Source organism: Labeo rohita, chromosome 23 (assembly GCF_022985175.1).
Source record: "Labeo rohita strain BAU-BD-2019 chromosome 23, IGBB_LRoh.1.0, whole genome shotgun sequence".
In the NCBI taxonomy this organism is placed as follows: domain Eukaryota; kingdom Metazoa; phylum Chordata; class Actinopteri; order Cypriniformes; family Cyprinidae; genus Labeo; species Labeo rohita.
In genome coordinates this window covers 16,524,844-16,727,617 of record NC_066891.1, presented here as the reverse complement: position 1 = coordinate 16,727,617, position 202,774 = coordinate 16,524,844, and the positions used below count along the sequence as shown (strand labels likewise).

Sequence of the window (202,774 nt, the reverse complement as noted above, 5' to 3'; positions counted from 1 at the left end):
AGCAATTTAATTTATAAAAAGTGTAACAAAAATTGCATTTTTAAAGTCTTTTTTTTTTTTTGAAGTTCTGTGTTTTGCATATATATATGATATGATATGATATATATATGATATGATAGTAGAAACAGTAAAATGCTCATGAAGTGACTCCCAGAGCAGTTCTAGAGATCATGTTTATTTGTTCATGTTGTCCTATTGAGGCAGCAGAGGCTGAAAGCGCTGTGAGCGTCACAAGCGCTTCAGTATGTGTGAAGTAAACAAAACCATGCATCTGCACTCTTCATTCACACAGAGACACACAGAACATTAAGGATTCACATTTAAATAGTATTTTTCCAGCTTAATATTCACAGACACATTTAGATTTAAGTGTACTGACCTACTTTTGATTTATTCATCCAAACTTTGGCAAATTCTGTAACATTCCACATCACAGTAAATTACATTTTTATTACTGGATTACATAATTCCGCGTTGTCTGCATCACAGAAATCATACGGATTTGCGTATATATTGCACATCTCTCAGTGTTCGCGCAAATTCTCTATCACATTGGTCTAACCCAAGTTCAGATCAGCAACATTTCCTCATTTTGTGTCATTCACTCTCTGCATGTATTAAAACAGCCAAAAAAGCAGACTGCCACTAATGAGTAAAGTCCGGCGGGCAGTCAGTTTGTCGGTGGGAGAACAGTATCCAGCTCACTCAAGGCTGGATTGGTGATTCTTCAGGAAGTGCAGCTTCTCCACAATGCTGGTCCGATAAAAGCAGAAGAGCGCTATCGATCGGGTTCTGGGGGGAGGATGGCCTGTGGTGGAAGTGAGGCAGAGCTGCTGAAGAGGGAGAGGAAAACTGGAGGGGTTCTTAGGAACTCTAAGGGCAGATGAGGAGGGATCTGGGGGACGTCAACCCCCACTTCTCTCTCTCTCTCTCTACCGCTCTAGTCTACTTCCACAGGGCTTCAGAGTGTGCAGTGTAGTGTTGCTGATGAGAACTGTCGGAGCAGAGCATAGCGGCTGAAGGTCAGAAAAACGGCTGACTTTAGGGATGTTTTGCCCACACACTCAAAACACACACTAGCTAGAACCCAACTTGGGTAATAGTCTTGAATTATGATTGATTTTATTTCACAAGTTCACAAGCAGGAGTAGTTAAATGGGCCAAAATATGTGATGGACCATTGAGCAGAAGCTGAAGCTACTATACATTGTTTGTTTTGTGGAATTTCACTTCTCTCCACAAGTCAATGACACTGTCCTAGTAGTGGATTGTAGCATAGTGACTTAAATTCACCAATCAAAACCATTATTACATACTTTAAAATTTAAAACAAGATTGAAAAAGTTGTAGTATAGATGTTAGGTAGTGTTTAATGCTATAAAGATGAGAATATTCCACTGACTATGTACTCATATGAATGCATTCACTGTGTGGTTTGTGATACTTCAGCACCAGCAAAAAGTTTTCGGTGTTATTCTCTAGTTGTACAACCTTGAGTTGGACAAATCTGCTGAACTCCTTGCAGGCCCATTTAGTTCTCTTTTGTTTTCACATTCATTGTTTGTTGTTTTTATTGACATTTTCCATTTTCTTCCTAACCTTTTTTTTAAAAGTGACACCCCAGCTTTTGTTATGGTTATGCCTGTCATTTACACAGAAATGCTGCAGATCCCGTTTTAGTTTGAAAACTCTGGGGTTGCGTTTCAGTGAAAACGGACCAAAACTGAGACTTCTGGAAACGATGGCATGGCTCATGCGCTCTGCGTATCCTTGATGACCGTGTAAACAATAACATCATGTTTATTACAAATGCGTTTTCGGTTGTGTAGTGACTTGTTTTTATGAGTGAGTCAGCAGTAAAGACTTTTATATTGTAAGAGACTGGAAAACTGTTGTAAAGTTATTTTACTGTCAACAACACCTTGTAAGACAGCCAACAAATTCACTGAGCAGCGTTGTCATCTGAAATCACCATCAACAGATGAAAGGGTAGTTCGACAAAGATATCGCTTTCCTCAGCGGACATTCAAACTAATGTTTTATTGTGCATATGAGATTGAGCTAAAGAATGAATGCTGTAATCAGATTCAGGTAATCACACTCACAGTGAAACAGTGAAAACGCCAGTGTAGACGAGGATCGTTTTTATTTTAAAACACTATTTTGAAACAAAAACACACTAGTGTAAACAGAGCTTGATAGTCTTTTCAATAGGTGCGAGAATGTTCTGGGTAAAAATTTCTATAGATATGATGCTCTGTTATTTATTGTGCGTAAATAATTGTTCTAATTATTCTGTAATTTCGTTGTATGCGATTGATATGGAGTAGCAATTTGATGATGTCATGTTGAATTAGTTGTCATGTTGATTGCTCTGATCTGACATATAATCTATTAGGGTTTAAACGGATCGCAGTTAATCCGTGATAGTGCTAACCGGGTCCAGACCCCAACGTTCGACATGTGATTTGGAGATTAATTTGCCAATTTACACGTGCAAGCTATTTAAAACCACAAGAAGAAGAAACGAAACAGAACTCAATTCGTTACTTACGCTTGCACACACCCAAAGTGCGCACAAGCGTAGAGACGTGTTTCAGACAGTGTGGCATACCAAGTTGATTCCTCTTTCATGTCTTCCTGCATTTAAGATACATACGCATGGGGGTTTGCAGTTACGTTGCTATATTGGAAATATTTCTGTTTTAAACCACAAAGGTGAGTCAATGGAAATGTGAAAACTTTGCGCATTAGTTATGCCAATGAACGTCTTAACTTCAGTCAATTTACTATACAGAAAGCGAGCAAAAGTAAAAAAAAAACTGACGTTTTCTAATGCTGCATTAACGGCGCATATTCTCTCAGAGACGACAAAAGACGAATCTACTTTACAGTATATAACTGTCTAAAATTAGACAAGCACCCACCCCACCCGGTCTGCGAGAATATTTTCACACCATAACCGGTCCACTACTTGCTATTTGATGGCGACAAGAGGCTTGTTTTCATGAGTGAGTCAGCAGTAAAGACTTTTATATTGAAAGAGACTGGAACACTGCTGTAAAGTTATTACACCTTGTAAGACAGCCAACAAATTTACTGAGCAGCGCTGTCATCAGAAATCACCATTAACAGATGAAAGGGTAGTACGACAAAGATACCGCTTTCCTCAAATAAATTTTTTATTGTGAATATGAGATTGAGCTAAAGAATGAATGCTCTAATCAGATTCAGGTAATCACACTCGCTCAGTCAATCTCTCTCTCATAATACCCTACATAATACAGTGAGCTTTTAATACAGTAATACAATAAGTTCAATGAAGCAACTCAACATTCCTTCTTTACTAGTTTTAAAGTGATGTTTTCAAATTAGTAACGGAGGCTTGGGCTCAGCTGTTAAATATATATATACATATATATATATATATATATATATGTGTGTGTGTATATGTATATATGTATAAAAAATAAAAAATTTATATCCATCTAAATATTACATTAATTTAACACTATTATTATATAACTAGTATTTTTTAAGTTTATATTGTGCATCTCTTAGTAGTTTGTGCAGATGCTTTGACACATTGAGCATTGCATTAACTTGACTGATATGCAGTCATTAATATGTGATAGACCTTATGTCGAGACTCTGCAGACCTTACGAGTCTTTATTGTGGCGTCTGCTATGCTTCCATTACCCTCTTCAGCAATTTAATTAAAAAGGGAGAAATGATTGAGTTGACTAGAAACTGAATTACCTCACTGTCATGTGTGTGGCGTGTTTTTACACACGTTGTGAGTTTATGCACAGATTTACCTGCATTGCCCTTTCTAAGATTTCCCTAAATCACGTACTTCTATGGAACATCTCTCCTGGCGTGACCAGCCTACGGAGCCAATGTGCCCCGTGGGACAAATCGGCCCGGGCGGCGCGCTAATTGAAACGTGTCGGCGACTCATTGACGTCTTGGCTCTTGTTTCAGGGCTATTTCAAACCACAATGCTGATTGCTGGTTTCAGATCACGGAGGGAAAAATCAATATAGCTTGAGAGATCAGGAACTACTCTTTGCCGGTTTAACTCTTGCTGTAGCATACAGATAGAGCAACCTGCTATGTGCTAGTGAAGTAATACGTCCACGCAATAATAGTCTTGTTTAAACACTGTAGAGACTTTTTAGTTCTTCCTTCAACAAACTGTAAAATGTTTTTATTTTTCAAGAAATGTTCTGAGTATATACACTAGCAGTCAAAAGTTTTTGAACAGTAAGATTTTTAATGTTTTTTTTTTAAAGAAGTCTCTTCTGCTCACCAAGCCTGCATTTATTTGTTCCACAGTACAGCAAAATATTTTTATTATTTAAAATAGCTGTTTTTTTTTATTTTGGGAATGAAATTATAGAAATTAATACTTTTATTTAGCAGGGATGCGTTAAATTGATCAAAAGTGATTATAAAGACATTTATAATGTTACAGAAGATTTCTATTATTCATGTTCTTCTGAATTTTCTATTCATCAAGGAAACCTGGAAATTCTACTTAGCTGTTTGCAACATAATAATAATATTAAATCGCAAAATTAAATTACATCTTTAAATATATTCAAATAGAAAAAATATTTCAGAATTTTACTGTTTTTGCTGTACTTTGGATCAAATAAATGCAGGCTTGGTGAGCAAAAGACACTTCTTTAAAAAACATTAAAAATCTTACTGTTCAAAAACTTTTGACAGGTACTGTAAATATTAAATATTATTATAAATTATAAATACTAAATAATATGCATAGTTTGAAATTCAAATCTTTTCATGTGTTTTTTAACCCCCAAATATATTTACTTTATATTTTCTCAGAGCATGATTATTTTTCTTGCCTGATCTTAGATAATGTGGAAACCACAGCAGAAATCCTAATAAGTGTTATTCCATTGTTTATCTCAGAATAATCCTGCACGTTTCAGCCATTGCTGTGGCCTACATAAATAGCTTATAAATGCAATTTTTTGGAGGGCTAACATATTGTTGGACCTTTTATAAAATGGATTGCAGATACAAAATAATTTATGTTACTTTCCCAGCTTGGCGCAAATGTAGTACGACATTGTTGTCAATAATGCAATTATTATTATTATTTTTTTTTTTACTTTGCGTGGTTCTCATGATCAGGGATGTACTTGGATATTTCTGACCTGCTAGCTTTGGCATCAATGTCTTGACATTGTCTGTGAGTATTTACAGTTTATATAAGTCAGACGTACAGACCATGATGTCAATGTCTTGGCCTAGCAGTAGTGGTAGAAACAGACAATAATAGTCCCAGTGTCCGTGTAAACAAAGCTGGTGTTTTGTGTTTATGTACAATATAGTTCAAATGTTTTGGGTCAGTAAAATTTTAAAACGAAATTCAAATTTTCTTTCCAGCAAGGTGGCATTAAATATATTAAAAATGACAGTAAAGACTTCTACAATGTTACAAAAGGTTTCTGTTTCATTGCTGTTTTAAAGATTTCGCCTCATCACAGAATCCTGAAAAAATGTATCACAGTTTCCATAAAAATGTAAGGTTTCCACAGTTTCCAACACAACTGTTTTTAACATTGATGATAATGATAAATGTTTCTGGAACACCAACTCAGCATATTAGAATGATTCGATCATATGACACTGACAACTGGAGTAGTGATGCTGAAAATTCAGCTTTGCCATCACAGGTATAAATGACATTTTAAAATATATTAAAACAGAAAACAGCTGTAATAGTATTTCACATTCAAAATGTTTTCACAGCATTTTTAATCAAATAAATGCAACCTTGGCAAGCATAAGAAACATCTTTCAAAAACAGTTTTAAAAATCTTGCCGATCCCAAACTTTTGAACAGTAATGTTTGAGTGCATATTCACTTTGTCCATTACGAGCAGTGAAGTAAAGCATTTAGGGAAGGCAAGGGAAGTAGGTTCGGTTGCTTTTAATGGCGTTGACAGCTATAGACACTGGGCTAAAATCAGTATCCTCCCGGGCCGCCCACCCGTCCAGCTAGGAAATAAATCCCATGTGGTAGTTCGGGCTGCCGGTTGGGATCACAGACTGCCTCCATGGCCTCTAGATCTCCAGAGAGCAGCGGAGGGCGCCGACACGACAGCACAAACCTGAGGAGACGCTCAGGGTTTTACATTACACAGCATCACTTTACCGGCGCTGCATGAGCTGGCAACTGTGATCTCCAAAGTCCCTCTGGAGAGTCCATTTAAAATCCAATAGAAGCCTCCTTTTTTGAGAACATGTAGAAAATGCAGATGAAGGAAAAACATCAGGCTACATACTCGATTTTATCTTGACAGACATGTAACTTTATATTTAATATTATTTGTGTAATTCCGGTGTTACTATAGTATCACTGAGGTACTAATATAGTTTTTATTAATATTTTGAATCTGTTTTTATTTTTAGATTTTCCATTTTCGTTTGAATTCTAATTAAAATTTTAGTAATTTTTTATATGTCTGTGTAGTTTTAGTTATTTTAGTACATCAATATATTAAGGTAAGACTTTACAATAAGGTTCATTAGTTAACATTAGTCAGCTACATCGGCTAATATGAACTAAAAATGAACTTCTACTACATTTTTTAACCTTAGTTAATGTTAATTTCAGAATTTATTAATGCATTATTAAAATCACAAGTTGTGTTTATTAACGTTAGTTAATGCACTATGAATTAACACGAAGTAACAATAAACGACTATTTTTATTAACCAACATTAACAAAGATGAATAAATATAGTCGTAAATGTATTGTTAATTGTTCGTTCATGTTAGTTAATACATTAACTAATGTTAAAAAATGACACCTTATTGTAATGTTTTTATTTCAAGTAACAATTATGTTTTTAATTTTATTTTTAGTTAACTAAAATGATAATTATAATAATATATTTGATCATTATAATAATATTTTTTATGAAACAGAATTTTTCAAAAATCATAATTTGAATAAAAGAAAGTTGTAGCATTTAAGGTAGTAAGTTGTGTTGTCTTATTTGTCTTAATAGTTGTTTGGACTTTATACTGACACCTGTTGACCTGGATGTATGAAATGTATTTTGTACCTGCTGTAGCTTTTCCTTTTTGTGTCCACATGTTCTCATGCATGCATATTTATTTATTTATTTATTTATTTTACTGTAGCTGTTCCAATTGTATGACACAGCTGGTCATGTGATGTAAACATGGCGACATACATGAGTGGGCGACCTTCTCCATGTGGAATACAGTAAAATTGCTTTTTCCAGGAGACTGATATTGTATGTCCTCAGTCTTGATGTCATGTGAACTTGCGTAATTTTAACAGTATTTCCCAAAAGTGCCGTTCATTTCTTTATTTGTAAAACATATTACACTTTTAATTACTCTCACTGCATTTTTCACTGTTTTAATGTTGACAGGGGAGAGAGAGAGACGCCGTTTTTTCCAATATGGGCAGGCCTATATATTTTTCTGCTCATGTCTGAAAGGCTGGCTCCAAGCATTAGGGGTGGGCTCTCGCTCTCTGATGGTTTTCCAGTGAGTATTTGTCAGGTCAGACTGTGCACCGCCCGGCGGTCTCCGCTCCTCTCCCCGGGTTATTTATTACCTCTCTCCCCCGCCGGCAGCGCTGTGGCTCCGGGGCCGCTGCCAACAACGGCGCGGAGGCGGGGACGACTGCAAGGGGGTTCTCCACATCCGACAGGGCTGTGGGCAGCGACCTACGCTGAGAGAATATGGAGAAAACAAAGTTATTGACATGAATTAGACTGAAGAACTTGTGTAATAACAGGAAGACCGACAGGAATCTAAATCTGATTTTTACTGAAAGTAAAAACTGTACCAAACCGATAACACATTTACTTTATTCAGTATTGCCCTGCTCTATGTATGTTGTCATTCATGTGAAATTATAAGACAAAGTATCAAAATATATTTTGATAGCAACAATAAGGCTTCATATATTGTTTAATTGAATTTTATTAAGATATAGAAATTCAAAAAATGTAATAACTTTGTTACCAAAAGTAGTATGTGTGTACTTTTTTCATCTTGTAAATTTTATATATATATAGAGAGAGAGAGAGAGAGAGAGAATGTATATTTTTTATTTATTCATTCATTTATTCAACTTTGAGTTTGGCTGTGTAGATCTGAGCAGGTGAAAGGGAGGTGACCCAAACCTTATCTAATAAAAAGCAGAGAAGTTAAGAACATGCATGTTGTGAAATGTGAAGCCGTTTCGTGCGCTGTGTGAGTGGGTGGCACTTTCATTTTGATGAGCAAGAGGAGGATGCCACAGGACTTGTTCTGCTGAACTGTCGATAATGTGGGGGCTGAAAGTTCAGGGGAAGCCGTCCTGAACCAAACTGTGGGTTGAATGCTGCGTTTGTCATCTGTAAATTTAGGGGAACCCCTCCTTCATAAATAGAGTCCCTCATGACTCACCAGTGGTTATAAGATAGAAGAGAGTAGGGGTGCGGGGGCAGGGTATCCCCGCGGGGGATCCTCACACTTAGGGTTTCAGGGATCTCCTGAGGTCTCTGAGAACCTTTGACCTTTAGGTTGTTTCCAGTTTTCTTGTGATACGTCTTTGTGGGGGCGATTTTTAAATATCTAGATTGAAATGATGCGTAGACAGTTTGAAGTCTTACAGGCTTGCAAAGTCAACAGTGTGTATGTGTCTGTGTCAGTGCATATTTTTTTTTCATGTTTTTATCATTCTTGATTATTTCTAACACTCATGATGAAACCATTAGCTGTTTGTGTACCTCTGATACATTATTCAGCAACACCTAGAGAGTCATCTGATCATCTTTGATTATATGTAAACTACATCTTATAACAGTTAGGTCAAAATCAAATTAAAGTGTGGATAAAAACCATTAAAGACAGAAATTAAACATAAACCTTGTTGTAAAAGAATGGTGATGTTGTATGTAAATAGCACAGTCAGTTTTATCAGATTTATTTACAATAAATAGAAGGTTTATAATTGCTTTTGCAATGTTGTTTACCAATAACGGTATATAACATCAATATTTTTCATTATGTTTGAGAGATTAGAGAATTCTGATAATAGTTATAAAGTTATTATTCACAGGTTATTACTGTCGAAACATTCAGTAATGAAAATACAGTGAATGTTACATTAGTACATTTTACAGCCACCCTGTTACTTATGTAACTTTGTGAATGCATTTTAATGTAAAGTTCTGACAACCACAGTCTGCATTTTTTTGCAACAAGGCCGCATGATGACTTAAAGTTCAACATTTATCAGATTACAGAATCAAAATTGCCCTTTCTGGCAAGTTTCTCTGATAAAAAACATAAAATGTCATCCAGACAAACACAAAATGAGCTTACGAATAAGAGTAAATGCAGTAAAGAGAAAATAACATGTAGTGCAATATACTGAAAACCAAATGCAAAACCAAAAATATGAAAAAGCATTAAAATGATGTGTGTTTCTTATAAAAAATTGAATATTTTAAATTATTTTTTTATTTAACTAATATTTTTGTAATATTCTGTCTCTGCGCAGTATGCTAGCTTGTATATAATAGTCAACAAATATTTTGATTAAACAAAAAATGAACTTTAAATGAATAAAGGTAACCACATAGCTGAATGAGAATGGAAAATAAAGCCTAAATCAAATGATTTCTGTGAACTTGATGCAGTGACGGGAAATGGTGACGCAACCTCGTCCGTCGCGGACCCCCTCGAGTGCGCTCGCACTCGCGCTGCCTCCGCTGTTTAAATGGGCCAAGTTTGAGAAGCGGCGGAGAGTGCAAATCTTGTTTGGTCTGGGTCTGTGAACTAAAGCGTGACTTCAGCGACGTATTAGGGGTTAAAAGAAAGAACGAGCGCGAGAGAAAAAAAGAAAGAAACCAAAGTCCCATTAGCGCCAGGCATCATTTACAATCGAAAAGGCGCACATAGATAGCAGAATTATTTCTATCCTCGTCAGATATGAAAATGCTCCGAGCCAGTCTGGCTCACTACCCACTGTGCATGTACTACTGAACTTTTACACGATCTACACTACATATATATATATACACGGTTTATCATTATGTGTTAAAATATCCTAGTCGTATGGTGTCCTCATTAGTTTCTGGACAGAAATAAACTTGGAAGTTGACGGAGGAAATAAACATAGCGAAGTTGCCATAGTGATTATTTTAAAGGAAACGCGGGATAAACAATCATTAAAGCACGCTCAGCGCTAATATCTGGCGGAGATGTCAGGCATTAGTCCGATTAGATGTGGTGGGCAGGAGCGCGGGGAGACCCGTCATGCGAGCAGTGCACTGAGGAGAAGAGTGAAGTGGTGAATGGCTGAACTTAAGCGCTCTGCTGTCAGCCAGCGACGCGGGAGTCGTGCGTAAACACACCGGCGCGCCTGGAACTCCGCGAAGAGGGACACAAGTTGGGACGCATGAACTGCTAATCACTCGTTACCGGCGCTCCGCTTCGGGTAACATGCCTGCCATCAAAAAGGAGAGACTGGATGGAGAAGACATGGCATTAGCCGCCTTCAACCAGCCCGAATACCTGGCCCCTTTAAATGCCACCGCTATCCCCGTGGTGACCCCTCATCCGCCGCCGTACGATCACATTTTCGCCCATCATCAGCGCGCGTACTTGGGCTTTCGCGACACCGCGCTGCATCAGCAGCACCTTCACCACCACTCGGACGACTTCATGCTGGAGAGCTTCTCGTCTATTCCGGACTTTCAGCCGTTTTTCGACAACGGGGAGCCTTGTATCGAAGTGGAATGCGGGGAAAACAAAGCACTACTGTACATTAACAAACTGTGCCAGGGTAGCAAAGGGCCCTCCATCAAATACCGGGCTGAGTGGCTCACCCCAAACGAGTTCCAGTTCGTCAGTGGAAGAGAGACAGCCAAAGACTGGAAACGGAGTATTAGGCACAAAGGTAAGTCAGTGCCGCTTGCAGCCGAATGGATATTACTTTTGAATTAAGGACTCGTTTAGACTCCGTCGTGTTCGTCAATTAACACGACAGCTCTTTTAGGGATAAAAATACGGGTTGCTGAACAGCAACTACTTTAGTGCACGGAGAAGAGCTCGCTGTGAGTCAACGGGTGTTGGGAAAAAGGTGAAAAGTCGTTTTTACGCACATGGATTGTACAGCTAGGAACAGTAAAGGAACAGCTTTTGACTTGATTTTCAAACTTTTCTGACTGAAGTGCACTTCTATGTAAAGTTGTTTTTGTAATCAAGTGGAGTAGAGCAGGATTATGACACCGTGGCACATTATCGAGCAGTTATGGATTAAGCAACTTGTGTTTACAAAGATTTCAACCGGAATGCTTTTCTAAGGTCTAAAACGGCAAACTTGACGTTATTTTATGCGTAGTAACGCTGTGCTGAGATATCTTGGGTTTTTTGTATCATTGTGTCGCAATAGCATTTTTGTTTCCATCCATTCAGTTCTATTCTATCAGAGTGTCAACTCGATTTTCTTTATCGGTTAGCGGTCGATAAATACAACAAACCTATCTCTGCAGGTTGTCGCTGGTTTTTACTTTAATTTTAAGACTGCATGTCTTAAATGAACGTAAGTTTTTGTCTTTAGTAGGTTGCTGTTTTTAATAAATCGATTTACAGTAAATATATTGTCCAGGTAGTGAATGTCTACGCTGAGGTTGTTTTTGAAGTGCAGTACGTAAGGATTAATATACCGTGGGACGTTATCATATGAAGCAGTTTGTGTTTACAAACATTTAAAGTGGGAAAATGTCATATTTTGATAAGTTACAGTATGTGGAATAACTTTGTGCTGATGTGCCAGCACATCTGAAGAATTTTATACAGTTTACCTGAGTTTATTTCCAGAGGTTTCAAGTCTTCTTTCGGACAACAGTTCATTTTGGTTAAGACTAATTTTGTACATGTGCACTCTGGGTATTACTCTTGGTCACTTGCTATAAATAAATTGAATGTCCTTCTAAGACACTTTTGTTGCACGGCGACACTGTCCCACGGATGAGTTTGACAGATGGGTGGATGACTGCAGGAGTTGTTAAAGTAGTCACTGGAGGGGTGCATTTGGTACAGTTTTACTGGAGTCATAAGATGCAGGTCCATCTCTTGTAAAAGCTGATTTTGTTGCATGATGCTAACACAAAATGAAGTCTGTATTTGAACACTAGATTGTTTTGGACTCCATGTGTACATATGCATTCACTGGAATCTAAACGGTTAATGATTGTGTTTTTATTTTTTTAGGGAAAAGTCTGAAGACACTTATGTCCAAAGGAATCTTACAGGTACATCCTCCAATCTGTGACTGTCCTGGCTGTAGAATTTCATCTCCTGTGGTAAGTGTGCAATTCAGTTTGCTCCATGTTACTTCTTTTGGATTAAATCTGTATGTTAGAAATATTGACAATGTGTAATGTTTAATTTATTACTTTAAATTGATAGAAAATTCTGTGATCTGATTTTAGCAACTCAGTCACCATTCACTTTCATTGCATCATTCTTCCATTCAGTTAAAGTGAGCAGTGACTGAGACTGCCTAATATTTAACAAAAAGGACTAAATGATAACAATGATAACTTTAAAGGTTTCATTAGCTTTACGGGGTGACAAAGTTTGTACGTTGTCATTGAATGTCGAAATTGTCCTGCATGTAAAGCATAAAGAGAGTTTTTTTGAGCAGAGGACGACACGCCACTGCTGATGAATTACACGGTTTGATGCATTTTTCTCTGAACTGCATTAGAGACGTTAAGAAGGACAGTGACTTGCTGTTAGCGCTGTCACGGTTGTTTCTCAGAAAGTAAATAAAGACCAAGTACAAGGAAATGTGAAATGGTTGGAATTGATTGTTTTGGTTTGTTGGACTCCGAGCTGCAATGTAAGGTCACAGCTTGTCTGTAGCAGATGTTCCAGCAAAATACGCCACACGCTCCTTATTTTCACTTTTCCAGGACGCTTCATCGATCATGTAGACGACGAAACTAGTTCAGTGTCCGTGAAGGTCAGAAAGAAATTGGGAGTAGTTGAAAGATTCATCTCTCTGGAGGGCATTTTTGCAGGATTTTTTGCTCCGTTTCTGTGACATGGCAATGTCACGGACAGGGATCATATCCTGAAGTTAATCAGTAATATTAATAGCTGATGTATGGACTTTCATATCTCTTTATTCTCACTCTGTGATATCTCCCAGCTCTGTTATAACAATCAGCTTTGTGCATTGTGTGTGAGCGCATGCAGCAAGCTGGCTAGCGGTTGGCCGCTTGCAGTATTTGTCCACACAGGTGCTGTGTTTTTATCTGAACTGAGCGCGTCTGTTGCCGCCTCTAACGGTTAATCTGGAGGGGAAGGGCGTAAGAGGCTTACTGAGCTACTGAACGTAGCTACCGGTGATTACTGAGGCAGCGGCACGCAAAGCGGAGGCGCTTCAGATAAGCTGGAGGTGTTTGAGTGATGCAGGTAAACTACTGAGGAGGGCCTGAGCCAGAGCCAGAGGAGATAAAAACTTAATGGCTTAGTTGTTTGGGGCCCTTACATTACCTCTCACTGAGGGCGTTAGAATCTCATGGAGGCTGATTTTATAGATGAAGTCGAGGAGGCTCGTCACTAGTTCTGTCTGATTGTTGTCTTATCATTCCCGAAGTGGAAGGGTTCTGTGGTGCCGTAGCATCTGATAGTGTTTCGTCTGAAATTGTCTTGCTTTAATTGGTTTAACCAGCCTCCATCTGATTATTTCAAATCACACGTAAACTTCTTTTGAAGTTCGAACATTTACTTTAACAGTTAGCAGTTTCTGTTAAGTACTGTGACATCATCTGCAGCATTTCTGATCTGACTACTTCGTGTGACGATTGTTGTGTTTGATCTTTAATGTGCACTTTTTTTTGATATATCATATATGTGATTATGAACTGTCACAGTTATCTTGTAATCTGGTGGCTCACTTTTGTTTCTGAGTAATATCCAGGTTTGCAATTGATTGTTTGAGCTGTTAATACATTTCATGTCCACTCATTCCTCTATTTTGCTGTATGCTACTGCCTTTTGAGCATGTGGATGTTCTGTTTCTTTGGCCTTCCTTTGCTTTCTCCCTTAAATTTAGCACCACTAGTGGTACCAGACAGAATTGCAGAATTTTACTTTACTGATACAATGACTGTTTCTAAACACATTGGCTAGAGCTAATGTTACTCAAATAAATATTGTGTACACATAGTTGATATAGTAGAAAGTAGTCTTGACGACTCCTATCACTCTACAATCAGATAAACGCTTACAGTGCATAAACACTTTGTCACAAAAACACTCACTTTCACACTATATAAATCTTCACACGTTAATGCTTATGTGTGAGTGAAATTAAATGTTGAGAATATAATTAACACATTTCCCTTTCAATGTACACAAAGTTTGTCAAAAACTCTTTCATGTTTTCTCTGAAAATGGGGAGTCAGTTTTGTTACAGAATGTGCTTATCAATCACTTCAGTGAATGAGCTGTGTGTCTAAAGTATTTATTGCGAACGTTACTCTCGTATTCTGTTTGAGTGTAGCTTTTACATATTAGCATCCACAGATCTTGCAAGATTAAATGTAAAAACAAGAAAATGTACAAAACAACAGGTCCTATCATGCTGTATGCAAATGAATATGGCAACATGCTCTGTGCTGGTGTGTGTTGTCTCTGACCGAGTCATTCTAGAGTCACTCAGTGCCATTCATGACTTTACTCACTCAGTAACCGCATTTTTAACAGTTTTTCGACCCTCAGCAAAACCTGCACAAAGGTGAAAAGTTTTTTATTTCAAGGTTATGAGTTTGTCATAACACTTAGCTTAGGTGCAATATGTGACTGTGGACCTTTGAGCTGTTGTGGTTTTTGTCTTCCTGCTAATAAATTATATGTAGATTCATCTTAATGAAGCGTGCTTGATGACATGGAAGCATTGTTTGCATGGACAGATGAATGATCATGTGTTGTTGTTCCTTTAAGAGTCAGAGTCATTCAGTCGGCCTGGCTGTTGTCTCCCAGGAGAAATGTGCTTCCTTTCCCCTGTTTTTTCAGCGGAACTAGTGGAGGCTGGCAGGAAATTACACTCCGCTTCGTCTCGTAAATATCTCTTCGAATCTGGGCTTCCCCCCGCTGTGTCCTGGGTCAAGAAAAAGTTGTCACTGGGGGGTTGGGAACAAGGCTGGTTAAAAAACATGGAAGATGATGATGTCGCAGACTAAACATTTGTGCGTTGGTCCTTCAAAGAGAACAATCTCAGGAGTTGTTGATGTATTCAGTGCACGGCTGGCACACAGCAAGAAGAAACTGGACGCGGATGGAATAGTTCTCCCAAAAATTAAAAGTCTGTCATTGTTTTCCCCCCCCTCATGTTGTTCCAAACATGCATGCTGTTATTTTTCCTGTGAGATGCAAAGAAGACATTTTACGGCACTTTCATTGCAGTGGTAGTCCATAGTGACTAAATAAAAAAATAAAAAATAAAAGTGTTATAGATAACACTTTCTGTCATTAATTCTACGTCAGAACGGCACACGTGTTGCGGTATTCTTGTAAACGTGCAGCGAAGACTGACATGGAAGAGAAGAAATTGTTGAATAAAGTTGTTATTTTTGTTTTCTTTGCACACAAAAAGTATTCTCGTAGCTTCATGAAATTAAGGTTTAACCACTGATGTCACATGATCTATTTTAACAATGTTCTCACTACCTTTCTGGGCCTTGAATGTGTCAGTTCGCATCGCTGTCTATGCACGGTCTGACTTTAAAGGGACATTATTTACTCACCCTCATTCGTCGTTCCAAATTTGCATGCTGTTGTTTCTCATGTGAAATGCAAAGAAGACATTTTTGAAGATCAGCTCTATCATTGCAATAGTAGTTCATAGTGACCAAAAAAAAATAGTGAATAAGTGTTATAAATGTCATTAATTCTACGCCACACATGCATCATGGAGCTCTCGTGAATGCGCAGCAAAGGCCGACATAGAAAAGAAGAAATTGTTGAATAAAATTGTTATTTTTGTTTTCTTTGTGCACAAAGTATTCTTGTAGCTTCATAACATTACAGTTGAACCACTGATTACTACCTTTCTGGGCCTTGAACATGTCAGTTGCATTGCTTTCTATGCAGGGTCAGAAAACGGTCAGATTTTATCAAAAATATCATCATTTGTGTTCTGAAGATAAACAAAGGGGTTTGGAACAACATGAGTGTGAATATTTAACGAGAGAATTTTCATTTTTGAGTGAACTATCCATTTAAGTTATTATTCATGGATAATCTTTCTTTCTGCGAAGCTTGTGTATTTTGGAGTTTTGTGCGGAAAGAAGTCACAAGGAAGTGCAAATAGCGACAGATCTTTTCTTCCGTATTGTGACATACATCCAAGTGTAACGGATTATAAGTTTATTCATCAGTTGTTAAGTGGATTTTACGTTGCCCTCAAAAAAACGACTTTGCAGTCAGTTGTACAGAAGGGGTGGAGTTTAAGCGGGACAAATGATTGGAGAAGTCCTGCATGTGTGACCCGAGAGAAGTCCAGTGTTTCATTGCAAAATGCCTTTTTGCCTTTATTACGATAGGACAGATCATGGCTGACAGGAAGCGAAGTGGGAGAGAGAGAAGGCGGTGGGATCGGGAAAGATCCTTGAGCCGGGATTCAAACTCGGGACGCCCATAGCGCAATGCCGCTGTATTTTGGCGCGCTGCCCACATGGCTATCAGTACCGACCAATTATGACGTTTTGATAAGGTCAAAAAAAATCTTAAATAAAAAGCATGCATGGACAAATTGGTAAAAATAAGATCTGTAACATACATATACAAAAGTGAATTTTAATATGATGCTGATAGTACAGGGACAGTTTATTAAAACGTGAAATTTCTGAAAAGTCGCAATGAAGTGCAAATAGTGACAGATTTTTTCTTCTCTATTGTGACATACAGTCAAGTTCTTTTGTAGTCCGTAGTGACCAAATTCAAAAAACATTATGGATGAACCACTGATGTCACATGGACCATTTTATCGATGCCCTTACTACCTTTCCGGGCCTTGAACATGGTAGTTGCGTTGTGCTCTATGCAGGGTCAGAAAGCTCTCGGATTTCATCAAAAATATCTTAATTTGTGTCCTGAAGATACTGCAGGCTTGGAATGGCATGAGAGTGAGTAATTACTGATAGAATATTAATGACAGATTTTTTTATTTTGGGGTGCTTTAAAGGGACAGTTTACTCAAAAGTGAAAATTCTGTCATTATGTACTCACCCTCATGTCGTTCCAAACCAGTATGACTGACTTTCTTCTGTGAACCATAAAAGATGACGTTTTGAAGAATGTTGATAATCAAACACTTGCGTACTGTTGTCCTACCCCGTGGACAAAAAACACTGAGACGTTTCTCAGAATATCTTCTGTTGTCTTCCACAGAAAAACTGAGGTCATACAGGTTTGGAACGACATTAGAGTATTTTATTTTAGGTAAATCATCCCTTTAATAAGATGTCATTCTTTTATTTCAGATCTTCCACTCTTCTGTGAGATGACGTGGTTTAAGCGGCTTGTTTACGCAAGTAATTGAGGTGTCGACTGTGCGATTCAAATTCACTAGAACTGCGTTAACGGCAGCGTAATTAGACAGTGATATTTTCGCTGTGGAGCGTGTGGTATTAGGTGAGGTTTGTTAGCGCAGACCAACGCTCATTTGGCAGAGCGTTGCTGGAGGGCTGGGTACGGGCAGGAATGGGGGCTGACGCCACACAGTCTCACAACAGCTCCCTCGCTGTGGGGGGTTAGACTCGATGTGTGCGCGTGTCTGTGCGCCGTACGAGGGTTTGTGTAGCGGTGTGTTTGTATCCCTCACATGGAGCCGAGGCTATGCTGCTATGGCAACGGCAGGATCCCTCCTCAGGACAGCAGCGAGCAGCCAGGCAGTCTCTGCAGTGTGTTGCATTCATGAATTAAAGCAAATTAGAGCCCACTAGAAAACCGCACCAAACTCACAACAGGCTTTTTCCGTTGATTTTATTAGCTGTTTTTGCTTCAAATGGTGATTGCACTGCCGCAGAGATGAGCATTTCGAAGCGCAGTATCTTCCCCCAGTGACAAACAGGTGAGATGTTAGTTGCAACTAATTTAGTTTGTGCACATCCTAAACTGCCACATGTTTTTCCGATCATATGGAGATATAATCAGGAAATGTTGTCACTAAAGTTGAAGGAGTCGGTTACAGGAAAACAGTGCAGGAAAGGTTTACAGGCAGGTGGGGGACGACTGTGTTTGAGTGTGAGTGTGTGTGTGTGTGTGTGCAAGTATCAGAGCTGGGCGTGTCTGTGTGGGTGTTGGTGGGAAAGGTACAGGGCTTATCTATCAGCTCACACAGCTGATCATTACAAAGCCACTGCGGCTATATATGGACGCACTCCTCCCAAATGTCAGTTTTTACATACGGCTGACCCAGTTCTTCTCTCAACTGTTCAGATTCAGTTTGATACCAACCAACATAATTTTCACACACAAAAAATTATAGTGTTATGGTATACTTTACATAAAACTTTTTAAAAAACTCTTGTATTTGAATTTTAAATGTAATTGTTTTAATTATTTTAAGAAAAATGAAAAAAAATCTAACGAAATGTTTAATTTCAAATCTAATTGGCGAAACTGCATTTCAAGAGCGCAGATATTTTGTCCCAATCTTGGAGGTTAACACTGTTTGCATCACACTCACTTTTTTGTGTTTGCTGCATTCTGGACCAACTTTCCATCTCTGTGCTGCTCAGCAAAACTTATCAGTTGATCTTCCTTTGGCTTTGTTTTGCAAATTCAGTGCCACTTCAACGTCTATTGTCAACTTGATGTCCAATACTGACGTCAGATTTTGTTTTTTTTAGGTTGTATAACCAAAATCCAATGTTAAGTCAACGTCAAATTGATGTCAAATACTGATTTTCAAAAACCTGATTGTCATTCTTAACCAAAATACAACGTCTCTCCGACGTTGGGGTCCAATGTCAACCTGACATTATATTGACGTCCAGTGCCTGCTGGGAAATAAATGATGTTTGATAACAAAGTTCGGGAGGAGCACGATAATTAACTAATTTGGCACAGGTGCAGCTCATCTAGCTAATCATCCAAACTAGCACAAGTCATATATATGCACACAGCCGACTTACCTCCCTCATTCAACTGTTTTTCGGCATCCCCTTTCCACCCCAACTCCTCACTCTCAATCTATCCTCATCCTATACTTGGGATGGGGGGAGTTCTCTGGGTTCAGGCCATATTCCGGGCTCGGAGCCCTCCCCCAGGACAGCACGCCAAAATATGCTTACTGCTTACTCAACCAGATTAGACGTAAGGGTGAACTCGTGAAATACTCTACTTCTGAATGTTTTATTCATCTAAGAATCTTGAGAAAAGACGTATCACAGTTTCCACAAAAAAATTAAGCCTTACAACTGTTTTAGAATGATTTCTGAAGGACAGCTGCTGCCATTACTCCAGTCTTCAGCAGGGTTGCCAGGTTTTCACAAAAAAAAACCACCCAATTGCTACACAAAACTAGCCCAATTGTGTTTTGGTGGGGTCCCCTGGTAAAAATTGTGTTCTAAGGGGTAAAATACTAGTTTTTTGCAGGATTCCCCTGGTAAAATTAGAATTTTAGGGGATAAATATCACATTATTGGAGTCACTTAAACCCGTGGACATGCAAAACAACCCGCAGCAACATTGTTAAAGTAGCCCAATTCCACGGGAAAACCGTGGACTTGGCAACACTGGTCTTTAGCTTTGTTATCACAGGAATTAATTATTTTAAAATATATAAAAACAGAACAGTTATTAGGGCCCAAGTACCGTGGTGCGAGGACCCTGTTTGAATTACTCAGTTTCTTCTTCTTCTTCTCGAAAATGAATAGGATTTTTAAGGGCCTGAAAAAAAAAACCCTCAAAAACTTGAAAACTCATGAAACTGCATACATGCCAGAAGTGGTGAAAATTTTGTATGATTTAGGTTTTAGAATTAGGTGTGGGAAAATGGCACAGTAGTTCCACTGCCACTGATACACTTTCAAGGAACTGCCCCTCGAGCTTCGTTTCACATACATGTACAAAATTAGGTTGACACATGTAACTCACCAATACCTTAAAAAAAGTCTTCTGGAACAAAATCCAAATCTCAACAAGAAGTCAACAGTGCAGTGAGTTTTCTCTGCAAATGTTGAAGTTTTTGCTATTTTCAGGTGTTGTACTTTAACAAACTCCTCCTAGAGAGTAAATGTTAAATTGTGTTAATATTTCACAATTTTTTTCAAAAACTTTTAAATCATGTCATCTTACCGACCCCAAATTTTTGAAAATTAGTGGATAAATGTTTAATATTTAAATATATATGTATATATATATATATATATATATATATATATATATAAAATAACCCTTATGAATTTGTTTGTAAGCTTTAATTCTAGGCCTTGTCTTTATCTTAAATGTGGCCTGTACATTTCACTTTTCCACTTTTCATTCACACATTTTCAGTTCTAGCTTCTATATTTTGGACTCTTGGGAGTCAGTACCTATCCAAAAAGGTCTCCTGTGGCTGTCTTTTTTGATGGGAGGGGGGATCCAAACGCAGGCAGAGAAATCTTGGCACGCATGGCTGGACTGCCACTGACCTCCCCGCGCCGGGAAACGCTTCACTGGACTGACACAGCCCGCTCACCCTATGGGTCGGGGGGAGGTTGGAGGGGGGGATTGTTCTGGGTGCGGATGGGAAGCACACTGCCCTTCAGCTTTTTCTTACTTACCATATAAACTTACTTCCATAACTATTGCATCGGTGGCAACAAAGTTAAACTGTGTAGTTAATGTGGTTTGGTGGAAGGAAGTTGTGTGCCAGTTTTTGCCAACTGTAAAAAAAAGTTGATTAGATCCCATCACGTGGATGTAACTGAACTCCAAGGCAAATTTATGGCAAGAAGAAGTGTGCACGTGAAGTATTTATCATTTCCTTCCCTAAATTATTGAATGTGCCAATAGATTTAAGTAGGCACATTAAACCGCGCCACACCAACCCACATGCCCCCTTCCCAGCTTGTGCCAAGTCTGCCCAGCGTCCCGCCTCCACACTTACGCTCAGCGTGGTTGCGGCGCACACACACAAACACACAGAGGTTAGAGCAGACAGACGCGTGACTCATTAGGCATTCGTCCCCCGGGGACAGTGCTGGGGGAGCACGCCACAGCTGCAGGAATGTCATGAGCTGCTACTGCTGTGCGCAAATGTGTGTGTGTTTGTGTGTGTGTGTACCTTAGCAGAAGGCCAGCGCACCTTTCAGAAAACACAGCGCCAAGAAAACGTCTCTCAGCTTTTCCATATCATCCTTACTGTCTGAGCCAACAATAAAAAATGTGGGGACGCCTTCAGAACTCAGAAGTAGACTGAAACGCATTATACGGCAGATTATACACCGGATGGATCCGGCCCCGCTTGCTGATTAGTCACTACAGCGCTCTAGTTTAAAATGCACGATATGGTAACAGCTATGACGTGAAACACCTGTTCACCATATCAATGCTCATCACCTTAGAGACCAACAATTCAACTTGACGTTCTGGAAGGAGACTGTGTTCTGTAGAAGTTGCATAAGAAAATGATGTTTAATGACAAATTGTGTCTTTTAATATTTTTATTATTTGTGACCCTGGACCACAAAACCAATCTCAAGTAGCACGGGTATATTTGTAGAAATAGCCAAAAATACTTCATTTTTCTTCTATGCCAAAAATCATTAGGATATTAAGTAAAGATCCTGTTCCATGAAGATATTTTGTAAATATTTTAAAACTTAATTTTTGATTGGTAATATGCATTGCTAACAACTTAATTTGGACAACTTTGAAGGCGATTTTATCAGTGTTTTGATTTTTTTTTGCCCCCTCAGATTCTAGATTTTCGAATAGTTGCATCTCGGCCAAATATTGTCCTATCCTGACCAACCATACATCAATGGAAAGCTTATTTATTCAGAAAAAAAAATTAACCCTTATGACTGACTTTGTGGTCCAGTGTCACATTTAGTAACTCTGCAACTATCTCTCAAAGCTTATTTTAGTCACATTAGACTTTGAGCCTGTGAATTTCAATGCAACACGACATGTGATGTCATGCTCTTCGCTTCTGTTGTGTAAATGTGTAAATATACCATTTATTAAAGTTCCCAACAGCACTTGAATTCAGCCCGGAGTCTGTGGCATTTACAGTAGATCCTCTTTTGGTCACACATCTTCTTGTCATATAAATTTGCAGGCCAGATTTAACTTTTGTATGCAGCGGAACACAACATTTCTTTGCATGAATTTGTGTTTCCTGTCTCCCATATTTAACTGCATATGAATGAAAGTCAGTGGTGCTCAAAGTCTAGTTTGACTGTGGCTGCACTCTAGTAAGTTCTTTAGGAAGTTTATGGACTGTAAAATATTTTTTAAGTCACTTTTTATTTGATCAAAAAGTGTAATATCATTATAATTTAAAAAAATCGAAATGTAATTCTTCCTGTGATGGCGAAGCTTGATTTATCAGCCATTGCTTCAGTCTTCAGTGTCACACAAGTTTTTAGAAATCATTCTAATATGCTGATTTGCTGCTCAAGAAACATTTCTTATTATTATCAATGTTGAAAACAGTTGTGCTGCTTAATATTTTCAGGATTCTTGAAGAATTTATTTAAAATACAAAACTTTTGCGACATGGTTCAACAGATCACAAAACTCACGGTTTGGATCATATATTATGGGTTTTGAGTCACAGATAGGATTGTTTTTTGGATCAACAAGAAAAAAATATTTCATTGTAACTTTGCTTTCCATTTATTACTTAAAGCTAAGTACTTCTTCAGTACCACAGCAAAAACTACTAGCTTAACCAAGAATTATCAAACAAGTGAAAAATTGAAGACAAGTGAACGGCCAGTAAAAATAAAATACACAAATTACAAGCGATGATAAATACATATTCAGGTACAGAAATGTAATAATTAAGTGTAATTTAAAAAGTTTTCTCCAGTTTCAACTTAAAAACTTAAAAGAATTTTTTTTAAGTTAAATCAACTTAAAAGTACAAATCATTTTAACTCACTTTATTATAGTGAGTTGAAATTACTTGTAGTTTTAAGTTGAATTAACTTACAATTTTAAGGCAGCTGCTGAACTTAAGTTTTTAAGTTGAAACTGGTAAAAACTTTTTACAGTGTATAAATTAAATCTAGATCTTGATCAAAGCTGTTTTATAGTTTGATTAGCATTAAAGACCTGATGCACGGAATCCAATATAACAGTACACATCAGCTTTTGATCTCATCTTTTTTTTACTCACTTAAGACATGCATTTACCAGAATGATTGTTGAGATGGGTATTTTGTCATAATTTTGTGTGTGGATGCTAAAGAGGATTCAGTTCAATATTCGCAAGTTGTCTGTTGCGCTTCATGTGTGAGCGGTAGCGTGCATAGAAAAGCGCGCGAGTACAGAGTGTGTAAACGCTCAACTTTTGATCAATGTAATATGTCCTTGAGAAATAAAAGTTTTAAAAATGAGGGTAATGTGACCCCAAACTGTTGAACTGTAACATACATAGCCTTCATTTTCAACCAGAGGTCACAGTGTGTGTCTTTTTTAAGCAATCCTTGCTTGTTACAGCCCTATATAACTTTGAGCAAAGTTTTTTTCCCTGGCTTGTTATGGCTTATCTAAGGGCAGCTTTACTGTGCCGTAATTCTGCTGTTTTCTTGCTCCCTCTTGTGAGGTCTTTTCTACGAGGAGACGGTGAGAACATCTCTCATAAGTTCGAGGCGTCTCAGCTCATGAGTTTTATGGGACTTAAGACAGAAACCCCAACCAAGCTGATTACTCACTTTGAGTTTACATGTGCGGTTTTATATTTACGTGTGTGTGTGTTTTGTACAAATGTATATATAGCACGTCTCATTGAAGGGCAGACATTAAGTGTGGGCAGGCTTATTCATAGAAATGCTGCTTAGAGGAAATTCATATTCAATATTTTTCCATGCCTGAGTGACAGAGTGTGTGTGAGGGTGTGAATGTGTGTGTGTATGTACATGTAGGCGGGAATCGAAGCCCAGGTTTTTTATGTTTTTGTTTTGAAGCACCCTCCCTGACTCCCTCTGTGCGGAAGTGTTACCGGAAATAGTGCGCAGCCGCCCCCGGTTCTGCGTCAGTTACGCCGAATAAAGCGAGGGGGCTGGACGGGGGCTTTCCGGGAGGACGTTGAGAAGGGTGGGGGTTGGAGAGGAGGAATGGGGGCAGGGAAGTGTGTGTGTGGATGCCTGTCTCCGCTGAGGCCATGTGGGTAACAGCCGTCTCTCAACACTAACTTTATCAGATAAAGCATCACTAGTGCCGCCGCACTTCATACGCGGCTTCCAGTGGCTGTTAACAGCTCCAAAACGCACTTGCCGCACGAACATAATGTCACGAGAAAAGATGTGTTTGTGTGTTCAGTTTTGTGTTGATATCATTTAATATGAGTTTATACGAGATTAGCCTGTTTAAATAACTAAATCTGATACTTGATGATGTGCAAAACTAAAAACAAACTTATTATGAATCAAACTAAACTCATTTTATATGTTAAAAACACGATGCACAGACAAAATCTGCCTCCTCTGCAAAAAAAAAGACAGTCGCTCTGGAAAAAAGTGTGTTCAGCCTGCCCATCCTCAGGGATGTTTTCATCTTTTTCTGCTTTTTCCCCTCCTCCTTTTAATGTATGCCACTTGAGAGAATCCAGAGGGGCTGCACCTGTTTGCCTCTTGGCTAGTCTCTCCACCTCCTGCCCCGGCCTGCCACTCACGCCTCGGCTCCTGTGGGATGCTCTGCATATGTGTATGCGCGCGTGCGATCTTTGGGTGTGGAGGAAGGATAGCTGCAGGGCTCGGCAAAGTTTGACAGAGAACGAGATGCAAGCATGCTCTCACACAGACGCACACACACATACACCACCCATTCACACAAACAGACTTTTCAGTTGAAGTTTTTCAAAGCTATATCCATTCCTCTGGATCTCTGAACACTCCTGTAGGGAAGATTGGGGTAAGCTGTGGCGCTTTGTAATTTTCTGCTATGAACTGAAAGAAAGTATCTGTAAGGTATAACCATCTCAAAGAGTAAATTTAATTAATTGGGGAGTTTAATTATGACTGTATAAATAAATAAATAAATAAATAAATAAAAATGCACAAAATTTCATAAACCAGACAGGAAAAGGTCTGAATCTGAATGTTGAATTTGCAACATTTTGTAGTCATGCTCATAACAGGATTTCATAATAGTATTTTGTATTTGGAAGCACAACATACACCCACTATTAACTGAGGCACTGACACTGTTTTACATTTTGGGAAAAGTGCTTTATTTGGGTTAATATTTAAAAACAAATACATGTTCAATATGTTCAAATATTTTTTTACTATTTAAAAGAATTTATTTGAATATGTATTTTATTCCTGTGATTTCAAAGCTGAATTTTTAGCATCATTACTCCAGTCACATCATCCTTCAGAAATCATTCTAATATTCTGATTCGCTGCTCAAAAAAACATTTATTATTTTTATTATTATGTTAAAAACAGCTGAGTAGAATTTTTTTCAGGTTTCTTTGATGAATAGAGAGTTCAGAAGAACAGCATTTATCTGAAATGGAAATCTTTTGTAACATTATAAACATCGTTATCATCACTTTTGATCAATTTAAAGCATCCTTGCTAAATTAAAGTATTAATTTCTATCATTTTTTTTCATTTCAGATAAATGCTGATCTTTGGATTTTTCTATTCATCAAAGAATCCTGAAAAAAATGTACTGAACTGTTTTAAATATTGATAATAATAAAAAAAATGTTTTTCTTGAACAGAAATCATCATATTAGAATGATTTCTAAAAGATCATGTGACATTCTGGACTGGAGTAATGATGCTGAAAATTTAACTTTGATCACAGGAATATTACATTTTAAAATATATTCAAATAGGAAGCAGTTATTTTAAATAATAAAAATATTTAAACATTTTACTGTTTTGCTGTACTTCGGATCAATTAAATGCAGACTCGGTGAGCAGAAGAGACTTGTTTAAAAAACATAAAAAAATCTTACTGTTCAAAAACTTTTGACTGGTAGTGTACAAGTGTATTTAGACTTCTATAAATGTGCTGTTATGTACTTCCCATGTGCATCTCTGAATCACAAGCAGCATGGATAAATATATGGTCACAATAAACAAAAATTGTGTAGATTTTCTTATTTTATGGTTTTGAGGCAACACAGTGTACCCCTCTATTCCATACTGTTTTTGCAATCTGTTTTGAGTCTACTTTTCCCCTTCACTTTCTTAATCTTCTTCTCTTTTTCCCTTCAAATCCTCTCTCTCGCTCTCTGTTCACTCATGGGTAGAGATAGAGGCATAGAAATCTGCACTGACCCCTTCAGGTCACATTAAAGGTCGCCCAGCTTCACACACTAAACCCTGAGGGCCTCTCATCCCCTTCATCCTTCGCTGTCTTTAGATGTCTGATGCGGACAGAGGGAAAGAGGAAGAGAAGGAATCACTATCACGTCTCGTTCGCTCACCCATCCTCCATCACCGGTCTCGTGGATCAATGGTCTTTCCCTCTGCACGGGTCTCTCTGACTGAGTTTTGCTGTTATTCAGAGAGTTCAGCTTGTTGTGCATTCCCTTCGTTCTGTCATTACTTCCTCATGATTTGTGACCTGTGATTCACAATTAATCATTTATGAGTTTCGTGATTCAGCTGCATTAAATGTATGTGAACTGTGAGGCTGGTCTATGTAGGTCATATGACAGCAGGAGAAACTATCACCATTGTGTCATTTATCCCAGATTGCTTCAGAATAATGTGTCAGCTAAATTAGAGGTTTTTAAACTTTTTGATGCAACGCATCCCAGATTCTTGAACTTTTGCAACACTGGGTTCCCTAGACACCCCAGTGGCTTTACGTTTAGGTATGTGTAGAAAACTCTAGCCTTTCATGAATCAAAATACATGAATGCAAATGCGAAAAACATAATGAAGATGCCTGTAATCCATTCAGAATGTGTTTTATCAGTCTAAAAAGACTTGAAACCTCAACCAGCGTGTGACGGATCGGGAACATTAGCCATTTCTCTGTACCGCAGCTCAAGCCAGTAAAATCAGAGAAGGCTGTTCCCAGAGTCTCAGTCTGTCTGTCCCCTCTGTGCTCTTGCAGAACCGTGGGCGATTGGCAGAGAAACGCACCATCCCCTTGCCGCCAACACGGGTGCCCAAAAAGGAGCTGGCCTCCGTTTTCAGCAGTGACGACAGTGAGGGCAGCGAGCGGGCCAGCGGAGATCATGCAGACATCAAACAGGAAGAGCTGCATTACACTATCATGAGAAAGAGGTGAGCATTTGTTGTGTGTGTATGTGTGTGTATGTGTGAGTGTGTGGTCAAAAAGTTGAGTGCCAATGCCAGTGCCAGGCATTGATACATCAACCATGATCTGCCGGCAAGCATTTAGCCATATCAGACATCAGTATAGCACTTAAAGTTTTAAACAACACTTAGGTCTTTACCCTCACACCCCTTATTTTGACACACACATCCCCTCTAACACGCAAATGCGCTCATTTACTTTTCTGGCAGATGCTACAGACACACACAGGATGTGCCAGCAAAATACCCATGGTTGAGAGCCCACAGGATACATACACAGAAATAAACACGAGGCCTTCTCATAAAGCGTATGAAAAGTGATATTGTTGATGAGGTATTTGAAGTCATGGCAACTTCCTTGATGCTGTAGATCTCAGAACAGTCTGATTCGTTTCCTCTGTGTTAAAATTAAATTAATATTTCAGCATGTCCCTTAACCGCATACACACTTCTATTTTGGTTTTAGCTCTTGTTAAAGGCTGTGGAAAGCAAGAGAGTGAGTGGTCACCCTAGTTTAAAGGGCCATTCACATCAAAGATGATGACTATAACTATGAAGTTTTAATAATCATTTCAGTTCTACAATTCACATTACAGCTATAATGATAACGACAGAAAAACAATGGCGTCAGAATCAAATTCTGAATTTTTTTTCAGCTGATGAATGATAAATACATTAATAGCCAATTAGAATCCACCTCAAAGTTCAAAGAGTTTGAGCATTTAAAGCAGCAGACGACATAACTGCAGCAACTATGGACGCTAACATAGTTATCTATATACCTTGCTTTAGCTATCGTTCTTGGTGTGAACAGGCCTTAAGGGGTCATGAATTGAGAAATCAAAATTCTCTTGATCTTTTGAAATATAAAAGGGTCGTTGTACTGTAAAAACCTCCTTTAAGTTGCAGAACTCAAAACTTTCTTGTTAGCCCAAAAACAGCCTATACTGAAGCAAAGGAAAATCTGTTCATTTGGTGGCCATATTTACAACGCCTTCAGGCAGCTCATACAAGACCAAGTCCTCTCTAAATGAATGGATTAATCCTGAAATCTCAAAAACTGCTTGCTGAACTCACAATTAATTTACATATTTCAAATCAGCAACAAAATCTGAAATGAACGGCCCCATCACTGTTGCTTCTTATATTCAAATAGCATAATAGCGTTAAAAAGCTTATTTTTTAGGCTAGTCCAGCCAATGCACATGCACAGTCACTAGCACTTATGTCTGCGAATGCACTTTGGCTGGTCTAGACTTAAGTTTCTATGGGAACCAGAGCTTTTAAGAGCCGCTGCAGTGATGCAGTAACTTTACCGATCAGCGATTGGCTCTTTCATTTAGAAGGTGGGACTATTACGCCATATTCCGCGTTGCAGTTTCTTCCATTCATAAGTATAGTCTTGAAGCCAATCTGCCAAAATGTTAGGTTGTGCTACTTTATGATGTCATAGTGTGGCTAAACCCCGCCTCCACAGAAGATTATCAACGGCTGCCTTTATATCACTGCCTGTTTAGACCCACCCACCAATTCGCACATGTATTGTAAATAACAAAAGAGACAAACGCAGGTTAACACAAAAACCAAATGATAAAGATGGCTCTGAAGGCAACATGATGCAAAAACAGCATCCTGATCCCAACATTAGGAAAAAGTGGATGAACTTTGTTTTTAATGAAAATCCAGACCACGTCAGTAAGAACTCTGTTGTTCACTTCATTTTACCATGGATTCGTTTACAAACAAGATACAACAACATACAAGTGTGAGTAAATGTTTTTATTACGTAGTCACTATTGCTTTGTCTGTTATTACAGATCGTTAGATATGTACTGAGCATTTATGCGTCCATCTATGAAGGATGTAGGCTGTCAAACATGCTCAGCTGTTAGCCAATCATAGCAGTGGGCGTTTATTTCTGAGTCTGCCGATTGGTTCTAAATTATGATTTTTTTTTTTTATGTAACAGTCTTGATAACATTATAAGTGGACCCCAGAGAACAGTACAAAATAAAAAAGGCAGTTCATGACCCCTTTAACACGTTTAACACAGTTGTGTCCTTGTATCACTTTTTATGTCACTCACTTGGTTAAAATGTTCAATTATGTTTAAATGATTTACCATATAGATATATATGTCAGTGTTTTTGGACAGTCACTATGGTGGGAAAATGTATGTAGTATTTTTTTGGTCATTTGCCATGTTGCCAAGTCCACGGTTTTCCCGCGGAATTGGGCTACTTTAGCACTGTTGCTGCGGATTGTTTATCATGTCTGAAGCTACCTCAGTAACGTAAAATTTAGTCCCTTGAATGCTAATTTTACCAGGGGAACCTCACCAAAAACGTTTATTTTAATATTCGTAAGTTGCATGCATTTTAAAAAAGCAGTTACTTAGGCCGTAACTCACTTTAAACACAAATATTGGGTTGAGTATCTCTTTTTAATTCCGCAAAGCATTTTTGTTGATACTTTTTAGTACTTTTTATTAAAGTCAACGCAATGTGTTCTGGGATTGCGGTCTCTGTGAAGCATATATGCAGTGCCGCCTTAGAATTCAGCCTAAATGAGGCAGCATAATTAAGTTTCCCATTATTTGGAAGAGTCTTAATATTTGCTTTCCACGAAAAATAAAAGCCATCCAGCGATGTGCTACAAGTTCCACATCTCCGTCTCCAATCAGTGCGAGGGAAATGAAGGAATTCAGTGTTCATTAAATCTTCATGAGCTGTGTTTGGCCTCCCTCCTCTCTGGCACACAAGCCTGAAGAAGCTTATGAGCCTGCGGTCGGTGCAGCAGTGAGCTAAGAGCAGTGGCTGAAGCGAACGTTTTTTTCCGCCAGCGTTTTCGCTCTGCCTAAATGCATTACAGGTGATAACTAGCCAGCAGATGTCAGCCCTGGCAGGTGAGTCTGGGGAACCACATTTTTGTCAGACCATCTCCGCTTCTACTAAAGAACTTGTTGAAAAGCCCGGCCTTGAGGTTCTGATCTATTATTAAGTATTCTTTAATCACTAGAGCATGCCTTTCAAAGCTAGCTGTTGCTTTGAGACTGCAGGCTTTCTGTCTTCCGAGGGTCTTTAGGTGATTTTTCACTCACGTTTTTTTGAATTGAAGTGTCAGCAGTAGTTTCGGCGGTGCTTGCAGTGAGAGTTTGTGTTGGCGGTGTCTGCACGCGCTGTTGTGGAGGATAGTTAAATCTCCAGGAAGCTTCAGTGCTTCTAATGAGAAGAGTAAGAGAAGACAATATTCTCTTTTCTCATTAGCCGCACGGCTCTTGCTAAAAATGTCTCGGTTAGCCCTAGCTCCTGTCAGGGTTTCTCAGAGCAACCGCCAATGCGTATAGCGATGATTTGACTTATTTAGTTGCCTTTCTGTTTAACACCTCTTTTCCCGTGAAGATGTGCCATAATAGCTGTAGCTCTGGCTTTTTTCCCTGCAGTTAATGGCGAATGAATTCCAATGGTTGAGTCATTTGAGTATAAGAGGCTTGGGTTTATGCCCATTGGTGTTAAGCGGTAAATTTGGGTCATTACACAGCACTGTTGGGATATCATTCTCAAGGCAGCCTATACGTACCTACGAGGTCGTGCCCTCATCCAGCATAGGCAGGTCATAGCTGGATCAGTTCATTTTGTTCAGCCCCACAAGCTAACACAGGATGCTAGCTAGCTGTCACACTTCTAAAAGACGTGAGGGTGGTTTTGTGCATTGGAAACACCAGATGTGTGCACAAGCACAACTTGAATATGATTATGTTGCAGAATAAAGAAGGGCTCCGAGTTCTTACCTCGGAGCGGATCAGCGCTGAATGCCCAGGTACAAACCTAAGCCCTCATCTGCAAGGCTTCCTTGGTCACTTCCTTCACTCAACCCCCGAGCCGCTGGCAGCCACTTACCCTGTGACACCAAGGACGGCACCAGGAACCAGAACCGGCAAGCTAAACTTATTACAGCGATCTCCCCCCACCCAACACTTCAGACGCCCGCGTGCAAAGATGCTAATGAATTTAAAGAACACTTATGACTAATATCTAGGGCTTTTACCCTGTTAAAGGCGGCGGACTGCGAGGAGCCACGTCTCTCCTCTGTTCCGGGGCCGCTCACCTCACCCATACTTTACTCAGATGAGGATCTGACCGAAAGAGATAATGGGATGTTCAATCTATGAAATTCAATTTCCATTGAGCTGGACTGGGTAAGTGAGTTGTGGAGGGGTCTTAACAAATTGGATTTAGTCAATGGATGGTGAAGTATGGGGAATTCTTTTTTGCGTTTGATCGTATTTACGCCTCATCATTGCAGTTTATATTAGTGTTGTGGTAGAGTGTGCATAGCGTTTCCTCAGTCCAAATGTATCTGCTAATATGTACTGTATACAGAGGGCTCCCAAAAGCATGACAGCGCTTCTGCTTAGCATTTTTTTAATGCGTTATCAGCGTAACATACTGAGTTGCATTCAAATGCATTTCAGGACTTGTTTTTCTCTTTTGTTTTAATGACGGTAGAACTTCAGCTGCATGATCGATGTTTGTATAAAACCTGATGATCATGTTTTCCAGCATGTTTTGAGATAATCCAAAGAGCTTCTTGTGCTTCGATAGAAGCAAGAATATCTACTCATTTGTACAAAGAAGTTCAGTGTCAGTGTCTTTCTTTCCCTAGTTTAAAAATAAATAGACTAAATAGTATTTAAAAAACATTTATTTTATGCTAAGTATACTACAAATACATGTTCATATTTATGTATTTAATAAAAATACCCTGCATTTGTACTTTTAGTGTATTAAACTGGTGTACTTAAAAGTCTGCTAAACTGGAACAACTGATTTTATAATTAATGCACTTTAAATGTGCTGAAGTCCAACTAAAGATATGCTTAAGTATACTTGATTGTGCTACCAAGTGGAACCACTGCAAGGACACTTTAGGTACACTTGAAATATCTTGCATTTAAAGATTGATATTATTCAAAGGCCATACAGTACTCATCAATAGTGACATTAAAACACATTTTTGGCTTAATATTAAGAAATAAGCATTGTGTACAAGTAGTACTTCAAATAAAGTCTCAAACGATATGTCACTAAATATGTTAATACATTTGAACTATACTAAATGTATTTTCAATATATTACTTTTTACTAGGGTACATTCTAAAATTTGGTTTATTTCCTAGTTTAAATATGATTTTAAATCCCTTTTTGAATTTTGAATGACTTTTGGACACAAGTGTACTTCAATGTTATGCCCAAAGATATTTAAAAACAAAATTAGTGCAATTTTAGATGTGGCTCGACGAATATGCGTTTGCGCAATAGTGCGCATTTAGTTTTCAGAGGATTTCCAGCCACTGCCGTGAGAAAAGCCGGTACACTTTGACACCTTAAAGAAGACTCCCTATATCTTTTAACCAGATTAATGTTAATGGCCAGCAGGTTTATAGGTGATTAGTCTTCAGTCCTCCTGTATCCTGCAGGCATACAGACCTTTCTTTTTTAGAAAACAAGCTGCGCTTAAGCTGAAGCGTAGCGCTTGGCTCGGTCTTTTATATTCTTAGTGATTTCACATGTGGGGGTTGAGGGTCTTCGGGTAATGACGTTCTAGAATTTGTTTAAAAACCATTTTGAGCTTGGTTTTATAATCTTTGAAATGTAAGTAAAATCGGCTGATAAAGACAAAGGCATGTGTCGACTGGCCTCCTGAAAGCGTTCGCTTACGCGTTCTGCTTTAGCAATAAAATTTGCAAGTATGAGATATTTGTCATAGTATTAGTCTTCAAGGTCATGCCAATCATTTCCTGAAGCCTACCTGCGCACAGTCAGGTGTGTCAACACCAGGCTTTGAGAAGTGCTGACTGCTTGTCTGGGTCATTACTGAGTAACCATCATGGATTATATAAGATAGTATACTTACTCAGAGGACAACCTGCTAAGAAAAGCCTCCAAAAAAGATTGCCCATCCTATATGATTTAATATATGAATGCTAATGTAGCGGTAAAGCCAAATTCGTCTGATGTTTTAAAAATGCTTGCCATTTAACGGTTGATTTGCTTAGGAAACTCTCATGGTTTGTGTTCATTTTTCTTATTTACAACCTATGGAAAAAAACTAAGTGCAGAAACATAAGTGGATTAGATGAAGCAGGGGAGGAGGAGGCAGGTTGATTCCAGAATGGTGGACCCTCCCCTTGAGCACGAGGGACAGGGAAAGGAAATAAATCAGACAACTGTTGCACCTGTCTGGATAGAAATACTGTCTGTCTTCCCCCTGGGTTTCTGCGGCCTCTTCAGAGAAGGGCCTGACCTGTCTGTGTTTAGCATTAGACGCGTTTGTCCAGCAAGGCGTGCCGTCCTCTTCCCTGGTGGCTGTCTGGACCTGAATGTAAGCACTCGGCTAGCCAGAAGTGGAAATCAGCTGGTCCAAACCTCAGGACTGAAGCCAACCCAAACCAGCGTCTTTAGCGCACTGTGACTGGCCAGGCTCTTAAAATGCTGGTATGTACAGTCAAGGGCATTTTCATCTGACACTTGTTTTTATTTATCATAATATTGTTGAGTGCCTCAACACTGGGTGTTTTTGGAAACTTTATTCTGATAAACAACAGACCCATATGTTATACATTTACAGGAATGGCTAGTAGCCTGGTTGGGAATAATTTTCCTGACGATGAAAAGCCTTGTGCATGAAATGGTTTAGGTTAAGGATACCTTAGCTGTTTTTGTTTGGCTGGTTTTGCTACGCTCGCACAGGTTTAATAGAATCGTTCGTATTCAATCATTTGTGTGGTCCACCGGACGAAATAATGTGTACTTTAAAAAGTTTACTTTAAATCATGTGACCGTGTATGCCGTTCATTCATTTCTGTTTTGTTAAAACATTTCCCCGTGCAGTTCTGGAGTGTTGCGCGACACACTGCTGGGAAGGGGACGTGATGCTGTAGGATTCCTGGAAAGAACCTTCTCTTAAGGCAATAATTAGTGGTTGGGTTCCAGTTCTGGAACTTTTAGAATATCCAGGGCTCTTCCCAAGGAACGGCTGTAGGCTGAGTGTTCTAAAGTTTACTATTTTCAGGAAAACTTGTCGTTCAAAGCCCTGTTTTTAAAAGCGGACAAATGCGTCCCGCTATGTACGCTATAACAGTTTGTTAATTTACACCCACACTTTCTAAATTCATAGGGCTGGAATTAAGTCCAAATCCAAAAAAAACCATTCAACTAAATGCGTCGATTATATTTTTTTGAATGCGTCTTTTTACAAATGAAGGGTTTATTTGCGAAAACAGATAACCCCTATAACTCCAGATCATTTATTTCGTAGATTAAATATGATTTAAATCCCTTTTTTGAGTTTTAAATGACTTTTGAGTTTATTTGCAAAAGCAGATAACTCAGTTTTTTACAGTTTTCATAAATCATGTTTTTCATTATGTTATCATGTTTTTGTTTTGTTTTATTGTGTTAGTTACCTTATTTTTAATTTTATTTTTTTACCTAATTAAAATAACTCAACCTCTAGTTTGATTGAGATTTATCTCTTCAAATATTTCAGAACTTTTTACCATTTTTTATTTACTTTTTTTTAAATTAATTAATCCTAAAATCATTTCCCTCAGACATCGAATAGTTTTGGTGCAAAGGATATTTTGTACTTTAATTTTGTGTATTTACGTCAGACTTGGTGTGAACTGGTCTATACCTTTTGTTTGCAGTTTTGTTATTTCTGCGAAGATTTTCAGTCATCCAGGTGATTGGATGGGATGTTAAAACAATACAACTGCATTGAATGTAACTGTAGACCACCTATTTATGTAAAAGCAGTCTGGATTGTTCTGTAAATAACTTTTTTGCTAAGAAAGTAAATGTATCGCATTGAACGCGCATCTCAACTCACTGCCTGTCAAGCCAGCGTAAAGAGTTAAAACAGTGAAGATGTTTTAATCAGGTGTTGTTTTCCTGTTAGCATCTCCTTTGATTGGTTTTGCTTCAACCACATGAGTTAATCAATGTCATTAATGTCACATCTACAGAGGGCAGCTGTCTTTAAACAGACGTTACGCCGCATATCACACCTCTTAGGCTTTTACAGCTGTTGGCTTTTTCTAATTATCCAACAGCGCAACATTCAGTGTGGTGAAATAATATTTTGTTTCACTTCTACTTTTCTGGGTTCCCGCATGCTTATCGACCTCCCATCAGCTTTTATAAGGCAGGAACAACAGGAAAGCTCAGGAGAACGCACTGCGCTCTCATTTATTTATGTATCTATTTCGATATTTATTTATTGCTCTCCTCGCTAGCTGAGGCCTGGCTGCTCGGTCTGAATGTGAGCAGAATAACAACAGAGAAAAAAAAACCACAGAGAAATATTGATTTTTTTTTTTCCCTCAAAGTTTAGATTTTTTTTGTGCTGCTGTAGCGTTGCATTTTTTTACTGGTTTTACTGGACAGTATGTAAGTGGATTCTTCGGAATGATTGTTTATTAAAAGTAATGGTGAAAGTCTCAATTTTGTGCCACATTTGGCCTTTTTTACAGTGCCAGTTCATAGTGCAAAACGTCTGTCACTTTCTGTAAAAAGGAGGCATCCTCTCCGCATGCCTTCCCACTTTCTGCTTGGCACCGCTTTGTGTGTGTGTGTCAGGGTGAGACTATCAGCGCTGTGTTCAGTAATGGTGTAAGCCCTGGCGTCAGGATGCCCAGTCTGCCAGCTCTCAGTGTGACCTCTATATCTGGCGCCAGCTCTCGTCTCCCGTGTCACTGCAGGGGCACTTGTGCTGCCACTATTTCCCTCCCCAACGTTCCTGCTGCCATGAGGAACACCATGTCTGTCCAATGGCCTTCTGAGCTGCCTTAAACTCAAGTCGGTTCATAAATACCTGCCATTTAGCGAATGCTTTTCATTCAGGTGTCATATTTAAATACCCAGCCATTTGAGCAAATAAGCACAAAACGAGAAGGATTTTCTTAAAGGAACAGTTAGCTTAAAAATAAAAAAAGTGTAAATATTTACTTGCAGTAAGAAAAAATGGGGATTAGAGTATTCAAACATGAGAATGTGATTTCGATATAAAATGATCATTAAAGAAGTCCGTATGACTTGCTTTATACCCGATTAGTGAACAAATCATTCTTTGCAGTTGCATCTGTTTAGCTAATCTGTTCGGTTCACAAAACCTATTTGAATGATTCATTCGCTGATCCGGTTCAACTTATTGAATCAGTGATTCAGTCATGGCAGTTCTTGAGCAGAGCTCACTGGAGGGGAAGATTATCGGTGAATAATTTTCATTTTTGGGGTGAAGTATTCCTTTAAATCCCTCACAGAGCTTCCTATAGCAGGGCTTTATCCCTTTAGCAGCATTTGAATCTCAGTTCAGAGTCAAGCCGAGCTCTGTGCAGGTGTGCAGCTGGTTTTCTCCACATTCAACCACAAACCCTACTCCTAGGCCCTAGTGCTCCTATATCAGACGCACGTCAAGAACAGATGGAAGTGCTTTCAGCTCTGCATGTGAGTGCTGTGGTGAGGAAATGTGTCTGCTACCAGCAACAACACACAGTTGATGCAAAAACCCATATCTTTCTGGCATCGGAAAGATGTTTTGCTGTTCGTTGTGGTGTCACAGATTTTCATTTCGTTCTAAAGCACTGACTCCGAAGCGGCATTGAATGCCTCTGATTCATTTTTTGGCACTTTCCAAATATGGTATTAAAAAATATACACAAAAATTCAAGTGTAACTCAATAGACAAGTATGTCCATCATTTATATATTCACTTTCCTCATACCGCAGCTGCAGGGGCTGAGCGATGGTTCCAAAATGTATATAATGGTAATGAGATATATTTTATAGTATAGAGAAACTTTTATGGTATAGAGAAACTTTCTCGCAGTGTATCACAAAACTGGCATCATGTGTGTTGTGTAACTGTATTTGCATGTTATTGATTATTTTTATTGTGTTAAACGTATTTAAATAAATTTTAAAAAAAGTTTTATGGTATATTAAAAATGTTTAATATAAAAAAATATTAATTGTTATTTTATATTAAAAATATTACATTTGCTAGATATTAATTAAAATGTTTTTATACATTAAATAAACAGAATAGTAATGCCTGTTTTTGACAATTTAGTGAATTAACAATTTTTTTCTACCTCAGATTTTATATATATATATATATATATATATATATATAATTTATGTGACCCTGGACCACAAAACCAGTCATAAGTAGCACAGGTATATTTGTAGCAATAGCCAACAATATATTGTATGGGTCAAAATTATCTATTTTTTTCTTTTATGCCAAAAATCATTAAGATATTAAGTAAAGACCGTGTTCCATAAGGGTATTTTGTAAATTTCGCACTGTAAATATATCAAAACTTAGTATTATATGCATTGCTAAGAACTTCATTTGGACAACTTTAAAGGCGATTTTTCTCAGTGTTAATTTTTTTGCACCCTCAGATTTCAGATTTTCACGCTCGGCCAAATATTGTCCTATCCTAACAAATCCATACATCAGTGGAAAGCTTATTTATTCAGTTTCAAATGATGTATAAATCTCAAGTTCAAAAAAGTTGACCCTTATGACTGGTTTTGTGGTCCAGGGTCACATATATATAGTATATAGTATATATTAGTCACTGTAGAGTCATCAAGTCCCAATTTGTTGGGACATGTTTTTTTTTTTTTTCTTTCCGTAATGCCCAGTGCATGTCCTCTTATAGTGGGTCATATCAGGGGCAAAGTGTCTATGCATTTGACGGGGAGGTGTAAGAGGTATTGACCAGTTTAGATGGAGATTATGCTGATCGTCTTCACTGTGCGATAAGCCGCGGCTCATGTCCTAAGCGGAGTTGTCAGGTCCGCCCTGTGCTCCCCTGTGTGGGATCGCTGACTCAGGCGGCCGGGTCTTAGCTCCAGCCCTGACGCAGATTATGACCTTGGCCGCCAGTCGTGGGAGGCCTCATTAGCGGTCCTCACCGGGACAGCCCAGAAAAAGTGTGCTAATTAACCTGCTAACAATGTCCTTGCTTAGTGAGCTCACTGCAGAGCCTCCGTCCGAGGATAATAGCCTTCCCTAGCTGCCAGAGCGGGAGCTGGAAGATGGAGCTGTTGTTTGGACTGATGCCCTGTTAAGGGGATGGATGAGGGAACTTGGATGACCTATAGAGAACGCCAGAGTTGTTTCCTAGATAAAGGTTAAATGGACCTTTGCGCTGCGCAGAGTAGCATAGTTTCATGCGAGTTTTTAATATTTTATAGTGCTGTTGCCAAATTAGAGTAGACGAATGTCAGCGTTCGGAATGATGTTTAAATCCAAATGCTGTTTGAAAATAGTTTTGTACTAGAGGTGGAGCTGTTTGTGTTTTTTGTACGGTGTAACTACGTAGCATATTCTGTCAAATTGCTTTGCATATTTTGCAGGGAATTAATGTTTCTTTTATTGATCTATTTTAGTCTCATTTATCTTTGTATTTATCTGGGAGTTTGCCAGTGTCAAATGAAATATGAGCTTTCTGATCATAGTGTTTTATTCTTGTAGATGTAGTGAACGATTGTGCTTTCGCTGTATTGTATGTATCCATTCTGTATATTAGTAAAATTGTCTTTTGTTTGTTTATACTGTATATATGTATTTATAATATTTATATATAAATGTATTATTTTTAATTCTTTTTAAATAAACATAGTATTTTTATAATTTATTTTACAAAATAATAATTTTCTGTATAATTTATGTATTATTTGTAAACATTAATTTGACTATATGTATTTTTTTTTAATTTTTAACAATTTGCATTTAACAATGCTCGTTCTCATTTAACTCAATTAGATTATTGTTAGAACTTAAGTTGCACTTAAGATAATATTATAATTTGCCTAACATTATTTTGCTCTTCTGTCAGTCTTTATAGAGACAACATGGCCAAAGCAAAACTTACAATACAGTAAATCTAAAAATATAACCTAATTAAAGAGTGAATGATCTATGTGTAAACTAGTGCTGTCAAACAATTAATAGCGATTAATCGCATCCAAAATAAGTTGTTTCCATAATATGTGTGTACTGTGTATATTTATTATTTATATTTAAATTAGTGCTGTTAAACAATTAATCGTGATTAATCGCATCCAAAATAAAATATTTGTTTACATAATATGTGTGTGCACTGTTTATATTTATTATGTATATATAAATGGACACACTTGCATGTATTTCATAAAAATATGTTTATATATTAAATATATTTATATATAATATAAATTATGTGAATATAAATATATACTGTATGTGTGTGTATTTATATATACATAATAGATATACACAGTACACAAACATATTATGTAAACAAAAGCTTCTGTTTTGGATGCGATTAATTGCGATTAATCATTGAAAGCACTCTTTGAAGTACATGCACATGCATGTATATTTTAAAGAAAAGTATGTTGTTTATATATTAAATTTATTTATATATATCTGTTATATACTTGTAAATACATGTAAATATTTTCAAATATATATACTGTATGTGTGTGTATTTATATATGCACACTAAATATACACAGTATACATATAATATGTCAACAAGAACTTTTATTTTGGATGCGATTAATCGAGATTAATTGTTTGACAGCACTAGTGTAAACTTAATTGTAAAATAAAATTGTGTGAGTTAAATATATAAAATATATATTTTTCATTCAAATTGTTTTAATAGGTGATATAATAGGATTAATAGCGAATGCTGCAATATATATAAGTATCGTGCGTCTGATCTTGTGTCAAGCACTCGACCAATGACATTTCTGTCATGGATTCTCGGAATGACAAGTGAATTTGCAGCCCAGTTCGGTCATGGAGAATAAATTCCTGTACGTGCTGTGTTGTTTGTAGCTGAACTATAAGCGTGGCAGGCTGACATTACTGAAGCCCAGCCTGTAATCTACGGACTGTAAAACTAGCATTTCGACTGCCACAAACAGCAGGGCCACGGGCCCACCACAGCAACACAGCGGATTGCGAGACTGTCCCGTGACAGCCCATAAAAACGTCCCTCAGAACTTGACATTAGTGCGCCCCACAGACCGCCAGGCGCTGCGAGATATGCATCTGATATTTGCTAAATGCTAATCGGGAATTTGAAATCATTATGCGTTATAATGCGATCAGAGCTGTAATCAGATTGCATTAAAATACCTCCATGACACACTTCTTCTATCAGTCTCTATAGAGACAACATGGCCCAAGCAGGACTTACAAGGGTTAATGAAGGATGAGTGAGGAAAGGATGAGAGGGCGAAGGAGGGAGGAAGGGAGGTTGAGGGAACGGCCTTGTCCACTTCTAATCTGTAAACCCTTCAGTTGGCCTTGAAAAGACGACCCGCGAGAGGAAGACAAGTGTGCGGCGTCGATGACGGTCCTGGCTTGGGATCAGTTTCTCAGTCTGCGAAAAGCTATAACCCTCTTTCGTCATGTTTCACGTGTATATGAATCATGTGTAAACGATATTTAAAAAAATACAATATTAAAAATAAATATAAACTATTTTGAAAGAGGGATTGTTTTATGTGTTCTACCTAATTATAAAATAATAAAAAATATATAAAATATATTTAACCTCATATTTTTCATTCAAATTATGTTATTAGTCATCCACAGGTTGAGTAATTTTGACCTGTGTGGTTTTACAGTTACATTAGTGTATATATATATATATATATATATAAAATTTATTTTATTTAAATTAGACTTTTTTTCAAGTCTATCACAAATTGCTTAAAGTTTGGCAGGTTTAGATTCTAATTTAAACTAAAAAGTATTTATTTATATATTATTTCTGAACCACATAGTTGAGTAAATTTGACCTTTTACACTTAGGCTTTAATGTTGTTTATAGATTTATGTTGCAGTTTAATATTTAAAAAGTATGCCTGTATTTGTTAATTTCTTTTTAACATTTTTATTTATTTTAATACTATTTTTGCCTTTTTTTTTTTTTATTAATTTTATTTAACAAGTCTGAACCACATAGTCACCCACAGGTTGACCGATTTTGCCCTGTGTGGTTTTACAGTTACATTTTATATGTTTCATGTGTATATGAATCATGTGTTAACATTATTTAAAAAAAATACAATATTAAAAATAAATATAAAACTATTTAAACAGTGAATGATTTATGTGTAAACCTAATAGGTTCCTTTGACCTAATTAAAACCCATTTAACAGATATACTTATTAAATATTACTGAAATATTAGAAAGATAATATTGATACAGTGTGGATACTTGGGTTTTTTTAATCAAATCATGTGACATTTTTAGACAGATAAGGTTTGAAACATTTGATCAAGTTGATTATCATAAGATAATTCGAAGTAGATATTGATAGGGCGTTGGGTTTCTCAAGCTAAATATTCAATGGTTTCTTCACTTGTCCAAAACGGCTGACAAGACTGGTTCTCCGGTTGCGTGTGAGGCCTTTTTGCCACTGTAGCATAAATACGTCCTTAAATATCAGCTGAATTACATACAAATTTTATTATCCATTCTAAATTTTAAATCCACATGCTCATGTTGAATGGTAAACCAGCCGCTTTTATTCTCCACTTATCGGGTTCTTTTATGAAACGGCAGATCTCTAGAGATTACTCTCATCCCCCGCGCGCCTCGCGCGCCTCCAGAGACCCGAACGATTTCAGCAGAGCGATCATAAAAACCATAATCACCTGGTTTTAAGCTCATAAACTGCTTATGAGTTGAATGTGTTGATTAGAACATCTTAAGGTTGAAGATGAGACTGGATGAAACTCGAAATTGCTTGACGCAGGAATCTGTCAGCGCTCATTATACGCTTAAAATCCAAAAGACAATGAATGCAGAAGCGAGGCAAAAGAGCCAACGGCAGAAAGCGTTTCAGCTACAAGAGACCAAACCGGAGTGCACCGGGTCGGCCGTGTTTGATTCGTTAGAGTTTGTTTGTGTTGGAAACACGTTGGGTTTACTTATTGTATACTTTGTGCTTGATTCTCCTTGTGTACAGCTGGTAAGTTTGATCATTTCAGTCTAACTGGGCAGTTTTGATATTGAGTGTTTCTTTGCGTTATGAATCTGTGATTAGGAATCACCAGAGATATTTACCCTCACTTCTTCTTGCTTTCCCTCTCTCCTTTTCTTTCTTCTTTCAGTCGTGACAGTGACCTCTCAACGATCATCTCCAACCTGCACCACACCCGACAGCACGGCATGCCCGAGGGCCAGCCCTGCTCCGACCTCAGCCTCGCCTCCGCACACTCAGGTAGGACACACCTAGAGACAGCACACCTGAGACGCATTCACACATAATCGGGGATGAATGTTCTGGTACATTATGAGCCATGCGTTTATGGATATGGAACTTATAGAGCGAAAGAAAACACATGGACATGCATGGGAAGTGGTCTGGGTGAAAGCAGCCAAAAATGCTTTTATGATTATGATACACACTTGTCAAATCTGTGAAATGTGCAGCATCTGAGCTATAGTCTCGTTATAATTGCTTCTGTGGCTTTCTCTGTCTATATTATTCTGTTTTATTGCCGTCATACTCTGTTTTTACAGGGTTTATCCTTTTGATTGATGTAGAACAATTACACTGACTGCGTGCTAGTATTTTAATTCGGTTTAATTTGCATGATTGAGGGCTGTAAGCTCATTACTCGCTCCATTGTGGCCATATTCATTCCATTACTTAATGCTCTTGTCTTCGCCTCTCTTAGCGCACAACTTAAACCACCGTTAAAACTACTCTGAGTAAATAGCTTTATTTGTCATTAATCTCGGACCAAACAGAAGGACTACCGGACATACTGTGTGTTAATCTCATTTGTTTTCTAAACCACATGGTTAAGTAAATTTGACCTGTCTGGTTTTACAACTCTTTAGTGTTGTTTGTAGATTTATGTTGCATGTTAAATATTTAAAAAAATATGTATTTTTCCCCCCCTATTATTTATTTTAATAATATTTTGTTGCCTTTTTTATTTTTAATATTTTATACTTTTTTTTAATTAATTTTATTTTATATTTTCATTAGGGCCCGAGCACTGCAGTGCGAGGACCCTACTGGAATTGCTCCATTTATTAAATATTATTTTACTTATTAAATATAATAATAATAATAATAATTGTTATTATATAAATTATTATTATTAAATAATAATAAATTATTATTATTAAAACCACATAGTTACGCACAGATATTTTGACCTGTTTGGTTTTACAGTATATATATCATTTATATTTTATATTTTTTTATTTATTTTAAATTTATTTTAAAATTCAAATTTATTATTTTAAATGTATTTATATATTTCTGAACCACATGGTTAAATTTGATCTGTCTGGTTTACACTTTGGCTTTAATGTTGTTTTTAGGTTTATGTTGCAGTTTGATATTTAAAGATATGTATGTATTTGTTTATTTTTTTTCATTCGTTTAGTTTTATTCATTTTAATAATATTTTTTGCCATGTATTTAGAATTTTATTTTCAATAGTTTACGCTTTTACTGAAATCATAGGGGATTATTTTACTGTATTTAAATAATTCTTGAGTAATTTTGACCTGTGTGGTTTTACAGTTACGTTGTATTTATTTATTTATTTATTTATTTAAGTGTTATTTAATTAAATTTATATTAGACTTTTTTTAAGTTTTTTACTAATTGCTTAAAGTTAGACAGGTTTCAATTTAGAAATGTTTTAATTTACAGTAAAAAGTAGTTATTTTTTATTATTTAAAAATGTAAACTTATTATTTTACATTTATTTATTTCTGAACCACATGGTTAAGTAAATTTGACCTGTCTGGTTGTACACTTACACTTTACAAATATTTATGTATTTTTTTTTCTTTTTTTTTTTTTTACAGTTTTACTTATTTAAAAATTTTTTTTGCTAGCTTTAGTTATAGACAGCTATATATATATATATATATATATATATATATAATTTAAAAGTATTCTAATTTACACTAAAAAAGTAGTTATTATTTTAATTGTATTAATTTAAATGTATTTATTATTTTATTCATTTATTTATTATATAATTATTATTTTATAATATTTAGTAAAAATTAATTTGCATTTTTAGATTGTAGTAAATACAGCATAGTCAAGTCAAGGATCCTATGGGTTTCTGGTAAAATGGCCATATGTGAATATATGTATCTAAATCCTATTACAGTAGCTTCGGCGCAGCATAATAAAGTCTTAAGCTACTGTCCCCCATCCTCTATATCGCTCTGATCGTATGGCTCTGAATATGGATCCAATTACTATTACTGGGCTCTAGGTTTATACTAGACTAGAGATCTAAGGGTTGGGTTGAAAACAAGATTTTCCCATAACTTAAATGGAAGATGCTCAATTAAACATAATCTTAATTGGACAAGACACAAAGGAATAAGAGCGGAAGCCACCTGCGGTGCAGCTGATGACCAAAATCTGTCAGTTTGAGCGTTTAAAAGAGGTTTAACGGGTGCTGTAAGCAGCTAGACTCGTGTCTGTAAACAAGTCCAATCCGATCACGCAGCGCGTCTAATTCTGTCTGCCAGTGAAATTAGAGAGCCTCCGTCCCTGGGCCAGGTTAGGGGTCGAATGGATAAAACAGGCCCGTTTGGAAGTGCGTTTTTCGCATGATCAGAATGATGCACGTTTATTAAATTTCGCATTTGACCACATGACGTTGCAAAAACATGTAGCAGTACGTTAAAGGCTGACCTTATATAAGCTTAAATCAAAGCAGACGCAAGTGTTCGTTTTTCCATGTTCAGCTGCGAGACTCCAACAGCTTTTTTTGTTCCGTCACACAGTCTCTTTTACTTCCTTTCAAGTCTGAGTTCTTCTGTGGGTATGCGGTTGAGCGAGAGAGGGAGAAGAAAAGGTTGGAAAAGTGCAGAACAAATGAATGAGCAGAGCGGCGTTTGGTATCGAGGGAGGGTGGACTGCAGCGTGGAGTCGCGAGACAGGCGGAGGAAGAGGAAGCCGACTGCCGCGCTGGGGTTGCTTTGCACCGGAGAGGCCCGTTAATTAAATCTGAGGGACAGACATGAGAGCTGACCCAGGCGTCAGCCGCAGCCAGTCAGCGACGGAGGAGAGGCGGCTCCCGCTCCCCCTCCCTCGCCACCCCCCCCCCCTCTCCGTCCGGCCGGCCGGCCTGCTGGCCCCAGCGAGGGATGGGGGGGAGGGCAGGGCGCCGGCAGCTCGTCTGGCTCTCTGTGTAGACTCCTAAACGTGGCTTTGCGGTCAGACCAGAGACTCTTAATAGGCGTATAAGGTGTTTTTGCTTTTTTTCCCTCCCTCCCTGCCGCTCTCATGGTTTCCTAAAGCAGACAGGAGCGTCTGCGCGAGGCTGCTGTGTATCTGGACCAGCAAATTGACGTAGAGTCCCTGAATTTGTATGTTATAATCTAAATCTTCTCTCTCAAGACGCAGCGTTTGCATGTTTATACAGCAATTGAAGTGTCCAGTCAATGATGTTTGTTTTTTACCCCCACAAGTCTGCTTGTCCTGTGCATCACCATTATTATATGTATGGGTGGGCCACAGCCCAGTGCACTGTACATCGCTTTAGAGTCAGAACACTCTACCACATACATAAAAATATATTATACAAAATATATATATACTCAGTCTGCAGTGTCACATGGTCCTTCATCAAAACTAGTCATAAGGGTAAATTTTTTAATAAGCTTTCCATTGATGTATGGTTTGTTAGGACAATATTTGGCCGAGATACAACTATTTGAAAATCTTGAATCTGAGGGTTCAAAAAAATCTAAATATTGAGAAAATCGCCTTTAAAGTTGTCCAAATGAAGTTCTTAGCAATGCATATCACTAATCAAAAATTAAGTTTTAACATATTTACGGTAAGAAATTTACAAAATATTTTCATGGAACATGATCTTTACTTAATATCCTAATGATTTTTGGCCAAAAAAAAAAAAATAATAATAATTTTGTCCCATACAATTTATTTTTGGCTATTTCTACAAATATACCCATGCTACTTGGTTTTGTGGTCCAGGGTCACATATGCTGATTGATGCTAAAGAAATATTTCTTATTATTGATGAAAATGATTAATGCTAAAAACAGCTGCTCAGTATTTTTGTGGAATCAATGTTGTTTCCAAAGTTTATTAAATTCAAATTAAGAGATTAATAAATTCAAAAGTTTGATGTAAAAAGATATGTTTGAAGATATTAAGTTTTTTACTATTTATATTAAGAAATTAATACTTTATTTAGCAGTGACCCATTAAATTGATCAAAATTCTTAGTAATGATACTTATAATAATAATAATAATAATAATAATAATAATGTTACAAAGATATTTTTAGTACATGCTGTTTAATTTTCTGTTCATCAAAGAATCCTAAAAAAATATTTTATTTTTCCACAAAAATATTAAGCATTGAAATTCTGAAAATTCAGCCATCGCAGAAATAAATTACATTTAAAAATATATTGAAATAAAAAAGGGTACTTATAATAATAGTATAATAGTTCATGAAGTTCATGAATATAATAATAGTATAATAGTTCATGAATGTGATAGATCCATGCTAAAAAAGATAAGATTATTCATAACAAAAAAAAATAAGTGACATCGGTGCAAAAACAGCTTCACGTTATGTAACGCTTGAGTTAAAAATAGTACATTCGAAACAGGAAAACTAATTTTATGAAACTGAACGTTTTTTTAATGCGCTGAATCAATTCAACATCAGCTGCAAAAAGTCACATGTTGCTCAATAAATGAAAACAAGTTTCTGGAGTCTTTTTTTGTATGTATATAAAGTAAAGCACTCAGGCATAGGCAAATCCACCTGAATATATATATATATATGTAATATATATATACCTTGATATAAACAGTATATCAAAATCTCCAGTAATAACACATTGATTGTCATATGGCGCAACCAAAATTATACGTGTTTTTTCCCCTTTTCTGTCCCTGTTGGTTCTTTCACGATTCACGGACGCCTGCCTTTCTTGCATCTTCCTGCATTTTCCTCAACCACCTTTTGTCTCCCCGTCTTTATTTTTCCCTCAATTGCAGCGTTTTTTGCCTTGTTCTGTTGTTTTCTCATTCTTTTTCCCATGATTTTGATCTCTCTCTTTTTCTCCGCTCGTTCCCTCCCTCATTTTCTGTCTTTCTCTCTTTCTGTCTGTCTCTCCCCTAAGGCTCTCAGTGGGGGGAGCGGCAGTAGAGGAGGGCGGTGCTGAATCCTCTGGGCTGGCGGAAGCGCCGTGCTGCTCGCCCCCACCCCCCCCCCATAGCCAATCAATGCCATCCTTTCAGTTCTGGCCGAGCCCCGCAAACAGGGGGATCAATAAGTTATTAGCACCATTCTGTCAGCTGTAATGTGGAGATTGATTGGAGGTTGGGGCTCCGCCGCGCCGCCCGCCACTTCCCCTGCCTGATAAAGATGACAGATTAAGGGAATAAGAAAAGGGAATTAAGGAGTGTGGCCTGTCCAACTTGTCAGGAGCCGGAGAGACGGAAGGAGCAAAGGGAGAAGGAGGAGAAAACCAAGAGCCTCCTTTTCTGCTCATTTAGTCATTCTGCTGTTTCTCCATCCATCTAGGCTCCTGCCTTTATTAAGGTTCTGCCCTTGTTTTGGCCCGGCTCTGCACCGCACAGCCTGGAGTTTAAAGGAATTAGAGGTAGCGCTGGCGACAGAAGTCGTTCCGTGAGTTGGGTAAAGGCTGAGGCACGAGGCAGCTCCGAGCCTCCCTGTTTGGTGTTAAATGTGAGCATCACAGCTTTAAGAAGCAACATTTAATTGGTATTAAAGGCTTTCCGCCTTAAAATCTCTGACCCTGAGGCAGACAGGCGCTGCTGAAACCCTGCCTCTCCCTTGAGCGCACTGAGAGACAGAGAGAGTGCAGTATTCTCGCTGCTGCTGTGGATTTTTGAAGCTCTTTGAAGCTGTTTTTTGCATTTATTTTTTGAATGAGCATTTTCAGGGTAGAGAAGTATATAAAGTGTATATAGCATATTTTTACTGAAATTACTCTTTAAAAGTTTGTATAATAGACTAATTTAGAAAGTAGCGTACCAGCGCATTACTTACTATTTATGCCTTTTGAGTAGTATTGCAATATGCTTTTCCAAATGCAGCCAAAGGCTATGTGCAAAAATCATACTAACATACGTTTGCCAAGATGTGGATTTTTTCAGGCTTTTTTGACTCATTAATTTGGACTGTCCAATGTTAAGACGTTTTACCCACAATTTTGGTAAAATATAAGCATTAAGTATATACTGCACTATGCATTAAGTATGCTAGTGTCAAGTATATATTATGCACTAAGTATGTTAATATAAACTATATGTGACCCTGGACCGCAAAACCAGTCATAAGGGTCAATTTTTTGAAATTGAGATTCATACGTCATATGAAAGCAAAATAAATAAGCTTTCTATTGATGGATGATTTGTTAGGATAAGACAACTATTTGGAAATCTGTAATCTGAGAGTGCAAAAAAATCAAAATATTGAGAAAATCAAGTTGAAGTTGTCCAAATGAAGTTTTTAGCAATGCATATTACTAATCAAAATTAAGTTTTGATATATTTATGGTAGGACATTTACTAAAAATATCTTCATGGAACATGATCTTTACTTAATATCCTAATCATTTTTGGTATAAAAGAAAAATCGATCATTTTGACCTATGCAATGTGTTGTTGGCTGTTCTGACTGATTTTGGGGTCTAGGGTCACATATACTCTGCAATAAGCAGCAAGTATGCTAGTATGAAGTATATATTTCTCAGTATAAGTGCTAGTATTCTATTACCAACATACTTGAAGATTTCTAGACTTGGATCTAAAAGATCTAAAAGGGATAGTTCACCCAAAAATTCTGTCATTAATTACTCATCCTCTTGTCGTTCCAAACACGTAAGACCTTCGTTCATCTTCCAAACGGCGAGTGATTAATGACCGAATTTTCATTTTTGGATGAACTATCCCTTTAAGATCTTAAATCTAAATTGCTCCTTCATAAACGTTTTAAAAATCATGCAAACAGAGAATAATAAATGAATAGGAGCAGGAGAAGAGTGTGTGAACAGTTAACACGAAGGTTTATAAGGAGAAAAGAAACTGCGAGTGAGTCAGTGTCGCTTCCCGCCTCCGGCTCCTCCATGCAGAATAACGGCTTCCTCTTCTCGGTCCCGAACTCTCTCTTCTTTTGTTGAGTGCATTACTTCAGCTAGAGACCAAAGTGCTAAGAGCAGACAGAGAGTGAGGTCCGGAGCCAGGTTTCCTCTCCGCCTGCGCCGACGCCACGGGCACGCTGCCCTGCTCCAAAACTTTTCCCCTCTCACTTACGAAAGCATTTCATACTGCAAATCACTCTGTCCCGTGCTGTCAAATCACATCATGAGGTTTTAAAGGTTGTGTTTAATCACTTGGGGGAGTTGATTCGGGGGACAGAATGCTGTGTGAGTTTGAGCTGTAGGTCTGAGTGACAGTTCAGGAACGTTGATTTTGAAGAGATGGAGATGGAGGTTGAGATGGAGAGGAGCTGGACTCAGCCCAGGGCTTTGGGAGTGTTGGCAGGCAGGAGGTTGCCTGATAAGACGCGATGGAGCTTGGAGAACAGGCTGGGCTGGAGATAGCAGCACTAGGGTGGCTGAGCCCTGTGGGAAAGACACTGCTAAGAGATTAGGGTCAAACAGAGACGTACCAAGAGGAAGAGAGAGCGGCTCAACATAGCTGCTACAGAAACCAGAGGGCGCTTTGGTATGTAGAAGTGTTTCCCAACCCTTTTCGACTTGGGTAACGCCATTCGCCTTTTAAAGGGATAGTTCACCCAAAAATGAAATTTAATTACCCATATTGTTCAAAAATACTTTTTTTATGTTCAACAGAAGAAAGGAAGTCATAGAGGATTGGAACATCTTGATGGTGAGTATGTGATGAATACATTTCAATTTCTGGGTGAACTATCCCTTTAACTCGTATTATATAATTGAACACCTTTTAAACTAGTTTTTGCACAACCTTGCAGGCTTTTTGGCTCAAGCGTAGACAGGAGCAGCCAATTGCTATAGTTTTACACTTATGCAGCGATCGTATCAGTTCCACGTGAAGATAGAGAGCGGAAAATAATTGAATACGCCAAGGGAGATTCTTCACCTCAAAGGCCGACGAAGGGAGAAAAAGTGGAGCGAGAGACAGACGGAGGGAGTGTTGTTGTTGTCTTTGGGCAGAGGTTAGGAAAGGAGATGGGGGCCCATTAGAGAGGCCCCTTTTTCTCTTTGGAGTGGGATAGACAGCCTTCCCCCCTGATGAGAATACATCAAACAGCGTCATTAGTAAAGCTCGCTCCCCACAAAGAATCCCAGACTGAGCTCTGCCACTCCAAAAGCCCTTTCAAGCGCAGGCTTGCTTTTCTTTCTCTCTCTGTGTCTCTTTCCAGCACTCTTATCAGAGAGAGGGACGAGCAGTACGCTTGGTCTCGAGAGGCAGGGGTGTGAGAGAGTAGTTTGTACTTTTGTGTCGGACATATACAGAGGTGCAGGCTCTCTCCGTTTTGTGCCATGCAAGAATCCCCCTTCACTCTTCTTTGATGTGTAGAGCTTTATTCATGGGTTACACATAAGGGTCATCCGGAGTAATGGCTTCCTTTTAAGAACTTGTGAAATCAAAATAAGAGTTTCGCGACTTTCTAGTTCATATGTGTTAGCTGTAAGGCTAATCTATATGCTAAGCAGTCATTCACTTTGTCAAATGATTCACAAATGTGAAATGTCCAGTCTTTCTTGTCCAGAAAAAAGGAGTGAAAGTCTTGATGACATCATCCTGCACTACAGTTTTGTTTTGTCAAATAATCGAATGATAATGTTCCACCCACCTTGGTTCTGGAAATGTTTCTTCTATTTTCCCTTAGGGATTTTTAAAAAAATCTTCTTTAACAAGCAGTGAACCAAACCAACCAGCTACGAAGTGAATCAAAATATTACAAACTTTGAAAATCAGACAAAAAGACAGTAAAAGGTACAGGACTTTGTACTTACTGGCAGCATTGGGATTGACAATCAAATTAAAAATGACTAGGTGAATATTAAAACAATCTAAAGACTGTAGTTGATTTTTTTATATATATCGTTTGACAGCCCTTATATATATATATATATATATATATATATATATATGAAGAGTTCATTTGAAAAAAACAGATAACTTTGCAAAAACAGATAATGTTTTTAACAATTTTTTAAAAAAAAATCATGGTTTTTCATTGTGCATTCCGATTAATCTCAATCAAATTGCAGTTGACTTATTTTGGTATAAAGTAAAAATAATAAAACACAGCTAACTAACACAATAAAAAACAATAGAAATATGATAAATAATAAACAACATGATTTTCGAAAATGTAAAAAAGTTGAGTAATCTTATAGGTATATTCATGTATACACAAATATTTAAAGGGATTGTTCACCCAAAAATTAAATTTCTGTCATCAGTTACTCCCCCTCAAGCTGTTCCAAACCTTTAAGACCTTCGTTTATCTTTGAAACAAATGTTAAGATATTTTTGATCAAATCTGAGAGCTTTCTGACCCTGCATAGACAGACGTGACACGTTCAAGGCCCAGAAAGGTGGTAAGGACATCATTAAAATAGTCTCTAGGCTCTTGGATTTCATCAAAAATATCTTAATAATAATTAATAATAATAATAATAATAATAATAATTTATATTCCAATGAACGAAGGATTTATGGGTTTGGAATGACATGAGGGTGAGTAATTAATGACAGATTTTCCATTTTTGGGTGAACTATACCTTTAAGTAGTTTGAAAGCGTAAAGAGATTGTCTCTTATGTCATTTATGTCTCTTAATGGGAGTGGGTGGAAAATTGGAAACTAAAGAGTTCTTTTGGCACAGTTATCTTGTCTTGATTCTGATTGGTGGAGATTTCTTGCAGAATCATGGGTAATGTAGTTTTCACCTGGAATTCTATTGTTAAACATGATTAGTTGAAATAATGCAAACTGAGAGCTTCAACAAAACATATACTATACATTATCAAACTCATAGCTCAGAGTAGATCTGTCTTTCAAAGTTTATAAGTTACCTGTGGTAACTCATAGTTTCCCCAATGGTGAAAATGAATGGGATTTTACTTCTGTAACCCAACTGTTGCACTACCTGGAACCAATTAAAAAGTAACAAATCACAGTATTGGCTATTTTGAAAGAAGTAGAGCAATGTCTCCCTACTTTGCAACCAAATATGCCAACATAAGAAAGATCTCTGTGCTTGTTCAACAGTGTTATGAGGTCTTTAAAATGATGCACCTGCAGGGCACCATAAATGTTTTAAAAATAACTTTTTATGATATCCATAGACAATAAAACACAATAAATACAATAAAGGTTCAAATGCAAGCAACATGTATAATCTGTTTCCTCTCAGTTTATTGCTCAGTCCATTTAGATAAAGAATCAGACAGCAACAAAAGACAAAAGGAAGAGCGTAACTCTGTGGCTTTGACTTTTTTGCTTCATGTGGCGCATGAGGGCAGAGAGAGAGTGAGAGAGGGAGAGGAGAGTGCAATGACAAACGGTCTCTTCCTTCCTGCATGCATGCACCACCATGCTCTCAGCAGCACCCCTCCCAGCGTGATTAGCAGGATATTGATTTGAGATGTGTTTGGGGGGGAGGAGGGTGCTGTAATCGTACACTAGACACCAGCGGCTCACTAGAGCGCTGCATTAGGCTAGTGCAGACAGCCTCCACTTTTCTAGAGAGAGAGAGAGAGAGAGATAAAGGGGGAGGGAGAGAAAGAGTGAAAGAAAGGAAGGAAGAGATTAGCAAAAGGTGTGAGCTCTATATTCAACGAAAACAGAGAGTGAGAGTGAGTGAAAAAAGCAAAAAGGCGTAATAGCGCGACAACAGGAGTTTGATAGAAGACATAGGCAAGACCGCTTACTTTTTTTCCATTTTTTTCACTCTCGTCTTGTCATTTCTGAAGATTTTCCTCCGTATTAGGCCAGTGTGAAGACCAGGAGTGTTTGTATGCACAGATAGATAGATAGTCAAGGCAAAGAACGACGTTAGAGTGAGGGTGAGTGCAAAAGAGAGGGAGCGTGTTTGTTCGAGATAGGAGAAAGAGAGTGAGAGAGCGGGCAAAAGAATCTCTCGTTTCTGCACATGGCTGAGTAAGAACCAGATCTGTCATTCACGCTGGCGCAGGGCCCTCACATCTCTTCGTATCTTTAGTCGCTCTCACAGCTCCATCATGTATGCAGGTATAGAGCCAGGCGGCGAGCTGCATGTCGAGGGGTTTAGAGGCCGTCTGACCGCATCTGAACCCACCTAACCTATTTCTCTCTCTCTTTTTTTTCCACAGATGACATTCTAGGGAAGAGGAGAGCCTACTCCCCCAACAGCAGCAGCGAGTGCCCATCTGACAGCAAGAAGTCCCGCAGCGTGTCACCTAAAGGTAGGGGCCCCTCTCGTGCATGTGTGTGCATGTGCGTATGTGTGCTCGAGACGATAATGCGCTTCAATCAGAGCTGTTTAACCTTAGCGCGTAAGATGGAGTAGGTGGGAATAGATGGAGCGAGATTGAGCGAGAGTGGAGGGAAGGGGTGGACAGATAGTAAGAGGAGGGAGGAGAGAACAACGCTCAGTGGAAGACAGACATCTCCTCCCCCCCCCTCCTGTTAACCTTTTCGCACACTCTCTACAGAGAGTTCACAAGTAGAGCATCGCTAATTCGTATATGCATACAGATGGTTCGAATCTGAAAAGTTGAGTGGAAACGTAATTGTAAGTAAATTTGAATACTACAAATATTCACGATTTGTCACAATTTAATTCAAAATAGTGACAAAATTGAAGTTGAACAGTGAGCATTCTAAAATATTCCATTTTAAGTTCCTGCATTTAAAATTTTTAAAAGTTCTAAAAGTTCTGTTTATTTCAAAAGATTCCCAAGATTCCAAGATTTTCATTCAGACTTTATCAGCGGAATGTAGGTGGATTCTTCCTTTTTTTATTTCCTGTCCTTCTCACTAACGCATCTCCACGCTTGGGTGCCGACATTCAGTTTTTGGTGTTTAGAGGTTGTTGTAGGAGTTGAAAATCAATAAAGTGAGAGTGGTGCTGGAGCAGGATTGGCTGTTATGCATGAGTGTGTGCTGGATCACTGAGGCTCTGGACACACAGTCATTAACCAAACACACTCACCTTCAACTAGAGCTGCTAAAAGAGCCATCCTGTGGTCGCAGGGTCAAAGCAATGGTGATCTAGATCTAGTAGAGCTGACAAGTTTACCATTTTGTCTGACAGCCCACATGGCTCAACTAGGTATAAAAAAGACTCGATTGCAGGAAGTTCAGTTCAGGATTAATCTAAAACATTTTGCAGTGGCCTGTTGGGGAGGAAACAAGCAAGGAATAAGGAGGAAAGGGTGCTTGATTGTGTTTTCTTTTTCCTTTCGGAAATATGTGTTTGAGTCTGCGCGACAAGCTCATGGTTTTAAGGGCTTTTGTATGTCTAGATATCATTTGTACATGTAGTGTCACTTTTTTGTATAATTACTGTGAAGTAATCAAGAAGAAAAGTCTAAAAGTTAGCACCAGATCACCGTCTTCATGCTCATATTTAAAACTAATATTTAGCTAATATGCAAATTGGTGAAGCTCCTGGGTATTGTCAACCAGCTGAGCTAATGAGGTGAAACAGCGCAACAGGCAAGCAGCAGAAACATCAGGCAGACTCAGTGACACCAAGTCAAATATAATCAAGCATCTAGCAGGAAGAGTTGAGCAGGCAGTGATCTGGATCTGTTCCTTAGACCAGTAAGATGACCAATCCTCACATAAGGTGCAAACTCCCATAGCAGCGTTGTTATTTTTTAAGGTTATTTTGTTAAAAATAATTGTTGTGATTGTTTTTAGCAAGACATTTACATGTCTGCCGTTCTGAGGTCATTAATACTGCTTATCAATACATTAATATGAAATTTGTCAACGTTTCCAAGGACATGAAATTGATCTGTCCACAATCAAATAGAGAATAATATTAGACCAAATCATAGAATTTTGGGTCAATGAGATTTTACTGTGGGTGGAATACAACACATATTTTGATGTGGCTAATTAGGACACAGTGTTTTTGGTTATTTTGCTTATATATATCAGGGGCATTTTCTCAAAGGAGGCAAGGGAGGCAGTGCCCTCTCAAAAAATTGGATTAAAAAAAGTGTATAAACCACTCGTTATTCTAAAGAAACATTGTCTACATTAGGAGTCACCGTATGTCTCGCCTCCCCTGAGCGCACTGAGTTTTAACAGACCTTCTAAAGTGTGTGGTGGGTTTGGTAAGAGGAGGCAATACCGCCATCGCGAAATGATTGGACATGACAGGTTATGATTGGATGTGATTGGTTCATGCGATAAATCCCGCCTCTTGTGTTTGTGTGTGTTCCTATATCAGTCTGAATGAATAATATAATGACTTTAATGGGAAGACTAATTAAAAAAACTAAGTAAACAACTCGCACACTTAGACATAACCACTGTTACATTAAAATAAGACTTGAAATGGCATGAAATCATGATCTGTGGGAGTTTTTTTAGTGAGTAATCAGATTAGTGAAATTTAAAGTAAATCTCTGTCTGTGACCAATTTTTACAAAGCTTTGATGAATGATGATCCAAAAATAGCTAAAAGTTAAATATATTAAAAAGAAAAGCTGAACATAAGTTCTCTAATAAAATACATTGTTTAAATTGTTACTGCCTTGAGTTGTAAAAATGTAAATGTGAAATGCTTAAAAACACGAACTTGATGAGACTCATATTTGGCTTTAATAAATACAATATTGATTACATTGTTAATGTAAAAATATAAAATATAATTTTTAAATTTCATTTTATGATAGTGTAATTAATGTTTATTTAACCAAGAAAATGTGACTGCGACATGAATTTGCATTTGATTAAAAAAACAAACAAACTGTGAGGACTTTGCCTCCTCATTTCAGAACACCACTGCACACTACTGAGATATATATTAAAATATATATTAAAAGTATGTATAAAACAACTCTCAAAAAGTGACAAATTCTGAAATACAAAAGAGTAATGTTGATTATTATCCAATTAAATATATCTATTTTGCATCAATTTAATATTCTTAAAATAGAATTTCACAACTGCATCTAGTATGTGACATCAGTACAAATGTGTCGCAACACATCCACACCCAATAATCAGTCGTCTGAGATCTGTGTTTGGACAACGTTTTATTTTGAGGCATTATCTGCTTACTCGTCACCGTGTAGCCAATCAGTACGGCTGCTGCAGTGAGAATGATAAATGGGTGTTATGTGTGTTTTAGTCCTGTGAATTACAGTTGGCTTGTGTCGGTCACCCGCTGTGGATTAGCATGGCTTTGGAATGCCGCTGATCTAATGTCTTGTGTCTGCGTGTCTGTGATCCATCACCACACCCAAACAACATAGCAATGCGTGTGCCTTTGTGTGCACATGAGTGTAGTTCGAGAGCATAGCAGCTGCTGTTGTCTAAGGTCCTACCTCCCAAACACACACACACACACACACAGCCACAGAAATACACACACACACAGCTGGAGGGTAGTACTGATCTTAGTGCAGCAGGTATTACCTTTAATGACCAAAGCAGCCTGAAAAGCTGCAAAGGCTGGACTTAACACAGACTGTTCACCAACACAAACCGTTATACAAGCAGCTTTACACCTCAGATACAAACTGTCATGTCATCTATCTCAAAATCTCACAATGCGATAATATCATGATATGAAGTCCACAATATGATATTTAAAGCGATATCTAAAAAAACACAAATAAATACTTTGAAAAAAATTACAATTTTGTACATTTTAGTTAAATTTTTCTAACTAATGCACTAAATGAAGAGCTCCAATAAGAAAACTTAAGTCAAAAAAAATCGAATTGAATTGTACCTGAACTTTAAAGGGGACTCAGCCCTCTTTTTAGTTGTAATATACTCCCTTGTCTAAATTACATTCACACTGGTGTTTTAGAAGCCAAACAAAGTAGAATATAATAATAATAATAATTTTATATTATTGTTATTCCTCTGACAGTAATATCCATATGAAGAGTTCAGATGCAGAAGCCTCTAAATCCATCTGACGTATTTCTTTAAAATTAGCTTTTTTTCTGGCTACTTTGTATAGGTTTCTATGTAAGTACTGGTACTTCTGATTGGGCTGAGGCTGGAATTTAGCGAGTTTGAAGTGAAAGTATTTGATGGATGTATAATATGTGTCAGGAGCATTGACTCAGTGTCATTATCTAATTTTTGACCGAGATGGCTTTTAGCTGGTTTTGCATATGAACTCTTCATATATTGTAAAACAATTGCACTGTCAAATAAATGAAAATGAATATATGTATAATACATCTTTTCTAATTTCTACACTTTAAAGAGATATTTTGAATTTGGACTGCCGTAACGTTACCCATTTCAAACCACTAGCTGTCAGCAATTTATACTTCACTTTTTCTTTTCTTTAGTTGTATTTTTGGGCTGTTTGTGCTTTTAATGGACAGGACAGTAGAGAGATGACAGGAAAGTACTGGGCGGAGAGAGGGGAGTGGGATCGGCAAAGGACCTCAAGACGGGATTCGAACTCGGGTTGCTGTGAGCATAGTTGTGCTTCAGTGAAAACAGGCTTACAAAAATGTGTCTCACTATAAAATCTAGTGAAATGCTATAATCATCTGCCACGAAAATAAAGCATAACTGATAGCCGTTGCATTCCCAAACATGCGCTAAACTCACAGTACATGCAATAAACGAGTTCACTGCATTTATTCACTTTGAACGGAGCCGTTCTGAGGGGCGGAAAACACCGGATCATGACCTGATTGCCTGAATGAAGTGTGTCTTGATGAAGGGATTAAGCAATATTGTGCTTTGACAGATGTGCGTGTTTGTGTGTTCGACAGATACTGTGCCAAAGCATAATGGCCCAAAAACTTCAAAGACCTTTTATGTTAGAATATCTTACGAATCTACACTGTTTTGCCCGGAAGGCCTATATCGCTTCATATCGCCATGTGACCACGATAATATCGAAACAGTTTTGCTGTCATGATATTGATAATATCGTTACATCCCTACTATTTATCTATCTATATATCTATCTATCTATAATGCTGACATTCTTAAAATCTCTCTCACACACACACACCCCTCTGTAACACAAGTGTTCATACTCACAATGCCTCAAAACATCATCCACATGAGCACACTCACATCCACACCTGAAGCCTCTCGGGTGGATTATCTGGCGCTTGGCAGAACAACTCCCCCATCCTCTGCACTGGGCCGCACTGCTTCTGTTCGCCTGCCCGGGGCCAAGCTCCGGTTTCAATGAGGAGGGTAAAATATCCCCCCTTCCACCTCTCTTCCTCCTCCCCATCTCTCCCCCAACAGTTTCTCCCCATGCGCTGGCTTGAGTTACTGCCGCCCAGCGTACCGAGGAGAACCACACATGGGTTTCTCCTTGACTCAAACACTCAAACATCTCACATAAGATCACACAGTTTGGGACCAGCTGATTGAATTTTGCTGCTTCTCGTCCCACAGAGAACTCTCACACGCCTGCGCTGGAGCCGGGCAGTCACATGACCCCCGAGGAGCACTACAGGCGCATGATGTCAGCTCTGAACGAGCATGGCTCTTTCGAGGAGCAGCAGCAGCGCCTGTACCAGCTGGCGAACAACATGGGCGTCCCGAGCCACGGTGAGTGTGCGTCACCTGTGTACGTGTGTACGTGTGTGTGTGTGAGCTTGTTTCTGTATCCGCTCTAATTACCCATGTAGTCTTATTCCTGGATACCACACAAACAGCTAGAGCTCGACTGCGGAGATTACTGACAATTCTATTTGCGGTCTCAGCCCACCCAACGGTAGGATGTCAGAGTGGGTGATCTGTGACTACTGCCACACACAGTAGTAAATAACACTGCCATTGGGCCCTGAGGTCGACTGGATCGATTTGGCCCTTTGATTGGCTGCAAGCCAACCCTCTAAATTACCAACACCATGAAAACGGCTCCTTTGCTCTTTTTTTTCTAGGGCCTTTTCAAATTTACGACCACTGACGAGGTACCAGGGTTAACGGATGCGGATTTGTAAGATTTGTAAACCGAAATTTAGTGAGCATCATTTTGTTTTATTTGTTTGGATACATCTTAACTGCGCTCTAGAGCCTTGTTGACGTTTTTCCCTCAGAAACCGTTAATTGCATCCAGCTTTTATGGGCTTTTTTTTGGTAGCATAAATTTAATCAATCTCACATTCTTGCTAAATCTGAGAGCGTACGACAAAATTTTATTTGATCAGTAATGATTCTTAATTACTGCTTGCAAATCCAAAGGGGGGAAACGCTATAAAGGGTTTAATTGCCCCTCTCGTACATCTGTAAGAAATTAGTGCCACTGTATGTGCCGTTCGCGTCTGGGATTTTATGACAGTGGTGCTTGCGCTCTCCTGTCACCTCCACCTAATAGTTTCTCTATTTTTCTACCGTTGCACCGAGGACGAATTCACAGACAATTCCCTGTTCTGTCATCATCCGCACTTTCCCAGCTCAACTTCCTTCTACTCTCCATCTCTGCTCCTCACATCCACCACAGCCACCTAAAAAAAGGTGTGGTTATTTGTGGAAAGGAATCTGAATCCGAGAAGAAAAGACAGGGCGTTTACCCGTCTGTGGGAAATCCAGCGAGTGAAAGCAGCCGCGTGATTTGCGGGGTCACTGTCGGTTCCTCCCCTAGATTTCTGGAAAAATGTCAGGTGTATGGTTTCATAATGGTTGCCATTGAAAACAGACTCACCAGGCCAAGGTGCCGTTCCTCCCTTGAGGAATGCGAGCGTGCTGGCTTGCCCCTGCACGCTGAGCTCTTAAGCCTACGATAAGGCCGTGCCAGTCAACCGCTGCCAACATGCCTGGCTGCCAGGACTTTGATGAGTGAGATACCTGTTCTCACCTTTTCACCCAATGCTCTACTGTATACAACTGTGATGTTTATTCTGCTTTTTTAAGGTATTAGTTTAGCCGAAAATGTCATCGTTTAGTCATCCTTGCGTCGTTCCGGATCTCTATGACACAAAATGAGACACTGTACTGGTTATTCTTTTTCATGCACTTTTCAAGCTTCAGCAAGCACCTTACAAGTATCATTCAACTACTGAAAGACAGAAATGTAAGTCGTTGATCACTTAAAATTTGCTGAAACGATAATCTTTTTGTGTTGGATCTATTTCAAACATTTAACGAGGATGCAAAAGCACCATGTCAGGATCATAACAGTAGTCATTTTTAATGAATCCGCTGATTCTGTTCACAGATCTGTCTGATTCGATTCTTGGGTTTGACTAATTAACTCTGAATCTAAAATCTGGTCCCAACTGTTCACATTTCTGTCTTTCTTTTAGTATTTATAATCTAAAATTTGTATATGCATACACTGCTATTCAAGAGTTCGGGGTAAACTTGGGGTAAGTTTGTTTATGGGAAAAAAGTACACTTTTATCCAGCCAGGACAGGATTAAAATGATCAAAAATGTAATATAGCACAAATATAATAAGCAGTACAACTGTTTTCAACATTAATAATAATAAGAAATGTTTCTTGAACACCAAATTTAGCATTGAATACTGGAGTAATGGCTGTTGAAAATTTAGCTCTGCATCACAGGCATAGATTTAGCATTTAAAATATTTTAAAATAAAACCAAAAAACATATTTTATTTTAATTATTTAAAAGTTATTAAATTGTAGTAGTAATAATAATAATAATAATAATAAAAATTATTATTATTATTATTATATCAAATAAATTCAGCTTGAGCATAAGAGACTTTGTTTATGTCAGTGCCTTTAATGTTTCAAAAACATTAAAAAAGTAACAGACCAAAAATATAATAATAATAATAATAATAATAATAGTAATAATAATAATAATAATAATAATAATAATAATAATAATAATAATAATAATAATAATAATAATTATTATTATTATTAATTTTATTTTATTTTTATTTTATCAAATAAATTCTGTCTTGGTGAGCATAGGAGACTTTGTTAATGTCTTTAATGTTTTAAAAACATTACAAAAATCAAAAAGACCAAAAATATAATAATAATAATAATAATAATAATAATAATAATAATAATAATAATAATAAATTCTTCTTCTTCTTCTTCTTCTAATAATAATAATAATAATAATAATAATAATAATAATAATAATAATAATTATTATTATTATTATTATTATTATTATTATTATATCAAATAAATTCAGTCTTTAATGTTTCAAAAACATTACAAAAATCTAACAGACCAAAATATAATAATAATAATCAGTAAATTTAAATTTCAGTGTATTTCTTATAAAGATATATTGTATGACTTTATAAAAAATATTTGAATATGTTGTATAAGTTGTATGAATTATATTATGGTACATTTACATCCTTTTTGAAACCAGAATAAGCATTTTTTGTGACTGCAATCACTCCCCATTTATTGCAGTGAATTTCTTTCAAATTCACCTTTTTTATTCCAAAGTAGTACAGGTTTGGAATGATGCAAGGGTGAATGCATGACTTTTTCTCATTTTTACATATTTTAAAACTTGTATGTGTTTTCACCTTCAACAGCTTTCTAATGGTTAGATTTGCACTTGTTGTGACAAATTTGCTGGTTCTGACTGGCTGTCTGTCCCAAACATTCCTTTCCCACTCCTTCATATTTCACTCACTTTTCACTCGCTTTTCACCCTTTCACCCCTTCACCCCATCCGTAAGTCGCTTTTAATTTATGTTCTTGTTTGTTTTGTTTTGTTTTTTTTCATTGTTGTTTCTTCAGCGCTATAGCTCACATAGAGCTGCTTTTGACTTTTCGGGAGTGTGTGTTCAGAGAAACCTCTCTGGCACAGAGAAGCGTCAGCCCCAGCTGTGTTTCTGTGTGTTTTCTCCTCTCTTCTTTACCTCCACGTGCCTCCATCTCCCTGCTCTCTCCTTTGAGATGCCTGCTTTCTATCTGGCTCCTTTCCTTTCTTCATATCTCTGCACCTTCCTTATGGCTCTGTCTTTATACCCCAGCACTCACCCCACCCCCTCGCGTGTGCCTCTGAAGTGTGTCGGGAAGTGTTGATGCAGTGTTGGGTTCTATACAGTAGAGGCTCCAAAGACCCCTTGACTTAGGCAGAGAGTGGGGCCAGGCCCTTCTGACCATTCCCCCCCAGACACACACATACACACACACACACTCCCCCAGAACTCTCCACGCACAGCCCTGCTTTTATATTCTCTCTTTCTTTCCTCCCTCGTTCTTTCTCGCCTGGATCCCCGCAGAGCATCCTTTCATGTGTTTGAAGTGGAGGCCCTGAAATGAAAGGCCGTGAAGGAGCGCGGATAGGTTTGTGTGAGTGTGTGTGCTTGGGGGTTGGGGGGGTATAAGGTGTTGTGCACCTTTAGCATTTGGTATAATGGGGTTGCTATAGGTACTCAAGTATTGTGGCCATTTACATTGGCCATGTCTCTTTGCATCTTGAATGCGAAATATCTCTTTGATAAGCTTGATAATGTCTGTCTTTCTTTTAATATTTAGAATGTACAATTTTTATACACGTACACTACCATTGCAGAGTTTGGGAGTAAACTTAGGGTAAGTTTGTTTTTGGAAAAAAAAAGTATACTTTTATACAGTCAGGACAGGTTTAAATTGATAAAAATTACACATTTGTAATGGTACAAAAGTTACAATGTTACAAAAAATGCTGTTCTTTTGAATTTTCTGTTTATCAAAGAATCCTGAAACAAATTTTATCACAGTTTCCACAAAAATATTAAGCAGCACAACTGTTTTCAACATTGATAATAATAAGAAATGCTTCTTGAACACCAAATTGAGCAATGAATACTGGAGTAATGGCTGCTGAAAATATAGCTCTGCATCACAGGAATAGATTTAGCATTTTAAAGTATATTAAAATAGTTATTTTAAATTGTAAATTTCCACACTACTACTTATAATGATCATATTAATAATATTAATAACAACAACAATAATAATTTATGTAAAAATTATTATTATTATTTATATATCAAATAAATTCAGCCTTGGTGAGCATAAGAGACTGTTAATACCCGTGTTTCAAAAACAAATAATAATTAATAATAATAATAATAATAATAATAATAATAATTATTATTATTATTATTTTATTTATTATATCAAATTCAGACATTGAATTACAATAATAATAATAATAATAATAATACATTTATTATTGTTGTTGCAACATTTGTTACAACATTTACAAAAATTTAACATACCAAAAATATAATAATAATAATAATAATAAATGTATTTAAAATATTATTATAATTATTATTATTATTATTATTATATCAAATTAATTCAGCCTTGGTGAGCATAAGATACTTTGTTAATGCCTTTAATGTTTCAAAAATAATAATAATATAATAAGTTATAGATTATTATTATTATTATTATTATTATTAAATTTAACATTGGTGAGCATAAGAGACTGTGGTAATGCCTTTAATGATTAAAAAACAAAAAAATCTAATAGACCAAATATAATAATAATAGATTTATTATTGCTGTTGTTTAAAAATTGTTACAATATTACAACATTTGTTAAAACATTAAAAAATCACAGACCAAACATATGATGATGATTATAATAGTAATAATAATAATAATAATAATAATAATTATTATTATTATTATATAAATTAAATTTTGCCTTGGTGAGCATTAGAGACTTTGTTAATGCCTTTAATGATCAAAGAAAAAAAAAAAAAAAAAAAATATATATATATATATATATATATATATTATAGACCAATAATAATAGTAATAATAATAATGCATTTATTATTGTTTGTTGTTGTTTTTAAAAATTGTTACAATATTATTTAAAAGAAAAGTTTTTATTAGAACCCAAGCCTAGTAGAAACATTCTAGTGAAATACGTAGGATTTGAACCCCTAAACAGAATGAATTTCACTAGACTGACACGTCCTACGCTCGTGTAAGTGAGTCAGAACTGTCACTGGTGCCCCCTCAAAAAACTAGGTGCATGACGCCCCTGAATGGGAGTGAATTTGAAAAAGAGAAAAAGGCACGGGCTGCTCTCAGTTGCTTTCGGATCTGTCGTCCCCCTGAAAGAATTCCCGATGAGTACTGTGTCTGTCAGCTGCTCCTGGCACACGTGGACCTGTTGTGCCATACAGAAGCTCTCAAAGGCCTGCCAGTGCTTTACCATGGGAGCTCTGCGTGGACATGTTGCAGAGGAAACCAGATCTCTACCTAGTTAAATATTCCACAGTAACACTGACTCAGATGATGCAAATTCGGGGTGTGACAGAGGACGCGGGGCGAATGTGGGTGGGAGATGGTAGCATGGATGTCAGAATGTCACTGTTTGGATGAGTGGTGTGCTTGTACTTGCAGCCCCAGGTGACCCTGTGCTAACTCTGTTGCAGGGTAAAGGGAATAATTCATCTCTGGGAAACCTAGGAAAGGGCTTCAGAGCCGCTTTGAGTTTTACTGGATTTTGGGGCTGTTTTACCTGCTGGATAGCCAATAGGTGTGTTTTGGAACATGGTGGCAGGTGGATATTAGAAGGTTGCTGGTCCGAGATGGTCTAGGGGTTTCAATGATTTACTAGAAACCAGCTACCATTTTCCAAAACACTTCGGCTGTGTCTGAAATTGGATAGGTACTTCTTTGAACAAGTAGCTACTTTTTGACCATTAAAAAAGTATGTTCTGTTTAGTATAAATGTGTGTAGTGTCACTGTCATTCACGAATCCTCTTTCGTGGCTTCATGGGATAGTAAAATGTCTGTTGGATGCACAATTCCGTGTATTGAATTTGGTTTTTCATCTGCTGTATAGTAAGGAAGTATGCAATTTTGGATGCCAGATTTTTTTCAGCAGGTTATAATGCGTGTGGACAGACTACTAATTTTTTTGGTCATCTGAAATGAGCGTGTGACCAAATGACAAGCGTTGCTGCTTTTCCACGGTGCTTTTCCTTCTTGCTTTTTTTTCATTCTCTTTTATTCCCTCTCACGGGCTGTTAGAGGTTTGTCCGCTGTCAGTCCGGGCCCCCGCGGGGCAGTGCAATAAACAGATCAATACAGCAGGCCTGTGCACATTAATATCTGTCGCGGTGCCTCCGACCCGATCACTCAGGCCCACACGCCAGCCTCGGAAATGGCCGCCAGCTCCCGAGGGAACCGTCTAATTAAAAAAGGGCCAGAGGAGAGAGGGAGCGAGAGATGAGAGTGAGGGAGAGGAAGAGAGGGAGGCATGCAGGATGGATTTTCTATTTAACACCCTTTCATTAGAGAGTGCGCTTCCTGTTGTGACCCTGTTAGTTTGGTAATGTTGGGAGATGGTCTGGGCTGGTCTAACATCACAGATTTGGGGGGGAGACCAGCGGTTCACTTACATTTCAGTCATGTTATCTCAAACAGCTTAAGTCGTAATTATTCATATATGTGACCCTGGACCACAAAATCAGTCGTAAGAATCTTGGGTTTATTTTTAGCAATAGCCAACAATACATTGTATGGGTCAAAATGATGATCTTTCATGCCAAAAATCATTAAGATATTAAGTAAAGATCATGTTTCATGAAGATATTTTGTACATTTCGTACTGTAAATATATCAAAACTATGCAAAAATATGCATTGCCAAGAACTTCATTTGGACAACTTTAAAGGCGATTTTCTCAATAAATCTCTGTTTCAAAAAATGACCCTTATAACTGGTTTTGTGGTCCAGGGTCACATATAGTTGTTTTCTAGCTTTGTTTTATTTTATTTGCCTTTTATTATACTCTGAACTATTACATTCCATGAATGATACCTCAACATGAGTGACTGTCAATGTGTGCAGTTGCTTTTTAAGGAACTAAACTTATGATTTTAGCTTGTTATTAGATAAATAAATACATAAAAATCCATGCATCCTATAGATGTAGTCACTTGATGAAATAGCAATGTACTAAAAAGTCAAAAGACATTAGCAACGTAAAATCATTTGCGTAATTTGTATGCAAATTACAAATTGTTTTTAGTCTATTATGTTTGGGTGTTGGGGCTTCACAGAAAAAAAAATGTAGAGAAAATTTGTGTAAAAATTAATCAATTAAAAAAACAAACCAACAAAAAAACACATTATTTGATTAAAAATACAGAAAAAAACATTAATATTACGAAATGTTATTACAATATAAAATAATGGTTTATATTTTAATATACTTTAAAATCTAATTTATTCCTAATTTATGCTTTAAAATCTAATTTATTATTCATTACTCCAGTCTTAATACTTCAGAAATCATTCTAATATGCTGATTTATTGTTGGAATTATTTATGCTGGCAACAGTTGTGCTCCCAAATATTTTTTTGGAACCTGTGATACTTTTTACAGGATTCTTTGAAGAATGAAAAGTTAAAAAGAACAGCCTTTATTCGAAATAGAAATATTTTCTAACAATCTTTGCTATCACTTGTTTTTCAAAACAGTCTTTGATATCACTTTGTATTTTTTAACACATCCTTGCTGAATAAAAGTACCTACCCCAAACTTTTGAACAAACTTTTTAAAAAATGTTGAATACATGTTGCTCTTTTTAACTGTTTATTCATCAAAGGATGCTTAAAAAATATTAAGCAGCAGGACATTGATAATAAATCAGCATATTAGAATAATTTCTGAAGGATTATGTGACACTGAAGACTAGAATACTGATGCTGAAAATTCATTAATAAATTAGATTTTAATGTACTTTAAATGTATTTTTTTTTCTATACATCGTAATAATATTTCACAGTATTAAATTTTTTCTGTATTTTTGATCAAATAAATGCAGCCTTGATGAAGATAGAAACTTCTGTAAAAAACATTAAAAATCATACTGATCCCAAACTTTTAAACAGCATTGTGTGTCCCATAGTGCTTTAATTTGGAGCTTCAAGTTGAACAGTTGAGAAGTGACTCTGAAATAGATAACCTTGGTTTTTCTTAAACAGATTCATATTTGAGGTGGAGTGTGAAGTCTTGCCTGTGTGGTGGTTAACATATCCTGCTCTGGGACTCTTGGACTGAATCTTCCAGTGTTGGTTCAGAGCTAGACTGACAGATTTGGCGCTGACAACACAGACCGGACGAGTTTCTCAATTTAACTGGTCTGTTCCTTCCATTCACAGAGCTGCTGCGTGTGCGTCAGGAAGCCATGGCTGCCGTCAGAAACCCTGGAGGAATGGAAGCCCACGTTCCCACTGCAGGCAGCTCCTCCAGCCAACGGCGCAAGCAGGGCCTTCCCCAACACAGAGACGCACACTTTCCTGAACGGTAATGCACACACACGTCGTATTCTCTGGAATCTCTTTTGGATGCTTTTGACCTAAAATGTCAAATTGGAAACGTATGTTAAGTCATGGATGCTCTGTGATGGGCAGAACATATTACAACAAAACATGGTGTCCTAAACAGGTATTCTAGTGACAAGTATCTATCACTATCACAGCTAAAAAGAAGATATTTGGTGTTTGCTGTAAAATTATGTGGCAGAAGATTTTGGGCCAGTGAGATTTCACAGTGGATGGCGCTACCGACTTACTTGTTACGCCGTCAGCTCGTTTAGGAAAACTTAGATTTGCACAGGCTGAAACCATACATATGCTTTCTTGACTTCTGTGGATGACACAAAAGTGTGCGTGTGCGTGTGCGTGCACGTGCACGTGCACGTGCGTTTGGTTGATAAATGCCCTTCTGCTGAATGGAAACCTCTGAGGCACACTTTAAGACCACGGATACAGGAAAAAATGCTAAGCTTTAAAATAACATGAATATTTTACATTAATAATGAAGCCAACATCCGACTCTAATGAATACTGCATGCACGTCGGAGTGGGTGACTGCCTGCCGAAGAGAAACGAGGGAAAAATTGAATTATGCACCAAAGTAACGGAAGAGGGAAAAGGGAGGGAAAAATGGAAGTTGGCGTTAAGGCCACGGAAAGAATAGAAAATCCACTTAATGGGATGTGCCAGTGGGTACGATCTCTGCGTATGACCTCTTCGCAACCCTGTTCGATTTGATCTTGTCAGGAGGCATTTATAGGGCTCGGGACCAAACGGGTCGCTAGGACAACACACGCCGTTCCCCTTCCCTGCAAGGTTTCTCCCCCCCCGAATATCTCTCCTCCTCCCTCTCTCCTCATCTCAGCAAGGCCACTGTGCTTGCGGCGCTCCCCTCCGCCTCCAAACAAAGCCCGGGCAGCGGGAGTAGGCAGGTAATTGCTTGTCGATTATTTATGTGGCGCGGGAAGCTGGAGGATCGATAATGGGCCGGCGAGGCGAGGCGGTAGGGAGGAAGTGAATTGGGAGGGGTCGCTCAGCGTGGGTGGGGGAACTCTGTTCGGTTCCTGGCCCAGCGCAGCATCATGTCAGGAGCTCAGCGTGCAGCTTTGACCAGCCAGCCGCCGCAGCTCCGCCAGCTCACGGTAATTAGCCACACAGGACCGCTGATGTTAACGAGGCCTGCACACTTCCTAGGTTGTGGGTGAAAAGAGGGAGGGAGGAGAGTGTTTTTTTTTCTTCTCTCGCTTCTACACGCTCTTTTTTTCGTCGGTTCTTTAACCCTTTGAGCTTGGAAAATTGTAAAACTGCTACAGTACACATTTATTTATTTATTTACCCTCAAACCTGTAACTTTCAACTTTATCGTCTTTGTAACACAACACGAGGAGCTTTTTTCTTTTTCATTCAGTTACAACGAGCAGTGACCAAAGATTTCAAGCTTCAAAAATGCTAAAAAAAAAAAAAAAAATGGGCCAAAAAAGTGTTCTATATGTGACCCTTTTGAGGGTGCAAAAAAATCTAAATACTGTGAAAATTGCCTTTAATGTTGTCTAAATTCAGTTCTTAGCAATGCATATTACTAATCAAAAATTAAGTTTTGATATATTTACGGTAGAAAATTTACAAAAAAATTTCATTGAACATGATCTTTACTCAATATCCTAATGATTTTTGGCTTGAAAGAATTTTGAATTTTTTAATTTTGACCCATACAGTGTATTTTTGGCTATTGTTTTTAAGAGTTAATGAGTAAAGTAGCAATTTGTGAACTAATCACTCTTTTGAGATGGGTCTTTAACACAAATCATCTCATTTGTTTTACAAAATCACTTCACAGAAACACTTTTTTATACTTATATGGTGCTCTTATATCCCTTATAATGCTTAAAAGCTTCATTCCCTATTAATTAAAATTGTATGTAAAAGAGCAACCAGTACAGTTTTCGAAATTTCATATGAGAATATGACAGTGGATTTAAACTGCCTTTCAAAAGTTTGGGATCAGTAAGATTTTTGAGGTCTCTTATGCTTACAAAGGCTGCATTTATTTGATCAAAAATACATAAAAAACTAATATTGTGAAATATTATTACAATTTAAAATAATGGTTTTCTATTTTAATATACTTTAAAATATAATTTATTTATGTGATGCAAAGCTGAATTTTCATCAGTCATTACTCCATTCTTCAGTGTCACATGATCCTTCAGAAATCATTCCTATATGTTGTGCTGCTTAATATTTTGTTTGAAACATGTGGTTGTATAATAAAATATTAAAAAGAATAACATTTATCCAAAATCTAAATCTTTTCTAACAGCTGAAGTTTTCTATTCTTTTAAACCTTCTCATTCTCAAAGCATGCTGAAAAAAGTATCACAGTTTCCAAACAAATGTTAATAATAATGTATGATTTCTGAAGAATCGTGTGACACAGAAGACTTGAGTAATGGCTAATAAAAATTCAGCTTTTCATCGCAGGAATAAATTATATTTTAATGTATATTAAAAAATAATACTTTTATTTTAAATCAGCATATATTATAGTTTTTTCTGTATTTTTTTGTTAAATAATATGCACCCTTGATGAGCATAACAAACTTATTTAAAAAGCATTAAAAATTGTACTGATCCCAAACTATACAGTATATATGACCTGGATGTTTGGGTGGGCCATAAGCTTTTAGCACAGACCGTGTGACATTGCAAACCCTCTAAAGCATCGACAGAGAGTCCGGCAGGCTAAAACGGTGAGCCGGAAGCCATTCCTCAAGCTCACCTTTCTATCGACTCTCCATAATTGATTATCTGACGCCCATTAGTGGCTATTGTTAAAAACAAATCATTACCAAGATCAATAGTCCTGCAGCCGCGGCCGGCCATTTGTCTGGGTTTAAATGGCAGATTGCATTTAGGGAATCTGCAAGGCAAATCCTAATGTGTTTGGCATGTGGGGCAGCACAAGCAACAGACAGTGGTCTGGGGTGGGGGGCGGTGGGTGAGCAAGAGCCTTATGCATTTTAATGTGCTTCCTGTGCAAATGTGTTCCCGCCTCGAGTCAAGGCGAGGCGGGCACGGTGTGGCGAGCGGCTAATCCCCCGCGCTCCTCTCATTAAGGGCCATCCTGTCAGCTCCGCTCTACTTTTCTCTCTCTCTCTCTTTTTCTCGTCTGGCCAGTTTGGTGCTCTGCCTCCGCCTTTACACACACACAAACACACACACATATGCACAACGCTCCACACTGCCGTTGCTTTCAGGCAGGGAGCGACGCCGCTGCCACTCTGACAGGTCGTCACACATGAGCGAACACAAGTGGCGTCTACTTGCCCTACCGCCAGCTAGGAGAGAGAGCTAGAGAGAGATCGACAGATAGAGAAAAGGAGAGACGGGGCAGGGTGGAGGAACGGAGGCAGTTCTCAAAAGATGTAGAGGTAATTAAGCCCGTAAACTGAGAAGCAGTCAGTGTGCTGGAAATAAATTTAACAAATATTTAAAGCTGCCTCGTGCAATTGCTTTTAATGTTGAAACACTTTCCTCTATCTTTACTTAAAGGGATAGTTCACTTAAAATGTAAAATACTGTCATCGTTTACTTTTGTATCATTTTGAAACACAAAAGACATTCTAAAGAATGAAGTTTATTGCACAGAGCAAAGTTAACTTCATTTTCAAAACTTCATCTGGTGCCACACCACAGTTTTCTTTTTACATTTTGAGTATATGTGAGAATACACGTTAAAGCAGAATCCCTGCTATCCGCCATATCGCTCTGTTTTTTCCTTGCTCTCTAGCCCATTTTTCTTTTTCTGTGGGCCAAAGACCCAGAGTGAAACGGTTAATGCTCGCCTCATTCCAAAATTGCTTCCTATAAAAGGAGAAGCACGTCTGCCGGGCACGTCTCCCCATGATTACAGCTAATTACTATCGAGCGGACGCCTCGCGGCCCCAGTCATGCAGCTTTAATTGACCGTTATTCATCTGTGGGCCGCGCAGGGCGGCGCAGAGTTTGGCAGGCCTGGCCAGCGCCGCCCGGGCTAATTGTGAGGCCTGAGGGATTAGGCCAGGTGATTACACACTTCACAGTGTAATTACATAAGCATGGCTGGGCTGCCGGCCCGACTCCCGGCCCCAAGGTCACGCGCTGCCTTCTTCCAGATTAATTGGAGCTGCCACAGAAGTGCGAGGCACCGGCGGAAAGCGGTTATACGATTAGCATTAACATTTCAACAGCCGCCCGATCGATCGATGATTTCCCCCCTTTGTGTCTCTCCACACCTTCCTCCACCCCTCCATCCGTCCACACACACACACAAACACACACACACACACACACTTGTTCCATGTCTTCCTCTGTTTTTTAGATTTCTTTGTTTTTGCTCAAGGAAGACATGCAAGGGCTATTTAGCTGTGAAATGACGTAAAACCTAAGTAGAGCACAGGAAAATGTGGCTTCTCTCCTCATTTCAACGTTTTTTTTTTGTTTTTCGTCTCTTCTGTTTGGATGTTTATGTGTTTGTGTTGTGCCGCGTTGCTCAGTCTCTCTCCCCCTGGAGCAAGCGCTGCTCAGTCACAAGTACAAAGCAACCGCGCTGTTCTTTCGCTTGCTTTAGGCGCGTTGGGTTTCATTTATATTTATGCATGTGTGAGCGTGTGTTTTGGGGGGCTCGCTGAAGAGTTGCTGTAAATGGAGGGGCTTGCATTGGCGGAGGAGCAGTAAAAAGCTTTAAAAAGACACTGCAGGATCTGCCTGGATTTCAACACCTCGCCACTAGCAGTCATAGTACACGTCTTCATATTTTTCCCCCCTTCCTTTTCTCTCCTTACCCCTCCTCTCATTTTCCTTCTCCCCCGCCGGGGCTCAATAAAGGCGGCCGCTGTATTGTATACGAACAGCCTGTGTTCTCTGCCTCTACAAAAGGGGAAAAATATAATTGAGGCTACGCGACACGCCACCTTTTTATTGGCTGAATACAGCGGAGAGAGACAGGAAGAGGAGGGGGATGTATGCGTGTGTGTGTTGGGGTGGAAGAGGAAGAACTGTGTTAATTAGTGGGTGCTTCAGCCTGTAGCCCGGGCGAGGCTGGGGGGCCGCCCCAGCTGTCGGAGTATGACATGCTCTTATTGTGCATTCAGGCCTCATTACCAGAGTGGCAGGGCCGCAGAGCGCGGCAGAGCGAGAGGGAGGGAGCGAGAGCGAGGAGATGATGGAGGTTGTGGTGGTGGTTGGGGGGGGCAAGGATACAAACAGCGCCGCTGTCCGCAGCGTGACAGGACTGATGAGGGGCTACGGTGGCTTGCATGCACCGGAGGGAGCGATAAAAATAACCGATGGAAGAAAACGCAACATTACCATAACACCGCACAGCCATATTGTATTCGACTTTGGAAACCTGTATTGTTAGTATATCGCCACATTGCAGTAACAGATTGTTAGCAACCTGTTCATTACCATAATGTTGTATAACTGTGTACCACACTCCTTAAAAAAACTGAATCATTACCCTAACATAGCCATATTAAACTGTCGGAAATCTGTATTGGTAGCATTGCACAACACGTCTAAAACAGCCTGTTAAAATCCTGTTTCATTACCATAACACCGTATAGATGTACCTGACTTAAAGAAAAATCATTACCATAACACCACACAGCCGTATTAGAAGAAAATCTGTATTGTTTGCGCAACACAACATGGCCATAACTGTTGTAAATCTGTACCACACAGTTGTACCAAAGTTTTTTTTTAAAAAAAAACTGTATCATTACCTTAACATCACACAATAAGAAAGTGAATGTAAGTAACAATGTCAACGTGCCATCAAAACAGATGCTGTTTACTTGCATGTCAAGTTCTCTCATGGAACTCTAGATGGTGCAGGCTGATAGGTCGTTAATGCAAACTGATGATATTCACAGTGTTAAACTACTTGGCACAAGCTGATTGGTTCATGTCGCAGCCAGTGAGCTTACATCTAAATGGCTGGTATTTCGCAGTACACTTTCAGAGCTCTTCTGAAACCCTCCACATCCCTAGCTCCACCTGTATAGATCTGCGATGGGTTATTATATATGATACTTGTGCAGCAGCAGTATGTCTTAAATACAACACTGTATATGCTTGTGTATTATCAGTACTTGCTTTGCTGCAGCAGCAGCAATAACCTATCCTAGATCTATTCCGCCAAGAGCAAAATATATTAACATTAAAGGGGTCATCGGATGCAAAACTCACTTTTACAGGTTGTTTGAACATAAATGTGTGTTGGCAGTGTGTGCACACAGCGACCCTATAATAATAAAAAATCCACCCAGTGGAATCTTTTTAATCTTTATAAGTAATATCCCCTTTTTCAAATCAAGTCATTCTCAGCATCTTGTCTGTGTGATGTCACAAAAACCCAAGCCGCTCCCTCGGTAGTTGATTGACACGGTCGTCTTACCTTAGTTCCGCCCTGAGTGAGCTGAGAAGAGTCCGACTGCCATTGTTTCGACTCCGGTGCATGGGAAGACAAGAATGTCTCTGATTGAGGTGTTTTGTTGTTGGATGTAGTAATGAACATAGCAGTCGTTATTTACTCACGACTGAGCCTCTGAAGATGCAGAGGATTAACGTACTTTAGTTTTTGAAGGAAATGCAGCCGCGATCTACATAAATGCGTCTTTGTCTGCTTCACCTACAGCAGAAGTGAATATAAGGGTTTTTCATTAGCATTTACAGGAAAATGCAACAAAATGGCTTGCTTTAAAAAAGGGCTGCTTTTGACATGGTAAAAAACAGTTTTTACACTATCACTGAGAAATTTTAACCAAAGTATGTTATAGACTTCTCACTAACGAATCATATCAACTTGTGGAAAATGCTCATCTGATGACCTCTTTAACATTGTCTTTGCAATCTAAATCTACATTTCATACATTGTTTTACACTGTAATAAAAAATAAAATGGGTTGTAAACACTTTTTCATGATGACTTCAAGCAAGTTGAAAGGTACACATCCATTGCCAGTACGAACAGCAACAGAAGTTGCCAAAATTGTACTAATACTGTTGCAGTGCTATTCATGTGCGATGGAGACTTGTAGAAAAACAGTAGCAGTTGGTTAATGATGGTGTGTTTTTTGTTTGTGTACACAGAGACATATCGCACCCTCCTCCATTGCTGTCCCCGCAGAATGCTCCTCATATTGCTCTGGGGCCTCACCTGCGTCCCCCCGTTCCTGGGCATGCCTTCTGCCCTCTGCCAAGCCCCAGGTGAGCTCGCTCTGCCAGATGTAACACACCCTCACATTAACGCCAAGCTCATTTAACCTGGGAGTTCCTTTAATGGGTTATGGGTTGTTTTCCACCCATATGCACATTCAAGAAAGGTCTTTGATAAATCTCTTTAGATTTCAATTTGTATATATATTAGGCTTGCCACGATAGACAGTGTTGACGGTGTTACCGGTTTTAAGACGCAACACCGGTGACATCACTTTACCACCGTGACACCGTCCCCACATTTTTTTTTTTTTTTTTAAGTATTTGTTTTTTTTATTAAATATTTATTTGATTAAATGGAAAATATAATTCTAAATAATTTACTTAAGACGAGAGCATGCACTATAATTAAAAACTGAACATAGCTACGATCCGTCATATTGCATTTATCACGTGAGGAGAACGAGAGGAGTCGAATTTACAGAAAGAGAATGGCGTTGTGTTTTTTTTTTTTTCGTTATGTTAATAAAAGTTCTGTGTTTAATATCAGTGATTTTATTTATTTATTTCTTTTTGTAGTTTCGTTGTCGTCCATTCAAACAATTGACGCCGAATTGCCAATTCCCGCAAAACTGAAAGTGAAAGTATAATACGCACGCATTTATAAGCTATTTAAAAGCAGAAAAAAAGAGGAAACCCCCACCCCCATGGTGATACCGGTATTACCGGTGTTGTCACATGTTGATTAACCGGTGGGGAAATTTCCTCATCGTCACAACCCTAATATATATCTCACATTTACAGTAGCCTCAAAAATAATGTGCACTCACTTTACAATTGTGTTTGCATTATTTAAAAAAAAAATACAATGGCATACAATAGCATTTAAATTAATATAGCATATAGTATATAGTGGACTTTTCAAACAACTAGACCACAAAACCAGTCATAAGGGTCAATTTTCTGAAATTGAGATTTATATATTATCTGAATAAATAAGCTTTCAGTTGATATATGGTTTGTTATGATAGGACAATATTTGGCTGAGATACCACTGTTTGAATATCTGGAATCTGAGGGTGCAAAAAAATCAAAATATTGACAAAATTGCCTTTAAAGTTGCCCTCAGTTCTCAGCAATGCATATTACTAATCAAAAATTAAGTTTTGATATATTTACAGTAGGAAATTTACAAAATATCTTCATGGAACATGATCTTTACTTAATATCCTAATGATTTTTGACATAAAAAAAAATCTATAATTTTGGCCCATACAATGTATTGTTAGCTATTGCTACAAATATACCTGTGCTACTGATGATTGGTTTTGTGGTCCAGGGTCACATATATTGATTAAGACAAAAGTGACATTTTCTGGTGGTCAAATATTAGTGTAACACGTCCATGCTTAATATCATAACCTATACCTGTGTTACTCTGCTGGGACACCTGTGTGAATTGTGTGTATTGATCACTACGTTAAATAATGTGTATCATCTGTGAACACTAGATGTATATACAGATAGATGTATATCTTATTTTGCCATTGTCCTATAGGTTATGGTTTCCTGCAGCCTGCTCAGGCAGAGATGTTCGCCCGTCAACAGGAGATTCTTCGTAAACAGAACCTTGCTAGGTAATGTTATAGAGCTGCACAGAGAAATGTGCCGGACTCTTAATTAAAATTTATGTTTGAGCAACTGCTTGTACTATAGAAAAAGTCAGAGTTAATTGATGCACACTAATACTGTGTGGAATTTCGTATTATTATGTAAAAGTTGTAAGCTTTTCTCAGGAAATTTTTATTACCGAGTTGCAGCGTGTCTCTCTGATTGTGGATTTTTCCTCCAGGTTGGAAATGTCTGCTGAACTGTTGAGACAGAAGGAGTTAGAGAACCTCCACAGGCAGCGACTGCTGGCGGACCCGCTGGGCCTGCATCCTGGGCTCCCTGCAGAACACCCTGCCTTGCGCAGCCTGCAAGAAATCCCAGAAGGCCACCCACTCCGAGAAGAGCTCAATCGCCGCAACGCCATGCTGGTTTTGAGGCACAACAACACCCCGTTACTCTCCCTCAACCACCAGGGGGCAGCAGCAGGCACTTCCTCTAAAGACCTTAGCAACAGGAAGAGCTTGAGGAAAGGAGGACCACTCAGAGGGGACCAGCAAGGGGGTTCTTCTGAGACTAAAGAGATGCTTGGGGAGGGCTGTGCACGGGACGGAGAAACAGAGGGACAGGATGAAGACATGAAAGACTTTGAGAATGATGCAGAGGTTGGGGAAGACAGGCCTGAGAGGCTTTCCAAAGTTGACGGACACGGTCTCGGTTCAGAGGTGTGCCAGGGCAAGGATGTCACCAAGTCTAGTGAAGCAGTGAAGGAGCTGGGGGAGGGGTCAGGAAGGCTCAGCGCTCCTTGTAGCTCCACTGGCCAAGAGTCACCAACCCATCACCTCTTCACATCAGCACTGAGCAAGAGTGAGGCCAAATACCTGCCACCAGGAATCCCACCCTTACCTACCTTGCCGGGACAAACTCTGCCCTTCACCTTTCCATACACCAGCCCTTACTTTCACACCGGTGAGTTTACAGCTGTTTAAAATTCAGATAACAAATTCCAATCACTTCCAATGATAGATGCTGTATTTCATAGACAGTTTCCATATCCCAAATCCTCCAATTCCAGTTAAGCAACTCAATGAACTCCTTATTTAAAAATAATGTAAACAACACTTGTGTTAGTGACACCATATGCCTGCTCCTCAACTTTAACAATCTGTAAAATCTGGAGTTCAAATAGTATTCCTTGTCCTCAGAGAGACAGAAAGAGCGAGCGAGAGAGTTAGAGAAACTGAGAAATTGAGCCCAGAGTGCAAGCAAGCCCAGAGCAAGTTTTAATGGAAAACGAGTCTCCTAATGAGGAAGTGACCAACTCAGAGAGAGGCTGAGCTAACCCTCCTCAGGCGTTCTAGCAAATACTGAACATGCAACATACAAAAAGATTTTGGCTCACACACAAAAATGCACCAGTATACCAACACACAGGTCTCATCGTATCATTGATAGGTTGAGACAAAGCAAACAAGACAGGTATGCACACAAACACGACTTCTTAAATAGTTCACCTAAAAACTAAAATTGGGTTTTGTGTAACACCACAGAATTATGTGGTGAAATATTCCTTCAAGAGAAATCTCAGCAAATCAAAGAAGCATATAAGTTCTAGTATATAAGCATATAAGCATCTAGTTAAAGGCAAGGAGCTGAAGTGTTTGTGTCCACCTAACTTGAGTGAGTGCAGAGCAACCTCTGCCATCTGAAATGCATTACCTGCTCCAGCTGAGAGACCTCCCCCAGGAAGGGGCCCTGTCGCTGACCTTTGCTAAACTCTGTAATAGGCAGGGTCAATAACAGAGCGGTGTGTAGGCGCAAGCGTGCGTGTAAGGGGACAGGGGGCCTTCTGTCTCTAATGATTTCTGCTTCCTCTCGGCCCGGCGGGCCCACAGGCGCCATGGGAGGTCTGTTCGTGGACGGAGAAGAGGCGGGAGCAGCCGAGGACATCAGCAAGTGGAGTGTGGAGGAGGTGTGCAGCTTCATCAGCAGCCTAGCAGGCTGTGGGGAGTATACACAGGTGAGGACAAGAGCAGGAGCAGAGCGTTGGACGCCTCCTCTCCTCCCCCTGCCTTTAACAGGGGCTACTGGAGACATACAGTACAGCACATAATGAAGATCACGTGCTGCAATTTGTAGACGAGAACATTAGACCAGAATAGTTTGATTTAGATGTTTCTAGTGTACTTTTTAAAAAAGTTAGAAGGCCGCTCTGCGCTGCTCTTATCTTTCTCACTCACAGCTCTGTCTCACACATCTAACCACACTGGATGCCAGTCTGTCGCATGCGCAACGCATCACCAAAACCCCACCGTCGCCCGCAGCGCACTTCATTTCACTGCAGATGCCGAGTGTGCATGAAACTCCCCGTGGAATGAGAGTCATGTGAATTGTGTGCATGTGGAGTGAACTGGTGAATGTTCATCAACATCAGCTGAAGTCAAGTCCTCTATTTCAGGTCTTCAGAGAGCAGGCCATTGACGGCGAGACTCTGCCGCTGCTGACGGAAGACCACTTGCTCAACAATATGGGATTGAAACTCGGGCCTGCCCTTAAGATCCGCTCTCAGGTAAAGATAAGACCTGCTGTACCAAAAGTATCAAATCCTGCTCCTGGATGGCCATTGTCCTTCAGAGTTCCATGCAGACCGTACTTCTGTAACTCTCAAGTAATCCTGAGAACTTGAATAGCTGATTCAGGTGTTTAAAAAGGATAGATAGGACTTTACATGACAGTAGCTCTCCAGGAGCAGGACTGTACAGAGGATAAGAAGTCCTGGAAAGCTGCAGAATTTAGCTCCAACCCTAAATAAACACACCTGAACCAGCTATTCACGGTCTTACTAGGCATGCTAGAAACGTTCAGGCAGGTGCATTGAGGCAAATTGGGGCTAAACTCTGTAGGACACTGGCCCTCCAGGACTGAGTTTGGAGACCTGTGCCATAGAGAAAGGGTGGGCAACTCTGTCTTCACTGTCCTGCAGAATTTAGCTCCAGCCCTAATCAAACGAACATAAACAAGCGAATCAAGGTCTTCAGGATTATAGGTGTGTTTGATCTAGGTTGGAGGGTTGGATCTAAACTCTGCAGAACAGGGGACTTGGCCAGAGTTGCCCATCCCTATCATAGAGCAAAAATGTCCTATCCCAGAGATGGGCAACTTCAGCCCTGGAGGGCCGTTGTCCTGCAGAGTTTAGCTCCAACCCTAATCAAACACACTTGAAGAAGCTAATCTAAGTTGTCAAGATCACTGGAAAGTTACAGGCAGGTGTGTTTGATTAGGGTTGGAGCTAAAATCTGCAGGACACCGGCCCTCCAGGACTGAAGTTGCCCATTCCTGTCCTATCCTGCTTTTTGAGGGCCACCTTCCTGAGTTTAGCTTAAATGTTAATTAAACACACCTGAACAAGCTAATCAAGGTCTTCAGGAGCACTTAAAACATCAGAGCAGGCGTGGTGGATAAGGTTGGATCTAAACTTGTCACTGAAGTGGCCCACCAGAAGCAGGAGTCTACACTCCTGATGTAGTGCAGGGGTGGTAAACGTCGGCCCTGGAGAGCCGCAGCCCTGCATAGCTTTGCTTCAACCCTAATCAAACACATCTGAACAAGTTAATCAAGGACTGAAGGAAAGATACAGGCAGGTACGTTTTTATTAGGGTTGGAGCCGAACTCTGCAGGACTACGGCTCTCCAGGACTGGAGTTTGCCACCCCTGATGTACAGTCTCCAAATTTGGTTCTCACAAACAGTACCTAGGGGGGCCCACAAGATAGTCTGTACTAAATGAACAGATAAGAACTTCTGGCTAGAAGATATTTATAATTTCTAGACCTGTGGGGCCACTTTCACGATCTTGCCCACGGCCCAAATAACCTACAGCAGAGGTAGGCAAGTTCGGTCCTAGAGAGCCACTGTCCTTCAGATTTTAGCTTCAGCCCTAATCAAACACACCTGAGGAAGCCAATCAATGTCTTTAGGAAAGGTGACAGCATCTCTCTAGGACTACACTTGCCTACCCCTGACCTATAGATAGGACCACTTGTTTTGTCGTTGTTTCTTCACGTGTAATCACAATTCTACATTCATTAATCAAAGCAGACATGAAAGCAATCATCTTGTATCACTGGTACTGTACATCCTTGTGCACTTCCTGTTGGGCTTACAGTGTGAGAAATAACGCTGGCATGTGGCTGCTTTCCTCAGGTGGCGCGACGTATTGGCAGAATATTCTACATGACCAGCTTCCCGCTGGCCCTCCCGCTGCCGCCATCTGCTCTGCGCCCCACAGACAGAGACCCCCTGCCCGCCGAGACCCGCCCTCCTTCTACCGGCAGCACTTCCTCCCCATTCAGCGTGCCCCCTCCCGCCTGCCGCGCCTCCCCCAAACAGGAGAACGGAAACCCCTCCTCAGCGGGAGCTTACGACTCCACTAAACCTCCCTCGTAGAATTGGCCATTAAAACTCTTGACTGCTTCTCCATATGGCAGAGGCAGTGCTTCAGGGAGGAGGTAAAAACGGAGAGAGAGGGCATGAAGGGGGCCCTCTTTGAACTATTCTTTCCTTCCTCTTACCCCCTCTATCCTCCCTCCCGAAATAAAAAGCAAACTTGAGGACCTTTATGCAGAGGCACTTAATCTTTTTAGGAAAAGTGTGGAGACGTGCAGAAAGAAGAGAGACCCTGATGAAACGACACGGGCTAAAACAGCTCCACCCTTCGCAGCGGCTGTGTGGGAGCCAAAATCCAAAGATGTGCAAATAGGGACTTGGGGACGAGACAGGAAGTGTCAGAGTGTGCGAGAGATGAACGTGAGCAGACAGCTGCTCTTGAACGGCATGCCAGAAGGAGGTACACATACGACATTGTTTTGTGTCAGACGTTGGAGGAAAGCAACATTCGCTGCGATGAACTCTTGTGGTACCTAACGTTCTCGGGGAGCGGTGAGCTTCGAAAGAGACGCTTTCTTTTTCTGCTTTCACGCCAACTCCTCCAACTTCCAGCCGTTTCAAATTCTCTGGAGTTGGTTTAGCTTTGAAAGACTAAATCCTCCAAAGAGGAATAAATATAAGAACAGGATGGAACTCATTTGCAGTCTTGACCAGTGCAACTATGCATTCCACAGTCCAAAACCAAAGATGGATGGATGTGGAATTTTCAAATGAGATCTAGCGTTGATCTCAGCAGTGACGAAACAAGGTACACGTACTAGAGGAAGCGGAATGGAAAAGGACCTCAAAAAAAAGCGATGTGTAAAGCACTTAGACTTCCTGTGACCAAAAGCCATCAGCCAAAGCAATGGCCCAAAACTCTCACCCGACAAACATCTGGGCCCGTTTTAGTTTCACGACCCCGCGAGAAAAAGAGCATTAGGGAAGGATGTGCGTCCCTCCCGATGCCGGTCCGTAGATGGATTAATGCCATTGTGAGGTCACACTTACTGCTGTGGGAAAGACATGTTATCCTGAATTGTACAGAAACATGCTCAAGATGAGAATATACTGAAGATGAAATAAGTGGTACGTTTTGTTAAATGTAGTTGCACGAGTTAAAAATCTTTATTACTGAACAAAATGTGACTGGCTGACTCGGTGGTACTTTTGTTCATCTTTTTCTGTTTGCTGTGTATTCCAGTTGTAATAATCATGAGCCCCAATCTTAAATGCCACTTCAGCATATAAATGAGAAAAAAAAAATATTTATAGGAATTTGTTTGCTGTAGTTAGAGCGACGAAATATTAAATTGTCCTTAAATTGATCCCAAAGAACAATACTTTTCTCTTTGTTGCAGGGAAATGGAAGGCACAAAGCTCTTTATGCAAATCTTTGAAATGGTTTTTCTTTTTAAATATGTAAGCAATTAATTAAAATCGTCTCTAGATTTCCCATCAATGTTTTGTCTTCATCCTATTTTTCTATTCTCTGCTGGGTGAAATAAATCCTATTGCAAACTTGCAGATGCGCGTTCCTCTCTTTTTTCTCCGAGTAATATGTTTATTTCCAAACTCCTCCGCAGTAGGGCAGGGAGTGGCGGCCCCAGCGGACGGTAAATCCCCTGGTTAGGGGAGGGAGCGTGTGAAGTGGGGGGCAGGGTTCAGGTCAACAACAGCTGTCAGAGCGTCAGGTTCAGTCGCAGGCCAGGGCCCCTGTGGCCCCCGCCTAACCCAAAGAACAACTGACTCTCAGGGACGTCCGCCATCCGCCCCTTAAAAAAAAAAGAAAAAATCTTTTTACTACACCCGTGACTGTCGGCGCCAGGTGCTGCATGTGATAGACTATGCTCCTAGTGATAGACGAGTAAACCTGTTACCCAAACACAGGCATGATGCATGCGGCAGCTCTAGCGCAAACTGAATTTACTCTAATGCGGCCCAGCTGACGTTCAGTCACGGTGGCCTGAATTTAACGTTGCTTGGCGTTCTGAACAGCACCTCAAGCTGAGACTGATGGAAAGAACAGAACGCAAAATATGTACCATTATGCAACAGGAAAGATGCTTCAGCCATAAACAACAGCTGTCCCTCCCAGTGAAGTTAAGAGAGGATGGTTTTAAGAAGTTAAAATGAGGTGTTCCAAACCTTTATGACGAGATGGTTTTCCATGCAACTACAGTGAATGTGCACATTAAAAATGATGCAGAAACACTATAAAAGTTGTTGATATGATGTGTGCTATATTCAAAGTCTTCTGACGTCTTATGTTAGGTTTGAGACAGATCTAAATTTCTCTCTCAAGAACGAGTTCAGTCTAATTCCTAAACAAATTATTCAGATTTGGGAACTGGATAAAACAACGCCATTAAATTAGTAAAAAAAAACAAAAAAAAAAACTTCACTTTCAGAATAAACATTTCCTGATAATTTGCTCACACACGTCATTCAAGATGTTCATGTCATTCTTTCTTCAGTCGAAAAGAAATTATGGTTTTTGAGGAAAAACATTCCAGGATTTTTCTCCATATAGTGGACTTCAATAGTGGTCAACAAGTTAAAGGTCCAAATTGCTGTTTCAGTGCTTCCAGATCTTAGCCAAGGAATAAGGTCTCATCTAGCGAAATGATAGGTCATTATTTATTAAAATATATATATATATATACTTTTTAACCACAAATACTCATCTCGCATTAGCTCTACGATGCATTTCTGTGTTCTTCCCCCTGTACTTCAATTCAAAAAGGTAGGGTAACTCATTTTGTCCTCCACCTGACATCGTTGTTTTATCTTTTTTTTTTTTTTTGTAATGGCCGTTTGACCTTCTTTGCACATTTGCTTTGCAAACACTTTGTACTTTACCTTACCTCATATGTGTGTGACTATGTAATGCGTGAAGTGAAACTAGTGCAAAAGGAGCATGTGGTTAAAAAGTTTTTTTTTTTTTTTTTTTTTATAAATAGAAAATGACTGATTGTTTTGCTACACTAAAAAATGCTGTTTTTTTTGTTTGTTTTTTTTTACCCAAATGCTGGGTTTAGTCCGTTGGGTCATTTTATTTGGTTATTTTTAATATTTTACCCAGGTGCTGGGTAGTTTTTCTGTAAGTTGCTGGGTCATTTTTTTAACGCTTGATTTTTTTTTTTCTACCCAACCGCTGGGTTGAGCCTGTCTCTCATGAAACAACCCAACTGCTGCGTTACAGTCAAAGCATGGGCTTTTGAGTCCTCTACAGGAGAGAGCATTTCTCAGCCCCGCCGATTTGCACTTCTTCAGCGAAATAAAGGTTTGTATACATTTTATTTCATTTATAAGGTCTTTACTGTCCTGTAAATTGTATTATTTTACACAACGCAACATAAGGACAAGATGTCAGTCAACTGCGTCAGCAGCGGTTGTTTCGCAGGATGGAAATGCCTTTTGCCTTGCATAAAATTAATGGATTTTATTCGTTATCATACTGTTTACTCTTAAAATAAGTTCTCTAATGTCAGTACTGTTTGTTTATGGGCAGTTTTTTTGAGTCAGTCATGGTGTCTTTCAGCTATGGGTGAAACGCGAGGCCACTGTCTTAAGTTTACGGTTAACCCGACAAACATCAGCCTTTCACCGGCTCAGATTTCGGCGACAAACCGGCATGAGAATTTGTGCTATTTTGTTAAAAAGCGATTACAACAGCGGTTGAATACACTTAAATTCATTTAACAAGCATTGTTACAAGCATTGTGCCAAATAACCCAGGATTTTTTAGAGTGCATATAAGACCCTTATTCCTTGGTTGGGGTCGTGTAGAGCCCTTTGAAGCTGCATTGAAACTCCCATTGAAGTCCACTATATGGAGAAAAATCCTGGAATGTTTTCCTCAAAAACCTTAATTTCTTTTTGACTGTAGAAAGAAATGGCATAAACATCATTGATGACATAGGGGTGAATAAATTATCAAGAAATTTTTATTCTGGAAGTGTACTAATCCTTTAAAGTGAATAAGGACGATTTAATTTTTTGACTATTCTAGTAGAGTAGTCTTTCTTAACCAATTTCCTACAGCAGCACTAGAGCTGTGTGGAGTTCTGGCAGCTAAAACGCTGCTTTAAAACATTTAGAAAAAGCCAAGCGGTTTCAGAAAGTGACGTGAAAGCACTGAAGGGGAGAGATGTTTTGGCGAGAGAACAGGCTGCTCTCTGTTTCTTCTCTTCCTCTCTCCCCACCTGGGCAGCACAGCCTGGCAGTGGATGATACGAGCGTTTGGCAGCCTGGTGCTCAGGGCCGACCCCGTGCCTCCACCTCCCGCCTCTGGCTTACCCATTCACCTCCTCTAAACACAAACAGTGCCCTCGGCACAACAATGCAACATCTCTGAACACTGAGGTGAAAAAGATAGCCTGTAGTAGTTTTAAAACAAAGTTCAGATCTCAGAAGTTTTCAATAATGTCTTTAATTTGATAACCTTATGAAGCGTTAGATTAATTTGTTGTTTCACACTTTATAAAATGCAATGGTGTAAAAAAGAAACATGTAATTACTACAACAGGGGCTGTACAAGGCTCTTAAAGAAGCATTTCACCAAAAAATGTTTAATTTGTTGATGAGCTACTCCTTTAATAACAGTATAAATCATGTTTGGATGTGAAATGGAAATGTCCCTCTGGTGTAACACTGTGACTTTAGTCCTGATCAGAGAGCTCCAGGTCCTCAACCATATCTTCATCTCCTTCAGCCACGTCCTTCAGCTCTGTGATCAACAACTTCTTCGGTGCTTTTCCTTTAGAAGACGAAGGTTTCTTCTGGTCACCGTCTGAAACAATGACAAAAATGGGGAACAGATAAATGACACGCTAACTACAGTTTAGACTGTATGAGGAAAAACAAAATTATGCTGGAAACAGAGAAGATTCCTCAGACATGAAGCACAGTGAATATCTAACCCTGCGCAGACAATTCTAGCTCATTACAGAAACATATAATCACCTGAATCATCCTCCTCCAAGTCATCTGCAACCTCTTCATCGTCATCATCATCATCATCGCTCATGTCTGAGAGGTCCTCGAGGCCTTCATCATCCTCATCAGAGTCACCCTTTTCCACTGCAAGATCATGAAAATATTCATTTGCATTCATTTATTTCGTTCAGTTGTAATCCAATGGCCTTACAAGTGATCTTACTGATACTAAGGAAAGGTAAACAGGTTGTTTCATTTGGCATTTTAAAGTCAACGTGAAATCAAAATTCATTGGTTCATGTCAGTCCAAAATAAGGCTGCAACGATTCCTCGATTGTATTGGAGTATTCAATTTTTAAAAAATCTTCTGTTCCATTTCCCCCGTGTCCAGTAACCGGCAAAAAAACCTGGCATTCCACATATTAAACCCATTTAAAAATTTAAAACAAACGCTACGGCTCAATTGAATATATATATGTAGCGGGGCAAAAATCAGCGGGGCAAAAATCTCATGTTTTAAAAGTGATGTTTAATTAGTGCTTCTCCAATAATGCATTTTGACTGTCAGTGTCTTTGATATACAAACAACGTGCTTAAACTACAGCAGGTAATTGTGTCAGATGTGTGGATTGACAATATTAATTTCTTAATTAAAAAAAAAAAAAAGGAATTTTTGGGAAAGGGAAAGGGATTGGAAAAGGTCTTTGAGCTGGGATTCGAACTCGGGACACCCATAGCACAACAGCGCTGTATGTTAGCATGCTGCCCACATGGTTAACGGCGTCGACAAAAGACAAAAGACAAAAAAAAAAAAAAAAAAAAAAAAAAAAATCTGTTGAATCATCAATTAAAAAACCCATCATAGAATCTTTTAGTCAAGTTTTGTTAACAAAAACTGAAAACAGCATAGACTAAGTATTACTTCTGCGGCTTTTCCATATAATAATCACAAAATTCAATTTTATTCTAAAAACTCAAACAATAATGTGGTGTTAAAGACTGCTTTAGCTGCCCCAGTTGTAGCACAAAATAGACATAAATGAAAAAAAAATCTGAGAAACCTAAAATGATTCAATCATGGAAAAAGACAGCTTGTAAAGAAACAGCTTCTAAATAAATGTTACCTTACCTCAGGAAAAAAAAATTTGTCATTAAAAACAGCCTTTTGCTATTTAAAGGGACAGTTCATCCAAATGAAAAAATAAAAATTCTGTCATTAATTACTCATCCTCATGTCATTCCAAACCTGTAAGACCTTCGTTCATCTTTGGAAAACAAATTAAGATATTCTTGCTAAAATCCGAGAGCTTTCTGACCCTGCATAGAGAGCAACACAACTGACACATTTAAGACCCAGAAAGGTAGTAAGAACATTGTTAAAATAGTCCATGTGACATCAGTGGTTCAACTGTAATATTATGAAGCTATGAGAATACTTTTTATGTGCAAAGAAAACAAAAATAACAACTTTATTCAACAATTTCTCATCTTCCGTCAGTCTCCACCACCATTCACAAGAGTACTCACCATGGGGCATGCTCTCGAATTTCATCAAAAACATCTTAACCTTTGTTCTGTAGATGAACGAAATGTCTTATGGGTTTGGAACGACATGAGGGTGAGAGACTGAATTTTCATTTTTGGATGAACTAACCCTTTAAATTTTTGTACACATCTCAGTTTTTATTTGAGTGCTCATTATTTAATTTATTGAGTATTAAACAAGCTATTTTCAGTTTTGGGTTTGCTAAATTAAAACTTCTAAAAAGTCTGTAAGTGAATACTCATGGTTACAATGTAACATTTAACGTTTTAAAGACAATCTACGCACATGAATTCCCATTTAACACACTCAACAGAAAGAGCTTGCTTGATTTTAGTGGAAGCATTCGTCTACAGACTAGACTACACCGCAGATGACCTACCCATGCTGCTCACGCATAGGTTACTATTTACATGACAAAAATAGAGGCTAGCTTCTGACGGCAATTTAGCCTGGCTAATCCAGAGGTGTGTGTGGGAGTGTCTCGTGCTCTCTGAAGAGGACGGGGTTGAAATCCCTGAGCTTTGAAGTGGGATTTGATTAGATGCTGCCTGGGAGGTGAATGGCAGCACAGACACCTCCCCAGCCAGGCACCCTCCACCCTAATTACCCAGCACACACTGGAGCCAGCCAGAGGGGGGAGCCGAGCTTAACACCAGGCACACACCTTGCTGCTGAGAGGAGCCTCATGCATCTTAATATAACTGGCGACCGGCTGACCGGAGAGTTCAGAGAGGGTACAGAAAGTCCACCAGGAGCACGAGGCAAAGACTTTAATGACTGCTTGCGGCCTGATCAATACAGTGAAAATGTAGGAGGGCGAAAAAAAAAAATGTATCAAAGACACAATCTACATGTTGCTCTCAGCACTGAAAACAGCCTTGACACAGCAACACTGAAAATGAGGGTGTTTACAAACTGTGCAAACACACTTTAAAATGGAGAAACCTCAAGCCAAGTCTTTGAGAACGCTGATAGCATTAAACAACCTGGCACACTGCAGCCACAACAAAATAACAAACACGACTCAAGAATATTAACAGGCCAAAAGCAGACCAAACCAGCAGGTTGTGAAGCACAGCAAAACTTTAGAAACAAACAAACTAGAAGTTAAAAAAAAGCCATCAGACTACCTCAAAATAGTGATAAAAGGATACAGCACATTAATTAGACAATATTGGGGCAACCTGAGTTTACTGGAGCTTGGAGATTAAGTCTGAGATTTAATTAATGAATAAAATTAAATGGAAGAACTATTCATTTTAAAGAAGTATTTAATACTTCTTAATTAAAGAAAAAATAAAAATAAAAATTGGGGTCAGTAAAAGCCCAATTCACAAAGGCTGAATGTATTTGATCAAAGATACTGTAAAAACAGTAATTTGTGAAATATTATTAAAATGACTGTTTTGCATTTTAATATATTTTAAAATATAATTTATTTCTGTTATGGCAAAACCAACGTCAGCGACACACAAACCTTCAAAAATCATTATAATATGCTGATTTGGTGAACAAGAAAGACTTCTTATCATTGTTAATGTTATGTGCTGACTAATATTTTTTGGAAACCATGATACATTTTTTTTTTTTTAATTTCACTTTTTTCCCCAGGCCTGTTAATAGTATTACTACTACTAAATAAAATTATTATATTTACCAGACTTTTTTTTTAATACCAGAATTTATTTACCAGAAAAATGTAAATGCATAACAGTATTTCTGGGAAAAAAAAAAAAAAAAAAAAAGTAAAATAATAATAAAATATATATTATTTTAAATAAAATCAACTAATCAGAGATACCTTTGATTTTATTCAATTTTACAATTTAATGAAACTACTAAAATGAAAACCAGAAAATTAATAGAAAAAACAGAATTTGGTAAAAAAACAACAACAAAAAAACAAAAAACAAAAACATATTTCACAGGCTCTTAAAAATTTAATTTTTGTTAAACTTAAATTGCTGTTAAATTGTGTAAGTTTCATGATTTCATTTAATTAGACATACTTTTTGATTTATATTTTTGTAACCATTAAAACAGGCTGGAAAAATTTAAACAGAAAAAATGGATTTTGAAAAAATATTAATTTCTTTTAAAAAAAGCCTGACCCCTTCTAAATGCTAGTGTCTATGAATTTCTTAGATTTCTTTAATTAGTGAAATGAATGAGCCTTCATAAACCATTCTAATAAACTGATTTGCTGTTCAAGAAACTATTATTATTATTATTATTGCCATTATATATATGCTGTTGTTCTGAACTTTGTACTTAAAGAAACCTGAAAAAAGTTTTCAACAACAACAATAATAATAACAAAAATAATAAAATGTGATTTGAGCAGCAAATCGATTTAAAAATAGATTTAAACAGTTATTTTAAATAGTAAAATATGTACAAAATTTGTACTGTTTTTGCTATACTTCGAAACAAAAAAAATGCAGGCTTGGTGAGCATAACAGACTTCTTAAAAAAAAAAAAAAAACTATTCAAAAACATCTGACTGGTAGTGTAATAATATTACTAAAAGGGGATATTACTACTATAAAAAAAAAATACACAAAATATAATGGACATTCTGTGTTTTAATGTTTTAAATGAAATATTATGCACACTGAGCTAGCTGTCATTAAATTGTATTTATATTTGCATTAAACATTGCCCATCAGCAACTGCTTGACCACTACGTTAACCTTCCTCAAACTCCAGCACAACCAGTCGCAGTAACAACCTAGCGTCCAGAGTATGGACATGTCAATACTGGTATGTCATGTGAATGTACATGAATGACATTATAAATAATAGTCTCTTCCTTCTACTTCCACCGTTGTCCCTCCCAAGCCTCTTTCCTCACTACGGTCACACCAGCCGCTAATACTAAATCTCTGCCATGTGACTGCCATAAAACCAACTGCAGAAGTGAAAATGTCTTCATCAAAAGTGTTGAAAAGCAAAATATATTTGTTGGTTTGGAAAAGAAATAAAACAAAACAACAAATCAAGAAGAAAAAAGGGCTTTCTGTTTGACAATATGCAACCGAGACCACAAATTAATATATTAAAGGTCACGTGACTGTGTTCCTCGGGTCTAAGCGCTGGAGGTATGGGGCCAGTTAAGCCGTGTGGTGAAGGAGCGGCCACTAACATCTTTCCAAGTGAATGTTTTGAATTACAAACCCCCACTGGGATCCAAGTATGCAAAAAAAAAGCTTCCTGTAAGAGAGAACAGCGTAAGAGAGAGCGAGAGACAGACAGAATGAGAGAGAGATTTGTAGGGACTCCACACAATGAGCACCAGATGTAAAAAAAAAAAAAAAAAAAAAAAAAAAAAAAAAAAAAAAAAAAAAAGCCCTTCCTCTCGCCTCCCACCTCCATGGGACTTTTTCCGCGGCTGTCGGCCTGTCGGCTCAGGGGCGGGAGGAGTGGGAGAGTGTGGCATGTGTCCGACACATGACCCAGCACACAACTCCAGATATAGAGTTAAAGAGGAGAGGCAAGTGCACGTCTGACAGCTGACCTGCCCTCTACTGAGATCCATTCACACAGAGAGACAGAGAAAGAGAGAGAGAGAAAGAGCACGAGGGAGCGATATTGGGCTCACACATCTGAAATGTATTTATTTGGTGCATTCCCTAGTAAAAATGAATATACTTTAAATACATTTATTTCATATTAGGTATTGTTCAAATCTGTTACTATATTTACTGACATATTGCTTGAAAACTTACTGATATCAAAATTAAACTTTACTTGAAGTACTACTTGTGCATTTCTTAATATTATTCTTAAATGTGTTTTCATGTCACTATAGATGAGGATTGTATGATCTTGGAATAATATCAGTCTTTAAAGTCCCCATTAAATCAAAATTGAAGGTTTTTTTGGCTTTTAGTATGAATATGTTAGTCTTAAAGGGGTCTTCGAATGCCCATTTTCAAGTTGATATGATTCTTTAGGGTCTTAATGAAAAGTCTATAATATACTTTGGTTAAAAATTCTCAATGGTTGTATAAAACAACACCCTTTTTACCTTGCCAATATCAGCTCTGCAAAAATCATCCCATTCTGGTCGAGGCTGCTTTAAATGTTAATAAGCTCTGCTCGCCCCGCCCCTCTCTTCTCTCTGTGGAGTGATGAGCCTGTTTACTTTAGCCGCATTTAGCCGCTAAACTTGCTAACTAGCATGTTATTAGGAAAGGTGATTGCAGAGATTCATAAAAAAAACCCTTATACTCACTTCTGCTGTAAGTGAAGCTGGATCACGAATGATTTGCGTGAACGTAGATGCATTTACGTAGATCGGGAGGCACATTCCCTTAACAAACAAACGTAATCCACTGCATCTTCAGCGGCTCAGATGTCGGGAGTAAATGACGACCACTAGGTTCATTATTACATCCAGCAACACAACACCCCAATCACTCAATCGGAGATATTCTTGTCTAACTTACATCCCTGCTCTGGCATCGAACAATGGAGGTCGGACTGTTACAGCTGATCTGAGGTAAGACGCTCATGTCAATCAACTATCGTGGGAGCGGCCTCTGTGGGTGTGACGCCACAACATCAGGCATCTGAGAATGGCTCGATTTGAAAAAGGGGATATTATTTTTACAGATTAATAAAAAAACCACTGCATGGATTTTTATCTTTATAGGGTAATTTGTACATACACTGCCAACACATAGTAATGTTCAAACAACATGAAAAACTGAACTTTGCATCCGATGACCACTTTAAGGTTATCTATAAACTACTGTGCTCCAAAACAATGACAAAATTTGCATTTACAAGGTATAAGCATTCAAAACTTAGTCTCTCATTTTTACCAATATGGATCAATGATTTTAAAGACATTTCACTTCAGCTTCTCAAACTTTCTTTCCAATCAAACGCTCTCTAGATTCTGAATCATCCCGCCCTCATACAATAAAAAGTCGTTGCAGCTGCGGCTGAAATCGGTCACTTGTTCACAGAATTAGTCATTTCTGTCACTTGTTTACAGAATTAGTAATTTCTGTAGGGTGAATGGCACGTAGTGCACTATATAGGGGATAGGGAATGCTTCAGACAGTGTAAATATGTTTTCTATTGGGGTAAATGAAGTCTGGATTTGCGCTCTGTCATGATCCACCGCTGCGCCCACACAGTCAGCTACGGTCCAAAGACACAGTAGCACGGAGCATATCATATTTGTGAATCAGCGCAGACCATAAAATGCATCAGATCCATTTGAATTCTACACAAAATGGTATGTTTTATTGAAATATGGATGAGATTGTGCTGACGCATGCTGCTTTAATGAGCTTAACAGCTCTGGCACAAGCTAATATAAACAAAACACTATTGGCTATTTAGAAAAGGGGGCGGGACTGTTTGATATGCTCCCACTCCCTCTCTTCTCGTTTCATTTGAAATTACGTCTACACATAGATTAATGCAGCATGTTTCAAAGCACTTAAGTGGACCTTTAAATGCAAGACATTTAAAGTGTACCTGTAGTATATTTGCAATAGTTCCACTTTAGCACAAATATATAAATAAATGTAATAGAGTTTCCTGCTTCTACTAAAAAGCTTCTAAATGTTTAATATTAACTGTAAAGAATTTTTTTTATTTAAAATTTTCAAACCTAACATGAAACCAAAATTATCTGCTCATGTTATTGGAATATATAAAGAATATTTAAAGGATTAGTCCTGGTGCCCCTGATTTTGAACGTCCAAAATATAGTTTAAATGCAGCTTCAAAAGGCTTGAAACGATCCCACCCGAGGAAGAAGGGTCTTATCTAGCGAAGCCCTTTAAAGCTGCATTTAAACTGCATTTTGGAAGTTCAAACTCAAGGGCACCATAGAAGTCCACTATATGGAGAACATTCCTGAAATGTTTTGGATGACAAGGGGGTGAGTAAATTATCTCTACATTTTTGTTCTGAAAGTCAACTTGAAAAAAGCTGACATCATTAAGTCCTCTTATTTTTCACCCCTTTCCCATTTAAGCCACTTGTAAGTCGCTTTGGATAAAAGCGTCTGCTAAATGAATAAATGTAAATGTAAATGTAATGTAAATGTAATCCTGTCATATAGAGACCACTTTTACAATCAGTTGAATTAAGTGCCTTAAATTTTTTCCCTTAAAATGTGCTTAAGATTTTCTCACCTTAGAATTACATCAGATTTCTAGAGGTTTAGAATTACATCACAGCAGTGAATGGGTGCCGTCAGAACGAGATCAAACAGCTGATAAAAAAATATCACAATAATACACAAGTAATGCAAGTAATTTACAAGCTGCATGTTTGTAATAATAAACAAATTAAGATGTTTTAAACTTTAAGTCACTGCTTTCAACTAAAATACAAGTCCTCTATTCAAAAATATTGCTTTCTCCAGTGAAAAAGTCCTCTTCTCGGAATCAAGTGAGAAAAATACACTGATCAAGCATGACTTACAAGCCAAAACAGTTTAAAAAAAAATTAACTTTTCACTGAAGCATTATTATGGATTTTATTATGGTTGTTTTGACCATAGATAACAGTTTAAAGTTTAATTGTCTTAATGAGGGATTTGTTTGTTATAAACACAACGCTTTTTACTTCGCAAGGAGTTAAATGATAAACTGGTGTGTGGATTGCTGTGATGTTTTTATTAGCTGTTTGAACTCTCATTCCGACGGCACCCATTCACTGCTGAGGATCCTTTAGTGAGCAAGTGATATAAAGCTAAATTTTGCCAAATCTGTTCCGACAAGGAAGCAAACTCATTTAGATCTCGGTTCCCCTGAGCAAAATTTTCCAACAAAATTTCATTTTTGAGTAAACTATTACTTCAAGCATTAAAAAAAAACAAAGTTAATAAATATAGCTGCACTTCAACAGATGTGTTAGGTTTATATTTTCTGTTTCAGAACTCATTCTGAGATGAGAATCTTCAGACAGCACAGTGCAATGGACTACAGCCTCCCAGTGACAAAGAAAGGCATTACAGGAAAGCAAAACTCTAAGACTCTTTCCCACTGCACATGTTAAACATGGTTTATACATTAATTGCAATATAGGAACAGAGTAATACATTAACATAAAGCCTTACCTTTGGATTTGAACAGGTCGTCATCATCGTCGTCACTATCAGACTCAAAAAGACCCTTGAACTCCTTCTTGTCAGCTTTCTTCTCTTCAGCCTTCTTGCGTTTGATCTCAGGCAGATTCAAATCCTCCATCTAAATTAAAAAGCGATGGGAAAGAAAAGAAAAAAAGATCTCTAAATACTGTCATTAATCAAAACCGGCAAAAACATGAACAAAACACTCCAGACATAACATTAATGAGAATATAATGCTGATGAAATGATTGTTTTTTCATTTCAAATCTAGTTTTAGACTAAATCTGGCTGAATAGAAGTGGAAGTGTTTTTCCCAGCTGATGTACAATGAGCTATTCTTTGAGTTTCCTTCCATCTCATTAACATCAGATGTCAGAAAATGAGTCACTGTTGAGACTGATTATATATTATATTATATTATATTATATTATATTATTATATTATATTATATGTTATGGAAGTTCACACATTTAGGAATCAACAAAAGATAATAAAGTTGTATTATTCTCTCCTAAAAACATAATGGGACATAAGTATGTGTGTGTGTGTGTTGATGGAGGAAGTGGCAGAGGCAGTAGAGGCAGGAGGGAGGCAGTGGTAATCAGATCTGAGCGTGGGGACTCGGTGGATCAAAGCCTGGGACGCAGCCCTGAGCGCTATAATACTCTTCCTGTAGCACTAGCCCTGCCGCCTCCTCCGCCAATCTGCCGCTTCCTAGACGCCAACACTCCGCCTGGTGTCATCTCCATTATCTCCCCGTGGACACGCTCCAGCTCCACACACATACACGAACACACACAGTAGGTGCTTTCACAGAACCAGCACTACGGTTTTCACAAAGACGATCACATCTGTGCATTTCATATAAGACTGCCATTAAAATAACACTGGGATAAACAATGTCGAAATATATAATCCAAATAATATGATTGTTTCTAAAGATCAAACTATAGTGCTGCAATGACGCTCTCACTGGTAAAACATGAAGGATCTGTCTAAATCCAGTTTCCGCTGAAAGGTGTGGTTTGGATTATTTGGGTCTAATGGTAATCATGGCTGTGGTTTTGGCTTTTTTACCCTTTCTTTTCCAGAGATCTCCAGCTGAATCTCCTTTTCACGAAGTTTCTTCCACTGGCTGTAATATTTAGTGAGTGGAGTGCCTTCCTCTGCTACCTGCTTTTCCCAGGCTGCCTGTAAACACACCAAAATAAACACACAGCGAATGTTACTGCATGTTCACCCATAGGAGAGTTAAACAAAAGGGATCTCAATACACATTCTCAACAAAATAAAGCCATAAAGTTACTCGAAAAGTACAATTGTTAGACATGATGAGTACACACAGGCCTGCTCTGTTTTGGTGGATCAATAACACCCCTCCAAAAAACAGAGCAGGTTTGGAACTTTTCAAAAACAGAAAGATTGTAGGGTGTAGAGTCACTATACTCTAAAGTGTATTGATGAAGTATCAATTGTAGAGGTCCAAGAAGCGAGCCTTGGTGCACACCATTTCTCCGAAACGGCAAAAATAAGTGGCTGACAGAAGGATATAGGGGCAGGGGAGGGTGAAAGAGAGTGAATCCTTGCCAGCCTTTCCTTAAAGGTCTTTGTGGATGATATTGATCAGGTAAAATGAGATTAGCTGACCTCTAAATTCAATAGACCGTAATAAATCTCGACTTCAGTCTACAGTTAGCGAAACTTATTTATAACAATTTGCAGCGGTTTGTAGGATAGTGAAAACGATCAAAGCTAGAAAAGGGCGCAATATGCTCCTTCCTTGATGCAACAGACCCAAACAAAGCTAACAGATGTGTACATGACCAGCGAGGATGAGCTCCCTGGCAAACTGAGGGGCTTCATCCTTTGAAGCATCTGTTCAGCTACTGCTGCGCACATTCTGGAAGGAAGTCCTGATGCGATCACTCAGCACTATGGTGCTGAGGCTGAAAAGAACCGCAAGAAATCACGACACAATGGTAAACATGCTCCCGATACATTGAGTACTGCTGTTCAAGCAGAATAACCAATACAATTATTATAAATAAATAATAAGCAAACAATAAGTAAAATAACTGGCCATTTAGTGTGTTGCTCATTATTAACTTGCATACTGGTAAAATAAATATATGTAAATATAAGTATACTACCAGTCAAAAGTTTTTGAACAGTAACATTTTTCATGTATTTTTTTTAAAAAAGTCTCTTTCGTTCACCAAGTCTGCATTTATCTGATCCAAAGTACAGCAAAAACTTTTTGAAATTTATTTACTATTAAAAATAACTGTTTTCTATTTGAATATATTTCAAAATGTAATTTATTCTTGTGATCAAATCTAAATGTTTAGTCTAATTATTCTAGTGTTCAGTGTCCATTATAGAAATGAATACTTTTATCATGTGACTGAAATTAAAAAAAAAAAAAAAAAAAAAAAAATCAAAGGAATAAATTACATTTTAAAATATATTCAGATAGAAAATGGTTGTGTTAAATAGCAAAAATTTTACTGTTTTTGCTGTACTTTGGATCAAATAATTGCAGGCTTGGTGAGCAGAAGAGACTTCTTTTAAAAAAAAAAAAAAAAAAAAAAAAAAAAAAAAAAAAACATTTAAAATCTTACTGTTCAAAAACTTTTGGCTGATTGAGTAAGAAGAGACCGAGTAAGACTATTTTTTCTTTTTTTATTGAAATAAAATTAAAACTGAAACTAAATGAAAATTAGAAAACTAACCTTCGCAACTAACTAAAGTTTAACCTGAAGTACTAAAATTGCTAGCTGAAATAAAACTTTAATTAAAACGGAAATAAATGACAACTATTTAAAAATATGTATATATAAAAAAAATAATAAGAAAATAAGAAAATTAAAATAAAAATGAAAAAAATCTATAAAAATAAAAGCCAATTCAAAATATTAATAATAATAACAAAACAATAACACTAGGTAGATAGATATGCATTTATTTAGCCTCTGTGTGTAGTGTTAGGATTAGGGTTAGTATTAGAGATGATGGAGGCACTGGTACCATCCACAGAGACAGATATTTGTTTGTTGGACTGATCCATGCGGCTTTATGCAGCTGTGCTGGCGGCAGTGCCGGGTGAGAAGTTTGCCATGCCACCCTTGTTACTAAAGGACATCTTTCCCGCTGGCCAGAGCCCAGCGACAGACGCACCCCGGCATGGTGCCATGCTGTCTGCATGCTCTGCCCTGCTGCATCTCTCCCTACGGCTCAACATTACACAGAGGAGAGACACAGACCCTTCCACCCCTCCTTCATTTCAGTCTTAAACGGCCTTAAATATTTATCAGAAGCACGAGTCGGTCCAGAGACAGCGAGGGGCGGGGAGGAGAGATGAACGGGCTGTGCGTCGGCAGGGGTGACAAATGAGAGCGGAGATGGAGATGAATGGAGCCGAGATCTCGCCCCAGAGAGGAAGCAACTTCTCACCTTCTCTCACAACCTTCACCCCTGCCGTCCCCTCATTTTTTTTTTCTCCCACCAACTCAATCATTATCAGCCCAGTCAGCACCAGGGTTATTACTGTTAACTGAAACGGCTATGAAGACAAAAATCAGCATTAAAAAAAACAGTTCACTTTCTGTATACAATGTTTAGAAATCTGAATTTTAGAATTTTGAAATAGGTGATAATAATAATATTAATATCATAGTTATTATTATTATTATTATTATTATTGGACAATTACTATTATTATTATTATTGTTGATGTTAAAAAATAATGAAAATAACTGATCAAATTAATGTATATTATTTCTTAAACATTAATAACATTTTAATAATTATTCATATAAAATTCAATATACATTATTAATTATAACTAAATATGGATAAAACAACACTTAAACAAAACTTTAAAATAAAAAAAAATCTTTATATACTAACACAAAGTAAATACTAAAAGTAAAGCAAAATTAAAACAAAAAAATAAAAACAGTGACATTTTCAAATTATAACTAAATATGGATAACACAATACTGAAACTAAAAAGAAAAAGAAAAAAAGAAACTAAAAAGAAAAAAAAAGACACCAACACTAATTAAAAGTAAACTAAAATTAAAACAAAAATAATAAAAACTGAAATTTTGTAATTATATCACTAAATAAGGATAAAACTAAAATTTACAAACTAAAATACTGAAACTAAAATTTTAAATAAAAAGAATTATACACCAATACTAATTAAAAGAAAACTAAAATTAAAACAAAAATAATAAAAACTGACATTTTCAAATTATATAACTAAATCAGATCTGATTTATAACTAAATTTGAATAAAACAACACTGAAACTAAATTTGAAAATAAAATATACATCAACACTAATTAAAAGTAAACTAAGATTAAAACAAAAATAATAAAAACTGAAATATGGATAAATATGGATAAAACAATACTGAAATTAAAATTTAAAATAAAGTATAGAGCAACGCTAATTAAAAGTAAACTAAAATGTAAACAAAAATAATAAAAACTCATTAACTAAATATGTGTAAAACAATACTGAAACTGAAAACATTTATACACCAACATTAATTAAAAGTAAATTAAAATTAAAACAAAAATAATAAAAACTAAATTGTTCTAATAACAACTAAATACGGATAAAACAATCCTAAAACTAAAATTTAAAATAAAATATATACTTGTATACCAACACTAAGTAAAAGTAAACTAAAATTAAAACAAAAATAATAAAAGCAGCGAAATTTTCAAATTATGATTTAAAAAATAATAATAAAAAATAATTTAATTAATATATCTTTTTAATTCTATTAAATAAAAATCAAACTGAAAGGAGGAGCTGTATACAATGTCTAGAAATCGGAATTCTACAATTTTTAAATGAGTGATGATAACAATAAAAACAACAACAACAACAACAATAATAATTATAATAATAATATTTATTATTAACATTATTATTAATAAACAATTAGCATTGTTTTTATAATTATTATTAAACTATTATTATTATTATTATTATTATTACTTAACAATTCTGAAAATTATTTACTATAAAATCAATGCATATAATTTATTAAATACAATACACATTATTGATTATATAACTAAAAGTAAACAAAATAAATAAAAATAAATAAAATTAAGATTTATTAAAAATAAAAACAGTGAAATTTTCAATAACTACAATAATTCTGTTTAGCGAGCACAAAATCTGCTTCAATCCAATCTACTACTGGACTGATGTTACCAGACGCTCGCAGACGAAGCACTTAACGTCTGCTCGTCCCCCTCTGAGTCTCTCACTGAGAGAAATGGCATTAGAAAGCTTTCCGCTCCATTACTTTCATCTGCTCTCACATCCGCCACCGACCCTGCGTTAGGCTACGGTCGTAATAGCATTCCGTGCCATGACGGCCATGTGTGTCTGTCTGAGGACCTGTGACTGCACTTCCTGACCTGCAGGTGGTGTGGTCAACTAGGCTCCAGGCCAACCGCCACACGCTGTTTTCAACTGACCACAGCAACACACACTCAGATGTGTTCACACGTAAACACGCAGTGCTCCCAACAGGCAAACACAGACCAAAACTGTGGGTGACCAGCAGTCACCTGCGAGGGGACGGAAGGCAGGGTGGTGTTTGAGGTGGGTGGAAAGAGGAGGAACTGCAGGGATAACAGTCTGCTTTTACAGCTAAAATAAACATCTGACTGCCATGTCTGGTCCCAAAGCTCACAAGTGTCTGACTAGAAGTGCTGTTATGGTCACTGTGTAATTGGAAAAAACTCAGAGTGGAGAAAAAAAAAAAAAAAAAACATCCTTGGTTTGACGGAATTAATCAAAACAAATGGATAAAAATGTTAAAACTCACTCAATGAGTGCCAAAGCAGTTAACACATCAGCTGTACTCAGAGCTACAGAGACCTCAGTGTATGTTTTTAATTCCTGATTTATCCACCTTATTCTTTAACGTGGAAGTAAGCCTTACGGATGAGACTTCTGGTTCATTAGCCACCATAGGGAAATAATGACAAGAATAACAACGTGCAGTAAACGGTAAAACTGTTTGCACTACAAACCAGTGTGTTTATAATTAGAACAACACATTAAAATAATATGGTGAGACAGACCAATTTGCAAAATCAAGCAGCAAAAACAAGCTTTGTACAGCGAAAAATAGCTGGACGCGGATGAGGCTAGAAGCTAGGCCCATAAAATTTACAAATGGCCACAAACGCTGTTACAGGAAGAAAAATTGTTTAAAAATGCACATTTTTATTTACAACATTTCTCAAGCTCATTTATTTAATCTTGAAGTACTAAAATAGCTAAAACCAAAATAAAAATGAATAAAAACTACACAGATTTAAAAACACAACAGCTGCTAAAATGACAACAACAACTTAAACCTTAAATTAAAACAGAAAAATATGGAAGAAAAAAAAAGGAAAGCATGAATTAATTTTATTGGTATTATTAAATATAAAATATTCTCTCTCTCTCTCTCTATATATATATAATTGTATATATATATATAATTTTTTTTTTATATTTGTAAAAAATATATAAATATAAAGACCTATACATTTATTATATAGATTTGTAAAAGATTTATTTAAAATAATTAATTTGATTTGATTAAATATTTATGTATATATGTATATATATATATATATATATACATAAACATATACATGTAAATACACACACACATACGTTTATTTATATTAAAATATATATATATCTAAATATAAAAAAGTATACATTTACAATATAAATTTGTACAAAATGTATTTATTAATATTATTTACTAATATATTTATATTAATATTTATATATTAATATCAGTATATTTATTCTTTTACATTGTTATTTTGACACAAAAAAAAAACCGCAAATAATAAAAATTGCAACTAACCGAATTTTACAGGTTTCTGTTGAAAATGTATATTATCTGTGTGGCTTTTTGATACAAGGCCTGCATGTTGCTGAAAGTTTACGAGATGGTTGTAATGCATCCATTTTGATTACATACTTACTTCAACAACAATTTGGTCCGTTCAAGGTACAAAATGATACACAATTTCATGTACTCACCACAGCTGTGACATCAGCCACACCAAAAGTAGCTTTCTGCCTTCGCCCTGTGATGTAGCTGCAGTTCTCCTGTATCTTCTCCAGCAGCTGGCGCATCTGCTTGCAGTAATTGGCCACTTTGCATTCCTTCAAGAACGCTTTCAGCTGAGGAGACCAACATGAGAGAGCATGCATGAGAGACAGCAGGGGAAAGAGCAAACAAATGAAACATCGCAAAAATTATGCGAATATAGAGCAACATGCAGGAAAAAATATTTAACCATCCTCAAAAAGAAACATTAATATATCTATAAAAACTCTTTTAATTCAGCCAATGAAAAGTTGGAATGAAATGGGAGTGGATATTATAAATAAACCTGACTAGGCCAAAAGAATAAATATTCAAAACCGGATTTTTAAACAGCAGCGAGGAGAGTTTGGTTTTGGCCAGAACAGAGGATGTGGCCTGAGTGTATCTGTGTGAGAGAGGGCTGAAAGAAGTGATGGTGAAAGAAGCTGGCTTTTTTCCTACAGCCAGTGTGTTTGTGTGTTGTTACTGTGAACACTGCAGTGTATGTGTGTGCTGTGTTTCTGGGTTAAGTGTCGGGATGTGTATGTTGAGGTGTGAGCACTAAAAGGAGCCATTAAATACAACTGTCGAGCACGCTCCATAACTTTCACTTATTATGACCTGTTGGCGATGTGGTAAATGCTGGTAAGTGAATAAGTGAAAGCTTATTCCAGTGAGACTGAGAACAGTACCTGAATGATGGTGGGCAAAGCAAGCTCAGGGAAGCCAATGGAGCAGGCCTGTGTGTGGAAATACTCCAGAATGAGGTCATACAACTGCTCCACTAGACCATCCTAAAACAATGAAAACACAAACATTCACAAGTCAACACATGGGATGCATTCTTGGCCCAGAAAAATATTACACTGACACAGAAGAGAAGAAATTGTTGAATAAAGGTGTTATTTTTTGTTTTCTTTGCACACAAAATGTATTCCCGTAGATTCATAAAATTACCGTTGAACCACTGATGTCACATGGACTATTTTTACGATGTCCTTACTACCTTTCTGGGCCTTGAACATGGTAGTACCTTTGCCTAGGGTCAGAAAGCTCTTGGATTTTATACCAAAAAAAAAAAAAATCTTAGTTGTGTTTTGAAGACGAACAAAGCTCTTACCTCTGTAGCGTCCCTTGCTTACAATGCAACGCTTACCCACATCACGAATTGACATTTCAACACTAAATATTGGACTTGGAAAGCTAGGATTGTCTGCATTCACATCCTTGCATTAAAATTAGTTTTAGGCCTTCAAATGCATCCATTTATGCTCATTTTTAATTGCTTGATTTGGATTTACACTACCAAAGTTTTTGATCGGTAAGATTTTTAATGGTTTTTTTTTTTTTTTAAAGAAGTCTCTTCTACTCGCTTTATTTCATTCAAAGTACAGCAAAAACAGTAAAACTTTGAAACATTTTTACTATTTAAAATAACTGCTTTCTATTTGGATATATTTTAAAATATAATTTATTCCTGTGATCAAAGTAAAATTTTCAGCACCATCACTCCAGTCTTCAGTGTCATGTGATCCATCAGAAATCATTCTAATATGCTGATTTGCTGTTCAAAAAATAATTGTTATTATTACCTATATTTAAAACAGTTGAGTACATTTTTTCAGGATTCTTTGATGTATAGAAAGATCCAAATATCAGCATTTATCTGAAATAAAAAGCTTTTCAGCAAATCAGAATATTAGAAAGATTTCTGAAGAATCATGTGACTGGAGTAATGATGCTAAAAATTCAGCTTTGAAATCACAGGAATAAATTACATTTTAACATATATTCAAAAAGAAAACTGTTATTTTAAATAGTAAAAATATTTAAACATTTTACTGTTTTGCAGGCTTGGTGAGCAGAAGAGACTTTAAAAAAAAAAACATTAAAAATCTTACTGTTCAAAAACTTTTGACTGGTAGTATATTTTTTTAAACCAACATCTTTGTTCAGAGTTCGATACTGTAAGCACTGAATTTTTAGGAACGTTGGGTTTTAGTTTAGTTAAAAACAAACTTTTGTTACACAGGGCAACAGCCAGTTGCATTTTCAATGTTATGTTTTTAAAAGAAGTCTCTTATGCCAAGGCTGCAGTTATGTGTTTAAAAATACAGTAAAAAATTGTAATATTGTGAAATATTATTACAATTTAAAATCACAGTTTTCTATTTCGATATATTTTAAAGTGTAATTTATTCCTGTGATGCAAAGCTAGATTTTCAGCATCATTACTCCAGTCTTCGGTGTCACATGATCCTTCATAAATCATTCTAATATGCTGATTTGCTGCTTAAGAAATATTTTATTACCAAAGTTTAAAAAGTTTGTTTTCAAAACTTTTATCTGAAATAGAAATATTTTGTTTATAAGATTGTTTATTGAACGTCTTCACAGTTTTTTGATTAATTTAATGATTTTTTTTTTTTTAAATAAAAGCATTAGTTTTTCTTAAGAAAAGAAAAGAAAATCCTAACAACCCCAAACCTTTAAACAGCAGTTTAAATGTAAATCGATTTTAATGGATAACTTAAAAACGTGTGGCAAGTTGGGGACATGCTGGTGGCGTTTACAAATGGGAGGCACGAATTTGGCAGAGTTTGTTTACCGCTCAAACTTTTGTGTCAATCTAACACAAAAAGAAAAAAAGAAGAAAAAAAAAAGCCCAGTCTCAGTAGCGCTAATGTCTATTACAAATGACACCTGTTCCTGAGGTAACAAACATGGAAAAAACAGCAGTTAATCAGTTTTCCCTACACAGAAATGGCTGCCCTGCCCCCCCCACAGAGTATTCACATCTCTACTCAACACCTGGCACACAAGCATTCACACTAATCCTAACCCGGTTTAGTGCAGGGATCGGACCTAAATCCTCTGCCCTACCTAAAATTCACAGCCGCAGCCTTCGCAAACACATTCCTCCACAATGGAAACGGGAAAACCCTGCTCGTAACTGCCCTTACTAGTCAGGAAATATTTAAGATTTAGTAAGTCAGACAGAGATCCCAGACAGCAAGGGTGGAGCGGCGTCTCGGGGGGCCTGTGGCTGCGGTGTCTTGGCCTGGGTGAACATACTGGAAAGCTTCCCCGTGCCAACCAGGAGAGCAGGATAATCCCTGCAGCTTGTGTGGCAATCCTCTTGGCAGCGACACGGCGCGCGGCGCTTTAGCCTGTGTAGCAGCGTGTTCGGGCTTTCATCTCCTAACCTCAATCCAGTTACAGCCAGTCAGCATGAAGACATGACAGGCTCCTGGCCCAGGAGGAGGGGCGATCTTTATCCAGTCCTTTATCTGACGCCTTTAAGTGATTGTTTTTTTTGTGTTTGTTTGATTTTAATACAACTCAGCTCATTATTTTTGGATTTGCACTACCGTTCAAAAACCTGGGGTCTTTTTAAAAGAAATTATACTTTTACTTTTACATTTCACCTTTTAAATAAAGTATAAAAGTAAAGATTTTGAGAGAAAATCTCTACATTTTTAGTCTGTTTCTCACATGAAGCTATCTTACAACTTCAGAAGACTGAAGGAACACAGTCCACATACTTTAGAAAAGGTATCCCTTTAAAGTATTAAACACATTAAAGAGATTTCAATTAACCACATGTGGTAAAACATTAATTCTGACAGGTTCAGTATACATACGTAGTCATAAACTGAAAGAACATGAAGAATTTATGAAGGTCTGAAACTCAAAGAAGTACTGGATGTGTCACCTTATAAGCCTTCTCTTGGAGATTGGTCTTGCTGAGTTTGAGGATCACTGCAAAATTGATGGGCTTTATACTCATGCGGCCTGGTTTCTTATTGAAGTCTTCCTGCTGGAGGATCTGAGGAGCAGAGTGAACAAACAGATACATCAGAGAACAGCATCACAGACATACGTGCACAGAAACACACAAATAAAACAAGACTACAGCAGTAGCCCACTGATTATTCACACAAACAAAAACCAGAGAATGACTCAAGGGCTTATAGTAACTTAAGGTAAACAATCTAACTCAGGTGTACAGACAAGTATTTGGAAAGCCTCTCTGAAACTGTAGCTTCCCATGCAACAAGTGAGTTACTGAAGTAGTTAAACCCTTTTGCAACTTTTGATAAGTATATGAGGCTAAATATAACCTGATATTATACAGATGACCTACTTCTTTATCAAAGGGATAGTTCATCCAAAAATGAAAATTACCCCATGATTTACTCACCCTCAAGCCATCCTACGTCTATATGACTTTCTTCTTTCAGACAAATACAATCGGAGTTATGTTAAAAAAAATATCTATATATCTTGGCTTTTCCAAGCTTAATAATGGTAGTGAATGACTGTTAATTTTTTTTTTCCCAATAAAGTGCACTCATCCATCATAAAAAGTACTCCAGGGGTCAAAAAAAAATGGATGATGTAGGTGAACGCTGTGATGAATGCGGAAGTGATGAACACGGAAACACCACGGTGATAGTAAAACAACACAACGGTCACGAATTAGACATAAAAAACAAGAATTTGTAAAGAAAAATGTTGGAGGACTTTGATATAAGCTTTAAACCAAACTTGGTTCTCGCAAGACTTCCATATTCTCACATACGTCTACATCCTACATCAACTGCTAGAATGCCACTCCACGAGATTATTGTATCTACAGTTTTAAATATGGATATTTTTCTTACATAAACACATCGATTCACTTCAGAAGGCCTTTATTAATACCCAGGGCCATGTGGAGCACTTTTTATGATGGATGGATGGACTTTATTGGACTTCAAAATCTCAACACCCATTCGCTGCCATTACAAAGCTTGGAAGAGCCAGGACATTTTTAAATATAACTCTGACTGTATTTGTCTAAAAGAAGAAAGTCATATATACCTAGTAAATCATGTGGTCATTTTCAATTTTGGGCGAACTATCTCTTTAACTGATCTACAGGAGGAAATTATATGAATGAATGCATAGAACAATAGGTAAAAGGACCTGAATTATCTTGAAAAGAAAATGTAGTATATATATGATTCTGTTAGGGCTGCCCCCTAATAGTCTACTAAACGTTAGTCAATGAAAAGAAGCTTGGTCGACCAAAATTTTAGTAGTCGTTTAGTCGCAGAAAAAAAAAAATCCACAGTAATTGGAAAGTCACACAGTCCGTGACGGACAGATCATTAACGGCTGGTCTATGTGGTAATAAAGTACATCGGGCAGGACATCCGAAAGCTCACTTATCATTCACCGACCTTACATATGTCTTATCATCTGAAATTCTGTATGCATGTAGCAACAACTTTACAAGGCCGCTCAATCTAATGTTAACCTAGAAAAATGTGGGCTATGCAAGTGTCTTTGTGGAGTGTGGAAGCTGAATAGTAGCATGCTCACTGCATGACAGATGGAGGTGCCGGTGCGGTAATTTGCTCTTAAAATACTCGTCATTTTTGGTCATACAGATAAAAGTACTTTTATTTGTGTGCACTCAGAATAACAAGAAAATGTTGTGCTTTTGTAAAATGATTAAAGCAAACAGGATGCGCTTTCTGCCGTCTCGGTCTCTGTCAACTTGACAGCGAAACCATAAAACTTTGTGTATACATGCTTTACAGACATGAAAAATATGTATAGAGAGTAAAATGTCTATGTTTAAATGAACCATTTTAAATAGAAAAATATTAATGCAACAAGTATATTAATATAATAAAAATATTCTCAGATTATGTAATCCGTATTAAACATGCATACAGGCCCATCACTACTGCAGAGATGACGAGTCAATGTCTGCGACTTAATTTCTTAAGCGAAAACAAAGAAAGCGCTAGTTTTTCAATAAATTATTAAAACATTAATGCAGTTTTTCCCTGACAGATTCATAATTATTATATCTGCGCTGCGGTTTTTCTTGGTGCGCTTGAGCATTTATTAGGCTATGTAGGCAATTAAAGGCTCATTATTATGATTTAAATGGTTTATCAATAAATATGCGACTAATAGTTGACTAATGTTTACAACTAACGCCTACAAGTTGACCAGAAAAATCTTCAGTAGAGGGCAGCCCTAGATTCTATCAATACAGCCATAACTGAATCTATTTCAGTCACAAACTGTTTTTTTTTTTTTTATTATTTTTAATAAAATCAGATGAGCAGCATTTATATGGCACGAAAACAAATTGGGTACAAGTTACCAAACAGGGGAACTATATTAGTTAAATCAATAAATACTGATTTTCCACTAAACACATCTAGGTATACCCAACCTAATTTACATAACCAAACCAAAAACAGTGACAAACAGCAGCATGGCATTTAATATTAACATTTGAATGTTTTGCTACAAAGAGACCTGAAAGGTCTCAAATGAATCATGTGTGGGGTTTTTTTTTTGTTGCTGATAATTTACACTACCATTTCACTTGTGGTCAGGAGGAGGGGTGATCTTTATCCAGTCCTTTATCAGATGCATTTAAGCAGTTGTCTTTTCTTTCATTTTAATTTGTCTCTTTCCTCATTAATTTGGATTTACAGTACCGTTCAAAAGAAATGAATAGTATGTTTTTAAGAACTTAACACTTTTATTCAGTGATTTAAAGGATGATTTAAACTGATGAAAAGTGACAGTAAAACTATTTATAATGTCACAAAAATGTCTATTTCAAACATATGCTGTTCTTTGTTGAACTGTTTTCAACATCGATAATTATAAGAATGTTTCTTGAACACCAAACTAGCATATTAGAATGATTTCTGAAGGATCATGTGACACTGAAGACTGGAATAATGATGCTGACAAATCAACTGTGCCATCACAGAGAATAAATTACACTTTTAAATATATAATAATTTTAAATATATTGAAAGAGAAAATTGTTATTTTAAATTGTAAGAGTGTGTCACAATATTGCTGCTTTTACTGATTTTTTAAATCAAATGAACGCAGCCTTGGTGAGCATAAGAGAATTCTTGTAAAAACAAAATCTTACAAATCTCATTAAAATGAATCAGATTTCTTGATTTTAGATTTCTCCATTTTCTCTATTTATCGGATTTCTCTGATCCTTTATATTACTTTATTAAAGCTGGAAGTGCCGAACTTGACATCTTTAATTAATAAAAAAACACTTTTCTCATAATCCACAACTAATAACCGAAATATTCTGTCACTCCAGCAAACAGTCAGACTTCTCCCATAACCCTCTTTGCGCTTCCGCATTTGAGAACAGTTGAAAGTGCTTGACGAGGTCATCTGGAAGCAGCGAGGGGTGTGTGTGTGTGTGTGTGTGTGTGTGTGCTCATGGACGGCCGGTCTGTGCAAACAACGGATGTGGTGTCGGCCTGCGGGACACAGGAGGAAGTGGTGGCGCATGGTCCCAACCTGATACGCTCAGGGTCTACTGCAACAGGAAGCTTGAAATCATAGAGCACAGATAAAGAGAGAGAGGAGGAGAAAGAGCGGGAAAAGAGAAAAATAAAGAGAGAGACATGCCCTACTCTACTTCGCCGCACGCCTACTTTTCAACATGAGCGCGAAAACAGGAAGTGGACTGCATCACAAATAAACACAGGGAGCAAGAAGGGGGTCGGTGGGAGTCGCCACACTGACAGAGGATGTGGTCTGCGCAACACGTTTGAGAGCTGAGTGAGAACCACAGACCTCCCTCGTACGCACACGCATACACACACATACGGACACACACGTACGCTCTTCCCCCCCAGGCTTTATCGCAGTATGGTCAGGACTGGTGGGAGATCGCAGCCAAGCAGTGACCACCCCCCCTCGTCCCCATCCCTCCCTTCCGTTGGTCTCGGCTGCTGTCGCCTCCACGCTTCTATTCTCACAACAGCTGTCACCGCAGGGGCCCACGCCAGCCACACACAAACACACACGTTTTGTCACCCGCCTCACACTGTGGAAAATGTTGACAGTTTGTGACCTCTACTTCTCCCAAAAACGAAGACGCGCAGCGTTCGCACACATTAGGATGCGCATTCATGCAGACCGCACACTCTGATCTCTGGGGTCTTTTATCTTTCAGGCTTTAATTCAAAGCTTGTCGACCGTTTAGGTAGCATGTCTTGTCTTACTTTTTTGGGGTTTCATTTTCCAGTAGTGAGTAGGTGGTGGGTTTTCTGAACGAATTATCTGTATAATTAGGCTCCACCAGACCCCAGTCAGATGTGATATTTGGGGGCGTCCAGGTTGTACAAGTTCTTGTGTTCAAAAATCATACGAATTATGATTGATGTTAACATTGTTGTATACGTTGGAGGTTTTATCCATCAGGAATTAGTGGATAAATGTGAGTTTCCATAAACAGCTAAATGTGTCACTGTTAACATTAGTTAATGTGTTAACTAACATTAACGAACAATGAACAATATATAGTATTTATTAATCTTTGCTAATGTCAGTAAACAAAATACAGTTGTTCATTCTTTGTTCATGTTAGTTCACAGTGCATTAACTAATGTTAACAAACACATAATGCATTAGTAAATGCTGAAATTAACATTAATTAAGATTAATAATAAATGTTATAGCAGTATTGTTCATTCTTAGTTCACGTTAACTAATGTAATTAACTGATGTTAACTAATGAACTTAATTGTAAAGTGTTACCATAAGTATTTTATGCTCACAAAAAATGTATTTATTTGGTTAAAAATACAGTAAAACCATATTATTATATTAAAACAATAATATAATATTAAAATATCACTTTTTAAAAGAACTGTTTTCCATTTTACAACATTTTAAAATGTAATTTATTCTTGTGTTGGCAAAGCTACATTTTCATCAGCCATTACTCCAGTCTTCAGTGTCACATGATCCTTCAAAAATCATTCTAATATGTTAATTTCCTGTTTAAGAAACAATTCTTATTACCAATGTAAAAAACAGTTGCACTGGTCAATATTTTTGAGGACATTTTTTTTAGGGATGGGAAATACATGTATTTGAAATACAAAATACTATTTTGTATTTAAATACTTTTGAAAAAAGCACATGTATTTTGCATTTAAATACATTTAATCTTATTATTTTTGTATTTTCAAAATACTTAAGGTACTTTGCCAATCAACCTTCTTATTAGACAGCTGATCTCCTGCAGGAATGGGCAGTATTTCAAATACATGTATTTAAAATACTTTTTTGTTTTTTATATTTAAATGTATTTTGTATTTTTTGTATCTTAGTATTTTTGAATAGTTGTTGATACAGGAAATCTGCAGTCTAATAAAGAGGTTGATTGGCAAAAAGTATTTTATGTATTTTGAAAATACTAAAATACTAAGATTAAATGTATTTGAAGTAAAAAAAAATTTCTTTTTTTTTCAATCAATATTTCATTTTTGGCTGAACTATCCCTTTAAAATGTATTCATTTATGAAAAATGGTGGATTTGCTACAAAGAACTACTTTGATGGTAATGGAGTTAAAGGATGAAGACGGGTAACTTATTTCCATTTACAGCCAGCAGCATAGGCACAGCACACTGTTAGCATGCTAAACCCATGCATTTCTTCATGAATCTACTTTAAAAGCAACAACATATTAAAGTTGACCTCACAAATTGACCATTTATCTGGTAGATTTCTCATATGAAGAATTCTTATTGTACTTCAGATGTGATGAAAGGTCAGTACATGGACAAGTCTTTTTATAGTTAACTGTAAAAAAAAAAGTGGGACAACCATGATGACAAACGCCGTGGGTACAGCACTCATGCCCAAACCACGTCCACCCACACAGGAGCCTGTTTATTCAAGGCAGCCTGCAAGACATCAGAACAGTTGATGACGGCATGATATGCCAGTCTCACCTCTAGCAGGAAGGGCAGGGCAGGCACGAACGTCTTGGTGTTGGCAGACAGCAGGATGATTGCTCTGACACAATGCATTCGCAGAGGATAATACCGGGAGGTGGGCACAAGCCTACAAATACACACATAAACACATAATGAAGCCGTTAATGACTTGATGGGGTTTAACTGAAAACATTAGTTTCAAATAATGTGGATTTTTAGCATTTTTTTAATAGTTGAATTTATCTTCAGTCTTTCGTTAGATCTTCATTTTTGCAGGCAGAAAAGTAATGTAGTATTCGGAGCTTAAGTCATGAGCTCAAATCGTTACTCTGAGAATTGTAAACTTAAATGTGGCTAAGGGCGCCACCTGCCGGTAAAAACACTATCAAGACTAACTCATAATGGTATTTACAGAGTAGTTCTCTGATAAAAAAAAATTGTGATCCATTTAAAACAATATATCTATAAATTTAAAAATAATAATACATAATTTAATTTTTCTAAAAAATATATTTTCTATTGTAATATTCACTGTAAATTAGACTACTTAAGAAAAATAATAATTGTACTTTAAGAACACAGTGTGGTGCTTCAAAAATGCAGTTCATGCTTTTGATAATCACACTAAGCTATATCGCAATTTCAAGTTGATTTTGATTGATCATGCAGCCCTACATGACAGTTTTGTCTCCAAAAATGACAAAAAAAGGCACCATACTGGCCAGTATGACTCATGTGATATACTCAGTGGGTAAATATCTCCATAATGATTCTGAGCAAAAAAGCATAAGGCAAAAAAAAAAAAAAAAAAAAAAAAAAAAAAAATAAAAAAACAAACAAACAAACAAACAATCAGTCATACTTGATGCAGCCAGTGATGACTTGACACAATGGGTAGATCAATGGCTCCAAAACTTCACTGGGGTAAATGGTGCTCAATACCCGACACCACAGATACAGACAGTGTATATATTGCCAGTTATACACAGATTGGTATGTGTCCTGAGGAAGCACAAAACGGAAAAATACACAAAAGCTCACATCTTTTCAAAAAAATATATTGAGCAATTTTAAAAGTGAAATTTTTTCTTTGGAGCAACAAGCACAGATAAATTATTCACAATAAATTCAGGATTAAAAAAAATATATATATATACAGTCAATTTTATTTTCGTGTTCTTCAAATAGTCAAAAATACAGGTCAAGACTTCTAACTACCTTCTTCTTCAAATTCATGGCGTTCCTGAGGTGGATGGCTAGCTGACGGATGTAAATAAAGGTATGCTGGTAAGACACCTGTGTGTCCAGTGAGTACATCTCAGCGAGAGTCCGCTGCATGAAATTAATCATGGGAAGAGTGTTGGGTGATGTGAACTTGCAGTTCTTTACATAGGCGATGTACATTTGCTGCAAACAGAAAACTCAATGTTAGTAATGAACTGTGTATAATGAATATCTTTATTGGTATTTCATCATTACAATTAAATTTTATTTTGTAAAAATGATTTTATTCAGCAAGGACACTTTAGTATGGAAGCACGTTTCCGGCGTGCTGAATAAAAAATAAAAAAGCTAATTGTGACATTTACCTCAAAATTCTGACATTTTTTCTTGCAGAAAAACGTCAGAATTGCGTGAAAACTAAAAGTGAGAATTGCAAGACAAACTCACAATTGCGAGAAAAAAGTAAGCATTGCAAAATAGAAACTTGTATTTGTGAGAAGTCATTTCTTGCAATTGTGAGTTTATATCACACAATTCTGACTTTTTTCTCACAATTGTGAGTTTATATCTTGCAGTTGCAAGTTATTAAGTCAGAATTGTGAGATATAAACTCACAATTCTGAGAACATAGTCTTTTTCCCCCTCAAAATTGGACTTTATAACTAACAATTGTGAGTTTATTGGGAGAAAAAAGTCAAATTTGTGATAAATAAAGTCAGAAATGTGAGTTTATTTGTCAGAACTGCGAGTTTATATCTCACAATTCTAAAAAAAAAAAAAAAAAAAGTAATATAAAATCAGAATTGCGTGAATAAACACAAAATTGCAAGACAAACTCACAACTGAGAGAAAAAGTAAGAATTACAAAATTCCAATTCATTTTCACAAGAAAAAAGTCCAAATTTTTTTTTTGCAATTCTGACTTTATAGCTCGCAACAGCGTTTATTCACGCAATTCTGAAAAAAAAGTCAGAACTGCGTGACAAAAGTCAGAATTTGTAAGAAACTCGCAATTGCAAGAAAAAAGTCAGAATTGTAAGATACAAATTCGTATTCACAAGAAAAAAGTCTGAATTTTTATTTTAATTCTGACTTTATTTCTTGCAATTGTGAGTTTGTATCACACAACTCTGACTTTATAACTCGTAACTGCATTTTTATTCAAGCAATTCTGACTTTATAACTCACAACTTTTTTCCTCCCCAAAATTGAACTTTACAACTCAAGTTTATATCTCACAATTCTGAGAAAAAAAGTCAGTTTCGCTAAAAAAAAAAAAAGTCTTGCAAACTTGCAATTGCGAGAAAAAAATCTGAATTGAAAGATACAAACTTACATTTGCAAGAAAAAATGCCAGAATTATGAAATTCTGACTATTTCTTGCAACTGTGAGTTTATATTACGCAATTCTGTGAAAAAAGTAAGAACTGTGAGATAGAAAGTCGCAATAATCCTTTTTTTTAATTCCGTGCTGGAATACAGGAAATAGTAACAGTAAAGACATTAATAATTACACAAAGGATTTCTATTTCAAATAAATTGTTTAAACTTTCTATTAATCAAAGAAGCCTGAAAAGGTATTACTGATTTCACTAAATATTAAAAAGCTATTTTCAACATTGACAATAAAGAAAAATGTTTCTTGAGCGCAAAATCAGCATATTAGAAAGATTTCATGTGACACTGAACACTGGAGTAATGTCTGCTGAAAATTCATACATTAAAACATAGTTATTTTAAAACAGTTATTTAAGTTGGAACAACACTTTAAAATTTTACTGTGTTTACTGTATCTTTGATCAAATAAATGCAGCCTTAGTGACCATAGAAGGCTTTAAAAACATTCATTTAACCCTTTACCCATTAACTGTCACTCCCCATCTTGAACATAGACATGAAAATGCACTATCCAAAGTTAAATTTTTATAATTCATGAACGAAAATATTTTGTAATATGATTTTGATGTACAATTTCCATGGTAATGCAATGTCTAATTTTAAAATGGTTTTCAAAGGATGAATTTTGAGATTTCAGGTGATACATAATTTCTTAAGATGTCTATTGCGTGAAAGTCTTTTTGTGACAAAGGTCAGAACTCCTATTATGACGTAGATTTTTGAGGTGCACTCATGTCATAAATTAACCTATTACTTTTCCTACATAATTTGTAACACAAAAGAGTGGTAAAATATCTATTTAGGAGTTTTAGACCTTCCCAATGTTATGTAGTTTGACACGATTAGATTAGGATTTATTGTAATATGGTGAAGTAAACTTAGGCATCCCACAGAGGGGACGGTGACAGTTAAATTAGGCCATCAGTCAATATTTAACTTAATTTAAACTATGTAAGCAATTATTTTTTGTCAACTCATATTCTCTAACTGCTTATGTTATTTTGAGAAAACAACAAATATATGACAATACCGCTGTAATGCACATTGCAGTCAGGAACATTAAGTACAAAAGAAAATCTCATCACATGGGAAATAAACTGATAATATGCTGTAAAACCTATCTTACCTTAAGAACAGAGTTTAGGTAGCTTTCCTGTTTGTGTCGGCAGATTTTGTTGAGAGCCAGGAATGCAAGCACCCTCACAGTCTCCTCTCCTGTGCTCCAGTGTTTGATCAGACTCTAGTGTCACAAACAAAAAACACCACAGATGCTGACTTTTTTGTTGTTTGATTAAAAACATCCATCTCAGTTCACTGAGCACCATTTCTGTCTAAGTCAGTGCCATCGATTTGCAGTGCTTACTTTGAGTAAGTGCCTGCACTGTTTTGGCTGACACAGGTAGTACGGCACCATCTGGTTGGCGTGACGGAGAACTGCAGCTATGACTGTGGCCTGGGTTAAACTAGAGAGGAGCTGAGGATAAAAAAGAAAAAAGCATCACATGTTAGCACTGGGATTATAGAACCAACTAAAAAGTAAATGACAAAGTTGTGGGGGGGAAAAAAATCTACCTGAACAACACCAGCAACATACATCCTAATATCAACCTGATTGTTCTGCCACCTGGGACTTGAGGATGGAAGTATTAATCTGAAAGTACAGATCAGCACAATGTTACAGGAAAAAAATCCGACTGATTCAAACATCTTTCTGTACAGCAGGAGGAACAGAGCTGTTACTTTTTCTGGCCTTTCTCTGGATCTTTCAGCTTCAGCATTCTGTTCAGAGCTGCATGCATGTCCTTTATACAGAACAGGATGAGGGAATTGAATACTGTAATGGGAAACAGATAGAGGCTGTCAGAGAGCACATTACACATATTCAGCTCTGTAAGCAAGTGCCCTAAATAAGCCGGTTAGTTACCCGCGCTGTCTGAGATAGTATATCGACACTTCTCCTCAGACTCGCCCTTTGTTGTAGCCACGGCGGCCTTGAAGGCTTGTGTGATGTCCCTAATCAATTTTGTCGTTGGCTCTTTCTGGAAAGAAAAACATTAAAAAAGATTCAATAAAGAGTACTAAAGCATAAATCAAACCAACCAGCTCCCAGATGAATCACAACATTACAAACTTTGATTTGAAGAAAAAAAAAAAATATACATACACACTTGCACGCAAACACCAAAATCTATTGTACTGAAATAGTACTGTAATAACGTAAAGAATAATAAACAAACAAAAAGTTTGGGATCAGTAAGATTCTTTATATATATATATATTTTTTAAAAACTTTTCTGCTAATCAAAGCTGGGTTTATACAGAAAAAACAGTAATATTGCAAAATATTATTGCAATTTAAAATAGTGGTTTTCTATTGTAATATACTTTAAAATAGAATTTATTCATTGATGCAAAGCTGAATTTTCAGCATCATTACTCCAGTCTTTAGTGTCAAATGATCCTTCAGAAATCATTCTAACATGTTGATTTATTATCAGTGTTGGAAACTACTTTTGTTGCTTAATATTTTTTTGGAACCTGTGATATTTTTTTCAGGATTCTTTGATGAATAAAACATTACAAAGAACAGCATGTATTTAAAATAGAAATTTTCTGTACAAATATACACTACAAAAATTTGGGGTCAGTAATTTTCTTTCTTTCTTTCTTTCTTTCTTCGAAAGAAATTAATAGTTTTATTCAGCAAGAACAATTTGAAAATCTGGAAGGGTGTAAAAAAAATCTAAATATTGAGAAAATCATCTTTGAAGTTGTCCAAATTAAGTTCTTAGCAATGCATATTACTAATCAAAAATTACGTTTTGATATATTTACGGCAGGAAATTTACAAAATATCTTCATGGAACATGATCTTTACTTAATATCCTAATGATTTTTGGCATAAAAAAAAAAATCGATCATTTTGACCCACACAATGTATTTTTGGCTATTGCTACAAATATACCTGTGCTACTTAAGACTGGTTTTGTGGTCCAGGGTCACATATCAGAATGATTTCTGAAGGGTCATGTGACACTGGAGACTGTGAAATAAATTATATTTTAGTATATGAAAATAGAAAACTTTTTACAGTTTTTTCTGTATTCTTGATCAAATAAATGCAACTTTGATAAGCATAATTTCTTTAAATAACATGATTTTTTTTCTGATCCCAAACAAACAGCTGTACTTTGTGATTATATTTTTTTTTTTTAGGATTCTTCTTAATATCAATTTAATGCATCCTTGCTAAATAAAGGTAACAACTTCTTCAAAACAAATTACTGACCCCAAACTTAACCAGTAGTGATGGGATCCTTACTCTTTTGCCACAAAGTTCATTTCACTGATTGGTGGTTCTTTACCAGAAATGACAATATCTCCCCCTTGTGTCAGTTTCAAAACCTACAGCTAGCCATGTCAATGGAAAAATTTACATTTGAGGGTTTTTCAGTGTAATTAAATTCACGTTAAAAAAAAAAGTCCACATCACAGCTTCAAAGAAACGGGAAAAAACACATTGGTCATCCACTACAGTTAAGAATCCACTTTTGACAATGGATAAGAGCTCACACTGATCATCTGGAAGTTTGTAACGAAAAACATACTAAATAAAAGATGAGATTAAGTTACCCTGAGTCCAGTTCTCCAGTTCTCAATCATTGCTTCTGTGACTTTGGTACCTTCTTTAGGATTTTTCCCATCCTTTTTTTCCGATTCCTCCTTGTCATCATCATCATTGGCTTCCTAGTGTCACATAAATACTGTGATTTTTCAACATTCTAAGAGAAACACATACACTCACATAGGACGAACTAAATGACTGACCTCCAGTTGAGAAGGGAGTTTGTGGTACATACGCTCCTCTTCATCCTCCTCCTCATCTTCATCACTATCAGAGTCATCAAAATTCAGAAGCTTCTGGTCATTTTGTTGTAAAAACTCATAGAATTCTGGGTCTTTGCTCTTGAGGGCTGACAGCTGGTCCTTGTGCTCAGATGCCTTGCTATGCTTTTTGACAGACCTGCGACACAGTTGATCAGAGTTAGATCACCGGAAATACAGGAATTGGTATCTCACTAGTTTCCTCCAGTGCTAAAAATACTGCCAACATTTGTAGCAAAGAATGGGAATAAAAATGGGACACTAGAATTACTATTAAAAATCAAAAGCCACACTTACGTCTTCTGAGGTGCAGGTTTCTTCACCTTCCCTTTCTGTTGTGTTGATTCCTCATCCTCACAATCATCTTCCTCACCAGAATCAAACCCAGATAACATAAACTCATCCACGCTGAGTTCCTCCAACTTCCTGCACAAACATAGATGGCACAAGACCAAAGCATTGAGATTTTGTCCATACTTGCGTCCATACTATGTACATTGTGTTTGTTTGTTATATTGTTTAGTTCGCTTGTTTTGTTTACATGTACACTAATGCTTTATGAAACACCCTTTTATATAAAGCAAATACATTTTAGCTATTACACAGCTTCTCCAATGCCCCCCTTCATGTAGAATAAAACCACTCATTCTAGATCAGCAGTTTTCAAACTGTAGGCCACAAGGGAGTTTAGAAAAATACCGTGTAACAAATATTAATAGTAATGAATAATTGATTGACATATACAATACAAAATTGATTAAAGTAATTATATAAAAAAAATCCTAAATAAATAAAATTTTCCTTTGATATAAATAAATTGATTTAAATAAAATTATTTAAATAACATCACAAAAAAAAAAAAAAAAATTATACATAAAATCTGATCTAAAACTAAATATTTTCCAAATACATATTTTTCTAATCATTAATGCAGCCTTCATACACGAAAACACATAGCCGCCTTTTAAATTTTAGAATAGGGTCCCTAGCACGAGAATGATCGTATTTGGGGGTCCATCCATGGCATCTAAAAGACTGAAACCCCTGTTCTAGGAGACCGACATGTTTAAAATCTTCAGCATGACTAATATTTCTCAAAAATACTTTTTATTTCCTAATGTGTAGAGCTTTTTTATTAGCAAAAATGACTCAATTGTGTCAACAAGGACGCATATTTAGATAACTTTCCTAGTGAAAATATCAAGAATGTGATTTAAAAATTACATTTAAATCACATTAAATTACATTTACAGTTTTAAAATATTTAAGTTATAACAGCAAACGTTTCTTTTCTCAATATTAGACTAATATTCAACCAATAGTTTAGCTATCACATGTAATTTCAGTACACTAGAAAATGACCATTTCCAAACTCATTTTAAAGCTGATTATAGCGGGAAAATGCAAAAATCACTTCAGACTCAATTATTATTTATTTAGTATCAACACGACTATGTTCTACCCATAAATCTTGAATAATACATGCTGATTTCTCTAGAGACAGCTGAATATTAGCTCATCAGTAGCTAAAACTAGCTAGCTATCGTCAAATATATATTCATATATAGTCTTATGAAGTGAATTGAGCTCTGACACTTCCGTATACAGTTAGAGTCACTATACTCTAACTCCAGCAAAAATATATGATTACATATACCAACTTAAATAGCTAATAATGGGACATACCTCTTGTTTTTCCCTGCCATGCTGGATAAAAACGTGCACAGGGACGCAATACCCACAATGCTCCGCTTTCGGCAGCTCAGCTGAGTTGATCTCTTGTTTGACGTTGCGTTAAACACAAAACAAAAACGAAAACCCACAGTCGCTTTAATTAAATATCACTATGTATACGTTTTTAATTCCTTATTATGTTATTATAAACAGATTATTTGCCTTTACATATAAGTAATACAGGATTTTTTTTGCCAATTACAGAATGTTTTCAGTCACTGACAATATTATATATATATTTATATATAATATATATATATATATATATATATATATATATATATATTATTTATATATAATATATATATATATATATATATATATATATATATATATATATAATATATATATATATATATATATATATATATATTATATATAAAATAACTCACTAAATATCTCAAATCCACCGATATAGGGGCTGATAGACAAAGCACATAGACTAGCTCCGTTGCTACAACAAAGCCCAAGCATATTTGTTGCGGGCGTGACATGTTCAACAGAATATAATTTTTTTTTAGTAATGCCGATCAGAGCTGAGACAGACGTCTGTTTTGATGCGACATGTGATGTAGCATGTCAACTAACCACGCACGGCTAAATAAATCACTACATACATCAAAATTAATCATCACACACGGACAAAACTGGAGAGAGCGCTTCACAGAAAGAAACGAGTCTTGTCAATCAGACACAGACGACGGCAGGTGAGTTTGGATTCTGATCTCATCCAGACCGAATTGCAACTGAATCACCTGACAATAAAAGCAGCATTTATTTATTTATCAGTTAATTTTTACCTTTCAAAAATATGCGATGTGCAAACACATGCTCAGCGTTTTAAAGCTGTAGCTTTATGAAATTTCTTTATTGCATTGTTGTGCTCTTTGTCCAGACATCAATTTGTCAATTGAGGCATGTTAAAAGCTCGTGCATTGAGCACTGACGTTTCCGTTTCTGGTGCCGTAGTTTAATAAAGCGTTTGAAGTACGTTATGAGGGCTGAATGATGCGTTTCATTTGTCAGCTGTCAGTGCAACTGATTTGCACAGTATCGCCTTTGAACAAAGACAATATGAGATCACCCACTATACGATTCCTATTATACTGTTAAATAAGGCAACATATTCCTCTATTGTGTGATTTTTATGTTGCTATTGTATGTACGTGGACAGCAAACATTTATTTCCTCTATGCACAATGAGCTTTAGCAATTTCCCATTCGTGAACGATTCGTTGTTTTCAGTCTAAGCTTCGAATCTTTTAAAAGAATCGGATTAACCGTATTGACAGTCCCACTCTGAATGATTCGAATTTTCTATCGCTGAAAGAATGAACTGATAAGATTAATTCTAGTGAACGAGCATTCAAAATGTTTTTTTAAATGAGAAAAGGCATTTTTAAAATAAAAAATCACCTAAAAAGTAATAAACAGCAATTTGTGCCAACATATGGTTTATTTGGAATATTATAAATATTATAAAGCGTGCAATATGCACCGCAGGGGTGTTGTGTGAACCTAGTTACGTCGTGACGTAAAATAATTGCTGAATTGTTTTAGAACCGGTTCTTTGAAACTAACTGTTTAAAGGAACCGATTCGCAGAAAAGATTCGGACTTTCCATCACTCGCTAACTGTAGTTAAGGTGGCGTGATTTGAGAATTGTGTTGCAGCTTTTAAGCATTATAGAGTGGTCGTTATCAAATTGCTCGATGAAGCCTTGTTCATTGTCATTTGGATGTGAGCGGTTTTATTAGAGCCTCGTGTAAGTGCCAAATAAATAGAAAAACACACATCCGGAGCGACCTTAAAAAGTGACGTCAGCCTCCAGCACTCATGCGGCTTTCATTTACGTCAACAACACACAAGCACCCAAACTGAGGCTTTATGCATTTTTCATATGAACTCTGATGCTCAACCGCTGCATTCCAGGATTCAGACCAAGATATTCTTCATAAAGCAAAAAAGCGAAACTAAAGGAAAAGACGTCCGTTATTTCAGGTAGTGCTAGTTATACACAGTGTTATTGTGCTGCATGACTTGTATAGCACAGAGGAGGAGGGGAGAGATGCTCTGTCTGGATGGCACACTGTGTGCTGAGTCAGATTTAATGATGCTGGGGATGTTTGTAGGGATTGTCTTTAGCTGAACAGTAAACTCTGGAACCACTTGTCTAGTATGTAGGAAGAAAAGTGCAATTTCTCTATGTTATTGTATAATCCGGTACTAATATTTCTGCCAATACCAGTTACTACAACTATTGCTACAACTGTACACTCATAAAAATTAAAGTATTTTCTCCTTGGACATGTAAGAAGCTTTTAGACAGTGTGTCATATTATTATAGTCATGTTATATTATTTATTTTATTGTTTTAGCTTATTTGAGGTTTTAATCTAATACCAACGACTTTAGTTACAGAGTTTTGTTTTAATTGAGTACCTATTGATAAATGCATCAATGTCTGAAATGAACCATCATAACACAGCTTTTATTCAGCAGCAATTCTGGAGTGTCTCAGTTTGTTACTGTGTTGAAGGGACTGAGGCATCTGTAGAAACCCTATCCCGAGTGCCCGAGTACAACAAAACTACTGTCAACAGTTTCATTTTGTCTGCATGTTTAAACAGTTTATTATTGACCTCAGGTTTCCGACCGCAGTGTTTGCTTTGTATAACTAAAGGTTTTATACATCTGAAACCCCACAGCCATTTTGTGGACAGCCACATGACTGCTGGCTGTAATCCCGAGCCTATGACTCCATGCACTTTTCATGCTCTTTCACCTGTCGTCTGTTATTTGGAGTAACATGAGTAATGCTTTAGAGTTGGAGTGGCATTGTTAGGAAAACAGTGCCTTATAATCATTCTATTCATCAAAACATCCCATTCCTGGATGCTTTATTTGATTTGACTTAAAATAGTGTCCGCCTCAATACTATTATAGACGAGGTGGCATCTTGTAATCCCACCTTTGTTGACTGGATTGCTATTTATCACCCTCTTTTAAAATGTCTCACGCAGATCCATCCCACTCAAAGTGAAGTGTATGACAGATACCAGCACATGCTATCGTGGGCACCTTGGTTTCTATAGTGATGATTTTGATGGAGAATTGAATGTGTGCAGCTGGCTAGCTGGCCAACTCATCACGACGTGTCCTGGTCCAACCTTTCCATACCACTGGTCCTTTCAGCTGGAACACGGTTTCATTTTTATAATCAACCAGCCGGTTTATTTATTCAGTGAGTGTGCCGGAGAGAGCAAATTTAAAAAGCTTTCAAGGCCTCGGGCCAGTGAGAAAAGGCCACTGACTATTGAGGAGCAAACCATATGTAGCTGTAAGCTGTAAAATGAGTGGGAATTTGTGAAGTGATCATTTTCATGATATTTAATGCTTGAGCGATTCGGCCTGGCTCGCTTCTCCCATTATGATTCTGTACTCGTTGTTCAAAATGCCTTGAAGCAACCATTATGCTGTATGGAAAGGAAATGTGAAACAAGAAAGCACAAATTAAGATGGATTTACAGCCTGGCGAATAACTCTAGAGGTAATGCACAGACGTTAAACATGTCTAACAGCTAATTAATAATTAGCTTTAGCTAAATGAGAGTTCTTAAAGACCCTTGTGAAATCAGTTTTTATTTCCTTGGCTTAGTCTTGACATATTTCCTATTGAAAAAGGAATTTTGCAGATGGTATAGAGTGTAACAGCCTGGTTTTGAAAGTAAAATCTTATTTATTTTCTCCAAGGAGGAGTTTATTTTATGAACGATTAAAGATAGACCTACTGTGAGCTGTGAGGTTAATCAGTGGTATATGATCATATGCTTTTATGGATGTCGCTCGCAATGCTTTATGGGAGTATAGTTATGTAGGGCATAAGGTGGTGCGATATATATGTGACCCTGGACCACAAAACAGTCATAATTTTTTGAAATTGAGATTTATATCTAAAAGCTGAATAAATAAGCTTTCCATTGATGTATGGTTTGTTGGGATAGGACAATATTTGGTTGAGATACAATTTGAGAATCTGAAATCTGAGGGTGAAAAAAAATCAAAATATTGAGAAAATCACCTTTAAAGTTATCCAAATGAAGTTCTTAGCAATGCATATCAAAAAAAGTTTTATATATTTATGGTAGGAAATTTACAAAATATCTTCATGGAACATGATCTTCACTTAATATCCTAATGATTTTTGGCATAAAAAAATCAATAATTTTGACCCATACAATGTATTGTTGGCTATTGCTACAAATATACCCCTGCTACTTATGACTGGTCTTGTGGTCCAGGCAGGGTCACATATAGTCTACGATAATGTCGTAATTATGCAATTTGACATTAACAAATATATAGCAAAAACAAAACAAAAACACACCTAGAGAGTGCAAGCATGTACACATAATGCAGGTTAGACTAATGTGCGTGTGCGTTTAGAGTTCATGCTTTCACTGCGTGATTTAGTCTATTAAAATACATTTAGAATTCCCCTAAAATTCAAAATAAGGGGCAAATATGTGCCGTATGACTTTTATGTGTCATTTATATTTATATAACCTGATATAGTTAATAGGACACAAAGAGTGAAAATTTTTTTCTTTAAATATTAGCACGATTTCAAATGTGATATAGATTTATATTTTGTCAATGAAAAAAGTTTCAAACAAAGCCACAGTAAAACTGTTTTGTGTCTCTGCATCACACAGCGGTGTTTCGTTACTGAATCAATCAGCCGTTTGAACAAATCAGTTGAATGAATGACTCAATGACTCACTCATGCAGTGATTTGCCACCACCTACTGGTGATTTTAGATTTATTTTTAAAGTATATTTTCCCTTTTTTCCCCAGAACCATTTCAAGTTTCAGTATTCAATTTTTTTTAATCAAAACATTATTTATGCATTTGTAACTGCAGGTTAACTGCATTTATGTCCTGCATTATTTAAAGATTCTGTATAAAAGTCTCTTCAGATGCAGATTTTGTGCCACCTCTGCATTGCAAACACAAATTTTGTTGATACTTATTTCATTTTGATGGGTAACAGCCTGTAGTGTCTTACTGTTTGAATTTAGTGATTAAATTTAAGAATTTGACACAAAATATGATGCGCACATTTAATGAGGTTAGTAAAATTGGGCTTAAGGTAAAAATGCCCATTAAAAAAAAAAATTAAACCTAACCAGTTTAAATGAAAAATTAATTTTTGTTACTCCTGTAAAATAACAGCACAATAACACACACCATAAAATATCATCTGTTTAGAGATATCAACAAAATTGCAGAAAATAGAGATATTATTTTTTTTGTTATTATCGCACACCCCTAGTAGGGAAGTACACAGTCTTGTACCTTTGTCTTTTTGCCTGATTTTTAAAGCCGCAAATCAGATATTGTAATATTAGTTGTTTTTCGTTCATTGCTCATAAATCTTTAAAATCCCTTTAGGGAAAATATTTAAAGAACCAAGGCCACTGAAAAAGTAGTCAGGTACAGTTACATCCGATTAGGGGGCGGGGCATTTAGAGAGCATTTGACTGGACAAATATCTGAATACTCAGCTACTAGAAGTGTGTTGGCATATAGACAACCTTCAAGCTAAAAGATGTAAGCTAAAAGCTCACAAAACTCTGCTTGATTTCATAGGTTGTTTTTCTGTCTTCCTGTAGTGTCTTAGAGTGAGGCCCAGGCTTCAGCAGGCCTCGGTGAGCACCGGCATGATGGAGGGGGGTATGCAGCTGCTGAACCGGGATGGCCACAGCATCTCGCACAACTCCAAGCGCCACTACCATGACTCCTTCGTGTCCATGAACCGCATGCGGCAGCGAGGCCTGCTCTGCGACATCGTGCTCCATGTGGCCAACAAGGAGATCAAGGCGCACAAGGTGGTGCTGGCCTCCTGCAGTCCATACTTCCACGCCATGTTTACAAGTAAGTCTTATTCTGTTACTATTTTAAAGTTTTTTCTGCAGGTATCTATTAAAGATAATTTCTGTGAGATTTTTGGAGCACGTTACCAAATAGATTGTTTCAAAGCTAACACACATGAACTAAGTCACAAAAACCAATTTTGACTTCACACGGTCTTTAAGGTGTATTGTGTATTGTGTAGTGTTTATTCCTGATGTGTACATTACCTCAGCTTCCTTTTCAAAGCTTTCCTTCCTTCCTGCCTTTTGTCATCACCTAATGTTTTTTCCATGCTTTATTCTCTTCCCTGTCCTGGTCTCAGGTCAGCAGGTGCCTGGTTTTTCCTATTGCTCGTGTGTCCCGCTGCACCTCAGACTAGAGTGTGATGGTATGAGTCAGGACAGTGTGGGCTCTTCAGAGCCATGACTATTCTGAACTTACCATACACTACATCTACTAACAATGCATTCATTTAACTCCATTATACATATCAAAACTGAAACGGCTTAACACTACATGCAGTGGACTAATTTGTTCTCACACTGAGTTTCTGCATTTCTCTTATAGGGAACGCAATTTTTTAATGTTTGCCAACAGTGTGATGAAAAATAATATCTTAATAGAAATGTGGTTAATATTGTGTATTTAAAACACAAAAAGTAGATCTTCTCTTTTCTTTCATAAAATGACATTACATATGCTTTAAGATTTTTTTGAGTGTAAAAACATGTTAATAAAACATTTTTTAAAAGGTCTCTCCCGTAAGATTTTTAGAATTATCATCATTGAATAAATTAGAAGATTCTATTTGATTTTTATCAGTACTATTGTTGTTACTTGCATGTTTTTGCCGAGTGATTGCTTCTTATGAAAATGTTACTTTTTTCAGTAACGAGTTATCAAACAAATTACTGTTTCCCCCGTTACAACGCCGTTACTGTTACTGACAATAAAATGTGGCGTTACTATAATTTTCACGTTGCGTTCTTCTTCTGAGGTAAATTGTGGCTTATTCCTCTCAGCGCGTCTTCTTCCAGAATCGAAAAGAAGCCGAGATGAACTTGAGGAAGTTTGTTTACAGAGGCGATGTGGGCTTTTACCTACATGTTCGCGCATCTCACGTGGATGTTCAAATTGTGAAAAGCGGAGCTGCTGAAATGATACTGTTAATATTGCCATGAAAATAGTCATTGTTGCTGATACGGCATTAAAAAAATAAACAAATAAATAAGCTTCGTTAGTCAGTAGGAAATATGAAAAAGGTGTTTGTGTTGAGTACAGAATTTGTCAAAAAAGTTAGATGATGAAATTTAAGTGATCTAGCGATTTACTTAGTGTGGAATCTTATAGTGTATTAATATTTTCGATTAGCTTTTGTGTTTTTATTGTACTTCAGGTTATTTCAATTAGTAGCCATGGAAATATTTAAGTTTTTCATCTAATATTTCTATTTTGTTTGAGCTTAAATAACAACACCATTTCAAGGCTCGTTCATTTATACAGTGATTCCCAGTGTCATGAACATCATTGAATGTTGTCAACACATTAAATTCATGCAAAGTTTATGCAAGTTTCATGCAAATGATTAAATGTGGTGACAACCAATGGGAATACAGACCGTGATCTGCTGTCTAATAACTGTGAAATCAAGTAGGAACGTCTGCTAGCATCCAACAGCACAAAGACATCCCATCTGTGTCAGATCTTCAAAAGCTATTAGCAGTTGAGCAGTACTAATAACTGTAAGGCATCCAGCAATAGGAACACCCACTTCGACGAACAGTTCAGCCACTCGGCGCCCTCCAGAGGCCACTGTATGTGTGAACGGGCCATTACGGTATCGGCGAACCCCCGGGAAACTGCTTAAATCTACCAGTGTTCTGCAAAAGCCTTGGTTTGAGATAAATTGCTGTGTTGTAACTGCAGATGAGATGTCGGAGAGCCGTCAGACCCATGTGACCCTGCATGACATTGACCCTCAGGCTCTGGAGCAGCTGGTGCAGTATGCCTACACTGCTGAAATTGTAGTAGGAGAAGGAAATGTGCAGGTACGTCACCTTTAGTGTCTTTTGAGGTGCATTCTATATACGACACTCACAATTACCCTGTGTCAAGTTATCTTGTTTGGTTTGTGCGGTATGAGATGTTCAGGTGGTTTGTGCAAACTTATAATTTGCATCTTTGTAAATAAAGGTCTTATGATAAATAAATGTCTTTTGTGCTGTTTCAAAAAAGCAAATGCATACGTGGCAGCTAGTTTACAAGAAATGAACCTCATTAGACTAAAGGTGCGGTCACGTTAGAAAAATTTCTGCAACATTTTTAGTGAAATTCTGTCACCATTGTCTGTCAGTAGTGTAGCGATGCATGTCACGTTTGAGCAGCTTTCTGTTGGTTAATGCAGTAAATTCACACTAAATCAAATTAAAATTGCAAAATCTGCAAAAGGAATGTTTTTGTGCTCATGCGAAATTCCTGATTGTGTGGGTTATTATTGAAATGACAGATTTTTGATCACAAAATTTTGTGAGCAAACTCTAGTTAATGTTGATTCACTTACTTCATTCTAGTTTTCCTGTTTCACCCAGTGTATCTTGTCTATACCTCGAGCAGACCCTGTTGCCGGCAGCTAGTCTCCTGCAGCTCAACGGAGTGAGAGATGCCTGCTGCAAATTCCTTCTCAGCCAGCTGGACCCCTCAAACTGCCTGGGCATCCGTGGCTTTGCAGACACTCACTCCTGCAGCGACCTTCTCAAGTCGGCCCATAAGTACGTCCTGCAGCACTTTGTAGAGGTATCGAAGACGGAGGAGTTCATGCTGCTTCCCCTCAAACAGGTGAGCCATTTGCTTTGAGACAATAAAAAAGGCATAGTTCACCAAAAAAAATGCAGTATTATTATAGCATTTTTATTAGATTTTTTTTTTTTACTTCAGTTTTATTATTTAGTACTAGGCCCCGGTTTCACAGACAAGGCTTAAGCCTAATCCAAGACTAAAATGTAAGTCTAAGCTGTTTCAGTTAAAAGAAACTTGCACTGATCTTAAAATATATCAGTGCCTTTGTTTTGTCTTAAGATCCACACCAGTAATGTTTTTTTTTCTAAGGTACGTTTATAAAAAAATTACTTAAATATCCTAATTGAACTATGGCCTAGTCCTGGTATGGGCTAAGCCCTGTCTATGAAACCGGGCTTAGTATTTTTAAATGCTAAGAATGATTTATTTTAGTCTATTTATGTTAATTTAAGTCTTTTAGTTTAGGTTTTACATTTTATATATAATATTTATTAAATAAAGAATATATAATATTTATTTATAATATAATAAAAGCGAAGAAGGACTGGGGCTATTAAGCTCCAAAAAAAAACAAAAAAACATAAAAAGTACATATAATTGTAGGGGTGGGCAATATACACTGCCCTCCAAAAGTTTGGAAACGCCCTAGAAAAGTGGGGTTTTGGACAATATTGGCATGAATCCTTTCACAAACTATGAAAACATTTTTTTTACATAGACAGTTTATACACTAAAAAAAATAAAAAATGGTTAGCACCATTCTAAACTTAATTGGCAATCAATTGTTGAAGCTATTAAGGTGTGCTGACCCAAAAATCTTTTAAAAACCTGGGCCAAGTTTAAACCAGTAACCAGGCATCACAGCTGGCAAAGGGGCATGTCTGACTTTGACATGTATATATTGCCATTATTATGTAATCAAAATGAAAATTATTATTGCTGGTCTTCAATGATAATGTCAAGTTACTTTAATGTATTTGCCCCAAAAAAATCATAAGGATTTATGCTGATATCGTCCAAAACCACACTTTTCCAGGGGTGTTTCCAAACGTGTGGAGGGCAGTGTACCGGTAGACACAATTAACCGGTCAACCGGTAGGGATTTTGACCTATCCTCTCTATTGCAATTACAGGCTCATGTGATGTTGCTGTGGTAGGTGGTCATGAAAACGTATCGCTTGTAGCATTTTTAAGAATTGCGGTTAAAACAAGTAACTTTAAGCCATTGAGACGCAATCAGCAGAGAAAGATAACTCATTTTGCTATATGCACGCACTGTCTGAGTGACTGTTTCTGAGTGTCTTAAGTAAAAGCAAACAGCTGAGAAAAACGTGTAACAGTATATTGGACCCAGGCAGCTCTTAAAGTGACAGCAGTCTAATATTACTGCTGTCTGTCATTCATGTTAATCAAACAACAAAAGAGATAAAATCTCTCACTGCTCTTGACTAAATCATTTTTGTAACTTTAATAAAAAGGAATATATATTTAGTTTACACAGTGAAGAATATGCAGTGTTTTTATACATTTGATGACTTCAAACAATGTATGTAGCATTTCTTATTTATTTGTTCCACTGTGGGTTTTTTTGTCCTATTGCTTATAATTTCATATTCTTTTTTTTAATCACAGACTGTTTACTTGTCTTCAGTGAGTTTTTTTTTTCTTTTCTTTTTTTTTTTTTTTCCAATTTAGGCTAGTATTAATTTTTTGTGAAGAATTGTGAAATTTCTATGGTATCAAAGATGTTGATATTAAAAAGACCTTACTTAAAGCGAAAATAACTATATATTATATATCTTTACCATGAAATAAAATGACTCACTGTGCTGTAAGATTTTGGTCATATCGCCCACCCCTATATAATAGCTTTGTGTGAAGAACAGACTGAAACGCCCAGGGTCATAAAATATTCAAACTAATTATTAACGAAGAAGGAATCAAGAATAGATTTATTCAGGGTGTAAAAAGAGGGGTGTAAAGTGTACCCGTTAAATGATACATAGAGAGTGCTGGGGAGCTGAGCCATAACAATCCTCGGAGGAAAAATGGTTTTAGCTACGGATGTCTAATTATATATATGTCACTGACACCACTTCCTGTCACATTGGCCTTGAGCTTTTTAAAAACAGAATCTCTTGATCTTCTCTCCTCCTCCCTGTAGTCTGGGAAGTCTTGATTCTTTTGACTTAGTCTGAGGAAAAAAAAAAAAAAGACCTGTACTATTTTGAACTTCAGTGCAGGAAGGCTGGTCACATCCTGGCTTTTAAAACACCCCTCACCCTCTTAAAAAAGAAAAACTCCCAAGGTCTGGAGAAAGCTGTCAGATAGAATTTCAATTCATTTCAATGTCAGTTGCTCAGCTGGCGCAGAGTCTCTCAAAATGATGTGGTTCAAATTCTGCTGCTTTTCTCACGGGTGCTCTGGGAATAGAAATGTTTAATCCTCAGAGCTGTAAAAGCCACATGACCATTCATGTTTTTAATATCCCAATATAATATACTACAATTCAAATGTTTGGTTTTCAACATTAATAATAAATGTTTCTTTAGCACCAAATCATCATATTAAAATTAGTGGTGTGCAACGATTAATTGCGATTAATCACATCCAAAATAAAAGTTTTTGTTTACATAATATATGTGTATGTACTATGTATATTATATCTATATATGCATATATGCATGGATATATTTAAGAAAAATATCTTATGTTTATATATATATATATATATATATATATATATATATATATATATATATAAAATATTAATTATATCAGTAAAAATATACATGTGAATATTTTCAAAAAATATATTGTATGTGTGTGTATTTATATATACATAAGTTTTTGTTTATATATGTGTGTGTACTGTGTATATTATATGTACATATACATACATACATACATGCATGGATATATTTAAGAAAAATATTTTATGTGTATATATTAAATATATTTTTATATAATATTAATTATATCAGTAAAAATATACATGTAACTGCAAATATTTTCAAAATATATATTGTATGTGTGTGTATTTATATATACATAATAAGTTTTTGTTTACATAATATAGGTGTGTTTACTGTGTATATTTATTATGGATACGATTAATCGCGATTAATCGTTGCACAGGACTAATTCAAATTATTTCTGAAGGATCATGTGACACTGAAGACTGAAGTATAATATGAAAAAGAAATATGGAAAAGAGATATTTTAAATCATAATATTATTTTATAATTTAACTGTTTTTACTGTATTCTGATCAAATAAATGCAGAATAAAAAGCTGTCAAAGAAAAGTACGTATTTATATGTAATTACATATCCAAAAATTATAATTATTACAATAGCATAATGAAATATTTCCATTTTATATATAGCTCAGAAAAAAAACTGCTTAGTCAGCATACACAGGAACATTTCAATGGCTGTGAAAGCTGTGTTTTTGGCTCTAGATAATGTAGTTAGAGCATTTATCAGAAAGAGCTAACTGGACCATGCTAATCAGCCAAACCTTGACCTCTTCTTCGACTCGAAAAGCTAAAATGTCAGAACGCATTGCCCCACGGAGACACTGATATAAGTGCTCTCTGCGTCAGCACCTTCAATACAGTGTCAATCATCCGCTGAAGTACGCGGTGACAACAGCACGTCTGTGAGAAGCTGAGACAGCTAATCAGCAGAAAGCAGCTCCTGCTCTCGTACGGCACTAATTTCATCAGCCCTAATCCGCTCTCTTCGCGGCAGAGCGTTCTTTTGAATAATCGGAGTGCTGCTGGTATTAGCATCTCTGTGCTTTGAAAGGGTGAAATCCCCCTGCTGTTTAGACACTGATTGGAGGGAACCATTAGCAAGAGGTGGCTGATGACACAGACTACTGTTCTCTATCTGTCTGTGATTCTCTCTCACACTTAACAGCTGTCGTAGGCTGGAGGCTCTCATTGGCCCCATATTTAACCCTGAAGACCTGGGAAATGCTTGTAGCCATGTTAACTGTGCCCTCTGCCCCAAATAAACAAACAAACTGTGACAGAAACACTGCAGAGTCTGTTGTGGTGCTTCTGCAAGTGCAGATTAGATGATAGTATAATGGTAAGCTAAAGTCTAATATCACAACACAAAGAAAAGAAAGCTAATGTGTGCAATATTTACATCACTAACAGCAGCACATGGAATTGCAAAAACAATGATAACGGTTTCCAAAACACTTTTATCAGCCCTTCCTCCCTGTCTGCTATTGTTCAGTCTAAACACTCACTCAGCACTATTGGTTAATTCAGAAGTTGACATGTTGACATGCAGCAATGTTTTGCTATAACTAGGATTTTTTCCACATTTTTTGCATATACAGTTGAGGTCAAAAGTTTACATACACCTTGCAGAATCTGCAAAATGGTAATTATTTTACCAAAACAAGAGGGATCCTACAAAATGCATGTTATTTTTTATTAATTCTGACCTGAATAAAATATTTCAAATAAAAGATGTTTACATATAGTCCACAAGAGAAAATAATTGTTGAATTTATAAGAATTTATAAAAATGACCCTGAAGTTTACATACACTTGATTCTTAATACTGTGTTGTTACCTGAATGATCCACAGCTGTGTTTTTTTGTTTAGTGATAGTTGTTTTTGAGTCCCTGGTTTGTCTTGAACAGTTAAACTGCCCGCTGTTCTTCAGAAAAATCCTTCAGGTCCCACAAATTCTGAGGGACAACTGAGGGACTCATATGCAACTGTTACAGAACATTCAAACATTCACCGATGATTCAGAAAGAAACATGCACTAAGAGCTGGGGGTGAAAACTTTTTGAATTTGAAGATCAGGGTAAATTTAACTTATTTTGTCTTCTGGAAAGTATCTTTTGGAGCTTTTGAAGGGCAGTACTAAATGTCAAAAATATGATATTTAGGCAAAATAAGACAAATTATTAACATCTTCATTCTTTTCATAAGTTTTCACCCCCCGGCTCTTAATGCATCCTTTTTTTTTTTTTTTTTTTTTTTTTTTTTCTGGAGCATCAGTGAATGTTTTGAAGGGGATGGATCTTAAAATCATACAGTTATATTTGGAAAGGGTTCAAAACACAAAAATGCTGAAAAACAAAAGTATTTGTGGGACATGAAGCATTTTTCTGAAGAACAGCAGGCAGTTTAACTGTTCAGGACAAACAAGGGACTCATGAACAACTACACAGTATTAAGAATCAAACGTATGTGAACTTTTGAACGGGGTCATTTTTATAAATTCAGCTGGTACTAAACTATAAGGACATTACTAAATAACATGCATTTAACTCATGCTCTTATTTTGGTAAAATTCTTAAAATTTTGCAGATTCTGCAAAACTTTTGACCTCAACAATTTTAACCCAAAAACAAGTTAACCCAAAAATTCTGTCATTAATTACTCATCCTCATGTTTCATCCCCATGTAAGACCTTTGTTCATCTTTAGAACACAAATTAAGATATTTTTGATGAAATCCGAGAGCTTTCTGACCCTGCATAGACAGAGAGAATACTTTTAATGCACAAAGAAAACAAAAATAACAAATGCCGGCTCAGGCATCAGCAGCACCACACGTATACGTCATGGTACTCTCGTGAACATGCGTTGAAGACTGACACAGAAGTTTTTTTTTCTTTGTGCAGCTTCATAACATTAAGGTTAACCAATGATGTCACACAGACTATTTTAACAATGTCCTGAGCTTTGAACTTGTCAGTTACATTGCCGTCTATTCAGGGTCAGAAAGCTCTCGGATTTCATCAAAAATATCTTAATTTGTGTTCCGAAGATGAACAAAGGTCTTAAGAGTTAGGAACAACATGAGGGTGAGTAATTAATGACAGAATTTTCAAACAGTCTGTTTTTTGACATTATGTGCAGAACACGATGTGCTCAGACTCAAATGGAGCACATCTGTCCTGTACAGTATATTACATAAGATGTTTAAATGCACTTCATTCAGATTAAAACAGCTTCTTAAAATGTTATGTAAACACTTTACTCCAACTGAAACCATACCAGTCAGACATCCTTTAGTTGTTAAGATCGGTTATGAACCCTTTCTTGTCATTTCTGTAGGTGCTGGATCTGATTTCTAGTGACAACCTGAATGTCCCATCAGAGGAGGAGGTGTACAGGGCTGTGCTTAGCTGGGTCAAGCATGACATTGATGGGCGGAGGCAGCACGTGCCCCGGGTGGGTGTGATTCCTCCCGTCAAACTGTGCTTTTAGCAACATCACAGGATTAATGGTTATAAAGGATTATGTCTCTGCAAATCGATACTTGTTTCCCTTTGTATTCTCTAATCCTTTTAACACACACATCTTACTTGTCACTCTTTCCATCCATGTCTTCAGCTCATGAAGTGTGTGCGCTTGCCACTGCTGACACGAGACTTCCTGATGAGCAACGTGGATACGGAACTGCTGGTGCGTCACCACTCTGAGTGCAAAGACCTGCTGATTGAGGCGCTGAAGTATCACTTGATGCCCGAGCAAAGGGGTGTTCTCAGTAACAGCCGCACCCGACCACGCCGCTGCGAGGGAGCCAGTCCGGTCCTCTTTGCCGTAGGTCTGTAAATCAGGACAAGAGCATGTAAAACACACATGCACATATCTATGTTGTCGGAGTGATTTAAATGCTAAATGTCTTTCAGGTGGGGGCAGTCTTTTTGCCATTCATGGAGACTGTGAGGCCTATGACACTAGGACAGACCGCTGGCACATGGTTGCGTCAATGTCAACGAGGCGGGCACGAGTTGGAGTGGCTGCAATTGGAAATAAGCTCTATGCTGTGGGAGGGTACGCCGACCTAAAAGCCTGAAAACTTTTTTATACTTATATAATGTCAAACTAAAGCTGTACAAACCCTTAAGTCATAATTATGTTAAAAATCAAAATGTCTAAAAGTGTAATTATGACATAGTCATTTTGACAGAAATTATCTGTCATAATCATGACTCTCTATGTAATTTTATGTCAAATTACTTATGATAGTTTACCCAAAAATGTCATTAATGACTCATGTTGTTCCAAACTTGTAAGACCTTTGTTTGTGTTTGGAACACAAATGAAGGTATTTTTGATGAAATCTGAGAGCTTTCTGACCCTGCATAGACAGCAATGTCAATACCATGTTCAAAGCCCAGAAAGGTAGTAAGGACATAGTTAAAATAGTCTATGTGACATCAGAAGTTCAACCGTAATTTTATGAAGCTCTGCACACAAAAAGTATTCTCATAACTTCATAAATGCAGTACCCGTAATGCAGGATGCTGAATAAACAGCAAGATGCGACACATACAGATTTGATTTATTGCATTGCAGAAGGAACACAATGTGCAGAAAGCCTATTTTCTTAAGATTACCCTGCTGAAGCAATCAAGAAGTTACCTAAGATTAGTTAGGAAATGTGTCAGGTGTTGACTAATAAATTTCTTTCAACGACGGTCTTGTCTTTACTTGCATGATAAAGACTCTATGTATACAAAAGATCTGTTGTTCATCTTTGTCTCTCCTTTGCTTTTTTCCCCAAACCAGGTATGATGGCACCTCTGATTTGGCTACTGTAGAGTCATATGACCCAGTAACCAATGCGTGGCAACCTGAGGTGTCTATGGGAACGAGGAGGAGCTGTTTAGGGGTGGCGGTCCTGCATGGGTTGCTGTATGCAGCAGGAGGATACGATGGTGCTTCTTGTCTCAATAGGTAAACTATCCAAAATGTAAAAAGGCAAAAAGTAATAATAGTGAATGCTGAAAAAAAGACATTTCTCTCTCTCTCTTTGATTTTGTTGACAGTGCAGAGAGGTATGACCCTTTGACCAGTACCTGGACCTCCATCGCTGCCATGAGCACCAGGAGGAGATACGTTAGAGTGGCCACATTAGGTAAAAATACAATGCCTTGCGAAAGTATTTATGCCCCTTCATTTTTTCACTTTTAATGTTGCTGCCTTATATTAAACTGCTTTAAATAACTTTTTCCACATCAGTCTACATTCCATACACCATAATGACAAAGCAAAAACAGACTTATCACAATGTAAATTTATTACAAATAAAAAACTGAAATAAGTGAATTTCGTAAGTATTCATCCCCTTAACTCTTTTGGGTATGATGCGACAAGCTTTGCACATCAGCATTTGGCAATAATCTGTCATTCTTCTCTTTGGCTCTTCAACTCTCAAGCTTTGTCAGCTTGGATGGGAGCAGATGTACATTTTCAGGTTTCTCCAGAAATGTTTGATTGTTTTCAACCCCAAGCTCTGGCTGTGCCACTCAGGGATATTCACAGTTGTCTATAGTATAAGCCACTCTTGCTGTTTGCTTAGGGTCATTGTCCTGTTGGGAGGTGAATCTTCTGCCCAGTCTGAGGTTCTAAATGTTCTGAACTGGATTTTCGTTATGGCTATCTCTATATTTTGGTACATTGAGCTTTCCTTCTACTCTGACGAGTCCCTCAGTCCCTGCCACTGGAAAACAGCCCCACAGCATGAAGCTGCTACCACCACACTTTACTGTTGGGATGCTACTGTGCAGGTGATGAGCAGTGCCTGGTTTCCTTCACACATTATGCTTGGAATTGAGGTTCATCAGACCAGAAAATCTTGTTGCAAATTCCAAGTGTTTTCATGTGTCTTCACTGAGGAGAGGATTGAGTGTTACATTGATGTTTGTCCCTCTGTAAGGTTCTCCTATCTCCATATATGATCATGGAGCTCAACTAGAGTGACCATCTCCATCAATTGCTCAGTTTGGCCAGGAGACCAGCTCGAGACCAGCTCTAGACCAGCAGTTTTTTTTTTTTTTAACCTCAGGGCTTGGTTTTTGCTCTTGGCTATGCATTTTCAGCTGTTAGACCTTTTATTAAGATGTGTGGCTGTTTCGTTCCAGATCATACCAATTCAACTGTATTTTTCACAGGTCAACTTCAAAGTATAGTAATATCTGAAAGCAATATGAATGCTCCTGAGCTAAATTTGAACTGTCCCAGGTAAGGGTATGAATACTTATGCTTTTAAAACAGTAATTTAAAAGTAATTTACAGCAGTTTAACAAGGCAGCAACATAAAAAAGTGAAAAAAAATGAAGGGGTATGAATACTTTCGCAAGGCACTGTATGCTGATGTACTAATACATGTGAAGGATAGTCATCACTACAGCTGCAAGCACTTCCTCTATATCTTAAGCAGTTGGTTAATGGTTAATGTTCTCCGTGGTTGCTCCGAACACCAAACATGAACCCGTTTCACATATTTCTTCTATTAGATGGCAGTTTGTATGCAGTCGGCGGGTATGACAGCTCCTCACACTTAGCCACGGTAGAAAAGTACGACCCTCAGGTACGTGTCACATGTCTATCTGACATGTTAAAAACAAGGAGTTTTCCGTTTTCTCTCCATGGTTATATAACTGAGGATGTTATTTTATTTTTAGAGTAATGCCTGGACTGCCATTGCCAACATGCTGAGTAGGAGGAGCAGCGCAGGAGTGGCTGTATTGGAGGGCATGCTTTATGTTGCGGGGGGCAATGATGGTACCAGCTGCCTAAATTCAGTGGAACGATATAATCCGAAAACAAACACCTGGGAGGGAGTGGCGCCCATGAACATTCGCAGGTTTGATATCAACCTTCAAATGTTTGTTTAAAGGGTTAGTGCATCCTAAAATAAAAATTTTGTCATTAATCACTCGTTCCAAAAACCGTCCATCTTCAAAACACAACTTAAGACACTATTAAGGCCCAGAAAGGTTGTAAGGACATAGTAGATATTTTTTTGGGCCTTGAATAGTAGTTGCGTTACTGTCTATGCAGGGTCAGAAAGCTCTCGGATTTCATCAAAAATACCCTAATTTGCGTTTTGAAGATGAACAAAGGTTTTTCGGGTTTGGAACGACATGAGGGCGAGTAATTACTGACAGTATTTTTAATTTTTGAGGGGGAACTATCCCTTTAAGGCATGTGTTTCACAGAAGAAACTAGTGCAAAAAATCAAGTGATTTGGACCTTTCTCTTGATCTTCAGGAGCACCCATGACCTGGTCGCCATGGATGGCTGGCTATATGCGGTTGGAGGCAACGATGGCAGCTCCAGTCTCAACTCCATAGAAAAGTACAACCCTCGTAGCAACAAATGGGTGGCGGCGTCGTGCATGTTCACGCGCCGTAGCAGCGTGGGAGTCGCTGTCCTAGAGCTCCTCAACTTTCCTCCTCCGTCCTCTCCTACTCTTTCCGTTTCCTCCACCAGTCTTTGACAAAGGGTAAAAACCCGGCTTAGCTCCAGCGGCCTGCCCTGCGTAGCCAAGAGGCGCAACTGCTCGGTTTGAGCATCAGACGAAGAGCATTTCGTGGGCCACAGCGCCCCTATCTGCCTGGAGGAATACTGCAGCATTCTGCAGATCAAGAGGGTAAAAAAAAGGATGAAATGAAAAAACACACACTCTCTCACACACTAAGCCTCCACAACTCTCACCCTATAAACCCAGTGCTTGAAAGTGCAAAATAATGTTGCTCTGCCATTTTGCGGTCACTTTGTGTATGATGTATATCTAAATGTATATTTATGTTTACGATTCTTTTTTGAAATACTAAGAAATAATATATATAAAAAAAGAATGAACAACTTTAGGAATGTAGCTATTGACTGGTTCTGCCAAGCATGTTTACAGAAATTTCATCCTGGCAGAAAATAATATTGTAGTGCTGCTGTGCCACACTAGGTGGCAGTAATGTGCAATGCTGCCCTGTCTCACCACAGCCGCGCATGGACATTTAAAAGCAGAAAATTCACACAAAAACGGTGGATGGATTCTACATGTACACCAGATCATGTTGACAGCATAATATATGTTTTACCTATTTTCCTATTTATTTATCAAATGTAATATAAACATATGACACTATTTCAGAGATGTTTGAAGGACCACCTCTAACTTAAGAGGGGAAATATAGTTTTAAAACTGCTAATGGACATACCTATTACATATCAGAGAAGCACTGGTGTTTGGTATGAAATGTGAGATTTAGGAAGAACAGGTATTTAGTCTTTTATCTAACGAACATGTTCGGTTTGTTTTATACAGTCACGTATTTCAAGCCTTCAAGAGTTTGAGCTCTACACAAGTGCAAACTTGACTAATATGACACGTCTATTTCACTAACCAGGAGAAATGTCTTTCTAATGAAGACTATAGCCATACCTAAAACTAGCTGTGACATTAAAGCTGCACTTTCTCATTTCTCATGTTTTCGAAAGGGTGAACGGTGCTCAGAACTAATTCTGATTAGCTAACGGGTAATCAGTAACACTGACACTTCAATATCGAGCCCTTCAATGTGAGTAACTCGGCTATTTTGAGCTCCTATATGTTGTGTGTCACATTTATTAGTATTTTGTCGTAAGTCTTTAGTTAGTGAATCATGTCATTGTATATTGCATTTTCTAAACTTGGCTTATTTCATCAGATATAGATAGTACGTGTTGTGCTGTGATGTCATTGGTAACGGCCACTACCAATGCATCTTACCTCTGATGGGCAGGTGAGTGAACGCTGGGTTTGTGAGTAATTCGTTTATCTTATGAGAGCACAGATCGCCCCAAAACAAAAGATAGTTCCCCCAAAACAAGGTTGTTCTAAACCTGTATGACCTTATTTGTTATGTAGAAGAATGTCCAAGCTTGTCTTTACAATTTGAAGTGGATGGGAATACGGACAATTGTATGGGAAAAGAGCAGCTTGGACATTCTGCTAAATATCTTTACAGTTTAAAACAACACGAGGGTGAGTACATTTTTGGGGGAACTATATCTAAGTAAATCTTGCTCTCTGCCATTTTACGTAGGTTTTAAAATGTAGCGTAGTATTATATGATTTCTAAACTTCTGAGAAGTTAGGATTTTGTTTCCTTTTTTTAAGGACTTTGTTAATTCAGAGAAATTAAGGTCAGTATGAGTTTGTGTCCAGGGAGATCAGAGTGCTGTGTATGTGTGTGTTTCTGTAGAGGTGAAGCATTCTGCACTTTGACAATACATGCATAACAACACAGGACCACAACCCCACAGAAAGGAAAATTACAGTATATGTATATAACCAAATATCCTGAAACTTTGTGCAATGTCAGTGTAACTGTGGCTTTTTTTCTTTTGTCTTTTATTTTTTTCTTTTTGGATTGTAACGTTGTTGAATGTGTTATTTATATTGTGGTTATGTTTTGCTATATTTAAGAACAAACAAACATGAATTTTTTGCACTAATGTCAAATGGAGCAATATACTGCTGTATAAACTCAAAACACACTACTGTAAATGAAATAAAGATGTTTTCAGGTGGAATGCGAGTTTGATCTTATTTAAATAAACTGACACATTGTTAAAGGAACAGTTCACCCTCATGTCATTCCAAACCTTTCTTTTGCAGAAAACAAAGAAGATACTTGAAGAATGTTGGTAACCAAATAGAGACATTTCTCAAAATATCATCTTTCATGTTCCACAGGAGAAAAAAAAATAATAACAGTGGAACAACAGTGAGTAAATCATGACAGAATTTTTATTTTTGGATCAACTAATATCAAGAGGGAATGTTACTAGGTATATATTTTAGCATTTGTGCAAGGTACATGTCAAAAATACTTAATGGTGCTAAGAGTTACAGGGATAGTTCACCCAAAAATGAAAATTGTGTCATTAATTACTCACCCTCATGTCATTCCAAACCTGTAAGAGCTTCGTTCATCTTCTGAACACAAATTAAGATTTTTGATGAAATCCGTGAGATTTCTGACCATCCACAGACAGCAACGCAGCTGACACGTTCAATCCGTAATTTTCTGAAGCTATGAAATACATTTTGTGAGCTAAAAAAAAAATACAAATAAAATACTACTTTATTCAATAAATTCTTCTCTTCTGTGTCAGTCTTCGATGCGCATTTACAAGAGTACAAAAAGCTGGGGTCATTACTTTTTTTTGAAGAAAAAAAGAAGAAATTAATACTTTTATATCAATGATGCATTAAATTGATCAAAAGTGAAAGTAAAACATTTCTAATGTTACAAAACATTCTGTTTAAAATAAACGCTCTTGTTTAGAACTTTCTATTCATCAAAGAGTCTAGAAAAAAATGTACAAGATTTTTTTTTTAACACTGATAATAATAATAATTGTTTTTCCCTCCCTTTTTTGTGTGTGAAAATTTAGCTTTGCCATCACAAGAATAAATGACATTTTTAAAACATTTTTATAACCTATATTTGTATTTCACAATTATAATGTATATAATATAATGTATAATACTGGTCAAATAAAAGCAGCCTTGGTGAGCTTAAGTATGATGATAATTCGTCACCTTAGAATTATAAGGCTCTGACATTTTTGTCAAAATTGAGTTATTCACATATTCTTATTCGGTGACAACGTATTTATATTATGTGTTGTTTCTTTTGTAAGCTGTGTACATTTTGGGACTTTTTTTTTAGAAAACAAAAATGGTTTTATCTACAGTCTATGGAACACAAAAACTAATTTCTCAAAAGTGCTCAGAATGCAGACAGAACCTTACAATTCAGCCGACGAGTTAATAAAGATTTTATATGCATTTATGATGTGACATTATGATATTTATTGTTTTTTAACGAAGTCTCTTATTCTCACGAAGGCTGTTTTCATTTGATCAAAAATACAGCAAAACTGTAATACTGTAAAACTGTATTGCAAATTAAAATAAATGTGTTGTATTTTAGTATTTTCTGTTAGTATTTTCTTCTTGTGATGACAAGCAGCTATTACTCCAGTCTTCAGTGTCACATGATCCTTCAGAAATCACTTTAATATGCTGATTTGGTAAACATTTCTTAGTTATTATCATCAGCTCTGCTGCTTAATATTTTTGTGGAAGCTGATTAATTTTCAAGATTCTTTGATAAATAGAAAGTTCAAAATAACATTTATTCATTTATATCTAATGTATTTACTGGCACTTCAGTTTAATGCATCCCTGTAATTTGGACATAGTTAAAATAGTCCTTGTGACATCAGTGGTTCAACTGTAATGTTATGAAGCTACGAAAATACTTTTGTGCAAAGAAAACAAAAATAACAACTTTATTCAACAATTTCTTCTCTTCTGTGTCAGTCTTCGCTGCGCATTCACAAGAGTACCACAATGTAGACATTGTTCAATAAAGTTGTTATTTTTGTTTTCTTTGCACACAAAAGTATTCTGGTAACATCATAAAATTAAGGTTAAACCACTGATGTCACATGGACTTTAAAGACATCTTTACTACCTTTCTGGGCCATAAAGGAGAAGTCCACTTCCAAAACAAAGATTCACAGATAATGTATTCACACCCTTGTCATCCAAGATGTTCATGTCTTTCTTTCTTCAGTCTTAAAGAAATTATGTTTTTTGAGGAAAACATTTCAGCATTTTTCTCCACATAATGGACTGATCTGGTGCCCCGATTTTGATCTTCCAAAATGCAGTTTAAATGCGGCTTCAAACAATCCCAAATGCGGTTGTAAACAATCCCAGCCAAGAAAGAAGGGTCTTATCTAGCGTAACAATTGGTTCTTTTCATACAAATAATACAATTTATATACTTTTTCATGTCAAACGCTCGTCTTGTCTTACTCTGCCTAGACAGATTTTTTCCGGTTCATGACAGTTAGGGTATGTTGAAAAACTCCCATCTCATGTTCTCCCTCAACTTCAAAATCGTCCTACATCGCTGTTTTACCTTTTTGTTAAGGGTGTTTGATCTTCTCTGCATGTTCACTTTGCAAAGACTGGGTCAGAACTTCTGCAGCGACGTAGGATGATTTTGAAGTGATTTTTGAAGTTGAGAGAGAAAATACGATTGGAGTAACTGTCTTAAACCAGAATACACAGAGTTCAAGGAGAGCAAGACAAGACGAGCGTTTGAGGTTAAAAAGTATTTAAATTGTATTTTTTAATGAAAATAACCGATCGTTTCGCTAGATCCTCGGCTGGGATTGTTTACGACTGCATTGGGGATCGTTTGAAGCCGCATTTAAACTTTTTGTCCTCAAAAAACAATTTCTTTACGACTGAAGAAAGAAAGACATGAACATCTTTGATGACAAGGGGGTGAGTACATTATATGTGAATCTTTGTTTTGGAAGTGGACTTCTCCTTTAAACATTTGCGTTGCTGTCTATGCAGGTTCAGAAAGCTCTCGGATTTCATCGAAAATATCTTAATTTGTGTTCTGAAGATGAACTAAAGTCTTACGGGTTTTGAACAACATGAGAGTGAGTAATTAATGACAGGGTGAACAGGGTTTTTGGGTGAACTATCCCTTTAAAATAATTGATTTCTATCATTGTTTACTCACCCCCATGTGTTTTAAAACCTGAAAGATAAACTTCAGCAGAAAGTAAAAGCACTCACAGCAGAATGTTAAAGCTGCAATGTACAATGAAACTGAATGGTGACCAAAGCTGTCAAGCAAGATTTTTTTCAATTTGAAACTAATTTGAAGCGAATGAGCTGTATGAAGTAGTTTAATTATTCTTTATGATGCTTATTGACAGCACCTGGTCACCATCCACTTCCACTGCACAGAAAAGAGCAGCTTTGACAGTCAGCTAAACACTGTAAAGATTTGGAACGACATGAGAATGACTAAATAATTAAATTTGATTACTAGGTAATCTGTCCCTTTAATAAACAAAATGGTTTTTGGATTAAGAGCAAGACCCTCCAAAGCTGAGCCCATTAGTATTTTGCTCTCTGACTGATGTAAGCAAACAGCTGAGCACTCTCGCTTTACCCACCGTGACCTCAGCTTCACGGCACGAACACCTGTGCTGTGCGCTTACGCACACGTACAGACACATTTGGGCAGTACATCTGATACGATGTATGTTAGTGTTTGCTTTAAGGAGAAGATTCATTTCAGGATTACAGTATTGTCCTCTGTTATTTTAGCATCTGTGTTTGTGTATTACCCCTTGTAGCCGTCTGTCGTTAGGCAGCTCTGTTAATGAGGGTAGAGGGCTGGGGGGCTCTGTCGCAAACCACTGCGCATGTCCCGAGCCCTGAAGCACATTGATATGAGGGCCTGTGATGAGTTTACAGCCTGGAAAGTCAGCTGCAGGCATAGCTGTACAGCAGAGGAGACGCTAACACGGCCCCAGTGTCTGTCCAGCGGCTACAAAGTCACCATAAACCAACCTCTGCTAGCTTTATTCACCTGAGCTCAGTCTGCATAAACATCAAACCAAGCTCATAAATATGCATTTGCGGTTTTGCATCACATTAGACACACCCTATATAAGAATTTTTACTCACACGACCATTCAAAAGGTTGGGGTCAGTAACTTTTTGAAGAAGAAATGAATACTTTTATTTATCAATGATGCATTAAATTGATCAAAAGTGACAGTAAAACATTTCTAATGTTCCATTAAATTCTAGTTAAAATAAATACTCTTGTTTAGAGCTTTCTATTAATCAAAGAACCTTGAAAAGTAGCTATTTTCATCTGTCTATATATATAGACAGATACAGATATACATATTCTTTTTAGAAAATTTAGCTGTCATCACAGGGATAATTTACATTTGTATAACACCTTTTTAAAAACTGTTGTTTTAAGTTGTAATATTTCACAATATTACTGTTTTGCTGTATAAATACAGCCTTGGTGAGCTTAAATATGATAATTATTTTATAATTAATTTATATATATTTTATACATTTATTGTTTTTGAATGAAGTCTTTTATTGTCATCAGGGACATTTTTATTTGATCATAAATACAGCAAAATATTAATACGGTAAAATTTTACTGCAAATTAAAATAAATGTAGACTGAGGACTGAGTGTTCAGAAATCATTTTAATAGGCTGATTTAACCTTTTATTATTATTATAATTATTATTATTATTATCAATGTTAAAACAGCTGCTTAATATTTTTGTGGAAACTGTGATTCATTTTCAAGATTTTTTGATAAATAGAAATGTCAAAATAACATTTATTCATTTACTTTTTCTAAAATTATAAATGTCTTTACTGGCACTTTTTATCAGTTTAATGTGTCTCTGTTAAATAAAAATATGAATTAATTTTAAAATATTGATGTTGATCTAAAATACAGAAAAACAGTAATATTATAAATATTAATGATAAATATTAATTTAAATTATAAATATTATTGGAATTTAAAGTAATGGTTTTCTATTTTAACATACTTTAAAATATATATGTTTTTTTTGTGATCAAAGCTGAATTTTCATCATCATTACTCCAGTTTAGGAAACAGCTGTGATGCTTATTTATTTATTTATTTTATTTTTTATTTATTTTTTTTTTATTTATTTATTTTTGGGAACCTGTGTTTTCAGGATTTTCTAATGAATAAAGAATTAAAAAGAACACCATTTATTTAAAATAGTTTGGGGTCAGTAATATTTTTCTTTCCTAAGAAATTAATAATTTGATTCAAAAAGGATTTGTTACATTAATATAGAAAAGATTTCTATTTTGAATAAATGCTATTCTCTTTAACCTTTAATTCATCCATAAAATCCTGAAAAAAGTATCACAGGTTCCATAAAAATATGATGCATCACAACTGTTTCCAACATTGATAATAAATCAGCATATTAAAATGATTTCTGAAGGATTATGTGACACTGAAGACTGGAGTAATGATGCTGAAAATTCAGCTTTGCGTCACAGGAATAAATTAATTTTAAAGTACATTAAAATAGAAAAGCGCCATTTTAAATTGCAATAATATTTTACAATATTACATTTTTTTCTGTTAAAAAAAAACACACTTTTGAGGAGCATAAGAGACTCATTTTTAAAAAAACATTAAAAATCTTAACTGATCCCAAACCTTTGAACAGCAGTGTATATAAAAGTACCAAGTTGTCTTCCCTAGAATTATAAAGAAAAAGCTTAAATAAACAATGTTGGGCAACTAAAAAAAAAAAAAAAATATATATATATATATATATATATATATATATATACACTACCGTTCAAAAGTTTGGGGTCAGTAAGACTTGTAATAGTCTTTAAAGAAGTTTCTTATGCTCATCAAGGCTACATTTATTTGATTAAAAATAAAAAAAACAGTAATATTGCAAAATGTTTTTACAATATAAAATAATGTTTTTTTATTTTAACATACTTTAAAATAGAATTTATTCCTGTGATGAAAAGCTGAATTTTTATCAGCTGTTACTCCAGTCTTAAGTGTCACATGATCCTTCAGAAATCATTCTAATATGCGGATTTATTATTAGAATGATCAATGTTGGATAATATCAACAGTTGTGCTGCCAAATATTTTTTGGAACCTGTGATTTTTTTTTTTCAGGATTCTTTCATGAATAACAAGTTTAAAAAGTACAGTGTTTATTCAAAATATAAATATTTTATAACAATGTAAATTATTTATTATTAACTTTTAATAAACTTTTAATTATTAACTTAATATATCCTTGGTGAATAAAAGTATTAATTTCTTAAAAAAAAACAAAAACAAAAAAAAGAAACAATAAAAATGTACTGACCCCAAACTTTTGAACGGTAGTGTGTATATATATATATATATATATATAAGACAATTCAGAACTTGCATGTATTCCAGGTAACAAGGAAGGATTTGGCTCCTCATAGTTTCGACTACTTCCTCCACTGAATTCTGCGTCAGCAAAAATATAATCCATTATATTGCATATGACAATCTTTATCTTTATTTTCTTCGTTATCAATACATATCAAAACATATTACAAATGAAACTCCCCTAAGCTATTTCACAAAAAACTCCTTCACCTGTTTGATGTAGCCCTTCAAAGCTTTGTTTATTCCACCTCTTACACCCTGTTTTTTTGTACTGTGAGAGCTCTGACACCCGTGGTTCTCTCTTGCACACGTTGTCCACTGAAAACAGCCAGAGGTGTGAAGTTAGCACTTCTAACACACCCAGCGAGTCTGAAAAAACATTGGAGAGGGACTTCCCAGACAGGGTCGTGACGATAGCCTTGCTCAATGCACAGCTCTGGTACTCATGTGCGAGATTCTGACTCGATTCTCTCTGAAGGATTCATGACTTTGATAGTACATTGCGAACTAAAGTCTTATCACTATAATGTTCAAGATCTTTTCCTGTAAACGTATTTTAAAATACCCATATTTCAAATAGCGGTCTGCTTGAAATGATGTAACAGATATACTGTCATAATATTTTAGGTGTGTAAGAAGCAGGTCAAAGTTTGGTTGAAATGACTAGTAGGGATATGAATCACAAGTGAATGGTGACTGAGAATTACATATTTTTCCGTCATTTGTTTAGGGATATAATCCATTCACAGGTTAAGCATTTAACCCCATAGGATACAAACAGAAAATCTCCTTCAGATGAGGAAGCATGTGATTGTTTTGAGTAAGATCGGAAGAATAGCTACTCATAAAATGTCGTGGGCAGTCAAATACACTGTTGTGTTTGGCTTGGTTTTCCACTTCCTTCCACATCCTTCCTTTCTCCTTTGTGACAACTTTCAAAAACACAGGCTTTAATGTAAACTTTCTGTTTTTATGGATTACTCAAATTCTCAATATACTGCTGTTGTTACCAGACAAAATTACACAAGAACAATGACGAAGCTAACAAACACATTTTTTTTTTTTTTTTTTTGGCAGGCATTTTTTGGCTATACTGTCATATTCATAGTATGCAACTATTGACCCTTATCCACCTTATTTTTCCATTTGTAAATTTAATGTGTCTGGCTTCCAGTGTCATCCACTTCCAGCTATTTTTAGCTGTACAAAACAGCTCTTTTTGCTGATTAATATTGCAAACTCGTGTGTCTTGCCATTTTATTGTAATGTATTATCTTAATTATAAGCATTTTGGTTTGTAGCACAAACAGTTTTACAGTTTACTGTACCCGTTTTTCTTCTTGTTATTTCCCTACCGCTGCTAATGAAGCGGAAGTCTTCAGTGTTAAAAAATAAGGTGGATAATGGCAAAAAACAACAACAACAACAAAAAAACGTATGTGTACTAAAATCCAAAAGTGGTTTATTTTGTCGAAGGTTTGGGGGATTTTTTAAACATTTAAATCTCCCTTTTTAATATATTTAATATATCCCTTTTTAATATATTTAAAAGTCTGCATTTATTTAAACAAAAATGCAGTAAATATAACAAATTGTTAAATAGTTTTACAATTTAAAAATAACTGTTGTTTATTTTAATATATTTTTGCAACATTATGCTCATTCTAATATGCTAATTTGGTGCTCAGTAATTAATTTAGGATGAAAACTGAATTTAGGATGTTGAAAACAGTCCTGAATTAATGTCCTGATAATTTACTCACCCCCATGTCATCCAAGATGTTCATGGGTTCAAGACGAAAAAGGGTTTAAGCATAAAATCAATAAGTGTAATGCTGCTTTAAATTATTGTTGTTTTTCCAAAAAAAATGTAAAAAGTTTTCTGTTTAATTTAGTTGCAGTTTTTGTTTTTCTGAGCCAAAAATAAATATACATTTTTCCTTAATTTACAGAAGACACTCACTAAATTGTCAGTGTAACAATCTTGTCAGGCATATTTACAACAAAAATCAATTTATGACATATTAAAAGGCAAAAAACTCGTAATTCTACATTTTTAAAATTTGCCACTATCCTACGTTTTGCCCATTTGCCAGTAAGAATTTTTACTAATTTAAAACTATAAAATTCAATATGCTTTTATATATTTTAATATACAAGTCAGAATAAGCATGTTGTTTGAATTTTTACATAAATTGACAATGAATGACAATATAATGTTATTTCAACCAAATTTTGAATTTTATTCTCCAAAAATGTATTTGAAACCTTAAAAGTAGACACTTTACTTACAACTAATGTGTTTTCTATGGACATAAAATCACTTTTGTTAATTTCTTAAGATGTGGACATCTTAACGTCTTTGACCCTCATGTCTTTCTTTCTTCACTTGAAAAGAAATGAAGGTTTTTGAGGAAAACATTCCAGAATTTTTCACCATATAGTGGACTTCACTGAGGGTTGAAGGTCCGAATTGCAGTTTCAATGCATCTTCATAAGGCTCTACAAAATCTCAGCTGAGAAATGTAAGGGTCTTATCTAGCAATTTTTCGAAAAAAAAAAAAAAAAAGAAAGAAATGTATATACTTTTTTACTATAAAAGCTCACCTTGCACTAGCTGTGCAATGCACGTCTACAACTTCATGCATTATGGAATGATGTTGGAAAGGTCATGCGTGGTTAGTTCTTCATCTGTGTACTTCGATTCAAAAAGGTAGGGTAGGACGACAAACTCCATCTCATTTCCTCTTTCAACTTCATAATTGTCTGACATCGAAGATTTACCTTTTTTGGTAAAGGGTGTTTGACTTTCTTTGCATGTTTACTTTGTAAACACTGGGTCAGTACTTCTGCCTTTTCAACGTGACTATGTAATGCGTAAAATCTGGGATGCAGAACTAGTGCAAGATGAGCGTTTGTGGTTAAAAATTATATTTGTATTTTTTTGAAAATTACAGATTTCCTACCTTAACTTTTTGAACCAGAGATGAACACAAACAATGAACTAACAACGTGTCACCTTTCCAACGTGCTTACGTAATGCGTTTAGTCGAGATACAGTAGTGTTTGAGCATTTGTGGTTAAAAAGTAGGGGTGTGATGAGACACTTATCCCACGAGACGAGACGAGACACGAGACTGGGTTTTTAAACTTTTCTTAAGAAATCCTTGATGAAATATATAGGGAAAATAGTCTTTTATTCAACTGAAAGGTGCATTTTGAACTTTATGAAATTAAACTTTAATTTTAATTAATTATATGCAGTAATAACATTTAAACAAGAGCTTCATGATTCTGGATAAATTAAGAATCCCAGATGTTTTTAATAAATTGGAGACCATGATTCTCTCACGATTCTGGAGAAAAAAAGATTACAAAATAGCGTAATTTACTAGTGGTTCTGACAAACTGTTTATTGCTTAAGTCTCTTAAAAACATATATTAATTTAAACAAAATAAAAAAACATTCAATGAAGGAGTCAGTGTTTCACTAAATTAAGACTTGTTTGACTATTGAAATCTCCTGAATGAATGATTCAATGACATACTTTTTTTGATCGCTATTGTAGACAATATGTGTTTATAACCAAACTATAAACTTTTATCCCAGTACTTCTATTATTTAAATGTCTGTAACACAGAAATAATGACTATAATGTGGTTGAAAAGACTGTTTGTGTTGCTCTTTCTGCGTTCACATTTACCCCGACCCTCTGATTCATTAACATGGGCAGCGACAAAACGTGCTTCTCACGCTCCACTGACACTCGCGATGTGAAACAGTCCTAATAGACATAACTAAATCGTTGTCATTCAGGAATAAGATTGAGTGGGTCTTTGAATCGAGAGAGGATATCGTCACGAGATTGTTTCACTAGATAAGACCCTTATTCCTCAGCTGGGATCGTTTAGAGCCCTTCAAAGCTGCACTGAAACCGCAATTTGGACCTTCAACCTACCGATCCCCATTGAAGTCCACTATATGGAGAAAAATCCTGGAATGTTTTCCTCAAAAACCTTAATTTCATTTCATTCAAAGAAAGAAATCACATGGGGTTGAGTAAATTATCAGGAATGAAAATCCCGGATTCAGCCCTTCCCTAACATCTGACATAATGATCTTGACTTGTGACTTGTATTCCAAAAAGCAACTGAAACTCAAAGGAGCAGACAGAAACCCATATGACTAGAAGTGAGATTTTCCCAGACTATGTCAGATGTTTCCCTGGTTTTTCTTACGCCGTAACTTCCTTAAGGAGGCTTAGGGTTTGATACACAGTGAGCACCTCATGACTCATAGTGTAGCTCTTCAGCGCTAAGACTGGGAACGGGGGAATGATACATCATCTCTGTTTTTCCATGACAGCTCTATGAAAGAGCTCTTTCAAGACTATATCTCTTTTATCACCCGCTGCCTTCACCACAGTTATTATTTAAAAAAACAGAGAATCTCTGTGAGCTAATAAACCAGAGGAATGCCATCCTCATATTTGCGCAATACTTATGATTTGGTTTTTATTGCTCTGAACATCAGCTATTATTAGTGTGAACCGTGGAACTTCTCAGTAAGCTAATAAACCAAGTCATATTACCAGATATGAGTATAAACGTGCTGTAGCTGTTTGATATGGTGAACTGACGAATGCCTGAGCTGGAATGTGTCAGTTTAGTGCCTCTGGCATGGCCTCGCTTACATTTCCTGGTTCAGCTGGTTTGGATCAGAAGCCACCCACACTAAAACAATAAGCTTTAAAATTGAATTTGTAAGGGTTTGTATGAAAATATGCCGTGGGAATGAAACCATAAATGGCAAGAGCTGAAATGCATACATGTAGTTTACGTACCCGTTTACACGTCATTAGAAGAACCATTCAAAGAATGCATTCAAACACAGAATGCCTCTTACAATAGCTAATCATCATTAAGACACATTCAAAGAGGGAGGCTAGAACCTGTAATTGCATTTGTTATAATGTAATATTCTTGAGGCAATCTGCATGTCTGACAACTGGAAGATATCAGGGATACAAATCCTTACCAGGACAGGATTATTCACTTGCTTCCTTGATTGCATATGGGGAGTGTTGCACTTTTAATTTGATTAGATCATATCTTACACATTTGCAAACATGCAGAGCCATACAGTCACGAGTGCCATGTTCACAAGCAAGTACAGACAAGTGAAACGTGACTCCCTGCTCAGAAATATAGATCCTAAATTAATCCCATTTCTGTAGATTTTATATAGTTGATTTTGTAATGTTATAATGGTTTTTTAATATTATTATATTTAGATATTACAAGTCAAATACTGCCAGCAACAGTAACTAAATAATATCAACAATAAACATAAAAAACTAAGTTCAATAACTTTATTATTATTATTATTATTATTATTATGCATTAAGATATGAAACATATGAAATATTAAAAATATAACAATACAAAATACTACCTAAACATAAAAAACAAAGTTTGATAAATTAACAACAACAATAATACTTATTATTGTTGTTGTTGTTGTTGTTGTTGTCATCATCATGCAATAAAATATTAAAAACATTAAATAAAAAAATAAAATAAAACTGTCAGTAACAGTAATAAAATCATTAATAATGAACAAAAAAAAGTTTAGTAAATGTATTATTATTATTATTATTATACTACATTAAAAAAATATATATATTAAGAAATAACAAAAATACAACACAGCCAGTAATAGTAATAAAATATTAACATAAAAAAATGTTAAAAAAATACATAATAATAATATTATTATTATTATGCATTAAAATATTAAATATTCAAAAATATGAAATAAAATACTGCCAGTAATAGTAATAAAATCATATTAATAATAAACAAAAAACTAAGTTCAATAAACTATATTACTATTATTATTAGTAGTAATAATAATAATAATAATAATAATAATAATAATAATATTATACATTAAAAATATAACAATAAAATACTGCCAGTAATAGTGCTAAAATCATAATAATAATAATTATAATAATCATAAAGAGCTAAATTCTATAAATTATTTTATTATTATAATAATACATTAAAAATATTACATTAAACATTAAAACATTTTACAAAATAAAATACTGCCAGTAATAGTAATAAACTCACATTAATAATAAACATAAAAAAACAAAAGTTAATCAATTATTAAATTATTATTAGTAGTATTAGTATACATTAAAATATTAAATAATACAAAATATAACAAAATAATAAATGCCAGTAATGGTAATAAAATCATTAATAATAAACAAAATCGATGTTCAATAAATTATATTATTATTATTATTATTATTATTACACATAAAAAATGTAAACAAAAAATAAAATAAAACACTGTCAGGAATGGAAATAAAACCATGTTAATAAACACACAATAAAACATAGAACAAAACAATAAAAAAAAAAGTCATAAGCGTGCCATATTCTTGTCTAAACATCTTTAAAACAAGACTGAGAAGCAAAATTGTGTAAGATTTTATAATGTAAGATGTTTTTTTAATCTGATTTATTATTGTTTATCTTATTTAATGTTGTTATTATAAACAAAACAAAAAACACTGCCAGGGATAGTAATAAAGAAATGAGCAATAATAAACACAAAAAGCAAAATATTATGGACATTTAAAAAAATTGTTGTTTTTTTTGTTTTATGTTCTAGAACTTTTTCATTACACACATGAATTCCCAGACATCTTAAGTATATTAATTATTTTGGTGAATAATATAATCAGCCTGTAGCATTCAGAGTGTGCCCATGTCCAGACATGTTTAATGTGACCTCTTAAGTGACACCAGCAGGCTCCATTCAGACTTTAATACTCTTTCATCAGGGTGTTCAAACATTCAAATCAGTGCCATTTGCCCACTAAAAGGTGTGAAAAACTACACGTTCCCCTTTGTCAGTTAGGCTTCATTTAGTGAAGGGATCTCACGCTGAAGGTGTGAACTTCATTGCTCCAGTCCCCCGTCTTCGTCTCCCTCCTTCCCCCTTGCCCACACACACCTCACTTTATCTCCACCCACTGACACACTCACTCTCTCATACACTCCCCTCTCGCCTGTCTGCTGCTTCAGTATCAGTCTCGTCTCTCCGCTGAACAGACACACTCACTCGCTCACTCCAGGGAGGTTGGATTACAACAGGGATCACTAAAGTATATTGATCTTGCAGACAGACACACCAGCACTCTCTCATCGAGGAGATACACATACTGTCCCAGGATCAACATGGGGAGTAGTATGTCATGCGTCCCCCAACACAACTTCAGGTTCTCCAGCAAGAGCTTCATACGCAGGAACAGGTAAGAAAACCACGAGAAACTACCTTAAAAATACCAAGTTTTTAAAGTATAAAGTCATGTCATGCAATCTAGAGGGATGTCGTGAAATGTTCTGAGTTGGATATTAGACTGAAACACCAGAAGTTTGGTGTTTCAAGTCAAGTATAGTTTTTTCTTGTCTTGTTTTCCAGTAGAAATGTCAAATTCTCTTTAAAACCAGATACATTCACTTGAGAAACAAACTTGTGTGAAAACAGTTTGATGTAGCAACTATTTTTCTCAGAAATGTCTGATAACTTTAACAATTACGCACAAAAACAAATTAATTAAATGAGATTTTAAAGCAGAAAAACTGATATAGTATTTATTGTACTCCAATAATCAAATTTTTTACAAAAACAAATTTTTTTTTACAGTGTATAAGATATTTATAAGATTTGTTTTCAGAAAATACATTTTGAATTCCATTTATTTTTTTAATTAATATGAAATTATTATTATTACTATTTTTTTTATTTATTAAAAATAATAATTTGAATTAAATATTTAAAAGAAGAAAAAAATGCCAATTGGGTTTAAAAAAAAAGTAATATATTAATTTATAAGAATTGTTTTTAGTAAAAATATTATTAATGAATATTATATGTTTTTATTTATTTAAATTTAAAATGTAATTATATATATATTTTTTAATATTTAAAAGAAGGAAAAACTGCCAATTGGGTAAAAAAGTAATATTTATAATAATTGTTTTCAGAAAATATATTTTGGATTAATTTTATTTTCCTTGCCCTACTGGCAAACATTTTTTTAACCTAATTAATTCTGTATTTAAAATTATTGTTTTTTTATATGCATGTACTTATTTAAATATAATTTTAATTTAATTTTTTTATATTTAAAAGAAGGAAAAATTGCCAATTTGGTAAAAAAGTAAAAGAAAAGGTCATGTATTAATTTATAAGATTTGTTTTCAGAAAATATATTTTGAACAGATTTTATTTTCCTCTATTTTCTTTTAACCTAATAAATTCTGTATATGAAATTAATATGAGTAGTAGTAGTAATAGTAGTAGTAGTATATGTATGTATTTATTTAAATATGTGTAATCTGATATATTTTTGTATTTAAAAGATGGAAAATTTGCGAATTAGGTAAAAAAAAAATCAGTCATATATTAATTTATAAGGAATATATTTTTAATTTTACTTTCCTCACCCCACTGGCAAACAGTTTATTTTTTAAACCAAAAATATTATATGACCATATTTATTATTAATTTCATGTAATTAAAATATAATTTTAATTTTTGATTTTTTTATATATATATATATATTTAAAAGAAGGAAAATTTGCCAATAGGGTATTAAAAACCTGTCACTCTTTAGCTTTTTCCATTTTGCTTCTTAAAAGGTTTAGTAATATATGATGATGTTTTAATGGAAAACAAGACAAAAACACTCATTGAAAAATGATATTTTGTATCACGCTGACATGATGAACACAGGTTAGCGATTTGAATTTAGCGGTGTAATGATGCTGTCTGTAAATCTCATTAGCTCAGTGACAGAATCTCACTTCACACTGACTGATACATTCATCTGCTGACAGAATTCACTAGTGTAATGAAGTTAGATCTATTTCTGTTTCCAGTGCAGCCTTCAGGGAAGGGTAGACTTCTCAGGTTTCGTGGTTTTTTGGAGAGAATTGGGTTTATCCTACGCAGAAAGTAATACTATTGTGCTTGCACTGCAAGTGACAGCGATCCCTGTAATTTACTGCAGTCCAATTTGGACAAATCTTCTGACTACCTGTCACTAAAATAGACAGTCGGCCTATTTTAAATCAGACTTTGTCTGTTGTGTCTGGTTTGCACGTGCTCTGAATGTAAGTTACTGGGTTCAGTTAGGGTTCAGAGTCCGAGACCATAAAAAAAGTCTTTGTATTTTTACTGTGAACATATCAGATCAGAGTTCACTGTAGCGGGACTTAGACACTTTGGACCCCTATCAGATTTAAAATAAGTCCACTGAACGGTTGCGTTTTTAATGAAAACAAAAGGTGATCCGCTGGAAATAGTTACATGAAGTTACAAAGTTGTCGCTGTCAAACTTTCATCACTTTTACAACCTGTTCTGTGTAACAAGCTGCCTGCAACCTGCATTCTTCGGCCGGATGAATTCTCCGGATACCAAACACGTTCATCACTGAGCCCTAGTAAATCACCGATACTTCCCATTATTGTCTGCATGAATGAGCCCAGTGTTGTTATGCTAATTGCATTCAAAGCAGAGACAGATTGACAAAGAGAGAGAAGAAAAACATGGGACGTCTCTCTCACCGAGGATGATTTCCTCGCTGACATTGACTTCCTTAGCTTATCGTTGGGCAGGAAGGGCTTCATTATATAGATCTGACACTAATGATTATAAATGGGGGTCATGGGTAACAAAAGGCATTTCATGAGCAGGGCATTGTGGTTTGTAACACAAGCTTTATTGTTTTTTTCTCTTTAAATGGTGCAGGCTGAGATGTAAAACTGATACGCTGACTAGTGCAAGCTAAGGGAGAATGGACATGTGTAATGGTGATGTAATCTTTTGTGTGGGACACTGAGCACCAGAGTCTTCACAGACAGATTGACTCTGACTAAGTATGATTAACTGATCATCCTGAGTCAAGATAACCCCCGTGTGGGGTCACATCCATTTCTTTCTTATTCCACAATTCTATACTTGACTAACTAGGGTCTACTATTTTGTGCACTGTTTTCTGAGCAGCAGCCGTTTGTTCCGGAAAAAGTACCCACAGGAGGGACAGGAGAAGTCCAATAGCATCATCAACATTCTCTGCACCGTCACACCAAGAAAGGTGAGGAACCTCACTGCTAATGATTTCTTATCCTACCCATTAAATTATGAATTATGTGAATGTTCAAAACATCCATATTCCTTGGTTATGCTAAGACTCAGCAGAATGTTACCAGAAAACAAGTCTATGTTCTAAGATTGTTTTCTTTAAATTTTGGTTAAGTTATAAAAATATTATTTCCAAACGTTGTGAAGGTACAAAACGTCAATTTTTGTTTTAAGAAAGTTTTTCTTTTGTTAAAGTTAGTGTTGTTAGCAGAATGTTACCAGAAAACAAGTCTATGTTCTAAGATTGTTTTCCTTAAATTTCGCTTAAATTATGAAAATATTATTTCCAAAAGCTGTGAATGTTCATAATGCCAATTTTTATGTTTTAAGAACATTTTTCTTTTGTTATACTAATGTTTTGGAAAATGTTAGCAGAATGTTACCAGAAAACAAGTCTATGTTCTAGGATTGTTTTCCTAAAATTCCGAAAATATTATTTCCAAAAGACAACTTAAGGTTCAAAACGTCAATTATATTTATTTATTTTTTTATGTTTTAAGAAAGTTTTACTTGAGTTATACTAACATTTTGGAAAATGTAAGCAGAATGTTACCCGAAAACATGTCTATGTTCTAAGATTTTCTTAAAATTATTTCTTAAAATATTATTACCAAAAGTTGTGAAGGTCCAAAATGTCAATTTTTATGTTTTAAGGAAGTTTTTCTTTTGTTAAACTTAGCGTTGTTAGCAGAATGTTATCAGAAAACAAGTCTATGTTCTAAAAACCTTTTCCTAAAATAAAGGTTCAAAACATCAATTTTTATGTTTTGAGAAAGTTTTTCTTAAGTTATATTAACGTTTTGGAAAATGTAAGCAGAATGTTACCAGAAAACAAGTCTATGTTCTAAGAACCTTTTCCTAAAATTTTGCTTAAGTTATAAAAATATTATTTCCAAAAGTTGTTAAGGTTCGAAATATCATTTTTTTATGTTTAAAGAAAGTTTTCGGTCATACTAACATTTTGGAAAATGTAAGCAGAATGTCACCATAAAACAAGTTTTTAAGAACATTTTTCTAAAATGTAGCTCGAGTTATGGAAATATTATTTTGAAAAGTTGTTAATGTCCAAAACATCACATTTTTACATTTTAAGAAAGTTTTTCCTTTTATTATACTAACATTTTGGAAAAAATTGCAGAATGTTACCAGAAAACAAGTCCATGTTCTAAGATTGTTTTCCTAAAATTTTGTATAAGTTACAAAAATATTATTTCCAAAAGTTGTTCAAGTTCAAAATGTCTTGTTATGAAAATGTTTTGCATAACATTAGCAGAATGTTACCAAAAAAAACAAGTCTATGTTCTAAGAATTTTACAGAATATTTGATTTGATTTAATGTTCACAGGAAATATTTGAAAATAGCGTTGTCATAACTTTCAACAGTGTTCTTAGAATGTAAACGTATAAATAATATTCTGATGCTAACATTTTGTGAATGTTTTCAAGCCGTTAATGTGAGAACATTATATTTTATTGTGTTTTGTTTGTAAATTCAATAAAACCTTTACAGAACATTAGCCAAAGTTCTAAAAACATTCCCTATTAGCTAGGCTTTCAAATTAAAAAGTTCATCTTTGCATATCAGACGTTACTGAGAAAAGGAACTAACTTTTAACCCTATGTTGACATAGGAAATGTCACCCAAAGATCTCCAGGCGATCGAGAATATCAAATGGGACCCTCCGTTCCCCTACGACCCAGTTAGCGGATGGAAAAAGAGCAGCATCAACGTAAAGAACTACGGCAGAATGATCCACAGCTCTAAAGTTCGCTTCCGCTTCCTGCACTGCCAGGTGAGACACACCAACTCACATTAAAAGTTTGATCACATATCCAATCAAACTATAAACAAACACACAGTCGTCAAGAATAATCATTCAATAAACCACTCAAAACAGACTTTCATTTGATGATTAAGGTGGTCTAAGCAGCCGTGACAGTCACTTACTCACTCTCTATGAGGTAATGCATAACAAAACAGGTGGAAGATACAAGATGTCACATGGTGGCTGTATGAAACCCTGCGGGAATGACGTACGTGCATTTGCTGATTAATTGATGCAACTCAGTTTGGGGAGTTTAGGCCGTGTTGAAACACGCAGAGATGTGAGGTGTTGCAAAATGGCTCAGAGCTGCAGAGATTACCTGGGGCAGAGCACGCTGATCAAACCGCTGATATATTACACACTGGCTCTGAAGCGTGGGAATCTCAGGTTTGACAACATGTAGACATTCTGGGAAAAAAATGAGAGGAAGATGAAGAAAAGAAAATAACCCAACACAGGGTGAGGTCAAAGGGGGAACATACTGTACAGTTGTGCCATTACAACTGAAAGGAAATGTTACCTAACAGTATTTGTGATAATGGTATATTCTGTACCTTGTGGTAAATGCCTAGATCAGATGAAAGGAAATGAGCTGTCCATGATAAATCAATGTCAGCTGCTTTATACTAGTCTTTAGAGCAAACAAAGACTTCTCAGAATGTATTCACAAAGAGACTTGATTTAGACAGACGCATTTAACCATTCATTAAAGGAACTGTGAACAAGATTGCTACATTTATATACATATACCTGCATCCTCTCTGGAGTTTGCCTTCAACATGACCTTTGAAAATCTTGCTATTCACACTATGGGAGACTGAAATCTTTTAATCCGCCAATGTTGTTGAATTCAAGCCTATAAAGCAGCATTACCCAGAATGATCCCTCCGATTGTGTTGATGCTGAGCTGATGGAATGTGTCTGTTCTTTCAGGATGTGCATGACTGCTATCTGGACCTGTTCCAAACCCATCTTCATTTTGTCTCCAACAACACAACTGGACTCACATACCAGGTAAAAGTTGCACCCACTGTATTCATTTTGTTACACACAACAAACAATGCATACCACAGGCCGAAATATAAAGGAGTGCCAAATATGTCCATGCTTGTGTCACTGCCTTAGGCACGAACTGTCGTTTGAGTCATGTAGTAACGGAGACGGATATTACAGACTTTCTATGCTTTGTGATGTAAATGTGTCACCTCTCCATGCTAAAAATGCCACACTAAATTGTATTCAGTCATAAAATTTGTCTGTTCAATGTGACCTACATTAATCAGGTTTTATCATGTCTGCATGTATTAACCTGGGAGTCACTGGGAGGTAACGGTAATAAACGTTAATTATCAATAAAAGAGCATTGTGCAACGCTGAATGTGTCAAAGTGACAGATATCTGAAGTGTTATAATTTTGATAACAATGTAACATTTGTTTTTAAAATGTAAAAAAATCATACACATTTCTAATCCTTCCCAAGTTTGATTTAAAGTTATTCCCACACTACCAGTCAAAAGTTTTTGAACAGTAAAATTTTTAATGTTTTTAAAGAAGTCTTTTCTGCTCACCAAGCCTGCATTTACTTGATCCAAAGTACATCCAAAGGAATATTTGTATTATTTAAAATAACTGTTTTGTATTTGAATAGATTTTAAAGTGTAATTTACTCCTGTGATCGAAGCTACATTTTAGAAATTATACAAATGAATACTTTGCAAGGATGCTTTAAATTGATCAAAAGTGATGATAAAGACGTAAAGAGACTTCTTTAAAAACATTAAAAAAAACTTACCGTTCAGAAACTTTTGACTGGTAGTGTATATTCATGTAATATAATATTTAAAATGTAATTTTATTTTCAATTTAAAAATAAATAAATATATAATTTTAAATTCCATATTTTCAATGTAGATTTTCAAATGGCTCTCTATATAAAAATGTTTATTTAACTCACTATAAAGGCAGACCACTAAACTCACTATGATTTATTTTTGTTATATAGGGAACACTTCCTCTCAAAGAGCTCACAATCTGCAGGGTGCAGAACAGGAACAGCTTTGGTGATCCGCAGGAATTTGCATTCCAGATAAACGGTGAGTGTGCTTGATAATCCAGAGTTGAACAAACAGGAAAAGGTAGGCAAAAAATGCAAGATAAAGCAACAGAGAGATATAGTTACATACATGTAACTGCGCAATACAGTTTTGTCTAACATTTTGGAGGAAGATTTTTTTTTTCCAACTCTACACCCTGTTGTTCCATGTGATATTTAAATCTGGAATTTGTGACTCTAAACTAACCAGAAAACATAAGACGGGTGAGGCGTATATTGTAAAGCCACACTATGTAGGCCCAAAACCACTTCCCATGTTCGGGCATTCCAGAGGTTCAAAAGCACTAACGCAAAGTAAACCTCCTCCATTTGCCACTGGTCAGAAGAGAGATAAGTTGTCCTCAAGACCCCCCCTTGTTATACGACAGGTGCGCCTGAACTCGCTCAGCTGTGGAGCTACGAGGGCCCTTTCTCTCTTCACCTCTCTGTCACAGTTAAAGTACTCCACATTCCAGAGCAGTGGACCTGAACACACAAGTTTGCTTATAAAAATTTTATGGGAATTTACCACATAAGAAAACACTGATTTTATTGCTTTGTCACGCTGAGCAATCAACAAAACGCTTATGCTTAACGTTCTCGGAAGATGACTCAATGCGAACGCGACTGAATGAAAAAGAATTAAAGCTTTATCGTTATCTGATGTTAAATCCCACTTTCTAAATGAGTGAATAAATCTTCTTATTCGACACCATGTTATATCAGAAAGGACTCACTATTGTGATATTAATAATGTGTTGTCTTCAATTGCTGGGAGTGAGATTCGGGAGCCTATGAGCCACAAAGCAGCATTTCCAGTCATGACTTAATATGTATTCTGGGAAGAAATGACCAAGTCTTGCACAGGAACACGTGCCTTTGCTAAAAACACATCACACCTAACTGGAAATGACTGTACAGGGTAGGTCAGTGTGGCTGATATCCATGTTGATAAAAGCTGGAATGCGAGTCTGATAAAAAAAGAGATTCCAGGTTTGATGCATTCTTTCAGAGTAGCTGTTCAAAGGGACAACTGGTTTGCTGCAAATGCATGGCATGTTGTAATGTTAAGAGCTCTTGAAACAGATTTTTTGCTCTCAGGGTCAGAAATGTCAACACTAACATTTTGACATGAAACAGAGCAACGGTATCTACACAAATGCATTATACTTAAAAACAATAGATTCACTGAAATATTCAGCAACCTGTTGCAGGCTCTTAAAGAGATCCAGATGGTCACTGGTCTCAGTCATCTGACCTAACCTCTGACCCCTTGTCTTCGACCTTTGCAGGGGTCAGCTTGAATCCTATCATCGTGTACTGCTCGACAGAGGAGGAGATGAACAACTGGTTCGGCCTGTTGAAAGAACAAATCGAGGAAAACGGCGGCAGTGCAACTGCACTGGAAACATACACAAGAATTAAGGTATTGCATCTACCGTTTATCAGAATTACCTGTACTTGATACGAGCTGCAAGTAGAAGTATATGACAGTGAACTAAGTGTTAATTCAGGTCAGAGTGACTCATATTGGTCATTGTCCTTTGGGATTTCATAAGGGAGTGGTTTCTTTTGTGGTCACCTTGGCTGGATTTGAAACACACATGTATTCTTTCCTGTTCTGACACATCGTGCTATTGCAGCAAGTGAGCAAAACATCCGCGTCCCATAATTAGCAGAGATGTGCAATCGAGAAACGGATTTCTTTGAAATCCCTAATGCTGATGACACTCCCTTATCTTTCCCATATCGTAACAAGATGCATCATGTCAGTTTTTACTTTTGAACATGGATTCATACTTGATATTGTCTCCAAAGGTGCAGTGCTCAGAAGAGACCAATGTGGAAAAGGACGAGTTGAGGAACTCCATCAGTAAAGAGCCCATTTATGACTGGGAGGGCTCGCAACGAGAGAGTCTAGGGCCCATTACTTACGTCACGAAAGTCAGGCTGCAACACATGCCTTGTCAGGTAAGAGCTCTCCAGGATGTTCTCATCATCTTGCCCTTTATTTTGGTTTGATTACTTACACAAGCTGGAAAAAATGCAAATAAAAAATCTATAAATATATTTACATAAATACAATGTCATAAAAGCAACAGAATTATAATATAAAATCTATATATTATAATACCGCAAATAATCAAATTTTATACACTACCAGTCAAAAGTTTTTGAACAGTAGGATTTTTTATGTTTTTTAAAGAAGTCCAAGCCTGCATTTAATAGATGATAGAATAAATGATAGCAATGAATACTTTTATTTAGCAAGGAAGCTTTAAATTGATCAAAAGTGCCAATAAAAACATTTATGATGTTATGAAAGATTTCTATTTCAGATTAATGCTGCTCTACTGAACTTTCTTTTCACCAAAAAAACCTGAAAAATTCTACTCAGCTGTTGAGCTGAATGATTTCTAATAATTTCTGATCATATAACTGGAGTAATAATGCTAAATATTTAGCTTTGAAATCAAATATAAAACAGTTATTTTAAATAGTAAAAATATTTAATAAATATAACATTTATGTTTTTGCTGTACTTTGAATCAAATAAATGCATGCTCAGTGAGCAGAAAAGACTTCTTTAAAAAAAAAAAAACATTAAAAATCTTACTGTTCTAAAACTTTTGACTGGTAGTGTATACTTAAAATATAAGGAAATACAATTACAGATAAGTTCATTTGAACACAGTTGCATTACGCAACTAAGAATAGCCTTTGAATTAATTGTTTAGTCTTAGCGTGAGGAGGGTCTAAATTCACTTCCATGCTTTCTTAAGAGGTGCAAAGCAAGCTCGGTTTACACTCAGGGTCTGTTTTGGCATGGCCACTTTCACAACACCCTCATTAGTCAAAGTCTGCCCGGTTTCAGCAGGTCTCCTTGAACCGTCTTCATAGGAACACAAAGCACAGTTCACAGGCTACTATGGGGGGGCTGTAATGTAACCAAATATCCGGTGTACGTGTGGCCAAATATCTAAACCTTCTCCCAGAGAGTGAGGGAGGGTGAGCAACTGATAGTCCCTCTTAAGTGTACTGTGAGAGCGGAGAGGATCTGCTCGTGAAAAGGGTGTGTAAACCAGTTGCTTGCCTCACGCACTTGACTTGACTCACCCAACAGCTGTCTTTGAACACACCCTGAGCCGAAATAAAACACACACACTCGTGGTCGGAGCAAGACCTCTGGGAAATCTGGTCAGCTTCTTAAATATTATTACACAACAGTTAGTTCCGGTCGTCGAATTCCGCTCCAACAGCATTTACATTTTCAGCCGTTTATTTCAGACCGTTTGCTCCAAACAAGTTGCGCGTCGATGCTACTTGAAGCTTCAAAGCCGTTATGAATCTTTTGTTTCGAATCCTTGATTCGAACCAAACTCAAGTCAGCTTAAAGACTCAAGACAGTTAAATGGCTCTTATTGGTAAACTAGGGTCTTGCATGATTTTAACCAATCGCTGGTCAGTTATAATGTTGGTTCAGTGTATGATTAAAAAAGGTACAGTGATAGTTAATTGCTTTTAATTTGCCTAATGAGCCAAGTGTTGCCTAAAAGACAAAAACCAAGCCCTTTATAAGAACACAAATTAAACAGATTCATATTTAATAGTATTTAATGATTTGTTGATTACATTTAATAGACTTTGCATTTTAATAAAACCTAATTGGTTTGTTCTCCTTGCATATTCATCCTTTTCCCATCACTATTTTATAATTCACTCAAACGATCTGTTCAAACACACTGAATCACTTAGGAATGAAGCAAGTTAATAAAAGAGTCATTTAATTGGTCTTTTAATCGATTCAAAAACAGTGAATCGTTTAGAAACTTTCAAAAAACTTGTGTTTTGCTTACAGATGCTCACTCTGCTGCACTCTGGTAGAGCAAAAATAGATAAAGTAATTGGAATAAAGTGTCTAAAACAAGTTACTATTCGCTTATTGTCAACTGTAGTGTATATAAAATCAATAATGATTGTTAATCAATTCCTCTGTTGGGTTCACAGGAGCAGTATGACCGTCTGCTGGTGTTGTATCCCAACTATCTCATAATTCTGTCTGAAGAGAATGATGGCCTCTTTTACAAGGTATCTTAAAATAATTTCATTTGCACAAATGAATTCAGCAGCAAGATTACACAAATAATCCAGTGAGGCACTAATAATATCTTGAATGTATTTGCAATTGCAGGGCAAACTTCCTCTTAACATGATTACAGTTACAACTCCGTGCCAGGACATCAAGCCCAACACATTTATGATTGAGGGTGAGTTAACAAGTCCAACTTCAGTAGCCGGATGTTATCATTCCTGGCATAGATCTGATATGTGCCATAAAGATGACTGTTTTCCTGTCATGCTGTGCAGATGCATATGTGACTCTAACTCTTGTGGATTTCGTTGTCAGGGAAGCTGATAAACCCTATCATCGTGTCCTGTCTGGACAAGAGTGAGTTCAATGACTGGATCCAGAATTTCAAAAGTGCTGACGTCCCCATCCTCAGCCCTCCTCCCCCTGTCTATGACATCATTTACACTCCAACACAGAAACAGGTGAGCGTTCACTTCCCTCTCAGACATGGTGTTGAATATCTATACTGTGTGTAAATGCTATGAGATATTCACTTTCTCCTCCGTTATTCTCAGGCTCCAGAGTTTGACAGGTGGAGTGGCAGCAGCCATGGAGCTACCGACCCACTAAGGCAGTCCCAGGACAAACGCAGATCCCGTGAGCTCCAGCTGCCAAGTGCTGTTGACAACCCTGTTTCCCCTGGTTATGCTGAGCCTCTCTGTGTAAGTGTCTATCCTAAGAGCCTAAACCCATTAACATCAAGCTGTGAAAATATTTCCCTATCCACAATGTGTTTCCTAGGTGAATTGCTCTTGCACAGTTCGATATCATATCTAGTATAAAAATGGGTTAGGCACGGGTTATTCAAAGATTTAAAATATGGAGCATTATTTATTAGAATGACTTGCATGTTTATTTTGGAGGAGCAGCACATGTGGTTGTGAATAAGATCAGCAGTGTTTCAGTCAGGCTGTTAATAATTAACATGTGTGCAATCAATTTCCGTTGTGTTACCACCTACAACACTCATGTGAATTAGTACTGAATGCTATTTACCAAGTATCCTCCAAAAGTACCCAACTTTTCAATTCAAAACTCTCAAAAATCACATTTGAGATTTAAACATACACAACCCAGCAAATTACTTAAAGGGATAGTTCACACACAATGTAACTTTTGTTATTAATTACTCACCCTCATGTTGTTCCAAACCCGTAAGACCTTCATTCATCTTTGGAACACAAATAAGATGTTTTTGATGAAATCCGAGAGCTTTCTGACCCTGCATAGACAGCAATTCAACTACCACGTTCAACCGTAATTTTATAAAGCTACTAAAATACATTTTGTGCAAAGAAGAGTAAAACAACGACTTTCTTCGACAATTTCTTCTCTTTAGTGTCAGTCTTCGATGCACGTTCACAAGAGTACCACAACTTATTTTTGGGTGAACTGTCCCTTTAATTGAAACATGTGTTGATGTTCAGCCACAGTATAAGTGCTACGATATTTTACCTCCTCTAAGTTTACATGATCTGCCATTCACAGCACATTTTATGTCTGTACAGCTAAATATTTCTGACTGAAACAGAAAAAAATGGACTAGACCAGACTTTTTCCACAAGATTTTATCCACTGAAATTGATTGGCTGGTGGAAAGTTGTCGAACATAGTACAAAGTTTGTTGTAACCTGCTAGAAGAATGCGAATACAGTCCATTTAATCAGCTTCTGTGTTGTTTGTGTTGGTACAGTTCATTTCCAGCAGGCCTAACTCTTCAGATACACAGTACTCGGCTCACCTTGGCAGCAGGAGCAGCAGCTTCTCCTCCCGTGTCAGACCAGCCCCCGATCACCGTCCTGTTTCCCTCCACTACTCCTCCCCTCCACAGACATCCTATCTCACCTCAGAAGGTCCCATGTCACCGGTTTACAACACGCCGTACAGTTCGGTGCACTACAACGGCCCTGTTCAACACACAAAGAAGGCCCCGCTAGTCAAGGTAGCAGAGCATGATTTGCATTCAGTTTTGGATAAATAGAATGAATAAAAACAAGCATAACTTATATTTTTCCACCTGTCTTTATGCAGTCAAACAGCTGGAGCACGCCACAGACAAATGTCAAACACCAGCTCTTAGTTCCACACCGCCACTCAGAACTCTTCAGTCACCGCAAACCTCTCTCGCCCCTTTATGACGACCCCAGCACCCCCAGAATGTACCCTCTGGAGGAGAGCTCTGCACATGCGTCGGTAAGTGGGTCAGGATATCAGATCCGCTCTCTCACTTGACACCGCTGCCGGTGACCAAACACCCTGAAAGCAGGGGCGCTGATTTGACGATCTAAAGCCATGGAAAGTCCCCACAGCCTACATTACTAATTGATCCATCCAGATGCATAATGAAAAAGGCTGCTGAGCGAATGAGTCAAAGTGTTATTCCTGTTAACATGCATATTTGAGCGCATATTTTTTACATGGAGTGCAGGTTTTAAGTTGTTGGGTTTTCCAACGTGGATTGCATAACAGGTTTAGATTTAAATCCTTTAGGTTCAGTTAGGTTTAGTTCACTATGCTATGTTTCGAGTGAGGGCAAATCTCATGAAATGCGTATTTTTCTGCTACACAGCATTCTTCTCGGGGCTCCATGGAGCAGTCGTATCCTCCTCTCCTTCCTCCATCCTTCCGACTGTGCACTCCTCCTCTTGGGCGGAAAAACAGACACGGCCAAGCGCTGGAGCCTGAGGTGGTTAGCAGTCAGTGGTCTGATGAGCTACGTGCCCAGGCTGTTTCCAAACTGAAGTTACTGCCCGCCCCAAACCGACAGCCAGAGCACAACCACATCTCTCAGGTAATGGGATGGGAGTAATTTCCTTTTAAGACTTTTCTTTGAATGAGGCTTTTTACTTAATTATGACCCTAAAAATAACAAAAAAGTCACTATATGCATGAAATGTACACTGCTATTCTGTTTGCGGTTGGTAAGATTTTTTAAATGTTTTGAAAGAAGTCTCTTATGCTCACCTAGGCTGCATTTATTTGAAATTATTCTAATATTCAAGAAACATTTATTGTTATTATCGATATTGAAATATTTTTGTAAAAAAACAAACAACAAACAAAACAAAACATTTGTTGATGAATAGGAAGTTCAAAAGAACAGCATTTATTTGAAATAGAAAACTTTTGGAACATTATAAATGTCTTTACTGTCTCTTTTGATCAATTTCATGCATCCTTGCTGAATAAAGTGTAAATTTAATTAAAAATATCTTACTGGTAAAATAGTTTATTTTAACAGAAAAAAAAAAAAATGTTTTTATGTTTTTAAAAGTCTTTTATGCTTACCTAGGCTGCATTTATTTGATCAGATATGTAGTAAAAACAGTAAAAATGTGAAATAATATATAATATTACAATTTAAAATAACTTTTTCTATTTTAATATACTTTAAATAGTAATTTATTCCTATGATGGCAAAGCTGAATTTTCAGCATCACTACTCCAGTGTCTTCAGTGTTACATGATACAGAAATCATTCTAATATGCTGATTTAGTACTCAAAAAACATTATTATCAATACTGAAACCTTTTTTTACTGAAATACTGAAAACTGAAAAAATTGTAAAGAGAACCTTTGATGAATAGAAAATTTTTAAACGTTTATTTTAAATAGAATTCTTTTAAAACATTATAACTATCTTTACGGTCTCTTTATTTAATGCATCCTTGCTGAATAAAAGTATTAAAAAAAACATTAAAAAAATCTTACTGGCCTCAAACTTTTGAAAGGTAAAAATGTTTAATAGGCTTAATAGCCTTAATATAATAATAAATGACTTAATAGGTCAAAAAATAATTAAGATAGATAGAAATATATGTATGTAGCTTTAAAAACAGTATTTAAAAATTAACTCCTGTTCTCCTGTCTTTTACAGAGAGGTTTCTCAGGTCACGCTGTCATGGAGGCACAGCAGATATCTTACGGTTACTCACCAGGTGAGAATTTTTGAAATGCTAAAGATAAGAGGAAGTTACAGCACCACAATGGCTCGATATTACGCATGTTTCACAGATGCAGATAGAGAAACCGATACGCAAGATGCACAGCAAGTTGCACGACCAGTTTTGTGGCCACATGTTTTGTTTAGAGCAGGAAATGTTGACCTAGATCGTAAGTTTGTTTTATAGTCTTTTTAAACTAATTGAAACAAAACTGTTTATTGAAAAGCTTAATCGGCTAATTAGGCCACACATATACACACTCACTTGTCAGGTTTAAACACAACACCACAGGGAGGACATAATCCACGGTGACACGTGCATAGAGAAGAGTCTCATGGCACAGCTAATACGATGGTTTTAGAATGACCTTCTCCAGCACATACACAGCATTTGATGGGGTGTGGTTGCCCAAGCAGGACATGGCAGTGGAAAGAAGAGGGCAGATGAAGAGCCATGTGTGTGTATGTTAGTGTGTGTAATATGGCTCAGGCCCAGGGTATTTTAAATGACAGCACTGCAGGTGGCGCATGAAGGAAAGACCAGCGAAAGGACAGAATTACCACCGAGGGTGATTTAAAGCTCACAAGTGGGAGATCCTGCAAGACATTTAGAGCCTCTCTGTGGAAAAGAACACAAGAAACGATATGGTAGATCTTAAATTAGGGCATGAAGTATTTAGTTGGCTCAGTTTACTGACTTTTAAACCTTGCCGTGTGGATTTTGACATTGAATCCCTGTATCGGAAGACACAGTTTAAGTTCGTTCCTTAAGAGCAGGGTACCTTTCAATCACTGGTTGACATTTAGCAGAAGTACATATTTTAAGTGTTTGAAGAAATTAATCATTGTCTTTTGCTTCTCACAGATGACTCTTACCTTCAGCCAGTGGATCCAGATGACCAGGAAATGGACTATGATAACATATGGGAATTTGACCCGGATAATGGGATGATTCAGCCCCTGCCTGGAACTTCACCACACCGGACAGCGGCTTACTTTGGAGCTCAAGGCCTGGGCGCTATGACAACACACCAGAGATGGTCATAAAAGAGAACAATGGGCTTATGCCCGTCCGGACTTGCACACATAGCAGACTAATCAAATGCACACATGCACACTGGGCATGTTTTCACCGATGATCGGCATGCCCGAGTATCTGGATATTCGCAGTTTGTTTATACAGTGGCTCTGTGACATATTTTGCACATGTAATGTCTTTTCATTTTGAGGTGATGCTGTATGCATTTGGTATGAACGCGTGTATTACACTGACTGATGCATTTATGTATATATAAATATAGGTAAAAATACTTAAAGGTAGCATTTGGGAGTTTTATGAATTTAGTTTTGTTTGTGATTCCTACAAACGGTTGGAATTTGTGATGCATATTTTTTTAATACATTACAAAATGTAAATATGCTATTTTTTCTATTTAAGTTTTATGTTTTTATTACTGATTATTGTTATTTTATTTATACATGCTTATACATGTATTTGTACTGTGGAGGTCAAAGCTGTTCATTTAAAAGGAAATAAGTCGGTACTGTTTTCGAATTGTTTGTGACAAATAAACGCAGTGATAAAACAGTAGCACCGCTTCAGTTGTCCACTTTAAATACATTACATTTTTGAGTGATATATATATTTAAAACAACTCTCTACTCCGAACAATGTGGATTTAACTGCAACATATTTAGATATGTTTAGCATGTGCAGAGTTATTATAGCATATAAACAGAGTACAGGCATTTGCTATTTTAGTTGTTATAGCACAAAATGTAAAATATTAAAAGAGGGGCAAGATGAGGTACTGAAGGTAAGAAGCCTCTTTGCATAAACTCTTGTTTTGATATATTTCTTATCAATATCTATTTATATTTTTAAAGTGTAAATAATGTAAAATATTAAATCACTACTCTATTTAAAATTTATTTCAAATTTAGTTTCAATTAGTTTAATCTGAAAAATACAATTATTCTGACTTCCCTGCTGAAAATAACAAACAATAGAAACATCACAGAAATTCTAATGGTTTCCATTACAAACATTACAAACCATCAACTTTTAAAACCATTAAACCATTAAAAATGGTTTTCTGTAGTGTGTTTTGGGACATATGTGAACCTGGACCACAAAACCAGTCATAAGTCAATTTTTTATATATATATATATATATATACATCATCTGAAAGCTGAATAAAAAGCTTTCCATTGATGTATGGTTTGTTAGGACAGGACAATATTTGGCGAGATACAACTATTGGAAAATCTGGAATCTGAGGGTGCAAAAAAATCTAAATATTGAAATGAAGTTCTTAGCAATGCATATTACTAAACAAAAACTACGTTTTGATATATTTAGAGTAGGAAATTTACAAAATATCTTCATGGAACATGATCTTTCCTTAATATCCTAATGATTTTTGGCAAAAAAGAAAAATCGATAATTCTGACCCATTCAATGGGTCACTCAATTCAATTGGCTATTGCTACAAATATATCTGTGCTACTTATGACTGGTTTTGTTTTTGTCAGGGTCACATATTGCATTAGGGTTCAATTACAGTTTACATTAAAACCAATACAAGTCCCATTATAACCAGTAAAACTATTACAGATTTTGTAATGGTGTCTATTTTATTTTTTTTTCAGCAAGGTTATATCCAGGCAGATGAATATTTACATATTTAATCACCCATATTCTAAAGTAAAGATATGTTAAAAGCACCACTATGAATGCAAATTTAATGACTGCACTCAGGTTTGACCTATAGATGTATGAAATGTACATCTAATTCATGGAAATATTACTTAATAATCCCATTAATTACAGTAAGTATTACATTTTAAAATAGCACTAGTTACAACACACTACTTGGGCCTTCTGTGAGCCCATCTTAGTGTCTAGGTTTTTACTTCAACATAAAAGAATATAACTTTTACCCCACAAATCTAAAAATACTTGTGTCTACAGATCACTCATCCCTCCCTCATGTCAAATGTTTTCCCGAGACACAAAAATAGAGCAATTAACCTTAAAACGGTTTCACTTGACTGAATCTCACAGATGTTGGTATTCAGATGAAATGACAAAATTAAAAATAGAGTAGCCATTCATTAGTGTCAAGGCGATATTTTGTGCCATCTATGATCAAGAGAAAAATTAACAAGTGTGTCATCTTACCCTACATTTCATTTAGTGATGCGGAACGGTGACAAATGCTGTAAAAACGTTGGGAAATTAAACATTCAACTTCGTTGGAAAAGAAGGAATTTGAATTGTAAACGTCAGAGAGGTCTCTGTCCGCCCAACTTTACCTCAGTCTTCTGTTGCCATCTGCTGGTAAGATTCTTAATATCTTAATATATAGCAACAACCTTGTTCTTTCTTTCTCCAGAATCTGAGTTTCTCAGTTTACTTCCCCTTAATTATAACAAATGATTCATTTTATAATTTGTACAAATGTTTAGGTTTCTTACCTTAGATTGGCACAATCATAGTAAGATCGGCTGTTTAGTCCTCTCTAGTGGCCAAAATAAGCATTACTTTTAACATACAGGTGTACTGACAAATAAAACACTTTAACTTATTTAATGCTTTCAAATAAATAAAATTTATTTATCCTACATAATCTTTAAAACAGGGAGCCCCATATGATTCAACAACTCAAATACTGTTTTCAGATCTGAAGTAACATCATCACATGGGTATATGATTTAATATTTAGATGGTCTATAAATACACCAAAATAATTTGGCCCAGCAAAAAATCCTGTATCCCAGTAGAATAATAAACTGTCTATTGCACATAGACATTAGCTCTTCCATTACAATCTCTCCACAAGTACACTTATTCAGACACATGTCCATCTTCATCATAACACCTCCAAAAGCATCTCACTATCAAATATTAATCAACATACTGCTGCTCTCATCACAACGCACAACAGCATTCACTGCAAACCAATCAGATAAAGGTTTTTGGTCATTTCATAAACAAACTACATTGTTTTTTTTAAATCTGGATATGCAGATTATTGAAATGCCACTGGCCTGAAGTCACAGTTTTTGCTATCTATTGTATATTAACTGAGTTCATCAGCAATAAACACGCATCAGAGTGTTAATCATAATAATATATAGTATGAATGATGGAAAAAGTTGTGCATGCACGTTTGACATACGCCATCACCCGTTTGGACTACATGGAAAAAGGGAGATGTGACTGAAATCAGATCTGGAGGCTATGCTACGGAGTTATGCTGGCTCTATCTGACGCAAAGGAATTTTTCCAGAGACCTCCTCCCTCTTGTGTCTGCGCAGGTACCGTATGGCAGAGAGTGCACTGACGTTCGCAAGAAGAGCTGACCAATAAAAAAACAGAGATATATATTATTACAAATTACTATCAACTGTAATCCTAAATCAAATGTATTAAAAAACTAAATTATTAAAAGATGATAAACTAAGTGCCTCTCCAATTTTGTTCTGATTACTGAAAAGACATCCTTGAGGTATTAAATCATTTGTTGCAAAGAGATCTATCACTTAAAGGCAAAGTTCAGTTCACCATAAAAAGCAGAAGGCATTTCTAATTTATTGTATGCTTCTTAATCATTTTATGTTGACCAACAAACATGTTAATTGACAGCATGTGGGCAAAATTGTTATACATTGAAAAATCAATAATATTGAATTCATATAAGACGTACCTAAATCCTCTGTAAAACTGACAACACACTGAATGACTAAATTAATGACTCACTAAAAGTAACCACAAGTATATTCGGGAAATAAAAAGATACATACCAGCTTTCCAGGTGTCTCCTCCTGATCCAGTTGATTTTAGCACCCATGAGGCAAAAGCAATACAAACCAAGCACATGTCTGCCTGTTTCAGAGGCAAGAACGGAGCATCCAACCCTAGAAAAGTTCAAAACAGTGCAGATTAATTTAATAATCAACCGAAATAAAGAAGACAAACAATTAACTAACTAAATAAATGTACACAATAACACATTCTAAAAACAAATAAGCTTTATAAAAGTGCTTTTCTGAAATCGTTATGAATAAAACCAACTTAATCTGAGATATACTGTGTTATAAAAAAGTTTAGTGTCACTCAGATTTCTTTATCAAAAATCAAAAATAGAGCAAAAACTAATATTGTGAAATAAGATATTTAACTAAAAATACAGTATATTCAAATACCAAAATATTGTATTTGAATACACTACCAGTCAAAAGTTTTTGAACAGTAAGATTTTTAATGTTTTTTTAAAAAAAAAAGTCTCTTCTGCTCACCAAGCCTGCATTTATTTGATCCAAAGTACAGCAATTTTTTTTTTTACTACTTAAAATAGCTGTTTTCTATTTGAATATATTTTAAAATGTAATTTATTCCTGTGATTTCAAAGCTGAATTTTTAGCATCATTACTCCAGTCACATGATCCTTCAGAAATCATTCTAATATTCGGATTTGCTGCTCAAAAAACATTTATTATTATTATTATGTTGAAAACAGCTGAGTAGGTTTTTAAGATTTCTTTGCGTTTTATTTAAATTTTTATTTGTTTTAAATATTGATAATATTAATAATAATAATATCACCAAATCAGCAGTATTAGAAGGATTTCTAAAGGATCATGTGGCACTGAAGACTGGAGTAATGATGAAAAATTTGGTTTGATTACAGGAATAAATTACACTTTGAAATATATTCAGATAGAAAGCAGTTATTTTAAAATAATTCACAATAGGACTGCTTTTGCTGTATTTTGGTTCAAATAAATGCAGGCTTGGTGAGCATTAGAGAATTCTTTAAAAAAACATTAAAAATCTTACTGTTAAAAAACTTTTGACTGGTAGTATATACTTTAAAATGTAAAATGCAAAGCTGAATTTTCAGCATCATTACTCTAGTCTTCAGTGTCACATGATCCTTCATGTTAAAAAACTTTTTATTACCATCAGTGCTGAAAACAGCTGCTTAATATTTTTGGTGTAAACTTTGAATTCTTTGATGAATAAAAAGATTAAAAACAGTATCTATTTCAACATTTGTTAAATTATAATACATAACTCAATAAATCTTCACTCAAATAATATATAAACACAATAATATATCAGTAGGCAGGTAGTGAATTGATACTGAATGATGAGCTATGGCTGAACCCCAAATGATAAAAAGTGACTGATGAAGTGATGATGGTTAGTGTCCTGGTGTTCCTGGAGTTTCCTCTATTTTTACTTGCACTTTAAAGTGAAACGTTCTTAAATTCTGGCACACGGCAGATTTGAGAAGCTGCCCAGTAGGAGTGAAGACAAATTTGCACGTAGTACCATTCCATCGGCCCAGGCATGGATCTACATGTGACTAGACACTCTTAGTCAGCAGCTACTGACAGAAAAGAGGTGAGAGTTGACTAACATTAAAATTATTGGTAACACTTTACAATTAGGTTCATTAGTTAACAAAATTAGTTAACATGAACTAAGAAGGAACAATAGTTCAATCTTAGTTCATGTTAATTTCAGCATTTACTAATGCATTATTAAAATAACAAGCTGTGTTTGTCAACATTAGTTAATGCATTGTGAACTAACATGAACAAACAATGAACCACTGTATATTTATTAACTAACATTAACAAAGATTAATAATAAATGTATTGTTCATTGTTCGTTTATGTTAACAAATGACATCTTATTGTGAAGTGTTACCAAACTATTTCCAGAAAATTTAGAGATACTAATTTATAATTTATATTTTCCTATTTTAGGTTTAAGGAACAATTAAACCCTTCAGAATAGTGCTACTGTGTAATTTGCATCTGTGCTGAATAATGTGTGGTAGAAGTTCTTACTTGGATCAGCGACAGCTGTTTGCATCTCCATACACTTCTTCTGTTGTTCAGCCAGCTGCTGGAAGATGCGGTTCTCCATATTGAAGAGCAAGGAATCTGGGAAGGGGCTCCCATCAGGGCTCATAGCATTTTTAGGTTGAATGATTCCTTTGGGAAATGTCTTCACAGGGACAAGTTCCCCAGAACATGTCTTCTCTTCAGGTACTGTAAAACCCGTACGTCTAACTTTTCTAAGCGAAACCGGGCTCGTCCAGAGGAAGTCGCTCTCATCTTCAGAAAAGAAGTGCTCGTACATGTCAACAGCATCATGGTTGGGAGACTTATAATCATACCGTGTCACTACCTTGACTGCTGCGTTGTCATTCTCATCATCTTCATCTGAACTCCCAGGGGAGTCAGGGAAGAAATAGTCATATGCCTCTGGGAACTGAAGGTTTCTGTTAGTCGAGCGGGAGCAGGAAAATATGGGTACCATTTTATCACCACCTGACTCTTCCACAATTGCATCAAACTCGGAGAAGAAATGGTCATACGTTTCAGGCAAAGAGGTGCCCGTTCCATCAAGGTATGAGGCAGCTATGTTATCTCCACGAGATGGACATCTTTCAGGTTCATCCTCCCCAAAGAAAAACTGGATTATTTCAGAAACTGTTACACCACTGCTCTCCATCTCTTCTTCATCATCAGAAAAGATCTTTGAGCCTGAAGTGTTCAGATGGTAGAAAGGATCCATTAAGTCATCATCTACCTCTGAATGGATTGAATGCATTGAAGCATTTCTCAAGATTTGTCTGATTGGTTGAGTATCTAGAGCTTGCAGGTTCTGCACAGACATATTCTTGCACATTCTCCTGAAGCACTGCTGAGCATTAGCCGTGTAGAGATGTTCAGGAAGAGCGGTTTCAGAACTTATATGCACCACTTCATCACCTACAACAACTGGATCTGAATCATTCTCCCACATCACATCACAAGAGCTAGGAACTCGACTCGCCCACTCACTCAACTCGTCCTCTTGTTTGGAAGGAAATGGGGTTTGAAGCTGTGCGAGGTCTTCATCCAGATCAGATATGTAAGACATGTCTCCACTTAAGCGGTCCGGCTTGGAGTCGTCAGGTTGTGTAAAGTAGCCCGAGTCTGCTGCATCTGTAGTGTCTACTATGCTACCATCCTCAGGCTGGGTCAAAATGCTGGGGTGCTGGGCATTACTGATCAACCGTAGACGAAGTATGTCATTGATGGTTAGCTTCTCCATTTCATTCCAAAAGGAGGAGATAGCAAACACAGGACATGGAAGTTGATTTGAAGCATCAAGAGAAACACTCTCTAGATCGTTGCCTTCACTTTTACACTCAGCGGAAGAAGAGTCCTCAATTTCATCAACCATATTTTGAGGCAACTCTGAAACATCTTGAGTAGGACCTTCACTGAGCATTTCTTCTGTAGGGCCATATGTGTCTTCACTAGATCTGAAGGGCTTGCCACAGAATAGCTGTTCACTAGCTGAAACAACAACTTCGTTATCACTAATGTCTCTCATATCGTCTGATTCATCCGAATTCCCTGTCTTTAAGGGTGTGGCATTCACAATTAACACCTCACTAGTCTCATTTCTGCTTTGGATATGATCTTCATCTGTTCCATGATCAATATTATCAGACATATGACTCTCAGTCATTGCATCTGTCTCATTTACAGGTATATTCGTGTTTATTTCAATGACTTGAGAGGTCAAATGGCTTTGAGATTCTGAAATGTTCTCAGGAATACATGCTTTCGGTTTTCGAGAAGCTTCCCGTGAACAAGTTAAGGTTTCTGGATCTTTTCCATTCCAACAAGATTCTGCTCTATCAATTTTGTCAAGTAAAAACAAGCTGCTTTCTTTGGTGATTTGAGATTCAGAAATTTTCTCATGAATACATGCTTTCGGTTTTTGAGAAACCTCCTGTGAACAAGTAAAGGGTTCTGGACCGTTTCCATCCGAACAAGATTCTGCTCTATCAATGTTGTCAGTTAAATTTAAGCTGCTTTCCTTGGTGATTTGAGATTCTGAAATGTTATCATGAATCCACACTTTCTGTTTTTGAGAAACCTCCAATGAACAAGTAGAGGTTTTTGGACTGTTTCCATCTGAACAAGATTCTGCTCTATCAATTTTGTCAAGTAAAGACAAGCTGCATTCTTTGGTGATTTGAGATTCTGAAATTTTCTCATGAATACATGCTTTCGGTTTCTGAGAAACCTCCTGTGAACAAGTAAAGGGCTCTTGACTGTTTCCATCTGAACAAGATTCTGCTCTATCAGTGTTGTCAGTTAAATACAAGCTGCTTTCTTTGGTGATTTGAGATTCTGAAATGTTCTCGTGAACACATGCCTCCTGTTTTTGAGAATCCTCCAATGAACAAATAAAGATTTCTGCACTGTTTCCATCTGAACAAGATTCTGCTCTATCAATATTGTCAGTTAAAGACAAGCTGCTTTCTTTGGTGGCTGAAATCTCTACTATATTACAACTGCTTGGAACTGTCCGTTCATTTTTTATTGGAGAACAGTCAGTCTCATTTCCTAAACAGGATAAATCTTTGTCCTCAGTCAATTTAAAAGAGACTGTAAAGGAAGGAGGCTCCGTTAAATCAACAGCACTGGAAACGCTAGGAGATAATAAGGATTTCCTCTGACATCCTGCATCAGAATTATCACTTAGAGGTGCTGATAAGGTCTCTTTAATATCGGTCCTGCTCTCTCGTAAGTGTACAGCAGGATCACATTGAAGGGATTCGGTTATATCTATTTCATTTTCTTTTATATTCAGAACTTTATCGGTCTGGGGTAATAATGAGAGCTCACAAATCTTTGCTTTCAATTGTCCATTGTTTACAAGGGACGTATCATGCATGCTTTTGGAAATAGTATTAAAGCTTATGTGTCCAACTTCTGGCTTGGGAAGTGTGGCGCCTAAATCACTGATAAAAGATACTGGCAAGCTTTTTGAAAACTTAAAATCAGCCTCCAAGTCAAATGTATTTCTAAGCTGTAAATGATCTGTATTATGCACGATAGAAGGTGTTTTGATTCTTTGAAGTGACAGGTGCTCTGTCTTCCAGACATTTGCAGGGAAGTTGCTTATCTCTTTCCGCTGAATAAATCTCTCTTCCTCTGATTCACTTTGACGAATGTGGATCTGAGCCTCATGTCCTTGCTCTAATGGTTCAACACTCATTCTCTTCTTCTTCCTCCTCTTTCTTCTGGAAGGTGACACTGGTATCTGACCAAATGGTGAATCTCTCGAGTCAGAACTACTTATGGCATCCAGCTGAGCAATGTTTTGTCTTGCTGGATATGTATCAGTCATGTCTTTTTTAATAACCACTACCATTTTCTCTTTGTCAGGTGGCTTTGTTTCAGGTGTTAGCTCTAGATTTTTGCTGAGACCGTTATATCTTCCTTGTTGCTCTTGCTTCATTCTCACTGTAATTAGGGGTGTAGTCAATGGCTTCCTTCCAATGACTAGCTCTGTGTCAGACTTTGATGCATGTTCTTGCGCATTAGCGGATGTGATCCCTAAAGCTTTTACTGAGGCTTTATCGCTCCAGGTATTAGCCACACCCTTTTTAGTGATTTCTCCTCTAAGACTGGGCTTATTTCGGCCAGATGGACCTGTGTCCACAGACAGAATATCCTGCTTATCAATCAAACCCTCCAGATGGCCCATCTTCTCGTTTCCACGAATGACAACATGGCTTTGTTCCAAAGGCTGCTGGTTTTCTGTGACACTTTTTAACTGCTCAAAAAATAGATTGACAGTCTGAAGGTGCAAGTCTTCCTCACTGCCAGAGAGAACCTGCTCTGGACTACGTATTCCGTACTTGCTGAGGTAATTACCGACTGGTGAACCCTCACAGTCTGGCGGGCCATCAATCTGAAGGTCTGGATCAGGGTCTGTGGATGCTGTGCCCATGGCCGGGTTCCTGCTTCGAAAGAGGCAGCCCATCTCATCAATGTCACTCATACCCGAGTCCTCTCGGCTTGCGAGCCCAGGAGAGAGCAGGTTACAGTCCTCACACTCCTGAAAAAAACAGTCCCAGTCTTGGTCGGAGATGTGCACACTGTATTCAAAGTCGTCCATTGTGAATGGTCGATACACAGGCAGCTCTGAATCTACAAATGAAACATGAATTAATCACTGAATGACATGAATGAATAGTCTGGAAAAATAATTACACAAAAATAGGGAAAATGCAAAAATGTGGATGTTTTTATTGCCACTATGACAATGGCACGACCAGTATCGACTGACAGGTAACATATATGCTCTTTTTATGATACACTCGGACTATACACATTGCAACGACAATTTGTGATATAACATACTTAAATTAATTTTTCAGAAACAAGGTGCACTAAATCTCAAATATATTGAATGAACTAAAATTGCATCAGTCATTATTTCATACTTTAAATATATTGTGCATTATAACATAAAAAAAAAACGTTAAAGTTATCTTTGAAATGAATCAATTAATCATGCATGCAATTTTGAAAAAAGAAACTGTTTTCTCATTTTTCTTTACTCTAACACTGGTAAAACTGCATGGGGAACCAAGCATGCAGAATCCACTGCTTTTGTTCACATTTCAATTTTTGTTTGGTGTAAACAATAATATTAAACTAATATTACACTCACAGCAGAAATCTGTACAGTACCTGTTCAGTGGTGTGAAAGTGCAAAAGTCCCAGAGCAGTTAGCCTGTCAGACCACTTCAGTAGCCTGAGGCATAGTGAATGCCCTTTGAAGTGTGTCCTTCCGAGTAAGAGAGGTACACCACAGGCCCTATGATTTGTTATAAATAGAACGGTGTTACACATCACGTAATGCACGCAGCACTTTCTCTCTCACTCTCTGACACCTTCCACCAGCCCCCCAAACAAATGTGTACAGAGTGAACACCATAGCTACTTGGTTGGCAAGGCTGTTATAAAAACTGCTGAAGTATATATTATTATGGTTTTCAGCACTGCAGAAGTCACATCAGAATCTTCCAGAGAAATGATAGGCCATGAAAAACCATGTGTGTATATATATATATATATATATATATATATATATATATATATATATACACACATTGGGGTAAGAGTGATTTCTGAAGGATCATGTGACACAAGACTTGAGTAAAGGTTGCTAAAGATTACATTTTAAAGTAAACTGATTTTTTTAAGTATTACTTTTTTACTGTATTTTTCTTTTTACTTTTTATTTAAATTTGTTTTCCTTAAGTTAAGTTCAGCTTTGAACCCCTTACAGCAAAAAAAGAGAAGAAATGAAACACACAAACACACACATAAGGAGAAGTCCACTTCCAGAACAACAATTTACAAATAATTTACTCACCCGCTTGTCATCCAAGATGTTCATGTCTTTCTGTCTTCAGTCGTAAAGAAATTATGGTTTTTAAGGAAAGCATTTCAGGATTTTTCTCCATATAATGGACTTCAATGGTGCCCCCGATTTTGAGCTTCCAAAATGTAGTTTAAATGCAGCTTCAAAGGGCTCTAAACGATCCCAGCCGAGGAAGAAGGGTCTTATCTAGTGAAACGATCGGCCATTTTTTTTTGAAAAATTAAAATTTGTATACTTCGTAAGCACAAAAGCTTGTGTAGCACTAGCTCTGGGATGCGTGTCCACAACGCTACGTACTACAGAATCACATTGAAAGGTCATGCACGACTCACCACCTGACTTGCTGATTTTTTTCAGACATTGGAATAGATATGGTCCATTCTTGACAGCATTGAGATTTCTGCTTTGTTGGCAATGGTTGGCATTTTCCACACGTGCACCACCATGTCTTCGTATGAATGTTGTCTGCCCGAGGCTTTAGAGACTTGTGTCGCTGTAGCAGTCTCCTCTCTCTGTCTAAGTTCATCCTCTGTGCACTCCGGCTCAAAAAGATAGGGTATGACGAAAAACTCCATCTCATATTCTCCTACAACTTCAGAATCATCCGACATCGTTGTACCTTTTTGTTTGTAAACAGCGTTTGACTTACTTGCACTTAATTAGTCTTTGCACGCTCGCTTTGTAAACGCTAGGTCTGTTGTTCCGCCTACGTTGTGTGTGACCTTTCGAGGTGATTCTGTAGTACCTATCGTTGTGGACAAATTTTTATTTAAAGAATAAATAAATAAAAAATAAAAAATTACTGATCGTTTCACTAGATAAGACTCTTCTTCCTCTGCTGGGATTGTTTAGAGCCTATTGAAGCTGCATTTACACTACATTTTGGAAGTTCAAAATCGGGGCACCATATCAGTCCATTATATGGAGAAAAATACTGAAATGCTTTCCTTAAAAAAAAAAACATTATTTCTTTACGACTGAAAACAGAGAGACATGAACATCTTGGATGACAAGGGAGTGAGTAAATTATTTGTAAATTGTTGTTCTGGAAGTGGAGTTCTCCTTTAATGTAGAACGTGAAAATAAAAATAACTAACTTTTAACTGTTTGGCCAGCACAGTTCACATATTATTCTCAGGAGGAAGCACGTGTGGAGGCGGTAAACGGCAACAATGCATGTGCAATGGAAGATGGTATGGCAAGTATAAACACATGAATCGGATATGGGTCACAATTGAAAGAATGTGTAAACAGACAGCCAAAAAAATCGGATATAGGCAACAAATCAGAATTGGGCATTAAGACCTGCAGTCACAGTGTAAACAAGGCTTATGTCTAGAGTTAGAACTGGACTGCGCCATCTAGAGTTTCATGACAGAAATATATATAAACGTAGCTTTCAAAATGTTAAAATACACACACACAGTTAGATATATTTTGATGGATTTTGATGAATAGAAATAAAACAGAAATCTTTTGTAACATTATAAATGTCTTTATCATCACTTTTGATCAATTTAAAGCATCCTTGCTAAATAAAACTATTAATTTATATAATTCCTTTCCAAAATAAATAAATAAAAAATTATACTGACTCCAAGCTTTTGAATGATATAGTGTATTTTGTTACAAAAGCTTTTTATTTCAGATAAATGCTGATCATTGGATCTTTCTATTCATCAAAGAATCCTGAAAACAATGTACTCAACAGTTTTAAATATTAAGCAAATATTCAGCAAATCATCATATTAGAATGATTTCTGAAGGATCGTGTGGCACTGAAAGCTGAAGTAATGAAGCTTAAAATTTTGCTTTGATCACAGGAATAAATTACATTTAAAATATATTTAAATAAAAAACAGTTATTTTAAATGCTACTGTTTCTGCTGTACTATGATCAAATAAATGCAGGCTTGGTGAGCAGAAGAGACTACTTTAAAAACATCAAAAATCTTACTGTTCAAAAACTTTTGACTGGTAGTGTACATTGTAGTCTTTCATTTCAGCTCCCAATGACATACCATTTGGCAGCTATGTTTTGGGACAGGCTTAGTGAGGAAGGCAAAGGATTGTATTGCCTGCAGTCAAGAAGATTCCATCAGCTGACACAGTGGAGGACTCTCAAACTAGAGGTCATATGATTGTGCCTGTTGCCAGCTTTCTGCTGTGATATCATGCGTATATGTCGGGTGTTCTTTCCCGCTGCTTAGAAACAAGTCATGATATTAATGCCACTCAAGGTATTAATGTCACAGTCAGAACATATTCACATCTTGGTCATTTGACACAGCTGTGATCTGTGTGGTCTGACACGTCCCTTCAGCACAAAGACGTATGTATAGAAAAAGACACCATGAAACCAGATCATGAATTGCTTTCCTGAACTGTAGCTCAAACAGTAGAGCAAGGTCATGGGCTTGATTCCCAAAGAAAGCAAAAACTGCTAAAAAGTAAAAATGTCAACTTTGAATGCAAGTTGCTTTGGATAGTATGTCTCAGATGCATAAATGAAAATATAACAAATTCAACAATAACTAACATATTTTACAATGATTTCAAACTGAGCAAATAACATGCGTATCATTTGTACACAATTACTCATGTTGGCTCCTGTCCAGCCCAAGGCTGAATAGCAAATGGGGTCCGAAATCATGTTTAGAGACATCAAGATTATAAATGTAGACAGTAGGATTAACTAATCTGGCCAATTTGCAAAGTGCCATCAAGTCATTATGATATTAAGATAACAGGTCTCTCTTTATCCCATTATCTACACAGATCTAAGCTGTGTTTTGTGCCTTCTGCTCTTCCTTCCTTCAAAAGTGTCTGAACTCCATAGAGAATCAGAGGACAAATTGTAGCTGGTTTATCTTACATGTAATATTTAAAAAAAATTCAATGTTAGACCCAAAGACTATGTATCAAATAACAAGTCAGCAGCACTCGAAGTCCCTTTTCTTTCACAGAAGGAATGTTATTTAAGTCTTTCTGAAGTGAGAAGTTTGTTTGACATTCAGACTAACAAAACCCACTTTGCATTCACTCTTTTAATTATTCATGACCTTTATACATTTGATTCTGGCTTCTGTGGGAAAACATTCCCCCCACCAATTAACCAACCACAGACCGGGCACGCTGCCCAGCGAGGTCCTACACTATCAATTCATCAGAGCTTTATTGAGACAGAGGGGGAAAGGCCTTGTCTTGTGAGTTTACTGCACCTGGGGGCGGTGGGCTGTCTGAACGCGGGTGGGATTCTGTTTTCATCAACAGGATTAAGCCCAATAAATCCGTTTCTGGGATTAAGATTGGGATCTGTTTGGACTACTTAGCTGTGGCAAATACAGTGGTGTTTCTTCTCTAATTGTACTGCTGGTTCAACTGCAACTATTCATCGACTGACTTTTCAATCCCTTGTAAATAGAAACGCCCAGGTCAAGTGACAGTTTTTCAACAAAGCATGGCATGGCATGGCATCTCCTTTTCAGCTATACATGTAACAAAAGACAGTGTTACAGCATTTCTTTGAGAAATAGATCATTAAATTCATGCTTGTCTACTCTGGAGGCTTGTTAAAGGGATAGTTCACCCAAAAATGAAAATTCTGTGATTAATTACAGCAATACTACCACATTCAAGGCCCAGAAAGGTAGTAAGGACATTGATCAAATAGTCCATGTGACATCAGTTGTTCAACCTTAATTTTATAAAGCTAAGAGAATTCTTTTTGTGCATAAAGAAAACAAAAACTTCTATGTCAGGTTTTTATGTGCATTCACGGGATACAACGACGCATGTCTTAAAATGAAATAGTTGGGCTTCATAGTTTGTATCTCTGAAAGTTTATTGAAAAACTACATAACTTCATCTGAGGTTTGAACACAGGACTGCTTCATGTTATACCATTTTTATTTCTATTTGAATTGTTCAGTTGTGCCTTAGCATGATAAACTGCTATTTAAGATACTAAAATATTGTAAAAACTAAAATACAAGATCCTGGCCCATCTTTGCATATTGTGTCAAATAAGTGGTTCTCAGTGTTTTTTACTTCCCTTTGTCCAAAACCATATTTAAAGTCCCTGAAATGTATATTAACATAAAATGTCACCCTGAATCACAAAACCAGTCATAAAAGTAAAGTTTTTGAAATTGAGATTTATACATCTTCTGAAAGCTTTCCATTGATGTATAATTTGGTAGGATTGGACAATATTTGGCTGAAATATAACTATGTTAATGTTATGTTATCTGGAATTGGATGGTGCAAAGAAAATAAATAAAATAAAATAAAATAAAATTACTGAGAAAAAAAATCACTGTTAAAATTGTCCAAATGAAGTTCTTAACTAATAAAAATATACTAATAAACAACAAAAAAATTAGTTTCTATAACTAATAAAAAAAATGTACATTTATGGTAGAAAATTTACAAAAATATTGTAATATGATGTATATGACTTAATATCCTAATGATTTTTGGCGTATATATATATATATATATATATATATATATATATATATATATATTTATTTATTTATATATTCATTTTGACCCATACTGTGTATTTTTGGCCATTATTGGCAAATATTCCTGTGCTACTTAAGACTGGTTTTGTGGCCCAGGGTCATGTGTATGTGTATGTATATTATTTTATACATATATAAAAGCTGATACTTCTACTTTCGTTGTAAAAAAAATGAACAAACTCAAAAATAGTATGTCAGTTTTGCTTATTTTTTAGTGTTGTTTTAAGATTTTAATTAACATTATATTAACATAAGTAAATTTAAATAATAATTTATAATTTATAAATAATTTAATTGGGGCTACTTGGTTCAGCGGTCTAAAACCTTTTGTCCTTTTGTTACAACAAAAGTGTAAGAATCACATCACATAATCATGAGTTTGTACTGATCATAAAAGTCTATTTTAATAATTTCTATTAAAAAACATATTTTTATCTCTGTAATAATAGAATTATTTAGTTGTTTTACTTACATATTTGACTTTACATGTCAGTGTACTTCTCATAAATGCTAGACACACTTGCTTTGGTAGCTAATGCAAGTAACATGTTGCCACATGGAATTTAGTTTGTTTTACCATGCAAACTAAATTTATGAATTAAAAGGTAAATGATCATTGAACTGAAAAATCTACCCAGATAGCACACGTACATCTGCAAGATGTTTGTTAAAGATCACTTGATCTGGAAAGCATCTGCTGTGTACAAACATCTGACAGACGTCTATATGATGTCAGTACAACATATATAAACATCTTAAAGACATCTCTGTTTGATATCTGATAGGAAACACCGTATAGACATATTGCAGCTCTGTGTGCTATCAGGGTAAATTCACAAATCAGTACTGACAAAATGTATTCAGTGTAATTATAGTGTACATTTTACCAGTGAGACATTATTTTTAGATTACAAATGGCTTTTAAAAGTATGAAATTTACTTTTTATTTGGAGAAATGATCAGTGACATGACAAATATACATAACAGGAACTAAGCAACCATATGAAGCAAATATAGCAGCTTCTGGGTTGTGTACTTTTAGGAAACCAGCTGAGCAATTACCAGTAACTTTGGCAATGTACTATAGATATTACATTATGTTGCAGTTCTTGGTCACCAACAAACATTAACCCACAAATTTTATTAACAAACGAAAAACTTAGTCATATTCTATCTGCATAGTGTAGTTAATGTCTTTAAAACCTAACTTACACAACCAACGAATACACTCTTCCATAGAAATAGGAGACAAGTTACCTCAGGTGGGCCTGTACTCGTCACCCTCTGTTAGCTGACCCAAAAACGTTAGCGTACATGTCGACAGATTCTGTCAACATAAGTACTGTATTGTGAGAATGCGCCTCACTTTGTCCTGTCGTTATCATTACCTGTGAGCCGGAGGCACTAAAAAGCATTTACTGACTGCAGACAATGAGGGAATTTGACGGGCCGCTGCTCCGAGCTCATCGCTGCACGCGGGAGCAGATGACAACAAATGCGCATTGTCTCGTGAAAGCACCTGAGCACGCTGAGATAGCGGTCACCAGGACCTTTGAATACTACCTCAGACGTGCTTTACTCAATCCCATTATTTACAAAAGACTGAATGTCATTTAAGGAAGACAAGAACTGCTCATTTCAGATTCTCAGAAGGTTTCAGTTATAGGCTTACCTGTTGATTGAATGGATTTGCAACACGAGTGTCAGGTTCCGGCTAAACGCACACACATACTTCACTTGAAATAATAATAAAAGAAACTAAATGCATCAATTTCTATTATTAGTAATGCAAATAATAGTTAGCTTCTTTTTATTATTATTATTTTTTGAAATTAGGGACTTCCAGAAACAGTCCTAAAGTGAATAAAACATACTGTATTGAATAATTAAACCGATTGATAATTAAACATTTAATACATTTAAATGGGAAGTTAATGGTGTTTATCTGTGCAATTGCCTGAATGTTGTTCACTGTTGGCCACAAGGTGGCAGTCGAACTTAACATTACAACAGAAGCTTGGTTAGTGTTTACCAAGTTTCGCTGATCTTTTTCCAGTTAACATTCACGGTGTAACATTTATTTGTAGGCTACATAATGATACCACAGAATTAAAAAATAAAATAAAATATAAAATTGGTTTATGTAATAATGTAATTCGATGCAGTTGGAATTAAAGTCAACAAACTAAAGGTAAATGGTATGTTTAGATGAAATGCAGCTTGATAAGTGTTGCATAACAGTTGCAGTAGTCAAACCAAAAACCAAAAATGTATTTAAATACCAGATGTAATTTTACTAGTGGGTGCAGGACACTATAGTTTATCTGTGAGAATAGCAAAATAAAGTGACATATTATACCCAAAAATTCTTCATACAGTGTTAAAATAAAAGATTAGGACCAACAATTATTAAGACACAAATAATTTTCACTTTGAGCATGTTTTGCTTAAGTGTTTTTTCTTTCATTGCTAATGCGACTTTTTTTTACAGTGCAGACTGAACAAAATGAAGCATTGCTTGGTAATTGGTCAACGAAGAATTTATAGTTGTGTAAATTTTGTCATTCAGTTTTTTTGAATTTTTGGTTGACTGTAATCCATTACATATCTTTCTATCGAAGTTATCTGACAGAGTTTAACTTTGAGTTTTTTTCATATTTTATTAGCATTTTCTAAACTATAGCGAATAAACTGTAATAATGTGAGAAATGTTGAAGGTGTCTGAATAAATTTTGGTTTGTGCGTCTGTGACATCAGTCTTTCAGTACTCACTCACACAAAGTCTAGTTATTACTGTAGTCTAAGCGTTAATTTTGTGTTTTTACACAAAGCTCTGTGTCTTTACATTAAGTATAGAATACAAAAGATAAATCCAGCCGACTTTCTCTGACTCATAAGTCTGGCTGTGGTCCACAATGAACAGTATCTCACTCAGCAGAGGGCAGGCTGTGCTCCCCACTTCCAGGCCTGGGAGGGAGTCATCAGGGAAGGGTCTCAGACCACAGCCTTCCTCTTCATGATGAGTCATTTCTGAGGCATTAAAGGTCATACAGGCAGGAATAGGATGAGTGTTATTTTTAGTTTAATAACCCACCTCCATTGTCCTATCCTGTTACAAAGATTTTGGATGACTGTGAAATATAATCCCATTTATTCTTATCTCAGCTTTTACTACAAACTATGCTTTCTGGATAAAATACATATGGAAATTTTACAACAGTTTAGGATAAGAGTGTTGATTGAACACTAAATCATGTCTTTCTGAAAGGCTGTCTCTCTTTTTTGGCCTCACACACCAGTTTAGTCGCTTATCAGCTTTTCAGACAGACATGTGGCCTCCATATGTCACAAGATGTGCGGAAGCTTGTCAATTAGTAAAGTTAACAGCACACATTAGAATATGTGCAATTGTTTCCTTAAGAATCTCTTAAAATTACTTCAGGATGATTCACTCAGGTTCTGATATTTTTTTTGCTTTATTAAAACCAGTTAATACAAATGTTCTTGCACAAAATAATTTTTTTGGGGACCCAACAAAGCATTTTTTTTTTCTAAACCAGAAAGCTATGAGTGCATTAATATCAGGCAAGCCCAGGTGGGGGCTGACAGGAAATGATTAAAATCCTTCCAGACAGACGCACTGCATCCTCTCAACCTCCTGCACGGCTTGTGTGTTTGCTCTGAGTTAAACATACCAGGACTGATCACAGATCCATTCTCCGCTGGTGGAAGTGTTTGTTAATGAGTGATCTGATGACAAAGGTCTGACAGGCCCTCTACCACACACAGACTGATGGCTCAACCTGCTTCCCTGAGGTCGCCTGGGTTATCAGTGGCCACGAAACAATGGGAACCGGCGGGGCCAGGCACTGGCCAGCTCTAGCATTGACATGCCGCATGCCTGCAGACCTATACAAACCAGCACTGGACACACAGCCCTCTTCACTCACCCCGTCACTCATCATGGCTGATAACAAGAGCAGGGCTGTCACTACTCATTCATTTAGCCACGCCGTGAATGGACTGAGAGTTGCCCTCTGACCTCTCAGGTCTGCAGCTATTACTCCGCACAGCCCAATCAGCTCTGGACAGAGAAACAATGACCTCTGGAAGTGCTGAATAGCACTGATGAAAGATATTGTGGGTATTCAAGATTAGTAAAGCATGTACTTATAAGCAGGCCTAGATTTTGTAGATACAGATTGTTTTTGGACTAATTTTATCGGAACAGCTGTTGATTACTGTGGAACAGCGCTGTCAGACAATTAATGATGATTAATCGCATCCAAAATAAATGTTTGTGTTTACATACACTACCAGTCAAAAGTTTTTGAACGGTAAGATTTTTGAGGTTTTTTAAAGAAATCTCTTCTGCTCACCAAGCCTGTATTTATTTTGTCCAAAGCACAGCAAAAATTGTTGCAGTTTGAAATATTTTTTACTTTTTAAAACAACTGTTTTTTATTTGAATATGTTTTTTTGTAATTTATTCCTGTGATAAAAGCTAAATTTTTAGCAAGAGACATTTATTATTAATTATTATTATTATTATTAATATTTAAAACAGATGAGTAAATTTTTTTCAGGATTCTTTGAATCCTTGAGTCTGTATTTTTTTTATTATTTATTTAAAGAATTTATAGAAATTAATACTTTTATTCAGCAAGGTTGCTTTAAACTGATCAAAAGTGATGATGAAGACATTTATAATGTTACAAAAGATTTCTATTTCAGATAAATGCTGTTCTTCTGAACTTTTTTTATTCATCAGAGAAACCTGAAAAAAATTCTACTCAGCTGTTTTCATCATATTATTAATAATAAATGTTTTTGAGCAGCAAATCAGAATATTAGAATGATTTCTGAAGGATCATGTGACTGAAGGAATGATGCTAAAAATTCAGCTTTGAAATCACAGCAATAAATTACATTTTAATATATATTTAAATAGAAAACAATTATGTTAAGTAGTAAAAATATTTCAAAATTCAAAAAAGACATTAAAAATCTTATGCAAAAAAAAACAAAAACTTTTGACTGGTAGTGTTATATATGTGTGTGTACTGTGTATATTTGTTATGTATATATAAATACATACACATGCATATATATAATATATACAATGTGTATAATAATTTTTTGTAGGCTTCTGCATCCCTGTGACACGTTTAGAAAATCGATGGATAGAAATAATTTTAATTAATTAATTTTTTAAATTATGCAGACGCCATTGGGGGTTGAAAGACAGCTTGCAGTAAATGGAAAATATTAATATTATATAAGATATATAAGGTACTTACTGCAAACTTTCAACTATATATGTATACAATACTACATTTTTCTGTTGTGTCTATACACAGCTTTTTACTTACAACTGTGTGAGATTTGCACATTGATTCACAAACAAAATCGCTGATGTGTTGAAATGTGAAATGTTTAGAAATAGGGCTTTTGTTGTGCTTTCACCCAGTTATAAGGTATTATGCTTTGACAGGCTCTTTTGACGTCATCTCTGATTCTCTTTCATGTACCTCCACAAACATACAGTCTTTAGATGGTTAAATCCCATTCTTAGACTCATCTGGGTGTGTCTTCATCCCACGCTCCACGGCTTGCACACTGCTTCTTCTGTTCTCTCCAGCCCACTGAGCGTGTACAGTAGAGCCGGGTCCTGGCAGAGCAGCCAGGCGAGCAGAGCGTTGAGACATTACTGCTTTAGGGAGTGTTTCGTGCGCCTGTGTGCTCGGCTCTGCAGGAGCAGAGAGCGGATGACGTCAAGGCTGGAGTGCAGTCAGGATCAGACAGTAAATCACAGGGCATCCGCTCTCTTACCGCAAACACACCCGGCTCGGGCTGGGGAGGACACGTCTGGACTCACTCCTACTCCCTCTCTGGGTTCACTCCTTTACTATGTGGCTCACGGATTGGCTGGACAGACAGAGTAATGGCCTGCTGCTGAGAGGAGTGAGGTCCGGTGCTTTCCCTGGACTTCCCCCTGCAGTATGCCAGGCTTCAGGCTGGGGCCTGAATAGCAACTGAGATGCTATTTGTGCTCGTGGGCTTCCAATAAATCATACTAGACGCGCCTTTTATCATTAATATAGTTTGAAATGTTTTTGGCGGCTGATGCTGTTTGAAAAATGTGCCTCGGCTGGAGCCTGAACGAGGGGGAATTTAGAAGGTAGAACTTTCCAAAGTTGTAATTGCTGTGACGGGATCATTACAGAAGGTAGAGTGTTTAACATCCAATTAAATCGCTGAATTACCAACACTCACCCTCCTCGCTTCAGGCTTCAGAATGGGACCTACAGGAGTGCAGTGTCTCAGAGGAGTTAGGGCTAAATCTTATCTTATTTGTCAGGTAAATAGCCCCAGAGCGCACAAACGTTTCCTTCTCCAGAGGAGTCTGTTTGTGTCTTTCTGATTTGGATCAGCAATTCTCTCCCATTTGAGTAAACATCACTAGCTAATCAGTCACTGGTGACATCAGCCTAACCCCCCTGGAAAGTTAAACGTTGCTTATTCACAGCTAAGGAAATTTATTTGGATTCTCAGTTATGTTTCATTGGATAATGATTTTGTCTCATGTTTTTTTAGAAAAAATAAAATAGACACTAATCCAACAACTGTTGGCAGAATAAGAGTATTTAACTATAAAATTATGGAAGAATTTAATGAGAAATGTTTCATTGCTTTTAGTTGAAATTTTCTCCTCCAACTTCTAAATCATTCTACTGTTTTACCTTTTTTTTGTAAAGGGCATTTGTCCTTCTTTGCTCGTTCACTTTGTAAACACTGGGTCGGTACTTCTGCAGCGATGTAGGATGATTTTGAAGTTGGAGTGTGAAAAGGGGTTAATGCGAATAATGGGAGATGGAAACGCATTTGCTGAATAAATTGCTAACATATCAAGCTTCAAACATTAGACATTAAGCTTATAATAATACCTTAACTTGTCAGCTGTTTTCAAAACAAATGGCAGCAATTTATGTTTTTATGTTTTTGCCATAATTGACACAAAAACACGAAAGGCTCTTTTGTCATAGCAACGTCATGAGATCAATATGTTAACATGACAAGTGATTATCTGGAAGTCACAGAGGTTGGAAGTGGGACAATTCAGCTCAGATGTTCCCGCATCCGATCTTGTCTGGAATGCAGCATTAATGCCAGGAAGTAACGATTTTGTTCTTTTTGACTTGTTGAATGAAAATAGTGCTTTTCACTAATGTTTTTGTTATATTCCAATTCTGTTAATAAGTTAAATTCGCAACTTTGGATGCAAACCCAGCTTATGTGTGTCTGTATCTAATCACTAAAGGCCTGTTTACACCAAATATGATAACTATAACAATAACCATTATAATAAACCAGAGGTGTTCTGTAGATCCACTGTCCTGCTGAGGTTAGCTCCAACATTAATTAAACACCTAAAACAACTAATCTAACAAACAAAACACCTTGTGTCTAGTTAAGGACAACACATTTTGTGTTATCTTCAACTCGGTGTGGTCTTCCCGCTCATTTCTACACACTAATGTTTTATAATTACACAATTTGTCAGTTATGTACACAAACTGATACAAAATGTGTTGAATTTGTCAACACAAAATGTGTTAAAGGGGTTGATATGATTCTTTAGGGTCTTAATGAAAAGTCTATAATATACTTTGGTTAAAAATTCTCAATGGTAGTGTAAAACAACACCCTTTTTACCTTGTCAAAATTAGCTCTGCAAAAATCATCCCATTCTGGTTGAGGCTGCTTTAAATGCAAATGAACTCTTCTAGCCCCACCCCTCTCTTCTCTCTGTGGAGTGACGAGCCTGTTTACTTTAGCCGCGTTTAGCCGCTAAACTTGCTAATTAGCACAATATTTGGAAAGGCGATCGCAAAGATTCATAAAAAAAAACCCTTATACTCACTTCTGCTGTAAGTGAAGCTGGATCACGAATGATTCGTACAAACATAGACGGATATAAGTAGATCGGGAGGCGCATTCCCTTCACAAACAAACGTAATCCACTGCATCTTCAGTGGCTCAGATGTCGGGAGTAAATGATGACCACTACGTTCATTATTACATCCAGCAACACAACACCTCAATCACTCAATTCTTGTCTAATTTACATCCCTGCTCCGGCATCAAAACATCAAGGTTGGACTGGCTCGAGAATGGCTCGATTTGAAAAAGGGAATATTATTTTTACATATTAATTAAAACCCACTGCATAGATTTTTATCATTATAGGGTAGATTTGTACATACACTGCCAACACACATTAATGTTCAAACAACATGTAAAAGTGAACTTAGCATCCGATGACCCCTTTAACATTTTTTTTGAGAGTGAAGGTCTTTAGACTCATTAGAAACTTCCATGCAAGTGCGTTTAAGAGTTGTCCGTTTGGTGTGGACGCCAATATAGTTATCGTTCTTGATGTGAAGGGGCATTAACTTACTGTTTTGTGAATATTTGAGACTGACTTTGAGATTACTGGGGGCTTTTTCTCTTGGGAAACATTTGAGAAGTTAAAGACCTATGCAAAATCTCCATTTGCTGTTGTGTAGAAGAAACAACTGGGAACTTCTGTGATGTTTCTTTCCTGTAGAAATCCCAGTAAAGCTGCGTAAAGTAAGGAAAAAATATCATAAAATGTCATAGAAGACTTTTTATTTTTTTTAAACACCCTCTGTTTGCTCTGCTTTCTCTATTAGCGGTAACTCTTTTCTATTGTGAGTTTGTTTGTCCGTGTAAATGAAGCTTTTGAGGAGTCCTGATGTTTAGTTCTTTAGTTGAATGGCAACATTCTTCACCAGTGCTGTCAAATTACCCAGAGCTAAATGAGACCAGCGAGGTTGTAGATAAGATTTGGAGGTGAAAACAACTACATTAACATAACCAATGAGTCAATTCTTTCTTTCTCATTAAGAGCGTGGAAGAATTTGTGTCCAGGCAGCCCCATTCTCTAGACAATGAGTTGGATTCCCAGCAAGTGCTGCTGACAGGACCCTGTTCTGGAGGAGTGCTGCTCTCTGAAGGGTAATAGCCCTTATGTGGATGACGACACAGTCTGAGGCAAGAGGTTGGAGCTTATTTGCCTGAATGTTGCCATAACAGTAGGATAACAAGTAGTTGCAACCGATGTGTTGCCTTGTTTAATTAGGCACGAGAATAGGTGATAGGTCAAAGGTCAGACAGGGCTTTAAGCACGTTTTAGCCCTTTAAAGGCCACAGAGACTTTAATATACTTCAATACATGTCTCGAAACTTCTCGAAGTTATCACACCATGGTGTTCCAGACTTATGATGGTGAATAAAAGCCGACATAGCCCTCTGAGCTGTTAATCTATGGTGTACCTTGCCAACAAGAGACAAGAACTTTTTTATACCTCTCCGCAGGAGCTCCCTGCCCCTCTCTCCCACAGCTCAATGTGGAGCTGCCCTGCTCTTTGAAGTGATATTTACTCTCTCATTCATCGCATGAGAAGAAAAAATAAAAAAGAGGTAAAATAAAGAGAAAGAAACACCTGCCAGACAGCAAACAGCTCCCAAGGTCTACAGCTCCTCAACAGCGATCCCCATGATGTCATCGCAGTAACATGAAACACTGCAAGTTTTCAGCCTTGCACTTTGTGATTGGCAGGCACATCTAGAGCAGTGCGGCTTTGTTTAAAACTGGCTGACGGCTGTCTGTAGCTCTCAAGATTGCTGTTCGGACAACACATTTTGTTTAGAGGTTTAAAGGTTCCTTTCATTGCCTTCTCATTCCAAATTATATCTAGATTTCTGTTAAAGTGACAAATAATATAATGCGCTGATATAAGACTCAAAATATGACTTTGCTTAAGCTTCAAAGAGATGAGAGCGACAGTCGGTCGAAAACACAAGCTGTTAGCTTTCCACGATAGTCTCAGTTTTAATCAAACAGGGTGAGCTGCATGCTGGGAATGAAGTTTCTCTCTTAGCCACCAAGAACAACACGGGCCTGCCTAAACAATGGGAAACTCCAAATAAACCTCGGCTCCTTCACTCCCTCTCTAAGCTCCCACTGAGGCCAATATGATAAGACAGGCAGGAGCAGGACTTCAAGACATTTAGGCCTTTAATGCATTATGAGGTTCACACAGCGAAATCACATTAAATACTTTAATTCTTACTGTTGGGGTGGGGTTGCTGAGGTGAACACATGGAGGGGGGTTGATGCCTCTGTGCACTTGACTCCATTTGATTAAAAAACCCCTTCATGGGTGCATGTGCTATACTTTTATTACTCTAAGGCAGCATTTCATAGCCGTTCCGCAGACTGGTGTTCATGAACAGTTTTGGTGGTGCGAGGCCCCACGATATCCGTTTATGACTCTGAAAATGACTACATGTTCTGACGTAGAAGCTGGATGCACTTCGTTTGTTTATAAGCAGAGAAAGATGCACGTTGTACATAAAACAGTCTTCATAAACATGTCTGAAGGTTTCGACAGAGAGGCCTTACTTATTTGAGCCAGAATATACAGACGATGAACTAAGAGAGATGGACGTTCTACTTCAGAACGCGGCTTCTGCGTCAGCAGCACCGCATGTATTCGCTGTGTTTCTCTTATGAACGTTTGCAACGGAGACTGACACAGAAGAGATGTTTAATAAAGTCGTTATTTTTGTTTTATTTGCACAAAAAAGTATTCTTGTAGCTTCATAACATTACGCTTGAATCACTGACGTCACATGGACTATTTTAACAATGTCCTTACTATCTTTCTGGGCCTTGAATGTGTCAGTTGTGTTGCTGTCTATGCAGGGTCAGAAAGCTCTCGGATTTCTGTAGATGAACGAAGGTTTTACTCGTTTGGAACGACATGATGATCCAAATTAATGACAGAATTTTCACTATCCCTATCACTACCCCTTTAAGTGTTTAGCGCCTTTCTTGTTCAGTAACTTTAAACATCTCACTATCTCAAGACAGTAAATGAACAAATTAAGATGTTCTTTTACACCCTATAAGACAAAAATAATAAAATAAACCTTCATGCTAAAGTTAAAAGGTGGCAAATCAAAGTTTGCGACAGTGAAGCTAAATGATATAAAGATGTTTTGTTTTACAGGCATTAAATATTGTTCATTGTTCACAGTGATAAATAAACAAATAAACAGCATTACTAACAGCGTTATTTTTTTCAGTAATGAGTAATCAAACGAATTACTGTTCCCCCGTTAGAGCACGTTACCACTGACAATAAAATGCGGCATTATTGCCACTGACAATAAAATGTGGCATTACTAGAATTTATTACAATATTATTATAATTTTATTTTTTAGTTCATCTGAATGGATGTTAAGTGTAACGTTACCTGTATTTGGCAAACTGTAAACTCTAGTGTAAAGGCACACGACCAGTCATCGCTTTGTCTCACACACACGCAAAGAAAGATACAGAGCGAGAGAGTATTATACCATGCAGAATTGATGCTCTACATGTAAACGATATTCTTGGTTGCATTTTCCTGTCAAAATAATGGAGTTCCTTTGGAATTCTTCAGCTTTTTAGAACTGCCGGTTTCTCTGGTAGAAGGCGGAACTAATGCGCAAATGGCATTCTCATTGGCTGGTGCTTTCCTATTATCGTCAATGTTTTGATTTCAGCAAATCAGTTCGAGCAAACGCAGACATCATGATTAATATTCATGAACCCAGCAGCTCATTAATCCTTGGTAGTCTTGTTATCTTATCAGTATTATTTTAACTTTTTTCCTTCTTTACAGAAACACTAAATGACAAACAATCTCTTAAGCACCACCACCAGTCCTAAATTCAGCCAACATGACAAATATGCATTCATACATGGTTATTCTAATTACTAAAGTTCTAATTACTTACGTTTAATGCTAAATTATGAAAAATGTACTAGCCAATGGCGAATTTCATTTAACATATTTACTATTGGGGACATCCAAGTTACTTTCCCCGGTAATTAGTTACTTTTTAGTGATGTAACTCAGTTACTATTTGTGAGAAGTAACCAGTGTTGGGGAAAGTTACTTTTAAAAGTAATGCATTACAATTTTGCGTTACTCCCTGAAAAAGTAACTAATTACGTTACTTAGTTACTTTTTATGGAAAGTAACGTGTTACATTACTTTTGCGTTACTTTTTAAATCTGGGCAGGGCTTGCTTCTTTGTTTTTAATATAAAACAATTCTAATGTAAAAGCCCTTTTACACCAAAAGTGAAATGAATTCACCTCAGGCTGATAGAAAAGTACATTTATGCTCATAAGTACATTATGCTATCTGTTTATTGTGAGTGAGATGAATTAATGCATGTTCACATTTAGTCTAGAATACAGTAACATCATGTTTACTCACAATTTCCCCACAGGAGACTTGTCAATCAATAAATGGGGAAAAAAGTAACTGGCATTACTTATTTGAAAAACTCAGATATTTTCTTAGAAATTCAAAAGTAATGCGTTACTTTACTAGTTACTTGAAAAAAGTAATATTATTATGTAACTTGCGTTACTTGTAATGCGTTACCCCCAACACTGGAAGTAACTAGTAACTACAGCTAATTACTTTTTTAAAGTAACATGCCCAACACTGATTGCTCACTGATGTGCTCTATTGATCTATATGGTCTGTCCGATATGATTTTCTTTAGTCCTGCTCCTGACAAAAAATGTTATGTTTTGTCCCACTTCTGCCTGTAGTAGAGGTCTATGCAGCTTTTTAGTACCTCTCCCCTAAGACTCTGTCTCGCTTCAATCGCATCTGTTGTTGTAGCTAAAAGGAAGTTCCTTTCCCTTGCTGCTGCCTAAATCCAAAAACATTGAGAATATCCAATAATGCACCAGTAAACCATTTATTTTTGTTGCTCAGTAGACAAGTAACACTTCCAGTAGCCTAAAAATGTAAAATACATTAGCAGCTTTTAGTTTATCCTGAGATATTTATATATTGTTGGAGTGCCTGAGTCACTTATTTCACCCATTTCCTGTGCACACATCAATATCTTCCGTACATTTTCTGTCATCAACAAAATTTGTTAAGTCCTGTGGATCTTTTATAGACATCATGTCTAAGTCTGAGTTTTAGACTCGCTCTTTCCTGATCCCATTCCCACATCATTTCCTGTCCTCTCTCCACTATCTTGTCAATGAGTGTTTTTACATGTACAACAAAGCACTGATAACTATCAAACATCAGCTTGTTATAACAACCTGACAATGCAAGAAAACCTGTGATTAAGATTTTGAATTTAATCTAATCTTGATGTCAAAATGAGAACAGAAATGAGCAAAATGAATAAGTTGTCCAAACAATAGTTTGATGTACTCTGTTTGTGCTGATTACGTGTTAAACCATGTATAACCTTTATCTGTAATGTTCAGCATAATCTGTGTAACACACTGATTAAAAGGTGGCAAAAGGCCAAAGCTAATAATGAAAAAACAACATAATTAGAGATCTCTGATCAATTTATCTTTCTCCTTTTGACAATAGTTTTCCATCAGATGTCCCTCCCCCTCAGCTGTGAAGGACCTTGCGATTTGAGAGCCCTCCTGTGCAGTCATTCTGCGGGGCCCCGGGGCCACGTTACCCCCAAATACACAACACTCTCTCTGTCAGACCCCCTCTGAGCTCCAACCTGCTGAAACGGCTGCTGGCCATGTATGTAAATGCCGTAAACTTGCGGCCTCAAGGCTCTCTGCTTGCTCTCTTCACATTACCCATGTGTCACCTCGCTGCCTGCCACATCTATAGTACATTCATCCAGAGCTGCGCTAAATGAATGGATTTTATTGAGCGAGATTTGTTCCTTTTGTTCTCCCTACCATTAGTGTCTTCTCCATTTAGAGGAGCGAGTCAATGTGTGTGTGTTTTCCTGAGCTGAAGCAGACACCTCCACGCATGCCGCACTTCCCCGCTGCGTCACTCTTCCAGTCCGAAGCTATTTTGGAGCATATTGACGTGTTGTCCAGCTGCGCCGCTGAGACTCTGCTAAATACTGACCCTAAGCCACAGGTTACAAGTCCAAATCCTGCTCATTAGGGCCCTAATTGATTGTAATGTGGCCTTTGAGAAGCACTCCCTGCTACGGGGTGGTACTACACTTATGGGTTCCCCTGCTGTCCCTTTCCTGTTGTCTGCATCGGGCACCAGCGGGGTCTACGGTTCGGCTACAATCGGCCGTCGCAGACGGAATCATTAAAGCGGGGGGGTGGCACGAAGCCTTTCATTGTGGCTGTTTCTGTGTACCAGCTTGAGCCCAGGACAGTGTCCACTCTGCCTTCCCAGCAGGAGAACCCCATCCTGGGCAGGACATTGTTGGGCTCTCCCCTTGACTTGCTGCCTGCTGCTTGAGATGCATGGGTTTGATTTTAATGCCAAGTCCTTGGACTAAAGCCCACCTTGCAGGGGAGCTAGGTCAATATTGGTTTTGAGAGCATGTGGAAAAATGTCAAAATGTTAAGTTCTATTCACTTTCCCCAGCGCTGTTTGTTTCTGCAGTGAAAGGCCTAGTGGGCCATTAGTGTAAACAGCGCTTTGTCTCACAGCTCAGTCTCCAGCAGGAGGGGACAGAACAAAACACAGATATAGAGATTAAAGTCTGGCCTTAAAATGGCAAAACAGCAGGATTTACAGAGACCTTAAAATGACAAAAAAAAAGAGAGATAAAGAAAACAAACTGTAATCATCCCGCTGTCAGGTGAATGAAATGCAATGCATCTTTAGAATCACTCTCCCTGTCTGAGGTCGGAGAGCATTAGGCTCTGAAAATGGAGGGAAAGTGAAAGGCTTTGTTTGAAATTCAGGATGAATTTACACACATTAGCCACAAATAACAGAATGATGTTTCAGTTATGGGCACTTACGGTATAAATTAAACCCTTTTAACCTTAAAATGCACTTTTGACACTCTTACTGGTTTGTGCATCTGTGTGTAAATAAACCAGCGAGTGTCAAAAGTGCATTTTAAAGGAATAGTTCATCCAAAAATTTAATTCTTTCATTAATTATTCACCCTCATGTCATTATAAACCTCTAAGACCAAAAATTTACAGAAAATGTACCCCTCCCTTGTCATCCAAGATGTTCATGTCTTTCTTTCTTCAGTTGTAAACAAATGTTGTTTTTTGAGGAAAACATTTCAGGTTTTTTCTCCATATACTGAACTTCAATGGTGGCCACAAGTTCGAACTTCCGAAATGTAGTTTAAATGCAGCTTCAGATGGCTCTAAACGATCCCAGCCAAGGAAGAAGAGTCTTATTTAGCGAAACGATCGGTTATTTTCTTAAAAAAATACAATTTATATACTTTTTAACCTCAAACACTCGTCTGCCTGAACTCTGTTTTTTCTGGTTCAAGACAGTTAGGGTAGGTAGAAAAACTCCCTTCTTATTTTCTCCTCTGACTTTAAAATCATCCTACATTGCTGCAAAGTACCAACCCAGTGTTACAAAGTGAACATGCAAAGATGATCAAACACCCTTTACAAAAAAAAAGTAAAACAGCAATATAGGAAAACAACAGTTTAGGCAGATAAGACAAAACGAGCATTTGAGGTTAAAAAGCATATCAATTGTAAATTGTAAGACCCTTCTTCCTCGGCTGGGATCGTTTAGAGCCCCTTGAAGCTGCATTTAAACTGCATTTTGGACGTTCAAAATCGGGGGCACCATTGAAGTCCAGTATATGGAGAAAAATCCCAAAATATTTTCCTTAAAAAACAATTTCTTTACGACTGAAGAAAGAAAGACATGAACATCTTGGATGACAAGGGGGTGAGTACATTATCTATACATTTTGTTCTGGAAATGAACTTCTCCAAATGTTATGAAGCTATGAAAATACTTTTTGTGTGCAAAGAAAAGAAAAATAACGGTTTATTCAACCATTTTGTCTCTCTTGTGTTGCTGTCTATGCAAGGGCAGAAGGCTCTCGGATATTATTAAAAAAAATCTTGTGTTCCGAAGATGAATGAAGGTCTTATGGGTTTGGAATGACATGAGGGTTAGTAATTAATGGCAGAATTTTCATTTTTGGGCAAACTCTCCCTTTAAGGTTATTATTTTGCATAATTTGACAGGGATATTTACCTTCAGTATGATATAATTCAATATATTCTCTTTACTGTCACTCATAACCAGCATTATTTGAGAAAACCGAATAAGTGGTAAATTGTTGGAATGATGCTACAACTGTGGGATAGTCACAATCTACAATTTATATTTTATAATGCATTCTCATTTTTTAAGACTGAAAGACTGGATTTGGGATATGGATATGTTTCCAAGACCCATATATGTGTGATAATGTTTGGGAAAG

General features: G+C 36.6%; 5 protein-coding genes and 1 long non-coding RNA gene across 10 annotated transcripts; 3 read left to right on the top strand and 3 right to left on the bottom strand.

Annotated features, from left to right (window-relative positions):
- Positions 1-9,820: 9,820 nt before the first annotated feature.
- On the top strand, positions 9,821-82,847 carry samd11 (sterile alpha motif domain containing 11). Its single transcript, XM_051097338.1, is given in 14 exon segments — positions 9,821-10,974; positions 12,291-12,382; positions 27,339-27,511; positions 42,744-42,853; positions 53,986-54,078; positions 59,246-59,401; positions 67,933-68,077; positions 75,223-75,295; positions 75,297-75,339; positions 76,847-76,925; positions 77,141-77,865; positions 78,792-78,916; positions 79,355-79,465; positions 81,099-82,847. Coding segments are annotated over 14 exon segments (2,625 nt in total). The 5' UTR covers positions 9,821-10,517; the 3' UTR covers positions 81,342-82,847.
- Positions 82,848-85,745: 2,898 nt separating this feature from the next.
- On the bottom strand, positions 85,746-120,119 carry noc2l (NOC2-like nucleolar associated transcriptional repressor). Its single transcript, XM_051096346.1, has 19 exons — positions 120,028-120,119; positions 118,639-118,767; positions 118,285-118,480; positions 118,090-118,203; positions 116,381-116,495; positions 116,197-116,290; positions 116,029-116,107; positions 115,820-115,930; positions 115,583-115,696; positions 113,053-113,241; positions 112,697-112,836; positions 111,850-111,961; positions 105,760-105,873; positions 102,737-102,838; positions 101,996-102,139; positions 95,987-96,100; positions 94,898-95,027; positions 86,289-86,405; positions 85,746-86,115 (listed from the first exon to the last, which is right to left on the bottom strand). Exons 1-19 carry the CDS (start codon positions 120,045-120,047, stop codon positions 85,985-85,987), a joined length of 2,265 nt encoding a protein of 754 aa, XP_050952303.1. The 5' UTR covers positions 120,048-120,119; the 3' UTR covers positions 85,746-85,984.
- Positions 120,120-120,608: 489 nt separating this feature from the next.
- Positions 120,609-141,182, top strand: klhl17 (kelch-like family member 17). Of its 2 annotated transcripts, none has more exons than XM_051096347.1 (12): positions 120,609-120,782; positions 125,753-126,014; positions 127,920-128,041; positions 128,607-128,828; positions 134,890-135,006; positions 135,169-135,382; positions 135,468-135,612; positions 136,351-136,518; positions 136,611-136,699; positions 138,081-138,154; positions 138,249-138,430; positions 138,838-141,182. In XM_051096347.1, exons 2-12 carry the CDS (start codon positions 125,801-125,803, stop codon positions 139,064-139,066), a joined length of 1,776 nt encoding a protein of 591 aa, XP_050952304.1. In that variant the 5' UTR covers positions 120,609-120,782; positions 125,753-125,800; the 3' UTR covers positions 139,067-141,182. The 2 variants fall into 2 exon arrangements, with proteins under 2 accessions (XP_050952304.1, XP_050952305.1); XM_051096348.1 differs by lacking the exon at positions 120,609-120,782 and adding an exon at positions 121,901-122,076.
- Positions 130,478-135,254, bottom strand: LOC127154667 (uncharacterized). The gene is made up of 2 exons (XR_007825506.1): positions 135,141-135,254; positions 130,478-130,983 (listed from the first exon to the last, which is right to left on the bottom strand). It is a non-coding gene; the product is annotated as an uncharacterized LOC127154667 (long non-coding RNA).
- Positions 141,183-154,516: 13,334 nt separating the features above from the next.
- Positions 154,517-171,254, top strand: plekhn1 (pleckstrin homology domain containing, family N member 1). Of its 2 annotated transcripts, XM_051097468.1 has the most exons (17): positions 154,517-154,756; positions 157,262-157,389; positions 157,517-157,607; positions 159,286-159,447; positions 160,414-160,494; positions 161,484-161,574; positions 162,866-162,999; positions 163,392-163,544; positions 165,582-165,662; positions 165,766-165,841; positions 165,982-166,127; positions 166,221-166,367; positions 167,399-167,647; positions 167,737-167,898; positions 168,275-168,496; positions 169,584-169,644; positions 170,515-171,254. In XM_051097468.1, exons 4-17 carry the CDS (start codon positions 159,289-159,291, stop codon positions 170,694-170,696), a joined length of 1,944 nt encoding a protein of 647 aa, XP_050953425.1. In that variant the 5' UTR covers positions 154,517-154,756; positions 157,262-157,389; positions 157,517-157,607; positions 159,286-159,288; the 3' UTR covers positions 170,697-171,254. The 2 variants fall into 2 exon arrangements, with proteins under 2 accessions (XP_050953425.1, XP_050953424.1); XM_051097467.1 differs by lacking the exon at positions 157,262-157,389.
- A 2,103-nt stretch (positions 171,255-173,357) lies between these two features.
- On the bottom strand, positions 173,358-187,792 carry LOC127155081 (PPARGC1 and ESRR induced regulator, muscle 1). 3 transcript variants are annotated; one of them, XM_051097051.1, is made up of 6 exons: positions 187,705-187,792; positions 181,222-181,348; positions 178,610-180,675; positions 176,518-178,459; positions 174,460-174,573; positions 173,358-174,014 (listed from the first exon to the last, which is right to left on the bottom strand). In XM_051097051.1, exons 3-6 carry the CDS (start codon positions 180,641-180,643, stop codon positions 173,908-173,910), a joined length of 4,197 nt encoding a protein of 1,398 aa, XP_050953008.1. In that variant the 5' UTR covers positions 180,644-180,675; positions 181,222-181,348; positions 187,705-187,792; the 3' UTR covers positions 173,358-173,907. The 3 variants fall into 3 exon arrangements, with proteins under 3 accessions (XP_050953008.1, XP_050953009.1, XP_050953007.1); XM_051097052.1 differs by having other exon boundaries at positions 178,760-180,675; positions 187,705-187,791; XM_051097050.1 differs by having other exon boundaries at positions 176,518-180,675; positions 187,705-187,791.
- Between the last annotated feature and the right edge of the window lie 14,982 nt (positions 187,793-202,774).

Excerpts from the sequence above, each read along its gene's own strand:
- klhl17 (XM_051096347.1), top strand. The coding sequence starts at position 125,801 with ATGATGGAGGGGGGTATGCAGCTGCTGAACCGGGATGGCCACAGCATC. Across the intron at positions 135,613-136,350 it reads AAGCTCTATGCTGTGGGAGG|GTATGATGGCACCTCTGATT; the intron begins GTACGCCGACCT and ends TCCCCAAACCAG. Across the intron at positions 138,431-138,837 it reads GCGCCCATGAACATTCGCAG|GAGCACCCATGACCTGGTCG; the intron begins GTTTGATATCAA and ends CTTGATCTTCAG.
- LOC127155081 (XM_051097050.1), bottom strand. The coding sequence starts at position 180,643 with ATGGACGACTTTGAATACAGTGTGCACATCTCCGACCAAGACTGGGAC. Across the intron at positions 174,574-176,517 it reads AACAGCTGTCGCTGATCCAA|GGTTGGATGCTCCGTTCTTG; the intron begins GTAAGAACTTCT and ends GAACTTTTCTAG. Across the intron at positions 174,015-174,459 it reads AGGAGACACCTGGAAAGCTG|CTCTTCTTGCGAACGTCAGT; the intron begins GTATGTATCTTT and ends TTTATTGGTCAG.
- plekhn1 (XM_051097467.1), top strand. The coding sequence starts at position 154,683 with ATGGGGAGTAGTATGTCATGCGTCCCCCAACACAACTTCAGGTTCTCC. Across the intron at positions 167,648-167,736 it reads AGAAGGCCCCGCTAGTCAAG|TCAAACAGCTGGAGCACGCC; the intron begins GTAGCAGAGCAT and ends GTCTTTATGCAG. Across the intron at positions 169,645-170,514 it reads ATCTTACGGTTACTCACCAG|ATGACTCTTACCTTCAGCCA; the intron begins GTGAGAATTTTT and ends TGCTTCTCACAG.
- noc2l (XM_051096346.1), bottom strand. The coding sequence starts at position 120,047 with ATGGCAGGGAAAAACAAGAG. Across the intron at positions 86,406-94,897 it reads CGACCTGTTCAAATCCAAAG|TGGAAAAGGGTGACTCTGAT; the intron begins GTAAGGCTTTAT and ends ATGATCTTGCAG. Across the intron at positions 86,116-86,288 it reads CTTGGAGGAGGATGATTCAG|ACGGTGACCAGAAGAAACCT; the intron begins GTGATTATATGT and ends TCATTGTTTCAG.